The sequence below is a fragment of the Pogona vitticeps genome, chromosome 12 (assembly GCF_051106095.1).
Source record: "Pogona vitticeps strain Pit_001003342236 chromosome 12, PviZW2.1, whole genome shotgun sequence".
Classification (NCBI taxonomy): Eukaryota; Metazoa; Chordata; class Lepidosauria; order Squamata; family Agamidae; genus Pogona; species Pogona vitticeps.
The window spans coordinates 5857910-6099396 of NC_135794.1; the positions used below are offsets into that span (position 1 = coordinate 5857910).

The window sequence follows — 241487 nt, forward strand, 5'->3', positions numbered from 1 at the left end:
TGATGGCACATAACATCAGAGATCTCTTTTGTTTTTAGATTACAATCTAACAAGATTAAAGAGATATAATCTTTGTCACCCCTTTGGTTCCCCGGTCTACTCCCACTTTCATGTGTGCGTGTGCGATTTAGAGAAAGATCCTTCCCTCCTTTTCTCTTTTTATCTGTATAGCCCCTCTGTAAATAGTCTACTCAGGTACCGCAGACCTTTCCAGTGTTGCGTGAATCTCAGGCTTCTCACAGCCATGCAAATTAGCTTTTTTTTTTTTTGGATCTTAGAACGGCAGAACTGGAAGGGACCCAATGGATCACTGAGTCCAGCCCCTGTGAAGGAGACCCAGCGCGGGAATCGAACTCTCAGCTTCTGGTTCCACCACCAGATACCTAAACCACTAAGCTATCCAGCAATCGAGTCTGTATTTCCCCATATTAGTTATATATTACATTGTTGAATCTTTGCTATACTGTAGTTTGTGTTCAGTAAAAGGCCTCTGATGAACAGCTCTGTGTGACTGTGACAAACTCAGCCAATCTGTGTCAAGACACACTACTGCCATTGTCCAAAGATCCTTTACCGGTGTGTCTCTGAACATGTGTAAGTTAATGAATGTGCTCTGAGAGTGTACCCGGTAACACCATGGTGGCCAGCCCGGTTCTCTGGAGAGGAAGCATCCACCTTCACATGAACGTCTGTTATCATTTTATACCAAGCCATGGCTCATGCAATACATGCCAACATTATGTGCAGTTCCTTCTATTTCTGCCTTATGCCAAAATGATTGCAACATATAGTACTAGGAAAATGCAGTGCTCTTTCAAGGTACCGGTAGGTGTTTGCCTACAGTGAGGGAGCAAGAAAAGGCAAGGGCCCCTGCCGTTGCTATGACCTACTTTGATTATGATGAATGTTGCGCATGCACATCGACAACAATCCTACGTAAGCACGAGGGTTGTGCATTATTCATGCGCTGTCCATGTTAATGTAGGATTTAAGCAATCTCGTCTATAATTCAGAGGGCAAGGTGCCCCCACTATTGGTTCCACTGCTCCCCAGGGGCCGTTCATGCTCAGACGAGCAAAGCTGAGTAATGCAGCTGGTCTGACAGACAGAGGAAAAAAGGGGAAACAAGTCATCTGGAATGAAGTCGGAGAGATTGAACAGGTGCTGGTGAAGGGGAGAGGCCACTGGAGTCAAAAGATGGGTGGTGGCATGTAGGCGACCGCGGTCTAGTGCCAAGGAAGCCCATAGTGCAGTGGCAGGTTACAAGCTTTGCACGCAGAGTGTCCAGCCGCTGGCACTTTGGGTTAAAAGGGTCAGTGACAACATTTGCGGGGAAGAGCATATTCCTGAAATTACCCCAGAGCTACTTTTAGTAGAAGCACTACTGCACTAGACAGGCGATTAAGGAGTTTCACCTAGTAAAAGACGGGTTCGTGTGTTGGAATAGAAGAGGGAAGATCGCATGGATCCCTCACTCAACTAGTGGCATCTCTAGGTAAAGGTGAAGAGCGGCTACTGGTCAGTGCAGACATAAGAGAGAGATAAACCAGTAGTAGGTGCCTAGTAGAAAAACATCTTCCTGTGTTCTTGAAAACAGAGCGCCAAGGGTGTGTTGACAAAAGTGACACACAAGCAAGACAGTGAGCATTTTATGACATCATTAGAAGACAACCCTGCCCTATATTTGAAACCACGCCTCTTGTTGCACCCAATTTTATGTTGATTTGGTTTTATTTTCATTTCATTGTTCTTGTGTTTTACTATTTTGCTGTAAACTGCCCAGAATAGTGCTTTGCAACAATATGTAAATCAAATCAATAACCAACCAACCCACCAACCATATGTTTGGAAAAGATTTAAGAAGCCTGGTTCCTGTTCATGGGAAGCAAGTTGGCTCTCAGTTTTCTGCATCACACACAGCTGGATTAAGCAGAAGAATCAGATCCATACAATGGGCTAATCCATAACCTGAGATCTTTCTGAAATCATTACAGTATTTATATGACAGCCACCAACACGGCATGGACTGCAAGGTTAATGGGAAATATCCTTTCCCCTCAGAGACACTTCAATGTGGTGAAGAGGGTGCAAATAGTACTCCACAGTGAGTAGAAAAGTAATACTGGGGGAATAATGATCGGCCTCCTGGAAAGCAGTGGAGAAAGAATGCTTCAGGTTGCTGGTGAAGGTGTTCCTCCTCTTCCTAAAATGGCTGACTGCGATTATAGATTCTTTAAAAAACAGTGAAGAGGTCCAGAGAAGGGCAACAAGGACGATCAGAGTCCTGTGAAACTGAGTCCTATAAGGAAAGACTGAAAGAACTGGACATTAGGTCTGAGAAAAAAAGATCAAAAGGTGATAGGGTAGCACACCTTCAAATACTTGAAAGATTGTCCTATAGGGGAGGGGAAGATCTGTGAAGTTATAGAAAGCCAGATTACAGTTGAATACCAGGAAAAACTTCCTAACTGTTAGAGGAGTACAACAACGGAATCAGTAACCTTGGGAGGTGGTCAACAGCCCCAACACTGGAGGCATTCTAGAGAAAATCAAAATAATTTTGATTAAGTGTTGGTGTTTATTTTAGATAGAGCTGGCTCAAGGCCAGTCTCTCCAACTTGGCATCTTACAGCGATTTGGGAGAACTCTCATCCGCACCAGCCAGTGCAGAGTGCTAGGATGGGAGTGACTGCTCCTAAGTCCTTACCTTTCTTCTTCTAAAAACCATTTGATGCTTTTTAAGGGATATCAAAGGAAGAAAAATGCATCCATTCTTGGAGTGACCCAGCCCTGATCAAGCTGGCCCAGTCTCATCACTTAGGGCCACTGATAGCTTCACACAAGTAAAAAAAAAAAAAGGGTGTGTGTGTTTCTATGCCCAGCCTCCCAAACATCACTCGAGTTTCAGCTCCAAAAGAGAAAAATACGTTCAAAGAAACTGCTGGATCCTCCCTTATGCACCATAATACCGAACATTTGCAGGGACGTTGAATTGTCGGTGTTCTTTAGGGGACATGTCACACCATCCTTGGGTTGTTTCTTTGCATTTAGTCTTGACCAACTGGCAGCGAAGGGAGAGAAGATCAACAATTGTGAGATTAGAGCAGGGGCTCCCGAGATTTTTTCAAATCGCAACTCCCTTTTGTAACTGCCAAGTAAAATGGGACATCCCGACCATGTTTGCATAAAAAGGCATTTTTAAGAGGACAAAGTCACCCCTTCTCAGAAAGCAGAGGCTTCTTTCTCCCCCAAATGGTCTGTTTCTCATACATACACATACACACTGATTTTAATATCCTGCTCTGAAAGGTCAAGGAAGATATTATTCGACAAAGGCGACAATATAGATAGGGTGAACCACAACTCCGCTCCCAGAAAACATTTTGCGACCTCCTTGAGGGTCACAACACCCAAGTTGGGAAGCTCTGGATTAGAATGAAGATAAGAGGGAGAATTTAACTGAACCAAGTTGTGTGGCACCACTGGGCAATGAACTAGATTTCCTAAATAATCCATCATCGTTGGAACTGAAGCATGTTAATGTTGGAGATATATGTGTGAGTCAAAGGAAGCGAATTTACAAAGTTTGGGAGGTGACAAGCTCTTACTTTGACACCTGATTTTCCTTTTTGAATAATGCATTAGTGCCCTTACAGGACTATGCTCCACCACGCAAAACCAAGTTAACCCAGGGGCTGATAAACATGGAAAAACAGATGACAGCAGATGGGTGACACTGGATAAGATGTAGATGACACAACAGAATGGACTTTTCCCAGTTTTGCAGGAGGAGGAGAGAAATTAATTGCATCATTTGTACATGTATCCTGTCAAGCAAACTGAGGGGGACAGCCTACGAAACTTCCCATCTGCAGAAGTATTGCAGGTAATCTTCCCACAACCTTCCAGTTTCTTCATAGGAGCACAGAAGCAGCTTCCTGTGTGCTTGGGAGAATACTTGCTTGGTTGAACAGTTATTTCAACATGGCTGATTTAATTGTTATCATTTATTCATCAAAACGGCCTTGCCTTTTGGAGACTCCAGTGCAACTTGCCGGTCTAATGGAGGAGGGGCGCCCACACATCTTCACTCCCAGCAGGAGACAGAGAAAGGCTCTGGACATCAGGTGCTAGAGTTTGCCTCAGAAAGAGAGAGAAGCTGGTCTTGAGAGCGTGTGCTTCTATTCACACTCAGAAAAGGACAAAACACAGCAGTGGGGAGGAGCAGACAGGGCAGTAACATCCAGTGCAAGGCAGAAAAGTTTGGAATGGACAGTACCGTATTTTTCCATTTATGATAATTTTGTCTAAAATCTTTATACTAAAAATTGAGGGTTGTCTTATACATGGAAGTAAGCGGAGGATAGAGCAAAAATAAGTGGAGGGGGAAAGGGATCAAAGCGATCATGTAGTGCTTTGATCCCTTTCCACTTGCTAAGCCCCACAGGGCTTAACAAGTGGAGGGGGATGCAGTGATCCACCACTTGGTGGAGGGGGAAAGGGATCATAGTACTGCAGGATAGCTTTGATCCCTTCTTTCCCCTCCACTTGCCAAGCCCCACTTAGATTTCTTAATTTTGCGTTGGAAACGTGGGGGGCATCTTATACATGGCGGTGCCTTATACATGGAAAAATATGGTAATTTTAAAAAAGCAGCTCTTAAAAAATTGAAATTGGTCTGAGCTCTAGGCAGTAGGAAGGAATCAACTATAGGCCAACGGTATAAAATTCTTGTAGGTCGTCCCCTTCCATTCCATTAACAAGATTAAGGATTCTGAGCTCTTTGATATTGAACTGTTTTTCCTTTCTTTTCTACATAGCTTGACTTTAGCAAAGGACACATTTATTCTTTGCATCAATACAGGATTGGCCAGGTTAGAGAGGAAGAGGAAGGCTGTAGAGGAACCAGAAGGAGCCCTGAATCTTGTGCTTTGATCATGTCCCACAGACAAGTCAAGTAGGACTCCTCATACTCAAGCCAGATTGAATGGGTGAGATATATTCAAGAGCTTTCAGAACTGTTGGAAATTGAGGTCTTTGACTTTCTCAGCATTCCAAGTACGAAGGAAATTTCTATTCAAGACTCTAAAGGGAAAGGTGAAAACGGCACAGAAGTTTTTTAAAAATGTAATTCATCCATATACGCAGCATCACACACAACAGATATATTTCCCTTGCATATATTCCAGTGCTATGGAAAGCTGCATTCTGTGTCATGACATCTACAGAGTGAGAAAAATCCTCAGAACTGGGAACTGACAACGCTAATGGAGAAGAGTGTTATATTTTAGGTTTCACACAAGAGACATCATGATTGCCAACTTTTTAAAAAAAAAACGTGGAGTGAGGAAAGGGGCAGGGAGAGGCGTGAGGATAGTACAAGCATCAGCTCCACACCCTTTTCCATACACAGATGTCAAATCCCAGAAGATCCAGGAAGTCAGCTCTTAAAGGAACAGCAGCCCCTTTGGCCAACTTCATACATGTAAGGAGACACGGAGCATGGTTCCACCCAAGAGTGAGCGTGCAAGAGCTGAGTCGTCACACTGTCCATGGGTCCAATGCATGGCTGATCTCGTTAACAATAATTTTTTTTTCTTTCTGTTCTTAAAGCTCATTTATTCCCAGGTACTATCTGGTAATGTTGACCAAACTCTGGGAGGCAGTGGAAGACAGGAGGGCCTGGCGTGCTCTGGTCCATGGGGTCACGAAGAGTCGGACACGACTTAATGACTAAACAACAACAACAACAACTGTCCGGTAGTGTTTGCTGAACCTTTAAATAGCTCTGCGGAAGGTATTTCCATTGGGGAGAAGATTAGTTGCTTCACAATCCTTGTATTATGGCATACTAGTTCTTCATGTAGTTTGTGCATGTCAAGCAATATCAAGCAAGATGCTAATGTTTCATGTACCTTTGCCACAGTATAGCTGCTGTTACGAATCGCCACCCTTGTGACCAGGACTTTGAAGTACCGTAAGCATTTTAAGTGATGGCCATACCTGTCACTCACTGGTTTGGGGAGCAATGAAGGCATCACAAAACTGTGTGTTAGAAACCACAATAATTAGTAGCATTATTCTTTTTAGAACAACAAGGAATGTTTACACTCATTATTCCAAAATATTGCTGGGGAGGTCACTTGGAAGCCATGTGTATTTGCCAGTGCATTTGTTAAAAAAAATAAATCAAGTAACTAAAGGTAACTGTTAGCAAAGTCTCCCCCCACTTTCCACTGAATAATAATAATTTTTGAAAGGAGCCCCAGCTTGTAACAGTGATGCTATTGCATGGCATATCAGGACAGGAGCCCCATGTTCTAAAATGTCTTTCTTTGCACCTGAAAGATTGGTGAACACTATGGGATGGAAATGTAGAGACCGGGCATCTGGTTTTAGTAAAGCCGTTGCATGACCAAGAGTCATCTGTTCACTTCACCAGAGCAAGCCATTCACCTCCCAAAAGCTGTCATTTTTTTCTCCAAAAGCTTTCTTGACACTGCTCATTAAATATACTGGGCATATCCTTCTTCATACTTTTCCTGCTCTGCAGTACACATTATTACTGAGCTTCTCTTATTGTCGTTTTGAACGATCCTCGATGTGCTTGAAGAGATTTCACCCTCTTCAACTTTACGTTCCAGCGTTTAGTCAATCCTCATTTGAAGATGACTTACCGGTTTTAAGTTAAACATGACCGTGTTAGGGTGGCGATTGCCCACTTGAATTTGGTAGTACTGTGGATAACCTTCTAAATGGTTTAATATCATTGATATCTGGATCTCTCGCCAGATCTAGGGGATCACTTACTCAAAATTATGTGGGCTTCTGACCTCTTCACTATGAGCAAGACAAATATTTACCCAGTCTAGACAAAGGTGAAGGTTATTAAAGTCCCAAATTATTATTATGGGGTTTTCACTGGATTCTTTCCCAAGTTCATTCTCTATTTCAAGACCATCTTAAACCTTTTGGTTAACGGGGACATATGTCCACACCCAGGACTGAACTCCTTTTAGGAGATAGTATCACCATTCGACAACGATTCTGTGGGTCTGCTCCTTTTGAAGCATCTAATTTCTGATTACGTTCTTGAAAGCAAATCCCTCACCAAAAAAATAACTTCATAGGGTGATTGTACATAGAAGCAAGGATGTCCTATTGAACCTGTCTATTCTATAAGGTGTGTTATGTTTATATCTATTTTTTTCCTTTAAAACCAAGAATTTCACCTTCCCATCTTGAATAGTGTTCTCACTAAGTCAGGTAAGCGATAAGCTTTAGAAAGAAATAATAAATAAAATCTGTGACTTCTACAACAGTAAAGAAAGTTTAGACAGGTCTATGAAAGTCCTGTAAGTATCTCTGCCATTTGCAACCCCCAACATCATTACGTTGGTGATGATGTCCTGCCTGCAGGTTGATCAATGCAGGAAGGATTATGTTCCAAGTCAGGATAGAAGCCCAGACAGACAGACAGACAGACAGACAGACAGACAGACAGACAGACAGACAGACACACACACACACACACACACACACACACACACAAAGAGTAAAGCAAGGCCAGCCTGTACATTCTGTGCATTTCTATGCAGAAAAGAGTCAACACACCTCTGAGTACAATTCATATATTATCCAGTTTCACATTCTCATAGGATATAGCAACTTATTCTCAAGAATCTTAATACAAGTGAGACAGCCATGGTCCAATATAATACTTAAAGCACTTCCAAATACCAAGCAATAAAATGACAACAAAAAAAATTGCACAATTTCTTGTTACTATGCCTGACTGAATCAGTTACAGAAAAAAGTCCTTTTTCTCTTCAAGCTTTTAAACTGAACATTAAACTTATCTTACAGATTACAGTTTCTCTTTAATAATAATTAATTGCACAAAAAACCACACAAAATCTTTATGATGCATAAATATTTCCTTATTACACATGGTACAAAAATACTCGTACATCTTTGTTCGGTATTCCCATAAGGATGGCTGATTATTTGGCAAGACTGGATTCTCCCCAATCAGAGGGATGTGGAAAAAAAGGTTAAATATTTTACAGCTGTTCTATATATAGAAGTCTGACAGAAAAAGAAAACACGAAAACAACCCTGACTTGAACGAGAGAAGGGCAAAATGGACAAGGAACCCAGTGCATTGTACTTTCGAGAAGAAACTTTTTTTTCTTTCTTTTCTTCAAATTCGAGTCAAAGCAAAGAATGGCAAGAGGAAGCCTCAAACGAGGAAAGCGAAGTGGGGGGGTGGGGTGGGGAGGGAGGGAGAGAAACAGAGAACAGGGAAAAACTAGGATAGTGGTTTTTTTTAGAAGCCAAGCCTTCACAGAAGCAAGATGAAAAAAACTTCAGTGATCAATAGCCGGGCCAAGACCTGTTGCCATGGTTACACAAATGCCAGAACAAAACAAGCTTTGCACACTCACACACACACACGCACACCCACCAAGTTAAAGTGTTTTAAATTCATGCCAGAAAAACATGCAAAACTGATTTGTCTTTCGCTTCCTTCAGCGAAAACTGCACAAACAAGGTTTAGGAGAAGAAAGGCTCTTGAATATTGCACTGTACACAGCTAGACCATGCTCGGTGCCAGCCTTGGTTCCCAGCTGGAAACCAAACAGGGTCTTCTCACCCAGGTTGGGTACCCTCTCCGACTAGACCTCGGCAAAGCAGGAGGAGAAACTTAGCAGTGGGGATTAGTGGAGCAGGTGGGTGGGTGGGAGGCAGGCAAAGGGGAAGAGTACACAGACCATGCAGTCCACCGAGCTGGAAGGAGCCTGGACCGCTGATGTTCACAGTCCTGGGACAGGGAAGCCCACAGCTTCATTCACGAGAAGGGAGAGTTACTGCAGTTGGGCACCATGCCGGCGTCCACAAGAAGGGGTCGAAGGGAAGGTTTCCAGCGATCCACAGACTACTTCATTCCTGGCACATCACTCCGTGGAGAGACAAGAAGGGGGAAATGTGGGCCAAGAGGCTGCTCTTTGGAAAAGCAAGAGAGCGTTAGAAAAGCATAGGACAACATACCCTTCATCACCATTCCAGTGTCATGCTAGGAGTAAAACATCTACTGCTGCCTCTCACCCGTTCCTTCTAAACTAGCAAGCCAAGGAGCTCCCAAGACTGAGCAGTGTCCTAAAAACTACCGTATTTTTCGCTCCATAAGACGCACCTCTCCATAAGACGCACCAAATTTTTAGGAGAAGAAAACAGGAAAAAAATTATCTGTTTTCTTCGCTCCATAAGACGCACAGACTTTCCACCACCACCCCTGTTTTGTGGGGGGAAAGTGCGTCTTATAGAGCGAAAAATACGGTAATCCTTAAGGACCGTTTCTTCTCCACACCTGGAGCTTACATGCACATCAAAGTTAAGATACTCACTAAAACTAACAGAACTGACGAGACTTCCATCCTTGTTGGGTAGCTTCAGAAGGAGGATACCAGCGCATCTAGAAAAGAACGACAGATGTGGTAGGGGAGACGCAGAGCAGTGTGCCCACGGTGGGCGTTGAGGCTTGCAAGAATTCTGCACAGGACATTTTTCTTGCCCAGTACTCCTCGAGACCCTCTCCTCTAGTGTTAGAAATCATTCACGTCGTATTCCTTACAGTCCGACAGGGAGATGTAAATAAACTACCTAAACCCACCACTTTGGTAGGATCTCAAGAGTGCCTTTTGCTAACCATCTTTCCTTGGATTCTAGAACAGTACTAAGGAAAGCTTATTTTTAAAGCCTTTGTTCCAATCTATAGAAGGAACGTATGCTGGGCCATTAAATAACATCCTTGCAGGAATAGCGTCAGGGGTGTTCTTACAACATTTCCTTCCATGCAATTAATCACAGATTGCAGTCCAAGCTGAGGGTGTAGTCGGCTCCTCCTAGTCCCTTCTCCTGTCCCTACTCCCAAGTATTATGGCCAACTAGCACTTCACGGCTTGATTTGTTCACACCACGGATGTGCTCTTTTGGACTCCAATTCCCAGAATTCCCCAATCAGAATTCTGAGAGTTCCAGCCCATAGGCTCACAATGACATTTCGTTCACCTGGGCCAGAGCCTATTACATGGCTGCCCTATTGGTAATGAGCAAAAAAAAATAAAAAATAAAAATGAAGTTGCCCCAGTGCTTCCAGGGAGTTAAAATCTTGCTGATTTTTTGGCTCTCTAGAGCAGTGGTCCCCAACCGTGGGCCTCCAGATGTTCTTGGACTTCAACTCCCAGAAATCCTAGCCAGCAGAGGTGGTGGTGAAGGCTTCTGGGAGTGCTAGTCCAAGAGCATCTGGAGGCCCAAGGTTGGGGACCACTGCTCTAGAGGATGTTTCCCAAAGAACTACAACTTCCAGGAAGCATTATAGCAGCTCCCTTTTTTTTTGGTCCAGGTGAGCAAACCGCAGGCACCTGTACCTGTGGGTCTGTGGAACTCTTGGATAATTCTGGGAGTGGAAGCAAAGAAGAAGAAGAATGATACATTTCAGCTTCTCACAATCCATTCAAGTAAAGTTGTCCGCGGTGCCCTTCCATCTTGCTAAAATGTTCCCTGATCAAGTCTTATTTTGATAAACAAATAAAAGAAAATCACCTTAAAACTTCTCATCTTCTTATTACACTACATCTGGACTTTTCTATTTCTTCATGTAACTACAGTTTGCTTCCTGTATAGCTCAGTGAGTTGGATGAGGGACTAGTAGATTACCTACTCAGCCTCTCCTGAGTAGCCACCCTGGGTAGCCTTGGGCAAGCTGCACAGTCCTAGAGCATCACCAGGAGGAGGAAAGGTAAACCAGTCTGAGTACTTTGACACACAGCAGCCCGTTGCAGGGCAGTCAAATGCGGCAGGCAGAAGAGAAACGGCTGTGACAATGTGTGCCCGTGTTGCTTGGACGGTAGTCTGTCAGTGCAAACATGGAAGTAACATATCCGCGAGACACTTTCTATACCTGTGAAATGCTGGACAGTATGGGGCCGACCATAACACAGAGGATGCCAGGTGGAACCCAGCGCTTGATTTATGTTTTGTTTAGAACTAATCTCACAACTATGGCCTAAAACAAATGGAGTTTCTCTGCTCAGTGCATAGATGCTTCTTTTTAAAAAATCCTTTTAGCAGGAAGAAAAAGTGGGTGGGTGGAGATTCAGAAAGAAACCAGGGGAAATCAACGGCCAGGGAAAGAAAGAGACCCAACGTAAGACATAGCACTCTTTTCCATGGATATACATTTACTAAATGTGTAAGCCACTGCAAACTATAATGCTGGGAGGGAATGTTATGGGCTGCCTAGTCCCACTATTTCCCAATCCTCAAGTGCAGGAAATCTAGGACTACAATAGATAGCTGTCCAGCCTCTGCCGGAATCCCTCCACAACCCCTCCAGACAATTAATTCCATTGTCCAACTGGTTTTCGTCCATAAAGGACTTTCTCCAAAACTTCAACCCAAATCTATCTTCCGTAACTTAATCCCAGTAAATCTATTCTTTGACCTCCAAGAGAGAACAAAACAAGTATTAATTTTACAGCTCTTTAAGTACTTGAATTGTATCATGCCCTACCATTATATACCTTTCCTGGGTACTATTTTATACTTCAATGCTGCGAAAGCTTTTTTTTTATACCATGGTTGTTGTAGTACCGTCTTTAGAAAGACACAAGATTCACAAACCACCTGCCAGGAAAAGGCAATACTGCCACTAATAACTAGGACACCACAAGACCTAAAGCCAATGGGCAATGCTACTTGTCTGTGTCTGAAGGTCGTAAAAACGTAAGCAACGTTAAAGCCCATGGCGCAAGGTCCATTTTGGTGATTTTGGTCCCACTGTCCACTGTTCTATCTAAACCGAGAACCACTGTTAGGGAAACATACCAAGTTCAGACTGTTCTCCCGACCTCCAATTCTGTTCCCCCAAATTACACCTAGCACATCATTTGCAATTACTCATAGCTAAACCTAGATGGTAAGCGGATAATAGAACTGCAAAGTCCATGTTTCCTCATGCCTTCATCAGAGATGGAGAGAGAGGTGGGCAGAAAGCCCGGAAACCCTAAAGTCTGAGATGCAACATTAATCCATAATGCTATGTGCTAACCAGACCAATGTACATGCTGCTCACGTAAAAGAGGAGTAAGCGCTATACAAGACCATCCTGGTCTCCAAGACCTCTTTGACACAATGCATCTACTTAGCATCTCTATGCAGCCTTCGACACGCCACTTCACAAGCTTAGACAGAAGCCAGTTCAGGAGAGACCAAGCGATGGTGCTTCTTAAACATTCAGATGTGTCTATATTTTCCCGCAGCATCTCACTAAGGTCCCTCACTGGAATCTCCGGGTCCCTGATATTTTTGGCACCTAGACACAGTCACTATGGCCTACTTGACAGAAGTTATTTGTCTCTCGGTTGCCATACCTAACTTCTCTAACTAATATCATGTCCTGCAAGACACATTCAGTTCTCCTGCTCGACAGTCACCAGGACTGTCATGTTTACATTTCCTTTCTCCTCTCTCCCTGCCCCCCTCCCATCTGTGGTTTATAAGCATTTCCCAGATTCTTAAAACCATCTCCCCCGCACATCTGGAATTAGTTTTGTCCACTCTGCTCAGCGGCTAAGTGGGAACAGGAAGCTCCTTCTGCCAGGCTGCAGATGCTCTTTAACCCTGGAAAGAAAAGCCTTTAACAACTGGATCTGCGTCATCCTGTTAGCACAAGAATATCCACCCCAGGTGTGCTGGCAGCCCAATGGAAGGACAAGCCTGCTTACGTGAGAGAATACCTGTGTTGTTCTAGGCGGCTGCTTTGAAATTTACTACCTTTCTCTACTCTGAGGAAACATCTCTCCAACAAGACTGTTTCGTCCTGCGTCCTTTTTAACAAGCAGTCCTGCCTAATAGCTAAGGTCACGATGCAATTAGAGGCTTAGTCAAGGCATGACATTTGCGTGGAAGTAAACCATTCGGGAGGAATAAATACACTGTTTGTAGATATTATACCTGTGTCTCAAGGGGAGCATCCCCTCTTGTGTGAGGGAGACAGTTTTTCAAAGATGGTTCTTGACTTCTGCCGTTCGTAAGAACTTTTAAAATAAGTACTTGCATTACAAAAAGAGAAAGAAAGAAAATGGAATCTGCTGTTCATTCAGGGCACTTGGTAGAATTTGAACATTGCAATCCTAATCAACACTGCCCCTAATAGCCCCCTCTCCGGTTCCACCTGGGTTTCTCCCATAACATACCTATATCCACATTCATATTAGGAGAATCTATATAAATAGCAAAAGTATCAGACTCAAGTGAAGCAGGAAAAGGAAAAACAAAACAAATCAAAAACTTTATTTGTAAGGAGAAAGAGTGTGAAGGAGGATCCTCTAGATTCCTGTAAAGAAAGGATTCCGCCTTCCTTGACGGAATCCACAGCGTGATTTGATGTGTGCCAGTTGATTGTGCGGGAAAAATTAAAATCTCTGTGTGTGCTGATTGCTGCTACGAAGACTACGGTCTTTCTCCCCCACCCCCTGCTGCCCTCCCACCATGTGACTGGTGAGTGAAACACGGTGGGTGGTAGGAGGCCTCTCCCCCCAACAGCACCATGTGCTAGGATCCCTTCTCTGAGCCTCCTTCTCTCCCACCGGCAGGACCAACCCATCGCTGCTCGGTGGGAGCGCTTCGAACACAACAGGTGCCATGCCGTGGTGTCATGTCATTGTGCGCCAAGTTGGCAAGAGAGGTGGGTTAGAGAGAAATGCCTGGCATTTCGTTTTTGCCTGGGCTTGGGTGCGTGGATAGCGTGGAGGCCCATGCACTGGATTGCTAAGGAAGAGATGGGGGGAAGGAAGCTTGCAAGAATCCCCATTGGTGCCCAAAATGGCAGACAGAGATGCTTCGTTACCTTACCAGGCCTTCTCCAGACGAGACCCAACATCCTTATAGGGTTTTTTTTAGGAATGAAGCTGCTTGTACAGCCACTCCTCTCTAGCCGGGACTAGGGCATCCCATACCTCCAGGGCCAGCTCTGGACTTCAGGGCTAGCCTGCACGGGCATCCTGGCTGCGGGTCACTAGAGATAGCAAAGGAGGGATATTTCAACCACCAGCTGGCCACCATGAGAGCCCCTCGGGGACGCGGGGAAGGAGCAACAGGAACGTCACGGCAGCCACCCTGAATCATGGCCACCCGCGGCCTTCCAAAGCCCGTCAAGATCGGGTCAGCATTCCGAGGGAAAACACAGGATCTGCCATACTGCCGTTTCACTCATTAGAACCATCTCAGGGAAGACTTGAAAGCCCTCAAAACACATTTATGCCTGGCCGACAAGGAGTATGGCCCAGGAATATGGAGATCATTCCTTTGCTCTGTCATTCCTCAGTTTAGGGAACACGAAACCCTAACACTTTAAGAGTTTGTGACAGATTTGTTCTCATTAGCACAACCCATCCTCTTTTTACATTCACCAATTGAGCTGAAGCGTGGGGAGGGGAAAGGGGCACACCATCTTTTTCCCCCCCTCAGTGCCGCGTAAATGAAAAGAAGTTCACGGCGTATCTCTGGCCAGCTGGAATTGGCTGTGCAATTAACGGAAGATCACGATGCAACAATTAGAAACATCTCTGTGGGAACGAACCTCACCCCCCCCCCCAAGCTCCACTTCTAATCTTAAAAATTAAGTAGATGGCTACTGATGACAAGCGAAAGCCATCCAGCTTAAAAGAGACTATTTGTACAGGGTTGCGCTGTAAGAAAGCACCTCAGTCAGTTCTATCTGCTGGGTAGGTGGGGTGGGGTGGGGGCTTATCAAATTCCTCCAAGTTACGCTTCCTTTCAACACTGAAGAACAGAGTTCCTCAGTCTTGCAATAATATAACCGACATCTAACCTACGTTTTCGGTGGAGTTTGAGCTGCCAGGTTGCCTAGCAAAGAGGGGCTAAGTAATGTTTAACTCTGTAAAAACTTTATTAGTAACACATTCCTTTGTTTCAAGGGGAAAGCTTGCAAAGTTCAGCCCGAGGAGCCATCTCTCCCGACGAATATCCACTGGACACAGTTGTGATCGCCCCAGGTCACAGGAGTGGGAGACTGACCCGCTGACCGTAGCCCATGCTGATCTCCTTTAAAGGGAACAGCCACGCTCTTTCCAACGGGGAGATCCTTAATTTTGGAAGCCTCTGCCTGCAGACGTCCTTCCACAGAACCAAACCTTTCCAGCTTAGGAGTACTGTATTATAAAGCTAATGTAGATGAGGAGGCTAAAGAAGCTCTAGCCCTCATTAAAAAAGAGTGGATACTAGTTACACAGCAGGAGATGAAAGCACATAAAAAGTGATACGGAGACATATGCCAGAAGTCACACATCCTCACAGGAACCAACGTGTGCTCCCCCTTCCCCGCTTTGCTAATTGGTTTAATGATATCTTGCTTAGAGAAAGGCTCTGTCCGTCTGGAATAGCTGGTCAGATTTTCACTCTGTCCTTTCCCCCAGGCAGCCAGAGAGCCTTCAATTCTCCTTTTCTTAGCGACTCAAACCTACACACCCCACTACTCACCTCGTGACATCCTTCCTTTAAAGGACATCTTTAAGGAGTGCAACCTTAAAAGGCAGATACGTTCTCCGTCATCTCAAATTAACCAAGGAATCATATTCCACTTTGGGCTCTTGGCAACTTATGTCTATTGTCCTCTCGTTCGGACTTTTGTGAGCACTGTGGCGTCAATACATTACTCTTCCCCTACCTGACATATTAGGCTACAGTCTTCATTGGAGAGGAAACACTGAATCTCCTCCAGATATGGGGGGAATCTCTTGCAGAGCAGAGCAGGGCTGAGCTTAACAACTTCCTCCCTTTAAAGTAAAGTCTATGAATGAGATTTCCTGCAAACTATTAGGGTAACCAAACTCTGGGGAAGCTCTGGCTCTCGGCTCTGTACACTCCTCTTATTTGGGAGTATAACAATAAACACAACACGTCCTATCAGCCCTATCAGTATCTCCACCCGCGTGTCACCTTTCGGCACGTCAGTTCTTTTAAACTCTCCGTCAGCTCCTTTTCATGAACTCTGCAAGAGGCCAATGGGAGAGGTATTCTTTTCCTCCGGTGTCAACTGCTGCCCTTATTATCACCCACCAGATCATTTGTTCTGGACTTTTCCGATGGGGTGTACCTTCCCGAGGTGTTCAACCGCAGAGGTGTGCAGCTACCCTAAGCTCAAACGGCAGCGGTGATGGGGGCTGGACTCCAAAATAGCTGGAGGGGCACCACATTGGTTTCAGACCATATCAGCAACTGAAGGGCTCAATGCGTCAAGATGACTTTTTATCAGAAAAAGGGGCAGATTTGATACGGCTCTTCTTTTGAATAAGGATAGCACCACTCCTTTTATTGCAGCGACACTGAGCATTCTTTTTAGTGCTTGGCTTCCTTAGCCACTTTCCCGAGCAAACTAGCTTTGCCCGGAGAAAAGGAAGTAGGGGACCGCATCTCACACCCACTGAGCAAACCCCAGATAAATCTCTGACCCGAGGGATTTTCTGCAGCACCAGCAACGGCAGCATCAAAGTGCAGGACTATGGCTGAGTGACTGGACGAGCTTTTAGGGCAAAACTCCACCCACACCTTGAACTGCTCCATCCTTTACAGGACGGGGGCTTAGCAACCCTTGATCGCTTGACATTTGCAAGAGGGCCAAAAGATAAGATTCCAGCCCATCCAGAAAAGGAAGGGGAGCAACGTGGGACTCACCTGAGCATGGAGGGCGGCGGCGGCGGCGGCAGCAGCTGGATATGTGAAAGCTGCATGCGGGATTGCCGGGGTCAACTCTGTGGTGTAAAGTGGATAGGGAGCCCAGGCCTCTGGAGATGCGGGGATCAGAGCTGCTCCAGTCAGGTCATCTAGAGATTGGGAAACAACCGCAAGCTCGTTACTGCCGCAGGGGGAAAGGGCCAAACGTTTCATATTGCTTTGTACTGGGGGTGCAGAACGGAAGAGGCATGACCTGTAGGAATCCCAGCGCCTTCTAGTAAAATGTAAAGGTTCCCGTTGACAATTTTTGTCCAGTCGTGTCCGACTCTAGGCGGCGGTGCTCATCCCCGTTTCCAACCCACAGAGCCAGCGTTTTTGTCCAAAGACAATCTTCCGTGGTCACGTGGCCAGCGTGACTAGACACGGAAGGCCGTTAAACTTCCCACCGAGGTGGTACCTATTTATCTACTCGCATTTTTTCCATTTTGCATGGCCTACTGCCATCTATCTCGGGAAGAAACAACCCACCCCCATCTCTACATGCAGGGGCCTCCTACCCAGCATAAGGAAAAGAATCTAGAGTTTCTCATACTAAGAGTTCTTCTACTGGGTATGCACCAAGTATAAAGCAACCCACTAAAGGTAGCTTCGCAGGTTTACAAACCTTTTGCTAGTACATATCCTGATGGCCTTATGGGCCCTATCCACCTCCACGATTCTATGGCACATAACCCTTGCATGTTCACACTAACAAATGCCTTACAAGATTCTTCTCCCCACGGAGAGCTTCTATCAGACGTTGGCTGCCACGGAATGTCCAAGGCAACCCTCAAGGAGGGAGGAAAGGGCAGCTTTGCCCCCAGGCAGAACCTTCCAACCACATGACCAATTCGCATGCTTTATCCCCCACCCCCCGCAACACTCCTCACAAGGGTCCCGTGCAATGAAGTGTGCTCCTAGGGCAGGGTGGAGGTTGGTGGGATTCGGCGTGGCCATCAGCTTGCTTTTCGCCATCTTGGTATTGGCTTTGGCAAACTCGAGCCGCAACGTCTGGGGGTTCTCCGGGTCGAAGCGGATGCCCTGCAGGAGAGGAAAAGAAGGTGGCTGATTACAAAAGTAAAATGTAAAAACCGTATACTCCGCCTTCAAAAACAGTAACTGCAGAGTTCATGAGAATGTTCAAAATATGAAAGATGGGCCCTCTTTTATAGGTAAAAGCTTGAGATAACTTGTATTACTAGCTCTCCTAAAAACAGACTGCATTAATTAATGTGGCATAACGGATTAATTCCGCTATTTTAAACTCCAATGTTTTTAGCTTAAGTCCCCACAAGGGCACCCCGTTTGTCAAGGCAGAAATTCTAGCCCAATCTTCTCCCTGATGTGCTAGTTTTCTAATGACAGAGATTTCAATTCAATTTGTTTGCATCATAAAAGATGCAAACAGCATTCTGAAGTTCCCCTGTTCCTTCCACCACGGCATCCCTCTGCTTACTTCGACTCCTCCTCAATTCCATCACATGTCAAACACAGTGGTCAAGGCTATAAGGGATGAAGACAAAATACAGGTACGAGCCCTCTAAACCAGTGGTGTCGAACTGTGGCCCTCCAGATGTTCTTGGACTTCAACCCCCAGAAGCCTTCATCACCACCTCTGCTGGCCAGGATTTCTGGGAGTTGAAGGCCAAGAACATCTGGAGGGCCACAGTTCGACACCACTGCTCTAAACAAAGGATGTAAATCCTCTCTCATCTCATTCTCATGTGTAAGAATGAGGAACCAGAACATTTCCCACCTGCGAGGTGGTGAAGTGTTTTCTGATTGCCTGGGAAAGTTTTTTCCATTTGTAAGAACAATTTGCGTGGAAACTGAATAGACAAACTTGACCACTGCTATCTTGTTGCATGGATTTTTAAGAGCGATACTCATGGTGCCCTGTTTGGGTCTACGTGTGAGTCAGCCCATCTTTCTATGCTTGCTGTTACATGTACGCTTGTGAAACATAGAGAGACAAACCACTTCTGAGTATCCTCTACTTAGAAAACCATGAAAAAGATTTCTCGTAATTCAGAATTGACTTGACAACTCACAATTACTATTATTATTAATCTAGTGGGGCATCTTCACATCTTTATCCAGAAAGCATGATCAATTCACTATCTTCAAACACACTGGCTAGGCCCATTTAACTGGATGTCCATTACACTAATTGTTCAATCCTAAATTATGCTGAATTACTCCTTCCTCCTTATTCCCGGGAGCCGCTTCCATATAATGTTACTTTTGTAAAGTTAATAGGAGTAGGTGAATAGTTCAGTGCTCGAGTGTTTATACAGGCAGCCTTTAAACGACTGAAATCACTCTTCCCAAAGAAGTAGCTGTGTGGGTCTGTCTCAACGTCTTGACAACATTAAAGGAGGGAAACAACAGGAAAAAGAAAGATAAAAAGACAAAGTTTTGTGGCACTTTGAAGACTAACTAGTTTATTTTAGAGTGAACCTCTGAGGATCAACATCTACTTCTTCAGGCATCTCTTTCAATTATGTTTTACCTCCACACAATGAGGACTTTTCAGGGTCACTTTTTGAATGCTAACGCCAGCTAAAAGAGCAGGAACACACCATTTTTTAAGATGTCTCTTCAGATAAAACAACAGGACCCCCGATCCACAGGATCAGGATCAGCCGATTCACTTATCTGCCATCTGAAATGACTAAATCAAAATCCTCAGAACTATGTATTGTGCACAATTTTACATTTCCCCCTCCCTGCCTACCCCCATCTACAGCTTATGAACTTTTTCACTCACTGAAGCCATCCAGAGCCGTCTGCCCTGAAGTTAGCTTTCGTACCTTGCTTGCTTCTGGTTAGCGTTTGGGATCCATGTGGATGAACTGTTGGTTCTCTCCAGCGCTACTGCTGTCAGTTACCAGCTGACAGCCAAGAAAGAAACTTACACACACACAACACACACGCACACACACACACACACACACAGGTCCGTACAGGAGAACCTCCGGGCAATGGTTCCCAACCTGGGGTCCTCAGATGTTCTGGGACTAAAACTCCCAGAAGCCTTTTCACCACTAGCTGTGCTTGATGCACTCTTAGCTTCTAGATGAAGCTTCCTTGAGCATCGTTTTACCAGCTGATGGTAACAGCTGTACCAACGTGACTGCAACGTATCACGCCATGGTCATCTGTTATGAACTCAGAATAGATCTGAGATACGGAGGCCTTCTGTTCAGCCAGGTTCCTGCTCATGGTGTTAGGGGGCGCCCCATATATTGGGTCCAGGCCAGTCTGATTTGTCTTTTATAAGGACTTCTGCTACCAAGGTCCTCCAATACAGTGGTGCCTCACTTGACGACGTTAATTCGTTCCAGCGAAATTGCTGTAGACCGAAAACATCGTAAAGCGAAATTAAAAAGCTCATTGAAATGCATTGAAAACTGTTTAATGCGTTCCAATAAGCTGAATACTTGCTTGTCCAGCAAAGATCCTCCATACGGCAGCCATTTTTGGTGCCTGTCTTACAAAACATGCCTCCTAAAAACAGTGGGGAGTCATTTTGAGCAGCCGGCGGCCATTTTGAAAACCCGACGATCAGCTGTTTTGATCACCGTAATGCGATTGGTTCCCGAAGCAGGGAACCGATCATTGCAAAGCGAAAAAACCCCATTAAAACATCATTCTGCGATCGCAATTGTGATCGGAAAAACACTGTCGTGAAGCGGATTCATCGTTATACGGGGTAATCGTTAAGCAGGGCACGATTGTACTCACATTCAATGCGTTCTTTGCAGCTTCCGCACCAGACCGGCTGTCGAAACTAACAAAGCCTACCGGCTAAAGAGAGAAGAACACATGGTTTGAGCTCTGAACATGCCCATACAAACAGAGTAAAGACAAACCGCTTCAAGCTTGGCTAGGAAAGTACTTATGAAGGAACCTTTCATGAATATTTTTAATTGGGTTTGGTCCCCTGCTCTTTTGGGGGTGGGGTGGGGGCATTTTGTCCTCTAGTTGGATAACGTCTTATAGGAAAGTCCCTCAAAGCAGTATCAAGCAAGCACGCTGTATACGCAGGATGATATGGCTGAACAACTTTTTCATATAGGAGGCCTAGGTGAGTTAATTTTACCTGGACCGATGCAATTATCTGCCCCTTTATTGTAAATTCCAGGCCTAGGAACCGCATGCCTCTCTCCCTCCCTAATTAAGACATCTGATCCTAGATTTAAAGCGGTTAAGAGCAATCTTGGGCAGGCGCCAGAAGAAGGTTAAAGGGAGGCATTACCTGTTTTGATGTTAGCTTGATCAGTGATCCTTCATAACCCTGAAAAGACAGAAACCGGCAAGTTAGCTCTCAGGCTCCTTAAAAGGAAACAAAGACTCTGAGAGGCCAGCTCAGTGCTCTTAAAAAGCAAAACCAAGTGCCAAAAATACTTCTGCGGTCCTGTGGGGTTACACTAAGACGTTACTGTGCTGGCAGTACACAAACCCACAGCCCGTCACCACCTCTAAAGGGGCATACGCATGACAATATACGAAGCTGCTTTATAAACAGCCTGGCTGCAGGTCCCACCCAGCCCAGTCCTGTCACCAAGCAACAGGATCTACAGGATTCGAAGGTAGAGAGATCTTTTCCAACCACACAAAGAAACACCAGTTAACAGAATTTGCAAGGGTCCGATTCTGGGACTTTGGACATGCAACATATGTATTCAATTCCTCTGAACTCCTAAACAATTGTTAAAGAAACAGTAGTGCCTCACATTATGACGTTAATTTGTTCCAGCGAAATCGATGTAGAACGAAAATGTCGTAATGCGAAAATAAAAAGCCCATTGAAGCACATTGAAACCCCTTCAATGCGTTCCAATGGGCTGGAAACTCAACGTCCAGCGAAGATCCTCCATAGGGTGGCCATTTTCAGTGCCTGTGCAGCGAGGAATCCGTCCCAGAAAACAATGGGGAGCCATTTTATTTACCCAGTGGCCATTTTTAAACTGCCGATCAACTGTCCGAAAATCGTTGTTTTGCAAAGAATCAGTTCCCAAAGCAGGGAACCGATCATCGCAAAGCAAAAAAAAAAAACCCCATTCAGACCATCGCAAAAAGATCGTCGTAATGCAGTTTCGTCGTAATGCGGGGCAATCGTAAAGCAAGGCACCACTGTAAGATTTAACTGATTATCATCGTCCTTCTTGAATGAGCCAGGGGTGCCTACCGGGTTGCACCTCCGCTCCCACTCACCTTGAATGTCCGGAAAAGCAAGTAAAGTTCTCTGGGCTTGATGTCCACAGGAAGGCCACTGACAAAAAGCGTCCGTACCTAAGAGAGATGAGACAGCACCAAGCAAGTTTAGGGAATCGCTGTACCACATGGTTATAATCTTAGAAGGCATGGTTTAAGGTTTTCACTCAGTTGATTTGCTGAATACAACAACGCTAATGAAGTTTCAAGAACGATATACCAGGTGCAAGATTAATAGCCACTGCTGCCTGGGAGGTGGCCTGCTTAACCATCTCTGGCATCCAAATGTATAAGACATCGGGTCCAACTACAGCTTCTATTGGTGACGCATGCAGAAAGCAGCAGACTTTTGCAAATTCTTACACCTAGATAGTATTGTTTCTAGGCTATTTCCAAAATGAGCTACATCATAAAGGATCAATGTGCAATTCACACTTGTGTATCAGCATGGCTCTAATGCCTCGCTCACTGCTTTCAGAAACTCTTCTCTCGCTCAAGAAGGTAAATAAAGTTAAAGTCTGTTATGATTGGCCCCTTAATGCTGTATGTACTTTTAAAAAATGGTAAATGAGTTAAACCACACAAGAAGCTCCTTTAAAAAAAACTTTCCAGCCAGATAGAGGAATACATTTAAATAATGTCTGCATTACCTGAAGAAAATTTAATCAATCGTTATCCTATCAGACAACTTTGCTCCTTTTCTGTGAAATCTGAGCTTCTATTATCGAAATTTTCCCAGATTTGGGCATGAACTTGGCCTTAAATGTCTGAGGAATTCACAACAACCCAAGCATCCTAGCTGGCCTCATAAAAGATTCACGTTGCTAAGGTCCACGCACGCAAAGGACTGCACTGGAAATAAATGCACCAGGCCTTTTTCAAAGGTCACCTAACACAAGCTATGCTTGATTTCAACAAATTAGTCTTTCTATATTCTCTGAAGAAGGCAGTCTAAGTTTTGATCCCTACGAATCCAGAAATATTGCAGTGGGACACAGTTTGCTTGGAATAACGGTGCAGATCCTGTTAACCTTGCAATGTCTTCCTAGTTTATCCGAGACAAGCAAAATACTAATAATAATTGGACACCATCAAGTGGATTTCTAACTTACGGAAAGACTTCTTGAAATCTTCTAAACACTCAGAAGTGGCATCCCATTTCTTTCTTCTAAGAATGCTCTGGGACCAATTAGCTTCCCTAAGACCACATAAGCAGGATTTTCTAGGGAATGAACTCAATGGCCTTACAGGCCTCTTCCAACTCTACCATTTCACAATTCTTCTAGGAGGTACAGAGGGAAACCTGTCTCCCACTCTCCGGCTCCTAAGCTAGGGACTGTACCTCCTTCAACGGCACCAAGCTTGCTGGAGGAAGATGATAATGAGCGATTCAGGAAACAAGATACAGTATTTAAACCTATCTTCTCAACAACAAGGCATAAGTCCTCCATTCTTCTTTGAATGGGAAAACAATGAGATAGCAGTTCAAAAAGGCACTTTGTTCAAGTTTGTACATCATGTAACTTTACAGTGAGGGGGACGAAAGTTAGGGCAGCCCAACACCCTTATCACCCTCCCAGTTAAAGTATTCTTCTCAACATAATGCAAGGTGAGAGCGATGCCATCACATGGATCTGCTGATGCGTGATTAGAACTTAAAAGAAATAAATAAAGCAGAAGCCAACATTGCTGAAAAATTTGGCCTATAAATCAGATATAAGGAGGGGCGTGACTCACAGAACTATGTAAAGACAACAAATTGCTTATTGCAAATACATGTTTCAGACTATCAAACAGATAAGAGTATGCATGGGCGTCACCAGGTGGACAACACCTTCACCAAAACAGCCGACACAATTGGAAGTAGTAGATGGAGAAACTGTATTGTCTCTTTACCAAAACAAGACTAGGAGAAGATTCTGGTACATGAATTTAAAGTTGAAGACCACCACTAAAATCATCATAGTGCCAAAATATAAAAAAAAAAAAACAAATGCCTGTATGATGAACAGACGTACATTTCTAAAGAAGAACTATAGATTTAAACTTGAGATGTTATGAGGGAAAAAACACAAAAAGGCAATTCCTACAAGTTGAAAGAAAAAAAGAATGAAAAGAAAAAACCTAGATAGACAACCTATGAAATGCGTAAGATTGTTAACTATAAAAGAAACAAAAGCAAAAGGTGACAGAAAAAAGACCAGAACCCAACATGCAATTAGCACAGAGAGACAATGGATTATTGGAGGACTGATGTAGAAGTGAATCTGTACAGGGGAAGCAAAGCATGTCAAACAGAACTTGCTATTTGGTCTTCCCCTCTTCATGAAGAGCCACCCTTAACATATTGGTCCAGACATAAGAAAGGTACTGTCTGCCAGGCATAGGTACAAAGACAAATCCCTTCTCATGGAAGGCCAGCAGAATAAGCCATTCCAAAAGATGCTTCAGGTTCAGATAGGTTCAAGTTACCATCATGGGCTTCACCAGTCAAGTTCTGTTTCTGTTCACTATTCATAAACCTTAGGTCTGCTGTAACTTGTCCCTTGGATTTTGAATTATACTTTAGTACGAATGCACCGAGCGACGTTTTTACAGGTCATCTTTGTAATGGAGAGTGAACATGACAATCTATTCTACTGAGATTCACGGCTCACCCACATTGAACCAGGCTAGTATCAACCAGAGATTTTTTTTTGCCAAAGGACCGCTGTTACACTGACAGCATCTAAGTCACAAATAAGATTTCAATGCCCAGCTTCTTCAGACAAGAAACATGGTGTCCTCGGAGCATATAAGATAGCAAAGGGAGTTGACTGAAGACAGCCGAACTAGGGCACAGTTTGAGAGCATGTCCAACCAACCAGCCAGCCAGCCATCCCTGGATGCAGCTACTTAAAGCCCTGCTACTTTCTCCAGAGCCGTCTGTCAAGCGGATCGCAGAATGCAGGATAAGATGCAGCTGGAGCCCCTTGACGCGAGCCGGATGGAATGCTAGGCTGCAGCAGTCGGCTTTAAACACCCGGACTTATAAGGCTCTGAGCAACATCAAAAACACACGGAGAGCTTGGGAAAAAAAGTTGTAGGAGGAGGGGGGGGAACATTAGGAACCTTCCCAAAAGATAGATTAGCTGCTAACTAAACGGCTGGTCCTTGAGACCGTAGCAGCCTTATTAAGCCTTGTACTCATGGTGGAATAGCCTTGTTGTCCCTTAGCTGTTTACCAAATAGGAAGCTGAACAGAAAACGACTGAATAAAATTCACCTTCTGCAAAAGATAATGGATGGCCCATGTTGCAAAACTTTATTGGGGGTGGGAACTCCAGTTTTTAAAATATTTCTTTCTTTCTTTTTTACTGCTGACTCCTCAAGCATTCTGAATGAAAGCAAAAAAAGGCAGAGCACTTCTAATATCTGCTTGAAGTCAGAAGCAGTTTGGTGTTCATTCCACTCCTGGTTATTCTCCCCTATTTTTGTTTTTTCTCCTGATATTCTACCCCGGTTTGTACTATGGAACACACTCTTCATATTTTCTTTCCCCTCCTTCTATTCTCTGGCACGTACATAGCAGAAGCAAAACAAAAAATCAAAACCTTAACGTGTTCACCTTAGGTTTGTTTCAGGGTGAGTGAAATAAGCGTTTTCTCTGTGCCACGCAGGAGCATGCCGTGATTCCTGCATGAACACACAGGCTGCCCCTTTTGGTCTTCAGACACAGCAAAAGGCAACGACTTTATGGCTTCCAAGTCTTGCTTCAGACAAGAGATTTAAATATCGCTTATTAAATACCACTGAACAGAAAGATGAGAGGTGTCAAGCCTGCTTAAAGTGGCACAGAACTAGCTTCTTTGGGAGAAGTCAGAAGTTCTGCAAAGTTGATTGTCATTGGGAAACTACCAGTTATCCTCACTAAACCTTGATGGTAAAGGGCGAATAAGGTCTATTCCATACAGAGTGCATCACCCAGAACAAGTGTTTCCTTTAGCCAACTTATCAGTGTTCCAGGGGTCCGAATCACTGATGAGTCTGCGCATAAAAATTCGCTGTGACACACTGGAAAGAGAAGAACAAATTTTGATCAAACATCAGAGTTAGCTTCTTCCCGACCTCCAGCATGGGCCATCGTCCCATCCTTCCTGCTAATTCACGAGAAACCAAGTACATTCCATGCGGCACATTCTGCCATTATGACACATGACAGTCCCATGCTATTTTAAAATGCTACAGGTAAGAGGAACAGACCAAGGTAGAGACAAGCCCATCACTCTTGCACAGACATTGTCAAAGAGCATGCTGGGTTTTTTGGGGGGGCATAATGAGTACGGAAACTAATGGCGTTTAGATAGCTTCACAACTGCCTCTGTCAGGGCTCAGAAGAAACTTAGCTGTGAAAAAAAGCAGAGACAGTAGCAATGTCCCTTGCTAAAAGGGGGGAAATTGTTTAAAGCAGCTCATCCTTCAAACATTTCCTCCCATTACAAGAAGGGGAACCGAATGTAGTGTAATGATGGCTGGGCAGGAAGTGAACACTTGAAACCACTAGCAAAATTAAGATCAACCCTGGTTCCTGCGTGGAGGAGCAGGAAGTGTACTGACCAAGATATCCCAGGATCAGAGTGGCTTGTGTCTAGTGCCAGAAATATATGCTCTGTTGTACGAAGAAACCCAGATAACAGTACATTATACTGTACAGGCCAAAGAATAAAACCAAGCATGCTTGGACATATTCATGGTCTGCAGTTTAGAAGAAGTGCATAGAAATGTATAGCAATAAGAAAAGCAGGAAAACATAGGTCAGAAATTAGAGGCAGAGTTAAATAAATGACTATACTGGCAGGCTGAAACTGGAGCCATTCAGCTTTGGTGAGACTTGATTCAGAGCCTATATTTCTGTTCGCATTCAATAAGATGGAGAACTGTCAATTGTTTTGATTCCAGTGTCCACACTGGCCCCTCAATCTGAAGCTTGTAGCTCCAGAGGAACTTAGCTCCACTCACCCATTTCCCGTCTTCTCCACAAGACTAAAATGGCTGTTGGAGTCTCAACACATTAGCTTAAGAACTTGAAAACACCCCTCAGTACTTTTATTTCTTGGCAAAACCCTTAAGAGGTCTGTCTGGGGGGAAACTCCTGCAGACTTCGGGAGAACGTAATACGTACATGAAGTCAGGAAACCCCCTTGCCTGCCAATTACTGTATTTGACCATCAGCCTCATCTCCCACTCACCTGCATACCAGACCCACTTCTCTTAGCTATGAGCATCTCTGAGCAGGAGGTTGCCCACGTGTTAGACAACACAGATAACAAACGTGTTTGGATCTGTTAACAATCATGCTCAAACCCAACAGACAGCAGTGGGTGTCTCATACTTGAACACCCATCATAACGCCATATTCTGCAGCAGGCTAGAGTAAGCCTACTATATGAGTTACAGCAGCTTTCTCAACAAGAGACTATGTTTTAAGGAGGCTGCGGTGTTCCTGGCTACCTTCTGCCTCAAAAGCTGTTACACACCAAATGGCTTTTCTCCTCTCTTCTCACAGTGGGACAGCAGCTGCACAATGAAATGGGGACAAAGTGATGAAGAAGGCGAAGCAAAAGTAGAGGAAGGCAGAAGAGCCAGGTAGCCAGAGGTACATAACTGAGCATCCTACCAGACCAGACAGCACCCAAAATCCCAGATGCCAGAAGAAACATGGAGAAGACAACAAGCAGCAGTAGCACGGTGGGGTTCAGTGATGAGCAAGACAAACTCTTCATGATCGTCTCCGCACAGCTCTTAACTTCTTTTGCCAGCGTGGTGCTCAGGATGGCCCTTGCCAGCACAACTTAAATGGATTGTTGTGCTCTGTTGTTTTTAAATGTCTTTTTAGTATTGATTTTATTGACAGTTTTTAATAGAATACTTATTTAATTCTTTTTAAATATTTGTATACTCCCTGGGTCCTTTTAAGGAGAAAGAAAGCCGGGATGTAAAACATAATTTAAATAAATAAACTTTATTTTCCACGTGTACTAAAATTGGCTGTGATACTTGGTGAACTTAGCTGCTTTTCCCTGCTGCTGGAGGAGGCAGCAGTGATGTAGGAATGGGGAAATATATTACCCAAGGAGTAGCCAGGAAACAGAAGGGGGCAAGTAGGAGAGACTGGGGGCAATAGTGAAGACTGCCAGACACCTTTCCTTCATAAAAAGATCATGAGTGTTATCATCTGATAACCAAAGCCAAAGGAGAAAAAAAAAGATTCTGCATTGAAGTCCAATTGCATGATTAAAAAAAACACCACAGAAAAGTATGTCTTCAAAATATGTTTCTGATTAAGTGTTTCAGATCTTATAAATATTTCTATTACAGTAATACTAATATTTCTTTTTTTCTTCACTCATTCCTTATGTTTTGTATCAGCTAATCTGCAGAAGAGTTCAAATGCTTTTAATCCAAATGCTTATCGTACACTCTTGGGGCACTTTGGGTGGTCCAAATTTGCGGGTTTTTCCAAAAAACACATAAATGGGTAGATATATAAATGGACATTTTCTTGGTTGTGACTAAGCACAGAATCAACATTAAAATTTATTTGTAACTATGACTGTTGAAGCAGTAGTAATAGGGGCGATTCTATTGGAATTGCCCTTCAGCTTTATTGAAAACCAGGGGACCAGGAGAGATCTCCTCTCTTGCAGTTTTAAATTGTGTCTTTTCAATTAACACATGCAGGTCAACCAACAATGCACTGAAAACTGCACAGAGGATAAGCAAAGGAGCAGATAAAAACCAAATTAATTACATGTAAATGGCTAAAAGGCCAGAACAAATAGCACAGTTATTTTCTGTACTACAGGAAATAATACAGCCATCAGATTAACCTTCTAAGTGTTTCCTTGATAGCAGAGAACAAAGGAGGAGGTCATAAAAGAATTCCAAAGAACACAAGGGAAATTGCTATTATATGCCAAGAAGGCATTATTATTAAGAAGGATGTGGACAAACTAGCGCAAGTTCAGAGGAGGGCAACAAAGATGATCAGGGGACTGAAAAATAAGCCCTGGGGGAAAAAACTAAAATAATTGGGCATGCTCAGCCGTGGGGGGAGATGGGATTTATTTATTTATTTGAAATATTTTTATCCCACTTTTCTCCTTTATGAGAACCCAAGGCGGCTTACATCATTAAATATCACTTTTCAAATACTGTACTTGAAAGGTACTCCTTTAGAAGGAGGGGCAGGATCTGTTCTCGAACATCCCAGGACACGCAACAGTGGGCTCAAGTTAAAAGAAGCCAGATTTCGGTTGAATATCAGGAAAAACTTCCTAACTGTTAGAGCAGTACAACGGTGGAAGCCAATGACCTTGGGAGGCGGTGAGCGCTTTGATGCTGGAGACATTCGAGAGAAAAACCATCTCGTAGATCTGCTTTGATCTGGATTCCTGCCTTGAGCAGGGAGTGCCACTCGATGGCTTCCCACTCAAGCTATTCTACCATTCTATGCCTTTTGGGACAGAAACATGCTGCAAATCTAAGACATAAACACAGGAGACACCTCAGCTAGTATCCACAGATCCCCATTTGTTCAAGGATTTCCCCAGAAATCTAGGCCTCCTGATCGGCTTTGATGATTAATGAGGGTTTGGTACTTGCATTTTATTCTAAATTAAATAAATGATCGACGAATCCAGAAAGCACTAAAATCTACCTTTTAATGGAAGTCTAGACTTGAGCAAAGGTGTTCCTGTGAAAAGACAGAACATCCTCTATCCTTATAGAGTGGGGTCTTGACTTGAGAACTTAATCCGTATTGGAAGACGGTTCTCAAGTCAAAAAGTTCTCAGGTCAAATCTGCATTTCCCATAGGAATACATTGAAAACCATTTGATCCGTATCTGCTCTTTTCCGTCCATAGAAACTAATGGGAAGCTGCTATTCCGCCTTCGACCACCAGAGGGAGATATTCTGTTTCTTTTTTTCTTTGGTCAAGAAAGGTTCAGGGAAGGCAGGGAAAAGACAGTCCAGGCAGGACAGTACCAGGCAGTCTGAAGACTGTCTCCCAATCCACTCTCTAAACGCTGGGAGGAGTGAGGAAGCAGACAGGCACCCTTTTCACTGGCCAACAGTTAACTGAAAGTTCAAATTTTGCACTTTCCCTGCCTCTCACATGGTTTTTTTCAGTTCTTAACTCAAATCTAAGTACTTAAGTCAAGTCAATATTTTCCTATGAGAGCTGTTCTCAAGTCAAAATGTTCTTAACTCAAACCGTTCTTAAGTCAAGACCCCACTGTACACTGCTATACATGCCATATTGCTACACTTTCTTGCAAAATAGCAGGGGAAAAGATAAGCAACAAAAGTAGAGAGCAGTGGGAAGGAACATCTTCTTGTCATTAGTGGTGATTTCAGCAAACAAAAGACACAGGAGATGCTTTGGAACTTCCGTAGAGGTACAAGCTTAAGTTCACATGATCAGATCCTTCCTCTGTTGTGTACAAGTACGGCGACTGAGCTACAGATAATAATTTAATGGACCTTGCCTTTACAGTTAAGTGCTCCTGAGAAACAACACTGCAGTCCCTTTTGGGAGCAGTCCTTGTACCAATACAACCTGTTTCCAGCTGAACAGAAGTGTAAAGGGCAACCACAGCAAAGAAATAGGGAAAAGCACAGAATTTGGGGGGCAGAACCAGCTCCTTGCTCTGCAGGATCAGCGTACTTGGGAGGGGGCAGCATTCAAATGGATGTGCCATCTCTCATCATCCCATCATAGAGGACGGGTCAGAAGTTACTAGCCACAGTGCAGGAAGCAAAGAGAGCCGAGTCACTCCAGAAAGCAAATTTTGGAGAGGGCTGTTTTATTCCCTGCTTTCATTAGTGGCCAGAATCCTACATGAGTTCATTATAACGGTCCCCACCTTGGGTCCCCAGATGTTCTTGGACTGCAATTCCCAAAAGCCTTCACCACTAGCTGTGCTGGCTAGGACTTATTGGAGTTGTAGTCCAAGAACATCTGGGGACCCAAGGTTGAGAAACACTGAAGGATTTACGTAACTTGCCATGGCCAACTATGGCCATTTCATGCACCCTCTTCCACAATTAAGGCAACCCTAGGACGTAATTAGACAGTCCCAATTAACTACAGCAAGTTCCACAATCTTTAGACTAACACCAATAGAATTATGGGTCCTGTATTACAAAGAACCAGATCAGGTCAAGGGGTCTCCTTCTGAATTTTTTTGCTTGGATGAAAATTTATCAGAAGCCAGTGTAGCCACAAGGCACCCACAGAGTAAGGCACTAGTTTAACAAAAATATCTGTACTCTCCACAATCAATAAATCGCAGGTTGTTCCACGAGCAGTGGTTTGGGTATAAAACAGCTTGTCAGTTTGAGACTCAGGGCTTTTGAAGGAGGTTAAATGGCTGTTGCTGGCCCATGACTTCTTCATACATGGTCATAATTTGCAGGCAAGCAAGAAGGGAAAGGAAGAGGAGGAGATTAAAGCTTCTCAGCATAACAGGCTGTGCCTGTACGCAAGTTGTAGTCTGTACAATAATGTGTTGAACTTCAGCGTAGGCAACAACCGAGACACACAAAATCATTGAGTGACGCTCTGGTCATGAGGTTCAAAATCAGGTCAGACCCTTTTATTGTCTCATATAGTTTCCCTATATGGATAAACGAGACTTTTGACTTCCAGCTGCTCTGTGGTACAACCAGCCGGGCCTCTCTCGATGGATTGCAGTGATGACCTCAGCCAATGCGCATGCCAATTTTACAGATGCTCCAACATATACACACTCCGGACCATTTCCATCAAGTCAAATCCCACGTACAAAGCCAACATTTTGCATTTCAGGTCTGCTTGGAATGACAGCGCTCCTTGTTTACGTCACCAGCCGGGGAAACTGCTTCTCCAGTTACTAGCTCCTTTTAATCAACTCTTAATGCTACTGGCAGTCAGAGCTAAAAAGATTAAACAGATAAACAGAACAATTACATTGGGGTGAGCCCTAATTTGCCTCCTCAAGAGTCACCCTTCATGCCATGATGTGCTACCGCCTGAGGGTGGGACCTACCCAAAGCATTCAGAATGACAAGTCTTGAGTCCCTCTATTAAGAGGTTAAAACTGAGAGTTCTGCTTATTTAAATATAAAAAGTTGGAGGGGGTTTCAAGCATTTAACTCTATCCCAACGGCCTCTCAATCTTATAAACTCCCTCCTCTCTCTGTGTCTGCAATTCCACAAGGAAATACTCGCCTTCCACAAGAATCCTGTATTATATTAATGTAAATTGGAATAGCCACTATATTGTAATTGTGCATTAACTATGCTAATACTGTGCAGTTACTCCCAGTTTTAAAAAAAAATCCCGCAAATGCCAGCCTCCCTCCATTCTTTAGAAAGGAAGCTCTTTGCAAGAGCTGGTTTACACTGCAGGTTTTGAAAAATTATCCCAAATCTTTAATACAGTCTTTGCAGGACTGTTAAGTCTCAGGGCACTGCCTGGCACTCCAGGGCATTGCTACACTTTCCGGGTAGTAGAGATAGTGCTGGAGGAGGAGAAGGGCAAGGTGGCCTCAAAATCTGGGGCACCTGTCTTCACCCATTTCCAAGATTCACTGGCTGAGCACAAAGATGCTTTCAATCTGTTGGGCTTGCACAATGGCATGGGGCAAAAGCCACAGGTGGGGAGACACTCGATGTTCGGAGGAAGGCAATGAGTGTAAGCACTAGCATCATGACCCATGATGCTTCTTGTTGCGGAAGCTCTGGCAGCAATGGTTCAAAGGCTAGGGAAAAAAACCCTGTGGTCTGATTATTAAGTCTTCCACAAGTGCTAGGACTTGGAGAAACTCCAGCTATATTGTGCATGCTGGTCGTTAAAGACATGCAAGATGTAGGTTCTCGCAGGAAGGGTTAGAACTGCTTCCAGTCCATTTCCGGGCGCAATTCCAAGGGTTGGCTTTAACCTATAAAGCCCTAAATGGCTTAGGTCCAATCTGTCTCAAAGTTTGCATCTCCTTTTATCAGCCAGCCTGGCTGTTATGATCATCAGGAGAAGCCTTCCTCTCGGTCGCATCACCTTCACAGGTGTGTCTGATGGAGACACAGGAAAGAGAGCCTTCTCTGTGGCTGCACCCAGACTTTGGAACTCCCTCCCACTGGAAGCCAGGCTGGACCCATCTTGGCTGTTCTTCCACAAGCAGGCAAAAGGCCTTTCTCTTCAGGCAAGTTTTCTCTTAATTACTGGCTGCCTGAGTGAGATTCTGCAACTATTCTTGTGCCTTACTGCTTTGAATGTGTTTTGATGTCGCTTCTGTTTACCACCTTTTACTCTTGTATTTGTCTGATCCTTTTTAGTATTTGTATGCTTGTTGTTTTTTGGTGTTAAATATCATTATTTGAATGATGTAAGCCGCCTTATATCCTTCTTAAGAAGAAAGGTGGGGTAGAGATGTTACAAATGAATAAACACACACAGACACACAGAGTAGCTTTCGGTATGTGTGTGTGTTATTATATATATACACACGCATAAAGAATAGCTTTTGTTATCTGGCCAGATGCTGAAAGATTCTTAGCTTTCTTTCCCTGATCCTGGGATACCATATTATTTGGTTACCTAAAATTCTTATAACCAGATCTTCAGCCCATGCACTCCGATTACTTTTTCCCCGTTTTCCCACTCAGCTGGTCCAGATGCAATTCTGTCCTTTTCTGACTCTTTTTCCCAGATCTGCGACATTAGAAGGCTGGTCTCCCCCACCCCCACCACAGGTTTTGGCCCAGAAATTTCAAGGCATTGTATGCTGCTGATCTGCCAGCTGCAGGTTTGAATTACTGCATTCAGCGTACAAACAGGCATGCTTATAGGAGACCATAATTTAAATCCCTACTAAGTAAGGCTGAAGATAAAGACGTTCCTCCACTACAGCACAGCTGCTTCTGTTACTTGCCCTGGAATGGTTCACCTTTCCAACTACTATCATATAGCTAGAACACATATTCTTACAAAAAAAAAAACACCTAAATAAACATTTAAATCTAATCTGTTCAATACTTCTTTGTCAAGTTATAATCTTAACTGGTTGTCAAGAGCACAATTCTTACTGGCTTATCGTTCACACTGACCCTTAATTCCACCCCCCTTTTTTTAAAAGTCAGCATCTTTTTGAAGGAATGGTTCCAAAGCATTTTTTAAAAAAATAATCTGAAGAAATGCCTTTAAAATGGCCATTGAAAGTTTCAGGTGGGAGTGTTTTTCAGCCGAGGCTCACTCCACAGCTACTCTGCTTTGAAAAACCAGTCGTCTTTCTCAACAACTCTTTCAAAAGTGATGAGGAAACCCTTTTTAAAAATGAAAAATTGTGCTGGGTGTTTGCTTGTTAGTGAGTAAATTAACACTATGAAAACTTCAAAGCTTCCTATCCAAGAAGATCTTGCCACCTAAACAAAATAAAAATGAAAAATGAAAAGCAAAACAAGGCAAAGAAACCACCAGAGAAAAGTCTTCCTACAAACACAGAAAGTTGGGTTTTTTGTCACCTTTTGTTGCTGTTGGTACCAATTTAAGCCTTGCATCAACTTGCATCATCCGTGTAAATTACCATTATCCTCCATCCAGAATTCATACAGAGGAACAGATGGCTCTGTCTGAATGCAGCCATACTTGTAATACCTGATCAGCATTGTCCTTCTGGGCTCATGACAGCCCATAGTCATCTTTACAGGAGATATTCAAAAACTGTAGACAACACAGGTATTAAAACCTCCCTTAAGTTTGCATTCCTCATAAGATCTGGATCACAACTTCCATTACTACTTAGCATTGGCCATGCTTTCTGGGGATAATGGGAATTGTAACCTGACACCTTCAGGAGAGCAACAGGCCTGGGTAGGCTCTGACAAATACAGCCTTCCTATAATGGATGATAGTTTTTTTCCCCCACCTCCGGACAGCTCACCCAACAGCCTAGAAGGCAACAGCTGTAAACTCAGGTCACAGAACACAATGCTCTGAGGCCAGGAGACTGAGCTGCGGAGTGTCAAGATAAGAGCAAAGATGGACAAGAGATGTTGGGTTTTGTATTGGTATGTTATTGGCCGGCTTGCAGTAGATCAGCAAGGGCTCAGATCAGAACAACAGGCTGTTCATGAAAACCTGGCAGTTAGAATATACCGTAAGTGCAGGTCAGCCCGATGTCTGCAGACATTGCAGCAAACACACAAAAGTTTTCCATATTAAGGAAATTATTAGTAAGGGAGTAGGTACTACTGCTGGATCCTCACAGTTGAGCACTCAGCTACAGATACACAACTGTCAAGCAAGCCTGCGGAAGATCGTCCAAGAGTAGTCAGTCCATTGATCCACCAACTCCTTTTTGTAACGTTTTACAAGATCACATAACTCTTGTTGCTAAGGCGGTACACACTAGCAGGTGAAAGGACCATCATATTGGCGTTTCAGGAATCACAAGTTCCCAGGTGATGTTGGAAACACAGTCCACCATCTGCAATATGGGGAAATAACAGAAACGTTCATTTCAAGGCTGTTAAGGATGTCGTATGAAAACAACCCAGAGACTAGTGGTGCCTTCAAGAGGAAATGTAGTGCTTTGTTTTGGTTTTTGGCAAAATAGCAAAGGCTTCGGCTCCATGTGCATGTGAAACGCCTCAAAGCCTTTTTTGCTCACTTCTTCTAAATAGAGGAAAGCCAATACAACTTATGGAAGACAGGGATAGCCTGTGGGGTGGGGAGCTCATTGTCACATCACCTTTCCACACTGATATATCCTCATAGATTTCACGCCTGCACTTGCTGACGTCTCAAGAGGCCCAGAAAACATCAGTTCGAAGCGAGGCCTCCTCGGCTGTGGCACCCTCCTTATGGAGTGCGATTCCCAAGGAGTTAAAGCAGGCAACCTTCCTTCGTGCCTTTGAAAAGCTTCTCAAAGCAAAGCTCTTTAGGAAAGCTTTTGCGCAGGTCCTCCCCAATAAACTGGGACAGAGGAGGAAGGAGGAGAGATGACATATTAAACTGAGCGATATTTATTCCGCTGACGGTCTTGTTATTTGCAATGAGGGATTTAGTTTTTATATAATTTATGTTTTATATAAATTGACATCTTTTCATTTCTGTTATGCACCACCCAGAGTAGCAATTTGCTAGATGGGCAGTATATAAATTAAATCAATCAATCAATCAATCAATCAATCAATCAAATAAATAAATAGACAGACAGACAGACAGAGAGACAGAGAGACAGAGAGACAGACAGACAGACAGACAGACAGACAGACAGACAGACAGACAGACAGACAGACAGACAGACAGATAGACAGATAGATAGATAGATAGATAGATAGATAGATAGATAGATAGATAGATAGATAGATAGATAGATAGATAGATAGATAGATAAATAGATAGATAGATAGATAGATAGATAGATAGGAGGGACATACATATGGTTCTTCACACACACACACAAAGAGGCTCTTCACCACTTTCCTGCGAGGTAGGCCAGGCTGGAAAAAAAATGCAGTACATCGCACAAGATAACCCTGTGAGTGTTCTGGTTGTGCAGACATTTGAATGTACGTTTCTTATGTACGTTTCTTACGGATACCGACTATGGTCAATGGGAAGTTGAAGCGCGACACATGTTCAGGGCAAAAGCCCAAAGGAGATAAATAAAAAATTGTACCAAAGTATTACTCAAGCGCTGAAAGAAAATGCAAGAGGTTCCATAATTTTAATTCCCCAGTACAGTATTGTGCTCCACGGCAGAGACAAGCAAAGCCAACTCTGCCTTTCTCCCACCTGTTATCCCCAGTTTGTGTGCCCCCCCCCCACTTTCAATTCCTACAAAAGAGCAAAGAGCTGAGCTTCAAGCCCCTCAACTGCACAGACCTCCGGGTTCCTCCCTTGATGCTCTTCCTGCCTTCAGCTCTTCCCTGCAAAGGATGCTTAAGCAAGACACACTCTTGATGTAAACTCTTAGACTTTAAAATATTAAGGAGGCGATTCCTTTGTTTCAAAGATTGACCTCTGACGTTGACACTGGTAGTAGGCAGGATCAAGGGCATGTATTTTCTTTTCCTCACCAAGTTGAGGAAAGAACAGTTAATCTGGTTAATGTTTGACACACAAGTTTTACTCACTGTCACCAAGGTGAGGGAACAGCAGCAGTAGGCCAAGCAGCCTAGCAAAACCACGTAACAGGGCTTGCTCTGCCTTCGTTCCTCATTCGAAACAAAACAGGCACCAGCTATTCCATGCCACCCTCAAAATTAGAAAAGGAAATTTGTGAATTTTGTGATTGGAGAATTTGAACATGAAGGACCTGGTTTTTGCAAAGTGGTGAGAAGACAGAGATATTTTGTTGTTGTTGTGTGCTGTCAAGTAACTCCTAACTCACGGCAACCCTACGAATGAGCCATTTTCTACATGTCCTGTCCTCAACAGCCCTGCTCAGCTCTTGCAAACACAATCCATCTTGTGTTTGCTCTTCCTCTTTTCCTGCTGTCTTCAACTTTCCCCAGCATTATTGCCTTTTCCAGAGAATCCTGCCTCCTCGTGATGTGCCCAAAATAGAAAAAAAGTCTCAGCATCATTATTCTTGCCTCCAGAGACAATTGACGCTTGAATCTCCCTAGGACCCACTTGTTTATCTTTCTGGTCATCCAGAGCATTCACAGAGTTCTTCTCCAGCGCCATATTTCAAGTAACCTATTTTTCCCCTGTCCATTTCCTTAGCTGTCCAGCTTTCACACCTGTACATGGTGACTAGAAATATAAGAGTGCAGATAATCTTGGTCTTGGTCTCCAGTGGCACATTCTTACACTTGATTTTTTTCCAAGACAGCACAAACTCTTGCTTAGTTTTTGCACAGTAGTTGCAAAGCCTCCAATGTGAAGAGAAATATATATATATATGTAAGATGAGTAACACCTGTGTTGCCTTGAGTTTTCAGCTTTCCTCTGATGCATCTATGGACATCACCTCCAGAGAAGATTATATGCCTTTCACCATGAAAAACCTTATTTCTAAGCCTTGCATAAAATATAGAAAACAAAAATTTAAGGCCATGAAGGCCTGTGTTCAGATGCTGCAGAAAGTACTGGCTAGCATTTCCAAACCTATCTTTTTTAGAAAATTTTCTCAGAACAATGATGCCCAGCTTACACCATAGGAGACGGTTGGATTTCAGTGCTGGAAAGACATAGGCAACCTGGGCATCGATGAAAGATTCTGCAACTTGTTGTCCAACAACATTTGATGGCCTATGTTTTGTATTTAAAGGGCATAGTAGGTATCCTTCAGTCTCGAGATACAATGTTAACATGCTCTGAATAGAGGTCTTGGAACAGCGTCTAGTGTGGCCGAGAAGGCCAATTCAAGAGGGACAATCCCTTCCACACAGAAGACAAATCCAATCTGTCCCCTGTCCAGCTCCCTGATTTTGCTGCTTTTGTGACTGCCTCTTTGCCTCAGCCTGCTGGACAAGGGTCTCTTCAAATTGGGAGAGGTCGTGATGCAACGCCTGCCTCCAGGCTGAACGCTCAGAGATCAAAGTTCCCATCTGTTGAGGTCTATTCCTAAGGCCTTCAGTTCCCACTTGCAGATGTCCTTGTATCCCAGCTGTGGTCTCCCTCTGGGGCGATTTCCCTGCACTAATTCTCCATACTGGAGACCTTTTGGAATCCGACCATCAGCCATTCTCATGACATGCCCGAGCCAAAGTAGACGTCACTGTTTCAGTAATGATTAAAAGAGCAAAAACGAGGTGTCAAGGTGCTGCATCTGTTCTCAGAACGAACTCAGCCTTGCTACAAGTTCAGCCTACCTTTTGCAACCCTAGATCCTTGTCAACCTCTGACCGCACAAACTGGTGAAAAAGGAGAGGCAGAGGCCTCCTTATGTAGCCCTGCATTTAAATGCTATTTAAGCCAGCGTTTTAAATGTATTTAAGGCGGCATTGCTGGGGGGGTGGGTTACTATTAAAACTGGTCAACTGCGTCATTCTGATCTCTGCTTTCACAGTGTTTGATTATTTTATATCTATCCTTACTGCAGCTCTTCATATGCATTTTGCTTCTCTACTGTATTTAATTCCGGCATTTTGATAATTACATCCCCAAGGTTGGAAGCCATGTTAATAACAGGCAACCATGAGGAAACAAGGACTGGCATGCGAGGGGGCAAATACAGTGAACCCTCTACTTACAGAATTAATCCGTATTGGAACGGTGGCTGCAAGTCGAAAAGTCTGTAGGTCGAATCTCCATTGACCTACAATGCATTGAAAACTGATTAATCCCATAACTGGCAGTTTTTATTCTATTTTTGTTCCATTTTGGGTTTTTTTCTGGTCTGTAGGTCGATTCTCCGGCTGCAAGTCGAATCTAAATTTTGCAGCCAGAGAAGTCTGTAACTCGAAAAGTCTGTAAGTCGAGCCGTCTGTAAGTCGAGGGTCCACTGTAAATGTTTATGTAGGCAACTGAGTTGACTGGCAAAGGATGGATCAAGCACTCCGCCCTTCTTCGAAGCCCAGAATTGAAACAGCCCAAGCTGGAAGAGGAGGGAAGCCTGCTCTTCTCCTCCATACCCAACTGGAGAAAGGGTAGGGCTCTCAACTCCTTCTGCCAGCCCACCGCAGGCTAGTCACTGTCTGGGGTTGCTTAAAATGGGGGGCTAGAACCTCATCAGATGGTGTTTTATCACTTCCAAGTTGCTTCTGAAACAGTGCTTCAAAAGCATGGCTTCCACCTCTTAGGCCATATGATCTAATGATTAAGGATTTTGGAAAATCTGGATCGTGCAACTCATGGGGAGATCTTGGACCAGCCCCCCCCCTTCTCTGGACCTGACAGATTATTACAAGGACAAAGGGAGGGGGGGAAGAGCAGCCAGTCCACTGCCTTAAGTTTCTTGAAGGGAAGGCAGGTAATGTAAGTGTAGCGAAAAACACAAATATACAGTGGGAGAGCCAGTACACATACTGTACGTTTAACTGGCACCTCAATGACCTAAAGGTTCTCTAATACGAGACAAGGGAAGAAAAGTCAGAATCGACTAATGATTCCTACAACCTTCTGTGTACAGTGATCAAGTTGTGCACCAGCTAGAGGTCTGTGCAGATCTGTGTTTCTGGACTATAATTCCCAGAACTCCCCAGACACTATTGCTGCCTAGGGAATTCTGGGAACTATAGTTTAAAAAAAATGCCAATCCACGGAACTCTCCCAGGTACGTACAATTAAGTTACTGTGCAGTTGCTACACAGCACACCCAGATTTCGTTTTCTCAGCACACGTCCACAATTCTGCCACTGGACAGGCACACAGAGGACCTGGAGTCAACAGCATAACAAGAGGAAGGTTCCTTATGGCAGAGATGCCCTCTGAGAGTATCAGCGGAATGCCACCTGCCTTTCTCCACTCATATCTTCAGGAAATCCACCTTTCCCATAAAGCAAAACCTGAATCTCCATCCCAATAGAGCAATGGTTCCCAACCTTAGGTGCCCAGATGTTCTTGGACTAAAACTCCCAGAAGCCTTCACCACAAACTATGCTCCAAGAACATCTGGGGACACAAGGCTGGGAACCATTGCAATAGATGCCATATGTCCCTAGCCTGGTAGAGGAGTTAGTACCGGGCTGGACTCTGGATCCTGCTCTGCGACAAAGCACAAGGCAGGATCTTAGCCCATTCACCTGGCCTCAGGTGTTGTAAGGATATGACAAAGAGACATTAGCACGTACCAGCCTGAGCTCCTCGGAGGTAAGTTAAAACATAACCCCAAAAGGCATCAGACTGAAATAGGCAATAAAGAGTCCAAGTTCTCAGAATACTTCGTAACTAGATAGTAACAAAATCTAGCTTAGGTTAAAGGTTATTAATACCCTACAAGTAGGTGCTAGAGATGAGTGAAGTACCTACCCTTCTAAACCAGTGGCTCCCAACCTTCGGTCCCCAGATGTTCTTCGTCTAAAACTCCCAGAGGTTTCCACCACTAGCTGTGTTGGCCAGGATTTTTTTGAGTTGCAATCCAAGAACATCTGGTATCTAAGGTCAGGAACCCCCAGTTTAGATGAATGTCTCAAACCCTGCAGCTCAAACCCTCAAAAAAGTCTCAAACCCTGCAGCTGTGACACGTTATGTTGGGTGCTGTCCAGTGGCATCTGACTTACAGCAATTCCCTGCAGAGTTTTCAAGTTAACTGATATATTTAAGGAAATGGTTTTACATTGCTACTCACTCCCCAGGGAGCTTCCATGGCTGAGTGGGGACTCGAACCCTGATCTCCCCAATCTTAGTCCATCATTCTATCCACTATACCACAAGGAGTACCTAGCTACACCAATGAAACTGGAAACACCTCCATCCATGCCTTCAATAGTTACCAATTCTTGTTCTGCTGCAAGAAGGATAAGACAAGAAAAAACGACTCTCAGCAGACGACAAAGACTTAAATAGCTTATGTCGTAAACAGTCTTCTGCAGACTAGAACCCACTTCAAACGTTTTAGTCTATAAAACATTATTACTCCTCAATACATCTGTCAGGTGCCATAAGAAAAAGACGACGTGGATCCTTTTTCAGATTTCATTTCCATACAAGGCACTTTTATGGAGCAGAAGATGTACTCTCTCCCCACCCCCTCCCGTACCCGTTCTGCTGTGGACTCCTGTGTTTTCCTGGGACAATGGGAAATAATGTTTGAGCAGCCAAGTCCCTTGGAGGGCTATAAATATCACAGGAAGGCAAGTCCAGGGCACCAGGATCATGCTCTTTGGAGAAGAAACTTTACACTCACACAACTCTGTATTTGGTGTTCCTTGAAACGATGGCTAATTATACATGCGAGACGGTGCACCAAGCAAAGAGGCAGACCCGAAAACAACAAAATCAGGGAGCTGGAACAGGGGTCAGATTGTATTTGCCTTCAGTGTGGAAGGGATGGTCTCTCTCGCATTGGCCTTCTCAGCCACACTAGACCCTGTTCCAAGTCCTCTACTCAGAGCATGTTACCACAGTCTCTCGAGACTGAAGGATGCCTACTATTACTGGTGCACCAAATGGATTCTAGGCCATAAACTTGCTTTATACATATTTGTCAGAATGTTGGGAGCACCGTTCGCAAAATCCTGCAGCCATAGTGGCCAGGGATTCCGGGAATTAAGAGTCCAGAACCAACTGCTCTGAGCGTTGGTCGTTGGTCATATTAAATATCATCTAACCGGGAAGCTGAAGATTTTTCAGAATGGTCATTTTACTCCTTAATTTCTGCATCCTACACCATAGACTTCCTTGTAACCCAGGAGAATTGATCTTACTCTTCTACCATGATGGAAAACATCACTCTTCAGTTGTAACACTCTTCCAATAGAGGAAATAGAGCAGACCTGATTTGTAGAAATCTATTTCTACTAATAGTTTCTACTTCATATCACTTTATCGGTGGGCAGAGGTAAACTGTATCTTTCCCAACCTGGTGCATTCCAGAGGTGTGACTGTAACTCCCTCCATCCTCAACCAATAGAGCCAAGGATGAGAATCGCAGTGCAAAACATTCTAGAAGACACTAAGTTTGGGCAGATGGTGACAGTAGAAGGGCGGGGGCCATATGGCCCTTCAAGTACTATTGAACTACATATCCCATCAGCCCTGAGCCACATGGTCTGTGGTGAGGTTTGCATCCCGTCTGGCATCATCTGGAGGGACACACACTTTCCATTCTTGTTAAACCACAGTGAACATCATAGCTAACTCTCCCTTTCCTAGAATGACTACACCGACCACCGAAGGAATCCATGTACAATCTGGTGCATCAACTACCCCCTCCCACTTCTATTTTAATATATGCACCACTACTGGTCACTCACTGCAAACCATCTTCCTATTTTTCAGCATAAAATTACATTATCATTTGATACACTTAATTCCCATCGTCTGGGAGGGGGAGTACCATATATACAAACACAGCTAAAACTTCTGCAGGAGGTGGATTTTTTTTAAAAGGTGGCCAAATGACCTCTCTCTATCTTTGCTTTCTCCCCCCAGCAATCCATTCGAGACATGTGGCTTCTGGATACAATATTTTCCTCTACTCAAATCGGGGCCACACATGGGAAGCCCGAACAAGGCAGCCCTAAATGGAGTCTCTCTCTTTGAGTTTACAGAAACAGGAATTTCACACCTTTAGCTTGTATTGCTAAAGAGGCTCTTCATCTCTTCATCCCGTACTTAGCCATGGAAGACGATTCTCAAAAATTTCCCTCTATTTTATCCTCCCTGGATTTTTACACTTCGGACCCCCTAACAGCATATTTGGATGATTCTATTTGTTAACAGTGGTATTAGAGGTTATGATACACACACACACAAAATGCAATCTGTGTGTGGTGTAGTTGTTAGTGGAAGCCAATTATTATTGAACTATACAAAGGAACTAATTTGTTAATGCATTGGACATAGTAAAATTCACACAATTCTTCAACTATCTTCACCACCAGCTGCAAGACCCTCTTCATCTGCAGAGGCTCCTACATGATACTTTATCACAGAGATGGCCAAATTGTGTGTGTGGCATTTATATTGGTTAATATTACCCTTGCAGCCAGTGAGTTATAAGATGGGAAAAACAAAGGCACACACTCAAGATCTCGTAGCAGTTAAAGCATAACTAATCTAAGTTAAACCTAAGCACACACTGGGGTTAACAAAGAGCCTTGATGGCTTCAGCTCAAAGTCAAGAAGTCTTTGGTTCTGATCCTAACAATTAACAGACACTAGGTGGAAATTAACTAGCTGCCCGCCCGTGATTGCTCTGTTCTATCTACACTTGCAGTAATACACACAGATGATTGTACTGAGCAGGTGGCAATGATTATTTAACAAAAAGCAGCCACAATCAGACAATTGGCCAGAACTGAACTCAAGTGACCCACAGGGTCCCTTGTAGTTCTGCAGTTCTAACATGTCAATGGACACAGGAGACTGGAAATTAATTGCTAGAGAGATTATTTGCAAATTCTGGGACTACCCACTTAGTCAAATCTACCATTTCCAATGAAAATTCCTTGAGGCTTCAGGGTATATATCCTTCAAATTCCAGTTATATCGGGCTACTGTGGGGGGCTTTAGTGGGCATCAACCATCATGTTTATCATCATCAAGTGTACTCCGTGGATCTAAATAAACACCTCACAGCCAACTTAAGCAACGGCCTGCTCAATTTTGGAGACTGAGAGACATTTCTCTTCAATATGCCCAGGGAAATCTATGACACAGAAGGCAGTGGAAGTAATGCACCACATGTTTTTTTCCATCTCTCCCAGTAAGCTGGTCCAGGTGACTTCCAAATCATAAGCGCTAGCACATTCATCAGACAAGCTGTCAAGTAGTGCAACAAAAATTAAGGCAGAATGTACAGCTATGTGGTATTGGCATTATTCAGCCTATCCATATGAGTGCAGTAGAGAAGGACAAGCCGCTTTGCTGGTGCATTTCACATCAAACACCATGAATAGAGAGGATTTTGGAGAGAGAGCCACTGTCGTCCTCAGTTTCCAGAAAGAGCTAAAGGTGTGGCCAACGGCTAGCTTCCTCCATGGCTGCTATAGGGACATTAAGATTTAACAGCCCTTTGTGTGCTTACTTAGGAGTAGAATGGCCGCCATTCTGCGCCACCAAAGCCACACAGCTATGTTTCAGACATAGGGAGGGGGCCCAGTCATGGCCTGTGGCCTGGTGGGAATTGAGCACTCTCATTCCTTCAAGACCCACCCACAGAAAATGGAGTCAGCCTTGCACTAATAAGACAATCCCGCTTTGGATCCTCCTACGGTTTCTTCTTATCTGCCAAACGGATGCAGGGGCCATGAATAAATGCTTGAACATGCCACCAACCAGGCTTTTCCACAGAAAGCCAATAGGGATAACTGGACGTTTTTGTGATATGATGAAACCTAGGGTGGCCGTTATCTGTGGAGCGAAGGGGGACACACACCCCTCTTCCTAAGGAGATGGAGTGGCAGACCATAAAAAGTGTGCAAGAGACTGCAAGCAAGCCAACACACAGCTTTTTCTGCCACCATTCAAAATCCAAAAGCGAAGCAGGCTTCCCAAAAATCGGTTGCATTACGCTTTGCTTTGCACCTGTGCTGCCTCACCTTTCCTAGCTCAAAATCAAGGCTCTCATATATTCATGCTCATTTCATGAAAAGCAAAAGGGCAACATCTGGATCTCAAAAGAGAACAAGAAGTGGGGAGTCCAGCCAGACCATGTTTTCCAAGCTATCCTAAGCTCCAAAGCCATCGGAAGAGGGACCCCCCCCACCTTGCAACCTCTGGTCCTCATGAACAGGGAAGCCCCCCCCCCTCGATTCCCAAGGCCCTCAGTCCTTAGGTTAGGGCTGGAGCCATACCTAAAGGCCAGCATCACACAGGTAAGCAGGACGCCAAGAGAATGCCGATGGGGGGTCAGAGGGAGGCCATTTTAAGGACCCCCCCAAAAAGATATCCTTGGACAACCGCCCCTCCCCTGGGTAGGGCACACCAAGGGGGGGGGAGAGACCTTCCGAGGCCGCGAAGGGCTTTCCGTTGGGAGCTGAGAAGCACCGCTAAGGAAAGAGACGCTTTGGCGTCGAGGAGACTCCTTCGGCGGATGGAGATGAAAGGGAGAAAGAAACCCCCCCCCGCCCGTGCCAAAAAAACAAAAAAAGCACGAATTGACACACGACCACGTCGAGAAAGCACCGGTGGCCAAGAGGGGGGGGGCTCCCCGCAGGCGCAGCAAGGGAGCCAGGGCGGGTCTCTCCCCAAGCAACCCCCCCTCCAGCCCCCCAAAGGGTCGGCCCGGCAGGCGAGCGGACTCAAACGAAGCCTCCTTCCCACACACACACACACACAGCCCGGGGCCAGGCTCCCCTTCTCTCCAGGCCGGCGAGTCCGCCAAGCGCTCCCGGGCCGTCGAGGCGAGAGGGAGGGGCGGCCGGCCAGCCAGCCAGCCGGGGTCTCTGGCTCCCTACCGTCCGAGGAGAGGGGGGCCCGCGAGGCGGGAGCCCAGCGCCCTCAAAGCAGCCCCGACGGTTAAGGGGGGGGAGAAAGCCGGGCTCCTGCCTGCCCTCCTTCCCGCCCTCGGGTGGGTCCTCCTTACCTCTTCCTCGAGGCTGTTGCTGCTGTGCTCGCTCTCCTTGGGCAGGTTGCTCATGGTGGGGGCCGAGAAGGGCGCGAGGAGAGGAGAGCGGCCCGGGGTGGGTGGGGGTGGGTCGGTGGGTGGACGGGGGGGGCTCGCCGGCTGGTCCCGGGTGGCCGCCTCGCCTGCCTGCCTGCCTTGCCCTCTCCTTCTGTCCTTCCTTTTCTTCAGCCTTTCCTTCCGCCCTGCGAGGGGAGCCGAGGGCGAGCCCGGCGTGGGTCGAGGTCGAGGTGTGGGGGGGGCGGCGGGTGCCCGGTGCGAGCCGAGAGGGCAGGCAGGTGAGGCGAGGCGAGGCGAGGCGGGCCCCCGACGACGACGACGACGCCGACGACGCGCGCTGGCCGCCGGTGCTGTGCAGGTGAGTGGGTGGGTGAGGGCGGTGCAGCAGGGCGGGGGCGGCGGCGGCGGGGGCGGCTTATTTGGCGCGCCCCGGGCTCACATCCAGCTGGCTGCTGCTGCCGCCGCCGGCCAATGAGCGGCTGAGGGGGGCCAACGAGCTGCAGCTGCTGCCGCCGGGCCCCCGCGCAGCCCCGCACGCGCGCGCTCCCTCCCTCCCTCGCTCGCTCGCTCGCACGGCGCCTCGAGTGCAAGGCAGGCACCCACTGGGAGCGCTCGGGGCCCCGCCGGCCGGACAGCCCGGGAGGGGCGGGGAGGGGCGGGGCGCGCGGCCCACCCCCTCGGCCCTGCATCACCGTCGCCAGGGGAACCGGCCAGCCAATCCCCTCCTCCCCCACCCCGAGCCAGCGCATCTTCCTTTTGCGCCCTTCCTCCGGGGAAAACTTTTGAAACTTTGATGAACTCGCGGATGGAACTTTCTTAAAGGGCTCGCGCGCCTTTTTTTTTTCCTTCTTCTTTTCTTTCTTGCCGCCCCCACCCCCGGGAGGAGGAATTCCCCGAGGGCAGCCCGGTCCAATTCACAAGGCCGTGTCATTCCCCCACCCAGCCCCATAGAAGAGGCTTCCCTTACACACGCACACGCGCGTGGCTGATCACACACGCTTTCCCAGCCGGGCGAGTATGTATTTCTGTGCAAAAACGTCCTACCGAGCCATCGTGACCAACTCTCCGATTTTTTTGGAGGGGGGGTTGTTTCTGAGATCCGAGGGCGCAGCGGCCGGCCGGCACACCCTGCCACTTAGGGGCCGGTCGTGGGCTGCCCACGGAGGCCGATCTCCTCCGGGAAAGCGGACGATGGTCAGCGCGCAGTTTTGCAGCGCTCTTGCTGGGGCAAAAAACATTTCAGCGGGGTGCGGGTGTGCATGCGCTTGTCTGCCTGTCTGTCTGTCCGTCTCCCAGTAGAAACCCCTCCGGGAGCACTGGGAGTGGCTCCCCTCCCTTCAGCCTCTCGCGCCCGATGCCTGGCCTTATTTTTCAAGGAAAATATTGTTTTCCCTCGTTTATCTTCAATCGGAGAGGATTAAACGAGAAAAACGATAAGCCTGCAATGCTGACTCGGTTAAAGCGTCCTGGAAAATCGACTCCTCGCGCAACCCATCCGTGCGATCCCTGGAAACACACTGGGCGCGAACGCGGAACGAACCGTGCTTTCCTTTTCGTTACTGTCGAAATGCGGGAACGAAGTTGTGCCTTTCCCCAGAAATACGGGTTGCTTCCCCTTTTGCCCCCTTCCCCCCCATTTTTTTGCAAGTGCGGTCCCAATCCAGAACAGCGTCCCCGAAACCTGGGACGTGGGCCAAGTTGGATCCTTGGATTCCCCCCCCCCGCTCCTCCCCGGCGCCCCCGCAATCCGGGAACGAAATTCCTCGGAATTGGGCGGCCGCCGCGACCCGGATCGCCGCTAGTTCGTCTGGTTTCGTCCGACGTCGCGGTTTTTAAAGTGCAATCCCAGGCACGCTACTCGGGAGGAAGCCCCCCCTGATCTCGGAGGGCCTCCAGCAAGTATTAGTTCATATAGGGCTGCACCCTTATCTAAACAAGGCTTCTGGGGAATTAATGGCTAGTAAATGGATCCGGGCATCACCTTTCATGGACTGGAACCGACTTCATCACACGCCTCAAACCTAGTGCGTAAAAACCTGCAAGAAACGATGTAGGCGAGCTGGCTACTTGGCAGAGTAACGAACTCTCGTTACTTCCGGAATTCCAGAAAGTTATAGGAGGTTCTTCGGGACGTTCCAAAGGAGCGTTATATAGAATAGGAGGAAAAGGAGGCATCTGGAGGATTAGATGCCCTAAAAATAAAAATCGACCTTTTATGGGCCCTTGGTCCTCCCGTGGTCCATTTCCAGCACGGAAAATGCGATTTTCTTGCGTCCTGATTCTAAAAAAGACTCGAGCGGTCCAGCCCGTTCCTCGACGGGCACACTTTCAGGCCTCGGGGACGTGAGAAGGCTTCCTCGGCGGAACCACCTGTCACTAAGAAAAATGATCGTGGATTCACCACTAAAACCTGACAGGCAAAACACGGGCCCTACTAGCACGCCTAGTTTTTCCCACGAGAAGCAGCTGTTCCCAGAGTGGTCGACCAGACCAGATGGGCGGGATATAAATCAAATAAATAAATAAAATAAATAAATGACGTTTCCCCCCCCCCGAGACTTTTCAAACACCCAACAGGGCACAGATCCATCCCGATCGCCTGGCATGGTTTAAGTCCAGGAGGGTCCCACACCGGCGTGTATACAAATGCTCTCCTCGTTTCAAAATAATTGGTTGAATCTGTGAGCCACAACGCCCTTCTCTTTTTATTTCTCTCTTTCCCCCCTTTCATTCTGCTGTCAAAAATGTCCTCCTCCTTTCTTTCATCTATACCTGCGATTTTGTGCAAACTTAACCTTTTTAGAGAGGGAGTCGGCAAGCATTGGAGGTGGCGAGCCCTTTAAAAATACCATTTACACCTTCGAAATATTCGTTGCGTTATAGTTTTAAACAGGAATCGGTTTGTTTTAATTCATTGGCGGATTTCAAATGTTTTTTTTTTTTGAACGTCGCCTTGTTGGGTCGCCGCTGAGGATAAAAATTAAATAAGCAGGAAAATAAATAAGCAGACGAGATGCTTTTGAAATGCACCCGCTTAAAAAAAATTAAAATAAGCAAGACCAACACTGTTCGCAGTGTTATAATAAAAGTGGCGAAAACTTACCTAGGCATGGAGGACTGCTCTCTAAAGGGCTGTATTGAACTATTTAAACGTACAGTATTTAATTTTTGTCTCTTCGCTTGCTTTGCTTTACTCAAGAGGAGAACATGGGCGTTTATTTATTTTTTGCACGTCTGTAAAAAAGGAACACATAATGAACACATGGGTATAGGTGACATACTGTAGAAATAATTTGATTTTTATTAAGAAAGCGTGTGTGTGTATCCGTGTGTCCGTGTCCGTGTCCGTGTCCGTGTCCGTGTGTGTGTGTGTGTGTCCGTGTCCGTGTGCGTGTGCGTGTGCGTGTGTGTGTGTGTGTGTGTGTGTTGGAAGGGCATAAAACTGGAACCAAGAGTAGTATTTCGAGGATGGAAAGGAACGTTGTTGTCTTGCAAGTTACATTTATTAAACGAAGAATCGTAGTGGAGGGTTGGCCGAGACCCCCTCCTCTGATGCAGCCACCGACCCCCCACCCCCCGAATTGGGTTAAGGCTTGTGCAGAGCGCCGGGGAAGCTTCACACGGGATGCGGAGATTCCCCGGGCGACCCGCTGCGTGTCGGCTCCGCTGCTCGTTGGAACGGACGCGGCCGCGCCTTCCCGCCACGGTTCTGCCGCTCGGATCAGCGCGGACGCCTACCTGGAAGTCAGGGGAAGGGCGATTGGGGGGGGGGTTAGCTTTGTGGTCTAAGGTCCGATTTCCGTTTGCCCCCATTTAAAGGCACTTTTTCAAGCTGAGCGCCTGGGGGGGAAAAAAAAGAATCACGGGAAGGAAACGAATATTTGCATCAGAGATTTTTGGTCAAATGGGGACGGATTCCGTACCCGTTTGAGATCCACCTTTATTTATTTATTTATTTATTTATTTATTTATTTATTTATTTATTTATTTATTTATTTATTTATTTATTTACTTACTTACTTACTTACTTACTTACTTACTTACTTACTTACTTATTTATTGCATTTATATGCCGCCCATCTAAGACATGGTCTACTCTGGGCGGCTCACAACATACAAATAGAAACAATTTAAAATATACACAATTTACATAGATTAAAAACAGAGAAATACAAAATCAAAGAGCTTACAATTTTAACCGTTAATTTAAAGCAAAGAGTCCGAAGATGGCATGAGTTAAAAGGAAAGAAAATAAGAAATAAGCATCCCTTAATAATTGACTGAAGGGAAGGCCTGCTTGAACAGCCAAGTTTTCAGTTGGCTTTTGAAAACGCCCAGCGAGGGTGCCGGCCGAATTTTGGTGGGGAGGGTGTTCCACAGCCGAGGGGCCACCGCCGAGAAGGCCCGGTTTCACCTTGCCCTATCCTCTCAGGTCATCAGAGCTTTTCACAAATCAGAAGTGCAAATTTGGATTTCACCGATTGTTGGTTTCCTTCAAGGCTCAAAATGGGAGGCATGTTCTAACTGGCATACCCCTGCCATAATTAACATTAGGATCTTACCGGTGCACAAACGGTCCCTCGCCTAAGGAAACCATGACAAGCCCATCTGTTCATGACTCGTGGCCATTACTGGTAGCTGCATAAACTTCTGTCCTCATGGCGTGCTTTGTCACATCATTTTCTGCACATTTGTCGGTTGCTGCTGTTGTTACACGCCATCAGGTCGCCTCCGACGGATGAGCCGGGCTCAGCTTCTGCAGACTCAAGGCGGTGTCTTCTGTTTATGGAGTCAATTCATGTTATGTTTGGTTCTCCTCTTTTTCTGCTACCTCCAACTTTTCCCACCATTATTGTCTTTTTCAGAAAACTTTGCCTAATGTTGTACCAGAATATGGCAGTCCCAAGTTGCGTCATTTTTGCCTCCAGAGATAGTTCAAGCTTGATTTGCAGTAGGATCCACTAGTTGGTCTTTCTAGCCGTTAAGGGTATTTACAAAGCTCTCCTCCAGCACCATTTCCCAAACAAATCAGTTTTTCTTGACAGCTTTCTTCACTGTCCAGCTTTAACACCTGTATATAGTAGCCAGGAATTACACCAGTGTGGATGATCTCCTTAGTTCCTTCATTGCTGCCCTTCCGAGTCTCAGACTTCTGATTTCTTGGCTGCAGTCTCCATTTGGATTGATGATTGAGCCGAGGTAGACAAAATCTTTAACCATTTCAATTCCTTAATGGTCATCATTAAACTTCTGTAATTCTTCTGCAGTCATGATGGTTGTCTTCTTAATGTTCAACTGCAGCCTTGCTTTGGCATTTTTTTTACACTTTCACTAAAAGTCGTTTCAAGTCATTGCTGCTTTCTGCCAGTAAGGTGGTATTGTCTGCATATCTTAAATTATAGTGATGGTTATCATTGCATCCAGGAGGCAGTGGAAGACAGGAAGGCCTGGCGTGCTCTGGTCCATGGGGTCACGAAGAGTCGGACACGACTTAACAACTAAACAACAAAATCATTGCATCTAATAGAATGGAATTCCACAGCTCAAATTTTCTCTGTGTATAAAAGCTCTATGTTCATTTGAATCCTTTTGTACTGGGATTCCTTTAAGTTTAATTTATGGCCTAAATCCACAGCTAGTCACATACAGATCCATTCAATCAAATGCAGAATAGCAAGATTCAATAATGTCACCCCCATTGATTCAGTGGTTCTACTCCAGTTAGAATAATTGGATTTATGCCTGTATGTACAGTTAAAAGTTCTACATCAGCAAACCTTATAGTGGGTGTTGGCACCTGAGGAAGGCTACATGGAACCCCCCCCCCCGCCATGCTACCAAAACAGAGTGGCATCTGTAGCAGCAAAATTGGCCAAAAAGCCACCATACGGGTTAAGAATTGAAGCAGGAGACCATCTGCTTCACGCAAAATGACCCTTTGGTGAAATTAATTGTCAGTTCAATGTGGTAGAGGCATACCCAGTTGTAGTAAAAGCAGAGGCAGCCATAGTGGGATACACACAGTTACACGCTCATAGAGTCTGTGGCATGCAACACACAATAATTCCAACTGGTCCTCACGGACAAACATGAACTACATATGCAGAGAAACCAGAAGCAATTACACCTTTACTTACATGTGCATTTTAGACAAATGAAGCTTACTACTAATGCTGGACTTCCCGGCCACCCTGCTTCTCTGGCTCACGTCATGCTAGTTCTTCGTTTTCTGTAGATGTCAAACAGGTAGTGCCACAGCTTATCTTTTAAAGCAAAAAAATAAAAATAAAATGCAAATAAAAGTAAAAATAAAAAAAAAACGGGCCAAGCTAAAGTTTAAGGCTGCATTCTTTGATTGGAAACCCATCCCCTTAAATCCAGATGATGCACAGGAAGGGCACAGGTGTTATGGGGCGGGTGGAATACACCCCAGTTGTATCACTTCCTCTTTTATGTGAGTCTTGCCTTATGATATTCATAAGTCTTGCCTTATGATATTCAGAAATCTAGTCCCCACCTCCCTGTCGGGCCACTCCTGGTGCCATCTGAATCTGCCCGTTTCACCCTGCTCCGTGTAAATATTCCAGGGAAATAATATTTTCAAAAGTGCTTTTCAACTCCTGTTTCACATGTGCTAAGAAGTGAAGCTTGGCGCTGAAAGGTAACTATGCTTAAATTTGGTTTCAATTATTAATTTAGTTTAAATCCACGGAGAACCCTCCCTGCGCAAGGTCTCTTGAAATGAACAGAAGCTGTACAAGAGCGCAGTCGTGCCAAAGCACAGACCCTTCTGATTTCTTGCAGGCTTGCACCAAAGAAGGTCTGAGCGGATTGTGTTTTTCATAGTCACTTTTTGAAGGTTGGTAGCTAGGGCCGGTCTCTTTGTTTCCGTCATTTATTTTGTGGGCCAATTATATTGCACATAAAAGATATAACGATTTATTATCTCAGCTCTTGAATCTCACCTTAGGTGATGACTTATCCTCTCATGCACCAGCTTCCAGTGACAGAGTTACAGAAGCAGGAAATGTCCCTACAGGAAATATGTATTCTTTATATAAACACTCACACACATATACACATACGCAAGCACATTGAATGATAGTCCTAAGGCCTTCAACCCAGTCTGGCTTCTGGACTTCTTGCCATTAAGTGCTTCTTTGGACATGTCAATGCTGCCCCCCTTTAAGTGAGGTTCATAGTGGTCCATATAAAGCCCAGTCCAGTTTCAGATGAGACCTCATTCAGATCTCTGCTCACCCATAACATCTGTTTATTTATTTTTATATTTATTTATTTAAAACATTTTAACTCCACTTTTCTCCTTAAAAAGGACCCGAGGTGGCTTACGTACTTGAAAGACAATATTTACATCTGAAATGTGTTGTAGATCACAAGCTGAATATGAGCCCACAGTGCAATGTGGCTGCAAAAAAGGCCAATGCTATTTTAGGCTGCATGAACAGACATGTAGTCTCGAAATCCTGTGGGGTACTGGTTCCCCTCTATTTGGTACTGGTTCAGCCTCATGTAGAGTATTGTGTCCAGCTCTAGACACCGCACTTCAAGAAGGATGCCAGCAAACTGGAGCAAGTTCAGAGGAGGGCAACAAGGATGATCAGGGGACTGGAAACCAAGCCTTAGGAGGAAAGACTGAAAGAACTGGGCATGTTTAGCCTTGAGAGAAAAAAAAGACTGGGGAGAAATATGAGAACCCTTTTCAAATACTTCAAAGGTAATAATCCAGAGGAGGGGCAGGATCTGTTTTCAGTCATCCTATGGTTCAGGACACGTAAGAATGGGCTCAAGCTCCTGGAAGCCAAATTTAGGCTGAATATCAGCAAAGATGTCTTAACTGTAAGAGCAGTATGACAATGGAACCAATTACCTACCTTGGGAGGTGATGAGCACTCCAACATGGAAGGCATTCGAGATAAAGTTGATCAGCTATCTGTCAAACCTGCTTTGTTTTGGATTCCTGCTTTGAGAAGGGAGTTGAATTCAATGGGTTGCAGGGGTCTCAAACTGTGGCCCTCCAGATGTTCTTAGCCTACAGCTCCCAGAAGCCTTCAGCACCACCTCTGCTGGCCAGGATTTCTGGGAGTTGAAGTCCAAGAACATCTGGAGGGCCACAGTTTGAGACCCCTGGAACTTTAGAGGCTCCTTCCAACTCCATGATTCTATGGTTCAAAGGCCTTCCGTTGAGGCCTTCCGAGAAAAGACGGAAAGCCAATGCACTGGAATAAATGAATAGCTTTCTATGTACAGGACTTTTTTTAGGGGGGGAAAGTGAAGCATTTAGTCGTGTGAACCTCTTCCTGCATTCTCAAGCGGTCCAAGTCTACCGCCATGCTGAGAATTAGACCAGTCAATATTCCAGCAACGTTTCACATGCTTTGGGTATCCAGCAGCAGACTGAAGCAGAGCTCAACCTTGACTATTTCCAGTATAGAGTTGCCAGGGAAGGAACTGTTGGCTATTTTATTACTCTGCCCCCCCCTCCCTTGTGTACACGGATTATTAGGCTCAGTTGCAGCCCATTGGTGTCTTTCTTCCCAAAAAAGGAATCCTGAACACTTGTGCAATGGATTATTCCCACCGACTCCTTGATTAAGTGTTGCTAGAGATTCGAAGTGGCACCGAAAGTATGTTGTGGGCAGTTTCATCTGGGTCCCTGAGTGTCAACCAGGAAATCTGGAACTGATGCTGCTGGGCAAAGTTCAACAGGCATTTCCCAGGACAGCTGCAGTGATTCCCTGCACGCCTGGTAGATCTCAGAGCCAGAGGCAGAGAGGAACACCTCTGTATAGGGGATGGAGGTGGAAGGCCAGGCAGGCAGGCTGCTAAACAAGCAGGTAGGAAGCACACAGAGGAAAGAGCAGGAAAGGATGAGCTGTGGTCCAGACAAAAAGAATCTGACCTGGACTGGAAATATTTGTACCCCGAAAAGGTCAGGAGATGGCCAATAGATCTGCCTTTCATTCCATACTTCAATTATTTTCTGCTCAACACCGCAAAATGAAAATGGGAGCGCCCTATGGTTTGTAGCACTGAGGTTCCGGTTGATCCCGTTCGAAGGAAAACCAACTCAAAACAAGGCTGTTCACCCTAACCCTTTTACAAAGACACCTCTGACTAATTTGATTTTGATCACTCGTATTCCGTGGATGTTGAAATAACTGTCTCTGTTTCGCTGCCATCGATTCTGCCTTGTATTGTACAGTATATCTTTTCTTTGCATCAATTATTTTATTCTTAGAAATTTGTTTTTGTGTGATATGCTATTGGTCTACTACTGTAGTTTTAGTATAGGTTTATATTATGTTCTTGTAAACAGCCCAGAGTAGTGGCCTAGCTACTAGACGGGCAGGATAAAAATTTACAAACAAACAAACAAACAAACAAATAAATAATTGTGAAAGAAAAGATTAGGAAATCTGAAACTGAATGAATCTTCAGTCTTTTGGGAAATGAGGCTGCACGATGGTTATTATTGCTTCTTTGTACAGTTGTCATTAATAATCATTTCTGCACTTAATTTGATTTTCGATTTCACTGTTTTAGTCTCACCCAATCCAGGTGTACTGCATATATACCTGCAAAAAAATTGGACCATTCGCCATGCATCTGAAGAGGACGGCTGCACGTTAGTCAGGAAAACTCTTGCTGTAACAAATCCATCAGCCTTCGAGGTGATACAGAACTCTTGATTGCTTTCGTGCTGTAACAGACTAATATGGCCACCCTTTGGAAACAATTCCCATTTTTGCTACATTACATCCTCCATAGTTTTCTGTGACTTTTCTGTTTGGTTCTATAAAAACAACTGATTAAGGAAAGATGGGGGGTGGTGGTGTCAGTGCATGCGTGCATGTATCTGTTAAACATAAGAGTTCCAGTTTTCTTCTGCCCTTAAACCCACAGTATTCTGTAACTCCTCTTACCTCATTAAGCAACTGCACTAGTTTCATTAAAGCTTGACTTTTAGAAAATCAAATACCTTAGAGGCAGCCCTAGTTCCAGCTGTCACTGTAGTTAAATCAAAGTGGATCAGCTTATGGTTGCTTGCGCCAAAATTATTCCTAATAACTTTCTCTTTCATAGGCTAGACTAGTTGCCAGAAACCCAGCCTCAAAATATCTTCTCTTGTGGGTTTATTGCAATTTGGTGATGAAACGGATGATCACGGTCATGAACAGAGGACACAGAAACATTGTTAATTTGAGAAGAGAAGCTGTACCGTCTGGTTTTTATAGGTGAAACTTATGAAGAAGTCCAAGATTCCTGGGTTGTCCTCATGTGTTAAATGGGACGGCCCTTGAAATTAAATGAGGGAGCTTCAATGCGTGTAGAGTTTTAAACAGTATGGAAAAGTTCGTTCTGAGTTTTGCAAATGTAACTAAGCTGCACTGATTGTCACTCTTTTCCTTGACCCAAACCAAAGAGATAACGTCTAACTTATCTCCCTAAATAGTTTGAAATGCAAACTCCAGAAGGGGGTTTCTTCCTATACCAATCTAACTCTGTCTTAAGATGATACAGTGATCTCCTACTTCAAGAAAATGAAAGTGTGTGATTTAATCTCAAAGAACTGGGCTTTCTCTGTAGTGGAAGTGGAACACAACACTCAGCTTCAGAATGCCCTTCCTGTATCAGTGTGTCTGGTGTAGAATTTGCAATTTTATTTACCCTGGCATTTTAATTTATACAAGCTCTTCACCCCTATGGAAATTCTAATATACAGTACTGCCCTTCACCACAGTTGTTAATGCTGTTGTTTTATTATTATTATACCCTGGAATCTGATTTGATTGACATAGAAACCTTTGGAAATAAACAAACTTTCCATATGGTTATAGTGAATGTACTTACAACAGAAGCATAATGGCATTTATTTGTGTGTGTTTTTTTAAATGAATACCTAAGAAAGAGTTTATATTCCCCAGAGGAACCAATGGCCATCTCAAAGCTAGTCAAATTATTCACAAGACCAGTTCCTCCCCCCCCCCGCCCGACAAACAGTCAAAGCAAAGTAGCATCAGCACATTAATTTGGGGGGAATGTATAAGATGTTGTATTATGTTTATTTTATTTATAAACATGAGAAATGGTGATATGAAAATGCAAATAAATAAATTATCCTATCAGAACACAACTGAATTAAAATAAAATTTACAAGCTCGCCCATAGAAAGAAATACGGACCCCCCCCACCTATTAAAAGGCTCTTCCTCGGTAAGCGCTTCTGTTGCCAAAAGCGGACTGAACGGCACAGCTATATTCAACTCTATAATTAATGCAACAGTGCTCCTGTTCTCTCCCACGGGTTGTATATAATTGAAAGGGCTGGCGATGTAGACATTGCGCCAGAGTGAGAGTGATAGCGTAAAATGCAGAGTGCATTAAATACTTCCCAGGGCTCGTATTGCTTAAAATATAATTAATTAATATAAGTCAGTTTTAAAAAATGGTTACCCAATGGGGCTTTTGGAGTTAACCTCTCCAGTCCGTTTTGTTTAAAAAAAAATGGCGGCAGAGAGTTGGCAGGACTGGAGGTAGTTTTCGAAGGGGCAGGGGTGGGCATTTGGCCCTGGGGACCTATGGGGATGTGGTGGCACTGCGGGCTAAAGTGCAGAAGCCTCTGTGCTGCAGGGTCAGAAGACCAGCAGTCGTAAGATCGAATCCACGCGATGGAGTGAGCGCCCGTCGCTTGTCCCAGCTCCTGCCAACCTTGCCGTTCGAAAGCATGCAAATGCAAGTAGATAAATAGGGACCACCTCGGTGGGAAGGTAACAGCGTTCCGTGTCTAAGTCGCACTGGCCATGTGACCACGGAAGATTGTCTTCGGACAAAACGCTGGCTCTATGGCTTGGAAACGGGGATGAGCACCGCCCCCTAGAGTCGAACGGGACTGGACAAAAATTGTCAAGGGGAACCTTTACCTTTACCTATGGAGATTGCCCACCCCTGCATTAGCATGGCATTACAGGGCAATGGTGCTCTCCACCCACCCACCCACCCACCCACCCACATCTATGGTGCAGAATCATACCATTTCTACACTGGAGATGATATATAGCTATCACCGTGAGTTGTAATTGAAGGTCTTATTCTGCAGTAATTTGTGCCAGCCCTTTCCTTCTTATGTCGGAATTGTGGCACATGACACAGTGACAAGGGGCACTCTGCACGTGGTCAGAGAGACTTCCTTCCCAGCCTGTTAAAAAATGGCAAGATGCAGAAGGCGAGGAGCAACACTGTGAACCTCCATTCTAGTTAACCACAAGCAGGGGGGTGCTTTAAGTGCCTTGGCAGAATTCTTTCGCTCCAACATTCCACCTCTGCCTCTAAACCCTCCTTTCCACCTCCCTTGGAGGCCACTTTTAAATCAGGAAAAGGGGGCTTATCTCAGATATGCTAAGGCACCACGCGGATCTGTCTTTCTGGGTATTTTTGGCTGTTCTGATAAGGGGGCCGCCCCTGTGGCTTAACAGAAGCTTCCAAGGGGTTTTGGCACTCAGAGAAGATTCCTCTCTACGTTCCACAGAAGTGGTTTGCAAATACCTTTTCCTTATGGGATAGGTCTCCTCAGAAGTCACTTACAACCGAGTCCAGGGGGAAATATTCTTCCACTCTGCAAGCTGGGGGATTCTGGAAGCAGTAGTTAAAAACCACCACCACCACCTTTTGGAGCCGATTTCGTGTAAAGTCCAAAAGGTTGCACCTTTAAGAGGTTTTTTTTTCTTTCTTTTTTTTAAAAATGTAGACAGAAACAGCATTAACAGCCTCTGTAGCTCTCTGGGGCTGTTGGGTCCCTAGCTTTTTCTGACTTCCCAGAGGGGAGCTGTCAGCCTTTGCAGATGGGGCTGGTTTCTTTCCGCCCTCCTTCTGATTAGCGGTGACCTTTTGCAGCTTGCTCACCTCAGGTAGGTTGTGATAGGGAACTTCCTCACCTCTGAATTGCAGCGCTGGTATTCAAAAAGAAGAAATCAAGGGGGCAAAAGGCTAAATTTCTCAAGCTGCTCTGGGGTAGGTATTCCGAATGGGGGGAAGAATCCCCTTTTTAAATTTTTTCCTGTTGCTTCTCTCCCAGGAAAACCTTGTAAAGAGGGTGGAAGCTTGTTCCACTTCTTTTTTTAATGCTTTCTTTTTTTTCTCAACCAGAAAAGGCCAATAAGAAGTGAGAAATCTGACTTTGGTCAGACACTTCCCTTGGAAAATAGAATTGATGACTAACTCCTATCTTCAGTAAAAAAAACTTTAATGTCTGGTGGTTTATAAACCCAGCATTCCAACTCACGAGTATCTGTGTCTAAAGCCAGCAGTCCACTGAAATATCTATATTTTATATAACGTACTTTCATACGAAATAGCTTCAATACATATTTTCTTTTGTATAAAGTTATTTATATGTTTATATAATATCTTCTGAGCCTGATGTGTGAATTAATGGCCATCCCTTTTCTGTGGAGGCCTGCTAGTATGTACATTGCATCGCCTACATAGGGGCTTATTCCAACTTTAATTTTCTTGAAGTTTCATCAAGACAGTCCATCAACTTAAACCATGAAGCTTGTCTACCATCTTGGTTTAGCCCAGTTGCTCCCGACTTTGTGTCTTTAAATGTTATTGGACTAGAACTCCCAGAATCCTTTGCCACTAGCTGTGTTGGCCAGGATTTCTGGAGTTCTTCTGGGAACCAAAGGTTGGGAACCACTGGTCAAGCCCATGGCTATAGTATCTTGTCACATAACAATACAGAATGTGCTGCCAGCTCCTGGACTTCTTGTGGCTTCAGTCCAACTCAGCAAAGTCTCCCATGCTTTTGAAGCCTTAAAGCTGCTTCACCATCTTAAGAAATAGGAAACTTTCCCTTTAAATCTTCCTTGACACTTACCTTTGGAGGGAAAGGGAGACAAAGCTTTCCTCTCTTTTTTTGTGGTTGCCAAATGACACCCTGAGATCAGGGATGCTTTGTACTAACTTAAAAAAAAACTTTTCAAAGTGTCACTGATACTTGAGCAGCATTTAAAAAGAAATGTAAAACATTTCCCCTGCTCTGCCCTGTCCTCCAAAGGGGGGCCCAGATGACATTTCCAAGTAAACCGCTTCCCCAAAGGGACAGACAGATCGCTTTGGTTCGATCCCACGCACTGGAATCAAACCAAAACAGAGAGATCCCAGCCTAAAAGAAACAGTAGCCCCTGCTAGAGCGCCAGAAAGGTGCAGATAGGAACACTCAGGGGATGGGACTTCTTGCGCTGGCAATTACGTCGTCTGGTCGCCAGGAAAAGGAACAACCCAGCTACTGTCCCCACAGTGGACCAAACAGCAGGACAAATGGCCGTTTCATCTTGCGGTGGTTGCACAAGGTATTATGTATCTTATTATCTATTGAGCGTTCCCCAGATCCAAGCACTGTGTTCCCTTGTTTTGCCATTTCTATCTAATGTGAAAATGTTTTGTGCTTCCTTGGGCTGCGTTTGCTCAGATATATAACCTGATAAATGGCAGCTGGGAAGGAAATGGCCGGTGGTGGTAGTGGTGGAAGATACTGTCATGGACACAGCCAAGTGCAAACGTGGCTATGCACACTCACAAACAGAGACAGAGAACCCTAGGAAGGAGCCAAACAGGGGGAGGATGGCTGGGGCAAGCCAGAGCCTAAGGTGGGGCAGTGCCCCACTTGCCCTGGAAAAATAGGAGACAAGCCCTCTTGCCTTGAGGGAAAACTTGGAAGCTCTCAGACTGCATCTCCCAGAATCCCCCTGGCCTGCATGGCCATTGGCTGGAGGATTAGTTACTGGCTTTTGAGCAGTAAGTTATCTCAGGAATGATGGTTTTTAATTTACATGTTTTGAAATGTTTTTGAATTGTTTTTAAACTTGATGATGCCTTATATCTTAATAGGCATTCCGCTGTTTTTTTTAAAATATGGTACAGTGTTTATAAAGAGCTTTTTAAAATCGATGGTTTTCCCTGCTTCAAATTGCCTGGTGCCCCCTAAGGGGAGAAAGGTGGCCTATAAATCATTGAAATAAATCGATAATCAATCAGTCTCTCTCTCTTTTTTTTAACAGTTAAAAAGATTAACTTTTTCCAAGGGCCCTCCTCTCTAGGATTGACACAGAGGGCATTTTCCAGAGGCCAACAGGAAGTTTTCATAGCTGTTCTTTGGCAGGTAGTTGAAGCTGGTTTGAGGAGAGAAAAGAAAACGCCAGCAAAAAGGGGCCCGAGAAGGAAACCCGTTGTCCTATAAATGGCATTCAGAGCTGCTTGGTCATGGTACCCCTTCAGCCTGTAAGCATTCCTTCCTGCCCTGAAAGTCATGCTCTTAGCAGCTGCCCTGCGATAACACAGAGGGCCATCCACTTCATCACATAGCACGTTGCGGTGACAGTGTGGAGCTGACGTTCTCCAGATCTGCCCTTCTGCACGGACTCTTTTTTGCATATCAAGGTTTCCGGCACATTTCCATTTCCTCGGAGTCCTTTCCATGCACCCAGTAAAAAGAACAAGAACCGCCACGGCTTCTTGTACAGAACTTGGGGGGAGTTGCTTTCTTGAGAGGCTAACTCTGAGAATTCTCAGCCGGCATCACTAGCAACCATCCTCATTGAGAAATATTGCAGTTGTAGTCCAACACGTGATTTTTTTTCTAAGGTCTGGATAGGAATAGATCCACACACACCCCCAAAAAAAGCTTTGCATTGGAGATAATATGGCAACAAGGTCAGATGCATGGGATGTAAAGCCAGGAATGTGGGTAAATAGTCCTCTGCTCCCTTCACAATGTATACAAAGATTCTCTTTTTGTATACTATAAACTCGTGTTGGACGATGATGACCGCTGACTTAATTGCCTCTTTATACAGTTATGTCCAACATCTGTTCTGCCAGGCCGCTACAGGCCGGTCTCTACGTGGGTTGCTAAGCGCCCTCCTCCTGCACTCGCCTTCGAAAAGTTCATGATTCCCTTATAGGGACGCAACCCGATCCCCGTAACGGACACCGTGCAGTATCCTTCTGAACTTTGAAGGCCTCACTTCAGTCATGTGGCTAACAAGGGATTAGCAAATTGGGGGAGATGAGAGTCAAATCAAGCATCCTTCCAGAAGAGGTTCTCTATCAATCACACACAGGTGGACAGAAAAAAGGATGATAAGGAGGGAGAGCAAAGGGAGCGGCAAGAATTTGGGGGATACAACAGGGCCAGTCCTACCATTTGACGAGGGAGACAGTGGCCAGTGTTGGGGATCATCATCATCATCAGCTGATAATTGTTATCATTTTTTTTTAAGAACTTGTTATCCTTATGTTGTAAGCCGCCTAGAGTGGTCGAAATGACTAGATAGGCGGGGTATAAATACAATAAATAAATAAAATAAATAAAAATTTTCCTGCCTCCTGACTGTTCTTCTGGAGCCCCACCAGCTGCTTTTATTTTGGGGGGTGATCGAACTCCATATGACACACAATTTGTTCACATTCCCCTAAACTAGCTGGGAACTCACGTGCCGCATAGGAAGCTATCTCATTACTTGTTTTATGATGTCGTGTTTCCCCGAAAATAAGATAGGGTCTTAGATTAATTTTTGTTCCAAAAATGCATTAGGGGTTATTTTCAGGGGATGTTTTATTATTATTTTTTTCATGTATCTTCTTCACAATGGTGGAAGACAGGGTTTCACTTAACTGGGGCTTATTTTTCGGGCAGGGCTTCTATTGTGAGCATCCTGAAAAATCATACTAGGGCTTATTTTCAGGTTAAGTCTTATTTTCAGAGGAAAAGGGTAGTTACTTTTTTTCTCTCTCTGACTACAACTCCCAAATTCCCTAGCCCAAAAAGTCAGTGGCTGGATTGGCCAGGGAATTCTGTAATCTAAGCAGAAACTTTCCAACACCCTGAATCTGAAACAAGACCCACCTGCCAATCCGCTTGGCTTCTATATGTGGAATATTCTGTGTGTGTCTCTCTGTGTGCACCATCTTATCCTTTGCCCTCTGGCAGCAAAATGTCTTGGGATGCCCCTGGGTTGCAGTGTTATTGCGTTTCAACCCCCCCAGGACGTTCCTGCGGCGGCTATGGAGGCAGAGGCTCCCCGCTCTAAAGAACAGCCACAGGGCACTATCGGCTTAGACAGCTCTCGATGCCAACACTGGTGCCCAGGAGGATTGCTCATCGCTAGGAATGGAATAGGCATGGCTTCCCAAGGATATCGGAGCAGGAGAATCTGTGGGCAAGACAGAACCTGGTAGGGCGAAATGCACAGGAAGAAAAGAGCAAGACCAGGATAAAAAGGCAAAACGGGAAGGAAAAAAATGGACGTTTCCTTTTCTGAAAATCATCACCAACCCATTTTCTTCTGACATAGAGATGACTTTGTTTGTTCAGTGCAGAGCATGGAAAAATCATTATTTCTTGGATCACAACCCCCTGCATCCTCTGGCTGCAGTCCCAAAAAGTAACTTTTCGAGGCTCTGAAATGGCATCGGGGGGGGGGGGGAACCTAGAGGAAGGAGTGGGAAGCCAGGATGCAGTCCACTTTAGCCCATTAGGGCTAAAGGGCAACACATGAAAACCCTCCCTCCACTCTCTGAGAAAGATGGATCGCCCTGATTTATAGGCTTGTGCCATGCGCTGTTTATTCCCAGCCAGTTATTTTTAAAAGAAGTGGATGGAGACGGGTTGAGAGAGTCTGGAGAGAGAGATTTGCCTTAAATAGTAAATCCCGGGAGACAGAAGGCAGCGTACAGCAGCCTTGGGCCCCAGGGAGGTAACGTCCATAGAGGACTGGCTTGAACAAGCCCCTTCCTTACTAGGCTGGGAATTGACTTTTTTTTTCCCTTGGCTTCAGTCCCTCGGGACTGGACTACGGGGCCAACCCAAGGCATGTCCCTGCCTGAGGCAAAGGCCAAGATGGTGCCCCTTCCCGTTCTAAGCACAACAGATCGGAAGCTGACCTCCTAACCCTAATCTTAGAAGGGCAAAACTAGATCGAGTCCAGCCCCCGTCAAGGAAGCACAGTGGAGAATCGAACTCCCAACAGATAGCTAAACCAACATGTTTCGTTGGCAATAGGGAAAACACCGTCCTGTACTGTAGGGCAAGAGGCCAGATTAGGGAAGGGAGGGCAGGCTGTGTGGCCTGAACAGCAACATCCATCAATCATACGACCCGCAGTAGGGATGGCGCTACCATTAGGCGAAGAGCGCACAGTAGATGGTGGCCATCAGGAAGGTTAGTTACTGAATTCCTTACTGTTGTATTTTTTTTCCCACTAGAGAAGGAGAGGTGTGTTTGTGGGGTTTTCTGTGAAATAATCTATAAGCATCTTAAATGCCTTGGCTTGCAAACCCTGGAACCCTATTTGTTTTTCTACATCTCAGGCTGGCTCTGTTTCTAGGACCTTTCGGAGTTCCCGTGGGCAAATAATGTGCCCTATGACTAAGCTAAGTAGAAAGAAAACGGTCATTGGCAAGAACGTTTATCCTGACAAAGAAAATAGATAAGGAGAAGTGGGTTGAGGTCGTTGCATTCAACCCAGAAGGAGAAAATTGGCCACTCGTACACTGTCAAAAAAAGGAAGGCAATGATTTTTGGACAGGTGCTGCTATTCTGTTCTTCTGTAATGATGCCAGCTATACCAGGCTGGTCTTCTCTGCCCCTTTCTGAAAAAAAGCGCCAGGGATGGAAACGTTGCCAGTTAAGTGGAAGGCCTCTTGCAGAGGTGATGGCCTGAAATGTTCTCTAGCCTTTCCTTCAAACACAACTGAAGGCCAAACAGACGGTAAAGGGACAGAAATATCCCCCACCAAACATATCGCAGAGTTGTGGGGCGGGAGGTGGGGAGAGGAAGAGAAGTCGGTTGTCGAAGGGAGTGGTTCGGGCTGGTGCTTGTTCAGATTTTGTTCTGAGAAACCTTCACATCATCTGGCAGGATTTGCAGAGATACTGTATGTGGCTTGTGAAATATTCATAATGCCTCTGTATTTGGGACATGAAATTGCTCTAAATTACTCTAAATATTTCATCATAGGGGCCAGTGAACAATCTCACCACTTGAGGGCTGACACGCAAAAGCGGCGCTCTGTGTGTGTGTGTCTGTGTATGTGTGTGTATTGTGTGTGTCCTAAAGGCTGAAGCTATATTGGCTGCTTTGTAAGGGGCTCAGCCTCCCTTATTGCACAGCTCCACTTGGATAGAGAAGATGACATGCTTCAAGAGAAAGAAGGGGAGATGACAGAAAGATCTCGGAGGTTTGCAGCACCAGTACTTATCAGGTATCACGTGCTGGCAGGATAGCTCAGTGAAAGCAGAATGTGTGCCTTCTGGGAGAAGAGCCAGCCTGGGTGGCCTTGGGCCAGCTGCACAGTCTCAAGGTTGCCCCCTAGAGGAAGGGAACAGTAAACCACTTCTGAGTGTCATCTACCTGGAAAACCCTAAGTCATAGGGTCACCCTTACTGAGAATCGACTTGATGGCCCACCTTTTTGATCTCCCTCTTCTTCATGCTCTTCTCCTCTGCCCATCTCACTGGGCCCACACTCGGTCTGAGCTGTTCTCGTTAACTCATTGTAAAAGGAACATTTCTAGACCCATGTCTTGTTGAAAACAGTTCTTCGCTCCACTGAACGTGTAGGATGTACAACACACCCTGAATGCCCAAGCGATGGGAATGAGCAGGCGGTGCTATAGTTACGAGTGAATTGTGTGCGGGAGAACGGTCACATTTGTGCTAGAAGTTGGACCGCAAAGGCAGAGGTAGCCAGTGAATAATCTAAAAGGTATGTACGGGTGTGCACAACGCATTGACTTAAGGCATCAGAATGAGGATATATAGCCTATGCTTTCAGTGAAATTCAGCTGGATAACAGGAACATGAACGGGGCACCGCTTTTAAAGTGTTCTGCCTTCTATTATATAGAGGTCCTGCCAATGTGCACATGTGGTAATAATAAACATTCGACCATAATGTTTCCCTTAATTTACGACATTCAGGCTGCAAGTGCTGCTGCTTATGCATCCAACGAGGCGTAAAGGGGAAGATGACAGCCAGCTCAGGGAAGCCCGAACATTTGCTGAAGTACAAATCCCCTTAAAGAAACTCCATTCTGCAAAGGGCCCAATGAAACTTTGCTTGATCCACAGCCTTCTAGAAGACTCACCGTCTCTTAGTGGTGATGGGAGAAGAGTAGAAATGGACCCGAATCACTGGTTTGGCGGTTCAGCGCCGTTTGTTTCCTGGCCTAACGGCTGATCCATGGTTTAGCACCTCTTGCCTCCCCGCGGGCGCCCACTCAATGGCAGAGCTTGGAGGAAGCAGGGGGAGGGGGGTCACTGATGCTAAGTGGGCACACACTGGAGGGGGCGGGACACCGAATTACGGATCAGCTGTTAGACCAGGAAGCAGACCGTGCCAAACTGCTGAGCCGGCGGGTTCGTGCCCATCTTTAGAGGGGAAGAAACCAGGAAGGGGGCAGAATCCTGCCCATCACTGTGTTGCTATACCTGCCCGACATAAATATGAGATCATTCACTCAGATTTCAAGCCGTCCCACCCTCAAATCATCACAAAGAATGATTCCTCCAGCCATGGCACCGGGTGACATAATTTGCTATTGTGATTCCCTCTAGATGGAAAGCTTCATTTTGATCAGGGGTTCCCAACCTCGGGTCACCCAAGTGTGCTTGGACTGCAATTCCCAGAAGCCTTCAACAGCAATTATGCTGCCCAGGGTTTCTGGGAGTTGCAGTCCAAGAACGCCAGGGTGACTCAAGGTTGGGAACCCCTGGTATAGATGAATGGAAGAATACCACCGGTTCAAGACACCCCTAGGAAACCAGGGTAGGATAGAACAGTGGTTCTTAACCTTTGTTACTCGGATGCTTTTGAACTGCAACTCCCAGAAACCCCAGTCAGGACAGCTGGTGGTGAAGGCTTCTGGGAGTTGCGGTCCAAAACTCCTGAGTAACCCAAGGTTAAGAACCAGTGGGATAGAACAGGTCAGAACAAGGTAGCAAATCTCTAGGGCGTCCCACAGAAGAGTCCTCCAGCCCTATCTGGCCATACATGGGATTGAAGCCGGGTCTTTTTCTGTGAGTAACCCATTTTTCTTCTTCTTCCACAATGCCACAACCGTCACGCGGTAGTCAGTGTTATATTCGGCATCTCGCTCAGATGTAGAGTTTAGCCTTACACGTTGGGTCAGCTTCCCAGTGTGCCCTTTTCGGGTCAAGCCTCTCCTTCTCCGAGCTGGACAGGAGGTGGAACTGCTGGCACCACCAGTAGCTGCTACAGCGGCAGTGGCGGCCACACAGCAAGAAGACCTGGCTGTAGGGCAGAAGCCATGTCTTATTCCAGCGGTGTTTTAAATGGGCTTCCCGAAAGGGTTGCCCCACAAGTGAGCAGTCACTGGCTCTTGGCCTAATCCAGAGGCTCTGGGCGAGTGCTGGATTCAGACCTTTGGCCAAGGGTGGCGTGCCAATCCACCAGCAGCCCACTGGGCTTCAAGAGAGAGAGAGAAAGGGAGAAAGTAAGAAGAGAGTGTGAGAATATGAGAGAGACTCCAGCTGCTCTGGGTCCCGGATCCCAGGCACCAGTGCCAGGCAGCCCCGCAATTCATCTCCCCTGTTACCCAGGAGAATCAACACATTTCAGCCTCCCCTCTGCCAACCCCAGCCTAGCAATGCCCTGGAAATATTCCCATCTCCCCGGAAATAGGATTGCATTTGCTGCAAGAAAGCATCTCAATTGAGCAGCGAATCCGAGAAGCGTCGCCTTGTCCCTCCATCGGTAGGTGGAGAAGAAGAGAAGTTCCAGAGCCGGGCTGGTTTCGCAGCCCTGTCTGGTGACAAGAGGCAGTGGCGGCAGCAAGAGCTGCAAGCAGAGTTGGGAACAGATAAAGCTTCCTGATGGAGCCCCACTGCCATAAAAGGCTCTCTTCCTCACTCCAGCTGTGCCCTGCATCATTTTTGCTCCCCTGACGGTGGCCGAAGGGAGCGCAGATCGTTGGGCAGCTGTACCGGTGGCTGTGGCCCCCCTTCCCCCCCTGCTTCCTCTCTGGGGGGGCTACTCTGGAGAAAGAGAAGGAGTCACACGCTCCTGTTGCTTAAGGGCACAAGCCAGCGCAACCTGGCAAGGGCTGCTGGTTGGCAGCCGTGTTGGAAGAGAGAAAAACCAGCATCATCTGTCCTGACTCTCGTCACAGGAGCCAGAGGGGGGAATTGAACTCCCAACCTCCGGTTCCACAGCCAGATGCCTAAACCATTCAGCTATGCAGCCCGCATTCTGCCAGCCCATCCTACCTTCCCATGGTCTGCTCTTCCTAGTTGGAGCTCTGGGAGAAGTGACAACGCCAGGGCGTTGCCGACGCTCCAGATCATCAGGGCAGACCAGGTCTTGCCCTCCACCAAACCAATTCAGAAGGATGAAGAGTGATGCCCCTTCTGGACGAGGACCCTGCTATGACTCCCTTCTGTTGCCACTGGCGCAAAGGCTGTGTGGGGAAGATCCTGCCCCTAATCCTGTTCTTCCCACTCTGACCCTGCTGGACAGCTCCTTAGCTGTTCTCACCTTGCGCCAAGTCCTAGCACTAAAACGGTTAGCACTAAAACACGACAACCTTCTCCAGTTGGTCAAACAGCAGGACCAGGTGATTCAGGAAATAGGTCAAGTAATTTGGAGCTATTCTTTCTTGCATTTCAATCCCACCCCTCCTCTGAGAAGCTTAAGATGACCTATGACATTCTCCCCATGTGTTTCAGCCTCACAACAACCCTATCAGGTAGATTTTTGTTGTTGTTTAGTTGTTAAGTCGTGTCCGACTCTTCGTGACCCCATGGACCAGAGCACGCCAGGCCCTCCTGTCTTCCACTGCCTCCCAGAGTTGGGTCAACTTCATGTTGGTCGCTTCGATGACCCTGTCCAGCCATCTTGCTCTCTGTCATCCCCTTTTCCTCTTGCCCTCACTCTTTCCCATCATTAGGGTCTTTTCCAGGGAGTCTTTTCTTCTCATGAGAAGGCCAAAGTATTGGAGCCTCAGCTTCAGGATCTGTCCTTCCAGTGAACACTCAGGGTTGATTTCTTTCAGAATGGATAGGTTTGTTCTCCTTGCAGTCCAGGGGACTCTCAAGAGCCTCCTCCAGCACCACAAAGGAAGGTGAGCCAAAGGAATTGGGCCAAGGTCACCAGCGAGTTAGCTATAAAGCCAACTAAGAATTTGAATCTGGGACCTCCTGGTCGAAGACCCACTGGCCCTTTAGGTACATGCGGGTCAAATAAGGCTCAGATTGTCGAAGCTTACAAACAGCGACATTGCCAGACGTGCCCAAGGCCACACAACAAATCCATACCTAATGAGGAATTTGTATCTCGATCAGAACCTGAGCTGGTACATTTTGACACCTTGACCTCTCACTTTCAAGGTCTGCCTCGCAGGCTCGGCGCCCGGGCATCGCCGGCAAACAATGGGCGGAAAAGCCATTGGCTGGCCGTGGCCGCGAGGGGAAGGGTGTGGGCGCTCTTCTGCCTGTAGCGAAGATCTCTGGATGCTGATGCTGCGGCACCATCTTCTGCGCTTTTGGAGGCTCACCTTCCCCCCCACCCCCATCTCAGAGGCAGCCACCAAGTGCAATCTCCACCTGCACGCCTGGCTGCAGCCATCACATCCCATCATCATCCAGCAGCCACAAAGCACTTAGACCCTGCTCCCAGCTCCCTCGCCTCACTGAGCCAGAGCTGCTGTCCCAGAGCCTGGAATTTTCTCCAGCTGGTACAGTTAAAGGAACAGGTCCCTTTCTTTTTCCAGGCTGGCTTCTCCTAGATTTCTGACCAGCCCCTGAGCTTGCTTGTAGGGCAAAAGATCATAGTACAGCCTAGGCAGGGCCTTCTTTCAGCCTTCCTCAGAAATGCCATTCCTAGGCTTCTCTGCGGTTATGGAGGGTTGATGTTTTCTGTTTTTCTGGCGTCAAGCAAAAACAGAGAAGCAAAACCGAAAGGAGGGCCTTTTTGCCCAAGCAGCTACTGTGTAATAGTTTGTTCGCTGGTCGCACAGAAACCCAGCCCTCCCTGAAAAACACATGGGCGATTTGGAAGCAACACCTTTCCCCTTGCTCTCAAGCTAGGAAAAGATGTTTGCCATCGATTGCAATGAAAACAGCTGTGTGGTATGTGGTTGCATGCATTCTATCAGCATGTATTGGACAGTGACTGTGAGGTCACAGATAATAAATAACATGATGGGCAACCCATGTTTTGTCCTTTCTGTCTTTTTAAAAATGATTACTGTTGTAAAGAACTTTTATTTGTAATGTCTTGGTGCAGCTGCTTGCTTGCTGTTCCACCCCATTACAAACTATTAAATCCCCCTATTTGTTTATCCTGACATTCTGGCATCTAGAAAGAAGTATATACAATAGTTATTGATTGACCAATCCCCCACGGGTTTATCTAAATGTTTAATAATGTCACTCTGGCGATCATGCACACTTCATACAGCAATGAATTGTGCAGATTACTTCATGTTAAAGCATTGCTTATCTGATTCGGGCATATCAAAACCATTTGCAGGAATTTAATCACATTTTAAAGCATTGAAAACTTGCAACAAGTACCGTATTTTTCGTCCATAAGACGCACCTTTCCATAAGAGGCACCAATTTTTTAGGAAAAGAAAACAGGAAAATATAATCTGTTTTCTTCGCTCCATAAGACGCACAGACTTTCCACCCCCGTTTTGTGGGGAAAAAGTGTGTCTTATGGTGCGAAAAATACAGTATATCATGTAGCTTGATGAGTCGGGATGCAGCTTAATGTTGCCTTGGTTTTGTTCTGTTAAATCCTCTGTTTTTCCAGTGAACTTTCGCATGTCAGAGGAATTCAGTCAGTCAACTACTCTATGATTCAATGGGCCTACTCTAGTTGCGACTTACAACACAAAGCAACAGGATTCCAGCCAATAACTTCGGCATTCCAGGACCTTGCAGACTGTCCTTGCAGATAGTGGTTCCCAGCCTTGGGTCCCTGCATGTTCTTGGACTAAAACTCCCGATTGCCTTCACTCCTACCTGTGCTGGGCCAGTATTTCTGGGAGTTGTAATCCAAGAACATCTGGGAAGCTAAGACCCACTGGATTTGGCACAGTGTGCTGAACAGCATCCTGCTTAAAATCTTCATTCCTGCATTTGGCTTTGCTGTTCAGTGGCCTCGGCATACTCTGAAGTGGCTTCGTAGGAGACCCTGCTTCCTAGACCATCTTTAGTCCTTTGTGTTTTTGACCTCGGCCTGATTTTGAACTGTGGTGACCCCGCTAGCATCCGAAAAGCAAACAAGATAAAAGGAGATAAAGGTAAGGGTTCCCCTTGACAATTTTTGTCCAGTCGTGTCCGACTCTACGGGGCGATGCTCATCTCCGTTTCCAACCCACAGAGCCAGCGTTTGTCCAAAGACAATTTTCCATGGTCACGTGGCCAGCGCGACTAGACATGGAACGCCGTTTACCTTCCCACTGTGGTGGTACCAATTTATCTACTCACATTTTTGCATTTTGCATGCTTTCGAACTGCTAGGTTGGCAGGAGCTGGGACAAGCGACGGGAGCTCACTCGGTCGTGTGGATTCAATCTTACGACTGCAGGTCTTCTGATCTTGCAGCACAGAGGCTTCTGCGGTTTAACCCGCACCACCACCACGTTCCTTAAAAAGGGGGGATACTGATTTGCATTAAAATGTAACATATTTCACAGGTTGGAAATTAGAATTTATATTTATAATGCTGACGGAATTACAGTGCTTCTCACCCTAGTGGAGACGACTTCTTTGGCCAGATGCCCCTTTTTGCCTCCCGAGTCTTGTTGTCCATTGTTCACTATGGATGTACAGTTCCAAGGTCTCTTTTCTCCCTCCTTATGCTTCATTATTTCAAACCTTACTTGTATTGGACAGTCTTAAGAAGTACAGAACACCTTTCAAAAATGTAGAGTGGCATGGGTTAAGTAATATGCTTAAGAGAAATGAACTAATGTAACACAATGTAGAAGTGTTTTTGGTTTTGTCTATGTTGTTTTTGATATAATGAACATTTTAAACACAAAAACAGGACCACCTTCCAGCTGCACTTCAAACAGAGGCCTGCCCTACATAAAAGAGGATATAGGGCCACTCTGCTTTGAGCCTGTTGTGTGTCTTTATCCCATTCTTTGTTGGAGGAGGGCATTCTGAACCCACGCTCCCACCCAGTGGCAAGTCACAGAGCAGACGGGCAGAATGAGACAATCTTTCAGTCCGAGAAGTGGCCATCCATCACCACCCTCCATACCTGGAGTTCTTGCAGTCATAAAGGGCCCCGTTGCTTAGCCACTTTGCTCTGTTCTAATGTGTTGGAAAAATCATGAAAGTAAGTGATGGTTCCGCTCTTGTTTAAAGCCCAAATGATTGGATCAACCTGGTTTTGAGACCCCAACGGTCTCCTAACCTGTCTCCAGACTGGCCTGCTCCAGTTCAACACAAGTCATCAATAGGTACCCAGAAGAGTTTTACCTTTTTCCAGAAATCCTTGAGAAACATTATCAGCATGGACCAATAATCTGACTCAAGGTCACTTCCAGAGATTTGAAAATATTCTCTCTCTCTCTCTCTCTCTCGTGTGCCAAAAAACTTCTTTATTTCAAGAGTTGTAATCTTAAAATGTAACTTTTCCACCTCTCAGCTGCTTTACAGAAAGCATGCCAGTTGGGGGGTTTCTGGAAGTTATTGTCTCAACCGGTAACTTTGTCAAAACCTGGAGTTCCTTAGGTCTCTGAAAATATCCCAGTTAAAACATTGCAAAATTAATCATCAACAGCCAGGTCTTAAGGGGGCATGGTGGCCCCTTGCCACCTGGCTGCCAACTCTTTGCTGATGCCAGCAATTACAGGTCCTTTTACAGCAGGAATCTTGCTAATTCGCCCGTTGGTCTAGCTTTGCCAGAAGAATGGCCGCTGTACAATGAAGCAACTCAAGACTCTTGAGGGACCCACGTTTTTTTGGTCCAGGACCTCCGGCATCTGGCTGAACAGGTTAATGGATACTAGGGTGAGCGGGACAGGAAGAGAGCCATCGCTCCAAATGTTATTCCTCACAAAGGAATAATGTTTAACAAGGCTCCCTACGTTGGCATCATCGGACGCCACAGTGCCCTCTTGTCCTCTTCAGTTCAGCCCGTTAAGGTCCACTACAGCAGAAGAAGTAACAGCTAAGGGTGTTGCCCTGTCATCCTCAGCAAAAGCTCTTCTTGCCTTTAAGAGTTGGAAGGATCCTAATCATTCCAAATCAACCATAGGCTCCAACGCTTGGCCAGTTCGGGGTGGGTTGAAACACTCCAAAAAGATGTTGCGTAGGCGATGTAGAGCGATACCAACAGTTCCAGCTACAGAGTGGGATAAACACCTCAGAGTACTGAGAAGTGGTTTGCCATTCCTTTGTTCCGGGGGGTCAATCCGGGACTGTGTAGCTCACTACCACTTTCCTAAAAGAGGGTGCAATTTCTTCAGCTCCTTCCTCCTCCTCCAGTAATTGCATCCTGGGCTGTCTATCTGGTACGCTGTACAAATATGAAAGCTACACTAATGAGGAGGATATGTTCAGTCTTCTGTGTTTTATGCCACATGAATAAACAATCACACCCAACACAAATACTACTGAGCCGGAGACTCCGGTTGTTCGGTGCCTCCTGTGCAAACATATCTTGAGGACATATCGAGTCCTCAAAAGTCTGGGTAGAAACCAACACGTTGCTCCCCTCTGCTGGACGAAGTTCGAGCAGCTCCATCTGCCAAGCCAGGAGAGAGGGAGGGTGTAGTTAGAAACCAGATGCGTATGGATTGGGGGAACATGGATAATGTTGCTTGTGTTTGGCAAAGTTGATGATAACAAGGATGACTTTATTCGTTTCATAATCCTCCAGGGTGGGGCCAGTCCTGCATGACGACAGAGTATGGCAGATGAAGAGAGCTCAATGCCATAAGGTGTGCCGTCTAGCTATAGCACTATACGTTTTCCATCTAGAGGGAAACTGTTTCTCTTCCTGGTTTAAGGCAAAACTCACAATCCATTGTCACACACACTCATATAAGTCTTAGCAACACCACACACTCAGGAATCTACCCAGAGCCAGTTGAAACCTCTGTGAATTCTTTAATTTAGCTTCCCATCCTTCCTCTAAGGGGACGTGGTGGCGCTGCGGGTTAAACCGCAGAAGCCTCTGTGCTGCAAGGTCAGAAGACCTGCAGTCATAAGATCGAATCCATGCGACGGAGTGAGCTCCCATTGCTTGTCCCAGCTCCCGCCAACCTAGCGGTTTGAAAGCATGCAAAATGCAAGTAGATAAGTAGGTACCACCACGGAAGGTAACAGCGTTCTGTGTCTAGTCACACTGGTCACGTGACCACGGAAGATTGTCTGCCGACAAAACGCTAGCTCTATGGTTTGGAAACGGGGATGAGCACTGCCCCCTAGAGTCGGACACAAAATTGTCAAGGGGAACCTTTACCTTCCTCTAACGGGCATAGCTTGGGAAGCATGTATTACCTTGCTTCTCCCATTTATCTTCACAGCTACCTTGTTAGGCTAGCAATGTTTTATTAGGACCAACCAGAATTTTGCAAGTTTTGGTAAGATTTTGGGTTTGTCAGAAGCAAGTGATGCAAAAAAACAAACAAACAGGGTGGAAAATTAGGGGCGGTTGAAGAACCATGGGATCATAGAATAACTGAATTGGAAGGGGCCTATAAGGCCATCCAGTCCAACCCCCTGCTCAAGACAGGAATCCAAATCAAAGCTGGTCTGGCAGACGGTTCCCCAATTTTTTCTTGAATGCCTTTAGCAATGGAGCATTCGCCACCTCCTGAGGTCATTTGTTCCATTGTCATACTGCTCTTACAGTTAAGAAGTGTTTCCTGATATTCATCCTAAATCTGGATTCCTGACACTTGAGCCCATGGTTGCGTGTCCTACACTCTGGGATGATTGAGAACAGATCCTGCCCCTCCTCTGTAGGGCTACCTTTCAAGTATTTGAAAAGTGCTATCAGATCTGCCCTCAAGGCTAAACATGCTCGGTTCTTTCCATTCCTTTGCCCAAATGTTTAGCCGCAGACTTCATGGCTGCAACTCAGTCCCATGACAATATTATACAGTGGTGCCTCGCATAGCGAGATTAATCCGTTACGGATTAACCTTCGCTATAGCGAAACGTCACTAAACGGAATAAAAAAAGCCATAGAAACGCATTGAACTTTGTTCAATGCGTTCCTATGGCTTGAAAACTCACCGTTAAGCGATGTTTCTCCATAGCGCCGCCATTTTCGCGCCCTCGGTAAGCGAGGGCAGGGCGCGAAAATGCGGCACGGACCTTCCAGCGGCCATTTTGGAACCGCCGATCAGCTGTTCTCCCGCACAGCGAAAAATCGCCATAGGGGCCATCGCTGAGCGAATGCTCCAGCGATGGCCCAGAGTGCCTTGTTAAGCGATTTCATCGCTCAGCGAGGCACTCGTTAAGCGAGGCACCACTGTACTCAGATACTAGAGGATTAAAGGGAGGGGGCTGAAGGTGATATTTGCTTGGGCATGTGGTTTGTTCTATTGCCACCCCAGACCACAGCACCATCATCAGTACTGGACCCCCAGCAGGAAGGGAGACAGAAAGCTCCCACCCCAATATCTTTGTTCAACTCAAGCTACCCCATCTCTGGCTCTCCCACTGCCAGGATGAGGAAAGGCACCAAAAGAAAGGCAGAGTGGCCGGCAAGGGAATGTGACATGTGGAGGCTGCCAGGAGACGGGCGATGAAATATTGAACAGGCTCTCCGGTCTCTGCTCAAGTTGAGATGATGGGATGTGATGCTGGGTCCTCCAAGGTGGGAGGGGGAGGGAGGGGGCGGCACATAGCCTTTGCTCTCCTTCTAAAGAGAAATCCACAAGAGCAGCCACGACTCTTCCAGGGTGTCGGCAACAGGCTCCCCTTGCGCGCTGACCTGGCCGCAGAGAGCCACAGCTGGGCCAACGATAGCTGGGGCCAGCCTAACACGTTTTGCAGTCCAAAGCAAAACAGAGCGTACCATTCTCAGCAGCCTCCCTTCCATGTACAGTAGCTGGCAGGACAAGGACCCAACGGTTTCTTCTACACTCGTAAGGAAGGGGTGCCCTCCATGGCAAGAGAGGACAGCAGGATCATTGACAAGGGCAAGCCATATTGTATGGGCCCCTTGTTGGGAGAAATGCAGCATATAAATAAAACTACTAATAATGATTTCTTTGGACTACAGCTCTCAGAATTCTTCTGGCAACATGTCCGACTGGCCCAGTTAGTTGTGGGAACTGGGAGTCGTCGTTCCATAAAATGGAATTCTGGAAGCACGGAAGATCAGACAGACAATCCACACGGTAACAACCAGACCAGCATCATGAAACACCATTAGTGGCAACCTAGAAAAACAGGAATAGTGAAGAGGTGGGACTTGGGGAGAATTCAGGGAGTGGGTGGCAGTTGCTTTGATCAATGCCAAATCTTCATCTTTGGAATAAAAGCCTTGTAGAAGAACTGGGTCTTTTGAACTTTAAAAAGAGCTGGTGAATTGCATCGTTCAAATATACATGGGATGCCGATCCAGTATAACAAAGGAAGGAAGATTTCTCTCTCTCTCTCTCTCTTCTTTTGCTTGCACATACGGGACAGGTCACTTTGTCCTTGGTTTCATGCAGCTGCCTGTCTCGGGCCACCTCTGGCTCCGACTACACTTTTCACTTGCCTTCGCCTTGGTCTACGCCTTCTTGACCCTCTCCTGCCCAGTTCCTTCTGCCAATGCGCCCAATGCAACCGGGCTCCCATCACTTGGAAAAGCTGCTCCCCAGGATGCCAGTCCTTGCCTCTTCTGCATGCCAGTTCCTCGGGAACAACAGCAGGAGGAGGGTATGGCTTTCACACCTTGCTTGCGTTCCACCTGATTGGCCTGTGTGGCAAAGGATGATTGGATAGACCTCCCAACGGATCCTCCAGTCCAGCAGGGCTCTTATTCTTTGAGGTTACCTCCTCGGGGTGGCAGGAGGACAGTTTTCCTGGGGGAGACCTTCTGTCACGAGCAATGGGCATCAAACCTTAACCTCAAGGTTCTGCCCTTCGCTTTCCATAAGAGCAACAGCTGTAAAACACCACCAGGATTTCCTATGTAAAAGCCTGTGCTGCCATCTATGGGCATGTAGCCTGCATTATGTGTTCACGTTACACTTTCTTCTTTTCATCCTAGACGTCAAAAGAAGATGCACAAGCCAAGCAAGAAAAGAAGGGAGACAGAGAGAGATTCCCTGAACCTCCTCTAAATACAGTAATTTTCGAGGAGATGTGGATCTCCTCTAAAATTATGACCTGTAGCTCAGACATTTGGCTAGGAACGTTCCTTGGCAAATGGCTCAGAAGGACAGGAGAACTTTAAATATTGCCTTTTAATCATTATCATCATCTTAGAACTGCAGAGCTGGAAGGAACCCTATGGGTCACCGAGTCCAGCTCCCATCAAGGAGCCCCACTGGGGGAATCGAACTCCCAACCTCTGGCTCCACCGCCAGATGCTTAAACCACTGAGCTATCAAGCAATGATGTCAGCCACCTTGGGTCCTTCTCCAGGTGGAAGGTAGGGTAAAAATATTCTAAATAAATAAATGATCAATAAACTTGTGGCACTCCTGATGCTGTTGGACTGTGACTCTCATCGGTGCCAGCCAGCCTAGCCGTAGTGACGAATTGGGGAAGCAGCAGTTAATAGCTGAATAGCTCAGTGAGTTAGGTAGCTGGCTGTAGACTCAGAGGTTGGGTGTTCGATTCCCCACTGGGGAAAAAGCCAGTGTGTCTAGCATTGGGCAGGATACACCCAAAAAGGGGAATGGTAAACCATTTTGGAATACCCTATACCAAGAAAACCCTCACTAACACCGCAGTAAGTCAGAATTGACTAGACAACACACAATGATTGTCATACCCAGTGCAGTATAATGGACACAGCGATGGGCTAGGGATCAGTGTAGCATCCATAACGGAATTGTAAGCTGTCCAGAGGGTGCTTTAAGGATTATGGAGTGGTAGATAAGCAGTGCATGGTTTACATGTGGGCTTCATAGTGCTGCTTTCTAGACCGTAGGGGGCAGTTATGAACCAGAAGTCAATCCTCCTGATTGAGGAGCGTGGCCACTCACTTTCTGTTGCCTGAGCTGGACACTGCTTCCTCTTTCTCCCCAGCCCTTTGAGGCTTACTCTGACATGTGGCCATGATGGTTGACCATCGCCTTCAGAGAAGGCTGGCTCGAAAGATTCTCCTGCCTTGAGATGAAGCCCAAGAAGGTGCCACGCGACTCCCTACGTAAAAAGACTGACAGCTGGATCTTATATCAGCATTGATTTACTTCACTGCAAGCGGAGGAAGGCAGCTACCTTAGGTGGCCTAGGGCAAATTTCGTGGTACACACATACCTGTCCTCCCGTACCTGATTGCTGTCTGTCACCACCTCCAGCATCTACTACCTGAGATGGCCAATCACAGGGTTAGCCTGTCTTTAAGATAAAGCAAAGATGGATTTCCAAGAACAAAACCAGTTTATCATTGTAGTTATGAAGCCCTGAGATACTTCCAGGTTGACATTTTTTGGTGCTACTGCTCAAAAGACAGTGTGGGTCTATTCCATATTTTTCTCTCCGTTGATCTTTTGTTTCCAGAAAGAAAGAAAAACCGAGACACCAATAGGAACCAGAGAAGGATTGCAAGTGAATGATGACATCATCTATAGACAAAAACCCCATGAAGTGCCATTAATCAGACGGAGTGATTATAGGGCCAAAACCTTTTCTGAATGCAGTGGGAGGCAAAGGTTTGAATACTCCGCTCACTGGGTGAGTCTTGGCAAGTTATTATCTCTCAGCTTAATCAGTCTATATTGAAATCAAAGGGGCCAGCCGAAAGCATCACCTACACTGCCATTGACTCTATGGAACAAATAGGTGTTTGAAACATACATAAATATGGATGGATGGATGGATGGATGGATGGATGGATGGATGGATGGATGGATGGATGGATGGATGGATGGATGGATGGATGACTGCTTATCTCATTGGTTGCTCTAAGTAGTTTACAAAATATAAAACAGGGATATAACAAGCCATCGCCTTTTCTGAGCAAAAAGCCACATCGAGATACACACATAAAAAGAGATAAAGTAAACAATTTACGTGCTGCAGGGTCAGAAGACCAAGCAGTCGTAAGATCAAATCCACATGACGGAGTGAGCTCCCGTCGCTTGTCCCAGCTCCCGCCAACCTAGCGGTTCGAAAGCATGCAAATGCGAGTAGATCAATAGGGACCACTTTGGTGGTAACAGCGTTCTGTGTCTAAGTCGCACTGGCCATGTGACCACGGAAGATTGTCTTTGGACAAAACGCTGGCTCTATGGCTTGGAAAAAGGGATGAGCACCGCCCCCTAGAATCGAACACAACTGGACAAAAATTGTCAAGGGGAACCTTTACCTTTAACAATTTACAGATTAAACTAGTCAACAACAACATGTTTCTTTTTAAGTAAAGTCTTTAATATTTGACAGAGGAGACGATAACCCCCCCAAAAAAATAGTATAAGGGTGATAATAAAGCCCAATCCAGGGACTGCAAGACTAGATCCAAAATTTGGGAGCCTAAAGTAGGTGGGACCTGGCTGGATAGCTCAGTGGTTTAGGTGCCTGGCTACAGAGCCAGAGGTTGGGAGTTCAATTCCACACCATGCCTCAAGGGAGAAAAGCGAACCTGTGTATCCTTGGGCAAGATGCACCGTCCCAGGGTGCCCCCAGAAGAAGGGAAGGGCAAACCACTTGAGAAAACTCTCTACCTAGAAAATCCTACAAAAGGTCGCCATAAGTCAGAATTGACTTGGCGACACATGAAGGTCATTATTACTATTAAAGTAGGGGAAAGGAGGAGGAAGAGAAATCAGCCAGACAATTGGTCAAAAATAAACAGAGATTCCATTCAGGCCAAGGACAGGCAGATGCCTGGTTTTGAGGATATGCGTTGTTTTTCCCAGAACAATCAGTGGCAGCTTGGAGAGAAACACCTACTCAAATATGAAAAAAGACTGAAATGCTACAATTCATCTCAAGTGCCACTCAGAGTCAACTGAATACAACCCACAGGTGGGTACCACCCCTGCCCCCCAACAAAGATCTTTTTTTTTCTGATTATTGAAAGTCAGATATTGAACTGTCAGGTCCTGGGGCCAAATCCAGGCCTCCTAAAGTCTCCGTTTGACTGCCTGAAGTTCCTCTAATGATGGACCTCCTTCTCTTCTTAGCACTACCAGTTGGAAGTTACATGTGAAATCTTCCCTCCGGTCTAAAAAGTCGAAACACCTCTCCTAAAGCTTAGTCATCCATGGTTAGGAGCTTCCAGCTGAAGCATGTCTGTGTTGCTGCTCCAACCCTTCTGCCTTTGGCTCTTCCGGCCACTCCTGTCCCCCAATAATTTATCTCAAGCTGAATTAGCCTCTCTGACCAAAAGAGGTGTATCTCCCGTTCTGGCCCCCAGTTCCTTTCCTTTCACAGCACCGTCGAAGGTTGCAGCTACTGTGAAGTAAGCGGGATTTAAAAACTTTTGCCAGCCTATACAGTAGTTATATATCAAAGACGCCTACCAGTAGAAGCACATTAACCTTATCATCATCCATTCCCCACCCCACCCCAAGGACACTGTGGAATTTCTGAATCTGGATTTTTTAAACTTGGGGCCATTCCCACTTGACGTTGTTTCCGCATCTGTACTGTTGGCAAAGCAGCAGCAGAAGATTCAGGACCCTAAGTGCCTTCTTCGTACGCGATCGTCACACCGGCCTGGGCTTCCAGTCTGTAGCAAGGGACTGGATTCTTTGTACAGCACAGCTACGCAGGATGGAGGTGTGACCCAGTCCCTGCGCCGCCTGAGTTCCTGAGCAAGGACAGAGAGTGCAGAATGGATTTCGGATCAGTTCTCCACTGGACCAGCGGCCAGCCTTTGAAATGAATGGTGTGCGGCTGCCCATCCTGAGTACGAGGAAACACGTTCAAACTCGGGCATGAAGACCTGCCGTTGCAACGCACGCAGAAGGGGGTGCAAGAGGGGTGGGACGTTCCAGGAGCATGGGTTGAAGACTATCAGCTGGGCCTGCACACACGTAAAGTGGGAAACGGTGTGGTGTGTATGCACACCCAACGCACGGGCATAGGAGCACAGAGCAGGCTGCACAATATTTCCTTGTGCCTGCTTGGGCAGCCAGCACTTGGCTCCGGCCGGGCATATTGTCTACGATTTCCGTGCTGAATAGGGCTCGGGGGAAAAGGGGGTGTCAGGGGAAGCAGCTGGGCTCAGCCGCTGCAGGGAGCTCTCGCGCAGGATCTGTTCCCACGGCCCGTTGCCCTTCCTGTTACTGCAGCCCTTGGGGGGACGCCAGGAGACCACCGGAAGAGGCTCTCAAGACATTATGATGTGGGAGGAAATGGGGAGGGGAGAGGGAGAGAATACCCCCAAGACAGCCCTCTTGTATGTACGTGCTGCTCCCTCTTCATTCATCTCTCCTCTCGGCAACTGGCCAGACGGCTCCCCGTCCCCAGCTGCAGCCGGAGAGAATCCAAATGTCCATCTCCCCCTTCCTGGCTTCTTTCCCCAGCTTCTGATTTCTGAAGGGAAGGGAAAGCTCCTGCAATGAGCCAGCCCCTGCTTTCTGCAGCCACTGTCTGCCTGCTCACAGGTTCACTTCTGCACAAATTAGCATTGCTGAAAGCACACAACGATACAGACACACGTGGATTTCTGTGTTGTGGCCCATCTACAGGACCTATGTATCAAGATTTAGCATCCCATATGGAAGAGCACCCTATCTTTCTCCTTGGCCGGGATCAGAAAATGAATGATTGTTCAGAAATCCCTTGCCTTGGTTGGAAATGTGAGTTTGGTTGCCTTTCTATCCAGGAAGATCAATTTGGTTATTCCAGACAGCCAAGAGGTGCTTTGAATGTTAATCCAAGTGTAAATGGCATGAATGGCTCTTAAAGCGAGGGGCTACATGCCAAGATCTCCTTATGGCCTTCTAGCACTACTCCAAAGCTGTCAGTTCTGCCTTTCTAAATGCTGCCTGGATAGCTCAGTGGTTTAGGTCTCTGGCTGCAGAGACAGAGGTTGGGAGTTCAAGTCCCCACCTGGGCCTCCCGTGAGTAGAGCCAGCCTGGGTGGCCTTGGGCCAGCTGCACAGTCCCAGGGTGTCCCAGAAGGAGCAAACAGTAAACCCAAAAAACCCTGGAAAGGGTTGCCATGAATCAGAATGGACTTGACAATGCATGACGTTGCTGAAATACCCGTGGCATCCCTTCTACTCTTTCTGTTTCTTTCTTTCTCTTTGGCCAGCATTCCCCCCCCCCGCCCCAGCTTGCATGCTGGTCAAATGCTTTCTCTGCCCTAATTGGCCTGTGTCTTCTCCTTCCCTTTCAACATTGCTGGATGTGCCTATGAAAACATTAAAAGACCTCCGCTCAACCCTCAAAGCCAGCAGGCGTTTTACTCTGCCTGATAAACGTCAAGGTTCCATTTTAGATATCTGCGTGGCCTTTTTGAGCTTCAGTTTGCAGAACACTGCGAGACTACTTTTATCTAGCAACTGCAAAAGGCACAGCTCTTGGATGTAGCAGCTTCTGAATATTCCGTGTAGGCCATGCTCCATCCGGCAGGGAGAGAGCACCATTGGCTATGCGCAACACCGGAGTGGTGCACGAGGCCCCCGGTGCATTCAGCGGGTGCTTTGAAGTGTCAGCTGAGTCCTAGGGGTTGGGCAAAAGGAAGCAACTCATGCAGAAGAAGCAAAGTGACTGACAGCCTCACGAAACAAGATCTTGACTCTCCATCTAGAAGCTATGCACCCTTCAGCGGAGAAGTCATCTTGCTTCAATCCAACCCTTGGCAATAAAGGCTGCTTTTGTTTCATAATTGGCCAGCTGGGAGATACCGTGGCTTTGTTTGCATGCCTGATGGGGAAGATCTGCAGCTCCGGAGGGATAACATTGCAGCAGCAGGAGAAGAAAATATGCTTTCACTTGACCCTGTGATCTGCCTTTGAATTGCAGCTTCAAAGACAAAGTTCCATCGCTCTGCCTTCGAAGTGGATGCGGCTTGCAAACCTCTGCTATTGTCGTCTGCAACGGAGGTGTTGTTTCGAAGAGGTTGCACGGAAATAATTTTTAAATTGCGTCTACTGCACAGAGCTTGGGATGATACAGAAGGGTCTCCCTTCTCACTCTTTTAATTCACAATTAATAGTCTGGCTGAAAAGTGGGTCTTCTAATGCATGGGTCTTCACAGATGAACGGCTATGATCCTGGTCCAGCATTTTAACCAACACACGTTGGAGCTACTATATTTCTTTTATTATCAGTAAAGACAAATACATTAATTTTGCTTCAGATGGATTCTATATTTCCCCCCCTTTACCTCCACAGAGTTCAAGGCATGATTCATGTGTCTTGCTTTTGTTATGTGCTGTCAAGCAAGAACAGACTTACAGCAATAGCTCAGTAGCTTAGGTATCCGGCTGTGGAGTCTAAGGTTGGGAGTTCGATTCCCCTGTGTGCCAGCTTGACAGAATCACAAGTCAGGTTGGTCTTAAGTCCCACCGGTGACTCTATTCTGATCCCTCCCCCAAGGACCTGGACTTGATTTGTGACTCAGAACCCACCCACCCCTCTCTCTTTTTTTCCTGAGGGGAAAAATAAGCTTTTATAGGAACTCCAATTTGGGGCTTGGGACTCAGGTGTTGGTACCAAAGACTCAGATTGGAACTTGGGCCCCGAAATTTGCCAACATTCCTCCTGGAAAACCCTTAAAAGTCTCAATGTAATTCAGAATTGACTTGACAGCACATGTAGTAGTAACAGGATTTTCAAAGTGAGGTATTTAAGGATTGGTGGTTACCAGTTAAACACACACACACAGCAGCAAGCTTCCATGACAGAGCTAAGGAATCAAACCCAACTCATCTGAGTCTTTGTCCATCACTCCATCCATTATATCACCCTGGGTTTCCTACAGCTGTCTTTCCTGCTCTCGATTATCCTCATTTGAATAGGTAAAGGTAAAGGTTCCCCTTGATAATTTTTGTCCACTCGTGTTCGACTCCAGGGGGCAGTGCTCATCCCCGTTTCCAAGCCATAGAGCCAGCGTTTTGTTCGAAGACAATCTTCCGTGGTCACATGGCCAGTGCGCGACTTAGACACGGGACGCTGTTACCTTCCCACCGAGGTGGTCCCTATTTATCTACTTGCATTTGCATGCTTTCGAACCGCTAGGTTGGCGGGAGCTGGGACAAGCGACGGGCGCTCACTCCGTCATGTGGATTTGATCTTACGACTGCTGGTCTTCTGACCCTGCAGCACACGCTTCTGCGGTTTAGCCCACAGCGCCACCACGTCCCTATACTCATTTGAATACCTCTGCATGATATACGAAGTAGCATTACGTCTGGCATAAAGTAAATGTTTTCTCCTTTGACACCATGTCTTACTTACTTGGGACTGGAGACAAAGCAGTAAAAGGACGGTTTTTTCCCATGTGAATCCTAAAAATAACAACTAGCATGTTCCAACTTCCTTGCGCAACAAGTAACCAGAGGACCGGCTTCTGTGGGAAAGTTGGATATTATTTTTTCCTGAGCAATATAAATAGAGCTCTTCCTTGAATAGGGACATTAAATGAAAAGGTGGGGGTGGGGCTGTGCAGAGAAAGACAGCAGTAGGCTTCTTTTGAACCTGGACTTTGAGCTGATGTCGGCTTCTCAGAGTGTAACCAGCCAATCGCTTTGCTCAGAGAAGAGGTCTAAGCAGAGGAAAATAATGCTTCTATCCAAATCGATGTGGGTACCCAGTGTGGTGTAGTGGGTAGAGAGATGGCCTAGGACTCAGGAGGCCTTGATTCAAATCCCCACTCAGCCCATGGAAACTGACTTTGCGGGGGGGGGAGTGGAACTGGTAAAACAAATTCATAAACATCTCACTTACCTTGAAAGCCCTATTAGGGTTGGTCTAAGTTGACTCCAATCTGGTGGCACATAACATTCAAAACTATCGCCACGACTGGAAAAGCTGTCTTTTGGAGTTACCATTCGCAGATTTCCCCAGACAGCAGGATCAAGTCACTGAACTCTGGGGGCAAACCATACCCGAGATAATCTGTACAATTCTGGTCATTGGACCTGAAAAAGGATATTGTATAATCTCCAACAGGATCACTGTAATTTCATATCACTGTTATTTTCTGCCTTTAAGATGGTGTCATCTGCGTACCTTAAAATGATTGATGTTTCTGCATCAATGTTCACTTCTTCCTCAGAGTTTAACTTCGCTTTCTATGTCATATATTCTGCATATGGGTTGATCTGACAGGGAGATACTGTAAAATACATCCTTATCCGATACCTTTGCCAACTGGAAACCATTCTGTCTCCTCCCATTCAATCCTAACAGCAGTCTATTGTCCAGTGTGCAGGATATATAACAGGAAAATCCAAAGTCATGACACACCCCTTTCTTTCAGAATAATGCACAGCATTTCTTGAGCTACAGCTTTTCATCTCCAGTCACTTGCATGCACACTTGTTATTGATATACAGTCTATTGTCTTACATTATTCTTGCAAATTTTGCATGAAAGTCATGAATGGATTACAACGGCAATGAAGAAAGCAGCTATTATTAAAGTGACCAAAGTCAACAGAATCACCAAGAAGGCTTGTCCCTGGGACATAATTTGGCATTCAGCTTCCACAGGAAGGCCAAGGCTACCTTAGAGGAGAACAATTCTAAGATCTTGCTTCTTATAGAAGTAAAGCTAAAGTAATTATCATTAAACAAGTATTTTAAAACAGAATACTTTTTCTTAAGCGTTCACAGCACTTCACATATTCTTCTCTTCCTGTGAAGTTTGTCTGGCTGCAGTTATTTATGATCCAATAACATGTGGAGGAGGTGAATGCCAGACACATTATGTGATGCTGGAACGAATTTGGAAACTCCTTTGGGGAAAATCAGAGTGTCCTCGGTTGCAAGCTGTAACTGGTTACTACAAGCAGAGCTATACAACACTAATGGCCTTCTAGTCATCTGCAGAACACCTAGAATTTGTCTAGCCTTTGCATGAAGCTCTTCAGTGAGAGAGAACCCATCATCCATCAAGATCAGGAAAGGGAACAACAGTAATGGTTCTGCTGAATATTTTAGGGCAGTGGTTCTTAATCTTGGGTTACTCAGGTGTTTTTGAACTGCAACTCCCAGAAACCCCAGCCAGCACAGCGCTCTCTCTCTCTCTCTATATATATATACATACACACACACACACACACACACACACATATATATATATACACACACACATATATATATATACACACACACACACATATATATACACATACAGCTTTTAACTGACCTATAAAGGTAACACCTGAGTATAAAATCTGAAACGTGGTTTTTTTTTTTGCCAAAACATCTTTTAGCACTTTTGCTTCACAAAAACTGTTATAGCAACAGTAGTAGCGCAGGTATGTGCCCCAATCACAACAAAGGTGTATATATATATATAAACAAAAAGTGAATATATATATAAACAAAACAGCAAGACTTCTCCCTGCCTCAGGCTCTCTTACACTCGACAATCAACCTCACACCTCGCGAGCAAGACAGCCAGCGCTATAATCCAAACACACACGCGCGCACACGCACACACACCCCCGCTCGCGCCAGGCCACGTGCCGCCTTCCAAACGCCCGGGAAAAGCTCCACTGCCCGCGGAAAGCCCTTGCTGGGCTCGCGCCTGCGCATTTCCTTACCCGTTTGGGTCGCGCAGGCGCATTTGCCTTTGCCGCCGGCAGCCAACCTCGCCTCCTCCCTCCCTCCCTCCCACCTCGCCTTTGTTTCGAGCGGTCGGTTTCCCAGGCACCCTGGCGGCTGGTGGGAAGAGAGAGGGGGGGGCGTGTCTATGCAGATGAGCCAACGAGGCGGCTCGCGCTCGCGCGCGCGCGCAGGGGAGGGCGGGGCGAGGCGGAGGCCGCGGCTCGCGCGCTTGGCGAATCAATCGGTCGGTCCGTCCGTCCGTCAGTCGGAGCTGGGCGCTCGCGAAGGGAGGAGCTGCCGTGAGAGGGACCGGGAGAGCGCGCGCGCCTCTCCTCCCAAACTCCCCCCCCGCCCCGCTCGTCCTGCAGAGCCCCGAGGATGATAAACACCCAGGACAGGTACTGAGGCGGGGGAGGGTCTTCGTCGCCGCCCCCCCTCCTCTTCCTCCCGGTCGCCTTTGGCCTACTTTTACCTCACAATTCCCTCTCCCCCCCAGCCTCCGCCTGAGAAGACCTCTCTCTCTCTCCCCTCAGAAACGGGGTGGGGGGTGGGGGTGGGGGCGGGCGGGCCCTGTTTGGGGGAAGAGGCCCACTCTCACAAACACCCATCCGCCCCCCTCAAACTCACACCCTCCCCGAAGAAACCCGGATGAGGCACGAAGCCGTGAGGGCGAGTGGGTGGGCTGTGTGGGGGGGGGAGAGAAAAAAAAGGCCGCGCGAGGAAGGGGGTAGGAGGTGGACGAGGGGCGGAGCGAGGGGTTGGTGTTTTTGTTTCTGTATTTTTTTTTTTGGCCCCGGGGGGGGGACTTTGTGTTAAAAAAAAAGGCGGGTGTGAGGAAGGCCAGAGAAGAGAAACAGCCGCGGGCCGAAGGGACTGGAGCGAGGGGAGGGTTGTGTGTGTGTGTGTGTGTGTGTGTGTTTTGTGGGGGAGGGGATCAGCCACCCGCGCTGCCTCTCAGCACATTCACCCACCCATCCACCCAGGAAGGTTTGTGGTTGGGCAGGAGCGGGGGGGGTGGCGGGTGTTTTTGTCGCCCGTCTCGCTCGGCAAATGGGTCGAGAGGTTGCTCCCCACCCACCGCTGGGGCCTTCTTGCTTTGAAGCCTGTTGGCCGGCTCGGGAGGGAGGGGGGATGTTTCCCTTCTTGCGTGGGGTGGGGGGGGGAAAGGAAGGATTCGGCCAAGGGCCTGAAGGAGGCGCCTGCCTTTCTATCGGGAAGGTTTGCAAACCTCTCGGGGGGGGGGGAAGAGACTGGGCCCAAATCAGGTCTCCCCGAGTTTCGGGGAAGCATCAGGTGTTTGCTGGGCCCACGTGGTTGGCTTCCCGAAGAGTAGTGAGGCGATCCGTTCTTCGGCCTCCTCCTGGATCAATAGAGGATCAAGAGCGCCTCGTCCTGAAGGAGAAAGTGCAGGATTGGGTCTGCAGGCGCCCGGTTTTCTGAGATCCCCTGAATCTCAGCTCTGGCATTGGCAGCAATGGTGTGCACATCTCTCATTCTGCGTTACCTAGGCACTCTGCACCTTCATTCAACTTTAACAGGCCTTCGGGTAAAAGGGAGGATGGTCTGGTGCAAAATTGGGATTCAGGGAGATGGGCATACTTAAAATAGAATTAAGGAACAGAGTCCCCACGGAAGGCAGAATGGGAGTTGTGCACCCAATCCTGCCATGCAAAGATCAATTCCTGTTTTCCCGTTTGTTTGTTTTTTTTTTTTTTTCCTGGCATCAGGGAGGTGTGTCACCTTGCTGTTATTGGAGCTTTACTGAAAATTCCCTGTCTCCACCCATGGGTTGTTTGATCTACTTTGTTCCTATCTGTGGACTCTGATGTTTCAAGTAGATTATTGATATATTAGTACATTAGGGGGAGATTCCTGTGAAGTAGTTTGTAAATATGGCTCTACAGTGGACAAGTGTGTCAGATTTGAGAATTCACTTTTTAATAATAATGTGTGTCACCAAGTCAATTCTTATGACAACCCTTTTCAGGCTTTTCCAAGTAGAGAGTGCCCAGAAGTAGTTTGCTGTTCTCTTCTGTGTTCTTGGATGTACAATAAACTCCCAACCTCTGGCTCCACAGCCAGATACCCAGCTCACTTCTTTAGTTTATGTTTATTTAGTGTATATTTATTACTATGCAAAGCCAAAGAAACACCCAAATGCTGAAACAGTTGTAGCAATATAGTTAGTAATTTATGTGTGTGATTTAAAAATAAAAATGGTACCTCTAACTTATAGTATGACCTGACCACTCAGACTGTGTGTTCTAATAGATTTGTTTCAGTAGGACAGAAAGATGTAGTTATTTCTCCAAATGCTACTTATATGGTCCTTTTCTTATACCATGTAGGTCCATAACTGCAGTAGGTAATTCTTTATGGAGATATAAATCTTATTTAAAAAGGTTAATATATCAATGGTTCGTTATTTTCCAGCTCATAGTAGTAGTGATGAGGCTCCTTAAAATATGGTATTTTAGAAGTGCAGCTCCTTTTAAAAAATAATATATTAATATCTAGTCTGCAGTCATGTAAAAACTTTATCCTGATCATAAATGCTTGCAAGTTGGGTTGTCATTTGAGCTGGCAAACACTTTAATGTTTGTTTTGGAAAATCTTGGCAGTCTGCAAAACAGGAAAGTCTTTTGTTTATCATCCTCTCAGGAAATGAGTTTGTAGCTTTACAGAAGATGTTAGTAATAGCTATGCTTTCAAAACACATATCTGTCCTAAAATTATTTAGCTTAATGCTGTTGGGAATATATTGGTCTCAAATTGTTACATTTTAATCTGCATGCATGCATTTGCATAAGATATAGTAAGAAATTTTAAAAATTAATTCAGAATCTTTACTGTTACATAAACAGTGAGGTAATTCTATCTAGAGAAGTCTAGAAATCAGGTCAGCAGTAGGGATGTGGGCAAAGGTGATCCTCTTAACATTCAGTGTGCAGTTTGCATAGTCTCCCTTCCATGTGTCATTCTCCCTTCAAAATAATAGAGCAAGCTTTTCAGACCTATTTTTAACACAGTGCTTGTTGTAAATCATCATGTTCAGCATGACAGAACTATTACATTCTCAACTGCTTTTTGCCCGCTAGTGCTGAGCCCTTTTCCACTTTTGTGGTTTCAGTTGATTTCCAATCTAGCTTTCCTTGAAGCAGTTTCTTTGTGTTACTTTATATATCTCCTTGAAAATGCACACCTATAGGAGTTGGAGCTATAGAGGCATGCAGAATTATGGCAGTTCTGTGTTGAATTGTATATAATTTTTAATATCATGCATTAATTTTATTCCTACTGCACAATGTCAGGTTCCTGAAGTTGCCCTTCCAGCTATTTCTGAAGAAATGGCAAGACAGGCAGACCTCACATCTAATCAGTGGGCCATTTTACTAAACAGTATACTTTTATATTTGTATAACATTTGCAGGTCTGAACCACATGGATGACAATGAAAACAGATTCTTGTGAACCTCACCATCACATCTTTGTTAAAATCAGCTGTGCAGTTACAACTGGTCATTTCATAATAAAGTTCTATTGTGAAACATTATCCTGGAAGTCTGGCAGGTTTTTCTGAATATATTGTTCTGCATTATTTTACCAAAAACATTTATTTTCTCTCTTCCTTTTCTTGGGAGGGCACTTTTTAAAGCACTTTTTGCTACATCCTAATAGTGTTTCTTGACGTTGTTTTGGAAGCGAGAGCACCAAAAACAGCCCACAAAACTCATCTTCAGCATAACTAGTCACTTTGCATAGCCACCCCTACAGTGATTATGGCATGTTAGAAGAACACGCGTGCACAGAGTGATTTTTATAGGCATCTGTGTAAATGATAGCTTATATGGTTATGTCAAAATGTCCTCCTGGATGTATTGTGTAACAGGTCAAGTACTGTGGCTCATATTGGATAACAAATGGAATTTGATTGTATCTTCAAGAGAGCTGATGCAATTGTTATAGAACAGAATGAAAGTTATCTTTCAGTAAATCTTTGTCCTTTTGTCAGATGAATGGGTCTTACTAATTGTTGAGTGATTCATTTTTTTATTTACAGAACAGACATGTTGCAGTTATGAGCAGTTACCAGGGTGGACAAAAATCAATGATTTTTAAAACTAAATTGATTTAAATAATGATTTATACCACGGTTTTTAAAATGATTTACCGTGTTTCCCTGAAAATAAGACAGGGTCTCACATTAATTTTTGCTCCAAAAATGCATTAGGGCTTATTTTCAGGGGATTTTTTTTTTTCATGTGCAACAATCTGCATTTATTCAAATACAGTCATCTTCATCTGGTTGCTGCACAATGATGGACGGTGGTGTTTTACTTAACTGGGGCTTATTTTTGGGGTAGGGCTTATATTATGAGCATCCTGAAAAATCATACTAGGGTTTATTTTCAGGTTAGGTTTTATTTTCAGGAAAACAGGGTAAATCAAAACCACCCTGGCAGTTACTTCTCTAGTTAATTCCTAGGCATGGTGTTATATCCCCAAATGAATTTCCGAAGACCTGGTTATACACTTGAAACAAGGGTTGGAGTTTCTTCTGAGTGTTTTCTTCTTTTCTGCTGGATGACTAATGGGGCAAACACAGTTTGCTCTGAAGGTGTTTTTTCTGACACTTTTCCAGTTAATGTGGTGTGGAGAATCTTTGAGTCAGGCTTCTATTTTCCTGTTTTTACTGACCCTGTTATTGAAGCTGTGTTTGTTCTTGGGAACATAGAAATGGTTTCTCCTTGTTTCATCATATAAAATACTTTTTTAAGAGTAGCAGTGGTTGAGCTTTTCTCTTACTTGGAGCCAATATCACATGACAGTTTGGATTGATCTGACCAGACATTTTTTTTAAGAATAGGACAGTTTGTCTTACCTTGGTTACTTCAAAGTGTGGAACAGGATTTTTTAAAAATGCAAATATTTAATATTCCCTGAGATTTCTCTTGATTCTATTTTCTCAACATGAAGTATTGAGGGTTGACCGTAGTAGCTTTTTAATATTCATGTGGTACATGAAAATAGATCAGTTAATAGCAGGTGGACACTGTGTGGTTGAAAAGTTAGGCTGTAGCCAGATATTAGTTGTTTGACTGTACTAAAGATGGTGTGATAAAGTACATCTGTGTGTGAGTGTGAAAGAGAGGAAGAACCATACTTAAAACTGATGTGTTCTCAGTAACACTGTGAATATTCTGTCGGGCAAAGAGTTTAGCACACTGGGAATCTTAAATTTCTTTTAAAAGAAACATCTTTCTAACCTTGAGGCATGTGATGACAGTTTTGGCAGTGTGGAGGCTGTATCTGATGACCACTTTGAAATTGGTCGGGATAAGCGGGATCTGCATTATAGAGGATATGGGGTTTAAATTTACTATGTAACTTCAGTCCTTGAGTAAGAGGAGCATCCCATTCCACAAAAATGCAGATATGCTTATTTGGGGTGTGTATATGCATAATACCATTGAGCTCTTTTGTGTGCAGAATTGCCCTTGGTTTGGGCTATTAGGAAATTTGGCAAAGGCCTGTGTGCTTGTGCATGCTTGTACATCTTTAGTTAAAGAGTATGACTAAAGTCCATTCCTCCTAAAGCTGTAGAACTATGCACTACAAGAATGAACTGGTTTCCGTGGGTGGAAAAGTATTTTGATTTTCACTGCTACACTTGATTATTGAAGCATCCTCCAACAGTAATAATGTTGTATTGTTGACTGGAGAAAACATGCACATCTGGCAGCCTTGCTGAGAAGCTGAAGAGGGATGGGAGGAGACACACAGTCAAGCATTTTGCTTCACCCGTCTCCACCAGACACCAGCACAAAAGCAGAGCTGCCTTTCAGTTAATTGTTGCAGTGAATATGGGTGATGAAGACTGATCAAGTTAATGTACAGAGCTCAGTTGAAGATAGCTTGTGTACAGCTGCTTTGCATCAGTCTATATGGTTAAAATGAGCTTATTTAAGAACTGCCTGCTGCTTCTGAGGCTTCCAAAGTAGCAATCTCTTGCTTGCTAGGTGTGGTCACATAGAGACTTTACTTTGCTCCAGCAAAGATAATTGTTTCAGGTTTATGCTGATCTAAGCACCAGCATTGGGAATGAATGTAAGCAGCAGGTGAGGGCTGCCTTTTTTGGGGCTAAAACTTGTTGGATGTGAGTTTTCATCTTTGTACCATAATATATGTGCAGCTCTCATCAACATAAATATGTGGGAACTGGTTTGGGAAGTTCTCTCAGAGAAACTAATACTGTAGCATAGTGTGAAAAATCATCTCTGTTTTCATAGCATGGTTTGGGGAATACACCATTTGTACGTTGCTTGTGCCTCTTTCACAGTCTTTTAAGATGTTCCTGTTCCGGTGGTTTAAAAATCTGATATTAGCTGTGCATTTGCAGGGTGGCCCTAACTGAGCTACTTTCTGTCTCTCGGCCTCTGCCCCTGCAATGAGCAGTTGTTGTGGCCTCTATTAGAGGTGGGAACTGTTCTGTTTGCTCTTACAAAATATTTTCTTTTAAAAGCTTTCAGTTTAATTATAATTAATTCCAAGTAATTATTGTAAGGATTACTGGGATAATACATCCTTATGTATAGGACAGAGATTCCTGTCTTGCTGCTGTGCAAGACTGTAATTCTAAAACACGAATATTAACAAAAACAAAGCTTTTCTGTATGGTAAAGATTGAAGCCCACAAACTCAATTTGGAGTTCTATTAGAATCCTAAAATGTACTATTTCTATTTTTGTAGAATAGTCAAGAAATGCATCAATAAGAAATGCTATATCTTTTACAAATTATATGTTAGTGTGTGTGTTGTATAACTTTAGCATGCCAAAATTGTAAAAGCAAAATAATTATCAGTCTTGCTAAAGTGATAATGAGAAACTCTTAATTTCAGAGCTTCATCAGATCTTGGAGGGAACAGACCATTAAAAAGTCTGGGGGAAGGATATGAAAATAAATGTATTCACTTAGGTATCTAACATGTGTGAAACAAATTTCTTGACTCAAATTGTGTTAGGCTCCTAAATATACAGATTTCCCTCAGTGAATTGCTGTTTCAGGCAAGGTTTTTGTTGGTTTTGTTGAATAACTGGTCTCTCCTCACTTGTATAGTTGTGTCTCTTAGTCTACTTATACCGTGAACATCAAGCTTTTGCTACAGTTGGAATGCTCAAGAATAACTTCTAACATCCAAAGAAGCACATGTCTCCCTCTATTTCCTTGCATGCATCAATTTAAGATAGAGAATCCGATAAGCTTGTTTGTGGCTGGCAGCACAGAATAATCTGTTACAACATTTGGAGCAGGGGCAATCCTGTCCTTGCCTTCCTGAAAATGTGAAACCTAATATTCCTCATTCAGGATTATGTCACTCTTTTTCTACTTGTTTATGATCATGGTTTCCCAGTGATCTGGGATTCTTGCCAATAGAAAGGTTTGCTGTGTGTAGTATCCAGCACCATTGGTGTGATCTCTCCTGTGTCCTGCCTGGGAGGTCCCTTCCAAAATCTGTGGCACCCAGGCTTCTTGCCTCTCAGCTGATGATGCACAGAAGGTGTTGCAAATCTAACTCTGCTCTTTCTTTCTTTCTTTTGCAGTAGTCTTTTGCCTTTGAGTAACTGCCCCCAACTACAGTGCTGCCGGCACATTGTCCCGGGGCCTCTGTGGTGCTCCTGATGCCCCTCACCCACTGTCGAAGATCCCCGGTGGGCGAGGGGTTGGCAGGGATCCTTCTGTCTCGGCTTTGATATATAAGGTGAGCTATTCCATGACAAGAAGAAACCAAAGATCTGGTATTGGGAGGTGAGGGTGGTATTTGCTTGCTTTGGGATGGTGGTATCTTTTGAATTTTGATGAATTTAATCTCTTTTGAGAAACTGTGTTTTATCTTCCTTAATAAAAATGCTTCAAAGATCATTACAGATTTATTCTAATTGAAAGCTCCCTAGCTATTTACATTGTTTAAACATCTTCCTTAATCTGTTTCGTGTTGTTGTTTTTTTAATCTGGTAGCCTTATGACCACCTGTACAAATACGTTAGGATAGTCTTTCTAACAATTCTTGATGTTAATGCAATCCATCAAATTAGGAAACCTAACAAAATGCCACTCTAAACTATGTCAGTTGCTAATAATTTTGAGTGTGTATAATGGTGAAAGTAATACTCGGTTCCAGTTTTCCCTCTGGACTGTTCTGAACAACCAGCTGACTGGTCGTCTCCCCAGAGCTCTTGTTTCCAAAACACAAACATACAGAATCATAGAATAGGTTGCTAAATATCTTTAGACCGAAAGAAGAGCAAAGAAGGGCGTTATTACCTTCTAGAGCTCCAAATAAAAACTGGAGTGGCTGGGTAATAATAGTGTCTTAGTTGTGTTCCTCTGCTTAAAGCACCAATCTAATAGGTTGGAGTCTAAATTTCATTTTTGAATTCTTAATACTGGAATGGCTAATTTGGATTCTCCGTTTAAATAATTTTTAAAAATAATTTTTAAAGACTATGAATGCTGAAATTGGATGGCATTTTGTATCCGTATATGCGGAAAAGAACTCTCTGACTAAATGCTTTTTTAAAAATTTACAACTGTTGCCCCTATTTTCTGCTTTAGAGGGAACTGCTATTCAGTCACATGCTCGTGCTTATGAAGAACCAATGTTTAAAGGCATCCTTGTTCAATTCTGTATCTAACAAGACTGGCTGTCCTTTTCCAGGAGCATTTGCATTGGTTTAGAAGAGCATAATAGATTTGTTCAGAGCAGGAGTGAGGATCCTTTGGCCTGCTAGATTTTTCAGACTACAACTCTCAGTGCTAAACATTGGCTGTGCTAGCTGGAACCCCTGCAAGGTGAAGTCGAAAATTGTATACAGGCCCAAATGTTCCCCATCCCATTTTAGAGCATTTGAGCTCAGTCAAACTGTTAATTTTTAACATGCTTTTGCGTACTCAGCTAGTTATTCCAGAGAAGGTAGCAGCTTGATCAGAGAGTGGGCCTGCCCCCTCTGAGCTGAGCCTGGTTTGGCCTGTGTCTTTCAAGGCAATATGTATTAATAGCATTATGTTAAAAATTCACTCAAGCTGTAGTTAAATAAATGTTCTGAGGACTACATAGTTAAAACAAGCCTTTTAAAAGGCAGGTCCACTGGCAAGTGTCTTTCCATTCTGAGAAGAAAATGACTCAACATGGTGCTGTTTGCTAGCTTTTTCTGTTTAACACTTGGTTTTTCTTCCTGACTCTCAAAGGATGAGAAGCTCACTGTTAACCAAGATCTTCCAGTGCATGATGGGAAGCCACACATTGTCCACTTCCAGTACAAAGTTACGGAAGTAAAGATCTCCTGCTGGGATGCAGTGCTATCCAATCAGAGTCTTTTTGTGGAGATCCCTGATGGTTTATTAGCTGATGGGAGTAAAGAAGGGTAAGATTCAGGCAACATGACGTTTTTAAAATGTAAACATCTGTTTGGGGAAGCATGTGTAGGCCAGTTTCTGTCATCGTGTCGTTAGAAATATAAAATACACAGATACACACACAAAGAAGATTGTGTGTGTGCGCGTGCATGTGTGTGTCAGTCAAAGCAAGAGTACAAGTGCACTGATTGAGAAACCCCATTTTTAAACGTTTACTGTGTCTCATACATATGCCAATTAAGTATGTTTTCAGTTATTCCCAGTTGACAATTTTTCCCCAGATTCAGATTTTTTGTTTTCAACTCTACTACAAGCATTGTTCAATTTGAGACAGCTTAATGTGCAACTTTAGACTGTCTGGAGTACTCTGAGCCAGAATGTGAGTTACAATCTAAAGTTCCCTTGCCCCTCCAGTACACCAAGATTATGCATAGTGTTGCCCGAAGGCTCCCATGCTGTCTCACCCGTACATTTAAAATATTTATACATAAAGTCCCTTTGTGCTCCCTAGGAGTTGTGGGGGATACGTATGCTATGGTTTGAGCTCCCAAGCAACCCTTGGGCCACCACATGCTTGGCATGCATGCATGCATACATAGTTTTTGGCACTAGAAGGGATAAGAGGGCTTTTGCAGTTCAAATGTTTTAAAAGAAAAATATTTGTCTAGTAAGGAGGTGTGGGAGTGGATGTGGCCCTCCTGTGTCCCATGGTGGGTATGTGGAAGTTGTCCACTCCTATAGTAGACACTTTATTGCTGACCACAAAAAACGACCGCTTTCAGTTACATAATTCAGGTAGTAAGAATTTTTAGCAGCATAGGCTGGATGCACTTTGCACTCCCATGAGTAGCTTATCTGCTTGAGTGCTGAAGCTTATATCCTTCCTTTGGTTTTATTTGCCTCAGTTGGATAATGTTAGAGGCTTCACTTTCCCTCTTCTGCTTTCTCTGGTATAGTGTTTTCTTTTTCATGAATTTGAGAAGTCTGGGTTTTATTAGAACTGTCCCTTTCAATAAATTCTGAATTCCTCGACTCTACTCACTGTTTCCAGGCCACTACGATCCTTTTCTACCCGGAGGCCCATGCAAAGATGTGGAGCCTCAGGAGAAAAATGAGATTTTGGGGGGGGGGGTGACATTTTTTTTCTGGTTCCCCCCAGCTATTTTTCCCATTAAACAATGAGTGTAGTGGCAAATGTATTGAGGGAAACCCTCAAATAAAATATTTTTGTCTTAAGGAATGTGCAAAATGTCAAGATTTTACTCATGCAAAATGCTAGTAACTTTGTAAATAAATATTTTGAAGGCTAGGTAAATTTAGCCTATAGCAATATGGAATAATTTTTCTGTAGACATATGCAATCCTTAGATCCAATATGCCTTTTGTGTACCCACTGGATGTTTTACAGAGATATATGTGTGTTGTTGCTTGCCTTCTCTATAGGATGACAATTTTTATCGCTTGCTTTTTATAGTCACAATAAAGGTAGGGCGATTTCTGTACAAATCACACACTTTTGTTGTTTTTGTACAAAATGTGTAGTTTCTGTTTTCATTTTTGCCCCCCTTTACTGCTCAGATGGCAGATCTAGGACATGTTTGCTCAGATAGCATTTGGTTTAGCCTTTGCGATTCTCATTTTAGTTCAGGGTGTATTCATAATTTTGCTTGTACAAAACTATGCTGTTAAATAAGCCAGATACTGTATTATTATTGTATATTCAGAGTTTAAAATGCAGAAAGACAGCAAATTATGTTTGAAATTTTCATATAATATATTGCATGGTTTTAATTCTTCCCGGAATGCACATTTTTCCTTTTAGAAAATGGGAGAAAGTTTATTCCTCGGCTTGAAAATTTCCAGGAATGTTACAGCTCGGTGCTGTTTATCAACTCCAGCCATGTTATATGGAATATGCTCTGTGGATGCTTGATTTCCACCTAACAGGCAGCTATGAGCTTGAAACAGGTCCCACAGGCCAAATCTCTCATCGTGATTTCATTTTGCAACAGTGGAAGACAAATGTTCCTTGGTTCTTCACTCTCACCCAGTAGGAAACTTGAGGCAGCCCCATACCTCCCCCCCCCCACGACTGGAACTGGCTGTGGACATGGGGACTTCCTAAGACCTGTTGTGTATGCCCCCCCCCATTTTTCCACATTTAACCTCTCCTGCTCTTTATAATACCATGTCCTTTATATCATCATCGCCACAAAAGCTTTGCACACAATTTTGTGTGGTTTTTTAAGTTGGTATAATAAAAGGTTTTCATCTACCAAATCTCCAGCTATTTTTTTCCTGCTGTCCCCGTTTTATTTGCTGAAGTAGCTGAACCAATTTCCTGGGCGACATGTGGCCTTTGGTCTAATTTCAGAAAGCTTCTGCAAGTGACAACTGCAGATCACTGGCAAGAGTGATGTCTTTCTGCTGGCAGCCCACTGGGCAGATAGAGAGGAAGAAAATTGGGACTGGCAGAAAAAGAGAGCAGAAAGAACAGACTTCTTCCTCCAAATGTGATTCCTGCTAGATCATTCGCCCACAAGGCTGCATCCTTGACAAATAAAGTTTCCCCTGCCCTTGTTTATACTCTAAAATGCAGGTTCGAGAAGAACGCACAAGGCATATCCTACTTGCTCTGTTGCATTTGAAGATACAGCTGTTTTTGTTCCTGAGGGGTGTGTGTATATCTGGCCTCAAATACAAATTCTTGTTTTGAGTCTCTTTGCCTCCTTATGGTGAATTCGTTGGGCAAAGTGAGGCTTGCTGACCTTTGTATTTGGCTGAGGGAAAGAATTATACAAGTATTGCCCACCCATCTTAGGCTTCTGTGCTGGACAGACTTGCTCTTGTTAGTCTTACTCTAATAGGAACCTTAGTTCCTATTATGCCTGTGCAAGGATGATCCACTCCAGTAATACGTAGTAGTTGTCCAAATGTAACATTTGTACATTGTATGCTAGGGTTAAATGGGCCTTTTAGACGTGTTTCAGCTCATTGAGCCCTTCCCACAATTCTTTGGTGACTGTACTTGTACTGTCAGTGCGGCTTAAGTACAATTGCATAACTGATTATTTTTAGATAGCTAAAATAAGCTGCTTGGAGGTTGTAATTAAAATGGATCATTATCATATTAACAAAATCCTTCCCAAGTTAATCTCTGCCTCCTGCTGATTTCCAGTCCTGTGGCCAGTGTTAAAGTTGCTGTTGATTAAAACCCTGTTTTAAACTGTTCTTGCTTGGTGTGTGCAAGAGGCCCCTCAAGCAAGCAGAGAGATGAAGCTGCAGCCATCAGCCGCTGTCATTTCAGTTTATATAGCATTTCAGAGAGAGGGATGGAGATTGTGTGGCCTGCCAATCTCTGCTGCTCATACGACTCCACTGATGGGGTTGAAATAGTGTCTGTCAAGTGCTTAAAGATTTCACAGATCTAGCCCTGACATGGGTGGGTGAAGTTGAAGATTGGCACCTCCTAATGTGTCACTGTGACCCTCCTATCAAATTCCTAGCTGCTAGCAATAGTTGCTGAAATATCAGAGGTGTGTCACTGTTGTGGCTTAAATGGTTTCCTAATGTTTGCAGTGATGGTAGCCTTGTGGGTTCATGAGAAGCTGGAAGAATCCCACACTGTTTTGAGAGATGCAATATGTTGCTGATGGTTTAGTTTTTCTTAACCCCAGACTTTAATGTGGGATACGTGTTCCTTGCATTCCTCCTATGCTGGTATTTCAAACAGCCCAGCATTGGACTAGCTTAGAAATTTAAGAGTGGTCATCTTAGATTTTGTCCCTACTCACCTCCCTCCCAAACACATTAAGCATGGTTCCTCCCCTTTCTTGACTTTCCTTCTTTCCTTACAGTTCGCATTAGTAATGGTGGGGTGATTGGTGGCTACCCTATCATATTGAAGACAAATGCAATAAACCTTTTGAGTTATCTGTAGCAGATTGCCTCAGTGATATATTTGTTTCTATCCCATCAGATTATTAGCACTGTTGGAATTTGCTGAAGAAAAAATGAAAGCAAGTTATGTCTTTATTTGCTTCCGAAAAAGCAGAGAAGACAGAGGTGAGTGCTTCAAACTTGCTCTTTTATTATCTCCTCACCCAGGTTTGTGCAGTAGCTTCTCCAGCAGAAGCCATCTGGTGGTAAACCTTGATGCGAAGTCTAATAACAGCTCTTATTGAGGACCCTGTGTGACCCTGGATACGTTGTGAAGGGAGTATTATGTTTCATTGAGTGAAACATAGAATGAGTAGTAGTACTCTCTGCATGTTTACCCAGACGTTCCACAGTGTTCAAATGAAGCTTGCCTAGGAATATATCTGGTTTCCAGTCACAATATTAACATTCCTTGGATGGAACAGGAAAAGAAGCAACTTTCTCTTATGATTGTGGAGCTGTTCGGCTCAGCTGAATGCCCATCCAGTTCAAGGAAAGCTGAATGGGCTGTTTAGTGCCTCTGCCCTCTTTCAGACCGTTTTTAAAGCAATGCTTTAAGTATCTATGGATAGGTAATTAAATCAAGGACATTCAGGGGTTAGTGTGACACTAAATTACATACTGGGCTAAATTAAGTAACATTAAATCTGCTACTGCTTGGAAGGTTATGTTGGAATAGTCACAGTACTCCTACCAAATCCTTTTTCTTTAACAGTGATTTCTAAAAAGCTGTTACTTTTCTGCTGGGGCTGAGTCCATAGTGATCTGTCTCATCTAAAAGAAAAACCCAGGACTGCATTTAGTTTTGCAATAGATGACCGTTCTAAGAGTTCCCCTATTTGAAGAAATCTGATATCAAGCTCTAGATCTTTTTTGGCTTGTGATCTCTGTACCTAGAATTAGATGCCTATTTTCTTTCTAACAAGACTCTTACTATGGCTGGTAGATTGTGATACCAAGATACTTTTTGTAGGCCACTTTGCAGCATAGACTGAACAAGCAATGGGCATGAGAGGGACCTGACAACTATTCAGACTTGGGGAAGTGAGAACAGCGGTAATAAGAAATCATAAAATGGGGAAATATGTATTTCTTGGAATTTGCACTGGTGTGCCTATAACTGTGTGGCTCTTCTGTCGTTACAGCTCCGTTACTGAAGACATTCAGTTTTCTGGGTTTTGAGATTGTGAGACCTGGCCATCCTTGTGTCCCATCACGACCAGATGTGTTGTTTATGGTGTACCCCCTGGATCAGGTCTCTGATGATGATGATGATGATTAGATCCCGTGCAGCACTTCAGTGGGACCTGGACATGCTTCAAAGACAAGAGGGGGCAAAACATCCTCTTCTGAGGAAAGGAAAAACAAAATTCCTCTGGACTGAAACTGCATTTCTTATTGTTAGAGTGACCTGTGTATCTTCTGAGTTGACTTTTCCATTGAAATGTGTTACTTAGCAAATAATATAAAGTCTGCACATGTAATCGCACAATAGTAAATGAAAGGTGAATGGAGCCCTTTCAGCTCTGTGGTCTGCTGGTTAGCCTAGTGGAAACACCCTATCTGACACACAGTGGGCGAGAAGCTCGCTGGTGGAGAGAGGGACAGGCTCTGTTAGTGTTGGGCTCTGTGTTCTTTTGGCTTTCCTTTTGAGTAACTGTATATTTATGTGTTCACTCAGGCTCTTAAGCAGAGGGCACACTTTTGAGTGTAGAAGGTGGAGGAACATGAACACTTTTTAGCATACTAGGTGGTGCCACTGGCGTAACCAACACTACAGGTTTCAGGAAAACATTGTCCTATTCATTTTCTTAGGCCACAGCTTTCCATAAGTAGAGTCAACGTATGAAACTGGCCTTGCTTTTGAGAAAACGAGCTGCGTAAGATACCTCAGAGGGACTGTGGCAGTGTTGTGTTCTGCTGTAGCATGTGGCTACAAGCAGCGAGTTGAAATGTCTGGGTAAGCGCATGCCGTAACAGGGAAAAGAGGCAAGTTTCAGCATCTAGTCTACCATGCCTGAGGGAGAAACCTTATACTTAATAGCTCCAATAGATTCCCATACAGCCAATAGAGTTCAGAATGCGTATAGGAAACCTGACCTGATACTTAGCTATTCTTAGTCTTCAATCATATGCTCTCTTACTTGGACTTAAGCCCCATGCTTGCAAGAGCAGACCGCTGAGAAAAAATACTTCCCCAAAGCAACTCATGATTAGAAACATCATGCCTCATCCTTCTTTGAATAATAGCTTTCTGTGGATATCAAATTACAATTATGATGCTTACCTTTCTTCAAACAGCTAGTGTCTTGAAACTTCATTTGCAGTATAAACTCCCACCACTCTTATTTGTCTCTTCACTGATTTCATTCTTGTAGTGTTATTCAGAACCACTGACATCTTTAAAGAGGCCTTACTTACACTGATGTTTTGGGTCATTTCTCTCATTAATGTGGATCATGATACAACTGGATATTGCTAAAAGAGAAAACCACATACAGCCTAGGACAGAATCTGCAGGCAACATGCTTCCTTGGCCATTACATGATTTCTGGATTCTGTGTGTTCGTTTCACTAGACGTTACCCTCAGATGTGACCAATGTGTTTCTCACTTTAAAAATATGGGGCTGCAGTATTTGAAATTGAGACTGTCCAGCTCTTTGCTTTTAGGCTTTTGCAAAGAAGGTAGGTAGGTGGTGGTAGCGGGAAGAAATTGAAATCGTATTTCTCTTCTGGTTTCAAATTGAAGCACCCAGCAAATGCTGACTTAGACATTAAAAGCCACCCTGTGGGTAATGTGAAAGGTTGAAAACTAGTACCAGCCATGAATTAGCAAAAGATCTAAGTAAAGGTAAAGGTTCCCCTTGACATATAGTCCAGTCATGTCCAACTCTAGGGGACAGTTTCAAAGCCATAGAGCCAGCATTTGTCCAAAGACAGTTTCTGTGGCCACGTGGCCATCACGACTAGACACAGAACGCTGTTGCCTTCCTACCAAGGTGGTACCTATTTATCTACTCGCATTTTTACATGCTTTCAAACTGCTAGGTAGGCAGGAGCTGGGACAAGCGACTGGAGCTCACTCCGTTGTGTGGATTCGATCTTACGATGGCTGGTCTTCTGACCTTGCAGCACAGAGGCTTCTGCAGTTTAACCAGCGCCACCACATCCCTTGTAAAGATTTAAGTACTCATCTGTAATATTCTGATTTGAGTATGAAAAGTTAAAATTGTTCTGTTCTCTGGTGACGTCTTGCTATGTACAGGGTGCTGGTGCTTGGTAGGCAAGCTGTATTGTCCAGTAAAGTGATGAAAAGAATTGTGATTACTTTGCAGGCCAGTTTGTCTACCAAATATACATGCTCTCTAGCATCTGCACTCAATATGTGTCTTACAAGTAGCATAAAAGAAATGAGGCTCATAAAATTGCTCCAATATATTAAGGTCTTTTATGAATCAATTCAAGCTGGGTATTACTTTATTGGGTCTTCTAGCAATTGCCTCCCTTGCCCGCTAGGACTTCAGAATGTACTTGTGGTGTTAATTTTACTTTATTGGCTCTTGTGTGCTTGATTTTGCTGGTACATAAAAAAGAGTAATACTTCTGTTTCTTAATAGTACATGTACTCATATGTATAGTCATCAGTTTTTAAACACGTCAGGGAAAGGCCTGAGACGTTGCTATCAGTTTTGCTGCTTTCAATGTGCTACAATTTAGCCTCACTTTTTCTTGCATCAGTGTTCTTTTAAACACCTCTTTGAGCTAGCAGTATATGCTTACTAAGGGATAGGACAGTGGATGACAGCATAAAGATCTACAGGCACTAGAACAGAATTATTCATGTACATACATCAGCTGAAGCAAGAGGTAGCTCTTCATCCTACACCAGATTAGAAGAGGCTGCATATTAAAGGAACAATTGACCCAATAAACCCAGTCTGCCGAGGGCTGATCTTCCAGCGTATTGATTATCACAGAGCTACCCTTTTCCTAAACTGTTTTTGCCCACTGCCTCTTCCATGTGTTCCAGGACACTATTTGTGAACAACAGAAAATTCTTTAGTCTCTCAGTCCCTTCTGTACTAGCAATGACTGTTCAAATGTTACTACCTTGGTAAACTCACCACACAAAGAGTGTTCCGGCTCTTTGCTTCCACTCCTGGGTTTGTTACCTGCCTTCGTATGGAAGAGGCAGTTCTGAAGTTCCCAATTCAAATGGACATCGTCCACAAGCAGCAGAGCCCTGCAAAATTCAACCTGCTCTCACCTCTTTCTTGGTCACTAATGAAAATGTCACAAAGTGAAGAGGTAGTAATTTCCCCAGTCTTGACTCCTCCCAGGTTTAACACCAGCTTTTCCTTTGCTGTTTCATTTTCTTCCCCCTGAAATTGGAAGGCTCACTAACATTGCCCATAGTGTCTGTTTCGAAGGCCATTTTTCTTTTAGCATATTCTATTTGTTGTGATTTCCCCGTCTTGTCTTACATAGAACTATTTTATATACAACAAAGTTATATATCCTTTCAGTTAGATATTCTGAAGTTATTGGTCACTTCACCAAATTGTAATTTACCATTTATTGCTAGCGTTACTTCAGAGAATAAAATATAGCTTTTATACCAAGCAGCATGCCAATAAGATTTGAGCCGTTACTAATGAGGCTGTATTTGAGGGAAAAATCCAGCTATTACAAGTGAATAATTTTAATCCTGTTTTGCCACTAAAGGCCCTGTTTCTTCCAACCTCTTACTTTTCACTGGAGTTCTTTTCATTCAAAAGTAAGTGCTGCAGGCATCCTCAGAAATGCAACCTAGTTGTGACCTATGTAAAGAGTTATGCTATGGCTAGACACATGTCCAGTAGGTTGATTCAGGATGGGAAGAGAGTCCTGATCAGTGATGTGTATATTCTAAACAACAGGAGATGCAGCAGGGAGCCTGGAATTAGCTGATAACATATTTGAAGACATATTTCTAGCCCTTACTGCAGGTACCTTATGTGGATTGTGGAACAATGACCCAAGGAAGATTGTAGCTACAGAGATTTCTACTGACAAATGGCTTGTTCATCCAGGTGATTAAACAGAATTCATTCTGTAAAAATTAAGTGAAGGTGAGGATGACTCAGTTTATCATAAAAGCACACTTTAAAAAGAAACGTAGCCCTAGGTACTATATAGTGCTGCAGTTCTGAGTCAAGTTGTCACAACAAAGCTTGGGGTAAAGTCAATCTTTACATCTGCTGGCTTAACAAGACCAAGATAGTAGACGATAACAAGCTTGCTCTGCACCGAGTGGCAGAAGCCAAAGAGCAGCTACGGTTGGCTGGGTCTTGGTCCTTCAACATTCAGGGGAAAGCAGTGGTGGGGTTTTTTTGTTTTAAAAAGAACACACACAAACATAAGTTTGTGCATGGATGTATGTATTTTGGAAAGAATATAGTAAAGTACACTTTTTACAGTGCATTGACAGGAAATCCTGAACTAAATGCTTAACATACCAACTCTGAAGAAAGACAAGGCTTTGCACCCGTCAAAATTTGGGGCTCCAAAATAGTATTTCTCAACTTGTAAATCAGGCTAACGAAATAAGGGTGAAAAGGAACTTAACGTATGGAAGAAAATGGCCCTAAGTGACTCATTAGTGTAGTACTAACTGCTCGTCCCCTCAACTTTCCATGCTCTTTATCTCAAAAGCAGTAGTTGGGGAGACTACCGGTCCATCAAGACAAGACCGGCGGCACACCCCTTTCCTTTCCACTGCTTCAGAGCGGACTCGTAGTTTGCAGTCCAGCAGGCCTATCGTGCCTGTGCATGATGCACCACGCCCAACAGCACCAGCATCTCCGCTTCCAGACAGAATGGCCAGGCCCTTCTCCGTTACACGCAAGACACTCCCAAGTACAATTTTTCCTGAGACCATGCTGGTGAGAAATAAGCATTTCTCTTGAAGGCAGCCTTGGCTCAGATTTTTCCCAGTGCAAGATCCTCGTTAGATGACAGGCAGCCTATCTGAGGGATGCACCTGAAATAGCAGGTAGTGGAACAGCAGAACAGCCACAGCATCTTTTATTCCCGGTGGCAGGTCCACCTCCCACTCCCTAAATTCTGTGTAAGAAAACCACTTTTGCTTTAACGGACGTATATGAAACCCCAAGCTGGGAAAGAAACAACCACAACAGGTTTCAAACAATTCCTTTTTACAGTATATACAAAATCCAAGAGGCAGAGAGAGGCCTCACAACAACATATAGACAAGAAACAGAAAGACAGAGCTGAGGACTTGCATTGTTGGGACAGACATACATCACCCACTCTTAGGTAGTTGACCACGTAGGGCAAGAAAGATCTTCCCCGACCACTATTCGAAGTGATCACTCGGCAGGAAATTCTGATAAAGACAGGCAGGTTCCCAATGGGAAGCTTCAAGTGAGGAACACTGGCAAGGGTTAGGGGCGAGGAACCTTCCTATGATGCCGGGAAATAACCTTCCTTTGCACTGGAATTAGCAGAGCACTTTGCGAGAGGAGGTCAGTCTTCAACTGCCTTGGCCAACAGGCTAGGTTATCTCCTACTCTGGTAGAGGTTGACGCTACAGGCGAGCTGCCTGTTCCCTGTTAGGATTGCTCTCTCCATCTTGGTAAGGCCAAGAACTCCCATGCTCGAATCTCAGGCCCAGGCACCCATCCTTTCACTTGCCACAGAGGAGGGAATGAACTTGCAGCTGTGGAGAAGGAAGAGCTGCATGCCTGAAGTTTAAACCGTGACATCTGCACACTCTTACCACGGGACTGAGATCTTAAAAGGAGGGCGGTGGTGGGGAGGATCGGGGGGGGGGGGATGGAAGACATTACGTCTTCCGGCAGAGTGCAGCGAAGATGATGGTGCAGGAGCCGTGGAAACCCATCCCAAGAGGAGCAGAGCCAGCCTGCCAAAAGGCCCTATTTTATGCAGAACTGAATGTATGTTTTTGTGCTGTACTGCCAAAACAGCATCTGCCACTCGCAACACACAAGTCCTGCCAGCAGGGAGAAGAGTCAGAAAAACAGCCCATAGGAAGGAGAGCCTGTCAGGAAGCACAAGGGAGCAGCAGTCCTAAGAAACAAAGTGCTACGGAGTTTTTCAGTGTGGTTCCTGGCAGACGAGCACACAACTGACTAGGCCGGCTGTATTACCTACCCCTATATATGCCCCATTTCCCAGGCCAGCAGGAAGCAGGAGAATCCTCTCTTTCCCTGTGATCCTTGCAGGAGTGCCCCTACTTGTTTGTGCCAAGGAAACAATTACCACTAGTAAAAATACACCATCTGGATCTTCTCTTCAGCCGATCCTGGAGTAGTTGTCTCGCGGTTGTAGCTCAGGTGCAGAAGAGCTGCAAATGGAATCCGGGGGCTCACATGGCCTCCCTTCCCATGATTCCAAGTGTCCAGCAATGCCACACTGCTTGGCCCACCACCATGGAGTCCCTACTCCAGAGGAATTCTGGAAATTGGCCAGTCAACCCCAAGTCAGGTGAATAAATATTTCTGCAAGTCCCAGCTCCACAACTCACACATACGGGGCTCAGCTTGTGTTCAATGGGGAGGAGGCAGGAGCCTGCCTCGCTTTACGGCAGGACCATCAGGCAGAACAATCAACACCATTCAACTGATGTCTTACGCAATTTCCAGCACTTCCTCATGTGAGCCAGTCACATGGCTTAGTATAGTATAGCCTAGGTTATCCAATCGCATCATGTCCTGTTAAAAAGAAAGGAGAAAGGTAACTCGGCACCCGTTCGGGGGTCCTTCCAGCCACATGGTGGCGCTGCAACCACAAAAACCAGGAATTAGAGGAGTTCAGCTGGTAATTATTTCATCCTCAACTGGGGATAGATGGGCTTGGATGCTGCTATAAATAGATATCACTAGCAGCAAAAGAGACGACATAGGACAGATCAGGCAAGATTTCTAGCCATGACACGGTTGCAATCTTGGGTTAGAACCAACGGAAGGCGAACAGCTCTGGGTCATAACCAGGAAGCAATGAGGACTGGAGTAAAAAAATGGAAGGTCAACCAGGGAAATGCACATGACCTTTATTATGCCTTTGCTGCAAAGTGCACAAGGCACTTCTATATGGAACGGCCAGTCTCTCTAGTTTATAGGAGAGTTCATACTCTAGGAAGAGGACCGCCCTTGCCTGGTGGTTATGCCCGGTGGCACTGCCTCCCTTCATTCTCAACAAGCTCCCGCTTTAACCCGATGGCACAAAGGGGGAGGGGGAAATTCCTTACCATTTTCACCTCCGGGGTGGGGGATATAGGGAAGGAGCAGAGCCTTGCTGAGTGGCAACAATGGCTGTAGATGAAAGACCTGCAGTGAAGAAGAATTACAGTGTACAAAGGGAACACGAGAATACAGAAAGCAGGAGGTGCAAAGCAGCCTCCAACATCACACTAGGCTCCAGTACACAGAATATTTCACGCTGTGTACAAGAGGGGATTTAAAGATGGAGTGAGGCAACTAGAGATTACTGAAGGCGAGACAGATGGCTGCAAGTGGCCCCTTGGCTCTGGCCCAGCCTCGAAGCCCAAAGCCCAGCCATATGGTGACCCCAGAATTTTTCCACTCCGCCCCTCCAGAGGCTCCCTTGGCTCTCACCTGTTGCATAGGGCAGGTTGTACTGGGCCGGTAACAATGAATAGCCCAGGTGGTGGTGATGGTGATGTGTAGACATCAGACGCTGTGAAGGAGAGGAGCGTGGCCGGTCAACGCTTCTCTCAGCACCACCGGCTCCCCCTACACCGCTGCAGCCCGCACTGCTGCCTCCCACCCCACAGCCACTGCGCTCCTGAGAGGCCTTCTCGCCTATCTGTAAAAGTAACCAGACAGAGACACACTGAAGCGTGGTGGTGGCAAAGGGAGCCAGCCGGGCGCAACAGGCCAGCCAAGGTCTTATATATCACTTCCTTGCAAGCTGGTGACAGCATTTCTGGAGCCAGGATGCACTCCAAGAGAGAGGCAGCCAAGGCATCCCATGAACAGTGTGAACGCGGAAGGACTGGGTTTCAGAGTGAGCCTGGAGCTGGATAGCTGAGGGCGGCCATCTGCATGGGACAGACAGATCTGCTTCCTGCCCCTGCCCACCACTCACCGTTGGAGACTTGCTCTTATAGTGGCTGGCGTGCTGCTGAAGGATGTCCAAGGCCTTGGATTCAGAGCTGGATTTGCAGCCAATGCTGGGGCTCGCTCGGGACTTCTCACTCTCCTCGCTCCCGGAGGATTTGCTGCCATACGGAGAGAAGGAGTAGCTGGAGGGCAAGTAGGAACCTGCGGAGGAGAGGCCAGTCAGGATTTTTCCTATTCACTCCAGCAGAAATCTCACAAAAGGAAAATGGTGAGAAGTTTATAGGACAGAAAGAAATATGTGAGAGTTGCGCATACCACAAATAATCACTAAAATCTGGGATAATTTGTCATTCTTCCTGCTTTTATTAATGTACAGATAAAGAGCCAAAATCCTAGTGTGTAACTCTGCTCGTTCAGCAGGAATAACATCACCAGCAGTGCTAGACCGCCACTAACTAGAGTTCCTAGTTTGATTGTGGGTTGAGCATGACTTCATCTCATTGTGTGCATGTCACATGCAACCCAGAATCAAAGCAGGAGCTCTTCAATTAATGGGAATCTGCTGCCACTAAAACTTCAATCCTTCTGCACTGGCAGTTATGCAACAGGATACTGGACAGCATTTTCTCCATTACTTAAAATGCATGGATAATCTGAGTGGAAAACTTAGAAGGATGCAACTATTAATTAAAAACAAAGCAGTTTATTACATTTTTGATGTTTCCACGTTTTGAGGAAAACTGCATCCACTGATTACAAAGATTCTCTCTGGGAAGGGTCATAAAATATTACAGTACTACACAAAAATTTGGGGGCCGAAGGCCAAATGGGACTAACTCACAAGAAAATATGCACTGAGACTACACCACTAGTTTCAAAAGTTGTAATGGTATTATAATATGCTCTGCCTGAGATGTCTACCTGGATGTAAAGCAGGCATGGATAAAGTGAACCACATCATGTTTTCAGATGGGGGGGGGGAATTAGGCTCAAACAGTTCTATTATAGTGTCTAGGGTTGTGGGAAAGATTTTGCTGTATTCTGAGTACCCCTGCCCCCATTATTTTTCACGCTGGCCACTAGAGGGTACAAAGAGGTTTTTTAGTATGCTCACACTTTTGTAAGGCAACATGTAGGGGACTGGAGGAAGAGGGTGTGTGTGCATGTTTTGCCCCAGACCTCTGAAGGCTGCCCACGCCTGGCCCAGAGGCATCCCAACACCACCCCAATTGGCCATCTTTTTCCAAGAAGAAAAAGGCCAACCTCTTTCACTACCAATCCAGACTTCATCATTTTATGATTTACATGCAAGATATCTGCTAAACAGTTGGAAAGCATGCCCAAGTCCTCCTACCTGGGTAGTTCTGCATCATGACAGTGGGCATGCCACGGTAACTGGGGTGGTTGGGGTCATATGACTGGCTGTAGGAGTAGCCATGCATGTACGGGATATACGACTGGTGCTGGCTGAGGGGCGAGGACACGGGCACGTGTGTGCTGGGCCTGGCCTCCTTCCCCACTAGGCGCGACTCCTCACTGGAGGGCATTTTACAGTCAGAGCTTGTGCTTTCTTTCCCATCCTCCTTAGCAATGGGCTCTTTGCTGCGACTTCTCTCCTCCTTTAACTTCCGATCCCTCTCTTCCTTCCACCGCTCATCCTCTGTCTTGATGTCGGAGTACTTAGCGGGGTAAACATAGGTCCACATACGGGGCTCGGCTTCCTGCAGCGACATAGAATCAAGCAGTCAGGTGTCTAGATGTTCCACAGCACAGATGCTGACATTAAAAAAAAGTTTTGAAAATTTTAGTTCCGATTATTGAAAAAGAGCCTTGTATATGCAATTAAAGGGAAAATAAACTTTCAAAATGCATGGACTGTATCTAGCAAAGACTCACCACTTTGAGAAGAAAGAACAAGAGCTTAATCCTCCACACATTCCCCTTTAAACTTTTGTTTCTGTCATCCTACAGTGGCCCTCATGTGCCTTTGCCAGATCATACAAACCTTGGCTCTGAAAATAATATTCTCCATTCCCCATAACTCTGAAATCTAAGTTATACAAAAGGCACTTCACTGAATTCTCTTCGTTTTATTCTTCATCTATGCCTTGTTGGGAAGATGCAGGAATTCTGGGTATGAAATTAGCTTAGATGTTTCTTTTATTTTAGGTGAATTAAGACTAAGTGCCAAGCTATCCAAACCTCTTCATAATTAAGATGGCAAGCTTTTGAAGCAACAACCTTTGGGAAAGGAACAGCACCAGAAATTCACAATCCTTGACAACTCTGCAGCCACAGCCCTCTCAAACACAAGGAGCCTTTTTTTTTGGTGGCCCTTCAACAAAAATCAACATGTCAACATATTCTACACTTGCAATCCATTTCCTTTTCCGATGAAATGTCCCAGCCCCTTGCCTAGGCATTGGGCTAAGCAACAGACATCCCCCCCCCAAAAAAAAAGCCAAGAAGCAGTAAGATGAGACAGAAGTAGAGGACCAAGAGAGGGAGAGAGAGAGAGCTGGTTCAGGCTTCTTTCCCTTCTCCAATTCTTACTCCATGCAGCTCAAACAAGGGACTGATAAAAGAAGCAGCAGAGGCAGTCCAGCTGCTTGCCCAAGTACTGAAGCTTGCTCATTACTTCCTAATGAAGTGACAGGAGAAATGGAAAAGGGTTAGGAACTAGCTTGAAGGTCACTGAGACAGATGTCTTGCAAAGCGTCCTCAACCCCATGAAGCACGCTGCCTAGACCTCAACTGAACTGAAGCAGAACCCAAAAGCGATGAATCTATTTATTATTCCATGAGAATTAAATTTTCTCCTTGTATGCAACTGCCCTTTTCTTCAACTTCTGTACCTTGAGCCCCCAATCTGAATGAGTCACAGAGACCATGAAAAAGAACTCTCAGCTCCTCGCCATGACTGGCCCAACCATGGCCTAGAAAATGGCCAGGCTGCAGCTCTCAAAACACATTTTAGATCAGAAAGGCAATTTAAGGACAACGGCTAGAATACCACATACACCAGTTTATGAGCCAGCAAAGGTCAAGCTTAATTCAAGGACTCCAACTAAGAGACTGGGGGGTAAAAAGTAGGACGAAAGCATCAGCATACTTGGAGTGATCAAGCTGTAGGTTAGTTCATATATGGCTCTTACTCTAGTCTAATCCTCCATTTGCAACTGGAGCAGCCGTTCTCCTAGAAAGAGATTCCAAGATCCAGAAAGCTAGCAAACTGAGCAAGGGCCAAGAAGGAATGTGGATTTCCTCTTTCCCTACTGCGTATCCTCTACTCTGCCCAGAGCCACACAATTGCTTTCCAGGACTAAGAAAGTGTGGGAGTACTTTCTGGCTTGACATTTGCTTTTCCCACTTCAAGGAACCATGCATATCCCCTTCCATTTACCTGTCTGTACCAGAGCACTGGGTCTACTTCTGTCTGGCGGCCACAGTCCAAGGCAATCTTTGACTCTGTGGTCTCCTTGCTGAGGTGGCTGTCGCTTAGCTTTCCCTTGAGGCCTTCTGCCGTCTGGCTTTGCAGCTTTAGGGAATCCTCCAGTTTGGGAATAATGACGGACTTGGCCACATCACTCCCTTGATCCTTGGCCTTATTCAGTCCGGATTTAACCAGGTCAGTCAGACTGGGTGCTTTGGTTAGAGTGGGAGGAAGAGATTGCTTCGGCTTCCATTCCTCCTTGAGGGCTACCTCCCTCTCTTTCAGCCCCAGCTCCACCTTCTTGTCCATCCCACGCTGCTGCTGTTGCTGCTGTTCCAGGCTCTGTCGCTGCTTCTGCTGGTCTTCATACTGCTGCCTATAGGTGGGGTTTGTGCTCAGCAAGTGAGCATGGTACCCTTGCTCACTATAGCCATAAGGAGGCACATAGGCATACTGGTTATAGTAAAGCGACTGCATGTACATATTAGATCTCTGTTGGATGACAGAAGGCTGCTGACTGGAGGGGCCCAACTCCGGCTTTTTTTCCTCACAAGCTTCATTCTTCACCTTCACCTCTGGGCTTGGGGGCTCCTCATCCTTCTTCAGTTTCAAGGCCTGGCCATCCATGGCAGTTTGGTTGTTGGGATTAATAGGCCCTGGACTTGACTGTGCATAACCCGGTGAGTAGTAAGCTTCAAAGCCCTGGTAATAAGGAGACTCCTTGTTTTGAGGCTGAGATGGGAAGAGGGCTTTTTTGGCCCCTTCCTTGGCAAGCTGCTCAGGATCCCTCACCTTCATGCTCTCCAGCTTAGCCTCCCCATCCTCCCCTGCATCTGAGATGTCAGAATAGGCCGGGCTATTTGTTTTGGCAGAACTAGCTTCAGCACCGTTGTGAGTAACCACATGAAGTGGAGTCATGGGCTGCGTGGGTGCTGCAGCGCTATCTAGTCGGCTGGCCCCTCCAATAGACGGGCTTGGGGCGTTATCGGTAAAACTATAGATCTTGTCCGCCTCAGCTTTGATGCTGGCAAGACGGCTCTGGTGAGGGTCAGTGGAGCCATTCAGAAGGCTCTCCCCTTTAGCCCCAAGATCAGGGGGTTCTCCTCGGAACGGGCTCTTGCCCTCCTCGGCTCGACACACTTTCCCAGGCGTCAAGGGGCTCTCGATCTCCTTTGACTCTTTCTTCTTCTTGTCTTTCTTCTTCTTGTCCTTGACAGGAGTAAGTGTTGGGCTGACGGTGAAAGGTTCTCCCATGACCGTTGGTTTGGGTTGGATGGGCTTCAGCTGGGGGCTGTTGGGCATGGCCTGCACAACGGTGGTGGTGAGCCCTGTCGAGGAGACAGGGCTTGTGGCAGTAAACGTGGCCGCTTGGAAGGTGTAGATCTGAGGAGGAATGGCCGGGGCAATAGGACGGGCAGACTTGATGCTCTTTGAAGATACCTTCTCCGGCTTGACGCTGAGGGGCTTTTTTGATTTTTCTTTGTCGCTGCCCCTCTTTTCTATCGAGTCAAAGCCATCATTGCTTGTTTCGTCAGCGACTGAAGGACCGTCCTCAGAGCCATCATTGGAAAGAGCCCCGGAATCAGGATCTCCCTCACCACCTAGTTTCTTCTTGCAAGGAGCCTTAGTGTTGAATTTGCTGGATGATGAAGGGCTGTGGGGTTCTATCAGCCGCACTTTGGGAGTGGTTGATCGAGCTGGAGACAGAGAGCCCTTCTGGCTACCAGAGGCACCGTTGCAGCTGCCCAGGTCAGCAGGAAGGGACGATTCCTCTCCATACTCGCTATCCCCATCAGCCTCAGGCTTGCTGTCATCATCTGTGTGTGCGTGGGCCTGGTGGTACTTGAGCCCATTGATGTGCTTGTACTTTTTGCTACAGTTGGGATGGGGGCAATCAATGAGGATGGGGGACGGGCAGTTTCTATCCAGAATGGCAGGCTCCACCTTGACCGTAGTTGAAGCCACAGCTGCGGCAGCTGCCGCCGCCGCCACCATCGGTGCAGCAGCCGAGCCCATGGAGTTTGTGCGCACTCGCTTACTCCCCTTGGAGTCCTCGGAGCTGGAATTCACTTCCAAGTCAGAGAGGGGTTTGCTCTTTCGCTTGGTCACAGAGGAAGGGCTGGCCTTGACATCCTCGGGCGTGCCGCTGGGCGGGAGGCGGTGCTCTGAAGAGTTCTGGCTGCCTCGGCGCCCCTTGCTGTTGGCTCCTGCCCGAGTCTTGCTACTATTGCTGGTCCCTTTGCTCTCTGAAGCAGCTGTGCTTTCGTTCATAGGTGGGTTGTTATTGGGGCGCATGCGCTTGCCCCTTCCTCGACCATTTCGCATCTCCAGGTCACTGGTGGGAGAATCACAGAATCTAGGAGAGAACAGAGCAGGGCTTAGAAACAAGCAGTTGGCTCTCAAGCCATTTCCTCTTTTTGCTACTGAGTCTCTCCTGGAAGTTGCCTTTAGTCACTTTAGTATGCAGTGGCTAAAAGAATACCGGAGCCTCTGATCCAAGTATCCTGCATTTACTTGCCTACTAATGTACTAGTTTATTTGGGATATGAAGCAGGCAGGAAAATAGATGCACAGGTTTTTTTTTAAAGCAGGAATAGGTAGGCTGCATAGTCCATGAGATTATTGAATTTATCTAGAATCCTAAAATATTCAGCTTCCACTGTATAATTCTAGCATTCAATGTTGCAGGCAGAAGCAGAAACCTCACTGCTAAAAGCAAAAGTGAATTAGCCAATTAGCCAACACCCCCTTTTTCAATCCTAAAAAAGCAGATCAGTGCAACATTAAATTCTCTTGATGAAGCACAGACACGGTAACTGAAGGCCATTTTTCTTAGGGACAAGTTGCACCCACAGAAGTCAGCATGGGGCCTGCAAGGTGGTTTAGAAATTTTGTCTTTCAACTCAGTACTTTCATATGAGGAAGCAGCACTAGCCATAAAGAGCTCTAAATTTAAATCAGATCCATCTCCTTTGGCCAGGAGAAATGAAAACAGTTGTTTTCATTCCGCAGATTGGATAAGTTAGTTGGAATATTTTGGGAGCTGAGGTCCAGAAGTAATTTTTCCCCTCTCTCTAGTTCTCATTCTACAATGGACATATATTAAAAGAGAAAAAGAAGATACAGAGTGGCAGCCCTTCAGTGCTGTTTGGAATCAAAGCATCTCTCCTTTAATGGATGGCTAACCAATGAGAAGGTAGAATCACAAGGAACGCTGTGAGGCAGCTCCCTGCCTTCTGCTTTACCTGGGTGGTGCCCAATCATGTTGAGTGCAGTCCAGCAATGTCCCCACATAAGTCTTATTCCTCCAGGTGACGTTCACCACCAACATACCTGTGTGAGCAAGAGAAAACAATGGTAACATCCTAGGCTCCAGCACTGGTAAATCCAGTAAAAAAAACTACCTTTCAAAAATATATATGTAGAATATACTTATTAATAACACACTGAAGTAGTCCCAAAGGAGAGGATGGGTCGAGCATTTTAAAAAAAAAGTCTGCTGTTGATATACTGCCCCATACCGCTCAAAGCTCTCTCTGGGTGGTTTACAATTCAATTATGCAAGCTACACATTCCACCCCCACCCCAAGCAAGCTGAGTACTTACTAATTTACCAATCTCAGAAGGATGGAAGGCTGAGTGAAACTTGAGCCAGCTACCTGGAATTGAACAATTTTGGCTGCATTACTGCAGTTTAACCATGAGGTTCAATTTAAATCAGGTTCAAGCCCCTTCCCACTGCATACCGCTTGTAAGGAGTTAAAACCTACCCTACCCTAAACTCATGTGAGCTTTCCTAGCCAGTCGCCATGCTAGCTGTGGGATTCTGGGAGTTTTCATTCAAAAAAGAAACTTCTCCAAGCTCTGCTTCCATCCTCCTTGAGAACAAAACTTGGAGGTATAGGCTCTAGGATTAGGTCACACAAGCCCCAAAGGAAAACTGACTCCTTCTAAATCCTACATCAAAAGCCAGCACAGTATTAATCAGAAGTGGGAAACATAATTAAGAGTTAGCGACTGTACAGAATGTACTTGCAAGCCCTCCAAGGCCAGCTGCATGCATCTTTCCAGTTTCAGCATTTTTAGGGCACATTCATTATACTCCTAACTGCAGAGTTGGTTTATAAGCTGTTCAGAAACCTCTGGAGGAGCAAATATTTGAGATCACCAGCTGTGAGAAACAAAAGTCTTGGTACTCTTTCCACAAACATGTTCTCACAGATTTAAAAAACAACACCACCACTCCATCTATCAAATAGGACTTGCCCTCCTTTATGGCACATTTTTGGGATTGCACTGCAAAACCAATCTAGAGGGTCCCAACTGTAATCTGCTGTGTGTGTTGTGTACTGTAACTCTAGGCTTGATGAGCAAACCATCTGTCCTGCTGCCACAGGCAGCTCTTCCTATGTGCTTTTGGCAGAAATGTAGGGATAGCACCTATATACCTGGCACACATCTACAGTCCCCACTGCCAGATGTCCCTAAGTACCTTTAAGAATCAGAGCCACAGTGAAAGGTTACATATAATTCAGCAATTAAGTAGACCTCAGGTGGCCAGCTGATTAAAGCCAGCCATTTGTTTTCTACTTTCTATGCATACAGTACCTGTATGTTCAAGATCTTCAGTTTTAAAACCATGTAAATACACTTCTTGCCTTCATAGTTGTTGAGACATTGAAAGAGCACAGTCGGAACACTAAGTATGTAGATTTCTGAAACTCGCATGCACAGCAAAGCCTATTTGTCCCTCTTTTATGGCCTTTTCTACAAACCCATACCATATCCTCCCTTCGTTTCTTGCCAGAAAAGTCAATGTTTTCAATGGAAAAAGTCAACTGAGCCTCAAGTATCAGGTTTAGAATAAAATTTGCAAACTGAGAAAGTATATGAAATACACTTGCATAGATGTACTGACATACATAATTCAAATCTGAACAAAAAATGTGGACTTCCTTGCTACAGATTATATATAGCCTGGCTCACACAACTCTCTATCAGAAAACAATTATGCTAAACGGTTTTATGCCATTAGCAAAGTTAACTCAAGTGAGTGTTCTCTTCTCATAACAGCCTCCTCTAAACTATTGCAATCAGTCAAAATGTACTTACAAATGCAATAGTTCACTTATGCAACAATGCATTTAAAAACCTCCCTAACAACCTTTGAACATCTAATAATCGTTTTCTTATGTCTGTTATCAAAAATCAGTCCATAGCTAACTCTACTGATTAATTTTTATATGACGGCAGAAATTTAGTATAGAACTGGGCTGATCTACTATAAAGAACCAGTCATGAACAGTGAGTTCAGAGTCAGAAATGACAAAAACAAAAAGACATATTCCACATAGACCATCTTATTATTATACAAACAAGCCCTACCTATCTTTCTGTTGGCTAAGAGGAATAGTTATGATAATAGAATATTCAAATAGTTACAGACACATCATTCTTCACATCGTACAGTTCTGCATATTCTACAGATCTCTACGATAAATGGGACATATTATAAGGAAAAGCAGGTTAGATTCAGATGGAAGGCGGAAAACTGTTGGAAGAAACAACAGTAATTTAAGAGAAGCAGGTGACATCCTATTACTGGCAGAAAACTGTCATGATCTGAAACACAGATGAAGGTTAAAGAAAAAAATGCAAAGGCACTGAGAAGACAAAAACACTGATTACAGAAGAATTACATAATTTTAATGGTGACAATGAAGAAATCAAAACTTAGATTTTCTATGCCTGGGTTCATTCATCAATCAAAATAGAGACTGCAGCCAGGAAATCATAAGACCGAGACTTGGAAAGGTAACAATGAAGGAAGTAGAAAATATCCCTAAGTGTAAGGATGTGTTGCTGGAGGCCAAGATCATCCATACTATGATATTTTCAATCATCATGTTCGGATAGAGGAACTGAACAATGGAGAATGCTGACAGGAAAACATCAATTCATTTGAAATGTGACATTGGAAGAGAGATTTATAGATATCACAGACCACTAAAAAAAAAAAACAACAGTAAGCTCTAGGTCAAATTGATCTGGACCTCTCATTAGAAGCCAAAGTGACTAAACTCAGGTTATCATATTTTAGAAGTAGTATCATGGGAAGATAAGATTTAATGGGAAAGACAACAATGTGGAGAGGACAAAACTAACATGAGATGGATTGACCAAATAAAGGAAGCCACAGTTTTTAGTATGCAAGACCAGAGCAGGAAGTCTTAAGGAATTGATTTTGATGGTAATTAATTCATAGGAAAGCCATAAAAACACCACAACACATATCATCATCATCATCTTAAAATGACACTTCATGAGCCAAATCCTAATCTTAACCTATAACATCCTGCCTCTTGAGCCTGGGAAAAGTGATTTCCAACATTTTAAAGCTTGAAATATATTAATGCATCTTTTAAGGATGTATAATAAAGGAAAGCTAACAAATTGCTAGTACAATATCTTGGTCTAGTAACCAAGATGGCGGTACCCAGAAGCTCACATACAGCAGAGCAACAGACGGAAGCAACCTAAAACTTAACAGATATCAACATAAACTCAAAATACATCCTGGTAACTATCCCAATATTTACAGTATTTCATTCAAAGATGGAAAGTGAAATGCTTTGCATGGCATCCACATGTGTAGATGTTGTTTATATATATGTCCTCGGAAAACATGATGCAACCACACTTGCATGCATGTGGTTCCTTTTAGTGCGTAGTAAAGGGTGAGAAAACTAATGATCACCTACATGTTTCTGTATTTCAATTCCTACCAGTCCAGGCTATGTGGCCAATAATGAGGGTTAATGGCAGTTGGGAGGTCAATGCATCTGGAGGGCTACCCATCATCCAGCCTGGCTTAAAAGCATGTGCGGAATCAATATAGCTTCAGTAGCTCAGACATTGCTGTTTCTCTTGACAACGTGAAAAATATTGCAGTTGAATGCTGGGTTGAAGCGGTGAAGCAAAAACAAATTCAAGAAAAGCACCCTAGAGAAAGAGAGCAGTAAGTCTACATGAGAGTAATTTATCCTTTATGGGGAAAGCAACCTTGTTTGGACAGAACCATTTACGATTACACTCCCACAGTTAGTCACCAGCCTGCTCCTGATAGGGCCGATGACCCAAATTCCTCTCTTGCCAGTGCAACAGAGAAATGTATAAGACCTCTGGTTACCAGATCACTGTAGGGGTTGAAGCCTAAAGCTTTGTGCCACAGGCATGCACTTGGTAAACATGTAAAAGAGGGCAAAGGGGAGCTGGCAAGAGAAAGAATACGACTAAGACGATTCCTGCTGCTCTAGGCAGGGCACCAATCTAAAAATTCCAATTACAAAACCTCTAGCCACAAAAGAGGAGAGCTCAGATTTATATTTGAGATCCATTTAGTAAAGAATTCTTAATTTCAGACCTGGAAACCGTACTGGTGGGGCTGAACAAATTAATACAATGCAGAAGCTCTCGGTCTATTCAGAAAACTCTCAGCATCCGGATTCTTCTGCCACCAATTTTTTTTTAACCCAGGATCTCCTCTCCTGCAGATGTCACCATCATCCAGCAGGCACCAGCTCTTCAATGCAAGGGCTGCTTTGTAAGGCTTTATACGCTCCGGCTTCACACACTGCTTTCCTGCAGAGCCTTACAAGTTAATTGCGTGGCAAGACGCCAGCAGCTGCTTCCATCTCCGAGCTGGCAGGTCAGATTAGGAAGGACGTTCTGGCAGCCTGCCCGCTGCCATGATCACAGGAGAAAGATGAAGAGCTCTGTAAAGCAGAGACCTCAGCAGTGGTTAGACTGCCCCCTCCCTTTGCCTGCTGCTCTGGCAACCAAACAAAGCACAAGACTAATTGTAACTCCTGCCTGACACACTGTGTCCTAGATTTAACCTACCTCAATCAATCATGACGGGGGAAAAGAACCTCCCAGCAAATAAATACAGAATTATTTTGTGAAATGCAAGATGATTTGTGTCTGCCTCTGAAGAGCTACTCTTGCTGGAGCAAAGGGGGAAAGGGGGGGGGTGCTAGGAAGAAGCTGACAATGGAAATCTGGAACAGACGGTGATTCGGGCACTCAGAATGACTATAATGCTGGAAAAAGATTATCACAACATTGCGTACCCTCCCCCCCCCCAAAAAAAAGCCTTGGCTGGAGTTAATCTTAACTTCTCATTTCATACCTTCTAAAGCAAGCAACAACGATGCTCCCATTTTTATGAGGCCAAAGAGTGTCTAATAATAATATTAATAACATTAGCACAGTGTCTAATAATCACTCAACAGCCCAATTACTGAGCCAGGGTTCTCTGAGCTAGTGTCAGCTGGTCACAGTTTCCAAACTGCATCCATCTCCCTGTTGGCCAGTGCAAAGAAGGCAACTGCGGAGACCAAGAAATCATTTATAGGCCAAAGGTCCTTGATTCTATTGGGTGGTGGGGTTTTTTTTATCAGCATAATAGATACAGAGCAATAGCTCAGCTGTTGAAGGGGCACAGGCTTCCCCCAGGAAGTGCTTCTGTTGTAAGTGTAACACATTGTCCTACAAGTCAAATTGTGAGCTTTTGTTTAGCGGAAAATAAACATCCTCCCCCACACTTTGTAACTTCACAAGTGTCAGAGGCTCCAATGTGTCATCACTGTGACATATTCCCCATCCCTTTACTTTCATCAACATTTAATTTAAAAGAAGAAAGTTCCCCTATCATTCCATTTTCAATTGCTGGAAAGAGCTTGAAAAATATACTTTTCTTCCCAAGTATCTCCCTATTAAAATCCTGGAAATGTTTGAAACCCAACATATTCTCCGGTTTGCATGCTACACTTCCCATTGCTATGTTTTCAGTTCTTGTTGTGCAATGTTAACTAAGCAAAATTTGCATGGCTTGTATACAGGAAGTCATCTCACAATGGCAGCATCTTTTCCCTTTTATTTTCACCATGATATTCATAAAACTGTCTATTTTTGCTCAATGAAAATATATACCTTTCAGAATTTAAAAAAAAAAAGGACAATCGCAACCCAGAGTGCTTCACATTCTAGAGATAAAAGGAAAAGAGAAAGATTCAGAGGAACAAGCTTCTGAATTTTCTTTGTGCAGCAGCTGCTGTTGCCATGCAGTGATCCTTGTTGCTATGAAGATCTCCATCTCAGACAATGGCTTTTTAACTGCAAGTACTCTTGCTATTGGCTGAGATATTTCCCAGGTGAGCAGTGATGCTTAAATCCTCAATTTCAGGAGTAGGTTGAAATTGCTTGTTTCCAGCTAGGAAAGGGTTTGGAGAGAAGAGCAAGCTTTCTTTAGTTACCAGCTTCACTCCAGGTGGCATTAATCACAGCAAGAGGAAATGGAAACCTGTCCACTCATAAGGCAGCAAGTGGAGGGCTGCATTCCAGAATAATGAAATCCATTAAAGGATCAGAATCATGCCTAAGAAAATTAGGAAAACTGCTGCAACAACTGCCCCAAATGCCTTAAAGTAGTCCTTAGAAATATTTAACACATTTCTGTGAAAGCAGCATAGGTTACAGCTAGAGGATTAAGGAGACAGGGAAAAAGGTAAAGTGCTTTGAAATAGCTGCTTGTAGCGCATGCAGCAGGGAGGGCCATTGTGGCAGCTTCTGTCAGATTTTGGTATGAGAGGACTCAAAATGTACTTCTTCATGTTAACAGCCAAACATGTAAAAATGAGTTGATTGCCATTAGCATTCGGAAGTGTGAACACTGAACTTTTATGAATCAATATTACTAATATGTTACTTTAATCACTAATTCTAAAATAAAGAGTGAAAGATTCTTACTTGTTACAGGTTACTGAGTAAATGAGCAAAGTAAGATGGGGAGACCTTAAGCTGTACCTCTATAAACCAGCCTTGTTAATAGACTGGTAAGCAAAGTGGCAGATTGGGTGTCTCCACTTAGCTGTTAAGCCACATGGATCAATACTGCTACAATCCTAGGAGGAGATCTTATTTGTCTTTGTGAGCTAGTACGACAGCCACTCCTTGCCATGTTGTTATCTTTAGTTTTCCTCTTAATTTGTACAGACGTCTACAATGGGCAGCAAGTTACAAACGCCATTTCAGCGACAGCATTACCCAGGCAACAGAAAGAGTTTGAACCCACCAGAGAAAATGTGGCTGCATGTCAAAAATCAAAGCAAGTAGGCCTGGTGCCAGTTCTTTAACAAAGCAATGAACTGGTGTCAGTTCCTTTTAATAATAACTGCTATGAAGGAAATACAGCCTTGTCATGCAGCTTGTGAATTTTTCTGGCTCATCATCTCATGTTGCATAAGGGAAACATCCACCACAAGCAACACTGTAAGCAATTACTGGAAATCCAAACACTATCACAATTTTTGGAGAAGGAGGGCAGCCACAAAAGAGCCGACATCTTGCTCAGTACACCAACCAGAACCTACACGCAGACAATCAGTGATGTAATAGCTCAGAACTCATCTAAGGAATGCAAAGCCTCGGATGTGAGTTATTACTTCTGACAGCAGGAACCGCACAGCAGCCAAAGTTGCCTGCCAGGCAAGATCTCTGCACACATTCACTGAAATAAGTGCAGGCTAAAAATAGTGAAGCTGTGATTCCTGCAGAATACCTCCTGGGCAAGATCTGAAATTATAGCTGCTCTAAAAAGGCCTAACAGGGAAAGACAAGCTGCAAAAACATTAAAACTGGACAGCAAGAGGGATGGCAGCCCTGAGCACAGGACACGTTTTACACCCCCACCTGTCTTCTGAAGTGGCTTTCTCTGGCCCACATGCAGATAAATAACACCATGTGATCTTATCATGAGAGATGCAAACTATTATTACTGAAATTCTTGTAACCACTAATGTCAGAAAACACAGTGGAAACTTGTGTTGGTCTTTCATCACGTGATTTCCACACAATGTACTTAAGATACCAGTTTGCAAGCCCAGCAATCTGTGAAAGACTTTGTCAATCTGAAACATTTTTCAGATTGACAAAATCTTCCTGAATTCTAACCTTTTAGAATCTGTAAAATCTGCTCTGCTTGGCATTGCCTTGTGATATATCTGTAACAGTCCAAGGAGATACAGTACATTTTTTATCTCAGTGAGACACTGTTTTGGCTTCACTCTCACTCAAAATAATTGTCCCTCTTCCAATTCCTACTGGCTACCTGCCTAATCATATTACGGTTCTGCAGGAATGAAGGTGATGGGGTAGTAATGATGGTGGCAGAGCAAACACTGGCTTACTGTGATAGGAAAAACAGAATTTTTGAAAGTTAAAAATCAACCTTTTCCTAAGTGTGCATACACATCTGGCAAACATTTACCTCTGACAGAAACAATGTTTAAAGAGTCTAGTAAGACCAATGACCTAAGAAAAGGGCTTTTGAAAATGCAAAGGACAGAAGTGCAAACCTCAAAACAAGGCACAAAGACCAAAAGATAGCCTTAAAATTTCTTAAAAACAGAGCAAAATATCCACACTTAAAAGGGGAAGGGAAAGAAGGGTTTCATGTGCATGAATGTAGAGTTTATAGTGCTGGTTCACAGTGAACACTGGAAGCTGCCTTATAGCGAGACTATTGGTACAACATTGTCAACTCTTTAGTTGGCAATGGTTCTACAGAGTTGCAGGCAAGATTCTTTCTTAGTCTTGCCTGGCACTTCCTGATAGTCTATCCAAATATTAACCCAGGCGAACCATGCACAACTTCTAAAATCAGATGAGATTAGATGTGTTCAGAGTGGTATGGTGACTGCAATTGACAGGAGGGCGGATAGTGGATGAAAAGACACAAAAACACCCAGAAGGCTACCAGAAGGTTAAGTAAACTTGGTGAACTGCGTCTCCCATCAGTTTCAGCCAATGGAACTACTGGAGCAATACTTAACTCACTACATCAAGTTGCCTAAGCCTGTTCAGTGGAGTGTCCACCTTTTGCAAAAGGACAGGAGCAGAAGGGAGGCTGCTTGTGGCCTGGACAGAGCCACTCCCAAAGTGAACTGAACAACATTGCCTAGATTAAGAATGGAAGGCAAGATGGCAGGGTCCTCCGGCACAGTGTCATTTTGTGGACAATTGGGCTAAGGTGGGATACCATGTTAAAGCCAGCAGTTGACTAGCACTAGTCTAATATCAAACATACTAAAGGCCACCTACCGTCTTCTGTCTCCTGCCACACGATGCCCTCCAGATTGACGCTGGTGCCAGGTTCACAGGGGCCCAAGCACTCTGGCTCAGTAGCCAGTGCCACATCACATGTGTTCACCCCTACAGAGCGAGTGCGTACCATTATCTGCTCACATGGTGATGATATATCACTGTTGACAACAGGGACAAGAAGATGCAACGGTAGCACTGCAGGGGTGGACACTGGAGACTCCATCTGAAAAAAGAGATAATACAGCAGTTACAACAAACACATAAAGATGGATGGGGTGGCTGGACCTCTTTTCTACCTTCCATATCCCCAAACTAGGAGGACGTGGCTATACTGGGTCCTCGTCTTCAGGAGTAGATGCCTTCTTTAATACATTTACCATGGGACAACAAATTCTAGGAAATGTTTGGTACCACAAACTTAGACTCTGTAAAATGTCCAGCATTTTACAAACAGAACCTGGATAGCTAGAGATGTTGTATCTGTCTGTTGAAAATAGTTCCTAACAAATGTAGTGGCATGGGCAAATCACAGCCTCTTTCCAAAACAAGCTGCTCCTGGTTTGTCAGCCCTCATTTCCTTGGGATCATTCCTAGTTGATGGGGTGCTCATTTGAAGGTTAAAAAAGACCATGGAGGTGATAAGCCTGTATCTGGGCTATCCAATTTAAGACAGCAGACTAAGGGCTCACAGAAATAGATTATTCTTCCATTAGGAAGTTGGAGAGGGAAGAATTCTTACACATAGAAAACTAAAAGCTAGAAAGGTAAAAGGCTAGGGTGGTGACTTTCCTCCTTGACATATGAGTTTTCAGACTGTGGCTATGTTTATGAAAATGTGCAGTAACACAAGCCATCCATCTACAATGTGACATAGTACAATCTGGAAATAAGGTTACTACTTCAGAGAGAATTAAGACAAAAGCCACCTGTTTGTTGGCAAATATTTCTTTCACTGGAAGATAATCTATTGTAGCAGGTACAAGTTATGCCCTGAAGCCTAGCACTAGGGTAATCACTACCACCAAACACAGCTGAAGAATCACCTCTAATACCTAGCTGCCTCTGAGTCACATAAGAAAAGCAGTTTTAAGACCATACCTACTCTGCTCATCTCTTTTCAAAACATAATTATTTTGTTTTAAGCAGAGAAAAAGTTACGTTCCCCCTTCATGCCCTGAAAGGGGATCTACAAGCATAAGGATACTGCCCACTCACACAGAATGCAGCGATCTCTGGGAACCTGGTTTTCAATTTGGCCTCTTATCCTTCCCAAATCATCAGCTAATTCAAAAATTGTACCACATGCCACTCAGCATCCAACTGATGGCCCTGGGTGTCTCTTGGTAAGCTCAGACACATTCCAGCCAAGGGAATAAAACCATCAAGCTGTCACTGTGGGAAATCTGCCTGCTTGCTGCAGATTATAGCTTGCCCTTCCCTGGCCAAACACAGCAATCTCCAAATCCCTTTGCCAGAAGATACCCTGCTCTTTTCCCCCATGAGCATTCGTGACCATAAAATCAGGAGTTATTTATGGATGATGACTGCCAACAGCCACACACTCTCATTTAAACTAATTCTGTTTTTGAACCATTGCCAGATCATCCTCCTTAGCTGCTGTGCTCTCTTCTCTCTTGCCTCCCCCTTCTCTCTCTCGCACACACACTGGTAGCAGTGCTTTTTTATGAAGCAATAACACATTGAAACAGAACAAGATGAATCTTGTTTGCCCGGCACAAGAGGAACACATCTCCACATTGCCCCCAAAACAATCCTTGGGGAAGAAAGGGTTGAAACGCTGCCATTCATTAAGGCTGTTTTCATTTCTCAGATAAAATCTTGTCCAGAACTTTTCAAAGAAAATTGTGGGGATGGTCATTATACCCCTTAGTGCCCCTGCTAGGGGCAGGCAGCAGAATATTTACCCTCCAATGCAAGCAATCCCATTAAATGTCCCCCATCATACAGCTAATAACTGAAGGAAACAGCTGCCTTCTCTTTGGCAGTTTAGTACTTAAGAATGTGGGCAATGCTGACTTCTGGAACTGAATTTTCACTTCTAATCATCTTAACATCGTAGAACAAAACACCCAAGTTGTCTTTTGCCTGCTTTCCTGCATTTGGCTCTTTCTTCCCCTTGTTCTAGGCAGCTAAACAAACAAACCCAATCTGATCACCATGTAATGCAGGTTATCAATTTAATCTGCAATGACTGTGCTAGGTGCATCGGCCCAGGCAGGTAGCTAAGCCTATGACCTAGTTCTTGCGAAGTCACTAAGACTATGTCTTGATCGCACCAGTTCCCATATGCAAACTCCTCCTTGCAGATGGAATGCTCTCTTCTGGAAATTCATTCATACAGACAGAAAATTAGCATGCCAGGAGAAAGACCAGAGTTTTATATAAATCCAAGGTTTATATCCATCCATCATGTTCTCAATGACACAGCTGAATAGTCTGTAGCACGTAAAACCGCAGCTACATCAAATCAGTTTAGCACAATTTAAACAATCCTCCAACTCATGAGCTAGTTACCAACCTTCAAACACAGCTGGCAAATCTACCCATGGTTTTAATGACTAATATTAGCCATAGTTTGCTGCAATATATAAGAGGAGAAGAGAGAAAGCATGCTGGAACACTCATGGTAAGCTCCTAATCTTTTAAACCAGGGGTAGGAAATTGTGACGCCTTACAAGTTCTCACCAGTGATTGTGCTGGCCAGGGCTGCTAAGAATTTTAGACCAACAATTGCCCATTTCAACGATTAGTCCAAGAGTTGCCCATTTCTGCTTAAATCATGGTTTGGAGGATCAAAACAAGATATTTCAGACTGGACTTATATCTGTGAAATATTTTGAAACAAGATTCTATTTTGGAATTCAATCTGTCATAGGTACATCTGATATGCTCAATGCAATTTAGATTGGAAACAATCCAGAGCAGTAAGATGTCCTCTCCTTCTTCATATAGTGCCATGTTACATGGGTGCTGTTACATACGCAACCTAATAAAGCAATCCATTAAAAAAAACTAGTCTTCAATTCCCAATTTTTACTGAAGCAGCAAACCAGTGTCTGGGCTCTCCATTTCAGACTGTAGCAAGGAGAGGCTATGTATGAATGTGCACTTCTTCTGTAGGTTGAAGTTGTACAGCCACTACCCCATTTACCACTTCAGTGATCATCAGGTTTTGGAACAGAAGTAGTACATGAGACCATGCAGTGGATTGCTGCATCAGAACCTAGTGCAAAGCCTTCTGCTCTTCTTTTCCTGAGTTTTCTTTTCATAGGGAGGGGAAAGAAATGTCTTATGTTGTGTTGAGCAGGGGCCTTGGCCCCAATGAGTTCATCTGTGAAAGGCATGACAATTGGCTTAACTTCTCCTTCTGCTCAAGATCGGCTTGGATAAAGAAAAGAACTGGGGTATCCAAACAGCTTAGTTCTATTCATGATGCACTTGGCAAAATTCCAAAGTTGTCTGGATGCAGAAAGAGGTTTCAGGATAACAGCATGACCTGTGAAGAATGAATAGCACAACAACCATCTTAGGGAACTTGGCTCTTATTTCTAGCAACAACACTAAGAGCAGCTCCAGGAGAGTGTCCTAATACGGTGTTTGTTTTCCCCAGTGTTTTTACCTGTTGGACTGATTTTCTCTGAAAGGCCTCCAGGTGGGGTCTAAGCACTGCCAGCTTTTTGGGGGGGGGGGGGGTTGTCAAGGTTATAACATTACAAAAAAGTCCCAGGAGCTCTGCTCCTTGTTCGTGAGAATACAGAATCTGCAGCTCCAGAAAACCCTGTTCTCTAATCTGGAGCAGATGTGATTCCCCTCTTACATATTAAAGCAGAGCACTTGGCACAGAAGCATGGACAGTCAATTCATCTTGAAAGATGGAAAATGATTCTCAACCATGTAACCCTGCAGGCAGAGTTGGGACACTTCCTGGCATGTGGAGAGTCTGGGTAGTTGCAGCTTTTCAAACTGTTCAGCTGCCTTCTACTTTGAACGGTAATCAGCACTCAGCAGATGAGCACTAATTGCTGCTCCAGCTTTGCTAATTATCATTTGGTCACATTTGTAATGTGCATTATGCCACAGTGCATAATAAGCAGCTTGCTGAGAACCATCTAAGTGAGGCAGCTTTATGGGATTTCATATTTCACTCTGCAGTGGAACTAACCTTGTGTCATTTATCAGCTGTTGGGACATAGGGAGGAGGAGGGAGCAACCTGCATAGTTCTATATTCTTTCAAAGAGATGGAAGCCAAAGAAGAGAAACCCAAGATACGGCATTCCTACACACTCTCAAACTGAGCTCCCCCAACCTGCTTTTTTGAAACATCCTGCCCAGAGAAGAGAGCATTCTTTATCTTGAAAGCTTGACAGAGCATTCTGCGCTTTTAATTGGCCCAATAAAGGGCCAACATATCTTTTGGAATTTGTCTTACAGCCAACACAGCTTCCATTACAGTTCCTAATGAGGCTATGACAGAATACACTCTTCTGGTCTGTGTACATTTCAGAGGAACTACAGGAGGGAAAGGAAAAAAATAAATTCCTGGCTTTATCTAAAGAGCTGATCATCGTCCCATGGCCAACCACTTAAGTCTCGTTACTGGCCTGCAGATGAGAGAACAGTGTTTACTGTGCAAGACAAAGATAAACAAATATAGTCAGAGTGACAAGAAAGAAGGAAGATGGGAAATCAGTATCCCCATGGACAGCAACATTATTGTGTTCTCCTCCTGTGCAAGATCTCTTTCTAGGCTCATGATGTAAACAGATGGTCTACTAGAACCAGGCATACATAGGAATCTTCTGGTCTAGTCCCAAATATATAGAGTCAACTCATAAAACTAACCTGTGATGTGGGTTTTCTGGAAAAAGTAGAAGTGGGAAAAATTTAGGCGCTCTAAAATAGTGTTATCTGGTTCAGCTTCTTTGATTGAAATGTTATATTCAAACACATTCAAAGCTTTATGGGGAAATTATCATATTGGAATGTTTGTAATAATGTAAAGAGAACAGCATATACTTCCCTTATATTTAACAAAATAAATGACAACTCCTAAAAGAACACTATTTTTAGGACACATATCCAAAAACAGATGTACTTGATAGATCTGGCATCAACTAACTTTATTTTGCTGAGGTATAATGGTAGTACCTTCAGCTCCATTCTCTTTGAAGTACTTTTCAGTTCCATTTCATGCTGAGAAAAATCTGGTTCAGTAGAACAAGTTGTATTCCACTAAAAGATTGACATAAGTCTGCGGGCATAAGCAATGTACTGGATTTTGTCTTGACTACTTGTACTTATAACTGATTGAAAAGGAAGAGACTTTGCAAAACAGAAACAAGCTTAGTACATTCATTCATTAATATACTGAGAACAAATACACCATGTATAAATCCGGTCTAGACCCAGTCAGAAACCAACTGCACTGGGCACAGGAAGATGTTTTCATGTGTTATTTGTTAGTTCCCCCATGAGCAACTGAACACTAGGGTTTGTTAATGCTTGTCTCCTTAGAAGAATAACTTATAAAAGTTCATATCCTATATTTATCCCATCTAACATGACTGACTGCAATACAAATGCTCAGGCAATTTTAGATAAACACTTATATAGTGTAGAAAATTGTCCAAGGAAAAATATAGAAGAACGTTTCCCAACACAAATCTCTGCACAGAATCTGAGGCTGATTTAAAAATAAGATCTGAAGACAATGAGTTTGTCACAGTGTCATAAATGGAGCATCTTCCAACCAGGCACACTCCCAAGACCACTTAAAATCTTAAATGCTAGTCTGTAATCATTCAACAAGGATCTAGTGCCCACTTAATGATGGATGCATTTTCAGACCTTGAGTGAAGCCCATGAAAACACAAATCTATAGGTTTAAAATAAAAGGATAGTGGTTCTTACTCACAAGGATGCTGCATTTATAGGAAGGCTATCAACACAGTACACATGCAGAAATAGTCTGGAAAGTAACAGCTAATATAGCTAGATGTTAAGCACTCGGATTTTAAGTACAGAGACACTGAAAATCTCTCTGACACTTTGAAGAGGTTACAGAAGATTCATATCAAGAATAAAAAACATAATCGGAAATAAAATATTATTTTGTAAAAATGAATTCTCTTCAGTTTTGGAGACTGCCAGTAAACTGCCTATGGATTAACGTCCATGCCAATATTCTTCAAGAACAGTCCCCTTGTATAAGGCAAGCAACTCTTTGATTACGTTATGACCATGGATCCAAAATGCAGATTCCAGTAGTGGTCAGAAAATAAACTATAAATCAGTTCAGGCACATAGCACACACAGCTAGCAGATAATGGGATAACTTCATACTTGCTGTTAATACACTGGCTAGGTCTAGAACATATGGCTTGCAATGAAGTTTAAGGGTGCCAGGGATTTGTAACAGCCCACAGGATCTTCACAGATATTTTATCTGTGAAGTATCATTATATGACAATATTAATCCTTTACAACAAACATTAATTAAAATGTCATTTTTCTTAAAAGTTGGAAACAAATACTGTACATCTCATAAGCAAGCCACTACCACCATACAGCTTATTTAAAGTCTCAGGGTCTTGTGAATTCTAATAATCAGATTACCAACCACTTCTTACAAGTATAAAAAGGTTTCTGGATTTCCTACTCATCAATGAAAAATAGACAATTTACTGAGGTATTGGGGTGCTAATTAGATTTGCTGTCCATAACTAGAGATCTAAGAGTAAAGGCTACATGTTATTCTCCATGGAAGAACAGCATTTAAGAGAATGGGGAAGTGTCACGTTAAACAGAGCTACAATAATGGCTGAAATCCTGTTTCTTAGTATATCAAATGTAACTTCATTCTTCATAGGAAACAAGCGATCCTGGCCATGATTCTTGGGAGGACAGGACACATGCACACACTAGCTTGGTGTGCACTTCTAAGCCCCCCTATCAAATATTTCTGGTCCTCCTAAAATATTTTCTGAAGCTGACAAATTACTGGAAATTTAGGAATGCTAATTAGTACCATCTGTGACAAACCCAGACCTACTGGGACAGGCCACATGTTAACTAAGCTGCCACCAACCATTCCCTATAAGAAGTCACACAGACCAGGGATGGATTTTCAACAAATAAAAGAATAAGGTTTATTTAAATCACACACAGGGAAAAATAAAATGATCAGGTGAATAAGATATAGTAACGTGGCTTAGTTTCACTCACACATACACACAGTTTGGTTCACACAGAACCCTTAACTTGAAGCACAGACCCTGAACCTATCAGTTCTGGCTAACCATACAGACACCTGAACCTATCAGGTTGGTACTCTGACACACAGTAGTACCCTGTCTGACACACAGACTCCCACACCAGCTTCTTCTTCCCAGCTGCTGCTTCTTCACATCCCAGCGTCTCCTAAACTTCACCACACAGGCTTCACATATATATACAGTACAGCCCCTCCTCCTGATGTCCCGCCTTCCACTCCCCATAGGATGGAACTTTCCCTCCAAACCCATGACAGACAGGTAACACCAGTGCTGTATGTAACACCTCCCCTCTTTATAAGTTGTTTTGTAGGGGGAAAGCTAAGGTGCTTTTTCCCAAAAAACAACCTGGATAAAACACACAACAACAGTTATACATACCATATCATACTTACTTATACTTACATTCTAAGTTAACCATAGCAATTAGGCATTTAACCATTTACCATATACATTACATCAATTTACCTTTATTCATACAAACCAAGTTCAAAAAACAGGTACATTTAACTTTTGTCATCAATATAGATACATAGTCCATGTTTCTTTCGCCGTCTTCATTCTTCAGGTCTTCTTGACAAGGCGTCAGCAACACAGTTCACTGACCCTCTGACCACCTTCACTTCAAAGTCATAGTCCTGTAGGTTTAAAGCCCACCTCATAAGTTTGCTATTGTGGGTTTTCATTGTCTTTAACCATTGCAGTGGTGAATGGTCAGTGCACAGAACAAAATGTCTCCCCCAGATGTAAGGCTTGGCCTTCTGGATCGCGTAGACTATGGCCAAACACTCCTTCTCCACGGTTGCCAAATGTCTCTCACCTTTTTGAAGTTTCCTACTCAGGTAGGACACTGGATGCTGGTCACCATTCTCATCCTCCTGGCAAAGAACTGCTCCTACCCCGCTGTTAGACGCATCGGTGTAGATGATGAACTCCCGGTCGAAGTCTGGAGCACGCAGCACTGGATACTGGACGAGCGCCTGCTTCAACCTCTGGAACGCCTCCTCACAGTCGCTGGTCCACGGGATGCGGTCATCAGTCTTCTTCCTCGTCAGATCGGTCAGCGGAGTCGCAATCTCGCTAAACCTCGGGATGAACTTTCTGTAGTAGCCCACCAACCCAAGAAATGATTTGACTTTTTTCTTGGTGTTGGGTCTGGGCCAATCACGAACAGCTTCTATTTTGGCCTCCAGGGGTTTTATCACTCCTCCCCCTACCATGTGACCCAAATATTTTGTTTCTGGGATACCCAGCTGCAGTTTGTTCCCTCTGCAAGGCCTAGGCCAAAGCACTTCCTCCCCTGGGTTTAAGTGCCTCTCCCTGCCTTCCTGGTCATCCCAAGTTTTCTTTCTGACCTTTTGAGCTTGCAGGGTCTCTGCTGCTAGCTCTAGGTTTCTCTTTAGGTCCTTCCTCAAAGAGTCTATATATGTCACAACGTCTTGTGGGTCATCCTGGGTGATCTGCTCCCAATCCTGCTTGATCAAATCACGGGGCCCTTTCACCCTTCTCCCAAATAAAAGTTCAAATGGACTGAACCCGGTACTGGCTTGTGGCACTGATCGATAAGCAAACAAAAGGGATTGCAGCTTCTGGTCCCAATTGTCTGGATTCTCTGCCAAGTAAGCCCTAATCATGCGCATTAGAGTCCCATTGAACTTCTCAGTTAACCCATTACTTTCAGGTTGATAGGCAGTGGTTTCCTTGTGCTTAATTCCACAGATTTGCCATAAGCGCTTCATGAGCTTCGATGTAAATGATGCTCCCAAATCTGTGATTATTTCTGAGGCAAATCCCATCCTGGACATATACCACACCAAGGCATCTGCCACTGTGTTAGTTTCAATGTTAGTCAAGGGTATGGCTTCAGGGTACCTTGTGGCATGGTCCACAATGGTGAGAATGAACCTGTTCCCCCTCTTTGTGGCCTTGGGCAAAGGTCCCACAATATCCACCCCTATGCATTTGAACGGAGTGTCAATCACAGGCAAAGGGCACAACTTTGCTTTGGTCCTATCGCGGCTATTCCCCTGCCTTTGACACACATCACATTGTTTACAGAACTCCCTGATCTGTTTTCCTATGTCAGGCCAGTAGAAATTCTGTGTGATTCTCTGCTGTGTTTTGTTCACCCCTAAGTGTGCAGCAAACATGTCAGAGTGCCCCCTTTGTAAGATCATGGGGCGATACTTTTCAGGTACCACCAGCTGACTTCTGATCCCATCTCCCCCTTTTGAGATATTCCTCAGGGTCTCTCTATATAAAATCCCCTTTTTCTCCAGAAATCTCACTGGGGTTTCAGGTGTTAGCTGGGCGTCAGTCACCTGTTCAAAACACTTTTGGAGAGTGGCGTCTGCCTTTTGCTCTTGTCCAAATCTGCTGTCTGTGGTTAAGGTTTCCACCACAGCTTCTGAACTCCCCCCACCTGCTTCCGTCTCTGGCTCATCATTACCCCCCTGAACTGTCCCCGTGGTGGCTTGTGAACGTGTAATCACTAGCACCTGTTTCACATGTTCAGCCAGGTCATTTCCCACGAGCACGGCTGCTGGCAGAGTCGATGAAATTGCTAGCCGCCAAACTCCCCTCCAGCCTTGAAAGTTGACAGGTACCTCCGCTACTGGCAGAGAGATCACCTGCCCCTCAATCCCTGCCACCTTCATGCTCTCATTTGGGATTACATACTCCCTAGGAATAATATCTGGATGGCACAGGGTCACCTGGGAACAAGTGTCCCGCAGCCCCCGATACTGACGGTCAAGTATTCCTACGTCCACCCCTGCTGTCTCAAACAACTGAGAATCTGTTCTCACCAGCAGGCAGCGCCTGACCTCTACAAGAGGACCATTTTCCTCAGCCTGATCAGCAGATGTAGCTGTTCCAGATTGAGTAGCCATGGCAACAGGCTCCCTCAGTGACAATGAGCCTTGCTCTTTCTGGACACAGAACACAGCTTTTGGCTTGGTCCCACTCGAATCCTGAGGCACAATTCCTTTTAGCTGCTTTAATTTCTCACACTCTGAGATTAGATGGCCCTTTCCCTGACAGAAATAACATTTTCTGGTGTATTTTGATTCTCTCTCATCTTGTTTTGGTTTTCCCTCCAAAATCTGAGGTCTTGGTTTCATTTCTGAGGGCTTCCCTGCACCATGGGCCCCTCCCCCTTGCTGGTTTTTCCCTGGTCCCTGAGAGTACTTGCTGTAGGTTTCTTTAGGTTTCCCCATCGCTTTCCCCTCACCCAAGGGCTTTCTTATTTGGGAAATAAAATCTGCAATCTCGGCGGCTTCTGCCACAGATTTCGGTTTCCTTTCCCTCACCTGGAATTTCAGTTCCCCATGCAGGACTGAATAGAACTGTTCCAGCGCTATCAAGTCTTTAAGCTGCTGGTAGGTCTCTGTCCCCTCCTGAGATAGCCATTTCTCAAGCAGCCTCACCAATTGAGCCCCCACTTGGGTAAAAGTCTGCTCTGGTTTCTTGGTGAGTGACCTGAATCTTTGCCTCAGCTGTTCCGCATTTATCCCATGTCTTGCAAACACCAGTTTTTTTAAACTCTGCAAAATCTCTCATCAGTTCCTGTGGCATCTCTGAATAAACCTCAGCCAGGCTACCACTGATTAAAGATCGCATGATGGTCATCTTCTCAGTTTCCCTCACTGAGAAGTCCACAAACGCTCTTTCCACTAAGGAAAAGAACACCTCAGGACAATCTCCCTTGTGGTACACAGGGAATTTCTTCAGGTCAGCTTTAGACAATTGGCCTCCCTCAGAATCCCTATTGTTATTATTGTTCTGATTCATCAGTTCCAATTTTCTTAATTCAAACGCCATTTTCTCTCTCTCCAATCTTTCTTCTCTTTCCATTTTCTCTCTCTCTATTCTTTCTTCTCTTTCCATTTTCTCTCTCTCTAATTCAAACTGTCTCTGTTTCTCTCTTTCCCTTTCCTCCATTTCAAATTGCCTTTCCCTTTCCTCCCTTCTTTCTCTCTCTAATCTTTCCTCCACTTCAAATTGCCTCATCCTCAGTTCATGCTGTTGGGCTATGAGCAATTTTCTGAGCTCTGGGTTCTGTTCTCCCGTGCTGTCACCTTGCACTGAGCCAAATTCATCCTCAGAACCTTGGTCAACCTGGGGGTCTTTCACTTCACCCATTTCTGCCATCTGGCTTCGAGTCAAGGGCATAATCCCCCCTCAGAACAGGCTGCTTTAAAAAGTCAAGCCTCAAAATAAAACGACCACTTTTTTTTTTCTTTTGCCTCAGAACCAGCTTTCCCTATAGATTGCTGCTGTCCTTCAGCACTACTTGCAACAGTTGCGAGCTAGAGTCTACCCCCCTCTGCTGGGCCTCTCAGCAGACAAACTAGCTCACTGCTATTTCACAGTTTTGCCTCAGCTTTTTCCCGCCAAAACAGGCTGCCTCAGAGCTCCCTAATCTAGTCCCCAATCTGAGGTTACACGTTCTTCTACTAGTGCACCCCCCCGTGAGGCACACCTAGAAGATTACCTACGTGCTCTCAGATTGTCCCTGACTAGACCCCCCTTGCTCTGGGCACACTTGCCAAGGCTTTGCTGGACCGCTGGACAACTAGACCAGTCGTATCCCACACGCTGGACACCAATCAATGTGACAAACCCAGACCTACTGGGACAGGCCACACGTTAACTAAGCTGCCACCAACCATTCCCTATAAGAAGTCACACAGACCAGGGATGGATTTTCAACAAATAAAAGAATAAGGTTTATTTAAATCACACACAGGGAAAAATAAAATGATCAGGTGAATAAGATATAGTAACGTGGCTTAGTTTCACTCACACATACACACAGTTTGGTTCACACAGAACCCTTAACTTGAAGCACAGACCCTGAACCTATCAGTTCTGGCTAACCAACAGACACCTGAACCTATCAGGTTGGTACTCTGACACACAGTAGTACCCTGTCTGACACACAGACTCCCACACCAGCTTCTTCTTCCCAGCTGCTGCTTCTTCACATCCCAGCGTCTCCTAAACTTCACCACACAGGCTTCACATATATATACAGTACAGCCCCTCCTCCTGATGTCCCGCCTTCCACTCCCCATAGGATGGAACTTTCCCTCCAAACCCATGACAGACAGGTAACACCAGTGCTGTATGTAACACCATCTACAAAGGAAAGAAACTTTTCAAGGCACTTGCTTAACTATGTTACTGTGATGCTTGATTATCCATCCTTGGCTCAATTACTGCATAATCTTACTGTTCAATTCTCACACACATCCTTATTTAGCTCCAGCCTGAACAATAATAGTTAGTTACGTGCCGTCAAGTCAGAACCAACTTATAAAAACCCTAATGGGGCTTTCAAGGTAAGTGAGGCAGTTCCATTATTCCAGTAAGTTTCCATGGCCAAGTGGTAATTTCAACTCTGGTCTCCAGGCTCCTAGTTCACCACTCTACCTATCCACTACATCAGTGGTTCTTAACCTTTGTTACTCGGATGCTTTTGAACTGCAACTCCCAGAAACCCCAGCCAGCACAGCTGGCGGTGAAGGCTTCTGGGAGTTGCAGTCCAAAACTCCTGAGTAACCCAAAGTTAAGAATCAGTGCACTACATCACAGTGGGTAACCCAAAGAGTAATAACATTTGTTTTAACATCACTATGGATACTGATCTTCAAATTAAACTTGCATTTTCTTCTCACATAAGCAAGCATTATGATATCAAGCAAAACCCAAAGAAACAAAACAAGAACATGTGACACCTTAAAGACTATTATATTTCAGTGTAAACCTTCATGGATATATCCACTTCATCAGACATATGAAAACAGAATGAAATGCTGAATAAAGTATCAGTATACAACAGTACTCTAAAACAACACAGGCCATAAATTGCTGCATGTAGATGTACCATACAACAAAGAGCCAATGAATACTTAGAATGTTCTACTTGTGAATCTGATATTCAACATTTCATTCTGTTTCCATAAATCTGACAAATTGGATGTGTACACAGAAACTTACATTAAAATATAATAGTCCGTTTGTCTTTAAGGTACCATGTTTTTGTGTGTTTTTTTCCTTATGTTTCTTTCGATTTTGCCAGATATGCTTGCACAGACTAACACAGCTACCTCTTCCAAAGCATTATGATTTGCCTAGTTTGAACAGTTGCCTAGTTCCCAGAAATGCAACATCTATCATATATCCTAAACAGGGAAAAATTTCCCTCCAGAATCTACAATGGTAATACTTCATCAGCCTTACACTGAACTTTGTTCACAGCAACTGCACTGTTCCCAAACCAAAGGAAATCGAAGATATCACTAACTTTATCTTTATGATACTTTCCCTCCATCCACTTGCAGTTCATGAGTTTTCATTTTTAGCTGATGAGGATATTCCACAGAATTACAAGTAACTAAAATTATAAATCCCATTTTTCTGTCTGCTCCTTTTTCACTCCCCATTCTTGGATGCAAATAAAGGCATTCCAGATCAGGCCTTCTTATCCAAGAGCTGCACACATAGGCTGCTTGTGCGAGCAGCAAGGAGACAGATCTGGAATAGTTTTGAGGAAGGGGAAGAAAAACTTTATGGCCATGTTAAGATGGTAATCCAGAATTGCTCCCACTCAGTTCTCTGTTTAGTCCTGAAGGACACTTGATGTGAATCTAGAGACTCCTTTCAGAAAGGTGAATGTGCAAACAAAGAATCTGATTTTGAATTATCCCTTTTGCCCAGAGGAACTCAGTGTTTGATAGCAGATGTTTGCAAATGGAACAGGGCTGCCTGTGTGACAGCACTGAGTCATGGTCTCCCAAGTGCTTCCACTGTGTAAAATTACTTAATCTTAAATTAGATGATACCTCCCCTCTGCCATACTGGAATTATCAGCAATTCCACTGTTAATCATTTGATCCATCTGCAGGAGTCTAAGTTATGAAGGAACACAATTTGGAGAGATCAGGGATGACAGGTTCATTTCAGGCAAAGTGCTTAAGCCAGATGCCAGTTAATTGGCACAACCTGAACATTATCACTTAGACTTTCAGAGAGAGAGAGAGAGAGAGAGAGAGAGTGTCCACATAGAGTCATGAAGCCCAGAAAAGAGTACAGCTTTAAAGAGCTCCTGTTTAACACAGCATTTCTTTTATTACATTAAAAATTATTTTGAGATTCAAAAGAGTGTGCTGAGATCTCTTAGTAGCTAGAGAGGAGAACTAATATTTTATGGGTACAAGTAAAACAGAAGATATCCATACATGCTCCTCACAGTATTATTTACCTCTGATGAGTATGGCATGCATCAAACCTCATATCTTGTGTTTTCTGGGTAGAAATCATATTCCAACGGACTTCTCCTCATGGAAGACAGGATAGAGTGAAAAAGTGCATCCCATTTCTCACAGGTGCTTTGTGCAATTTCTGGTTATGTACTTCCCATTCCTCCTTCCCCTCAGGGGAAGCCATATGGAAATATCTGCCCACAAATATGCATCAACCTCTTTCAAGGAGTGGCAGTAAACACAAACCTCCTGCTCACCTTTTCACCACCGCTTTTCCCACTGTGCCAATACATGATCTGGTCTTACAGGCAACTCTTCATGCAACCTACAAACTGAGATCCTGTTCTAGTCTGGGAGCTTTCCCTTTCTCACAAAAACACTCTCGTAACAAACAATTAAAAAGGTTAAAGGGAGAGGGGACACAAAATGTATATTTGAATTTTAGAATCAGTTCACTTTGTGAGGAAACCATGCCACAAAATCAATATGATTTAAATTATCCAAATAAAATGACCAATTGTAATTAGTGATTTTAAAAAGTAATTTATTATATATTATCTAATCTTAAAACACAGATATATAATCTTAACAAATTAAAGGGGAAAAAATACGCAGTTCACATTTAATACAGACAATTACACAATAAAGTTTTTTTCATTTATTGCTATGTTCACATGCAAGGAGGAGGTAAAGATCATTTACTCTGAAACCAAGTGCCCAACTCTATCAAGAAGTAAAGAGTAGCATTACTTGCAGTGGTGTAATTTCTTTACAAGGATGTGTGATCCATTTATTTGGCTGGAGCTAAAAAAAATTGGCGGATATCCTGTTGCACAGTTACACAAACGATGTAACCTTTATTATTTGGCCTTTATATAAAAAGGCAGTCTTTTAGCTGAATAGCCACAAAACACTAAATTAGAAACACAAACTCATTAAAATCTGACGTAGCATTTTAAAAATTTAATTTAAAAATAATATCTTTTTATCCACCCTGGAGAGGTGACACGAGAAGGTTCCTGAAAACTTTTGATACCTTTGTAATTGATTTATAGTCCAATACAATAGTTTCCACCTGGGGCTAAATAAAAGTGGAGACCTTGAGAGCACACACTAGTGCAGTATAGTGTTCCAACTCTTGATGTTCTTGTTGCACAAAAATAGAATGACATATCAGAGAAAAAATATGTGTATATTTCAAATATGATAAGTAAGGAAGACATCACATTTCAGAACTATTTATCCCTTAGGCAAGAAGAGACATTTTCTTTCAGCTTATTAAATATTAACACCTATAACTTGTCAAAATGTGCACATCTCTGCACAGGTAGCCTGCATACCTTAGTGGATGTGGTTGTTCTCATTCCCTACCAACTTACCAGCTTTTAGTTATAAAGAGAAGATCAGTTAAGCTTATTACCTAGTATAATTCAGAGTGACTAATTCAGCAAACAAGGGGGAGACCCAAGAAATATTCCCTAATCTGTGTACCAAACTGGATCAGGCCAAAGGTCCATAGAATCCAGAACAGGTTGCCTACTTGTAACTATGTCTTGACATGGCCATTGGTAGCACTCATACACATGGGACTGCCTGCACTTGTGCAACATGTTCTGGGAACCACCCAGATGAGAACATAAAGAGTTTTGGCAGGAGACCCTCCACTGCATATACTTTCCCCATCTCCCTCCAAAAGAAGTCTGTTCCCTCAATTCATAGTACATCCAAGCAGAACATCCAGAAGGTAGGAGGGTGGATTATGTGATCACTTGAAGTAGAACAGTTATAGGAAGGCAACTTGCCCTCCTCCTTTGTGGTCTCTGTAGGCTCACACACATGGGAGATAAGGAAGCTTATCTTACAAGGAGGGCAGGATTTCACTGGAGGACAATTGGCGAACTGGCTCTGTGGAAACTGGTGTTCTTATAGTTCCTTATGTTAATTCTGTAAGATCCATTGTCTCTACCTGTTAAATCCATAACAGATCAATAAGTGCTGCATATGTCTGAAGGCTGTGGGCCTAGGCAGATAAAAGGACAGAGCTTGTCAGATATTCCAGGAGTTCAAAGATCATTCTAAAGTGTTAGAAGGGTTGGGGTAGAAAATAGGGCATGTTATATTTTGTAAGAGGTGAAAAGTGGAGACGACTTTGAATGAAAACGCTGTGGACCACCTGCTAAGTGCATCTGCTTGCTTGTTTTGTATGCCAGGTACATGAAAGGATACTGGCTAGATGCACTGTTTGATGTAGAAAGACCAAATCTAAGCCATCAACCAAGTCAGTGTTTGGGAATGGGTGCCCCGCTGCCTGTCCAACCTGTATAATCTCTTCTCATCGAATGAGAAAGAAGGAAGTCCTGGCTTGGAGAACTGCCAGCATCTCTAAGGTATTTATATGGAGATGGTTCTCTTATGCTCGATGATAGCTGAGGAACGTTGGACCTCAGAAGTGTGCATCCATCCATTTTGCAATGCATCCATGGTGAGGACTGATGAGTATTGCACTTGTTTTTCCACAGGTGATGAACAGATGTCCTCTATATGAAGGACTATTTTACGAGCAAAGCTAATGCAATCTGGCTCTGGGATCCTCTGAGAGATGACTGAATTACATAAAACATAACATGACCTGTCTGCTCTGGATCGTGGAAGATCAGATGCATTGGATGGCCTTCTTTTTGTCTTTATTCCCCTTACAGGCAAGCAGTTGCCTTGGAGGTTTCAACTGTGCGATATGGAAGTATACATCCTGGAGTCTAGGGATGCATAGTAGTCCGTATTAGTGTAGGAGTAGAGTGTCCTGAATGGTAACCATTGTGATGAAGATATTAACACGATGAAAGTCTAGGATGGGACACAAAACACTTTCTTCCAAACTATACAAAGTACCTGGAGTAGAAGCCACTGCTTACTAATCAGAGGAGTACTCTCCACATTGTTCATTTCATGAGTAGGTGTGAAACCTCTTCTTCCAGTCAGATAGGGGTATAATTCACAGGAAGTTCTGTTGTGGTAATGTGTGGAATCCTATGTCATAGCCATGCTTGATGATGAAAAGTACCCAATGGTCTGCTGTGATGGCACAGAAATAGTGGAATAGAGGCACTGTTGGTAGAGATATATGGTGGGGATGGGTCAAAAACATGGCTCCAATGATGGAGGTGGTCTTTTCTTGGTAGTAGTTTGGTATTGGCCTGGTGTATACTGACGGTATCCAGCCATACGGTCCTGTAAAGACGGCTGTCATATAGACCTGTCTGTAGAGTTCCTGTGGTACTAATAAGCGGAACAAAATTGGCTTTGTCTTATTTTTGATTAAGAGGGAAACCGGGGCAAAACACCAAAGTGCTTGGCTGTGGTTCACAGTTTGTTACCATGTTCTAACTTTTTCTCAGGTTTGTCACTGGAGAGGCTTTTTTTAATCAAACAGAAGGTCCTCTATGGTGGATCAAATTTCAGGAAGAAGACCAGACAACCTGAGCCAGGCATGTTGATGCAGAGTTCTTGCTCCTGCCAAGGTCTTTGAAGCTGAGTCTGTTGCTTGTTGAGCTGTATTTATCTGTTCATCAGTGAATATTTAAGTGGGACAAAACAGCTATACTGTGCTGATCTTCTGGCAAGTTGTTGAATACTGTGATTACTTTCTCACAAAGGAACTGCTGATATGAGCACATACATGCTGCCTAATTAGCAATCCTAAGGGAGTGGGCAGCTGAAAAATATCTGCATCACCCAACTATATTTAGCTTCTTGCCCACCAATCAGAGTGGGTCTAAATCCAATCGTTCACTCCCTCCCTGAGTATCTCAGTGGGGTGGCTGTCTATTTTGAAGTACTGTTGGAAGTAAGCTTTACAAGAGAGGCTACTGACGGTGGTAAGGCTGGTGTAGTGATGGTGGAGACTATCAGTAGCAGAGGCAGGATAAGTACTGAAGTCAGCAAGGCAGTCGAGAGTTGAGGCAATCACTGAGTCCCTTGTGTCAGCTAGCAGAGATTGAGATAATCTTGTGCTTGACTCAAAAGCATTATGATTTGATCCAGTTGCCTAGTTCCCAGAAATGCAACATCTATCATATATCCTAAATAGGGAAAATTTTGTAGAAGAGGAATACAAGACCTAAATGTTCCAGTCATATCAAAAGTTCTGTCTTCGCCAAATACTTATTATTCCACCAGCCAATGTACATTTTTGTTAGAACAGTTACTGAAGATGGTTGGTCAAGATCTGTTGCTGGTATTGGTATCAAAGGTACTGCCACTGTTAGCCAGTCAGTATTAGAAAGAGGTTTAGATATTATGACTGTGGTACAAGATGGATAGTACCATGGCAAAAGGGATCTCTGTTTCTGGTCATATCAGTTCCAGACTTATTGGGTATCTGTTTGGTACCCTGGATGATGAGAGCCATCTGGGGAATAGTACTGATTGTGCCCTCTCAAAGATATTTGAGTCCAGATATGAGACAGTGACATCTGAGTCAATACTGTGACTTGGAGAGGGAATCGAGATGTTTTCATCAAGTATCTGAGTGGGTAACTGAGGCATACCAGGTCCTTGTGGCAGCAACATTGCAGCAGGAGAAGGTGAGGATGGAGAGATGGAGGATGGGCTATCCTTCTCCTCCGTTATTTTATTTTTCTTGCCTTCAGGAACTGGGAACGGAGATGGTCTCTTAGTCTTCCTGGCATGTGTGGAACTTCTCATAGCTCTCTTCCGCACAAGTGTCCTTAACTTCGCTAGGCAGTTATTTAAACCCTGCTGAGTGAAGGGGAGACACCGCCTGCAATTCTGGGTGTTATGAGTCTCTCCAAGACAGATAAGGCACTTTGAATGCCCATACGGCAACCGTATCTCAAAGCTACACACAGAGCAGGTTTTGAAAAAATGGCGAGTTGCCATGGTTGTCTTACAAGACAAGAGGAGGATGACAGATGTGGTCAGTGGAGAGGTTCCTAAACACGTCCTGTCAGTTAGGCAGTTGAAAAGGAACTGAGGCAATTGGAGGGAGACTGGAACAATTATGAGTAACAGAAAGAGGCGGGGCTTCCACTAAAATTCTAAGTTATCAGTTAGGAAGTTTCCAGAACTTGCTGAACAGGCAAACCTATGCAGGAGTCCAGAGACCACAAAGAGACACATTTTGGAGTGACTTTTTCTGATTTCTTGGATTACATATCCCACAATTCTCCATTCTTGGAGTTCCACCTCCAAGTAGAACAAGTTACAGACACCTAAATGTGACTTACCTGGGAGAAGAAAAGCATAACTGGAAGGCTTTAAACTCTATGCAGATGTAGCTTCCAATTCAGAAAGAAAGATGCCAGCTAGGATGGAGGCAGAAACAGAAAGCTTGGGCAGAGCCACACCGTCCAAGTGAGGTCTTCTCTAAGGTGGGCCACATTTAAGTGTATGTCTCCTAGATTGCCCTCACACCGCACAGCAAGTAAACTAGAGTGTGCCTTGCTACATCAGTGGGGTCAGATACCACTTGATATAAATCCTCGGTTTTTGTGCTAGGCCTAGCCCCACCCAAGCTGTCTGTTCTTGCCTTGGTACTAACTGGGAGTTTTCGTTCTCCATGTTTCTGTATTTAAAACAGGACCCAGTAATTTGTAACTTCTACATCTAGATTATCTGGATGCAATGGCTGTACTACCTCTCTTGACTGCCATACAAATTGTGTGTTATAATCTTCATGACCAGTGATGCCTTTCTGAAAAGCAACAATCCTCTAATCACATTAACCAGCTTTTACTCCTCAGAAAGGTGCAAGACATGTTGACGAGAATGTTGTCAATATGTTTTGGCACACTGTCATTCATCACTGATCAATCATCAAGAATTTCTTTTTGAGGAGGAAGCTTAGTCAGAGCTCAGCTTTGTCTCAAAGTCTTGAGTACTATATTCAAGGAACAGCCGAATAAGGAAGCTGACAACTGCAGAGTTTAGAGGCTGCAGATACAGTGGTGCCTCACATAGCGATTGCTCCGCTTAGCGAAGGAATCGCTTTGCGATGGACTTTTTGCTATCGCAAAAGCGATCACTTTGCGATGGTCCCTATGGGCTATTTTCGCTTTGCGATGATTGCAGGGAAGCGATCATCACAAAGCGCCCATTTTCACACAGCTGATCGGCGGTTTCAAAATGGCTGCTGGGTAAACAAAATGGCCGCCTGCTGTGTTTGGGGACGGATTCCTCACTTTAGAGGTACTGAAAATGGTGGCGCTATGGAGGATCTTTGCTTAAAGGTGAGTTTTAAGCCCATAGAAACGCATTAATCGCGTTTTAATGCATGTCTATGGGCTTTTTTATATCACTTAGCAACGTTTTCGTTCAGCAGCGATTTTTGCACAACGATTAACGTTGCTAAGCGAGGCACCACTGTACTGTACATTGTGTTTGAAATACATCAGCAGCTACCAACACATGGGCCCACAGAAAGTAAGGTAAAGAAACAATAAATATGGAAAATAAATTATGAAATGTGTCCTGAACAAGACTGATTCAGTGTGTGAAATCCACCTAATTGCCAGCATTCTTATTGTACAGCAGATGGTTTAGTTCTAGATTTTTCCAATAAATCATTCAACCTTCTTCACACAATAAATCCTATTGTTTATCTGTTATAATGGATCCAAAGGCTAGTCTCATTGAGCAAATAGACTTTTCTAGCTAATCCCAGGGTGACAGAACTCTTTGAAAAAATTTCATATGGTTAATAGCTGGCTGGATAGCTAATTGACTATCTGTCAATATAGCTCAATTAGAAACTAAGAGCTTTATAGATAGGTAAAGGTAAAGGTTCCCCTTGACAATTAGTCCAGTCGTGTCCAACTCTAGGGCATGGTGCTCATCCCTGTTTCCAAGCCGTAGAGCTATTGTTTGTCCACAGACAGTTTCCATGGTCACGTGGCCAGCACAACTAGACACGGAACGCCGCTACCTTCCCACCGTGGTGGTACCTATTTATTTACTTGCATCTTTACATGCTTTCGAACTGCTAGGTTGGCAGGAGCTGGGACAAGCGGCAGGAGCTCACTCTGTCATGTGGATTCGATCTTACAACGGCTGATCTTCTGACCTTGCAGCACAGAGGTTTCTGTGGTTTAACCCGCAGCGCCACCACGTCCCTAGAGGTTTAGAGATGGAACCTTCCAAATCAGAGCAAACTGCTCAGAAGGTAAACTTTTGCTGAAATCTCTCTCATTTACAAAACTACAAAACTGTAGAACTGCCAGACACCCCATAGTCCAACTAGTTTTCAGGGTTACACAATGTTTTCACAGCACCACCTTCATTTAGGACAGAAAGGCAACACAATCAGTTTAGCGTCAAAATCGCTTAGCGATGACTTTTTCAGAGCGTTTTGCGCTTTGTTTCGCGATGGTCCCTATGGGCGATTTTCGCTTAGCAATGGTTGGGACCATGCTTCACATAGCGATTAAATTTTGGGTCCCCTGTTTTGCTTAACGATGGTTTAAACAGCCTCATGTTTGCTGTTTTTTAAATGTTTTCCTGTTATTTATAAAGTTAAAGTTTACTGTTTAAAATGTTTGAAATCATAAAGTGCACTTAATAAACCCTTTGCTAACCAAATTTGACTTTGTTCTGACTCTTTTTAAATTTGTTGTTGTATTTTTCCCCCATTGAGATGCACTGAAGAGATTTCAATGCATTTCAGTTGGGGAACCGTGTTTCACTTAGCGATGTTTCCTATGGCAATTTTCGCTTAAGGACGGCAATTCGTACCTATTGGAATGGATTATCCGGTTTTCTGTGCATTTCAATGGGAAACCGCGTTTCGCTTAGCGATGAAATCGCTTAGCAGCGATTTTTTCGGAACGAATTAACATTGCTAAGCGAGGCACCACTGTACATGCAACTTAAAAGTCACAAAGAGCCTTTTGCTAACATTTTAGTTTTGCATTCTCAAATGCAGGTGATTCAAAAATGCCTACCGTATTTGCTGGCCTACAAGACGACCGGCCGTATAAGACGACCCTCCCAACAGGAAGAGCCTGGGTGGGCGGAGGCAAGAGGAGGAGGAGGAAGAGGGGAAACGGGGGGTGGCGGGTGAATGAGTGACTGAGCGCGCTGGCTCAGCAGCGGGAGGGCGAAGAAGAGGGCAAGAGGCTGAGGGGGGCGGCAGGAGGAGGAGGAGGAGGAAGAAGAAGAAGAGGGGAAACGGGGGGGTGGCGGGCGAGCGAGTGCGCTGCTGGCTCAGCGCGTGCGGGGCAGCGGGGGGGCGGCAGGAGGAGTAGGAGGAGGAGGAAGAAGAGGGGAAATGGGGGGTGGCGGGCGAGTGAGTGCGACGCTGGCTCAGCCCGCGCAGGGCAGCGGGCTCTGGCTGAGGGTGAGGAAGAGGGCAAGAGGCTGAGGGGGGGTGGCAGGAGGTGGAGGAGGAAGAAGAAGAGGGGAAACGGGGGTGGCGGGTGAGCGAGCGTGCCGCTGCCTCAGCATACGCGGAGCGGCGGGCAGCCCAGCGGCGGGCTCTGGCCGAGGGCGAAGAAGAGGGCAAGAGGCGGAGGGGGGCGGCAGGAAGAGGAGGAGGAAAAGGGAAATGGGCGGGTGGCGGGCGAGCGAGCCCAAATGAAGTGCACCCGGCGTACAAGATGACCCCCCCACTTGGAGGCATGTTTTTGGGCCCAAAAAGTCATCTTGTATGCCGGCAAATATGGTACAATGTTATTCTAAAGGATGGTTAGTACCTGAGATCAAACGGTAAGTGAAACAGTAAGCAACAGCATATAACTGACCTTATAACCGCTTGCTCTGGTCAGAGACCTTCCCTGGCCTCTGCAGCCACTTAGTTCAATAACACTTCATCCAGGTTGGTGAAAGCTTCTGTCAAAAGGAAAGTGCTTTCCCGTGGCTTTTAAACTTTTCAAACAAAAGCAAAGGCTTTTTCAGAACCAAATGCCAATTTCAGAAAGGAAAAATCAAAAACTAAACACATATCAGAACTCAGCAGGATGAACTGGGTCTGGAGGGAGGATGTCAACTGATTCCATGTCTGTAGCTAACACTTTCCTTCATGGTTTAATAATTTATTGCTTCTGCTACTGCTTTCTCTCTCTTTACCATGTTAAAAGCATTTCTTGCACTTGTTGACATTTTTTCATGCTCTAGCTATGCCTGCTTAGTCACACAGTACACAGATCTAACCAGACTGGAATGAAAGTCTGGCATATTTCCACCCTCCCTGCTAGCCCAAAATAATAATTTAAAAATGTTTTCACATATGCTGAGAAAAGAGAATGGAAGATCACCATATTCCACTTGTAGTAAAACAAACAGCATAGTACACAAAATCTCTGTAGCTCTAGGATGAAGGGTGGGACTTAATATTTTGGGGTCAGGTGGGGGAAGTTTTCACAATGCTATCCAGTGACAAAATAATCTTGCTTCCCTCCTTGATTTTGATGTTAGGCTTCAGAACTGTTAGAACAATTCCTATCTCCTATCTCATCCAGTCTAAATTCGGACCTGGAGAAAAGGAGTAGGGAATTCTGTGTGCCTAAACATCATGCAGTAGTACAGTTAAGCATCAGGGAGATGTTATCATGGCTACCAAGGCTAAATAAACAAATATTATGATTTCTTAAGTGTTATATGAGCAATAAGAATGTATATAAGAATGTATGATTGAACACTACTAATAGACTGTACAACAAAATAAATGAAAAATCATCATGGCCCCTTGATTTTATTATACAGGAGGTCCCCTTTACCTGTGAGATCAGTATCCACTGATTCACTTAGCCACAGTCTGAAAATATTAAAAGAAGAATCCTAGAACTCTATCTTTCTCAATATGAAGTTATGAGACCTGGCCATTAGATGGAGGATGCTACGTATGTTTTTCAGCATCCACGGGGGGGGGGGGGGGGCTTGGAACCAATTCCCTAAGGATATGGGTGTCTTACTGTGTTTAGAATTGGAAAACATGATTACAGTATCTCTAAATCCTTTTTAAAGTAAGTTCAGTGTCTGGAATTTATAGGCCAATTAACTTACTGGGGCCCTGGAATGCATGCAACACACAATAAGGAACAAGTAACACAGGGGAAGACACTGTCCATATACATACTTTCTTGTTTCACCTTTCACCAACTGTGAAGCATTAACAATTATGTTTTACTTTTCCAGATCTACTATTCAGAGACGACTGTCAATAAAATAGCTACAGTTGCCAATGAATCATGAGGAAATCACAACTGTCAAATTGTTCTTATGCTGGCTTTACTTCCTCAAAGAAAGCTCAAAAGCAAAATAGACCAGGCACAAGCCAAGAAAAACCTGCACAGCATATCAGATTCATACTAACCATTTAAAATATCAGCTCTGAATACCTGGATAGAAAGCCATTTTGGAACATATATGTACATTGATTTGAACTCCACAGAAGAAAGAAAAATAGTATGTAATAATAAAGAGTACTTTATAAATGCTGGATAGTATTAGTGTATTAGTATTTAAGATTATTAACTGTATCTATCCATGAGCAGAGAGACAAAGGACTGAAATTATGTAGCAACTGGGAGGTCAGGGAAAATAGAGACACATCACTCTGACTACAATTTTCTAAACAGTTACAGCTCATATACAACTCTTTACTTTGATATAATATTCATGTTTGTACCTAAGCTTAAAGCATTGGTCCCTTAGCAGATAACATGTGCTGGCAACAATTAGGGATGTACACAGCAAAACTGTTCATTTTTATTCTGTTTCAGGTGCTCTCTCTCTGTGTATGCCTCTTTTGTTTTTTGTTTCTTTCGTGTCATGGTCTGGTATCACTTTAAAACTACCCCATAAAAGCAGTGGCAAGGCAGGTAACAAAGAACATAATTCCAAAAACTTTATAGAACCCTTAAAATACTACTCTACAGAGACACAAAACAAAAGATCTGCTCCACAAGAAGGCAACAGGAAAACCATTAAAAACCCCAATCTTTCAGCCAAAAATATACCTTTAACAGAATAAATACACAGTAAATTAACCAACGAATATGTTTTTTAAAAAATAAATCTATCAGAGAGATTGCCCTCCCCCCCACACACACACATATACAGGAAAAACAAAACACACATACCAAATAAATAAATAAATAAATTTTAAAAAATCCTTTCCCAAAAGCCAAGAAAAGCAAGCAAGCAACTAAACGGAAACTTTTGATCAAAGTCCCCATCCAAACTGAAACAGCTAGAATTTACTACTGATGTCATATCTTCTGAATTCAGAAGCCAGTCATGCAGGCATACAGTACAAGATGGAGGGTACCAAAGCTAGTTGTACACAAATTTCTGCAAGAAAAATTAAAAACACTCCCCTCACAGAGTTTCCACCATGGTCTGAAAGCAAATAATCAACTCTGCTAAAACAATCAGTTTTAAAATAAACAGTTCTATGCCTCATCCATCTTTACAAAGAACATTGCATGAGAATCCTATGTACACTTTCATGAATTCTATTGGAGAAAGATGACAACAGACATGTAAAACAGACACAACAGGTAGTAATTGCTCCATACAATAAACCCAAAATCTTGCAGCAAATGTTGAAACATCACTGTGGCGTTCACCCTTGTGACCCCTGCTTGTCCTTCTGTCACAAAGGCTCACATCCGGTTTTCCTCTCACTGCCACCAGTGGATTACCTCAATCCACAATATAAATGACGTTTGTCAGGACACTTGTCTTGTGAACATAAACAGAACTTATTTATTGAAGTGAAGCCGATTGAATAACAACAGAGGTTTCTCAGATAAACATTATACACAAGTAAATCATCAACAGTTCTCTCAGTACATACTTTTCTCTAACTATATTACCACCTATTTTCTTAACCAGCTTTATCTCTCTCAGTATTTGTTCCCTCTCTCTCTGACTGCATCCCATTCCAATCTCTATCTGACTCTTCCTTCTCCCACCAAACCTCATGTAACTATTGACTCCGCCTCTCCAATCCTCTCATAGGCTCATGCAAATGAGCTCATGACTATGAATTGCATGAGTGATGTGGGGCCATAGTCACAATCATCATAATAAGTTTGAAACTAAATATTCAGAGACCATGGTGTATTATAGAATGGAATGGCAAGACACTTGAAAACTGTGTGTCCTGCAATAATTTTTTTTTAAAAAAACACAAAATATGGTATGTACTGGCTTATACACTAGGGATAAGCACTCTGAGTGAGGATGTGTGAAGATAGCTTGTTGATGCACGACAAAGCAAAACAAAACAATTCTTAGCTCCATCACCTGAAGCACTTTGGTTTTTATAAATATACTTCTTTTTTCTTAGTACACCTAGTGCAGAGGGTAGACCAAAGAGTCAAACCAAAAAATTAGGAACAAATTCCTAAAACTCTGGAAGTGTGGTGAAATGTTTTTAAAATCACTAATTTGAGTTTCGGAAAGCAAATTAACAATGATCACCAACTGATTTAAATTGATAGCCAGATTTTCGATTGACTCCAGATGTTGAAATTAGTATGGAGAATAACCTGATTTTGTTTCCATATTCTTTTACATCCTTGCCTTAATCAGTAATTTGCATATCTTATACTTTCCATACCTTTGACATTGCTTGGTGCTGAAGCTCCAAGTTCTATCGGATTTTTAAAATTGCTTATTCAAAACTATAATATCCAACTTATTAAAATCAATGGTTTTATCAATGATCACTTGCTTGTCCCAATACAGCAGTGCAATTTTGCTTTCTAAAACTGAAGGCAGCTGGAGTTTATAACATGGAGGAAAACTGCCAGTAATCTGTAAGATTTGGCTAACTGCTGAAAAATGATCGTTGCAACATGATTATAACTACTGATATTATCTGTTGATGCTAGTTTAAAGCACTCAGTTATTACATGACAAACTGTTTCTTTGGATTCGTGACAGCCCCTACATTTATTACTTGCATCTTGCTTCATAATTATTTTCTGATAGTATCTACTGCAAGTACTTGGTCTTGGATTGTGCATATGAATCTCTCAGTTTCAACTTGATGGCCTCATTTAAGCCACAGATTCAATGCTGCTTATCAACATTATCATATAAGAGGTAGTTGGGGTGCTATCCATTTAATAGTTTCTCATATCACACTGCTTTGCACTTCTTTCCTTTATTATAGGTTGGTTCTCACATGCAAACTGTAATATTGTTAGTCCTTTACCTTTTTCTACTGTCATCAGATGAAGTGGGGACATCTGACCTATGCCTTCCTCTTCTTCCTCATCATCATCCACATTTCCACCCCACTTTTCCACTACAAGGTAGTGCTCAAAGCAGCTTACAATCATCAGGGAAGTCTCCAGTATCATCTAGTGCAGATACACGCACATGACCAGTTCATCTTCTTAAACCTTGAGTGGATACTATTTACTATCACTCACTATTTTTAAACATTTTCCTGCATCTGGAGCATGTCGGGGATTCATACTCTCTGTAAACAGTTGTAAATGGTTACTTGCAAACTTGTAATAACTTGTAATAACCTCAGAAGCTTAGTTCCTCGATTTCTACAGCACTATTGATGTCCTGCTTATATGCTCTCTTTTCATGCTGTCATTCCCTTCCGAAGCTACAATAACCTGTTGAAAATAAATACCAAACTGACATTGAGATTCCAGGGGCAACATTCCCTCTAAACTGAACGGCTGTGCAGCACTGCATTGGTGTCATGCACCCACAAGCCAGTGTTGTTGCTCATTTGGTTCCAGTTAAAGTCAGAACCCAGCTCTGGCAGAAAATTTGAAGGGAACGTTGTCCAGAGGTAATTACAACTACAAAGTGACCAGCCTTCAATACCTCACTAGGACAATGTTCAAAATAGCACAATAGTGTTTATTATTTTATATATGCCTGCTTACATATTCTTTTTTTGTTTACTAAAGTTTAAAAAGTTTTACTAAAAATAACGCTATGGATTTGAAGTTCAGAATATCTAGCCAAGACTACACTGTTGTTTTGTTCTTATACTAAGCAAGAAACATACATCAGAGGCGTCGATAAAGAAATTAGAAGCCCTATGGATTAAAACTGATGATGTTGAAACTCATGTCAATTCTAGCCCTACCAAGTCACCCTGAACAGAGATGTAAAATTTTCAAAAATTTCCATTTTTCCCAGGTGAAAAAAAAACATTTTTTTCTGGAAAAAATTGGAAATTTTTGGAAATTGTACATCTTTAACCTAGAATGTTCTTCCCAAATGCAACCTAAGCAGAGTACAGTGGTGAAATTCTCTCGAGTTCCAATACCAGGCTGAAAACTGCTTAATAACTACTCTCTCTCTATAACACTAGCAGTGATAATTTGTTAGCTTACTCAACTAAATTAGTTCTAGGTTGTGTCTGTCCACTGGCTGAAAGGCCAGAATACTATTACTTCTTGTCACATTCCAATTTGATGTGCAATAAGAAAAAATATTGACGCCTTAACTAGTGACAATCTGCTACTGAAATTTTACACTATTAAATTTTGCCTACTGCAAACTAGAACAACAACCACATTCAGTTGGGTTTTGTCCTCAAAAGCTGAAATATGTGGCATAATTTCAAAAGTGAGTAAGATTGCAACCATGAAATATGAAACACAAGCAAATCTTAACTGAGACATAACTTTCATTACAAGTAAAACAACAAAGTCCCCCACCCACCCATGATCACTGAACCACCCATTCAAAACTCCACTGAACATTTGAGAAGCTATGAATGGGTGGGGCTGGGCACATGGGAAGAGTCTGCCTCCATGTTCCCTTGGCCCTCTACAGATCCCTGCCAAGGGTAGCCCTTCTCTGGGATATTACCCAGGCGTACATACTCTCTGGGAAATCAAGCTGCTCAAAGGACTAGAAAGTGTGTGAAGGTAAGAAAACCTTACCAGAAGAGCGCCCCCACCCCCAGAGGAGGATACAAAGAAGACTGAGGAGAAATTTGGGGACAATTAGTGTAGAGGAGAGTGAACATAAGTGATCTGATGCTCTGGAGTGCAGTGGAGTGGAGCCTGGCTGAAAAATATATGCAGGGTATGCAGCACCTAAGGGTAATCCATTTTGGGGGCCCATCCTCCCTTATTTTCTGCTCAAGGGACTCAGTATAGAGGACCCTTTTTGTAATTGTTAAGGGTCATTCTGGAGAGCAAATGAAGAGACCTGAACCAATTGCAACTCATCTACATGACTTGCACCAGGGACAGAAATTCAAATGCCTACAGCAGCTGGCCAAGAACATTTATGAGGGAATGCTAAAGATATATAAGCCTTGACTCTATATTGAACTGTTTGCATGAGAAGTTGGGTGAAGGCAATCCTACGTTCCTATGGACTTGTTGGGTTGGTGTTAATTCCAAAGTAAAGGAAACTGTGTGGTGAAGAGAGACTATAAATAGTTCTCATAAATATTTCATGATTGAGTTGAATATAAGAGTCTTTTTCAACATGATGGAGGACACTGGGGTGTCTTTTGTGATCCCCATTTGTTCCCCTACTTCAAAGGACCTTAAATCTATAAGTAAAATGCCACTACAACTCAATTTGTTTCTAGACTTCAGAGAAATATGACCCAACAGCAATAATCTAATCCTCCATGTTCTATTCCAACTGGCACCTTCAACTCAAATAACTGAAACATGACCTTCCAGGAACAGGAACTGATCTTGATTCATGGAAGTATTAAAAATTATTCATATGTTCAGTTTGTAGATACAAGTATTAAGAAATGTGTCAGAAAAGAGAACATACCCTAAACATACGAATGGCAAAATGAATGCTTCCTTCGGGTCACCCTTGAAAAGTTTACAGATTCTAGATTTCAGCACTAGCTTTTTCAAATGTCAGAAATGCTACTCAGCAGCATTTGAACAGTAACTGTAATCCTGTTGGTCAGTGTAGTGAGTTGCACTAGAGTAGGCCCACTGAATCAGTGGGGATTTGCTGAATCAACTTCTCTGTAAGTTCCATTGATTCAAACAGGCCTAACTTACTGTAGTTGCAACTTACTCTTGTGTAAGTAAAAGACTCACCAACTACAGTAGTGCCTCGCTTAGCGATCGCTCCGTTGAGCGATGAAATTGCTTAGCGATGGGGTTTTGGCCATCGCAAGAGCGATCGCTTAGCAATGGTCCCTATGGGGGGAAATCACTTTGCGAGAATCGCGGGGAAGCGATCACCACAAAGCCCCCATTTTCGGCCAGCTGATCGGCGGTTCCAAAATGGCCACCGGAAAAACAAAATGGCCACCCGCTGTGTTGCCTCGCTTTAGAGGCACCAAAAATGGCCACCCCTATGGAGGATCTTCGCATAAGGTTAGTTTTTAAGCCCATAGGAACGCATTAATGACATTTTAATGCATTTCTATGGGCTTTTTTATTCCGTTTAGCAATGAAATCACTTAGCAACATTTTTCTGGGAATGGATTAACATCGCTAAGTGAGGCACCACTGTACTTCACATGGAGTGAAGGATATGTAGCACACATAGCACTAAGGCAGCATGAAGACTCTGCAGGTGGAATAGACCAGGTTTTGTCCTAGCAATTATATCCAAACAGTAGATTCTCTGGTTGTTTCAAAGATTCTGATATTGCACTAAATGGATAAATTATGGTATACTGTATAAAATGTAGAGTAATATGTTTACATTATATAATTGAAACACAAAGCTCCTGGGCACAAAGTATCTCCCTCTGCCCTTATTTCAGCATCATGGTGGATTAGATTTAAATAAAATTAATTTAAATTCAAAAATGTGCTATTTTGACAATTTTTAAAAAATCATTTTTAAAATTTAAATCATGATTTAAAACATTGTGATTTTAAAAAATAATTTATTTTTATTCACCATTTTCAGCATCCAATCTGCACATTTTGAGGAACAGTATTAATTGGAGCATGATCATTAAGAAAAGGCCATGACTTTACATTAAATTTGTAGAATTTGTACATGTCTCGCTAACAATCCAAACTGTTGAAAACTCTACTGCTGCTCTTACTTTGAACAGAACTAAAAAAATTAGTAGCCACTTCTGAAGGGGCCATAAGTACTAAACATATAAAAGCTTCATGTACTTTCAAGTGCTAATATTAAGAACCTTTTCCTCAAAAAACCATTTCACTACATGACAGAAACAGGAAGGTCTCAGCCAAACAACAGCAAGCAGCACTCTAAAGTCTCCAGATCATCCTGTTTCCTAAAAGAGCAGGAAAAGACTTTGCTAGCCATGCACTCGTTTTTATAAATGAGTTTATTATCACAACCACTGGGCTCCCAGCCCATCTTTTCCCTGAGGGATTCTAAAGAGATTTCAAAATGGGGCCTCCCAGGCCTTCAGCAAAACAGCTTTTAGTTCACATTTGCCCTCCCCAAGTACTAGCTGCACCCTTGGTGAACTACTCCAATACTCAGTAAGATTCATTTCTCTTTCTCCACCTTGGAGATTTACTTGGCAGGCTCAAAGGTATGTGCGTGTGACAAGGCTAGACACGGCTTGGCTGTACAGGATGGATCCTGCACCCTCCCTGTAAAACCAGATTAAGACTATGGCATTCTGAGAACACTTCAACAGAGGAAGCTCTAATGCAACACCCACAGAAAGATTTTAACAGGCTACTTCCAATTATCTCTTACCTAAGGCATGAAACATACTTTTCTAAGTATATTGCTGCCCACAAGTACAAAGATGCTGGGAAGAGGGAAGAACCTGCTCTGGAATTTTTTAAATTTCCTTTTACCATACACTGAAGCACATCTTTCACTGGAGCACACTTAAGATAATCTGACGTTTGCAAGAATGTTTCTCCAATAAGCAGTGTTATTTGCAAAAGGGAATTCTTCATAAAAATGGCAGCTAGTTTATTCCAAAACAACCCTTCCCTTCCCATTTGTTTAACAGTAGGTGATGATCCTCTAAGCAGAGAACAGCAGAACTAAGCATGTGGAGTGTATGAGTAAAGGAAACTGTTCCTCTCATTCTCATTGATAGGACACTCCGATTTTGCCATTAAATGGCTACTAACAGAGGAAAATACAATTTTTTATATTACATCGTCAAAATTCTTTGGAGCAGGAGGAGGCTTTATACCAGAATTTGCTGGATAACTCAGTGGTTTCGGTATCTGTCTGATGAGCCAGAGACTGGGAGTTCAGTTCCTTTCTTTATCTCTATGATAGGGGCTGGACTCTATGACCCATAGCATCTCTTCCAGTTCTGCAAGGTAAAGGTAAAGGTTCCCCTTGACAATTTTTGTCCAGTCGTGTTCAACTCTAGGGGGCGGTGCTCATCCCCGTTTCCAAGCCATAGAGCCAGCGCTTTCTTCGAAGACAATCCTCCGTGGTCACATGGCCAGTGCGACTTAGACACAGAATGCTGTTACCTTCCCACCGAGGTGGTCCCTATTTATCTACTTGCATTTGCATGTTTTCGAACCGCTAGGTTGGCAGGAGCTGGGACAAAGTGACGGGAGCTCACTCCGTCGCGTGGATTCGATCTTACAACTTACAATCTTATGTCACCATGTCCCTGCAGCGCCACCACGTACCAGTTCTGTGGCTTTAAGATTATTATTGTTGTTTCAATTAGTTATCTTCTGGTTTGTTGTAACACCACCACCCTCAAGAACTTGGATATGTAAACAGTTTGGTTTTCTGTACACAGATGTGGGGACTCAACTGAGATTCAGCCACTGGATTTTTTGTACTTTACTTACATACTGCCCATCTAGCCAAAGGCCACTCTGGGTGGTTTACAACATATCATAAAACAATAAAAACATCATGACAAATATAAAAACAACTTCAACATAATAGAACATAAAATATAACATTTAGACATTTAAATATTTAAAGTGACAGCGTAATAATTTTGCTGGCTGATAATTTTATTGGGCGCCACCCAATCTGAAGACACTGGGGAGCCGACCCAGAAAACCTCTGTCTTGTCCAGGTTCAGCCTCCGTCTCTTGTCCCTCATCCATCCCAGCAAGGTGGTTAGGCAATGCTCAAGGGATGGGACAGAATCCAATACAGAGGGATGAAAGGTGAGATAAGAGGTATTGAGGAGGACCAGCAGGGACACCTTGCCCCTGTCAGCCTCCCTCGGAAGGCCACTGTGCAGGGCAACCAATGCTGTCTCCATGCCATGACACAGCCTAATTGCAGACTAGAGGAACAAGGGAATCAGTTTCATCCAGGAGTGCATGCAACTGATTAGCCACTGCTCTCTCTGCTAGCTTGCTCATGAATGGTGTATTGATGATGGAGCTATAGTTATTACAATCACCCACTGCCAGGTTTAATTTTTTGCGGCCAAAAGATGGACTGATGATTAAAGTGGCACATTTCACTGTTTTTAAAATCCAGGCCACACAAAGATCCTGGAAGGCTGCAGTGGCCCAGCAAAGTGTCAATGTCAGATGATGTCACAGACTGAAATTGATCTAGGATAACCAGACAAGCCAGGGGAAAGCCTCTACTTTGTTTTTAAAGAACGTGAAAATTGATCACAGGTGATGCTAGTGGGAGGCCTATCTCTGGGGCCAGTTCCAAATAAATTCAGCCTGATGATTTTGGGCTTTGTTTATCCGGCAAGTGTAATAGGATCTTCCAGCAATCTTTATTGTTGCTAGATAGGTGATTGGTGCAATTTATGTGGCTGTCAAATTAGGTATGTCAGGGTCTGCCTCCCAATGCTTTCCAGCTTCCTCCTGAGCTGCTTCATCATCCATAACTCCTAATTATACCAGAGACCAGGATGGGCTCACCAGCAGAGAAGGGTATTCAGGTGCAATCACGTGAACTGCCCAGGTCACCTCTCCATTTAGATTTCACAAAATCATGTACAATTTACTGTTGCTACTGCTTTACCAGAAGGGAATGTGGCATGGTACTCCTAATCCATGTTGACATTTGCTAGGAGTTACTGCCAAAGCACTGCAGAATGTGAGCTCATTCTGAAATATCCACCTTGGGTTGACCGCTGGAGATTGTGCAGAGTGGTGCGGCAAGAGGTTGCCAGACTCACTTAGTTGGGAATACAATGACATGCATGGACAGACAGACAAGGGTACACATTTTGGTAGCCACATTTACATTTAAGAAACATTAATTTAATCATCATTAAATCCAATTAACTGTTATGGTGCTGAAAGAGTCATTGCACAGCCAAAGGTTCCAAGTTGCTCCACACTGGAAAAGCTTTCATAGTTACACCTCCCCATTTAGGCAGTGGGTTAGCAAGGTGGTCCAAATTTCAAGAGGATGTGTCAGTGAGCACATGACAATCAGTCCTCCCCTCTTCTACTTCTATAAGTGCAAGTGAGGATACAGCTAGTGAGACAAGGAGCATAGTGGGAGGAATATAACCAAAGACAATACGTCACACACAATGATGCCTTCTTAAGCCAACCACTGTATTTAGACACCCCTAATTCTTTGTTTCCAGTAAACACAATACAGTCCAAGGCCAACATTTTGTTATGGCTCTTTCACTGCCAATAAAACTGATGAAGGCTTTTTAAAATATATGATCCTAGAAAATAATGTCAAAAATAAAGCCTCCCTACTAAAACAGTACAGCAACTCTCTTCTTTAGCAAGAGCTCCCTATATTGTGTTCTTGTGATTTATGTCCTGCTCAGGAACCCCACCGTTTGCCTGAGGCTCACAGCTGCTCCAGTGAGCTTTTACACATTCTTTGCTTCTTTTTTTGTTTGTTTGCCAGTCCAAGTATAATTCTAGTACTGGCTTATTTCCCAGAGATGGAAAAATACATTTCCCCCCTTCTATCTACTGACATATCAAATGCTTCTTCAAAGTTACCTCTGCTGGCAAAGCAGACTGGAGAAGCTAAGAAAAGCCATCTGCTTTAAGTAAAATGCACATGCTCACAGGAATAGATTAACAAGTCTACAAAACATACAAACATTAAAAAGACAGGCAGAAAGACTGATAAATTGGTGTTTTTATTCTGGAAAAAAAACCAACAAAAGACACAGATTTATCTTCAAGAAAAACTGTATTTCAAGTTACTGTAAGTGAAATGCTATTCATTGTAAAACTTCAAATGAAGGCGGAAAAAGTCCCATATGTTCCAAATTTGCATAGAAACTAGAACACAATATTTCCCCAACAACTTACTCAGAAGACGTACTGTATTTTTCCATGTATAAGACTATACTTTTGTCTAAAATTTTTAGACTAGAAATTGAGGGTCATCTTATACACGGAAGTAAGCTGAGGAGAGAACAAAAACAAGTGGAGGGGAAAGCAGGGACGAAATTGTTCCTCCATGGCTTTGATCCCTGCTTTCCCCTCTGCTTGCTAAATCCCATGGGGCTTAACAAAAGGAGGGGGGAAAGAATCAAAGCAATCCCATGGCAGTATAAGGAGGAAAGGGATCAAAATGATTGTGCAGTTACAGGATTGCTTTGATCCCTTTCCCCCTCCTTTTGCTAAACCCTGCAGGGCTTAGCACGAAGGGAGAAAGCAGGGATCAAAGTGATCCTGCAGCACTTTGATCCCTTTCCCCCTACACTTGCTAAGCCCCACTTAGATTTCTTAATTTTGGGTTAGGAAAGTGGGGGGGATCTTATACATGGGGGGCATCTTATACATGGAAAAATACGGTATATAAGTATTTGATGCAGAATCAGAATGGTTTGATCTGGGAATTAAAACTGTTTGGTGGCACTCATTCATAATGAACAGAAAAGTTTCTGGGCTTTCCTAAACATACAAGCCACATAACAGTGTACTATTTAGCACTCCATCTTCCATTTCTACACTTATATCTAGGAAGAGACTCAATCTGCAATGCACTGTTCTTGACCTTGTGTTCCTTAACACATAATCAGCATAGCAGACTAGAATTAGAGACAAAGGCAACTCTCCAGAGGATTCAGCATATCGCTTCAGCATTGAGTCTGCAAATGAAGACCACGAATTACTCAAGGCAGAAATATTTGAACTGCCTAAATTTGGCAGAACTGTCACAAGAACAATCAGTAGGACAAAGACTGTGTCCCACTAGGCAGCTTTTTGAATCTTCACTGCTGAAGAAGTAAACTGAGATTCCAGGTGATACTCTCATTAAGTGCTTTATGATTTTTCACGTTAAAAATCTTAATCTAAAAGCTCAGTTTTTGCTTTTCAGGGCATAAAAGCTTTCAGTTTCATGAATTCACCTTGAATTTGTTCTAGCTATCTCTTATCAGCAAGTCTTTGGAGCTTGCATAAGGAATAATATATTCAACCACTTTTTATTTGATCTCTGTGGAAGAACATTAACACATGTTGAGCAGGATTAAATGTTCAGATACATTTTATTGTTTCTCTCTCCAAATTCCAATATTATTTTCACCTGACTATATCCCTGGTCTCAATGTCAGTGTGAAAACCTAGAAAAAGCTGCAATATTCTGTGTGAGAAAACATGCAAAAGTAAACACATTCAGGGCTGGGAGGGTGGCCAATTCAAACAAATCACCCATTCTTAAATCATATTTATACTAGCTGTGATAATTAACTATTGCATTATGGGATACCTAATGACTAGTAGGATCCTCAACATCACAACAGTTCCTAGAAATTGGAAAAGCAATAGCATTCTGATTTTTGGAAATATCTAAATAAACAACAAAAATAATACTTGTTATATCTCTAGATGTTCCAATATTTTCCCTCAACTTCCACTAAATGCAACTTTCTAAAACAATGTATGCATATTCTATAAACTATGAATCAAATTTGAAGGCTTAAGCCAGAGTCAACTTCTGCTGCACAAACATGACTATCTAATAGAAAAGATGGCAACAGTTGAAATGAATAGATGGGTGGGACATAAATGTAATAAACAAACAAATGAACATATCAGAATAAGAGAGTGAGTTTCCTCATAATCAATGATGTGCAGGTGCAACAGTAGTGAAATCTTTGTTACATTTAGCACTGTCACACTTGCATGCACACACACTCCTCCTCCTTCCTGGGAGTCAAATATCAAAATCAAAGCTATTGACTTAAGCAAACAAGTTCCATTTTCTCCTTTCTAATTTGTGACATACTAGCTACATGCCACGTTCTTGCACAGTGCCTATAACCGAAGGCTCTGTGCTCTAGATTCAAAAGATAAGGAAACAAACACTCTGCATGTCCTCCAAAAGGCAGCCCTCTCAACCTTTTCAGAGAAACCATGGCAAAAAGCACAGAGACAAAGCAGGAGCTTGGAAGCTCTAATAGAAAAGGCACACTCTCCAACCTCTTTCAGAATCTTTTTGACCAGGCTGAACAGATTACGTTGGCAAAGGAGGTACCATACTGCTGAATGGGTGACAAATTGGAACAGTTGATGAACTGCATCTTTTGGAATGACCAAAATGACAAAGGCATCTATGCACTCTTTTGTCACATCAACATAATATTTTCAAACATGGGAATCATAGAATTCTGCACCACTATCTCATGTACAAGTGCTGAGCTGTGGGGTGGAAAAATGATTTTGGTCAAGATACTGTACCTCCAAGAGGGAAGGACACAAAAGCCAGTGATCCCATTTAACTCAGCTCTGCCTAACCAAGCAGTGCTTCTGCCAAGGTTTTCATCTTTTACCTTTTCACCAATACCCCCAAACCCTACTATTATGTTTTCTGTTTCACACAGATGTAAACATCTGCTAATTGTTAAGTGAAATGCAAATGAAGGTACAGTTAATACTACTGTTTAGGTGCTGTCAAACTGAAACCCACTTATAGAAATCCTTACAGGGATTTCGGGATTCCCAGTGTACTATAGTGGATAAAGTGACTGACTAGGACTCTGGAGAACAGAGTTCGAATCTCCACTTGGCCATGGAAACTCACTGGGAAAGTGGAATTGGTAAAACTACTCCTTAAATATGTCACTTACCTTGAAAACCCTATCTGGGTCACTATCAGTTGGTTTCAACTTGACCATACAGAACAACAACAAGGGCTTTCAAGGTACGTGAGATATTTAATGAGCAGTTTTTAAAATTCCACACCCCTAGTGAGTTTCCATGGGTGAGCAGGGATTCAAACCCAGGCCTCATGAGTCCTAATCCATCATTCTATCTGCTATACAACATTAGCTACCCACAATATTAATTGGCCAAAATTCAATTAGCTATTTATGCTGGTGTAAGTGCAGTGGTACAAAGTGCTATGGCAAAATGCTGCCTTTTAGTGAATCAGCACTTTTTTAACATCAGATTGTTTGCCTTACAAGAAATACTGTAAGTGATTCATTAACTAGTGCTTTTTCGCTGCTGTAATTTAGAATACATACTAAACTTATGTTGGCATAAATAACCAAAAGATATAAATAGCCAATAGGATTTTGGCCACTATAATAATTCAGTTTTTTATTTTCATCAGGTCTTCCTTTCATCAGATTTCATTAATGTCTGCTCCACCTCCATCCTTCTAAGTCAGGTCACTCTCACAATCCAGATAGCAAAAAACAAAATCAAATTAAAACCTTTGGGTCAGAAGTTTGCAAGGAAGATCCCAAACTGTATCTTTTTGCTTGCCAGTTTGTATTATTAAATCTAATCTGGCAGCAAATTTGATGTCCACATGAACCATGAAAACTGTGTTCACATAAGCCATGAATTATCAGACTTCAGGATGCCACTGAGCTCGTGAAAGACTAGTCTCAGCAGCATGCGATTGTCTTTTGCTTGAAGAACTAATTTGGCTTGATAACTACATGGACAAGAAAACTGCCTCTAGATTTTCAAGCTAGGAACACTTTTCAGAGTTGTACAACTTTTAGGTGCAGAAGTTCAGCATCTTTAATGGCTATCATTTTTATCAGCCTGTTTCTGTATTTTGTTCATGACTTTTTAAAATTTATGAAACATTTGTTTTGTCCTACACATATCAACAGAATGGTTTTATATTTGTCTATTTCAACCAATGTTGTTTAGGGAAAGCCACAACTGCACACTTGTGTGTAACAGGGAACTATAATGTAATTTAAAATAAAAGCATTTTTAATTCTCCTTCCTCTTACACCCAAAGGAGACAAAGCAGGGACTTGCTGCAACCATCTGATCCCAACCTATAAATTACAGCTGGTAGCCTTATAACATGAAAACTCTATGACTGATATTTTTAATGTATGTCCCCAGCTAGAAGAAGCAGCAGAATATATCTCTGCTCCTCTCTTTGCAAACTGCTCTTGCCATAAATTCCATGATATGAAGGTGATGAACCTTGACAGTTCTTCAGACAAAATGAACACTTGCATAAGCAAGGGATCAGCCCCATAGAAGCAATCTGGAGAACAGCAGTTGGGGGTGGCTCCTTTAGAGCATGAAAATGAGTGCAAATCCTGCTGAACTGCTCACTGTAAACCAGATGTTTTCATTCTTTTTGCACAAAGGTATGTTACACATACTTGTCTCTCACATCAGTATTCTCATTTCTATTTGTGCATAGCATTAAAAATCGTTGCTTGGCATGAACCAATAAGGTCTTGTAAATAAGACAGTGAGCAAATGCACAAGCTTTTGCTACTTCCAGGCGTCAGGCAGAAGTGGGTATGCAATTAGGCTGGACAGCATTACTAGCCATACAGATCTGAACCACTGAAAGCCACTAAGCATAAGCATTTCCTAGATCAGAAAACTAAAAGGAGCAAGGAAATACTGAAACCTTGTTCACTACTCAGAATTCTGTTCCTTCCTTCTCTTACTCTGTGCACATTACTGTAAGTATCTCACCACAAACAACTGGCACATCACAGGTGTACTGAAGGGATGTAGTGACAAAAATAATGTATCAAATTACCCAGTGCACAAGCTTCTAAACGACTGCCATAACAGACACAACAGAAGTCAATAACCAAAATGTTCTACTCCAAGCAAATAAATAGGGCAAAGAGGTTACAAGAAATTTCCATATTACAAAGGACAAGATTGTTGACACCATTTAAAAAGCAAGCAACGGTAGCACTCAACCATACCCAACTAGAAGTGTACATCTTACCTTCTCCGATTTGACCTTTTTGAGCTGTCGACATTCACTGTCACCATCTTCCAGCTCCGATTTAACTCCCAAAGGATTAAGTGCAGATCCCGTGTCAATAGCTATACTTCCAAGCTGCTCAGCAGCTGCAACCGCCACAGCAGGCTCTGATCCTTGGCCGCCATCATACTGCCCAACCCTGACAGCCAAAGCAAGAGGCTGAAGTACAGTGGGTTCTTTTTCTGGTGCAGCACCTGCACCTTCACTCCTTTCCTTCTTATTCTTGGACGAACTTCCCTCTTTCTCCTTCTTTGAGTTGGCCACGCTACGAGAAGCCTTGGCTGATTTCTCAGAGCCCTTCGGGGCAATGGCAGCTACCAAGCCACCAGTGTTCATGCCATCTCCAGGGCGCCCCTGAATCTCCTTCTTGCCACTGGTCCCTTCACTTGGAGTGAACAAAGCAGATCCTGGGGCAGCCTTGCCACTGTCCTTGCTACTCTTATTCCGTTTGGATTTGGATTTGCCTTCCTTGCTTTGTGGACCTGGCACTGGAGTCACAAACTTGATGTTCTCTGGCAGTGTCGCCACAGCATTGGGTGCAGGTAGCCCCACTTCCTTGGAGCCTGACATTTCCAATTTCTGTTGGTCCTTTTCCAAATCCGCGTCCAGGTCAATGATGAGATTCCCTACTCCAATGTCCCATTCATCCCCACTATCATACGTCTCAACTGGGTTTGCATCCACTCCTTTCCCTCCGGAAGCTCCACTGCTCAAGGACATCTTAGACTTAACGACCCACCTCAAGGTTCAAGGTCTGCTCCCTCAGCCTTTGCATACGAAGTAGCAGCTTCAGCTATGTTCTCAGGTCTCCAGTGATCAAGGTGAGCACAGGCAACAACATAACTGCTGAAAGGGAAGTCAAGAACAACAGGTATTATATTGCCAATACTCAACAGAGACACATATACAAATACATATAAGTGCACAACACATATATTTTCAAGAATACTCAGGATTCAAACCAGCTGTAAATATACTTTATTTTTTCCTCTATTCACCTATGAATCCAGGAGTCTACCAATAACACAGAGCCCATACTGCAATATTCCAATGTCACTATAGTCAGCTTATCATGTAATTACAAAAAAGCAAGATATCTACAGTGGTTTGCATTCAATTACTTCCAAATCACAGTTCTTCAAAATATTTAGAAAGCATACAGATACAAAAATCCTAAGCCATCCTCTGCAACTTGTTACTCTACTATCATTTATTCTGCCCCACATTACCAAAGTCCTTCAAAACGTCCATATATGGAAGATTCATTTTCTCCTATATGATCACTGAAACTCCCTTGACCTTCTGATACTGCCCTTCCCTCAGCAGCCTGCTCTCCAAAAGGCCACTCCCAAACACCCTGTGTGCAGATTCCAACAAGAACTACTACCTTTAAGGACAGAGACTAGGCTCTTCCTTCCAAGAATTAGCTGTGTTAGTTTACCTCAGCATATTGCCAAAAGAAGAAAAAGAAAAAAAACCAGAATACTCTAGCACTTTAAGGAATAAAAAATGTTTCAGTGAGCTTCTGTGGATCAACTTCTGCTTCTTTTGATTCCATTGGAAACCCTTTATTTAGGTGTGAAATCTGGTAGTTAAGAAACAGATCTGATTGGCATAGGCAGAGTTATACAGATAAACTGTGAATGAAAGCAAAAATTGCATTGTAAATAATCTATGAAAGTTGCCCCCATTTTGGAAAATTACAATTCCTAAGTATTTTGCAGACTGGATATTCTCCTGAAGGCTAAAAAGTAGCAGTTCAGTCATCCCACAAGTATACAGCAATTATATTTACAAGAGATAATTAGCACATGAATTAGCAATCTCCCCAGCAGCTAACCAAAGTCTAGAAAGGGGTAGTTTCAGATACTCCTGTGAAGTTCATGACTGCTCCTCCAGTTGTGGCTCTTTAAATATTGTCTTCTGCTCCTGATTGCTGAGCACAAGAGACTGATAATCTTCATGGTTACATATGCAAACCTCTTAAAGTCAGCACTGTTTTTAAAAAGATGCTTTATATACTACAACAACATATATATTTACAAAACCCAAAATGCATGAAATCAGAAGACAGCTTACTGGTGTTCATCAAACAATAGACTACAACGTCAGAGTTTTGTCACCTGCTGGGCTGTGGCACTGTTTTCCATCCAAAAGTCTAGTTCTGTATTGCCAACAATTTGCTCCATGAAAGCTGATATTTATCATACTGTTATGGAGATACTTAATCCAAGGAGCTATGGTTGACATGTGATTGGGAAATTAAAAAAGCAAAACTATTTCTGATCTTAATGGCAGAAAAACTGCAGAATCAGAAGAATGTTGTATGCAGTTTGAAAGCCAGAAACTGCTTAGAAAAGTTGCTGTCTCCCTCCACCCTCAAGTATTGTGCAATGTTCTGCTGCTTTATTTGTTAGATACTAACATTAGCAGACCTTCAATCCTCCAGTCATGATTATAAGCAACCTTTCTCCTGAAAAGACTAGGAAGGTCAAAAGCCAGAGTAGTTGTTACCAGAATGAGAAGCACGTGGCAGTCATTCCACAGCTTGCTTGTACCACACACTCCTAAACATCAACCACACCATGTGATTCCTTAACTTCCTGAATGATGTTGAATATGGGGAAGGCAACACAGTACCATGCAGAGCTGGACAACAGCTCCCTCATTCTTGAAACACAGCATGTTGCTTGAGATTTATGGGAGCTGTAATCTTAAACAGCTGGAGCACACTAGATTGTGTTCTCCTGGTTTAAAGGAACATTTCTACTGTATGCCACAGCATTTGAAAACCAAGATTTTGCTGAGGAATGGCTACTCAGAAGCATTACTAGGTTGGATTTAGGCTACAATAATTATCATGTCTCTTTCTGACTGTATCATGCCATTTCCTAAGTGTCACATTTTGACAGTAAGAGCTGTTCAGTAATGCAGGGGAATATCTTGGAAGATAGTGCTCTGAAAGTTCTCAAATACAGGGTGGACAGTCATCTGTCAGTTGTGGATTTCCTCCTGTTTAGGAGGTTGGACTTCATATCCCTTCCATTTCTACAATTCTATTTTTCTACTACACAATTGCTCTGTTGTAACTTTTGCAGACAGCATACTTCTACATTGTATTATCCAAATTTTAACTTCTACTGCCTAAAAAAAGACTTACAACTCATGAAACCTACTTTCAATCCAGGAATTTATTTATTTTTAAATACTGAGAGTAGTATAAGGTTTTCAGTCAAATAAGTACTGAATATTAGCATCTAAAGTCATATTACTACAGTAATACTGAGTCATACTGGGAAACAGTAAGTAACTCTTCAGAGTTCAAAATCCTTGCTATGTATGTATGCTTTGTTGCTGTTGTTATGTTCCATCAGGTTGTTTCCATCTTATGATGACCTTATGAACTGCTGATTTCCAAAAAGTCTTATTATCAACAGCCCTGCTCAGTTCTTGCAAACTTAAGTCTGTGGTTGATTGAGTTAACCCATTTCCTATTTTGACCTCCTCTTTTTCTGTTGCCTTCAACTTTTGCCAAAATTACTATATTTTCTAATCAGCCTTGTCTTCTCAAGATATCTCCAAAATATGACAGTCTAAGTGTAGTCATCTGTGCTTCAAGGAAAACTAAAAATAACTAAACTGAGGCTATCATACTGTATCATAGTATTTCTGCTTCTTTCCTGCTTCACATGCGTGGCCTTTGGCAGATATGCTGTAGAAGATCAGGGCTTTGGCTGTATATGAATAAACAAGTTCTAGTGTTCATGAATTTAAAACAAACAATAATAAGTAGACAACCCCATGGCAACACACCCATATATTCAAAACAGAAAAGGTAACATAATGCAATCAAATCCAATTGAGCATTTAGTACATGTTTTACTTTCAACAAGTAGCTTTAGAAGAGGCAGCTCTGTTTGTCTGTGCAAGCATATCAAGCAAACACAAAAAATTAAAAAATGACAAAAGACAAATGGAAAATAGTCCCATAAGGCTTACATTAAAATAAAACAGTTTGTTTTTAAGATGCCACAACATTTTTGTCTTTTTTATTTTTCTTTTGTTTTCGCCTGATATCGTAACAAGTAGTTTCACAACTGTCCTTTCAATTGCAATTATCTCTGTCAAGTCACAAAGAATTTGAATGTCTCAAGATGAGTTTCAAAAGATTAATATCTAACCTGTTAATCAGTGAGACAAAAGCCGCATTTGCATTATCCAGTGTCTTTAAAATGTATCTGAAGCTTTTTGGGTCTGTCCATGCAAATTATGCAGGCAGACTAAACTTTACACAGCATCCTCACTCACTGCATACTAACCGTGAGTTTCATCCACACAAAACCATCACTGTTGCACAAAACAACACAGGAAAATAGACAAGAAAGAGGTAAAATCATGCTGGTATTACACGCATAAGACATCATGCAAAATAGCATCACAGGAAAGAGCGGTCGTTCGACTAGATAGGTGGGGTATAAATGCAATAAATAAATAAATAAAATGAAAGAACACTGAACTTTCCTCCGACACAATTTAACTCCATGACTGGCTAACCCAAACTTTATCAGGCACATACCCTGTTTCCCTGAAAATAAGCCCTAGTATGATTTTTCAAGATGCTCGTAATATAAGCCCTACCCCCAAAATAAGCCCCAATTAAGTGAAACCCCACCCTCCACCATTGTGCAGCAACCAGAAGCTGATGACATGGCTGTATTTGAATAAGTGTAGATTGTTGTACATGGGGAAAAAACATCCCATGAAAATAAGCCCTAATGTGTTTTTTGGAGCAAAAATTAATATAAGACCCTGTCTTATTTTCAGGGAAACACGGTAATATTGTGGCCAGCCTGTACACTAAGGTTTGAAAGGAGAAGAGCAAGCAGGTGAGTGTTTTCAGGAGGAACTGAATGCTTCCTGGAGACTTTTTGAAAGCCACTAAGCTGTGGGTACCTCTAATAAATGTCGCAGGGACAAGAAACCTGTGCTAACATCTCAGAGACACCCATACACACTATCCACTATGCACAGGATCAATGGGACCAAAGCCCTGACATCATTTTTAAAACATATGTCTACTATTCTTTAGTGACCGCTGAATGGCCTCAGCCACAAATATGACCTCAAGATAGTTCTGATCAGTTCACTGTGTCATTACTTCCACTAAGCTATGATGTCAACAAAAGCTTAGGCAGGCAAGAATTTGGAAACACTCATGAACTAGTTCACATTTGCTCATGTCCTTTAATCAGGTATCCATATCTAAGCACATGTTGTTACAATGGCAGTCATTTAGTTTGACCCTTTGAGCAACCTTCAAGCAATGTTGTTCATTTGATAGGCTTGCCCACGATCAAATACAAGCAGCTAGACTTTCATGACTGTTTGGCCCTTTAATCCTTAGCCAAACAATAAGTAATGTTAAATACACAGAACTGCATTTGCTCATTCATCACTTCCTGCTCTTGTCTCTCATCCTCTTTCCCCTAGTTCTCTCAATTTAACTGTAACATCCTTGAGGGCATCTCTTTGTCTTTTTTTTCCTTCCAAAATTTTACAGTGTGCCATATACAATATTTATGAACATCCATCAATTTGTCCTAGAATATATGGAATTAAAACAATCCACATGCCCATAAAAAAAACCCAGGACATTTTAATGTAGCAGGCCATTTTCTCCTAACAAGAAGGCATGTCACAGACAAGATGGAATGTTTACAGTGAAAACAAACATGCTTGGAGTTGGATACTAGGTAAAAAGGTAAAGGTTCCCCTTGACAATTTTGTCCAGTCGTGTTCGACTCTAGGGGGTGGTGCTCATCCCTGTTTCCAAGCCATAGAGCCAGCGTTTTTGTCCAAAGACAATCTTCCATGGTCACATGGCCAGTACAACTTAGACATGGAACGCTGTTACCTTCCCACCGAGGTGGTCCCTATTTATCTACTCGCATTTGCATGCTTTTGAACCGCTAGGTTGGCGGGAGCTGGGACAAGCGACGGGAGCTCACTCTGTCGTAAGATTTGATGTTACGACTGCTAGTCTTCTGACCCTGCAGCACAGGCTTCTGCGGTTTAGCCCTCAGAGCCACCACGTCCCAGATACTAGGTATCGCCCTTCTAACTGAAGAGAAAAATTGTTTCTAAGTTTAAAGCAAGTGTAAACAAAGCAGAATGTTTCATACTATGTAAAGCCTTCTAAAATTCTGTTTTTTCTTGCTTCACAGCACACACTCTGTGCCATAGCTCAGTTTTATAATGCTATCAGAAATGGTCAAAGAAAAGTATAAACATGTTTGAAACCTTCATTTAGAAGCTCAGCATTTGTATATTGTATGATACAACACACATACCTTTGTTTAAAATTACAGCTGGAGCTGGAACATTTAACTAATGAAGTTACCATGCAGCCCAAACAACCTGTCCTGTTTTATACACTTATACTTCAGCCTTGATTTCCTGGCACACTCCTCTCAATGAACATGCCCATTACAGACTATAGAAACAAAGGCACTCAGAAACCAGGAAGCTACCTCCAAAAAGGGGGTAGATGGGGAGAATAAACCAAAATGCATTAGTCCCTCTTTACTTCCTTCTTGCCACACAGAATTCACTCACATACAACACAAAGTGCATGCATTCACTTGTCCAGCTGGCAACCTTCCGACAACGAATTCTCAGAGAAGCCCTGGGACAGAAATTCTAAAGGAGACAGCTTCTCACTGGGGAATACAGTACTGCATGCATGGAGTGCCAGACATAAATAATTCAGCTCCATTAGAGGGCTGCAGCCTCTAGAAACCATATCTACATTCCGAGCAGTAGCCACGTCATGAAAGACGAACCTAAACATTTATTTCAAGAAACTTAGCTTTCCTCCACTACATTGATAGGAGCTCCTATCAAAATACCTCTAACATATCTCACCAGGCAACATACAAGAACACATGGCATAAAGACTGATGTGCAGTTAAGCAGCTGCTCCCAGGCTAATCACAACAACTTGCATTAATTTTGAACTTTCATAGTGAAACAAGAGGCAGAGGAAACTTAACTACAAATGATCTGACACCCAATGGTGAACTGATAACACAAGCAAGTTCAGCTGCATACAAAGAAAATGTCTCCTGCCATGTGGTCAAATTCGCAGAATGCTACCCATTAGTCCATAGTTGCTTCCAGACATGACTGACTGCAATTTTCACCCTGATTAACTTTCAGGCATGCCAGTGCCAAGGAACAACAGAAACAGAGAAAAATCCCCAGCACCAAGCAACTGCTGCTCTAGAGCATAGCAAAGGAAATTTGAGATAACTGCTCTGTTTTACTGGGAACAATCCAAAACAACATATGTGCTCTATGACTGCAGGTGGCGTTCAGGGAAAAAGCCAGGATCAATCACAGAACTTGGGCAGAACAAGACAGAGCTTCAACTGACTGTTTCCTCATACTCTACCTGAGAAGAGTTCACCATAGTTCCCCTGCACCTTTGGACTCAGTTCTGTTAACTCCATCTGGCCCCTCAAGTCCCTCACTTTTCCAGAGAACAACAGGGAAACACGAGTAGGTCCTGTATTCTGGAGCCACTCCTCCCATCTCCTTTTGCTGGGAGCCAGCACATTTCCTTCTTCTACAGGCTCGATACACAGGAGGATTCTTTTCCGTTTTTGCAACTGAAGAAATTCAGGGGGATGCGTCTTGCTTTGAAGAGGAAGCTGTGGCCCTCTTAGCTCTTCATGCTAGAGCTGTGCTCTCTCCAGCTGCCTTGATTAAGCTGGATTTTTTGTTTTTGTTTTTGAAGCAACTCCCATGTCTTTTTTGTAGCTTTTCTTTTCAAGATGTTGCTCTCTCCCTAGGCACGCTCTCCAGTGATGAAAACAATGTTGAATGAAAGCCAGCTGGCAGCCAGAAGAGGAGACAGAGAAATCTACACAAAGGAGCTTCCTAACTAGCTGCTTTCAGGACCTGTCTGCTAGAAAGGGGGGGGGGGGGAGGAATCTATATGTCTCCCTTTCCTAGACAGACTGTATTAGAAGGCAAAAATAGGCTATTAACACTCCCTCTTCTCCGCCATGACTTGTTTACAATATTGATGCACAATTAGCATCTATAATTTGCCAATATGCAACACAAGCAAGATGGAAATAACTATCTAAAACCAGAACTGGTCAAAAAGTTACCATAATTTCACTTTCAGTATGCTAAAAGAGACTTTTGAGTTCTGTTTGCCCAACTAAATAACCATTTCTGCTTGAACAACCTCTGTACTATGCACAAAGTTGAAATAAAATGGAGTCACTGAAATATGGGTGTACACCTTAGAGTACAAGCTCCCAGCATACTGTGCCATCACATCTCTTACAAGGATCAATTTTTTTAATTAACATCTTCTTCCTGTAAAAGGCTGTTTCATATAGTTGACAGATCTGACAAGGAGTTGGATAGATCCCCATGAAAATTTATAGACTCATTTCAACATGGCCTTATATCCTTGACCACTTCATAGGATCACTATATCAAATGTATGAATGTAGTCAGAGCAGACAATTATATTCTTGAATTGTGAATATATCTTACATGGACAACCAATCAGGCACTAAGTAGAAGAGGTGGGCCATAGCAGAAAATAGCAATATGTCAGAAAAAGAAATTTTCACTTGGTAATGCAGCTACGATAGTATTATTATGAGATAATGCTTAGCACAAAGCACCAAAATCCAAAAAGTTGTTCTTGGGTTCAGGATGGTATTCAAATAGTTTCCACAATAGCATTCAGATATAGCAAAGCAAACAGGGAGTGTGAAAACTAAAATAATTTATCATTAGTTTCTTTGTTATATAACAGTGACTGAAATCCGGTAGAGCAACTCATGCTATGTGAAGCTGACGAAGTTATCAGCCATGGCATCTTTTGGGGAATTAGATTTTTTTAAGTTTTACCCCTTCCCAAAGGTCTTGTGGCTCCCTTGGGATTCCTTTTGTCATGAGAAGTCATTGGGGCCTGTGGGAGGAAGTGGAAGCCTTTAATTTCCAAAATTGCTGCTGCGAGAAAACCATCTTGACAACAATAATTTTCAGAAACTAAAGAACACCCCCCCCCCCATTTCCCAACTACTTCCCCACAGTGAAAGGGATCTCAAGGGAGCCTCAGGACTTTTGCGGAAGAGAGAATCAGAAATTTTTAATTTGAAAAAAAACACTGCCACAGGTGATGCCTTATGCAGCATAAGATGTACTAGTGGATTTCAGACATAAAAAGCTTGATCAGATCATGCAAACTTTTAAAAAATATTTGTGCAAATGAACTAGGCTTAAGGCCCATAACATAACCAATACATAGGAACAGTAGTGATCAACAAACACTAGAAGAAAAGAAAAATTATCCAAATATATTGCTATGACAGTTGTAGGTTCAAAAGAACCAGGACATATACTACACTGATACCTGGATTAGCAATAGTATTTGTGTAAAGGGGTCTTAGTAAACCACAAATCAAACAGGAATCTATTCTGTAATGCAAAGTGAAGGGGAGAATTAGATATGGTTTCCTTGTAGAAAAGAAAAGATGTTGGGCAAGTTTGTTTTCTGCTGCTCTACATGGAACAAGCCTGTTTTCTGCTGCTGCTGAGGGCAGAACCCCACTAATAGATTCAAATTACAAGAAAGGAGGTTTAAATTAAACATTAGAAAAAACTCCCCAATAGTAAAAGATGTTCAACAGTGGAATGGGAGTCAGAAGGCAATTAACTCTTCTTCAAAGGAGGTTTTAAAATAGAGGCTGGATGGCCAGCGATCAGGAATGCTCTAGCTGTTGATTTCTTGCATTGGCAGGGGTTGGACTATATGATCTTTGCAGCATATTTGAGCTCTACAATTTTGTAACTCTAAGACTCTACAAAGTTACTTTGCAAGATAGCTAATATTAATAGCTAATAGGAAGTGTGGTTTTTTTAACACCATGTTGTTTATTTTAAATTGATTCTGGCTATCTCTTTTTAAACTTGTTTTGTGCGTGTGTGCGTGCGTGCGTGTGTAACTGGATGGATGGATATCTAGGTATGCGTGTGTGCATTTGTGTAGCTGGACGGATAGACAGACAGACAGATATTTTAAAAATGTTTTGTATACCAGACATGATGACTGTTAAAGGAAAGAGGAAATGGCTGTTAGTGTAGCTGTGGACTGTGTTGTAGGCTCCTGATGCTGAATAAAAACTGCTAAGTCTATCTCAAGGCAGGCAAGCTTCGCCAGACGAAAGGCAAGAGGTACAGCTGAGTTGTAGAACTTAGTTTCCAAAACAGAGGAAAAATCAGGATCTGCAATGCTGAAGTGATAAAATACCATACAGCTTAGAACCAGACTAAAAGTTTTAGTTTTAAATGTGCTCTGTTTTAATATTGCTCTTATTTTAATACAATATTTGTTTAATTCTTTTTTAATATGTGTGTATGTACTCTTAGCTTTTAAATACTGTTTTAATTATGCAAACCACCTTGGGTTCTTTTAGGGAGAATGATGGGATAGAAATATTTTGAATAAATAAACAAATAAACAAACAGACAGACAGATAGATATTCTGCATGGGATGTTCATCATTCTTCTGGGTGGATGCTGGAAGTTACCTCTTTCCAATTATTCTGCCATACAAACTCTCCCCAGTTTCTCTCAAATATGAAATCATAGTCTCAGTATTTTACACGACACAGTTAAAAGCTCAGGTCATCCAATTCCTTCTTGCCTCTATTACTGGCACAAGACAGACAGCCCAAGTGCTGGGGGTGCAGGAATTATCTAATTCTTCACTAGGCTGTAAGGCAAATAAAGTCTGTAAAGCTATCATCTTTGTCCTAAAACAGTTCACTGGCCCATCCAAACTGCTTTACAAAACTTGGTATGTCCATTTGTGCAAAAAAAGATTCTGTCCAAGATTCTCTCGGTTCTCACTTGAAAACAATTTGAGTCAACTGTAATTTTCGTATTCCGGCTGGCTACTTTGTGCAGTTTTGGGATTTGAAAATAAATGCCTGTTCTGTACTAACAAGTACCCCGGGAACAGCAATTATTATAGGTCTTTTTAAAAAAACATTCACATCAAAGCTAAGTCACGCTAAAAAAAACTGAATCGATCCAAAAAAGCCACAAGCAATGCTTATAACTTCAGCCTCTTTAAAAGCAAACAATGCAAGCTAGGTTTGGTAGGAGCAGCTGCAGAACAAGTGTTGACACTGCCCACAGAATGACCTCTGTACTGACCTCATGGCCTGATTCCTCAAACAGGGCACAGGAAGCTGTTTGTTTCCACCTTCTGGGAACCTACTGTAGTTGGACAACAGACAGAGTGGATTGAAGGCCTCCCCAGGGACATAACAAATGGACAGCTCTGGAAAAATTGCTGCCTTTAGTTGGGACTAAAATATTGCCACATTCTAAACATGAAGGGGGAGCTATTGCAAATAGCCTCAGCTCTACTGATTCAATTACTAATTAAATAAGACATGCTAAAGCTAGATGGAACTTTACATGCAGTTTACCCACGTGTGTGATATTTTTCACTACCACATAAGTGGGCAGCCTGGAAAACAGAATGGAAGGATTCATATTATGATCTCAAAGGAACAATAGGTCAGTCCTGAACGTATGAGCTGAAACAATTATCTAAATTGATTTCATCCCTGAAATTGGGAATTGTGCAGGTCTTGCCCTTCCCAACAGTTTAGGGCTGCTGTCCTCAACCTGGTGACCTCCAAATGTTGCTAGATTACATTTCCTCTCGCTCCTGACTACTGACTATGCTGGTTGGGGATGATGAGAACTGCAAACCAAAACATTTGAAAGGCATCACATTGGCTTAAGGTGACCACCTTTGCACATACCCATGAAGTGCAGAGGGTAGCATAACTTCAGATAAGGCACTGGAAATCAAAGGTACTTCATCACCCTTTCCTCTCATCAAGAACTGCTCTGGTAATTTTCCAGATCATGGTATCTGTGTGAGCTCAGAGGACTGGAACACATTTAGAAATGCCACTTCAACCCTAAAATTCCTCCATTTTAAGAGGGCAACACAGAAATATGTACTGCATTTACATAAATTTGAAATGAGCACTGTTGCTTTCCCCTCACTGCAATAGATTTTAAAGGGAAAAGTGGTAATTTTATCCCCTTGTTTCAAAGCAAGTGAAATTCAACTACCATAATATGACAACAGCAATTCATGTATCTATATCATCACTATTATAAATCCTACAAATCGAAATTAAACAACCAGGAACCATTAAAAAGTTATGCCAATACCACCACCTAAAACGTAGGGTGGGAAGGAACTCACTATTATACAGTACTTACTAGATAAATTTAGTTTTCTTACAACAGCCTCCTCCTATCTCTCACTTTCCAAATCAATTGGCCTACAATTCTCATAATCCCAAAACAGCACAGGTCCATCAAGGTGGAGAAGGGCTAAGCGGCACAAAAAAGGTACATCTGCTGCCCATCTCATCTGCATAGAGCTCTACTAACTTGAGATAATTACATACAGTAAATGCCATTTTCCTGTATGCACAAACTCTACATTACTGATATATAGGAAACTTTTCAGCCATGCCCACAGACAAACTGCATGATATCCAATGCAGTCCAGCCTGTCTTTGCGCAGTTATTACCAATACAGTATTTGTATGGCCTAATCATCACAACTGGGAGCAAGTCTCACCTGAACTATTTGACTATTTAAAAGGAAAAAGGCCATAATCTTGTTGCAGAGCTCCACCAGCATAGTACATGTGACATCACTGGCCAATTGTTGCTAATTAAAGAATCCCTGCTCCAATTTTGGGTTGTGTGCAAATTCATCACATTGTATGTAAGTTGTATATAACCCCAAATCCAAGCAGGAACCCTTTAATTAGTGACAATCTGTTGCTGCCAGTGATGTCATGTCTAGTATGCCAACCAAACTGAGCAGCAAGATATTGACCATTGTCTCTCACTGAAGAAACTGAAGTCGTCAATAATTTAATTTTGGATTAACAATCCTCCACATCAGAAGTAGGGTTTCCCCCCCTCCTTTTTATTTTATTTTTAACATAAAAAAGCAAAATTAAATTGAACAAAAAAAAATGAAACCAGAACAAAAATGATAAACACAGTAATGTTACACAGTAATAGTATTCACTATTAACCACCATTATAAATATAGTTTTTCTTCATACATTTTATATTACACATATAAATCAATCCAGGCCTTCCAGATATCTAGGTAAATGTTCCTGTGAAACTGGCATCTATATGATATTTGTTAAAGTGAAACTAGTGCTAACAGATCCTCTGCCCATTGTGAAGGGGATGTTTATCCTTCCAGGCTTTGAGTACAGTACAGTATAAATCTCTTACCACCATAAGAGCTCGTAAAGTCCAATTCCATTATTTTCTTAGGCCTAATGGGAATATAATTTAAGAGAACACACGATTTCCAGAAATATCAAAGATTTCCCTATGCAATACAAGTAACAACTTCAAACCAAAACAAATGTACTATGGGACAAACCCATATCACATGTGTCAAGGATACATTTCCACATCTGAAGCAGTTATCATAGAACTCAAAACACCAATAGTTTTTTTTGTTTGCTATCTTGTTTCACTTATGTCCAACAGAACTACCCACTATAAAAAGGACTGCTTCGTGGCCAAGATCTATGGAAAGTGGAGTAATTTTTGAACCACTATAAATGTATTTTACAGAAATACTGTATTTGTCTGAAAACTACAGAATAAAATGAAGCCAAATACTATTAAAGGAACGTGTATAGGTGATTTGGGATTAAAAACAAAAATAAACAGTCTAAATGGAAAGCAGCCCATTTAGAGTTTAATGATTATGTGTCTCTGTGAATGGGTAGAATTTCACTAACTGAAGCTGGCACTGGAATTACCGTAATCTAATTTTAAGAAGCTAGCAGACAGCTAAAGTAATCACTATAGGCCAAATTTACTAAATCCTAGTGCCTTCAGTGGGATTAAATATGTGTTATACATTGAATGTACCTAAAGTCATACTGGAAAAACCTATAGGCTGCTGTTTATGTGAAACCCAACTGACAGTTGAAAATAACTATAGGTAATGCAATCAGAAGTTGTAAATGATGTTGTGGGGTTTTCGGGCTCTTTGGCTGTGTTCTGAAGGTTGTTCTTCCTAACGTTTCGCCAGTCTCTGTGGCCAGCATCTTCAGAGGACAGTGTGCTGTCCTCTGAAGATGCTGGCCACAGAGACTAGCGAAACGTTAAGAAGAACAACCTTCAGAACACATCCAAGGAGCCTGAAAAACCCACAACAACCGTTAGATCCCGGCCGTGAAAGCCTTCGCAAATACTGTACAGAAGTTGTAAATTTAGGCTCTCCAGTCTGCTTTCACAGTGAGTTATTTGCACACGTGCTGTGAAGCTACTTCCAATGATGGTGACCATAACAGAGTTTCCAAGGTATGCAAGATATTTGGGGTATGAATATATATATGCAATTCCCAGCAAGTGTCTGTGGCTGAGCAGGGATCTTAAACCCAGGGTCTTAGTACAACATTCTATCCATTACAATGCATTGGCTCTCTTTGCATACTTTAAAGTAGCTACATCTTGTACTATATTTTCTCACGTTTTGGGAATGAACTGCTACTATTCTTCCACCCAAACCACTCCCTAATTTTTTTATACAATATTTGTTGCAAGAACCTAGAGCAGGATATTCAGTACTAGAGGTAGGCAGGGGACATTTGACCTCCAGATATCCCACAATTCCTTATCATTTGTTATGCTGACTGAGGTGTCTGGGAAGGCCTAAACATTTCCTTTAGGTAGGGTTTGTTGACATAGCAACTGTTTGTATTGATTTCCAACAGCTTTTCTCAATGCATAATTATCCAGGCCTATATTCTTTTTATCCAAGCACAAAGCTTCTGAAGTCTGCAAACACTGAAATATCACAAAACAATATACTGTAAGAACTACTAAATGTTCATGTTTAGTAGGTCTGCACAATTGTGTAACATCCAGTTTCTTCTGAAATGGAAATATGAATTCTCTTCACGTAACACAATGTTAGGCTACTAAAATGTGTTAAAGGAGTCTGGCCTGATACTAATCCTTCCCAGAGTGTTTTCTTTACAGTCTACCTTAGCTAAGTATTTCCATATAACTAGTACAGGACATAGTTCAAAAGGTGGAATAATTTGCTTAAAAATGTTGAATATGAAAACACATTATGCTTAACTATTTTTGAAGGATCATTTATGAAGGTGACTTTAAATTAGTAGTCTATGTAGTAATCTGCAGAAAGTGTTTAACCATGTATTTTATGCTTTCAACTGCCAAGTTGAGCTTTTATTTTCTTAAAGTGTAATGCAGCCGTTCCCCTCTTTCAAACAGCAATTTTTATTTTAACTTATGTTGTTTGAAGATGTAAAGGTCATTGCACACACCTAACATAGGCTTTAAATGGAGAGAAAACCCAGAGCACAACCCACACAAAGACAACTGGGTCTTTGAGTTCTGGGTCTCTTTCTTCTTCAGGAAATGGTCTGCACATCTTTTTTGACCACTTCCTTCATTCAAATACTTTCAAATTATCCATTAAAAGTTTCAGCTGAAAACCAAACAAAACAAGTAACACCAAGCAGAACAAATATTGCTCTCAAACCAAGTGACATTTCCTAGCAAAAATCAACACTGACTTCAGGAACAGACTGATTCTTGAGAAGAACATTCATAGGAAAATGCCAGCAACCTAATGAGAAAAATACACAACATAAAATGTATGTTTTATTACAGAAGCACAGAGGCAAGCATTCAGCTGTATCCCTTGTCACAGTATTGAAACACTATCAGGTCAGTCATCAACTGCAAGGCAGGTACCTTTGAAGTACAATTTCAATTAGACTCTCCCCTTCAAGATACCTCAGCACCACCTAGGATCCAGACTTTATTTATTTATTTATTTATTTATTTATTTATTTATTTATTTATTTATTTATTTATTTATTTATTTATTTATTTATTTATTTATTTATTTATTTATTTATTACTGCCATGTCCCACATTCACACAAAGGGTTCAAAACCCTTTGTGCTGATGAAGATGCACAATTGATAAAAGTCCCAGAAACCACCACAGTGTAATATGAACGTTAATATGTATTTCTTCCCTTTTCAAAAGCCCAATAGCAATTTCATAGATAAGAGTTTTTCTGATCACAGAACACTAACTAACTGAGCTCAGAATACATTTTAAAAGATATGCATTGCACTATTCATTACTTATCACCAGCCAAATTGATGTAAGTCAGTGCACCAAGCATTATTAATGCATTGTGCTGACATTACCAACAGGGGAGAAAAATACAGAAAAAAACATTCTATGGCAAGTTCTGATACCCCATCTTTGGAGTACTTCTATAAATTCAAAACACAAAATCAAAGAACATTTAGCTTAAGATTGATTAAAAAGCACAAAAATATTAATAATTCCTGTGAAAATGCTTCTAAAAACATCTTTAAAAGTAAACAGTTGTTACTCATTACACCTTAGGAACTCTAGTGTTACACATTATATCCAAAAAGTAACTTTAAGCTGAGCACTGCCCAGAAAATAACTACTTAAAGTTACTTGTATCTATTTTAGAATATATAGCCATGTCAGTCTTGCAGCTAGTTACCTTTGACCTCTGGTAACTACTTACTGAGATCTGCATCTGAAAGTCACTACCACAGAATTACAGAGGCCAGAATCCTCTTACTTACTCCCCAACCTCATGTATATCCATCCGTGCAAATCTCAGCAGCACATTACTAATAGTTAAGAAGCATTTATTGTTGCAACAATAAATGCCTGTGCTCACATTTTTACTAGTGCTGAAGATTACACCAATGGGTTTCTTTAATTGAATTCTGTCCATAATGTCTCTTACAGAGCTTCTACCAAAAAAAAGAGACTTAGGGCACTGTCCTAAGAGAGAGAAAACACATTATCTAGTCTTATACAAACAAAAGCAGCTTTGATCATAACCAAGTAATCACCCGGCTCCAGCACCACCTCCATGCTGAACAAGCACTGAGACTGCTCCTTAGCAAGCTACTATTGTTTCCCAATTTGTATAAGCAAACAAACCCAGTTAAACTATCACCTGTCTCCACAAGGGTTACACGAGGGCCTTTTGCCCTTTCACTGAGCATGCACAGAATTAGCTTGAAGCCACTTATAAAGCCAGAAAGAAATCTTCAAAGAACCACTCTTTTCATAACTTTCAAGCAGCAGCTTACCTGGAAGGATAAGCACATCATGTTTACAAGTCATCTGACAGCAAAGAAACAGCAGCCTTACTCCAATGTTGATAGTACACTCTCAAGTGCAAAGAAATAAAAAAAATGTTTTTAAAAAATGGACAAACCTATGAAGCTATATGTGTAACTAACACCAAGCTCCCATCACTGATTACACACAGTTCTCATGGTAGGCACACTTTATGAACTAAAGCTAGTGGCACTGGAGAAAAGTAACTTCTTAGCCATGCCACATTGTTTTAGGAATATTTTCTCTAAGGAAGGATGTTGTGGCACTTAATTTGCTATCTTTTTCTCACTCAATTAAGACCTATTTTATTGTTACATTATTTCATTTTTCCATTATTTATTTCTGTTGTCCTTAAATCTCAATGCCATTTCAATCCTTCCAGCTGTTGACTGCCCTCAAAATATTACAAAGGAAGAATAGTATTTACTCCTTGATAAAAAAGATATTAGCCTATGCTCCCCAACAATAATCTTAAACTATTGCTCACATTTGGAAACAACTCTAGTTTTAGCTCAGGTCTCAAGGAAGATCAACAAAGTGGAAAACACAGACACATCCTATGCTGGCTTCTAATGCTGACCTCCCCTCAACCAATTAATATAAGCAGATCTGTTTACAAAATCAAGAAATACCACAACCAAACAGCACTACCTTGCAATGAAAGATAATCACAGCATTTTTTTTAATTTGCTGAGCTTGCTTATTCTAAAGGTACCTTATATTCTGCAAAAATTATTGGGCTCCAGCAAGGAGCAATATGATACTTGTATATGATACACAGAAGGGAAGGTAGCCAAACAATATTTTCCTTTTCTTTCCCTCTGAAAGCCTGAGCCCCCAGCACTACTCGTATGCATTCAAACATCATCTCTACCACTATCGAATGAGGAAAGGCATTTTAAATTAGAAGTTCCTACAAGTATGAATAAGATGCTAATTTTTATGGCTCTTTATCACAGGTTGGGAGTTCAAGACCCATTGCACATCCTAAGAGAAGAGCTAGCCTCTGCAGCCTTGGGCAAGCTGCACATTCCCAAAGCATGCATATCAGAAGAAGCAAACCATAAACCACATATGAACATTCCATAGACATAAAACCCTGAAAAGGGTTGTCATAAGTCAAAATTGACTTGACAACACATAATTATTATTAGTAGTAGCTGATGGGGGAAACTCATTGGTTTTAAATGTGCTGCTGGATGAGAGCTTTGCAGATACCCTGGAATGCCAGAAAGATGTACAAGGGGTCCTAGATCAAATCAAGTCTGAACTATCTCTGGAGGGAAAAATGTTGAAATTGAGGCTGTCCTACTTTGGGCACATCATGAGAAGGTAGGATTCTCTGGAAAAGAGAATAATGCTAGGAAAGGTGGAAGGTAGCAGGAAAACACAAAATGAAGTATCTAAAGGAAGTCAAGCTTGAGTGGGGTTGCTGAGGGCAAGACATTTTGGAGATTGCTCATCCACAGGTTCACAATAAATCAGAATCAATTTGACAACAGCAATGTAGTAGTATTTCAGCATGCACTTACAAGTAGATTTCAGGTATGAAGTTGCAACTTGCCACATGTCACACATCTTCAAAATATAATAATATAATAGAGGCAAAAGAACTCAAATACATTACAGTAGGATATTGACTATCATGTTTCCCTGAAAATAAGACAGGGTCTTATATTTTTACTAAAAAACAAACAAACAAACAAACAAACACACACAAAACATTAGGGCTTATTTTCAGGGGATGTTTTATTTTTTTCATGTACAACAATCTGCATTTATTCAAATACAGCCATGTAATTCTCTTCTGGTTGCTGCACAATGGTGGAGAATGGAGTTTCACTTAACTGAGGCTTATTTTGGGGTAAGGCTTATATTACGGGCATCCTGAAAAATCAAAATAGGGCTTATTTTCAGGTTAGGTCTTATTTTTGGGGAAACAGGGTATACATCAAGATTAGGTATTTCTCTTCTCTAAGAATGAAAATTTCACAAGAAACACAGGTACAGAATTCTTTGTTTCAAGGAAAGTACAAAAGATCTGAGATTCATAACAGCTGGTCAATTTGAAACTGTCACTGATACAAAGATTTGTAGCATTCTGAATTTAAAACCACAAGCATAAAACTGATGAACTATTTACATAAATAAGTAACCTTGAAATCTGCATATAAAGTAGAAAGCAGATGTCAACAACTTCCTTTTTAAAAAGATTTCCAACACAGTACTAAAGATTGCAGATCTAGTGAGCTTAATATCAATTCCAGACAAGTAGAATGTTGTTTAATAATATACACATATAGAGACACTGGCTAAACATGTAAATATAGTTCAAAAACTTGAAGAATGCCTTTAAATATTATTCAGATTAATCCAATTGCTGCACTGATTTAAAAAATCCCCATGAATTGAGCGGATACTTGCTCATAATCCACACATTTTTAATCCAAAGGAGATCAAAGAGGTATGGTATAATAAATAAAGTGAGAGAGGAAGCTTACCAGTGCCATTTTATGGCCTGTTTACTTACTCAGGAGTCCAATTGAGACATTGTTTAGAACTTGTTGTTGTTTAGTCGTAAAGTTGTGTCCGACTCTTCATGACCCCATGGACCAGAGCATGCCAGGCCCTCCTGTCTTCCACTGCCTCCAGGAGTTTGGTCAAATTCATGTTGGTAGCTTCGATGACATTGTATCTTTGTTTAGAACTACAAAGATACAATACTGATGAAATGAATTACAGTATTAGTCCTATGTAACATGCCTATTCAGATCTTTATTATGGTCACAGCCATGCACAATTAAGAAAGATAACACCTGGCTATAGTTTCCACCTACTTCAGAAATTTTACTCAGGATATGTGATTTTCCCATTCATGATGTATTATAGCAACATCTAAAGATTATGGACTAAGTTCAATTGTTAGTCCCATTTAAAGTAAATTCATTGCACCAATGCATTTATATAAGTGGTGACTTATCATTTTGCATTGGTTTCATTGGGTCAAATCTATTTCAGATTAGCAGGTGGATTTAGCATTATGAATCTCTTGTTTAAATTCACAATGCTTGCATGCTTAGAAGATTTGCTATAACCCGCATTGAGCCCAAGAAACAGAGTAAAGTATTAAGTCAATATTTTTACTAAGTGATGGCTATTACCTAGAGAGCACAATCCCTAACTGAATGTATTTACAGTATGCTCAAGTCAAATGACCATTCCAAGTATTATAAATTTGAAGCACATGCAGGAAAATACTAGCACATGGTAGTGACTAGACCAAGGTATCCTGGATTATTTATGTAGGACATTTCAATGCCTTCCCATTATCGTCTTTCTGTAGTAGTCAGCAACTGCTAAGTAGCCTCCACTTCTTCTCAACAAGGGCACTGCCAAGGAGCTGTCATTTCTCACTCTAGAAGCAGGAGTGCTTCAGAGACAGAAATGAGGCCTGTAAGATGTAATAACACCTCTGAAAACTGCAGGGATAAAACAGGTGTAAATCTTACATTCTCAAAGCACCATCACTCAGAACACACTAAGGCAATTCATTCAGAACACTGTCTACAATTTTGTACAGTTCTGAGAGGGACTGAAAAGAGCAGCATGGTTTTACTGCATAGACATTCAGCCAGCCTGCAGTTAAACATGTCCCTAGAACAAGTATGAATCTCTCCCAGGCAAGCGTTTACAAGACAATCACTGATGCTACGCCTGGCTCAGAGATTATCTGGGTTTATCTCTCAGGCTAAAAAGATATCTTTAGGACACTGATTAGTGAACCAAACAACCCCACCAAAACAAACAAAGAAACCCTTGCTTCCTCAAAAAACAGTGTCTGCGAGGAAGGCATATGGAGATGCATCACAACCAAAACACATTGACAGGTGTGCATTATGTACAACCACATAAGCAGACTCTGGTTTATCAACACCTGATGTCTGCACCATCAAATGACGACATCATTGATGCACAGTGACAGTGAAACATCATAGGTAGTACTTTCATACTGCATCACATCATCTCAGACTAAACTCTTTACAATTATATGTTCAAATTCAAGGTTAAAGGATGCGTATAAGATGCTTGTTCACACATGACATCAGCTCTCAGGCACTCACCTATCAAGTGCACAGGACCAATATATGACTGGCTTACACACATGTTTCCACACAAATGCTGTCTGTATCACCTGCAGGAAGCTGCTTTACCCAGTGATATCACAACAAAAGCCATTCTAGAAAGCCCCCCCCCAAAAAAAGGCTGCACAACTTAGAACACTTAGATAGCATGTGTATGCATGGGCACACCTTATACACAGAAGTGCAAGCTCATACAAAATGTAGGTCCTAAAACAAGGTGGAGAGATCCTGTTGCTCCAAATGAAACCCTGGAGGTCGCAATGACATACAAAAGGTGCCCGAGCAACAATGAAACACAGCACATGTGCACACAAGGAAGTAAACCTGCCTTTTAGCCATGCGCCTGGCAAAATCCACCCCCGCTGGCATATTTCTGGCCCTCTCCAGTGACTCTTCCCCCTTCCCTCCCTCCCCGTGACCCTGGCCTCTATCCCTACAAGCCTCTACACTGGGCATAAAAGAACAAACCCGGGGTTATTATCATGAGGATAGGCTCCTACCCGAAGCCACGGGCAGGTTTTGAGAAAAAGGCAGTGCGCGCTTAGGGACAGGCACGCAACCTGCGCGCCCCTCCACAGAATCAACCCGGCGGCCAGGTGCGTTTGTTCTGCTGCTGCAAACAGCCTCGATCCGACAGCAACCTCTTCCTCCTCCTCCTCCTCCTCCTAGGTTGCCTCTGGAGCAAAGCGGGCGGTGCACCGGGTGTGCTTCTCCCCTCCAGAGTATCTGTGTGTGTGTGTGTGTGTGTCTCTGTGTGTGTGCGCGCACGCGCGCGCTTGTGTGTTCGGTGCGTGCGTGTGCAAGCGCCAGGTCTGGCCGAGGCGGACCCGGGCGAAGCAGGGCACGGGAGCTCGGCTTTTGTGCACGGCCGGCGGGCGGGTGGACGGTGCCTGCCTGCCCCTCGCCTCCTTCCGAAGGGGGTGGGGGTGGGGGGGTCTGGAGGGGAGGGGGGCGCAGGGGGGGCGCCGAGGACCCCCAGGCGGCTCCTATTCTTCCCCCTCCCCTCTTGCAGGTCCCTCACAAGGGGGGGGTCCTCACGAAGGGAGGGTCGAGAGCTGCTTCAGGGGAGAGCCCCCTCCCCCCCTCTCTCGCTCTTTCCCCCCCCCCCTCACTCACTGGAGGACGTTTCTCCCTCCTCAGGCCTGAGAAGAACAGGCGAGGAGGAGGAAAAGAAGACGACGCCAGGCCCGGGGCCTAGCCCGCCGCCGCCGCCGCCATGAGGAGCCCAGCCCCAGCTCGCTCGCTGGCTCTTCCCGGCCCTCTTTGCCTTCCTTCCTTCCTTCCCTCCCTTTTTTTTTTAATTCTCCTCAAGACTTACCCTCAGGTTCCGGCCGGTGCCGGGCGCGCCCCTCAGCCGCCTCTTCCATGGAGCCGTCGCCGCCGCGGCCGGCCTCACGGGCCCGGCCTCATGAGGCACCGCCACCGCCTGAGGAGAAAAAAAAAAGCGGAGGGGGGGAAAGAGGGAGGGAAGGTCTGCGCGCGCCTCTGGCGGCGGCGGCGGCGGCGGCGCGGGTCCCTCAGGTCTCGGTTGGCGCTCGGCCGCCCGAAAGGAGGGAGGAGGCGAGCGGGGAGGGAGGGGCCGCTGAGGAGAGCCCGGATCGGCGGGTGGAAGGAAAACGCGGAGGACGGAGCGGGGCAGCGAGAGAGCGGGAGGGGAGGAGGGAAAACCCGGGAGAAGGGTGGGGCTTCGTTCCTCCCCGGCTCCTCCTAGGGACGCGAGGAAAACCTGGCGTTCCGGATTCCCGGCACAGGGTGGATGGGAGCGCGGAAAAGGGGAAGGCAAAAAGAAAAGGCGAGGAGAGGAGATCTGAGGGTCGGGCATCGGTCCAGGATCCCGAAGCCAGCCCAAGCCAAGGTTTTACTCGGAAGCAAGGAAACCCGCCCAGGCGCAGTTGTTCTGGGGAAAAGGGAACGGGAATCCCCGCGTGGCTGGCACGGGATCGCCTTGCAAGGGAGGGGGGGGGAAGGTCCCGATCCGCACCCTGGAAGACACGGCCCCCTGGGACTGGATTCCGAGTTGGGGCCGGATTCTGAACATAGGCTGGCGTTTCGGGTCCCGTTTTCTTTGTCGGAAGGGCTTCGAAGCTCTTTTGTTTCCAGGAGGAGCAGGGCCCGGAGGTCTTGAGTCACCCCGGGAGGAGGGAACGGGATCGGAAGGGTTTGCGGAACGAGACGGATTGATTGATTGTGTGCAACGCTTCCAATTTGACAGAGTGGTTGATTTGTGCTTTTTTAAAAAAAATAACTACACCTCCCAGGCTCGCCTAGGCGACGTTGGCTGGGTGAGGCATCCTGGGAGTTGTAGTCCAAATAAAGAAATCAAGTTTTCTCATCTCTGGCGTGGAGGCAGCACATTAAGAAAGCACACTTAGCTGGAAGGGAAGAGGCGCTCGGTTCTTGCAGGCCATACTACGTACCTGGAGAAAGTTTCCCCGGCTGGCTGCTCCCCCCCACTTGGAAACAGTGGATTTATTGCTCAGTAAACATCTGTACTGATTAGACCGCCTGCCCACCTGATAAATATGCCACCAGACTCATTGGGGGTGCTCTTCTGTTGATGAAAAGCTTTTTAAATGATTGCTCTGACCAATGAATCAAGTCACTATTGCAACCTAACCATTACAAATATCAATGTATTTTATGATGATGAGATTTCTCTGGGCTAACAAAGTCGGAGAATATATTCTTGTGCACTTGGCAGTAAAAGAGGGGGGAAAAACTTTGGAACAATTATTTTCACGTGCATTACCAGAACTGGTGGTGAGAGGGCGCCAGAGACCATGCTGTGCATTCTTCATTCATTCATAGCATGGTCTCTCACTCCCTCTAGCGGCTGGTTCCGGTAATACATGTGAAAATAGTTTTTTTAATGAATTTTTTTCTTTTAATATTTTTAATATTTTCAGACCATGGATACATGAATCAGTGAATACTGATCCAGTGGATAAGGGGGTTCTGCTGTACTCCTCTACAGGATTCTAGTCCTGTTCTTTCTTAGAATGCTATGTAAATAAAGCTGCACCATGGCCTTCTCTTCTCCTGGATCTCCTTTCCTGGCTAACACTGACCATTGCATGTACAGGAAGTTGTGACTGTAGGGAAATTTTAAGGTGATTGACCCCATTTCTATACCTATCATGTGTATACAATACTCATTAGAGAGTTTTCTCCAGGTGTACAGTAAGTACTTGGAGGATTAGCTGTCTCTTCACAACTTAAACACACTAGGTAGTAAGCACCACTGCTCTCAGTGGGAGGTACTTTGAAGTAAGCATGATTAGATTAATATTGTTACTCACTTGTCAGTGGATAGCCTGAAGCTGTTAGCAGGGCAACTCCAAATCTTTTGATGGCATTGGCAGCCACTTCTCAACTTGTTTACTCAAAAGCAAGTTTTCTGCGTTTCAATACTTTATAGAGAAAAGTATTCCACTGGTTTCAGTGTTGTTGTGTTATGTGCTGTCAAGTCACCTCTCATGGTGACCCTATAAATGAGTAACTTTCAAAAGGTCCTATTCTCACCACCTGTTCAGCTCCTGTAAACTCAGCGAGGCTGTGGCTTCATTTATAGTCAATCCATCTCACATGTGCTCTTCCTCTTTTCCTGCTGCCTTCAACTTTTCCCCACAATGATGGTCTTTTTCCAGAGGACCCTGCCTTCTCGTGATGTGCCCAAATTACGACAAATTGTTTTGTGATTTATTTATTTTTTGCTCCCAGACAAAGGTCAGGGTTGATTTGATCTAGGACCCTCTCGTTCATCTTTCCGGCAGCCGAGGGTATTTGCAAAGCTCTCCTCCAGCATCCTGTTTCAGACTCTTCCGCCAGCTCCATTGATTCAAACAGACCTCTTCCAGTTGCAGCGTTAGCATATTATGTCACAACTTGAGAAGGTCCATTTAAGAAGCTGGAATTTACAGTAGAACTGACTCACCAAATCTCCACTGGTTCAGTGGGCCTACTCCAATGCAGCTGGCTACACCAAGCAGCCATTGGTTGACTGCCACTTACTTTAGTCCCAGTGAGCCCTGGTAAGGATGACAAATGATGAAAGTTCATCATCGTTTAGTCGTGTCCGACTCTTCGTTACCCCATGGACCAGAGCATGCCAAGCCCCTCCTGTCTTCCACTGTCTCCCGGAGTTGGGTCAAATTCATGTTGGTTGCTTCGCAGACACTGTCCAGCCATCTCATCCTCTGTCGTCCCCTTCTCATCTTGCCGTCACACCACCAGTTCGCCCACCAGTAAATGGAGAAGTGCAAGTTACCCGCCCCAGCTGGCTGGATGAAGCCTGCCTGCAACTGAACCATCATTCGGGCTGGGAGGAAAAGAGGCAAGTCAGGGAAATTATATGGTTCCCTTTCTCAACTCAGCATCGCCTAGGTGAGCGCCTGCTACCTCTGCACTGTGGCATGATTTACAAGACTGATTGCTGATTAGATTGTTCTGTCCAGTTATGCAATAAATAAAACTTTTTACTCTAGCAAGGGGAATAGTGCAAGCCTGGCCCTTTGCAGCATGCATCTTTGTAGCCAGGGAAGATTTATCACCTGCCAAGAACTTCATCAGACTTCTGTAAATTAGCCCCAGCTTGGCTTCCCTTCAGCCGATAGTACATTATCCTGCTTTACAGCTTTTGGGAGAGCTGTTCAGAATAAGTGTGATTTCATAAAATACTTTTTTTGGGGGTGGAGGTGGAGGCTGTTGCAGACATTTTAGCCCAAGCCTCATAAGACGTGGGGTGGATATTCCAAATCAAGCCTAGAGAGGACAAAACATTGAGCATTATAGCCTTGATTTCTATAATATTAATTTTTATTTAAAACCTTTATAGCTCCCCCCCCACTGCTCCTACATCACAGGATCTCGGGGTGGGTTACACAGCGAGACAATTTTTTTAAAAATAAGATAATTAAATCATTTTAAAATCAAGCCATTTAAAACACAGAGATAAAATATTCAAAGATTCAAACCACTGCACTAATATCTGTGCAGGTGACAATCCTTAGCCCCCAAAGGATCCAATAAATAAGTATGTCTTGACTTGATGCTGAAATCTAATAACTAATAGACACAGTAAAACTGTTTTTGAAGTCTGGCAAAACAATTCCATCAATTTGAATCCAACTGGGTTTCCTTTAATTAGTTCCACCAAAAAGGCATGAAAATGTGTGCCGAGGACTTGGTCCCATTGAGCTCAATAGGACTTGCTCCCAAGTAGGTGCGCTGCGTTTTGACAAATTGACAATGGTGCTCAGTGTACCTGAGAATGAAATTCATTATTTGATCATTTATATTCCATTAGCAAAACAAAAAACACCACTTCCTTCCAAGAAGAGACCAACCTGCATGCAGGACTGAAAGACACAATCATCCGATAGCTAAGGTGGTATATATTTCATGGCCCCACTGTGTACACACAGATGTCCATATATTCAGCGGTCTCAGAGTCTCGGTATCAAGTAACTTTCCCAAGCTCTGGTAATGACAGCATACAGCCATCATATAATCCTACTGGTCACAGTGGCTACATAGTACTTATATGTACATTACAGGATCTCGGGGTGGGTTACACAGCGAGACAAAATTCTTCCATTTGGTGGAAGACAACAATAAAATAGGACTTCGTATAGGCATCTGGTTGACCCCTAGGAGAAACAGATTAGGTACACTCTGGGTTTGATCGAAAAGGAACACGCTTGTGTTCTTAGCCGTCTGCCTAATGATAAACAAACAATGGAATTAATATCCATTTCCAGATACTAGGAGAGACAAAATGGCAGGGGACCTGGAAATGATGCCTCCACTTTGTGAAATGAACTACAGTCGTCCCCCGCTTTACGATTGCCCCGCATTACGACGAAACCGCATTATGATGACGTTTTTGCGATGGCTTTTGTGATTGCAAAACGATCTAAATGGGCTTGTTTCGCTTTGCGATGATCAGTTCCCTGCTTCGGGAACCACTTCTTCGCAAAACAACGATTTTCGGACAGCTGATCGGCGGTTTCAAAATTGCTCCCCAGTTTTCTGGGACGGATTCCTCGCTGCACGGGCAGCGAAAATGGCTGCCCTATGGAGGATCTTCGCTGGACAGTGAGTTTCCAGCCCACTGGAACGCATTGAAAGGGTTTCAATGCGTTTCAATGGGCTTTTTATTTTTGCATTACGATGTTTTCGTTCTACAGCGATTTTGCTGGAACGAATTAACGTCGTAATGCGATGCACCACTGTACTGGAAAGCCATAAAAGGAAAGATGAAAAAGCTGAGCCAAGGAGAGTTTTTCTTTCCCTGGACGACTCATGAGCAGCCCTGCCTTGGCCAATGTGCGCATGGCCAGCACATCTCTCTCTCTCTCTCTCTCTCTCTCTCTCCAGCCCTGTTGTTGCTCCATTCTCCTGGCCCTGGCACAGCAAGTGCATGAGCATCGGCAAGCGCTCCCCCTTCCCTTCTGTCTTGCAAACTCTCATCCATAATTCACTGCATTTTTAGTGGCAAAATAGATCTCCCTTTCAGGGCAAGATCTGTGGAACTTCAAGTGGAAGAGAAATGGGACAGGAGTCTTGTTTGTTACTGCCAACGTGAGGCTAAGGATTTCTTAGGCCTCTCAAAGGGGCTTTCAATCAAACTGGCCTTCCCACATGGACTGGCAGATTCTGGAGGCAGGGAGGTTTTTCTTCTTGGAAACACACGCCTTGTCCTGCTTTTCTCCTTTTCCTGCACACTCCGGTCTTTTTCAATCTATCCAAATTTATTTTAATTATATCCTGTAAATTCCAGGTAATATTAATCCCTAAATATTTAATAACTTTTCCCATTTTCCTTTCAAATGATGTTTTCATTCTTCCTTTCTCTTCATCTGAGTGGTTTAACAACAAACATTCTGACTTTCCCCTATTTACTTTTAATCCTATTATATCCTCGAATTCCTCCAAATGTGATTTAAGCCTCTCTGTTGTTTCTGTTGGATTTTTAACTATTAATAATGTATCATCAGCAAACAAGTTTATCTTACCTTTTTCTTTATGTTCAGTCCCCATAATCTGTTTATCATATATTAACTATGCCAATAATTCTATTATCAATTTAAATAATACTGGAGATCAGGGGCAACCTTGTCTTGTACCACGGCCTAGGTGTATTGCCTCAGTTATTCCATCATTTACTATAGCTGTATTCTGTGAGTATAATTGGTGAATTATCTGCTTAAAATTGGGTCCAAACCCTAAATATTTAATTAAAGGGTTTAACGTATCCCATTCCACTGAATCAAATGCTTTAAATATATCTAACGAAAGTACTCTGGCTTTAGAGTTAATTTCTTTAGCTAAATGCATTAAGTACCTTTCTCATTAAATCTGACATTTGTCTACCTTGTATAAATCCATTTTCATCTTTTTTAATATAAGTCCCCATAAAGTTATTTTATCTCTTTTCTGGTTTCAATATTAAAACAATCAATGCCTCTTTCCAAGATTGTGGGATTTCTTCTCCCATTAATATCTTATTAAATAACACTTTTAACTTTGGTATGAGGGTCTTTTTAAATACTTTATAATATTCTGGGTCTAATCCATCTATTTCTGGGGTCTTTCCTGTCTTTATCTATGATATCTTCTATTTCTTTATCAGTAATGCCTGGTCCTTTTAATAACTAGAGATGCCAAGGATTTAGCCTAGGACCTTTTGCAAGCAAAGCAGGTACCGTAATATGGATGCTGCACACTTTCTCCAAAGTGTGTCCATCCATCCATCCACCTATCCCTCCCCCACTTAATCTTTTTAATTATTAATCCTTAAAAAGGACCCAAAGCAGTTTACATCATTACAAGGCAATGCTTGAAGCTAAAACAGTAAGTATACAAATACTTAAAAGGATCAGACAAATACCTATTTCAGAAACATTAAAAGCAATACAAAAACATATTCAAAGCAGGAAGGCACAACCATCCATTTAAAAACCCCACTCCCGTAGCCAGTCACTCAGGGGAAACTTGCTGAAGAGAAAGGTCTTTGCCTGCTTGTGAAGAGCATTTGGGGCGGGGGGGGAGGAGAGAATGAAACACACAGCAGTCTCCTGTGAAACAAAGGGAAGCTTTGGATCAATACTCCACCTTTTCAAGAGGAATGGGCACTGCTTTAGCCTAGGCTGTTGATTTGAAAAGAGGGAACATGTCTTCTAAGTGCAGACATACACATACGTTCCATTAACACTCACATTCACACCACGAAGACCAGACTTCTGCATGCCATTAGGACCGTTCAAAACTTCACCTTAATTTTCAAGTTTATCCCAGTTCCAAATTCATGCAACATGGCCAGAGTCAAGTCCAAATGGTCCATAGCAACAAAACAAGGAGGGGGGGGGAGAGGGAGTGAAGATCGTGGCGATTGTCTCTCTCTGCAACTTCCTTATATCGTATTTTTCCGTCTATAAGACGCCCCCCTTTTCTAATCCAAAATTAAGAAATCTAAGTGGGGCTTAGCAAGTGTATGGGGAAAGGGATCAAAGTGCTGCAGGATTGCTTTGATCCCTGCTTTCCCCTCCACTTGTTTTTGTTCTCTCCTCAGCTAACTTCTGTGTATAAGACGATCCTCAATTTTTAGTCTAAAGATTTCAGACAAAAGTATAGTCTCATACACGGAAAAATACGGTAATTGCCATTTTTCTACCAAGCACTGCAGGCAGTGCTGAAAGAACTCCCTACACACACTATCGAGATTCCCAAAGCTTTATATATGACTTTTTTTCAGGGGACTCATCGATGGAACTAGTCATCCCATATTCCTATTCTCTGACCAGATTCTGGGTCCACTAGCTGTCATACCTGGTCTTCAGGGACTTTCTCAAAAACTGTGAGGAGCTTCTGCTCATATTTAGGATTGCTTCCTCCAAGCTTTCCTGCTTGCAAAGATTCCCAAAGAAATGGGACTTGTTTTTCTTACAGCTGTGTGATAACAACATGAACGTCGCTGTACATGGCACGCAGAAGCTGTAGATGATCTTCAGCAAGGAGTGGAGGTTAAGATCAGAAGCCTTGCTACCAGTTCTTGGGCACTTGGAAGTTTTACCTCTTTCAAGGTCCAAGGGAAAGGGGCAATGGCTCAGTGGAAGGGCGGGCAACTCTTTCAGACACTGGCAGAGGGGGATCAAAGTCGGAGGGTACGGACCAGGCGCTGCACAGCATAAGAGCTTTGACCGCAAAACGTGACTCCTTCCTTGGGCAGAACTGCTCAAAGGCTCTAAGAGATCAACTGAAAGTTCTTGAGTGTGTCGAAGGTCTACTTTGCTGCTGGTGTTGCCACTGGGCCAGTCAGGAGAAAGAGAAGACAATGGGGGAAATGGTCCCTCTGCCTCACGGGGATAACCCCTGGAATTGCTGAGCCTCTGCATGCTGAGCCTACGGACCTTCCTCCCACGCGGACAATTACGTTAGAGTTGCGTATTCCATCATTATCACCAGGCTGAACTTTCAAAGGGCCACAAATGCAGCTGCTCTACATGCGTGTCCAGGAGGAGGGCATAACCTAGTAAAGCTTCTCTGTGTAACAGCCAATGAAAAAACTGCTAGAAACACATTATTTTTCTGGCAACAGCTTCCCTCTCCTCAAGCATGAATGTTGGACATTCGCTAAGTCTTTCTCAGGTGTTCCGCCTTCCAAAGGATAGCTGTAGTGGTTTGTTCTGCAATCAGCATGTGTGTTAAGTCCAGGTTGTCTTACATTCATTCATTCATTCATTCATTCATTCATTCATTCATTCATTCATTCATTCATTCATTCAAAATACTTTTACCTTGCCTTTCTCCTGAAAAAGGACCCAAAGCAAGTTACATTATTACATGTATTGTACATGCTTGTCTTTTACTTCTGGTTGCTGATACTCCCCAGTTCAACTGAATGAATCAAGAAATGAAAAGAACCATAACAAACCCAAATGCGTTGGCTGTCAATCCTCCTTCCTACTCTAAACCCCAAATAAGTAGCTATGCTTTATAATCACTGCTCTCAACTGGGGGGGACAGGGAATATGTTGGGTTTATGCAGCATTTTCTGTAACTGTTACTCTTCAAATCTCCTATCTTTTGAAAATATGTATTCATATTTAAATCTATGTGGATTAAGAACATAATAACATAATAACATAGGGTGTTGTCTTGTAGGCCATTCACCTAACTAGCTGGTAAAGGGGAAAGAAACGCCAACTCATTTTTTGCCATAGCTTAGAAAAGCCACTTTTTGCCCCAAGTAGCATGATCAGCAGGTATGCTGGCTAAAAGGCCTCTGGGACCTACTACAGCCCAAAAAGTGACTTTTCTTATGGCATTTGTAAACTATTAAAACACCTCCCTTCCCCTCTCCTCCCAAAGGATTCTAGGACAAAAGGGAGCCCAAGAGAGGGCTCTCAGCTTCGATTAGAACCCCAGACAACTTTATGTCTTGCAGATGGAACAGGGCCAAAAAAATATTATAATAACCAGCAGAGCAGAGGGCTTGGGGGCATGTGCAGTGGTGGAGAATACAGGCCACTGTCCCCCTGGGGGGGAAAAACACACAGGAACTCTTGCTTGATTGGACTTACTCTTTGCAGTCCAGCAACAGCCTCGAAACCAACCCTGTAAAACAGGTGGCAGGATTAATATGAATCCAGTGGATTCAAGAATGACTGTGACATGTTCATCAATATGTTTGAATGCATAGCCAAGGGTGCCCGGCTAGTATACTAGAAACTATCCTGCCACAGGCTTTGCCTAAGAGATTGTAGGCCTGCTAGTTCCAGAGGAGGAGGACTACGATGAGGTGAAGAGGGTTGTGTTGGGTACCTTCCATTTCTCAGAGAAAGCCTACTGGCGGCATTCATGTATCCTAAGGTAAGACCCTTGACCGTATCCTTCCATGGTTTTACTGGCTGTATGGCTGCTCCTGTCAGAAAATCCAGGGAAGGAGGAGACCAGGAAGGGGCACATTCATATTCTCGCGCTCACTGACAATGCTACTAGGTCCTGGGAGGTGGTGGCGCTTCTATCCACGAGCGCCTTGCAGGTTGGCCAAGGAGCGGCACCAGTTTTTCTCCTCTGTAGGCTTCCTGAAAGAAATGCTCCTGGACCACACAAATGATTTCACAAGCCAGACCCTGCAGCCGACATGGAAGCTTTTGCAGGGTCAAGTCTGAAAAGCACATCTTCCACCAATGAGCTTTCACAGCCATGATGTCATCTCCCTTTGGTGCCAACCTGGAATCTTAAGTGCAACATTTGATTTAAATTAAATGAAAGTTTCCTAACCCATCCCACCTTGAGGTTTCTAAGCTCCCTTGGGCTAGAGAAGCTTTTGGGAGCTTCAGGATAGCAGGATGTGTGTGTCTTTAATAGCCCCAAACTACCACCACCTTGGTGTGGTAGTTTGGGGCTATTAAAGACACACACACATCCTGGGAAAGTGTGAAGGCAAGAGGAGAAGGGGACGACAGAGGATGAGATGGTTGGCCAGTGTCATTGAAGCGACCAACATGAATTTGACCCAACTCCGGGAGGCAGTGGAAGACAGGAGGGGCTTGGCATGCTCTGGTCCATGCGGTCACAAAGAGTCGGACACAACTTAACAACTAAACAATAACAACACCTTAAAATGGAATCTCAGTTAAGAGCTGGCAGTTGGTATTCAGCTACACTTCACCCACAACCTGTTCTTCTTTTCCTCGGCTTGGAATTAAGAGAAGCGGCAGAGATCAACTGAGCCCTTTAGCCCAGTGCGCGAGGCCCTTCCAGTTGGCCCTGAAGTCATGGCTGAGGCACTTACAGCACATGTTCTACCCAAGCTAAGGGCTGCGTCACACAGTGATCTTGCCACTGCAGGCTGATCTCCTGAGCTCCATATTTAGCAAGAATTGAAACCAAGCAGAAAAACAAGAGCCAGCAAATATTTGGCTTTAGCGCACAGGTAAGCAACAGACTCTTGAGAGTCCCCTGGGCTGCAAAGAGAACAAACCTATCCATTCTCTGAAGGAAATCAACCCTGAGCGCTCACTGGAAGGACAGATCCTGAAGCTGAGGCTCCAATACTTTGGCCATCTCATGAGAAGAGAAGACTCCCTGAAAAAGACCCTGATGTTGGGAAAGTGTGAGGGCAAGAGGAGAAGGGGACGACCGAGGATGAGATGGCTGGACAGTGTCATCGAAGTGACCAAGATGAATTTAACCCAACTCCGGGAGGCAGTGGAAGCCAGGAGGGCCTGGCATGCTCTGGTCCATGGGGGTCACGAAGAGTCGGACATGACTTAGCAACTAAACAACAACAAAACAACAGAAACCTCTGCCCACATTCTCTGGCACACCACCATTCCAGAAACACCCCAAGACCCAGCTGAGAAACAAGCAATCAAGAAGTGATGCTGGCCCATGATTCCACTTTCTCTGAGCGCCTCTGACACTATCCTTTGGTAACAAACAACTTGGCACAAAATTTTACCCTTTCATTGCAATATTTATATAAGTTTTTAGCAACTTCCCTTTTTGCTTCCCCCCTACCCTCTTTATTAAGATGTGGATTTTCGTAAGGCCCTCGGTTCTTTCCTTCCTGCATCTCTGGGGTTTCTGTTTCTGACGTCTCGGCGAGTGTCAGGGGGCGTGAAGGAGATCATCTTCTGCTCTCTATGCATGGCGCAGGTGTTCTGTGGTCTGCAGCTTAGACCCTGGCAGCTTTTTGCCTCATTAACCCCTTCTTGGCTCCCTGATGAATCTTCGAGTCCAGCTTCCCTGTTTAAAAAAAAGAAAAGAAAAGGAGAGAAACACGAACAAGGGATATGCTATGAGTATTTATTTTCAAAATTTATTTGCAATGTAAATCAGCTGGCAATGAAGTCCATGTTTTACCAGTTAGTGTATTACCATGTCATTCAACGCCCCTGCTCCAGGAGACAAGCAGTTCCAAAATCTTATTGCAGTGACGGAGGAAACTGTAAAACACTGTGCAGGAGGAGCGGGGGGCCGGGGGGAGAAGTCCAGAGGGCTGAGAACACAGAGGGGACTCAAACAGTGGTGGCAGTCACATCTATAAAGAAGAACACTATCTCTATGCTGAGGGGCGGACAGAAGCTGGCCTATATCCTCACTTAAAACTGAGAGGCAATTATCAACCTTTTTGAGCGACAAATCGGGGGTGAGGGAGGCACAGCAGAATCCCCAAAGACCAAACCGAGAGATAAAGAACAGCTACAGAAAAACAGAGGGCGACAGAGCATTCTGCACGCAGACAAGGCTACGCTTGGGAGAAAAGGCTTAGCAACCTATCTGCAAGGTCAGAAACTGCAGCCAGGAAGCCCAGTGAGTGCCAGATCCTGGGAACCAGATCTTGAGAATCTCTCTCTCACACAAAGCAATCTACTTCCTTGACTGCTTGCTTCAAAGCCACTCTCAGAAGGATTTGTTCAAAGAGAAGGCCCATTGCTTGCAATCTAAATACAGTCCCTACTTCCCAAATACTGTACACCAGCTTCACAAGGCACAAGAGTGTGGATTTCATTCATTCATTCATTCATTCATTCATTCATACTGCGCCCATCTAGTGCCTAGACCAGGGAAAGTTGGTTTCAGATCACTGCTCAGCCATGAAGCACACTGGATATCCTATGACACGTCATTACACAAGCACAGAATTGTACACCCAGAGAGGGCCTCAAGTGCCGCTTATCCTAACTTCCTGACAATGCAGGAAGTCCACACTTGAATCATCCCTGAAAGATTTCACTCCAACCTCAGTTTAAAAAATCTCCAATGAAGGCAAGTTGACTCCTGAGTGCATCTATTCCACTTTCGAGCAGCTATAACCACTGGGAAGTCCTTCCTAATGTTTCATCAAAATTTCCTTTTGTGTAATTTGAACCCACTCGTTCAGGTCTGAAGCTGGACAAAAAGGCACTGTTCCATTTTACATGTGCACACCTTTCCCCCTTCATAAGGAGTTGCTACTGGACTGCTAGGGACATCGGCTGGGGCTATGAGGCTGTTGGGCCAAGAAGCATGCACAATCCCTTCCTGGTGATCAGAGCAATTGCCATAACCAATCGGAGCATTTTCTGTCTGTTCCCCAAAAAAAACAAAGCCCCCTTCAGCAAAACAGAAGAGCTGCTGACACTGTTTATACTGGAGCACTCCGCATGTTCTAAGTAAGCATCTTGAATGATGCTCTTTAGCCAAGCACCTTCTTACATTCTGGGAAGGAAACATAGGCTGGAATGCAAGCACGTCATTCTATGGCAGTCCATTGGGGAGGAACGTACAGTAGGACCTTGCAGCCACAGAATGAATATCCACTGACTCACTTATTCATGGTCTGAAAATATTAAAAATATTCAAAGAAGATCCTAGAAATATATACTTCTAACTATGAAGTTACCAAAACTGGCTACTAGAGGGAGCCAAAGCCCATGTGACATATAGCAGTGGTCTCCAACCTTGGGCCTCCAGATGTTCTTGGACTACAACTCCCAGAAGCCTTCACCACCACCTCCGCTGGCCAGGATTTCTGGGAGTTGAAGTTCAAGAACATCTGGAGGCCCAAGGTTGGAGACCACTGACATATAGCATTCGTTGGGGCCCTAACGTAGTACACGTAATGATGAGTTTCCTGAGAATAGGAGCTGTCCAACTGCAGAACAGGGCATCTCTGAAAGTGGTGGAGTTTCCTTTGTTAAAAGGTTTTTAAACTGACCTTGTAGGGCCATCTGTCCAAGAGGCTTTGGCTGTACATTTCTTGCATTGGCGGACCATTGGACTCGATGGCTTCAAGATCTCTTCAGTTGCACAACTCTGTGATTCTATCAACATTTCTAAAGCCACGTTAGCATTTTCTCTCCCTAGTGACAGTGGGCTGCGCTGATGTTCTAAGTACGTTCCATAATTAACTGAGGTTGCCATGACGGGGAAGGACCGAGCCAACCAGACCCTCTCTTTCCTGCCATGCTCGGATCAAAGGCAGAGTCATTCATTCTCCTTGGAATGGTGAGGGTGAGGTGCTCCAGAAGACCCACTTGCACATCACAAAGTTCCTGCCCTTTGCAGCAAATCTTATCCTTTAGCTGCCCCCCCCCTTCTCCCTCTTTCAGAGACAGCTTATACTCCTCTCATCAGCTCAAAGCAGCTGCTGCCCTTGGGCCCCGTGCCCGTTGCTCTAGACAGGAACGTTTGTCAGGAGGAGCCTGCTCGCATTGATCTCTGTCCTGTCAGGGCACTAGACGACTTGAGAAATACTCGTCCATAATAACCAGTGGTGATTCATGAGCTGCATCATCACCCCGGGGAGACGGACATACAAGCAAAGCCAGCCAAACAAACAGAGCATTTGCATGGTCCAGTGCTCCCTGCAGCGGAGGAGACAGAGCGAGCCCCTGCAGCAGGAGGATCAAAGGAGGCACTTGAGACAGCGCAATGCACCAAGAGGGGTCCACTTTTCGCTCCCTTGCGCGCATCTGGCACGTAATAGGTGCTTCTTCTTAGGAAGCTACACCTTACATCAAGTGCTGAGAAAAGTTACTTTGCTTCTTCTTAGGAAGTGAGATCTTATGTCTAGTGCGGAGAAAAGTTACCGTATTTTCCCATGTATAAGACGCCCCCCCCCCCACTTTTCTAATCCAAAATTAAGAAATCTAAGTGGGGCTTAGCAAGTATCGGGGGAAAGGGATCAAAGCGCTGCAGAATCGCTTTGATCCCTGATTTCCCCTCCACTTGGTTTTGTTCTCTCTGCAGCTTACTTCCATGTATAAGATGACCCTCAATTTTTAATCTAAAGAATTTAGACAAAAGTATAGTCTTATACACTGAAAAATACGTACTTGCTAGGTCCTGGGAGTCACAGTAATTTTTCTGAACAGTGCTTATACCAAATCCGATCACTGTTTTATGGAGCTCAGGACTGTCTATAAGCTGCTAAGGAGTGGCTTTGGAGGGCCACAGCTTCATCCAACCTGTTGTAGACATTTCTCAGTCTATCCAACATGGGCGTAATTTCCATCAGTATCCAATGTGGCATATGACACATCTGGAGGTGTGTTTGCTTTTTAATGAAATCTTATCATTGTAGCAGTGAGCCGTTGCCAACAATAACAATAATAATGTGAGCAAGAATAACACAAATTAACCTCTTTAGCTCTATAGCTCTCCTCCAGCCTTTATGCAAATCTTAAAAAGGGCCCTCTGTCCTGCTGGGATTGCCCACCCCTGCACTCAAAACCCAAAGGATCCCCCCCCCCAACTGCTCTGTGGGTTCAAAGGGCCCTTGGGATATAGCCCAAGAGGGATGAGTTGCCCAACCCCCATGCCCACATGAATGGAAAAGCTACGCAGTCTTCAAGTTGTTACTGCAGGTTTAATTGTTTAATCAAAATGTAAATCCTCTTTGCAACCTCCAAGTTGTCTGATATCTGTCTCCACCAAATGTTTTCTTTTTCTTTTTTCCCCTAACAGCCATTTCACAACAGCTGCTCACACAGTGGAAGCCTGAGTCATTCCCAATGTCTGGCTTGCTCGAGTCCTTATCTCATCCTCTCCACCCCACTTGACTTCTGCCACCAATTCACAAATGCTGTTTGTTACTCAGCTACGTGAAATCCCATTTGTAATGCCGCTGGCCGCAAAACTAGCTGCTCATTCCTTCAAATGCCATCCTCAGCGACACATTCCTCCACAACCCCAGCTTGGAATGAACGTACTTTTTTTTTATGCCCAAGAACAGCACCCTGAGAAATCAATGTAATGCACTTCCAACCCAGTTTGGTTAAAGCCAGCAACGGTGGGGTGGCACAAAGGAAATGTAGTATTTGGCAAACTGATTCAAATAAAACAGGAGCAGCAAGAGAACATATTCATAAACCTTTGTCCAAGACCTGTTGGTTGTGGTTGTTGTGGGCTTTTTCGGGCTCTTTGGCCGTGTTCTGAAGGTTGTTCTTCCTGACGTTTTGCCAGTCTCTGTGGCCGGCATCTTAAACGTCAGGAAGAACGACCTTCAGAACACGGCCAAAGAGCCCGAAAAACCCACAACAACCATTAGATCCCGGCTGTGAAAGCCGTCGCGAATACACTGGTGGTTGTGTTTGGAGTTCAACCGATGCATTATGGCTAGTATGGGGAAACGGGCAGATCGGCTGTTGCCTGAATTAGTTTTCCAAAGGAACCAGCAACAAGGCAGCGTTGAAGTTGCCAGAAAGATCCAACTTAGTAAACGGATTCAGTGGGTTCTATGGCCGCCAGAACGCCCTGAACATACCAACCTTATTTGATTCTATTGGCTAAGCAGGTCACACCCGGTTAATACTTGGACAGGACACCACCAGGGGATCCTGGGTGCTGTAGTGGGGATGTGCCGTAGGTCTGTATGAAAGCACATAATTTGCATGCATGCAGAAGGTTCCATGTTTAACTCACAGAGACTCCAGGCAGGGCTAAGAAAGAATCCTGCCTCAAGACCCTATCTGAGCAGACGGTACCAAGCTGGACAGAGCAATGGTCTAATTCAGGCATTGTCCTGTGCTCCTATGATTTTGAGCTCTTCCATCTGGCACCCTGTAATTGAAGGCTCCCTGAACCCCTCTAAAGGCTCAACTTCAGTGTAAAAAAACACACAATCACAATAAAGACTTAAGAGGATTCCCAGACATACGACTGTCCCCAGTCATGGGAGTCTGTTCAAGCAAAGATGCTGCAGCCAGCGGCGGGCTTTCCCATTGCCTAACCTTGCTGAGAGGCAGAGCGCTAAGGGCAAGAGGCGAGAGCGAGGCGGTCCAGCCGCCTCTGGCACAAGCCATCTCCTTCCAGTCTGTTAGGCTGATCCCTCTTCGAGCAGGAAGCTGTCACTTCGGAGAGGACAAGCCGTGACAAACTTGGGAAGTGTTTGTACTGGCAGCCAAAGTGTACATTCCACTGAACAGAAACAACAAAGGAGGGGGGGGAAGAACCCCACCTCTCCCTAGGAGCTGTTCTGAGTAGCAAACCTGGCATTGTGTTGTGTGTGTGTTACATGTCACCACTTCCAGCTCATGGAAGCCTGAAGAGGGTTTTCCAGATATTTCCAGTGGTTCTATCAGTGCCATCTCCCGGAGAGTTTCCACAGCCAATTCAGGGTTTGCACCTAAGCTGGAATGGGTCCAGAAAAGGGCAAGGAAGTCTGAACAGATCCGGAAACCAAGTCCTATATGAGGAATTTTAGAGGGAGCGGTTTAGTCTGGAGGAGACAAAGAAGCCATGGGGCTGCCATCTTCAAACCTTGTATGGAAGGCAGAGCAAGCTTGTTTCCTGTAGCTCCAAGGATAGGACCCCAAAGGGTGGATGCCAATGATGAGAAATGAGAATTCACGTAAACCTACTCGACAACATGAACCACTCAATCAAAGAATGATCCACCTCAAAGGGTGATGGACTCTCCTTCACTGCAGGTTTTTTAAACAAAGTGGCCGCCTGTCTGGGAACTTCCTGCTTCCAAAGCCAGTTGGTTGGACTCCATGATCCTGCAGATCTCTTGTAGATGTACAATTCTATGACTCCTCTAATGCAGCAGCTCCCAACCTGGGGTCCCCAGATGTCTTTGGACTGCAACTCCCAGAAATCCTGGCCAGCCCAGCTTGGGGTGAAGGGTTATGGGAGTTGTAGTCCAGGAACACCTGGGGACCCAAGGTTGGGAATTACTGCTCTCATGAGTTCAATGCATACATCATCTCCTCTTCACTTTACCCTCTTAACAAGACTTGTGTGGCAGGTCAGTCTGAGGACAGGGACCAGGCAAAAGTCACAACATGAGTTTCTTGGTTCAGAGAGAAATCTGAACTTCCCAAATCCCAATGCAACCCTTTCAACCAACATTTCAACCCCCTAGGCCATCAGGGCAAGGGGGGGGGAAGTGGGAAAAGAGAGGTTTTGGATGGGGCACAGTCGAAGGCCTGTCAGCAACTTATAATAACAATAAAATAATGGTGCAGGCAGCACCTGGAAGATTAGTCAGTGTTGTTTTCCCACCAACACAAAAGACTATTGTTTGCACCAAAACACACAATGAGGTCCAAGAACAAACTCTCTCTTTAAGGTATGAAGTCAATCGTTTTTCACATGTGTATTTTGCACTAAACAAAACTTTTGGATGTCTTAAAAGGAAGTAAGCAAAAGAAAGAAAGCATGTATTGCTCCTTACATTAGCAAAGCTGGAGATTAATTAAAGATGATGCACTGGTTAAAAAAAAATCAATAGAAGCCAGAATAACTAGTATTAACTGTTGTTTGGTGGGCAATTTTCCCCTATTACACAAAACAGAAGTATTTATTTATTTTATTTACAGTATTTAAAGTATTTTAAACCTGCCTTTCTCCTTAAAAAATGACCCCTGGTGGCTTACATCATTAAAAGACGTTAAAAGCTAAATAAGTATGCAAACACGAAAAACAACCAAATACCACTCTAAGTAATGGTAAACAAAAATCAACACCAAAAACACATCCAAAGCAGTAAGGCACAACAACCCATTAAAAGAAAAATCCCCACTCAAGCTGCCAGTCACTGAAGGAAAGCCTGCCTGAAGAACAAGGTATTCTGCCTGCTTGTGGAAGGACAGCAAAGATGGGGCCAGCTTGGCCTCCAGTGGAAGGGAGTTCCAGAGTCTGGGAGTAAAAACCGAGAAGGCCCTTTCCCGCGTCCCCATCAAATGCACCGGTGAAGGTGATGGGATTGAGAGGAAGGCCTCTCTTGATGTTCTTAACACCTGAGCAAGCTCATAATGGGAGACATGCGCCTAGAAATAGCTTGGGCCCAAGTCATTTAGGACTTTATAGGTTAACGCCAGAAAGGGATCAGCTGCCAGTGAAGCTGCTGTAATAGAGAGGTTATGCGATCCCTCTAACCAGCCCCAGTCAGCTACTTGGCTGCCACGTGTTGGACCTGCTGAAGTTCCTGGATATTATCCACAGGCATGACTACTGTATTTGCTGACATATAAGACTACTTTTTTGCCCTGAAAAACATGCCTTCAAGTGGGGGGGGTGTCGTTTTATATGCCGGGTGCACTTCAGTTGGGATAGACCATAGCTGCCCATAGTAGCCTCCCAATGCCTGCCCACCTCATTCTACATACCGTCCAGTATAGCGCGGTATCCAGCGCGGCCGTGGTGAGCATCAGCAGCGAGACGGGGTGCCAGCCTTTTTGACATGACCAGCCCATTCTGCTCAGCAGGAAGCAGCGGCGCTCCGGCCCGCCCCTTGTCTAAGCAGAGCTCACACATGCGCACTAGTGCCGGTCACAGGGAGATGCAGGGGCGGGCCGGAGGCACTCCGGTCGCGCTGCGGCCATACAATGGTGACAATGAATAGCACCTTTTATTTGGTGTGTGGAAGGTGTGCGGAAGAGGGGGTAGTCTTATACGGCGAGTATATAACAAACTCTATATTTTGAGTGGAAATGTTGGGGGGGTCGTCTTATACGCCCAGTCGTCTTATACGCCAGCAAATACGGTAAGTCCTGGCCAGGCTTGGAAAGTCCCAAGCCAACACCTATAAGCCACTCAGTGCCTTCAGGCCAAGCTACACAACACTCTACCTTTGTCCACAGATTAGCTACTTGCACATTGAGATTAGATGGGAAGTTACTGTACCAGATAAAATATAATAATATCAATCAAATACTGCTTATCACTCCTCTCCTGATCGCTCTTCTCCTTTCCTCAGGTGTTCATCATGTATGGTGGTCTTGTTTCCTTCAATAACTGAACTTGGAAACCAGAGTTTAAAGGGTGTTTAACAACAAGCAAGGCTATCAAACGAGGATTTTCCTTGAAAATGTTCAAGGATAGAAGGGAGGAGGAGGAGGCATGAGCTGAGATGGGAACATGTGAGCACATGGTTAATTCTGACTAAAAAGCCATTGTTTATTGCATTACGATAATTAAATCTGAAACTAGCCATTGCTGAAATACAGGTCACGCTTCATATAGAATTTACTTCCGTGCATAAGGAAACAATAAGTAGACCCCCCCCCCAGACAAACAGCGAAAAAGATCTAAGTCTACTCATGGCAGGTTAGGGTAGACATACAGGTCTGCTATGCAAATACCCTATGGCAGACCTGGGCAAAGTGTGGCCCTCCAGATGTTGCTGAACTGCAAATCCCAACACTCCTCACTATTGGCTGTGCGGGCTAGGATTGCTGGGAGCTGCAGTTCAGCAACATCTGGAGGGCCACATTTTGCTCAGGTCTGCCCTATGGCAGTGATTCCCAACCTTGGGTGACTCAGGTGTTCTTGGACTACAACTCCCAGACAGCAGAGCTGATGGTGAAGGCTTCTGGGAACTGCAGTCCAAGAACACCTTTTAGGCGAGGTTGGGAACCACTGCCCATGTTTGCACCCTCCAGATGTGTTGCACTACAACTCCCATCATCTCAGCTAGCATGATGTCAACTAGAGCGAAACACATCTGGGAGGCATCAGATTGGGAAAGGCTCAAGTAGGAAAGAATCATGTTGTGAAATGATTCTTGCACGACCTGGGGAAGTTCTTTCAATCATCCACCATCCTCACAGGCACATTTACTGGGGACATGAGAAAGCCTATTCCGAATGGCTGCTCCTAGGCTTTGGAACTTCTTTCTGAATAAGCCTAGGCTCATTTCTCCTTGCTGTTCTTCAGTCAGCAGACTCTTTTTTCTTTAAGCAAAGCTTCTTGAAACTGACTTGTTGCTGAAGGAAGAGGCTGTGCTGCTACTTTTTAAGGGCTGTATTCCAAAGCGGTTTTAATTCAATAGTATATTAATGTTATAATTACTCTACCGTATTTTAATAAGACAGAGTTGGGCATGGTTTTTATCTATACAGTACTTGCATTAAGATACAGTTGTTTTTACCTTGTCGTGAGCTGCCCCAGACTACAAGAAATGCAGGATTGAATAAAATCAAAATCAACAACAACAAAAAAGGTCTTCTTAAATTATCCTTAGCTCTTCTCTGATGTTTCCTCTCACGCCAAGTCAAAACATCAAGATAGACAAGATGATCCAAATGAAAAACCGTCTACAGTATGCCTTTTCCCCTACAATGTCTCTCTGTTCTGAAGCATGCATAAAGTTCATAATTCCTTTCTGGTGTAAAACATTTTTATTCAATCTACAACACAAGTGGCGTATCATTTCCAGAATACCAGCAATGATAAGTGGAAGCCACACGCCTTGCAACAAGCACTGTTGTTGTTTTTTAGGGTAAAGGGAGCATTGAAAAGGAAACAAGACAAGAGATAACGTTTCTGCCGTGGTGTGCAAACAGAACTGTAACAGCCCCGTGGAGTGGATCCTCCCATTTCAGTCACCCCCGATGCCTGTTCTGCATCTCCCATAGCTGTCGACTTTGTTTCATGTACATCCTGCTTTTAAACTTAAAACAACTTTAAAAATAATAATAATAACATACACCCCACCCCCCAAGAAAAGAGTCTTAAATGATAAAAGATAAATAAGCCACTGGGTCAGTGATAAAAAACCTTGCCCAACCGAAAGGTTCCTTCCCACCAACTGATGGAAAGACAACACGGAGGGGTCCAACATAGCTTTCCTTTAAAGAGAGTTCTGTAGCCTCAGAGAAGCTACTGAAAAGGCCCTCTCGGGTCCTGAACAAACATGCCTTGGATGGCAGGCAAGCCGTCTCTTGCAGTCTTAATACCTGGGGAGCCTTGCAAAGGAAGACGGAAATGCAGTTCTTCAAATAGCCTTGACAGCTACTATCTGGACTTGTTGCCACTTAATTCTCCCCCCCCAACCGACTCCCCCAATGTCACAATGCTCCAGAACACTGTAGGAAATTTAAAGGACTGCACCCTGCCCAAATCTGCCAGTCTCAGTGAGATCGCCAGTGTTGGCAGCCGTGCCACGGGGGGAAAAAAAAAGGCTTGCTTCATCAGGCTCCCCCTTCAAAACCAGAACCGAGAACAACAACTTACAGATCTTGTGTTTGCCTTTGATGGGGAACTTGACAACCATCTCCTGCGGATTAGAACAGATAAAGACAAATGGAGACGATGACTCTTGGCTCAGCTGCGGATACTGAGGGGGGAGAAAGAAAAGATACAAAAAAAAAAAACAGTGTCACAAACGGGTCAGCAGCCATGCTACAGTGAATTAAAGAGATAGAAGTCATATGTCTCAAAGTTATACAGATCAACATAAGTAGTCTTGAACCAGTCCAGAGCCATTCACAGATCCTCTGCAAGGTGTAGGGTACCTGTTCAAAGAGATCTTCGAGGTTTTGGTCAGATAACAGCACAGGTTGAAAGGGAATTTTTATGACAGACAGACAGACAGACAGACAGACAGACAGACAGACAGACAGACAGACAGACAGACAGACAGACAGACAGACAGACAGACAGACAGACAGACAGACATATACACACAGTAGGCTCCTTGCATTTGCAGGATCAGTGACCATGGTTTTCACTTCTCTGTGGTCTGAAAATATTAAAGATACTAAAAGGAAAAACCCAGACATATGTATTTCTTTGTTTAGCCCCTTCCCTTGATTGATACCGGTTTGGACTCTCTGGACTTAGAGGACACTAACCCTTTTAATGAAGGTCCGTGGAATGAGTCAGTTTATAACCCGTTCTTAAAAGATGTATGGATGCCCTCGTGGGACCCGTTGTTGGCGAGAAATAAAGTTCTTGATAATTTCAAAGTTACAGAACCTGCATTTAATGTTCTAATAAATCCCACCTTTGAGTTTACAAAGACTGATCGTCCTGTGTCTACGTTCAATCAGAAATAGGTCCCTTTCGAACCTTCACAGCTACCTGGCTATTGTGCATTCACTTCTATCCCATATACCCTGAGAACCCTTACCCACCAAATTTCTGGCTACGGGCCTGTAACACAAAGCCATGGACAACAGGGGAGAAAAGATCTTTTTTAAAAAAAGTACTCTGGCCCAGTACTTCTGACTCTCACAAAGGTCTGCTGGGAAAAAAACAAATACAAGAACTAGAAAATCAACCCACTAAGATGGGAAAAACAAAGATCAAGGGCTTTGTATTGGCACCAGAAGGATATACAGTGGTGCCTCGCTTAAGGAGCGCACCGTTTAACAACAAATCTGCATAGCGACGTGTTTTTTGCGATTGAAAAACCGATCACATTGCGATGTTCTGAATAGAGTAAACACTGCATTGCGATGATCGGTAAGCGTTTCGCTTACCGATCTTCACATTGCGATGTTTTGGAACAGCTGATCGGCGGTTCCAAAATGGCAGCCGGAAGAAGAAAATGGCCGCCCGCAGCGTTTTCGCGCCGATTCCTCGCTTACTGAGGCGGCGAAAATGCCGGCCGGATTGAGGATTCCCGCTTAGCGATGAGTTTTGTCCACATAGGAACGCATTAAACGGAGTTTAATGCATTCCTATGGGGTTCCCCCCGCATAGCGACGTTTCCGGATAGCGACGTTTTTCCTGGAACGAATTAACGTCGCTATGCGGGGCACCACTGTATCATTTGGTGATTCCTAGCTAGAGCTTGGAAAAAACTCCCAACAGTAGCCACAGTGGCTGGGAGGCTGTGGGACTTGTGGTCCAAAAATGTAAGATTTGCAAGCGGTGCTTCCAAATTCAGAAGTCAGGAGGCGGTTCTCAGTTGAGTGTCTCTCTAGATGTTCTTAAACGTTCGGGCAGGCAGGCGTCAAGACCTCCTCCAGTGCTTTCAAACACATGGAACTGTGCTCAGAAAAGCAACCATGTGGAATTTTAGCAGGTTGAACCTCCTCTGAGACCTGCCTTTTATATCTCCAAATGAGATGCAGAATAACATGTGCTGTAGAGAAAAGAGCCCTTTCAGCAAGCTGCCCGTTTTTGTTCCTCCTGCAGGGAGACGGAACAGGGTTAGGCGGTTAGAAAGGCATTAAGAGCTGCCCTTTCTCACAACACCACGGGCGGAGAAAAAGACAGCCTGTGGACTAAAACAGGGAAGAACGCTTTGATGCTCAAGGTAGTTCAAAGCAAACGAACGAGCTGAAGATAAAGTCAGGAAATCACTGGAGGGAAGGATGCCCCAAAGAAAAAGCATGCTGTTGCCCAAATCGGGGAGGAAGTCCCGGCTGATCCTCCCCCCCCCCGAGCAACGGCTTGGCAAGTGCAAACAACTTGATTTTGACACCTCGAATTCTAGGAGCCCAGGTGCCTAACTCGGAAAAGGCTTCTAAGACATTGCAGAGACTATCAGAAGGATCACAGCACAGATTTTATGGGCTAAAGCTTAGTTTGTTATCACACACATGAAGGTGCACAGTTGAACAATGCATGTAGCATAAGAAGGAGCCCAGCCTTGGTGAACCACAGCACCACAGTGGCCTTTCCAAGCAGGAGTGTAGGGGGCCCACTGAAGAGAACCAGAGGACCCCTCTCTACAAATACAAGCAGGCTTGCTTTCCCCATATTTAAGTAAGTGGAGCAAGATGATTACCATTTAGGAGGAGGTCCTTGTAAATCAAGAATGTGAAATGGCCAAAGTGCACCAGCAAAGCTAAGAAGACTGTCATCACCCATCACTACGCTCATCTTGAATGCATTTGAAGACTGAGTTCAATGTCCCGATGTGTATCACTACTTTGGGCCTCACCATTCAGCATTTTCTCTATATCTGTGTTTTGTGTACATACATTAGCTCTGCTCTACTGTTACATAAACGCAGGCTGCAATAAACTGTGCGATCTATAAAAGGGATGCCATAATTCCTGATTGTTTTCTGTAAATTAGCCAAATGTGTACACCTGCTTGTTTCGCACAAGGTACTGTAATCTAGCCAGTAGCCGTGTTGGCCAGCAGCAGCAAAAGAGAAATCAGAAGTCCTGTAGCACAGGGATCCCCAACCACCGGTAGCAGGCCACGGAAACAGATCTCCCGCCCCCCTGCACGCACTCCCCCCCTGCACACCCATCCACACGCACGGCCTGCCCACCCGCATGCATGGGTGTCACGGAGACAGATCTCCAGTTTAAGGTGATGTCATAGGTTCATATAGTCGCATTTTTCTAAGCCAATGGAATATTAAGAGAAATGTCAACTCAACACTTCTTCTGGTGGGAAGCATGAGCAATAAGTCTCCCTCTTGTAAAGGATTCATATGCTTCTCACTTCATGGTACGAGGGCTAGTTGATCCTCGAGTGATATTAAAATATTCTGATGGTTCAATTCAGCACTCGAGTTTTCAACATGTCACCATGGAGGAAACAAACATTAAGGTGCCAAATACAGTGGTGCCTCGCTTAGCGAGGTTAATCCGTTCCGGATTAACCCTCGCTCAGCGAATCCATCGCTAAGTGAAATAAAAAAGCCCATAGGAACGTATTAAAACTGATTTAATACGTTCCTATGGGCTTAAAATTCACAGTTCTGCGAGTTTCCTCCATTGCAGCGGCCATTTTGTATGCCTCATTAGCGAGGCAAAACAGCAGTCGCCATTTTGTTTTAGTGGCAGCCATTTTGGAACCGCCAATCAGCTGTTCGCTATGCTTTGATCGCGTCCGCGTGACCATCGCATAGCGAAAAAAGCCCATAGGGGCCATCGCTGAGCGAACGCTCCAGCGATGGCCCGGGACCCCTCGTTGTGGGGTTTCATCGCATAGCGAAGCGCTCGCTATGCGAGGCACCACTGTACTGAGTTGTTGAATCCAATCTGGAAACTGAAATGGGAGAACCATTCTTGTTAGGGCTAGTAGGAGCTGAAGTCCAAAACCTCTGGGAGGTGTCCTGATTGGAGAGGCCGGAATCCCCCTCAGTACAAATCAGAACTTCCTCTACCCACCTACGGATGGTTTTGTGATGACCCTGAAACATGGCAACTGGGAATTGGGAAATCCCCAACTCAAATCTACAATCAAGCTACTAATTTTCCTCCCTTTAAGCCACCCACCTGCTCAATGCCTGACCTACTTTGCACAGTTCATTTCAGCGATGAATTAGATTGTGAAAGCACCTCAACCGTCAAATGCTTTTGCATGAGATCTCTGAAGGAATGGGGGGAGAGGGGGACCACATGCAAACAAATCATACGCGCTTCTTATTTCTAAGCAAGAATCCCGTTGGGCCAAAGAAGCAGTCGACAAGCAAGGTGTTGAGAAGAACTTCAACAAATCCTTGAGATATGGTTCAACCATCCAAATCACGCCAACCATGCACCATCTTACTCACACCTTCCAAATTACTTTTTTTTGGGGGGGGGATAATAAATCAGAGAATCTGTCAGCCAGCATGGTCACTGGAAGTTGTAGCCACAACAAATTAATTTATATCAAGCTTTGCAACTCTCTCCAACTTCTGTACTTCAATTTCCTCCTCCACTTCCTAGGTTGCAGCAATGAAAGGCTGCCTTACCGTCTGAAATGGAAAAACTAGAATTGTCGGCACAAACTGTTTGCGCCTAAACCAAAATGAAGTAACTGTGATCTGCAGCGTGGTGGGACAACAGTTTGCTCAAACCAAGAAAGTAAAGGGAAAAGTCAAGATGTGAGCAGAAAAAGGACCATGTGGTTCTGATCCACATTTTACCACCGTCCGGACGATAGTTTCAAAGATTATGGCTCAACTTCTGTTGTGTAGTTACGCATGCGTAACATGATGCTTTGAAAGCGGAAGAAAATATTTCAGCAGGGCAGAAGCAATATCCAAGAAGCGCTTCAGAGTGTGCCATGCTATGGTCCCGACATAAACAACAGTTGTGAACTGAGCAACCAACTGTGTAACTGCGACATGAACTTCACAACTGCAATGTGACGTGTGCAACTGATTACACAACCCTGGCTGCCTGGGCATAAGGCTTGGCATACTTCCCACTTCACAGGATTTTGGAATATCTGAGGTGGGCCCGTGCCAAAATAATATCCAGCTCTAACTATCATTCACATTGCAGGCCCTGGGGAGATGACCTAAAAACTCTGGTAGGTTCCCGACAGAGATCGCCACTTACAGTTCCAACTCAGACGTGACGCATGATTACCAAAGATCAGCAAGACCGGTGGGATGAGTTAAATGCTGGGGCAGCCAATGCAGCAGCCAAAGGATCAGACTGGAATCAGGGCAAGCCACGAAGCTGACCCTGCACCAATTCCCTTGCTTCGCAGAGCTGTTGTGAAGATGGAAATGTAGGGGAGATCCCAAGCATGCTGGTCTTGAGATGAAATATATGCCATGAAATAGATGGGGTACGGTACGCAATCAAAACAACGTCTCAGCTCCGCCCCAGCTGTTGTGAAGATTTGGTAGAAGGGGAGGAAAACCAGGCATAACCTCTAAGTGGGAAATATGTGTAAATCAAAGCCACACAACAAAAACAGGACAAGGGTACAGCTGCTTCAGTGCATTCAGGTCAGAGAGAGTTTGGATTTATTTTAAAAAAAAAACCCCGATCCAGCCGGTGGAAGGCCCATCAGGCCCAGCTGAACCAGGTCAGAGAGGAAGTGTGTGTAATCACGGATGCTCAGTGTTATGGATTTGGTCATCAAAATGGCTCTGCTAACGCTGGCCGGGGGGGGGGGGAGACCCGCCAACGGTCTCAACCGCTGAGGTTACCAATCACAGTCTTGCTGCGCTACTGAGGACAAGGCAGTGTGTTTCCCGACGGCTGCTGAGCGCTCTCTATCTGCTGCTTGCCGATAAGGGGAACACGCTGGCAAAGTGGCTGAGCGGCTTTGAAGGGGGAAAACGCCAACGTCTCAGCTCAGCGACTTCATTTCCTTTTCATCTCACACTCATGTAAAGCCTCCCTTTTGCTCTTTCTGAGCAAGACCACCCCGGGTAGGAAATCAGCCACCCGCCTAGCGATTGCAGAAAACAGGAGCCAAGGCGGACGGACTGGGGACACCCTAAAGCTCACAACACACTCCTCTTTCTCGGCATGAGAACTGACAAACGCTTCCTGGTCAGGATCTAGTTAAACTAGGGATGAGCATCATGCCCCCCATCCCAGGGCACATGATGCCCAGGTCCGTTTCACATCTCCCTACTGGACTGTCTTCCAGGAGTGACAGTTCACCTCTTAACCAAATTTAACTGCTCCCCACACCTTTCAAACATCAAGCTGGCCTCCAGAACCCTAATTTAAGCAGTTCTACGTCACCCAAGACTTCACTGGAGCGGTCAAAGAGCTATTTATTTCCACCCATCCTGAAACAAAAACTTCCTAAGGGAGACCGAAAACACCCAACAATGGAAACAGCAACAATCCCTTTTAAAAGAAAAAAAAGAAGGAAAGAAAAAGAGAACAGTTTGTCCACTGATAAAACCCTAAAAACCATAATAAAAGCTAGTACAAAAGCAATTGGACTTGTTCGTAAAAGGCAATTTCAAGGGGAAAAAATGAGAGGAGCTACAATTCATTGCCACAATGTAGACACATTTACACTTCCACCGGCAGAAATCTACAATAGGAATTTGACTGATGGTTGTTGTGGGTTTTTCGGGCTCTTTGGCCGTGTTCTGGAGGTTTTCCTTCCTAACGTTTCGCCAGTCTCTGTGGCCGGCATCTTCAGAGGACAGGAGTCGGAACTCTGTCTGCGCTCTGGTGCAGTTCTGTGGGATAGTTGAGTATTTATAGCTGTGGGATCTGCTTTTTTGTCCTTTTTACACCGGATCTCCTGAAACACATATGGACTCCTTCTGTTTTTGAGGTACAATGGGCAAAACTATCAAAGAATTTACTGGACAAAAGTGAGGTTAAGGTCTCGCTTTCTAGATAAGCTTTTGACTGGCCAGTGGAAGTGTCGTTAGGGAATGCTGTACACACCTTTGTTTCCCATGTTTCTAGAGGGTATATATTTTCAAGTGCGTTTAAATGGCAGCTTTCACTATTATCCATTTAATTATGTTTTAAATATTTTAGTTCACTGTGTTTTTATCAGGGTTTAGTATGCTGTTTTAATGGATGGGAGCCATCTCGGTTCTTTTATAGTTATGGCTCCCAACCTTGGGTCCCCAGATGGTCTTGGAATAAAACTCCCAGAAGCCTTTTCACCACTTAGCCATGCTGGTCAGGATTTCTGGGAGCTGCAGTCCAAGAACACCTGAGGACTCAAGGTTTGGAAACTACTGCCTTATGGGGAGCATGGCAACATATCAAGGAAATACAGTCGTGCCTCGCTTTACGATTGCCCCGTATAATGACAAATCCGCTTAACAATGCCTTTTTTGCTATGGGCAAAATTCGCTGTGCGATGATCAGTCCCCTGCTTCGGGAACCGATTTTTCGCTGATCGTCGGGTTCCAAAATGGCCACTGGCTGAAGAAAATGGCCCCCTGCTGTTTTCTAGGACTGATTCCTCGCTAGACAGGCACCGAAAATGGCCGCCGTATGGAGGATCTTCGCTGGACAATGAGTTTTTAGCCCATTAGAACGCATTAACCGGGTTTTAATGCATTTCAATGGGTTTTTTATTTTTGCTTTACGATGTTTTCGCTCTACAGCGATTTCGCTGGAACAAATTAACATCGTTAAGCGAGGCACCGCTGTACATAAGGAGTGTTCTCATAATCATGGAAAAACTACTGCAGAGTATGGCAACAAATTTATCAAGCTCTTCTTTGATCCTGTGAAAGTTATGAGAAGAGCTGTTCAGACAATCATTTCAGGCAGTTTTCAAACTGAGCCTCTGGGCAGCTCCCATACAAGAGGTGATGGAAGCTACAGAGCTGTGGCATGCAATGAGCTCGCAATGGAAGTCACTGTTCTTTTTGGTGTGTTAATTTGGGCTGTTCCAAGTATTTTACTTATTCTACTGCAATAATGAATTTATCCCATCTTCATCAACACCAGTTATACATCTATACATCCAACTTTCCCTCCAGTAAGGTCAAAGCAGCATACATGACTCTCTCCCTGCTTCATACTCATAGCAGTACAGCAACATAGATCCTATGTGCACTGCATTGTTTTTATCTGAGCTTACTCTTGCAAAGCGCTTCTCCCTTTTGATCACACAAATTGGCGTCTGTGAGCAGCTTCAGATGCGCGCTGCTATGAAAAAAATGGCTGAAACCCTGTTATGTAACTTAACGTGTTTATAAACATCCTAGCAGCAGTGGTTTTTGGTAACTAAAGACTTCCTCCTCCTGTACTGCAGCTCCCACAGCTTCCTAATGATGAAAATATATTACACGGTACTGCTCAGCAGACTGGATTCGGCACCATGTGACTACATCTCAGGGAAACAATGCAGAAGAACAGAGAAAGCTTTAAAATGTCTAAATGCAGAATTATTACTAGTGTAACATCCCCATCCCCCAAACCATTACAGAAGCCTTGCCTAGTTGTTTGCCAGTGGGGAATCCAATGAAGTGCAAGTTGCATTACAGTTTAAGATAACAGAGCAGGCAAGGGATACTGGAGTAAAACTCCCATCACCCTAGCCACAACAGCTGATAGGAGCTACAGCCCAACAACATCTGGAGAGAAAATCACTCCTCATCCCTGCTAAAAAGTTACCATTCCCTTATCTGGTTCCCCCCCCCCACAATCATGTACTGGATTACACCTCCCATCATGCCCAGCATTGGCCATGCTGACTAGGTCTTATGTAGGTTATAGTTCAGAACACTAGAAAGACACCAGGGCTGCCAAATCCAACACATATGGCAGGCACTAGATTGACAGAAGGTGATCTCTGTCCTTCATCACAGCAACTTCCCTCCAGCCAATTCTTGATTTTCTTTTTCTTCTTTTTCTTATTCTTCTTTATCTTATTGTAGTTGTTGTTGTATTATTATGTACTTGTTTGTGTTTTTATTGTCTGATTTTTATATTGGAAGCCGCCTAGAGTGATCCAATGGTCCAGATAGGCGGGATATAAATAAATAAATGATTGATTGATTGATTGATTGATTGATTGATTGATTGATAGATAGATAGATAGATAGACTTGAAGCTCTCGCCCCTTAAATAAACCTCTTAAAACATGTGCAGTAAATCTGCAAATTTGAGCAACACAAAGGATGCTATGCAAGATGCATCTCTCACGTCAGAAGCAACTTCAGAATGAAAAGTACATTTAACACAAATTCAGAAGTCTCAAAACGAGCAGTCAGGCCCTGAACTCCCCCCTGAAACATATGTTTTGAAATGTACGCCCGAAAGACAGGTCTTCCCAAAACACAAGTTGTTACTCCCTGAGCCTCCTCAAGAGAAAACTGAATGAATGAAATACCAGGACCATTTTCTGAGATCCCAAAGAGAATACAGTGGTGCCTCGCTTAACGAGCGCACTGTATAACGACGAATCCGCATAGCGATCCCGTTTTGGGATCGCTAATGCGGAGGCATAGCGTCGGCCCCAATGGGCAAAACTCGCATAGTGAAGATCGGTAAGCATTTCGCTTACCGATCTTCGCTTTGCGACGCCCACAGATCAGCTGTTCGGCGATTTCAAAATGGCCGCCGGACGCCCAAAATAGCCGCGTGCAGCGTTTTTGTGCCCTCCCCTCGCTTACCGAGGGCGCGAAAATGGCTGCCGGACCCTGGAAGCTTCGCTAAACTGTGAGTTTTGTGCCCATTTGGCTTCCCCGTTCCGTTTAGCGAAGTTTTCACATAGCGAAGGTTAATCCGGAACAGATTAACCTCGCTATGCGGGGCACCACTGTATTTCTCATCAAGAGACAAAGACATGATCAAACACGGGCAAACAAATTCCAACAGTAGCTTTCTGTTGTCACAGGAAGACCTCCGTCCCTGCTGCTGGCCTGCCACAAACCTTCCTGGTGCCCTTCCCTCAGGGGCAGGTGCCTCTGAAAATCAACAGCTAACCAACTGGTTTCTGAGAGCCTTGTTCGGAAAGGGATTTCCTGGACTCAAGACTGATTTGGTTAAACAAATATGAGACACTGCTGAAGCAGATCTGCAGGAATGATTTCAGAGCTATAGTTAAGCTCCCTGCAATGCTCTAAGGTCACCTTTTTTCTAGTCTCTGACAGAGTAAAAATCTCTAGCATGAGCTCAAGCAAAGTTCTAGCTGAAAAATATCTTATCCAATAAATCTACGTGGATTATACAGATTATTCATTTTTAATGTGACCCAATCAACTAACTTTGTGCTAATTTGGCTCCTGTTCCTAAAAAGGCCGACAGACAGTGCCTGCCGGATCCCACCCAAATTACAGCGCCCTGCTGTGAGGAGGCCACATGGGATATGCCTTGCACGCAGGAGCTTCGTTCCCCTGTAAGCGCCAGCCAGCCTGGCCAATGGGTAGGGATTCGAGGTGGGGGCATTCATATACAAACACGAATATCCTGCACAGGTGGCGTCACTGATCCGCCGCGGACAGCATGATTCCACCAGTGGCTCTGCAGTGCGCGATCCGCTCACCACTCCTGGCAGAAGGTGGGAAGACAAGCCTCACTGCCAGGTCGAAGAGTGGCGCGCGAATCACGTGCTGCGGAGCCACTGGTAGAATTGCACCGTCCACAGCGGATCGGTGAGTGGACCGTGCGGCCCCATGGGGCAGGACCCTCATTAACGCCACCTGTGCAGATGGCATTAATAAGTACGAATGTCCCCATCTCTACTAAGGATTACAGTGGTTCCTCGCTTAACAAGGATAATCTGTTCCAGCGAAATCCTCGTTAAGCGAAATAAAAAAGCCCATTGAAACGCATTGAAAACCGTTTAATGCGTTCCAATGAGCTACATACCTGCTCGTCCAGCGAAGATCTTCCATAGGGCGGCCATTTTTTGGTGCCTGTACAGCAAAAAAGCCTTCCTAAAAACAGTGGGGAGCCATTTTCTTCAGCCGGCAGCCATTTTGAAACCCGACAATCAGCTGTTTGCTGATTGTCGTAATCGGTTCCCGAAGCAGGGAACCGATCATCATGAAATGAAAAAAAAAACCATTTAAACCATTGTTTTGCGATCGCAAAAGCAATCGTAAAAAACTAATCGTACAGCGATTTCCTCATCTAACGAGGTAATCATTAAGCGAGGCACCACTGTATATGAGGTATTGTCCCAGGCAGACCTTGGGAGAACACCAGACTGCTCACCCCGGAAACAATGGGCCATGGATAAGGCCTCCTCCATGTAATCACAACTATCAGTGAAAGGAGAAAGAGCCTTCCGGGGGGGGGGGAGAAGGTAGGAAGGATGCCCGAAACCTGTGGGACAACAGGATCTGGGCTTGAGGCTGATGTTTGTCTTCCAATTTCAGAGCTCATAAGCCCCGAAGGTCAGCCAACAAGGAAAACTAGACACCGAAAAACGGCTCAACTCACCTGTTCCTGAAATTGCTCTTGTGACAAGCAGTCAATCAGGTCCACACACCCCAGGAGGCAGCCAGAGGGATAATTTGGGGGGAATTCCACATCTGTGACAAGCAGGAGAGAAAACAGTTAGGCAAGCTCACACATGAGATTCAAGGCCTCGCCATGCCTCACGGGCTCTAGACGAGCCTTCGAGAGCCACAAGAGTGCTTTCTCCCGTTAATGCCATGATTGGGAGAACGTCTAGGCTTCCCTAGGAAAGCCTTGTCTGGTTACAGTTCTGTGCTGGACAGATGCCTCACTCCCACAGCCCTCCAGAAAGCAGACCTAACAGATCCTCTTGATCAAAGCAGAAGTGGAGGGTGGGGACAGGAGAAAAAAAAAACCCTGCACATTTTTTTAAGGCTTCTTGCAGGTTTGATGAGCACATTCTGAATTCTAGTCTTCTCCCTACGAAAAGCTACATTTTGGCACTCTCTCTTGGTGATTCTATTTCCTATACATGCTCCTTTTAAATCTTGGCGCTTCTGAAAGCTTAGTGAGCCTATACTGCTTGTCAAACTCCAAGCATCTAGCACGGTGCACAACGAAGACTCTAAAGAGCACAATCTATACTGGAAGAAATCCTCATTACTTAGTGGGCTTGAGGTATTTCATGACCACCCCCAAATGAACATCTGAAATGTTGATCCGGCACACCGTATCTCTGACCTTCCCACCTTAACAAGAGTGCCTTAGATGACAGCAGAGGTGGGAGCTGCTGTTTCTCAGACAGTGCCACAGGCTGGAACTTAATCTGACGGATGACCTTTACATCTGAATGCAAGCAAGGGCACACATAACTGTCACGCTCCTCATGCCTAGGTGCCTAAGCACTTATTCCTAGTTACATTGCTCCGTACAGCTTTCTTCTAGCCTTACGACCCAGGGCATCTTGCATGACAGGGAAATTAAACACTTTTTTTTTTGGACAAGGATTCCCAGAATCCCCAAGCCAAGATGGTCAGCGGTCATCTAGGTTGGGGGGGATGGATGATGGGAGTCATAGTTTAAAAAAAAACCTGTTGCAAGAACCTGGAATCAAACCACTGCAGGAAAGGGAGCATTGCCAGCGGCTCCCACAACAGCACCGTGGAGTGTCACCGCAAAACCTTAAGACGCACCTTTCTGGAGCAGAATTCGGTAGGAGGCCTCCAGCTCAGTGATTTCCTGAGGGGACGGCCTTTTGGCTGTGGCGGTGATCCACAGTCGGCCTCTATGCGATGTGTACCACGTCCTGCCTTCGACCCTGGAAAGAAAGCAGGGGACCCATGAGGGCCAAACACTGATCCAGCACCCAGGAGGTGTTCTTTATTTACTTATTTATTGGAAATATTTTTTTTTGTATCCTGCCTTTCTCCTTTTAAAAAGGACAAGACTTGCCAGGAATCCCTTCAATGGCCATTTCTGCACCTCGGCTTCACGCCCTTGGGAGAAGAAAGCACCTTCCACCCCAAAACAGGTGTGTGTGTGTTTTTGTGTTTTTTTTGCAACAGAGATGGGACCTGAAGACTGAATCTTCCTGTTAACCACCAGACACGATGTTTTTAAAGCCAGGGATGAAGCCATCTATGCCCCATCTGCAGCTCCTGGCCATTCCCTGTGGGCTGCGCGCCCAGCTTGGGGATGCTCCAGCTCTAGGCCCCTCCCGGCCGATCAACCTCCCCCCCCAAAAAAGGTGGAAAAAAGATCACTCTGGGCTACGATCCCTTCTCCAGCCTTTCTCCACCGATGCCTCTTAACTGCGGAGAGCTATCTCCCGGCTGATGCTAAAACACAGGGTGATCTGTATCAGGGCTCCTGGGATGCCCAGGCAAATAAAGGGCACATGCATGAGCAGAGCCCTGGACCCAGCAGCCCAGAAGGCTTTCAAAGCAGATTAACATTCCCCCAAACGCTGCTGTCCAAGGTGAAGCGACACAGCCATGTTGCCTGGAAGCGTCTCCTCTCTGGCCAGAGAAAGAGACGGAAAACAGCACCATCTAGTGCAGGACGGCGTGATATCTGCTTCTGCAGCCGCCTCCGCTGCAACTTTAAAACAACAGCTCTTTCCTGGCCTTACCTCTAGAGACGCACCTGGCCGAAGCCATCTTGCCGTGAACTTTTGGACTTTTAAGGTCTTCACACTGGCACACGCTCGACAAAGTGGTCCTGACGCATGAAAGCTTGCAGACCGAACAGTCACCCAACCTTCTGCGGCCGCACAGAGCCAGCTGCCCCCCCAATGGCCATTTCTATACATTCTACATTCCGCCGCCCCCACCCTGCATGGAAAAGGAGCCTGGTTGTCTCTCTGCCTTGAACTGCCATTTCACCTGTTGTGGCCATGCTAGTGAAACCGATCCCAGGAAACAAGGAAACACTGCTTTCTCTTTTCCATTTCTTTCAAGCTGGATGAGGAGAAAACAGGTTCAAGCTGAATCCTGAGAACGCAGGCTTGTCAAGGGCTGACAGACATGGGCTAACGCGGTTGGGAGTGTTGCCGCTCCTCGCAGGAGGCGGGAGGACAAGCCTCGCTGCCAGGTCAGAGAGGGGCGAGCGGATTGCGCACCGCGGATCCATTGGCAGAATCACACGGTCCGCGTCCGATTGGTGAGTGGACCATCCGGCCCCATGAGGCTGGACCCTCGTTAAGGCCGCCTGTGCAAGGGTATTTGTATTCGTATACGAATACCCCCATCTCTAATGGGGAACCTTTGGCCTTACTGTTGTTTCAGAGCACAACTTGTTATGATTTGGGGAGCCCTGGGGCTTCTGAGAATTAAAGTCCAAAACATCTAGAAAGCCGAGGCTCCCCCTTTTCTGCTTCCCGCGGTAGTTTTGCAGAAGATTCTTCAGGGCCTCGAATACCATGTATCCAGAAGATGTTTACGTGCAGTGTTTCCAGAAATTCTCAGGACCACATCAAGAAACTGTGATTTTTTGTTTGTTTTTTGACAGGCTACAGAGCATCGATGCAGGTCATCCTGGCTGGAGGATTTTGCCACTTAACAGTCCAAGAATGCAACCTTTCCAAACTTTCAGAATTAAAGCAAGAAAGGAGAAAGCAAAGTGTGCTGCTTATATACCGTCCTACAGCACTTAAAAGTGCTCACTGAGCAGTTTACAACTTAATTATGCAAGCTACACATTGCCTGCTCCAGCAAACTGGGAACTGAATTTACCAACCTTGGAAGGATAGAAGGTTGACTCGACCAGCCTCCAGCCAGTGACCTGTGACTGAACCTCGGTCCTGAGCAGAGATTTGGCTATAGTACTGCAGTTTAACCACTGAGCCATGATGTTCCTACTAGTACAATTCAGCTTCTGAGTGAACCATGGCACTTGATTAGGGGAACAAAATAATATTCATACCCTGCAGATCTGCCCTAAGGAACACGAAGATTCCTTCAAAACACACACCCAAGATTCCACCTACACCCACCTTCCGGGGCTTCTTGATCCCTGCCATTTGCTTACCGTTTGACTCCACTGACCAGCAAGGAGGCCCAAGGCTGATGCAAGCTAAGGCACCAGCCGTCATCCGAGATCTCCTGTATCTCTCGGTCCTGAACCCGTAATCGGCTTCTTTCCAAGTTGCCCTCGCTTTCAGTCTCTGCAGGAGGGCCGGTTTTTCTGCGTGGGAGCAAACCAGTTTGGTCTACCCACTTCAACATTTGGAAAACGAGAAGACAAAAACAAAACAAAACAGAAAACATCACATCACAGAAGGTTAACATTTTCCCACTTAAACTAAACTTGCAAAGCAGATGTGACACTGTACATTGCCTCAAATGTTCTTTAACTGGTGGATCCCAGGTATCTCTACTCTATGTCACATTTGCTTCGTGAAGCAAAGAAGGGAAGCCACTTGATCCAGTTATATAACATCAGACCAGCAGCCGGAGGGAAGCCAGTCACAAATGTCCTGAGTCTTAAGCAGGCCTTTCTAGACTACTCCCACACAAACACAAACACAAAAGGGGAGAGGAAGAATGGAAGGCTACAACCCCGAGGTAGCTCATGACTTGGGTAACAGTGACAGAAAATCTGTCTCTAATGACGCATCGCCTGTGTCCGTATGAGGAGGAGATGGAGAAATTCTGTGCACCTTTGCAGGAGAGGACGGTGGGGAAGGTGCTGAGGTAGAAACAGCCAGGAGACTGGATTGTTTCCTTTCCCCCCAAAGAGAGAAAGAGAGAGAGAGAGACAGAGAGAGAGAGAGAGAGATCACATCACACCCACTGGAGAAGCACATTGACCCCGATTATTTTTAGAAAATTATGCCCAGTTTCCCACGCTTACTCGAGAGTCATACAAGACCCCTAGAGAGTTCGTGGAAATCAAGAGAACTTTCCTTTGCATCTGTAACCACCGTTGCAAAGAAAATAATGCCTTCTGCCGCTTTGGGTTTGTTCATTCTTGCCTACTTAAATTTTCAACTAACAATGCTGTTAATTATGTTGCAGTTTAAATATAATTTTGATGATTACCTGCCCCTTTGAGGGCCTTTTGCCAAAAAAACACAGCTCCAAAATAAACATAGCGTTTTACGTTTCCCAAGCAGGCAGGAAACAGAGGGGGCAACACACACTCAGCCCATGGTGATAATTGAAAGAATTTGCCTTTCAGTGTACGGAGGGTCACAGATTGCCCAATCCTGATCGAGACTTTTTCCTCGTGGAAGGGAAGGTACTGACCACGGGGGCTGCTTCAGGCAGGCTTGGATTCACCAGGACTCTACGTTCTTCACATTTCCCTTCAAGACTCTGCTTTGGCTTGACCAAAGCGCCACTGTGGATAGCTTCGACTGTTTCATCCAATCTATAAGGAAAACAGATTGGTTTTACGTCATTTCCTACCAACCCTCTCCACAGGTACCTACTTCAGTCAAAAACGCTGCTCCAGGCTTCTCTAAGCTACTGTACTACATACACTGTCAATGCACGAAAGGTCTCCCATCAGTGGTCTTAAAAATATATTTGAAAGGGGGAAAAGAAAAAGGGAAATGTGGGAAACTTCTGCTTAAAGGCTGTAGCTGCATTCTGTTCCAGTGACGTGCAGACATTCCTGGCAGGAAGCGGCAGCTGTCAGCAGGCGGGGTAACCCCTCCTTCTGCCCTTTCGCTTAGAGGTAGAGCATAAGATCAAAGGGTTATTTCAGCCAATCCTGGTTATGATTAGGTAACTGGTATCCTATCTGTCTCTCTCACAACATACTATGTAAATCATACTAAGCCAATAAAAGAGCTCTCAGGGCGTTGCCAGTAGGTTCCGCTGGCTCGGACATCCGTGGTCAACTCCTCTGTTCTTTCTCTAAGGCAATTGGCCTTCCTTTGTTCCGTGATCACCCACAGAGAAAGAATTGGAAAGTAAGACCACTGCAACTGTTTTATCTCTGAAATGCATTATTTAAGAATACCATGCTGGTGTATGTGTGTGGAGGGGAGAGACCAGTTATTGTTTCACTATTTGGATTTTTCTTCTGCTTCATACTGCAATCTGCATGCATGAGACGAGGACTCTTGGAAAAACCCTCTACCGCAGAGCTGCGCTTCCTACGAGGCATGGATCATTCCCCATGGGGGACAAGGGCTAAGAAAGCAGTCACAGGAGCTCTGTCTGCAGGGATGGAGACTCGAGCCGCAGGATGTGCTGTCAATTCAGACTGAAGTCGCACTGGCAACTTGACTTGGGTGTTTTTTCCAGTGATTCAGACTCAACTTGCAACTCAGAATCCCCCACCCCTCCTTTTTTCCTGGAGAATAAAGCTTGTTTTTAATAGGGACTCGGGTTTGGAGTTTGGGACTTAATACTAAAGACTTTCATTCGAACTTGGTATCAAAGACCCAGACTCATATTTGGGACTCAGACCCAAAGACTTGCCAACATCCCTGTCCGTCTGTCAGTACCTTCCCCAAAGACACTTTGTTCTTGTTCATGCTGTTTGTGCAGCTGACTGTGATGTCACAGAAAAAAAAGAACAAGGAAAACCATACTTATTATTAGGGGGAGGATTTCTATGACATATCACGTTTTCTGTGCAGCCTACATTTGAACCCATAAGCAAGTTCAAACATGTTTTATGAGTCACCTGGCCGTTCTCACCAGATGATCTATTCAAACCCACCTGTAAACTTAAAACACAGGTTGCAGAAAAAAATACGACATGTCATAGAAATCCTCCCCTTACTTTTTATGACTGAATTATTGGAAGCTTAGAAACTCCCATTTCCCTCCCCAAAAGGGGGCGAGGGAGAAGCAGAGAGAAAATTCCACCCTCCCAATCATGCAAATGCTTCTGCTCAAAACTGAGCAGCTGTACGCCCGCCGTGCTTTCCTCCTCGCCAGCCACCTGAACCGGGTGCCCTGCGCCGACAATACCCACTTGCTGTGATATTCTGCCATACTGGTTTGCTCCTCGAGGATCTGCCGTCCAGCAAAGTCAATAGTGATCTTCCTGGAGAGCCGTGACGCGTGGCGCAGCTCCCGTAGCTCTTTCTCCCGCTTCTCCAGGGCTTCCCTTTCCTGCTTAGAGAGCCACTGGTTGGAATCCGTAGCAAAATAATCCGACTCGTCATCGATCACTTGAGTTCGACGTACACTGGCAAATGGAATGGAAGACGGGTACCAAAGAGCCCCACGGAACGCAGGGTTAGCAGAGGTGGCATTGCCGTATACTAGAGGTCCCCAACCCCCGGTCCACAGACCAGTCCCAGTCCATGGCCTTGGAAGGACCGGACTGCCGGGAAAGATGAGCGGCGAGCAGGAGGGGAGTGGCTCGTTTTAATATTGTAACTCCCCTGGGTCCTCTGGAGGAGAAAGAGGAAGTATAAATATTTGAAACAAATAAATAGCAAATAAGCAACTCAATTAGTCACATACCTAGTTTTGTCATACTCCAACAGTTTGTCTTTGTGTTTCACCGCCATCTCCAGCCCTGCTTTCAGTTGAGCCTCCTGACGGGGAAGCAAATCCTTTCCGCTGGCATCTACTTTCCCCGAATTCTCAATGCCTGCACATTTGGAGAGCCAGAGGTCGTCATAAAGAATCAAGAAGATTATCACAGAATGAGATTTCATGTACTGTAGCCCACTTCGTAGGACACTGGAGCAGCATCCAGAGGTTCCAATGTGTATAACCAAGGCACAGCTGGGCATGGAATTGTAAACCATAAAGAAAACTAAAGTAAGGAGTGGTTATATTCACTGGCTGATCTGGCCACTCCTATGGCAAGTGGTTGTATACAGTGCATACCCAGTAGTGTTATGAAAACTTAACTCCCCTTGAATCCTACAGAAGCAACATCACAAGTTGCCAGAAATGTGTTGGCCAACATCCCACTGATGTTAATTTGAAAAATCTTGTCTCTCTTCTGATCCAAGCCTTCATTTGCAAACAGCTTTTTTTTACCTTTCAGTACCATACCCAGAGGATCTCCTCCACAATATATATCTATATATCTATATATATTGGCAAGATACCTTCCCCTTCCAGGCTGGGATAATTGGCCCTCGAAAGAGATTTTGTGGAAGAGATCCTCTGGCAACGTTAATCAATTCAAGACTGAGAGTATGGTTGATCCAATGTGATCGGCATCAGCAACACCATGAATTTTTGTGAAGCTGAATGCCATTGATTATGTGATAGGTTTTAAAAATACCGAATGTTATTTATTCCCGATTTGGTAATTTTAACTCTTTTCTTCTTGAAGTTTTGTAAAGGCTAAGTAGTAACAAGGAAGAGTACTGATCCTACACCGTTTTTTTTTTCCCAAATTATTATTATTACCATAAATTACTGCCAAAAGTGCTGAAACTGCAAGAAACTTCTAAAGCCACATCTGGCACCATCCATCATGGGATGAGGATTTAATCAACCCCTATGGCCTGTGACCCATTTCACACAAATCCATTTTTCTGCTGAAAGACTAGAGTCCAAGCAACGTATGCATGGATCCTATCAGTGTGTTCTCTGTCGGCAGAAATATTATAGCAACTAATGGGACAAAGAAAAGCCCCCGGGCCAGCCAAAGCCAGCCTTGCGGTTTGAACAAGTCTGTCACAGAGAAGTAGGGAAGTCGGAACAACTGGCAACGGCCAGCCCAGCAGGACACCTGGCGTGAGACGGTGGGTAAAATCCAGGAGGAAGTCACCACTAGAAGAGGCCCGCGAAATCTGTGTGGATGGGGTGAGTCAAGACCTATGCAAATCCCACCAGTTCAACAGGCCTCCTCTGACTGGAACCTACTACTGGGTTTTCGCCAGTATTTTAAAGAAGACAGCAGTGAGAATATTTCATGGCGCTTGCAAAAAAAATTGTGAACCACTTTTTCCAGAAGAATTGTAACCCATGTCCATCATAACTTCCTCCAAAATATTCCAAGGTGAAGGTAGCCAAGGTCCCCTCTAAGTTGCACAGGCGCGCAGCACTGCGTCAGGTGCAAGCAGCTGAGCGAGGGTTGCCGCCTGTTTGCACCCGGAACCCTCTGTTCAAGGGGCAGAGCCCCCATGCAGTGCTCCAGAAAATTACAGGGAACGCTGAATAGAACTATAACTGGTTCTGCAACACAGAATCTGCACATACACCCCCTCTACCAAAGTACTCACCTGCCAGGAGCTTCTTCAGCAGCTTCTGGCTTTTATTGGAATCTCGCTGAAGGATGTCCTGCTCTTCTTTTGTACAAACCTAAAAGGATGAAAAGCTCTTAAATTTCTCTTTCCGTGGAAGAAATGCAGACGCATGACATCAAGCGGGATGACTGATATGCAGCCAGATCTAAGGTGGGTTGAATCCTGCCAGCACAGGTGCCCAGCCCAATTAACTCCCATTCCCCGCCAGTTCACTTATTAAAGGGCACACAGCACATCTGGCTAGCATCATCGTCAGCGCACCCATTGTGGCACTAGCCCAGCTGCCGCAGCCCCGCCTCCCTGCTCGCCTGGCCACTCCGGCAAGGGAGTGGGATGACAAGTCTCCCTGCTCAGCTACGGAGTGGCCAGGGAGCAGGGAGGCAGGGCTGCAACGGCCAGGCTAGTGCTGCGATGGGCATGCTGGCGATAATGCCAGTCACGCGCACCATGCGCTGTGCAGTCAGTGAACCAACGGGTCCTCGGGGTGGGAGAGAATTCAGCCAGCCACCTGTTAGTGAGGTCAGAGTTGTTAATAAATAAGCTGAAGGCAAAGATTGATTAACCACTCCTGCAACTGGGAAAAGCCAAAAGGCATTCTCAGGCACTACATGTACCAACAAACTGGCTGGCTCATACGTTTTGATTTCCTACACTGCTCAAAAACACTCAATTGTTAAACCTATCATGTGCCCTGAGGAACACGGCAAGGACAGCCACAGTTAACTGCCCCAGTGAAGCTACTTCTCACTGTATTTCTTCCTGAAGTTTAACAGCAAGATATTGGGATCATAATAAGTACCTATCTGCAAATAAGATGGATCGGCAAAAAAGGACACAGGGTCCCACAGAATAAGTAAAGCCAGGCTACCATACCAGAGTCCCACAGAACAAGCAAGGTCCGGAGCCCTCCTGTTCACAGACGATGCGGCCACACGTCAGGCAGTTGTTGATAAGCCTGTGCTTCTGGGCTAGGCATTCGCAAGGATGGCGTCCCGGAAGCATGACTGCCAGCTTGTCCTGGCCCTCTTTTGTGTACAGGCTGACGTATTTTGCTTTCTTCTTGGCGGAAGAGCTGCTACTGTTTATCTCCTGGGCCTATTTTATAAAGGGGGGGGGGACAGGAAGAAGGAAGAAGAAACAGGTTTCAGAGGGAAAAAATTAGAATAAGAATCTACTGCAGCCTTCCAGATATACTAGCTGGCTAACTTGGAACTTCTTTTTTAACTTTGATGCCATAAGGGAGGCCAGCAGTGCATTGATGGTGGCATGTTTTGTATTACGTGATTTTATATAGGCGATATATTTTTGTCTTCCTGGTCCCTGACCATAATAAATAAAATAAACAATATACTGCTCTGCAATTCATCTCATGTGTAGCTAGCCTGGGTTATAATCTGATCCAGCTTTGTGTGGCCTGTAATCCAGGAGAAAAATCAACAGAATTAGTTTCTGGGATAAAAGTCTATTAAAAACGAAAACTCAGGAAGACATTGAGACAAAAGCCAAACAAAACAGCTGGACAGAAATAAATCAAGTTATTAAACGTTGGCCTTTTAAACTCCAGAACAGACACGTTAACTTTGATGGTTTGTTTTAGCCAATTTAAAAAAATGCTACAAACAAACAGAACTCAGATTTGGGCTTCAGTTTTTCCTACTCAGTTCCTTAAAATCCACATCAGAAAGTGGCAAGAGCGTTGGTACAGATGTGTTGTTATTACAGCTATTTGTTACATTCATATCCTGCCTTTTCTTCAAAAAGCTCAAACTAACACACGTGGCTCTCCCAACTATCCCCCTGCTGACCTGTCCACTCTCTCATCACAACAAAGTACAGTGGTGCCCCGCATAGCGAGGTTAATCCGTTCCAGATTAACCCTCGCTATGGAAAACATCGCTCAACGAAACGAAAAAACCCATTGAAACGCATTAAACTTGGTTTAATGCGTTCCAATGGGCCCCGAAACTCACCGTTGAGCGATGCTTCCCTATGGCCGGCAGCCATTTTCGCTCCCCTCCCCTCGCTTAGCGAGGGTGCAAAAATGCTGTGCGCGGCCATTTCAGGGCTTCCGGCAGCCATTTCTGAGCCGCCGAACAGCTGATCTGCGGGTCGCAAAGCAAAGGTCGGTAAGCAAACCGCTTACCGACCTTTGCTATGCGATTTTCGGCCATAGAGGCCATCGCTTTGCGATCGCATTAGCGATCGCGAAAACATCCTCGCTATGCGGATTCGTCGTTCTACGGTGCGCTCACTAAGCGAGGCACCACTGTATGCAGGGCCCCCAGAATTATCGTGTTTGTAGAACAGGAAAAAACTGAACATTCCAACACTAGGTATTTGTTCATGTAAATAAGGAAACAGATTAAAACTTATGAACTTCAAAATAACTGTGGTTACACTAGCATAAAAAACTTTACTCCTTGTCAGAGTAAAAGCTTGCCATCAATAACCCTTTGTTTTGTTTCTGCTTCCACTCCTTTGTAACACAGACCACCCACAAAGTGCATCTGTCCCAAAAGCGGCCAAGAAATGCACTTACCTTGGCTAAGTCCAGTGGTGTTTTCACCTGTTCTGCAGGCTGTTCAGCTTCAACATAAACAGGTGCTTCCACTTTGTTTCTTCCTTTACGTCTTCCCCTCTTGGTTTGGTCTCCCAGGCGAGAAACCTCTAAAATATCTAAGTGTTTATATAAAGGGGGGGGGGGAGAGAAACAGTTTCCATCACAAGTCTCTTTTCCTCACTCCCTGTAACAGCTAAGTAAACATAAGTGGCAAAATCCTGTTGGTGTAACTTTGCACAGGGTAACTTGGATCAAGTGCTAAAAGCATTTAATTTAAGATAATGAAAAGCTTCCTATCACCTTCTATTTAGGTACCAAGGCTCCTTTTTGCCCTGGGGAAGCCTTTGGGAGCCTCGGGACAAGGGGAGGAAGCCTTTGATAGTAAAGAAACAAACAAACAAAAGCCCGCACCGCTGGATCACTGCTAGCAGCTGTGATCTTGCCTATTGCTATTAAAGACTTCCTCCCCACTTTACATCCTGAGACTCCCAAAGGCTTCCCCAGTGAGCGGTGAAAAGTTACACAACAGGATTTTGTCCAAAAAACAGTAGCACCTTGAAAATAAACATTCTCTCCAGTTACTGCTAGTACCTGCCGTTAGGACCAAAATAACTGATCAGATTGAGCCCTCCACAGAATGTTCTTCACTAAAAGAATATACTGGAATGGAGTGCTAGTCGAACAGTTAAATGGATGGGTTTCTATTTGTGCCAGTGTAATCTTCCTATAGGCATTTAGTTGCTCTTATGCAAACTGGAAAGCTGGATTGGGTAAGCTTTGATCTGAACCAACATAGCTTCAACCTTACCTGACTTCTACTTAATTATTCTTTTTTTTCTTTTGGTCCCCACTTACCATCTTTTTTCCGATGCAGCAGCAATGGGTCAGAAGTTGGCTGATAGGTCTTTTGCCACCTGGCTATGAATTCATCTATGAAGCACTTCTTCTTGCCATCTGTGCCTTGGATTAGGTCAGTGACATATTCTCTAAACTCCTCCTGATCCTCAATAGACAATATATATCTAAAATGAAGAGAAAAGAAGGAGAATCTTGTAGATGTGCCTTCTTCAGATGATAAAACAGCAGCAAATTCTATGGCTCCTTGGTATTTAATTGGTCCAGAGCACTTTTGTGTAATGAGACTGCTATGGTTGTAATGTAAAGAACAACCATAACAAAGCCAATGTCAAGAATTTGACATGGGAAGGATGTTTCTTGTTTTGTTAAGCACGAGTGATGATTAGTCCGGTAGTGCTTATAAAAGCCTCAGCAGAATTCTAAACAGAGGAAGCTCTGTCAATCCGAAAGAAAGATCCAAAAATGCAAGGTGACACTGTACCCACTACGCACAGATATCTCTGGCTCTTCTTTTAAAAATGCCCTGATAACACTGAGAATGTTGTTTTAACTTAAATGTGCAGAAGATGTATCTAAAACCCAAGGCATGTGATCTCTACAAGGTTACATAGGCAGCATTTCCCATCTAACAAATTTAGCACCGTAAGGACTGCCAAAAGGAGACTCCTTTGTTAACACTACAGAAATCATCAGTCCCACACATCATGTAAAGGATTATGGGCATTGTAGTCCAAGACATCTGGAAAGCAAAGATTCCCTGCTCTTGGACAACAGTGCTATTTTTGCTGTCACAGACTAATAGGGCTACCCAATCCTAGTCTGGATAGTTTTTTGCATGTGATGAATTTCTTCTTGTGCATTGTACTGCTAGGATATCCAGTGGAGTGTAATGGATACAGTACAGTACCCGACTAGGTCTCTGGAGGCCTGGGTTCGAATCCTCGCTCAGCCATGGAAACTCACCAGGGTTTTGGAACTAGTAATACTACTCCTTAAATGTCTCCCTTGCCTTGTAAACCTTATCAGTCGATTCCAACTGGATGCCACGTAACAACAACATTGTACAGCTCTTAAAGCATCTGAACCAAGTAACGTACAGTACAGTAAAGTAAGGGAATTCAGCTGAACAGCACAAAGATCTTTAGAGTTAAAAAAACACTGTTAGGGCAAAAGAAGCCAAACAAAACAGGGGCAGATCTAACCAGCCTCTATGGTAACACCCACACCCACAACACACCCACACACACCCAATTCCCCCCCACCCCACCCTCCCTATTCCCTCGGCTCACTGGATGAGCTCCTCGCCGACATCCAGCCCGAAGCCGCCGCGCAGTTGCTCCGTGCACCACGACACCAGCTCCCGGTCCGCCGCCATCGCCATTTCGGCCCGAATCCGCCTCCACGACAAGGAGGGGGGAAGGAAAATATGGCTGCACCTCCGAGACTCGCCGGCCGAGCCTCAGCGTAACACGCAAAGAGCTCCGGCCCCGCAAGGGCTGCGCGTTAAGAGTTCCGCGCGTAGCCGGCATGCGGGGCGTGCTTTCATTCTCAAGTTTGGCCAAGAGGGAACCACCACCCCCTTTTCCTTCTTACAGTTAAGAGACTGAAGAAAACAAGACTCCTTTTAAAGAGCATCGAAAGATTCAGGGGAGCCCAGAAGGAATACTCGGGGACGGGTTGCCAGAGAGATCTGGGTTCTAATTCCGACCCAGCCATTACATTTCCAGGGGGAACCTCGGGGGCAGCTTTCCCCAGCCTATTTTGCTTTACAGGGTTGGCATTCAGGGTTGGCCGGGAGTGGGACTGAAAAGGCTCAGATGCTGAGATGTATTCTTTTGTAAACATGCTGTGCTTGCCTGCAGGAAACCTGCTGCATCTTCTGTTGGAGTCTTGTGATAAGGCGGCCCCATGTCCTCTTTTTTATTATTATTACAGATAACAGGCGTCCATTTCAGGGGCTCTCGGAAGGCAGACCTAAATGTGAACATAACCTGCTCCAGTCCAAATACAGTTTAAAGATGAAAATCAGGAGGAAGATCAAAGTTGCCCAATGATCATAGAATCACTGCCTTTCCACTGGAGTAAGCTGCGCTGGAATTTGGTTTGTGCTGTAAAAATGAATTGTAATTTTCCATTTGCGCATAGAAATAATCGTAGGCAATTATATGCAGCTCAGTGTCCTCCATCCTGATTTTAGTGATGTATGCCTCCCTTTTTGGAGGCATACATCACTCCTTTTTGCCACCCATGGGAAACAATGCTATGGTCTTTGGGTATGGCAGTCTTCGGGATATGCAGTGAACATTTTTGATTGTGTACCCTTGTTTATTGTCCACGTTTGTTGGCACCATTTTGCTAGGATTTTGACAGGTTGAAATAATTCTGTTGGTATTCCATGACCTACTTTCTCAGTGTTGTAAGAGCAGCTTTCACGTTGCTTTCTAAAACAGCAGGCTCTTCTTTGAGGGAATGTGTCACTCTTTCTTCTTTTTGGTGCAGTTCTTCAGGATGTTATTTCCATCTTCTCTTTATTCTATCCTGACCAGATAATCCATTTCCCCGTTGACCTTTAAGCACCTCTAATTTGGCTTTAAATTTCCTTTTGATTCCTTTAGCTTTATGCATGACATCTTGTTTCGTTTGCTTTTGTTTTCCTCTTCTATTTCTTTGCAATTATCATTTTAATAGTTCTCCTTGCTGCTACATGGAAATTGGTGGAAAGTTCCATTTCAGACTCTGATCCTGTTTCCATCACCTGCTGTCACTTCTCATCTGTTATTAACAATTTTAACTATTTCATCAGTCATCCATTGTTTTGTCCTGGATTACCCTGCCAAAAGCCCACTATGGGATTCTGCCTCTTGATGGCATTGCTCTCACTTTCCCTATCACACTCAGATCCCCATACCGTGTTAAGCCTTGCATGATGGGAGTGGGGGTGGAGTGGGAATAGGCACATGATTCTTTAAAATATATTCATAGATTAACCTGTAGTCAGAGGGAGGTGAAAGCTGAGCAAGACAAAGATGTAGGCAGGGAAAAGGAAGTTAGAAGTGTGATAAGAGTAAAAAAAAAATAATAATAGAATAGATGGAAGGGACTACAAAGAATTAGACTATAAGAGAAGAGAGAAAACAAAATGATCAGGGGTATACACACATGGAAGAAGAAGACAAAACCCTACATGTTCCTACCTTCATTCTGGTTCATCTGTTCCAGAGGCTGAAAAAAACAGCAAATTAGCAGTTCTCTGGAAGGCAGACAATGCCTTGTAATGGTTTGCATTACAAAGCAACCACTTATCTGAAAGCAGCTGGACTGGCCTTGGAAGCTACAGAGCCCTGGTAGTGGGTTGTGGGGAAGGGGGAGGTGACTGCTCTTGTTTCCACCTCAGTTTTACAATCTTCAAGCATTCTGCTTCCTCCTCTTGGGAAAACAACTACTTTTATCTCTTGGATAGATTACAAGTATTTGGTTGAGTCACGATTTGGGAGTGTATATCGAATTTGCCCATTTTTTTAAAAAAAGGATTATTGTTATATCCCAACTGGTGCGGTTCAAAAAGACAAAGACGATTGTTACATCCCTAGTGTATTTTGTTCAAAAAGGCAAAAAGCAATGATGGACTTAAAATTAGCGACCAGAGTCTTATGACTTATATAGGCTGGCAAAAGTGCAATGGCATAAGCCGCAGTCGTAAGTGACCTCTAGTTAAGTAGTCAGTGCCTGTAGATCTCATCACACATCTGTCATATGAGTTGGCACACAAGGAGGAATACAAGCATTAACCTAACTAGTGGCAATCCATTGCTGCCTTTGAATTTATTGCACTCGCACCAGGATCTCTAAGAGAAAGGATTCCTTCCATGGAACAAATCCTCTTCTTGTGGATTCAGGAAATTATATTAGCGAGAACAAAAAGCAAAAGAATCAGAAGCGTGTAAAAGTAAATCTGTTTCCTCCCCCTTCTCGTACAACCCTCTTGGAGCTTCACCCTTATTCCCACATTCTAACGGACTACAGTTTATTTGCACTGACAACTCTGTTTGAAGTAAAAATCAGTTCTGCATCTATTAATGGCCAAGTTCAGAAAGCTTTGTAACATCAGACTGGCACTATTGCATAATACCAGTATAACTCTTTGTAGGTTGCCTTCAGCAGGAATCAACATTAACAGTTCCAAGGCTTTTTTTTAAAATCAGGATCTGTACACTGGTAAGATAGCAAGGCCTCCATTGACTGTAGGGAGGATTCAACCCTCCTCCACTTCCTTCATGCGATTCCATTGTTTGTGAGTCTGACTGAACCGGGCCCACAGATCTATCAGGCTCCCTTTCTGTCCCAAGGCCAGCATGCATTCATGCTGCCATGCACAGTGGTGGGGAAAAACCTCTATATTTTGGCTACCCAATAATAATAATACCTTGTTTCCCTGAAAATAAGACCTAACCTGAAAATAAGCCCTAGTATGATTTTTCAGGATGCTCGTAATGTAAGCCCTACCCCAAAAATAAGCCCCGGTTAAGTGAAACCCCGCCCTCCACCCTTGTGCAACAACCAGAAAAAGATGCCATGACTGTATTTGAATAAATGTAGATTGTTGTACACGGAAAAAAAATCCCCTGAAAATAAGCCCTAATGCATTTTTGGAAGCAAAACATTAATATAAAATCCGGGGTGCTACAGGCCCTGGGATTGAATCTGGCCCTTCTGAGGCTAAATTCTGTCCTCTGGGGTTCCCCCATCATAGCACTGTCACTTGGTGATCTCCCAACTTTTTTCCTTATTTGCTTTAATTCAAAAAGGTAGACATTCCTCTTCTAATACTTACTGGCAGTAAGAGCTTAAAGCTAAAATACGCTGATATTTTCTGTTTTGACCTTACCGACCAAAAAAATTTCAATAATTTTTAGGAAGTTAAATTCAGGCCTTGGGCTTAAATACGTTTCCTTCCTTTAAATTAATGGTACATAAGGACATGTTTTGGAACCAGTACTTTTTAGCTTTTTGATTCATGATCTGGATTTAGGGCCATGTAGTGGAGCCCAGTTAATTGTATAGCGTTTAGTCAATGGGAGGAGGGCAGACAACACACTCTTCAACCAATAGGTTACATTATCCCTTAAAACAATTTAAAGCTGTTTGCCTAATACAATATAGATCAGCACAAATGATGTAATCACTGGGATATTTTCTTTTGTCTGTTCTGAACCAAATTTGCTAGACATTAATAAGAGGCAGTAATTTGTAAATATTTCAAAGTACAGAAATACAAGTAGTTCCTCATTTGACTGTGAATTATAGTATTTCAGTAATCAGATTAAAAATACATTTATTCGCATAACTTTATCTTACCATGTGTTCAGATATCCCTCCCACTTTTCGTTGCATCACACAGTCAGTGTGATCCAAAGAAACTAAGTGTTTTGGCTAGGTAAGTTCATTATACAATCAAGTTAATTACAACAATAATTCTTGCAAATGTGCTGCTATAATGACATTTTAGAAAATGGAACTAAAGTGGTTGAAAACAAATTGTTTTAACAGTATGATATCTGCTGTGACTGCAGAGCAATCAAACTTAAACCACTTTAGGCTCATTGGCCTGACTGGCATTACAGTAAATTGGTTTTACATCCAATTAGTTCAGCTGTATTTGGTTTTGAATTGCACTGTTAATCTTTCTAGATACCTAATGGCCAGCATTTAGCACCTGAAAGAGAAGAGGCATTCAGTGCCTATCAGGGAGACTTAAAACAACAAAGAGACCTGCCGGCACTTTAAAGACAAGCATATTCATTACAGCATTACCTTTCACTGACAGATTAAAGATATGCTATTTAGAATTGTGAATTCCCGGTGTAATTGATAGAGTGACAGACTAGGACTCTGGAGAACAGAGTTCCACTCCCCACTTGGCCATGGAAACTCACTGGGGGAGTGGATCTGCTAAAACTGCTCCTTAAATATCTTGAAAGCCCTATTAGGCTCTGGTTTCAACTTGACAGCACAGAACACACACATACACATCTAGAATTGTGGGTGGGGTTGTGAATAATCAGAAGGGAAGAAGAATACAAAGAGTACTGATAGTGACGATTATATTATTTACATTGCCCGTTCACAACGTTGTTGCTGGTAACACAAACATTCTAGAACTAAACAAGCCAATTAACATGTTTAGTGTGATAAGAAACCTTTACTCCAGCCTTTGGTAAATTAACTCAGCTTCCAAGGAAATGTAACTCAGCAATCTCTAGCTCTGGCTAGAGATGTTTTATTTTTCTTTCCTCTCCAAGTTGACTTAAAGGTGAGTGACGAAGTTTGTGGCCGATTTGTGAGGATTTGTTTTCTTGTGCAGAAATGGGTCTGTTTCTTCTATGTAAACTGCAAAAGGACCTTGCTGACAGAGATACCCTATAAGGTTTAAAACTGGGAAATACTTCTAACATACTTATTTGCTTTATTAACATCCCTATTTTCCTCACCAACACTTAAGGTGGAAGAACTCTTCCTTCGTGAAGGCTGGTCCATTGAGACAAATAGCTCAGTTACTCCTAGCCAGCATCCCTCTGCCTCCCTCCCCTTTAGTCTGTAAGTTAATGATTGTTTCCTTGCTTCTATGTTTGAAAGGGGGACATAAGACCCGTATGGAGATAATATGATTGCCCACATACCTATGAGTACCTGCTTTAGCCAAAAGCTCCTGGCCAACAGATTTGGCCAAGTGTTTGGCTTAGATGTAAGTTAGGAAAGATCCAGGCTGCATTGGAGTTGTGGCTTTAAAGTTACCGCTGAAGAAGCTGTTGGTTGGACATCACACCACAGTTCTTCAAACAAATAAGTGCAGGAATTATGCACAGACCTTCCCATTTGGCCTTCCTTTGAAACTCCAAGCGTGACCAATGTATAGCACCCCCTGAGGAAAGTTCAGTCTGCTTCTCCCACCTCTTTTAAAGGCCTTATTCAGGATGGTTGATGGTACCATGTTTATTCAGAAGCTGGCTGCCATATTTTCTGTAGGGTGATAGGAGTGCATCTGTTGGTAAGAGTGTAAGCTAAGTCCCCTCTATTAAGGCTTCTAACATGAGTCCTTACTCTTCTACTAGAGCAGTGGTCCCCAACCTTGATCCCCAGATGTTATTGACTACAGCTCCCAGAAACTTGGGAGTTTTAGTCCGAAAATATCTGGGGACCCAAGGTTGGGAACCACTATACTAGGGTGTATTTTGCTTGCTATACATTCTGGATTTTTCTTTTACAGTATATATAAACATAGCATCAAACATGACACTTTGTGGAAATTCAGTCTGAAGCTTAAACATAGCTAAAATGTAGTGACTCTTCCCAACAACACTCATGAGAATGCAATCATTCTCCCATCATAAATTTAATTAACACCCAACTATGGTAGTGAGGGGAGCTATTGCCTTTATGATATACAGAGCGGAACGCTAGAGTAAAAATTAGTTTGGTGTTACTCATCAAAAATGCTGCTGTGTAAGAATTAATAGCTTAAAAAAAACGGAAGTTACTGTGTAACTGCAAGAACAATCACCAAATGCACACTATGGGAATCATGTATCTTCAAGAGCAACTAACATGCTACAAAGGATGAACCACCAAGCATGAGGATGGGTGCTGGAAAAACTGCACACTTTCTATGGCAATTTGTTTGGGCCCAAGTTGTTGTCTCTGAGGAATGATAAGGCATATGGGACATGTAGTCATACAAAGATGGAATCTCTGTGTAGTTTGGATTTAAATCACTGAATGGTTCATGGGATTGTTGTTCCAAGTTTGCTCTGCTTGGCACCAAGGAGCAAGGTTTGACAAGACCAAGAGGAAGACCAAACACCACATTCCTCCTGAGATGATATAAGCCACCTACAG

At 44.0% G+C, this 241487-nt stretch overlaps 4 protein-coding genes and 1 long non-coding RNA gene across 15 annotated transcripts; 2 read left to right on the top strand and 3 right to left on the bottom strand.

The window, feature by feature from the left end:
- Positions 1 to 7617: 7617 nt before the first annotated feature.
- Positions 7618 to 46564, bottom strand: RBPMS2 (RNA binding protein, mRNA processing factor 2). Of its 4 annotated transcripts, none has more exons than XM_020808062.3 (8): positions 46186 to 46564; positions 22018 to 22095; positions 21059 to 21097; positions 20545 to 20607; positions 17688 to 17838; positions 16759 to 16907; positions 9408 to 9475; positions 7618 to 9006 (listed from the first exon to the last, which is right to left on the bottom strand). In XM_020808062.3, exons 1-7 carry the CDS (start codon positions 46237 to 46239, stop codon positions 9413 to 9415), a joined length of 597 nt encoding a protein of 198 aa, XP_020663721.1. In that variant the 5' UTR covers positions 46240 to 46564; the 3' UTR covers positions 7618 to 9006; positions 9408 to 9412. The 4 variants fall into 4 exon arrangements, with proteins under 4 accessions (XP_020663721.1, XP_072838412.1, XP_020663722.1 ...); XM_072982311.2 differs by having other exon boundaries at positions 7618 to 8960; positions 46186 to 46345; XM_020808063.3 differs by having other exon boundaries at positions 7618 to 9001; positions 46186 to 46345.
- An 8538-nt stretch (positions 46565 to 55102) lies between these two features.
- LOC144584589 (uncharacterized) lies at positions 55103 to 57098 on the top strand. Its single transcript, XR_013538944.1, has 2 exons — positions 55103 to 55916; positions 56329 to 57098. It is a non-coding gene; the product is annotated as an uncharacterized LOC144584589 (long non-coding RNA).
- A 30265-nt stretch (positions 57099 to 87363) lies between these two features.
- On the top strand, positions 87364 to 104445 carry OAZ2 (ornithine decarboxylase antizyme 2). The gene is given in 6 exon segments (XM_072981776.2): positions 87364 to 87534; positions 94741 to 94816; positions 94818 to 94898; positions 96386 to 96561; positions 100533 to 100618; positions 101638 to 104445. Coding segments are annotated over 6 exon segments (576 nt in total). The 5' UTR covers positions 87364 to 87514; the 3' UTR covers positions 101775 to 104445.
- Positions 104446 to 106673: 2228 nt separating this feature from the next.
- ZNF609 (zinc finger protein 609) lies at positions 106674 to 189191 on the bottom strand. 7 transcript variants are annotated; one of them, XM_072981774.2, is made up of 10 exons: positions 188607 to 188740; positions 165770 to 166654; positions 125196 to 125421; positions 116279 to 116366; positions 113004 to 115389; positions 110955 to 111321; positions 109626 to 109801; positions 109133 to 109214; positions 108766 to 108844; positions 106674 to 108229 (listed from the first exon to the last, which is right to left on the bottom strand). In XM_072981774.2, the coding sequence occupies exons 2-9, from the start codon at positions 166526 to 166528 to the stop codon at positions 108771 to 108773; spliced, it is 4158 nt and encodes a 1385-aa protein (XP_072837875.2). In that variant the 5' UTR covers positions 166529 to 166654; positions 188607 to 188740; the 3' UTR covers positions 106674 to 108229; positions 108766 to 108770. The 7 variants fall into 7 exon arrangements, with proteins under 7 accessions (XP_072837875.2, XP_072837870.2, XP_072837871.2 ...); XM_072981769.2 differs by having other exon boundaries at positions 109133 to 109343; XM_072981770.2 differs by having other exon boundaries at positions 109133 to 109343; positions 165770 to 166651; positions 188607 to 188733.
- A 10560-nt stretch (positions 189192 to 199751) lies between these two features.
- On the bottom strand, positions 199752 to 235082 carry TRIP4 (thyroid hormone receptor interactor 4). 2 transcript variants are annotated; one of them, XM_020808067.3, is made up of 13 exons: positions 234884 to 235074; positions 233592 to 233758; positions 232716 to 232852; positions 231050 to 231271; positions 230153 to 230231; positions 228429 to 228558; positions 227932 to 228147; positions 226245 to 226368; positions 225025 to 225212; positions 222690 to 222814; positions 221539 to 221630; positions 210245 to 210347; positions 199752 to 200044 (listed from the first exon to the last, which is right to left on the bottom strand). In XM_020808067.3, the coding sequence occupies exons 1-13, from the start codon at positions 234973 to 234975 to the stop codon at positions 199974 to 199976; spliced, it is 1746 nt and encodes a 581-aa protein (XP_020663726.3). In that variant the 5' UTR covers positions 234976 to 235074; the 3' UTR covers positions 199752 to 199973. The 2 variants fall into 2 exon arrangements, with proteins under 2 accessions (XP_020663726.3, XP_020663727.3); XM_020808068.3 differs by lacking the exon at positions 210245 to 210347 and having other exon boundaries at positions 234884 to 235082.
- Between the last annotated feature and the right edge of the window lie 6405 nt (positions 235083 to 241487).

What these genes read in the sequence shown, in the direction of transcription:
- ZNF609 (XM_072981769.2), bottom strand. Translation starts at nt 166,528, where the DNA reads ATGTCCTTGAGCAGTGGAGCTTCCGGAGGGAAAGGAGTGGATGCAAAC. An exon ending in CAGTGCTCTGGTACAGACAG is followed by an intron (nt 111,322 to 113,003) that starts GTAAATGGAAGG and finishes ATGTCGCTGCAG; the next exon opens with GAAGCCGAGCCCCGTATGTG. An exon ending in ATAAGAGCAAGTCTCCAACG is followed by an intron (nt 109,344 to 109,625) that starts GTGAGTGGTGGG and finishes TTACTTTTACAG; the next exon opens with ATAGGCGAGAAGGCCTCTCA.
- TRIP4 (XM_020808067.3), bottom strand. Translation starts at nt 234,975, where the DNA reads ATGGCGATGGCGGCGGACCGGGAGCTGGTGTCGTGGTGCACGGAGCAA. An exon ending in TTGGAGTATGACAAAACTAG is followed by an intron (nt 228,148 to 228,428) that starts GTATGTGACTAA and finishes TCCATTTGCCAG; the next exon opens with TGTACGTCGAACTCAAGTGA. An exon ending in AAGAGCAATTTCAGGAACAG is followed by an intron (nt 210,348 to 221,538) that starts GTGAGTTGAGCC and finishes CTCCCCCCTCAG; the next exon opens with TATCCGCAGCTGAGCCAAGA.
- RBPMS2 (XM_020808062.3), bottom strand. Translation starts at nt 46,239, where the DNA reads ATGAGCAACCTGCCCAAGGAGAGCGAGCACAGCAGCAACAGCCTCGAG. An exon ending in CTGCAAAGAACGCATTGAAT is followed by an intron (nt 17,839 to 20,544) that starts GTGAGTACAATC and finishes CCTCTCCTGCAG; the next exon opens with GGCATCCGCTTCGACCCGGA. An exon ending in CCGCCGCCCTCCATGCTCAG is followed by an intron (nt 9,476 to 16,758) that starts GTGAGTCCCACG and finishes GTTCTTTTCTAG; the next exon opens with ATGCGCTGGTATCCTCCTTC.